We start from the raw sequence: 288,358 nt of genomic DNA on the forward strand, positions 1-288,358 counted from the left end.
TACTTTTTGTGCTGTACTATTCACCTTCTATTTAGTTCCGTTTTTTGGATTTTTAACAAATTTTAAACATGATATTTTCAGATAATTTTAATTTCATTAACATATCTGTATTGCCCATTCCTATCACAACCACATGTGGGTAGCACCTGTACCTTCAAATGGAGTTGTATGTTTTTAAAGTGATTTCCTTATTCTTACTTTACGGGGACACATTTTTTAATAAATCATATACATTTCATATATAAGGTAGGAGAGTGCTTAATAAGGATTATTCCTAGATTTATTTCATCAACTCCTTATCTAAAACTTCATTTATGTACTTTTATTTGGGCACACTTCCCAATGAGAAATCTCCTCTGAACAACACACTTCATTGATGCCATAAGACAGCTTTGATTACAGGAAATAAAAGCTTATTTTGAGGATTCCTAAATATCACAGCAGCAGGGCTTGCTGTTATTAATCTCCATTTCCATCATTGACATGATAAACAATACCTAAATCTATACCATGCTCTTCCAATGAATTGTCTAGAATTATGTCTTGCCAGCTTTCTCAATTATAGGGTAGTCACTGTTAGTCATATTTGGTCAAGTTTCTATTTATTTTAGGAGAGGAGTCATAGAAAACCTCAAGCATTATCAGCCCTATCACAGTTAAGAGATATACTCTCAAATCCACCAACTTTATTGGATTTCTAAATCTATTAATGGTCAGTAATTGTGTGTGTGTGTGCGCTAATACGTGTACAAGTATAGTGAAGTAAAAATACACACTACTCTGATTTATTTCACTTAGCATAATACATTCTAGTTCCATCTATGTTGTTGCAAATGGTAAGATACCATATGATTTCACTTATATGTGGAATTTAAGAAGCAAAACAGATGAGCATAGGGGAATAGAAGGAAAAGTAAGATAGAAACAGAGAGGAGGCAAACCATAACAGACTCTTAAATACAAAGAACAAACTGAGGGTTGCTGGAGGGGAGGTGAGTGGGAGGATGGGCTAAATGGGTGATGGGCATCAAGGTGGGCCCTTGCTGGGATGAGCATTGGGTGTTATATATAAGTGATGAATCACGGGGTTCTAATCCTGAATACAACACTGTATGTTAACTAAGTTGAATTTAAATACATAAATTTTTAAAAATAAATTTTTAATTAAAAAAAAATAACTTTTGTCTATAGTAAGATAAGCCCAAATAAGTTTATTTTAATTTTAAAAATTTATACTCTACCTTGTACTAGAAATGACTTAACATAACTTGCATGGGTGCATTTCAACACAAATAAAATAGCAACCATTAAAAATGGGGTGAAAAATAAAATATATCAGAGGATAAAGTGAAACTAGGTAAATGCAGAAGATGCCATAATATTCACATCTACCGTTTAAGTTTCTAGAATAAGATACAATAGTGTCAAAGAGATAAAAGCAAGGCAACTAACCTATATCTCGCACAGGACTAGTTCAATATAATATTTCATCTTGTTCCGCTGGCATCAGTGCCAAAAACCAACTGTTTGTCCTAAGAAAATGAAACTTCTCAATCAACTAAATTGACATGCTGTTTACACCCACTAAAATGTACCTATTTTAAGTATATATTTTGATTAGTTTTGACAAATTTACAAACCTGTAAATCACAATCAAGATGCAAACATTTCCAAAAGCCCTAAACACTCCCTTGTGCCCCATTCTAGTAGAGCCTCGGCACCTCTAGGTCTGGACAACTACCGATCTGCTTTCTGTTAATATGGATTAGATTTGCCTTTTGTAACATGTCACATAAATGAAATCGTAGAATATATGTTCTTTTGAGTTGGACTTCTTCCCTTCAGCATAATATCGCTCAGATTCAGCCATGCTTTTACATGTATCCAAAGCCCATTTCTTTTTATTACCGAACAGTATTCTATAGTGGGGATATATGTTTTGTTTATCCATTCACTAGTTGATAGACAAAATGCTGTAAGAAAAGGATATATGAAACAAACAAAACTGTACACCTGTCACTTTCGCTTTATGAATAACAGAAGATACAAAGAGAGTAGGATTCTTGCTAAAATATTCTTTAACTCAACAACTAAACTTCTGCCTCATTTTCTCTCTCTAGGCCTGTTGCTTTTCTAATAATCAATACTTTCATTATACAAACGTAAAATACTTTAGATTTATGTAAATTGTCACTGGCAGAAATCAAAGCATGCCATATTGATCAACTTTGGCTCACATATCATCCCTGAGTGGCAGGCAGATGGCAGAATCTATTATCCTCCCTCAATTGAAAAGGAAACTTCTGGAAGTAAACTAATATTTTGGGCTGTAACAGAAATTTGGGACCAAAACCAGGTCCACAATATTGAGTTCCCAAGCCCAAAATTATTCCTCTACTCTCTTCCTGCACCTGAAATGTCAACTGAGAAAAGAGGCAGAACTGAAATCAAACAAAAGCATTTATTTGGGGTCTCATAACTGCAATTCAGGAGCACAGATTTGGGTGGCACCCCAAACTGTGTCCTACTAGGGACACAAAACACAAAAGTCAGTTTTTAAAGACAAAAGAGAATGTTTGTATATGCTGCTTACAAAGAATTCTGATTGGTATTGGTGGCAGAAAACTAGTCTTGCTTAAATATAATTGGTTGCTAAGGCTGTCACTAAGCAAATGTCTGTTACCATAGCAAGTTGCAGGTGTTTGTGCAGGGTCCTTGGAATATCTGCAGTTTGACCCAGTTCGAAAGTTCATGGTTCCACCCAGTGAGGACGAGCATAAGGCCCACATCCTTAATGGCCTCCTGGCTCCATCTTAAAACCCCATGGACAGAAGTGATTCCATTTAATTTCACCTTATACATTATCCTGAAAGGGGTGAGGGATTGGACTGAACAGGTGAGGCATGGCCCCCTTCCCCTCATCCTCACTCCAATCACCTCTTCTCACTTCAACCCAAGCACTGGTCTTTAACTTGTTTTATCTACTGAATTACCATGTAAGATTTCATATGCTAAAATGGTTCTCAGGTGAAAAAAAAGTGAAAACCCATTGAACCAAATCATCCTAGGAAAATAAGGATTCTATTTTTTTAAATTTTTTTTAAAAGATCTTTATTTATTTTTGAGAGAGAGACAGAGTGTAAGCAGGGGAGGAGCAGAGAGAGAGAGGGAGACACAGAATCCGAAGCAGGCTCCAGGCGCTGAGCTGTCGGCACAGAGCCCAACGCGGGGCTCGAACTCACAAACCGTGAGATCATGACCTGAGCCGAAGTCGGAAGCTCAACCGACTGAGCCACCCAGGAGCCCCTAGGATTCTATTTTAAAATACAAACTCTCAGTGATAATCATAATGCCTTCCACTTATGGGATACTTCTACTTCTTTAAAGACCTTGCACAGACATTTCATTTGGGCAGAAGAACAACGTTAATCAATAAAGGCAATCAATTAAGAGTATGCATTCACAAATGTGTTAAGTCCAGTTAACATTTAATTATCTTTGTTAATAAGAAATGAACGCAGTATGTGCATGCAAAATCCACACACAAACTAAAAACTTAATTAGAACAAGTAGTTTCTAACGTCTTTCTCATTAAACTTTGCCTGGAAGTCTTCTAAAGAGTATCCACAGTCCTCCCCCCACCCCACCCCCCACACAAAAGGCAATGTATGTGGGTTTCATTTCCTGTCTGTCCTGCAAGAGTGCAGTGGTGGTGAAGTGAAAGAAGAATCTTGGGAAAGCAGAATTTTTTAAACCCTCAAAAATGACTTTCCAAAAACTGATTGCCAAATCATTTGACATGATAAAGGCATGTTTTTTAAAAAGTGACTTAAAAGTCTTCCAACAGGCAAGTATTAAAACCTCAACAACAGCATGGCTTAACTTTGGGCCTTTACTGAGACCAAGAGGAGAGGCAGGCCATAGCAAGAGCAGAGTAACAACTGATTCCAATTTGCCTGGACAGTTACAATTAACAACCATTGTCCTGGCATACCTGTTAATAGCTCCTTCTTCCACTCTCACAAGTGTCCTGATGTGGATAAATTCTACGGTTACCCTAGCTATAAGGAAATACCTAGTGCTAAGCACGAATGATGCAAGTGGGGACATTCCCTACGTTTTTTTTTTTCTATTTCTCCTTCCCCAAAAGATGCTCACACTGACATCAAGCATGATCTAAATTACAGATACAATGAGACTTCCTCTCCCTCCTATTCATTTCCACCATCGATTCGCAGCCCTGTGTGTTTGCTGGAATTATTAAAAATACTGATGCCGGAGAAACATCTTGGAAACTAAATCAGTGTCACTGGAGGCGGGCCTAGTCACCATTACTGTCTCAATGCTTCCCGGATAATTTTAATGTGCAACCAGGGTTGAGAACCACTGATTCTGACAGATATCAAGCAATTATTTCTATTACAAGGCACCTGATAATCTCAGTGATGTTTGAAACTTATTATCTCCTTCGGGAAGAAGGATGCCCATGCCCACCACTCTTAACCAAGGACCATAGCTCACTCTCCTTTGCTCCATCCTCTGGGTGGCCAAAGGTCCTGTTCATTCTTGTTATTCTCTGTTCACAAAAGAATAAATCATTCTACTTTTTCCTCCGAAATCTTCAATGCCTGCAGTGACAACATAACAAAGCTTGAATTGTAAAAGTCCAAATGAAGAGCCATTTCCCCTGAGATAAAGCTCCTGAAGTAATAAGTGATAAAAGCATTTGAAGGCAACTTCAGGTTGGCCACTCATTATTTGACGGAACCTCTGACATTCTGAAAGCCTAGCAACTGAAGCTAGGTGGCAGTCCTGCTTAGGCAATTAAAGACGACACCATTAAGACAATTAGAAAGAAGATCCACACAGACGAAAACCAAAAAGAAGTTACCACTGATCTAACACCAGCATGGGATCAACAGGGCAAAATGAACTTGCTAACACCGCGCCTTTAAATATAATCTTCCTTATCAAAGTTGGAAAATTTCCCTAAAACTGTGGACAACTCTTGAATTTTGGGGATGCTTCTCAATATTCTCCATAACTTTTTTACATTCCAGTTTTCTGAAGATGCCCTCTCAGGCACCATCGCTCAGGCATGTCTCTACAAATGGACACTGGCTGATACTTTATCTTCTATAAAATGAAATAATGTGAAGAGATTATGGAGAATATTGAGAGGCATCTGAAATGGTAAGGTATGTTATAGATAGCCAAAGCAGTGGCAAAATGTGATTGTTTTAAAAGAACATTACCTGTATGTCTATAAAGATGTTTACCAAAATATGAATAGCACTTATCTCTAGGTGGAAGGACATTTTTATGTTCTTCCTTGTGCTTTTCTGTCTTGTTTAACTTGTTTTATAATAAGCACATTTCCTTTTACTCTAAAAGTTCACTGTTTTTATGAGTCATAATGTCCTTTAACTCACCAATGTCCATTAGTGATTAGATAATTAGCAGATCATGACTGTTTTCTGTCATGTTTATTTTCAGCCCAAGGCCTGCTTTACTTTAATTGATGGCTCCCCTAATTAGAGTTGTTAATGGATGATGCCAGTGTGTGTTCATCCCAGACAATTAATAGATTGTGCTTGTACTCACTCTAATTTGGAAAGCTAACCAGAAGTTGATGTTTTTGTTTACTTGCTGCTGTTTTGAGGACTGCCCAATACGTGGCTAGGGTATATTGAGTTGTGTAAATTTTACACATCCTAAAGTGTTTAACAAGCTGTTTTTCAGAGCACATGTAATTTTAGAAATTAAAAAACAAACTGCTGTATCAAAACTAAGATCTCAAAAATATTTTGTGATTCTCCTAAACACATATGCATTTAGTTATTTGAGTTAAGCACAGTACATTAAGAAGTACAGTTGGGAATACAGCTGATAGGAATGCCTGATCAACCTTTCTCAAAAATAATGCTTTGATGTATAACCAGATGTTGAGTTGTATTTTTCTGTTGCCCCGGCATTACAGCTAAGGCCCAAGGTTGATGACAAAAGGCTAATTAGTATCCTAAATCTAAGTTCATCAAGCCATCTAGAGTTGGGGCTAGCCACACCCATGCAAAGAATATAAACTGGCGATGTAAAAACAGACACTCTCATCACCCACCCTACCCCATCCTTCTCCTAGTCAATATAAAGGGAAAACTCAGGGAAGAGCCCATGGGCCTTTAGTCTGTGAAAAATAAGCTGTTTTGACCCTTCACCATTACCATACACCCTTTCTCTGGGTTAGGGCAGGATACTTCCCTTTTTCAAAGCCAAGGTGGGGGCTTCAAGAGAGTTATTTATAAAGTTATAGATGATTTCTAGAAAAGGAGACTGGAATTTCACTCTCTTAGTGGATGTCTCCTTAGCCAGAAGATTTGTTGAACTGTTGTGTACTATCAGAGGAGGGAAATGAGAATTGGGAGGAGATGGAAAGTTAGGGGACTACCAATAGAGTCTATCAAGCAGGAACAAACTCCATTTAAGTTCATGTTTCCAGAGAGGAATAAAAGATGGATTCCAAACAGACAGAAAGAAGATGAAACTGGGAGTTCTTGTCCTACAGCATGGAAGGAAAGAGGCTTGGCCACTAAAGAAATTGTCTAGAATGTAGCCCAGAGACAGGAGATAAAACCTATAAAGGAAAGATTAAAAGACAAGGAGGAAAATAACTAAAGAGATCACGGGTGAGAATTTTCTAGAATTGTTGAAAAACACTAAATCTCATTATTAAGTCTTAATAAATCCCAACAGGATAAATAAAAGGAAATCCACACCGTCATATGTTCTAATGAAACTATGGATTAACAAAAACAGAGAAAATATCAAAATCAGGCAAAGAGAAAAGACTAATAATCACTTATAAAGGAATGGCTATTAGATCAATAGCCACAAGTGAAGTCAGAAGGCAATAAAATAATATCTTTAATATTCTGAGGGTCAATAACTGTCAAGTTAGAATTTTGTACCCACAGAAACTATATGTCACAAGAGCACACTTTACACACCGTATGTTAGCCAATTTGACAATAAATTATACTAATAAAAGGAAACTATATTTCAAGAATACAGATAAAGTAAAAAAATATTTTTAAGCAAAAATTAAAAGGTTTTTATCAACAGATCCTCATTAAAGTAAATCCTAAAGGACTGTCATTCAAGCAAAAGAAAATAATCTCAGATGTGAAATCTAAAATGAAAGAAGGAAAGATAATGAGTAAGATCCAAATTGAATATACAAAATAATAAAACCAATTCAATATATAAAATAATAAGACAAGTGAATATATATAGATAGTAATATCTAACATTTAAGCACATAGGGAAGCTAAGAGGAGATGCACCTCAGTTCGTTTGATGACTACAGACGTAGTCAATATATACTCATGATCATACCACTCAGCAAACTCAAGATAAAAGGGACATTCTCTAACCTGATAAAGGACAGCTATGAATATTGATAGCAATTATTGCACTTAATGGTGGCAAAATGAAGGGATTACCATTAATATGAGAAAAAAAAAGACAAGGGAGACTTCTTATTACCACTCCTAGTCAACATTCTACTGGACATCATAGCCAGTGCAATAAAACCAAGAAAAATATTTTAATGTACAGGAATTGAAAAGGAAGAAAAAGCTGGCTTGATGGCAGATGATGTGATTATCTGTGTAGAAAAGCTGACATAATTTATAACTTATTAGAGTGAAGAAGAGTTTAGCAGGTTTCCTAAATTAAAAAAAAGTATAAAAGTCAATTGCATTTTTACAAACAATCAACAATCTGTTAGAAGATGTATCTCCTCTACTTCTTGAGTCTTGTTAGGAATTTTATTGCTTTGTTTCCGTATTTTACAGTTGCAGTCTACCATCGTACTTTAGTCTGAAGTTAGTGCCTAGTGCCAGTTCACTTGCCATAAAATCCCCATTCATCTTTTGAGGAAATTTCTTATTTTAGTTTCATCAAGAAGAGTTCAAAGGACTGTATTTCCTGAATTCTTGTATATCTGAAAATATTTATCTGTTGGCTCTATACCTGCACAAAATTTTAGATGGTTATAATCGTCTCAGGATTCTTTTTCCTTTACAAGTTTAGAGACATTACTGTACTTACTATTTTCTAGGATTGAATATTACTGTGTAAAAGTCAGAAGCTGGGCGTGTGGGTGGCTCAGTCAGTTGAGTGTCTGACTTCGGCTCAGTCATGATCTCGTGGTTGGTGAGTTCGAGCCCTGCATCAGGCTCTGTACTGACAGCTCAGAGCCTGAAGCCTACTTTGGATTCTGTGTCTTCCCCTCTCTCTGCCTTTCCCCTGCTTGCACTCTGTCTCTCTATCAAAAATAAATAAACATTAAAATTTTTTTAAAAAAATAAATAAAAGTCAGAAGTCAACCTGATTTGTTTCCCTTGTAGCTGGCTTTATCTTTATGCTTTAAGGCTAAGAGGACACCTCTTCATTTCTGAGGTCTACAAAATTTGCTAGGATACGTTTTGTTCTTGCCCACTCTATCAGTCAGGGTCCAGTCATTAAAAGAGACCTCATACCAGGTACTTCAATAGAGGGGATTTAATACAGGGAAATTTTCACAGGTGTGAGAGAGCTGACAGAACAAAAGGAGAATGCTGGGGGAACCCAGAGATAATACCTGCAGGAAACAGCTATCCCTTCTAAGACTGAGAAAACAAAGGGAAGTCATGATCAGAATCTAGAAGCTTGGAGGAGGGGACTCCAATCCCCAAGAAAAGGGTGCTGCCTAGCTGGTGCTGTCACTTCAGGAATTTGAAGAGACCATGCATAGCTGAACTTCAGACCTCTGAAGAGTGTGCACTCTGCTGCTGTTATCTCAAAGGAACAAGACCAGTCAGTTATGTGGATGCCAAAAGAAGCTGGAAACAGGAACCAATAAAGTACCTTTGCTGGGTCTATGCAATGGAGAGTATCATGCAAACAGAAGGAAAGATGTCCCCTATTCCTGCCCCCTTTTGGCAGAGCCTAACAAGGAACAAGCTGGCAAATGCAAAATGTAATTTGCAGAGCTCTGGCCACAGCATCACCAAGTGGAAAACAGAAGGGTGTATTTGGAGCTGTGAGATTAATAACTGGCATGCTCATTAAATGTCAACTTTTCCTGGGATACAGTATGCCATCCCCATCAATATACTCAAAACTCCTTTATTTCAGCAATGTTTTCTTAATTTCAATTTGTGAATTTTTTTATTCCATTGTTTGGTCCTTAGGTTTTCTTCTTGTGGGCTACCGATCGGTGAAAAGAAACCCCCTCATGCAATTACCATATGGTTAAGTTAATTCCCAGTTTGCTAACCATAACATATATAAATCTAGCAGGAGGAAAGTGGCTACACAGGGCAGCGTGGCTTTGCACATCTTACAGAGGTCACCGCCACCACCCCAAACACTAAGCCCAAACACAGGGAAACATAGGTGCCATTGTCACTGTCTGCACAGGGTAGGGCCTTGCTGCCTCTAAGAAGCTTAATTCCATGTTTGTCATCCAGGACGAAACTCTAAAAAAATACTCATAATTTCACAGAGATAGTTTCACTTCCTTCTTTCCCAGACTCATTTTAGAACCACAAAGCCCTTCTCCTGGGGTCTGAGAAAAGAAATCCAAACAATAGAAACAAAAATATATGGAAGATAAAAATAATATGGGCACTAGTTTTAAGATTCTTTCATTTCTTATTCTATATACAGCTTGTGACCAACAGATTCCTCCTCAAATCCTTACCTTTAGAGGTATCAAGAGTGACTGGCACATAAAATTCAATTGAAAGATATTTTATCTGTGTGCTAATGTAACCTTTAGTTAACACAGAAACCAAAGATTAGACGTGGAAAATGCATTTCGTTTTAGGGTGATTGCTTTCCTCCATAATGATGAGTGTGGTGGGTGGATTTGTGAGCTTTCACTGCTAGTCAGGCATCCGCTATTCCTCACCCCGATACAGTCATCTTTTGCAAATTACTCTCCCAAATGGCAAGCTTCATCTGAAATTAGACACTTTACTAGAGACATTTGAGTAACGATTTGAAAGATTATAAGCTTAAAGGGAATGGCGGAGGGGTGGGGGGAAATAACTACACCAACCATAGGAAGCTGTAATGAACGGCTTTAAACCTGACCTGTGCCTGCAAGGACAGGAAGAATACTTCTTTTCTCTTGACCTCAATCTCTTCTGGTGACACTTTAGATCTAGCTCCATCAATTTATACTTTTAATTACTCCATTTTACTGTTCCTTCCCTTTGCTTACATTTTTAGGTCTACCCAGTATTAAAAATAATTATATCCTACCTCCCACAAGCTGCCAAACTTGCTGCAATCAAACTTCTTGAAAAAAATTTCTCGTAACCTGCTTATTGCTCATCTCCTTGAAGTGTGGATTCCAGTTTTGCCACCCCACGAAAACCACTCACCAGTGTCACAGATGGCTTGCTAGCTGTTAATCTCATTGCTGTATCCTTTTCCCTGTTCCTCTCCATCTCTCTCCATCTTGTCATGTTGCTCTCCCGTAGTCTTCCTCTTCTCCTAACTTTTATGACAGAAGCATTTTGGTTCTACTTCTGGATGCTGTCTTCTGCACTTTCTTCCTCCTCTTGCTCTTAAAGGCTTTCCAGGACTTGTCATCTTTCTCTTGAGCCTTGATGAGCTCATCAATGTCTGTGGTCTCACCTTATGAAACCTACAGCTCAATTCAGTTATTTCCTTAAGCTCTATTCCTATGTTCAGAACTTCGTCATGGACGTCACTCCCTGGATAATTCAACAACATCTCAAACTATGCAGATCCAAAGGTAAATTTCTTACGTTCTCCCACAAATTATCTCCTTTCCCAAAGGCTGGAAGCCTGTTCTTTGTTCCTCACTACATCTAATCGAGTACGAAATCTGTAAGCTCTCTGCAACATTTGCATGTGCCCCTTACACTCCACCTTTTTTTTAATCTTCTTCTTCTCAATTTACCTTTCTAATTTGAGTATAGTGGACACATAATGTTACATTAACTCCAAGTGTGCGACTTAGCGATTTGACAAGTTTATACATTATGCTATGGTCACCACAAGTGACCATCGGTCCCATTATGCCATTGTTACAATATTATTGACTGTATTCCTTATACTCTGCTTTCTATTCCTATGACTTATTCATTCCATAATGAAAGGCCTGTATCTCCCCCTCCCTTTCACCCAGCCCCCCCACCCCTCTCCCTTTTGGCAACCGTCAGTGTGTTCTCTGTATTTATAGGTCTGATTCTGCTTTTTCTTTGTCTACTCATTTTTTTTATATTCCAAATCTGAAGTATTCAAAATAGTATAGTCCTGGCACAAAAATAGACACACAGATCAATAGAACAGAATAGAGAAACTAGAAATAAACTTACACTTATATGGTCAATTAATCTATGACAAAGGAGGCAAGAATATACAACGGGGAAAAGTCAGTCTTCAATAAATGGTGCTGGGAAAACTGGATAGCTAAATCCAAAAGGATGACATTGGACTACTTTCTAACACTCCATACTCCATTCTTAACACCACTGCCCTGCTCCTAACCCTCACAATCACTCATATTGTCTTTTGTAATAATCTTCTAATGTCCTTCCCCTACCCTTCCTTTCACACTCCAATCCATCATAGTCAGCAAGGTCAAATTAATTTCCAAAACTAGAGCAATGGTCATTTACTTGCTTAAAAACCTTCAATAGCTCCCTAGTTCCTTCTCAATTACGTGCAAATTTATCATCCTTACATTCATGCTTCATCTATGCTTGGCTTTCCCTCCTCTACTCCTATTATACATTCCAAGAAAACTGAATTACTTGCTGTTCCCTATACCTCTCCCTAGATTCTCCACGCCTTGGTTCATACCACTTCCCTCATCTCTGCTTATAAAATCCTGACCAATACTCAATATCATTTTGGATGCTTTCTCGTCTATCTTCTCTTGTAAACACTTGGTTGAAAATTCTTCCAAGACCCAATCTGAAACTTCAATTACACCAATTATTACATCTTGCAACTGATTATAGATTTCTGTGAACTTGTTTTATCTCTCTACTCAGACTAGGACCTTCATTTTTTAATTGGGTAATATATTGGACAATATCAGTGATCACTTTTTGCCATTTTACTATTATGTGCCCTCTCTCCACCAACATCAGTGTTCTTTAAATGGCCAGGCCAGCACCTGTGGTGGCTCTTCTTTAGAGAGTTGTCCTCAGGCTACTGGAGCTACTTTACCCACAAGGTCAGAGGGCTAGGGCTGGGAGTTTCCATCCTCCCACTGTACCCTGAGGTGGGTGGTTGTTACCCAGTGGATATAGATCATAGCCGTATGAAAGCACAGCTGCCTGACCTCAAGATGATATAACCAGGAAGGCCAACTCACACTAAGAGTTCCCTGCAGGATCAGGCTGAAGTTCCCCCTTGTAGGATCTTTGCTAAGATTCCACCTTTGCTTGCCTTCTTCTCCTTCTCTGCTCCCTGACCCATCTGCTTGCCTCTTAGGATGCTGCTAGGCAACCCTGGCTAAGACAAGTAACATTTTCGAGTACCTACCACATGCCAGGAACCATACTAAATGTGCATGTAAATAATTTCATTTAAATTTAACCCTCACAATCCCTCTGAAAGCTAAGTACTATTATTCTTCTGAATTCACAGAGGAGGAAACTAAAGTTCAAGAAGTTACTTTTCCAAGGCTATATAGCCAGTGAGTGGCAATATCAGAAATACAAACAAGGAATCAGAGGCAGCTTCGTCACTTTGCTTTGCTCCTTCCAAAACTGTCGAATGGAAGAGAGCTATCTAAGATGGCTCCCCACGATTCCTCCTTCCTGGTATTCACACCCATATCAATCCCCTCCCCCTCAGTGTGAACTGGACCTAGTGATTTGCCTCTAAGAAATATAATATGGCAAAAGTGATAGATGACACTTTCATGATTAGTTATGTAAGTCTGTGACTTCCCTTTTGCTAACAGACGCTCTCGCTGGCTTTAATGAGGCAAGCTCTCACACTGGGGAGGCCCATGTGGCAGGGAATTCAATGTGCCCCCCATCAAGAACCAGCAAGGAACTGAAGCCCTCAGTCCAAACACCTGCAAGAAACTGAATCTTGCTGACAGCCACAGGAGTGAGCTCAGGAGTGAATTCTTCCCCAGTGACACTCCAGCGACAGTCCACATCTTGACTGCAATTCCTGAGAGATCCTAAGCCAGAGGGCTTAGCTAAGCTGGGCCTGGATTCCTGGCTCCCAGAAACTGGGAGACAATACGTGTGGTATTTTAAAAAGTTTAAAAAGACCTGCTGCCTGGAAAGCAGAGAAGGAGTCAGTCTTGCTATTTTGTGTAACACTTGCAACTTCTGCCTCAGCAACCAAAAGAAATGCTAACGGATAATCTATCAACTGGGGTGACTTTACAGTCCAAAAAACTTAGCTAGGTGGCAAAGCTTACGGTGGTGGCAATAAAGTGCTTGAAAGGCATTAGCTTTCCAGTGTGATCGGTACTTGGTATCCTCAGAACCAAGTAAACAACGAATAAATTATGACTGAGGATGTGGTAAAGCATTTTTTTAATGCATCCAAAATAAGAGTTTGGTTTGGGGCTTATTGCAATCAATTAATCAATCAGTAAGGGACAATGCAAATCAGGCACGAGCTGGCTCATTGCATAATAAGTTATGTTCAGCATCTCCCAGTCATCATCATGTTTTCTAACATGTGCCTCTCTCTGCCCCTGCCTCTCCACCCACATATAGCACAGTTGTCATGTAAATGGATAGCAGCCAAGGATGCTTTCTCCTACTCTTTATTCCCCGTGTTGCCAGGGGATGAAAGACTAAAACTCAGAAAAGACAGAAGTAAAATTGAAAAATATGCAGCCCTCCAACTTTCACAGCAAGGAGAGGTAATAAAACGTAATGGATGACACTGAGGCACAGCCAGCCACTACATGATGGCAGGAATAGAAAAAGTCCGGAAGATAAAGGCAATTGCATAATAGCCCGCAGGGAAAAATACACACCTTGTCCACAATTCTCTTCATCTTTCTAAGTGGTTCGACAACAACTGTCCTGATTTGCCTGAGATTTGCCTGATTTGCCTTGTTCTCGTTTAGCACTGAATGTCCTGTGTCCCAGGAAACAGCTCAGTTACTGGCAAACCAGACTGGTTGGTCACCCTAGCAACCACCATTAATTCCCAAAGGGCTCTGCTCCCATTGACATTTGCTTTTTAATTGGGAAGGGAGGTCAATATAAAGCAATTTTCTTCAACTTCCTCTTTGAAAGCTGTAAGTATTCTATTCGCAGGGCTTATTTTTTAAGGTAGTGCCACAAATTCTATTTCTTACACTAAAGAGTGATAACAACATTGGAAAGATATTTTTACCGATCTCACCCAGGTGAAGTACTTGAACTGAATTGTGTGTGTGTGTGTGTGGGGGGGGAGGTGTTAGGGGGGGGGGGTGTTATAAGGGGATGGATTTGGGAGACAGAAACAGAAATAATGGATTAAGAATACATTTAAATTATCAGTATATTATTGATGGAATCACATGGCTGAATACAAAGTTAATTATGTTGGTAGTCACTCTTCATCCCTAGAGATCTGGGCCTTACGATGTAAGTTGTATAGCCAGAAGCTATCTCAGAGGTAATCCAATTCAAACCTCTACTGCTGAGATAGCCTTCAAGAAGCCTAAACTTGTATTTTTCTGCCTGTTACTGACACTAGTTTGGGTAGATCCTAACAGGTGTTATATGATAAAAAGGTTCCTTGGTCACAAAAGTTTGGGAAATATCAAGGTAAGCAGTATCAAATAAGTTCCTTGATTGCAGACGTTTTCTAGGCATTTTATATGCTCACAGTGACTCTCATTAAAAAATATACATTAGAATCACCTGGGGAACTTTTAAAAACTACAGATGCTCGGGCCCCACCCAGATCTAGGGAATAAGAGGGAAAAAACATCTCTCTCTGGATAGTTCTGATGTTCACCTAGTTAAGAATCACTGGCTAATGCATACTGTCAATTTACAAGAGTAACAAAATATCTGCAATATTGGCCGTCACAATATTTTCCTAGCTGTGTCTCCTCAGGCAAGGGAAACAAAAGCAAAAATAAACTACTGGCACTCCACCAAAATAAAAAGCTTTTGCACAGCAGAGGAAACCATCAACAAAACAAAAAGGCAACCTACTGAATTGGAGAAGATTCTCACAAGTTATATACACAATAAGAGGTTAATATCAAAAAATATATGAGGAATTTATACAGCTCAACACCAAAAAAGCAAATAATCTGATTGAAAATGGGCAGAGGACCTGAACAGATATTTTTCCAAAGAAGACATACAGGTGGCCAACAGACACATGAAAAGATGTTCAAAATCATTGATCATCAGGGAAATGCAAATCAAAACTGCAATAAGATATCACCTTACACCTGTCAGAATGGCTAGTACCAAAAAGATAAGAAATAACAAGTGTTGGCGAGGATGTGGAGGAAAGCAAACACTTGTGCACTATTGGTAGGAATGTAAATTGGTGCAGCCACTGTGGAAAATCATTTGAAGGGTTTTCTAAAAATTAAAAATAGAAATACCATGTGATCCAGTAATTCCACTACTGAGTACTTACACAAAGGAAAAAAAACCCACTAATTTCAAAAGATATATGAAATCCTGTTTATCGCAGCATTGTTTACAATAAACAAGATATGGAAGTAATCCAGTTGTCCATTTATAGATGAATGAATAAAGAAAATGTGGTGTGTGTATGTGTGTGTGTGTGTAAAATTAAATATTACTCGGCCATAAAAAAGGATGGGATCTTGCCATTTGCAACAACACATATGAAACTAGAGAGTATTACGCTAAGTGAAATAAGTCAGACAAAGAAAAATACCATTTCACGTATATACGGAACCTAAAAAGCAAATGAACAAACAAAAAGGAACAGACTCTTAAATCTTAGATATGGAGAACTGGTGGTTGCCAGAGGGGTGGAGGGGTGGGGGAATGGACAAAATAGGTAAAGGCAAGTGGGAGGAATAGGCCTCTAGTTATGGAATGAGAAAATCACAGGGATAAAGGGTACAGCATAAGGAACACAGTCAAAGATATTATAATTGTGTTGTATGGTGACAGAAGGTAGGCACACTTATGGCGAGTACACCATAACACGGAATTGTTGAACCATGTTGTATGCCTGAAACAGTATAGTTGTGTGTCAATCATACTTCAATAAAAATAAATAAGAATAACAAAAAATAAAAACAGGAAAAATATCTGTAATATATTCTGATTTTAATTATATATATACTTATATATTTTCCTCCCTCTCTCCCTCCTTCTGTCCCTCCCTTCCTCTTTTCTTCCTCTCTTTCTTTTCATTTTGGTCTTGGGAGACACTGATTTACATTCTGAGGTTTTGTTTGTTTGATCAATTATCCTAAAAGAAGAAAACAGAAAATTATAATGATATCTGTAAAGAGAATTATCACTTATTTAAAAGCAGACTATCTTATACTTTAACTCTTTAATGTAAAATTTTAAAAACATATAGGAAAGTTCTTAAGAAGAGTAGTATAATGAGCTCCCCTTATACCGTCACAAAGTTTCAACAGTTATCAACACGTGGCCATCTTGATTCATATATGCCCTAAACCACTTCTCCCCTCTCCCCACCACTAGATTTTTTTGAAGCAAATCCCAGATAATCATATTATTTTATTCATAAGTATTTCAAAAAATATCTCTAAGAGAGAAGAATTATTTTATTTTATTTTATTTTAACTTTGAGAAAGACAGCTTGAGTCGGGGAGAGGGGCAAAAGGAGAGGGAGAGAGAATCCATGCTCAGCGTGGAGCCCGACATAGCGCTCAATCCCACAACCCTGAAATCATGACCTGAGCTGAAATCAAGTCGGACCCTTAACTGACTGAGCCACTCAGGCACCCCAGAATTCTTTTAATTGCAATATCACTCTCATATAAAAAATGAACAATTCTGTAACACTATTGAATAGTCAGTATGCAAACTTATAAGTTAACTTAAGATGAATTGACACGTTAGTGACAATAAATTTTTCTAACCCAGAACACAGTATGTCTTTTTATTTGTTCATGTGTATTTTTGTGTTTTTCAGAAGTGTGTTATAATTTTTTTTCATATAGACTTTGGACTTTTTTTTATTTTATTTTTTAAAATTTACATCCAAATTAGTTAGCATATAGTGAAACAATGATTTCAGGAGTAGATTCCTTAATGCCCCTTACCCATTTAGCCCATCCCCCCTCCCACAACCCCTCCAGTAACCCTCAGCTTGTTCTCCATATTTATGAGTCTCTTATGTTTTGTCCCCATCCCTGTTCTTTATATTATTTTTGTTTCCCTTCCCTTATGTTCATCTGTTTTGTCTCTTAAAGTCTTCATGAGTGAAGACATATGATTTTTGTCTTTCTCTAATTTCACTTAGCATAATACCCTCCAGTTCCATCCACGTAGATGCAAATGGCAAGATTTCATTTTTTGTGATTATCAAGTAATACTCCATTGTATATATATACCACATCTTCTTTATCCATTCATCCATCGATGGACATTTGGGCTCTTTCCATACTTTGGCTATTGTTGACCATGCTGCTATAAACATGGGGGTGCATGTGTCCCTTCGAAACAGCACACCTGTATCCCGTGGATAAATGCCTAGTAGTGCCATTGCTGGGCCTGGGGTAGTTCTATTTTTAATTTTTTGAGGAACCTCCATACTGTTTTCCAGAGTGGCTGCACCAGCTTGCACTGCCACCAACAACGCAAAAGAGATCCTCTTTCCCCGCAACCTTGCCAACATCTGTTGTTTAGGCTTTGGACTTTTTTTTTTTAATTTTTTTTTTTAACGTTTATTTATTTTTGAGACAGAGAGAGACAGAGCATGAACGGGGGAGGGTCAGAGAGAGGGAGACACAGAATCTGAAACAGGCTCCAGGCTCTGAGCTGTCAGCACAGAGCCCGACACGGGGCTTAAACTCACAAACTGTGAGATCATGACCTGAGCCGAAGTCGGCCGCTTAACCGACTGAGCCACCCAGGCGCCCCTAGGCTTTGGACTTTTTAAAAATAAAGTTTTGCCTAGGTATTCTAGTTTATTTATTTTGGCTTATTCTCTGTTTTTATTTTCTTATTTGAGTTGACACACGTTACATTAGTTTCAGGTGATATAGGCTTCCAGTTATTATTTGCTGTTTTAAATGGGGTCTTCCCTTCTGTTATATTTTCTCACTTGTTACCACTGGTATATTTCAAGTTTATTAATTTTCATCCACTTTATTAAGGTATAATTTACAGGCAACAACATGCACATATTTTAAGTGTATAGTTCAATGAGTTTTAACAAAAGTTTATGCCCATTTACCATTCTCATTATTGATTTTTATATGGTGATTTTATAACCTGGTAATTTACTAAATTTGATTTTTAACATATATTTTAAAAGCTCTTACTAACATTTGGCCAGTCATTTTAAAAGGCTTCATATTCCAATTTCTTATTTTTGTTTTACTTCTCATTCTATCGCATCATGCCACAAAGATGTTCCAGTCAATGCTGTTACAGGAGCAGATTTAACGGCAAATTTTGACTGCTCCTAGAGATTTAAATTGTTTTTACAGGCCTAAAGAAACATGATCCTCTTTGCAACAGGTGTCATGCTAAATACAAGTTTACTGATGTAACCAGCTAATAATAATTGGAATGTGAGCTGACTCAAGAATAGAAATCCGGCTCGTTAATATTTGCTTCAGAGAAATAGGCTCAAATGTTCTTCTCAAGTCTCAGTGTGTCCATGACCTGGATGTTTAGAGGAATAAATTTTTACTTGATTCCAGTACTAATGTTGTCATTAGTCAGAGAATTCCAAGTGACCGCTGTCTGGAAAAATGTGTTTACCCAGCCCCAGCTGTTGTATTTATGAATATTTAGGAAGTGACAGTGACTGGTAATGGTCTCAGTGCCCCTTCCCACATATGACAATTTATCTGAAAGCTGAAAGGCAGACAACTCGCTTGCCAAGCTGAGACCAGAAGAGCAGCATTTCTGCACGGCGGTCAGGGCTTTCCAGGCTGAGTGTTTCCTGGAGCCGTCACACCGCAAGGATAGACTGTAACCTAGGGGCAAGATAATGAGCAATAGAGAGAGCAAGGGAGTCGGGGAAGAAGAGTGAGGCATGCTGGTTGGAGGATAAAAGCAGAAAATAATGCAATTGTCCAGAAGTTCCTAGAGCCAATAGAGACTGTAACACATGAGTTATTCCTTTACTTTTGTCTTAGTCTGTAGTTGTGAAGAAGTAGACCTTGAGCAAAGGTTTGGGTACAAGCAGTTTATTGAGAGAAGAGGTGTGATCTCCAGAAGCACGGTGAAGGAAGGAAGGACAATCAATAAAATGTGTGTAACTGAAAGGGTTACTGCTGTGGGAAACCCAGGGCTCAATTCACTGGGTCCTTCCTGAGATACTTTGTAAAACATGTCTCAGAATTGTGCTACTGAACACTGAGGACACTGAGGTATTTGTGTGCTAATTTCCATCTCTTACCGGTTCTAGGTCGCTATGAGGGAAGGGGTGAGAGTTAACGCTTGGGCCCTTCTGAACACTCCCACATACAGACCAAACAGAGTGCCCTTTGGCAAGGGGTTGTATGGGAATTATTTGCAAGCAATTTCCAGGGTAGACAAAAGGATGTGGGTGCTATAATTCTATATCACTGTGATTGTTTTTTTAATGTGTGAGTTTCATTTCACCAACGGGAATGTAAAATCTTTGAATGCACGGGCTGCAGCTTCTATTTGTATTGCTTTCTCCATAAATTCTGACGAGTTCTGTGCTACAGTGAAATAAAATCCACTAAGCCCACCATGACCTGGGGTTGTCCAGACTTCCTCTCCAGACTTTTCTTTGTGGTCTACTTTCTCATTTCAAGCACTCGAGTCATTCCATTTACCTCAAGCGCCTAGAATAGCTCTTATTCCCTTGTCAACACTGATCATCTTTCAAGATGAGCTAAGTTACTCTTCTTTCATAAAAATATTCCACGTTCCACCCAAGTAGAGTAATCCTGCCCTATTTTGCAAACCACTACCTGGCTCTCACCTCTACTATACAACTTATCATGTTGTACTGAAGTAATATTTTTATATGTTAGTCTTGACTACCAGAGTATGAGTTCATTGAGAAAGTAAACTGTGTCACACATTTCGTTATCTGCAGTACTTAGCTCACTGCCTGGCATAGAGTAAATGCTCAACAAATATTTTTTGAATGAGTAAATGAACATGACCAATAAATACTTCTTGATTATGTGAAACAAGAGGCTGGACATACCTGCTTTGGACACTTCTAATAATATCTCTCAAATATCTGTAGATTTAATACAGAATATTCTCCCAGAATATTGTGTCATTGCCCTTCAGGCAATGATGACCAAGACTACATCTGTAGTACTGGTACAAAAATAGACACATAGGTCAGTGGAACACGATAGAGACACAGAAATAAACCGATGCTTATATGGTCAATTAATCTATGACAAAGGAGGCAAGAGTATATAATGGAGAAAAGACAGCCTTTCCAATACATGGCGCTGGGAAAACTGGGCAGTTACATGCAGAAGAATGAAACTGGACCACTTTCTAACACCATACATAAAAATAAACTCAAAATGGACTGAAGACCTAAATGTAAGACCTGAAACCATAAAACTCCTACTAAAAGAAAATATAGGCAAATAGTCTCTTCGATGTTGGCCTTAGCAAATATATTTATGGATATGTCTCCTGAGGCAAGAGAAAGAAACAAAAGCAAAAATAAACTAGCAAAAATAAACTAGCAGCAATGGAAACTATCAGCAAAATGAAAAGTCAATGTACTGAATAGGGAAAGATAACTGCAAATGATAAATCTGCTAATAGGTTAATATCCAAAATATACAAAGAACTTATACAACTCAACACCAAAACACCAAAAAAAAAAAAATGAATAATCCAGTTTAAAAATGTACAGAAGACCTGAATAGACATTTTTCCAGAGAAGACATCCAGATGGCCAATAGACACATGAAAAGATGCTCAACATCACTGATCATCAGGGAAATGCAAATCAAAACCACAATAAGATATCACCTTATACCCATCAGAATGACTAGAATCAAAAAGACAGGAAATAAGTGTAAGCAAGGATGTGGAGAAAAAGGAACCCCTTTTCTGTTGAGTGTTGCAAAACCCCATGCACGATGCAAACTGGTGTGACCACTGTGGAAAACAGTATAGAGGTTCCTCAAAATTTAAGAACAGAAATACCATGTGATCCAGTAATTCCACTGCTGAGTATTTACCCAAAGAAAGTGAAAACGCTAGTTTGAAAAGCTATACGCACCCTAACGTTCATTCCAGCACCATTTACAATAGCTAAGATATGGAAGCAACCTCAGTGTCCATTGATAGATGGATGGATAGAGAAGATGTGGTGTATACATACACACACTGAAATATTACTCAGTCATAAAAAGAACGAGGTGTTGCCATTTATGACAACATGGATGGACCCAGAGGGTATTATCCTAAGTGAAATAAGTAAGACAGAGAAAGACAAACACCATATGACTTCATTGTGGAACGTAAAAACAGACAAAGAAAAACAGAAACAGACTTATAAATAAAAAGGAACTGGTGCTTGCCAGAGGGGAGAGGGTGGGAGGATAAGCAAAATAGGTAAAGGGGATTAATTAAGAGATACAAATTTCCAGTTATAAAATAAGTAATTCATGGGGATGAAAAGTATAGCATAGGGAATACAGTCAATAATATTTTAATAGTGTTGTTTGGTGACAGATGGTAACTATACCTATTATGGTGAGCACTGCATAATGTATAGAATTATTATCACTAGTGTGCCTGAAACAAATACAACATTGTATATCAACTATAAAACAACATTTTTTTAAGTTAAAAAAGAACACACCTGTAGTTAAGCAAGCTGGAATTTTACTCACTGCAGAGAGAGAACACACATCATGAGGGCCTTTGGGGTATTTAAATAAGGATATATTTGAAAGAAACTACGCTAGGATTTGGGCTTTTGACAGATGATTTTTGGGAGTGACCAAGGAAGCAGAGATTTGCTCTAGATTAGATGCTGTCAGAAAGCAAGGGCAATGTTATGACTATTTTGTGAGAAGTATGGTGACTGATTTGGTCTGTGCTTAGGCAAAATTATGAAATGACCTCATTTTGTTTCATTTTATCATGATCTCAGAGTAACTCTGAGTTTGGTAGTCTGTGAGATTGTTTATGTCCAACACGACAAAACAGCCTGGCTGGGAACATCATTTGACCAGCTTGTAATAATATTGAGGTCTAGTTATAAACATCAGATAAGTTTTGAACATCAGAGAATGCTCTTTTTTTGTGTGATGATGAGTGGAAAGGAAGGCCCAAAATAAAGGTTGTAAGTGCAGGTGCTGAGAGTATTCACGAGTGTGGAATGAGAGTTGAAAAGAAGGGAATAAAAATGAAAGTCAAACTGAATCTTCCATCCTGTTGTGTGACCTTTCAGGTTGACAGGAGTTTTAAATCCTGAAGCTCTGCATAGTATTAAAAGGCATATAATAGCTGAAAGGAAGAATTTTTTCACCAGAAAAGCAAGTCATACAGATTCTCCTTTGAAAAAATAAAACTGTAAGGTCTGAAAAATTAAAATATTTAATCCAGCAGCAGTATCACTTGTGTAGTGATAAAATAGTAGGATTTTCTTTTCGTTGCCTCCCTGTTTCGGCCACTCTCTTAAAAAAATTGTTGACATCCTTTTTGGGGATGAGGAATAGATAAAAAATCCATAAATATGTAATTTATATTCAGGAAGAAGAAAACAACTTGGAACTTTCTGGTAGTTAAATTGTTTCTGAAGCCCTGTGACTAGAAATCTAAGTTCACAGGGTCATTTGAAAGCCATTACAGTATTTATTCAACAAATTATTTTTGAACAGTAGTTATAGGTCTAAATCATCTGTGACTGATATATTTTGTGGGATGAATTTTTATTAGATATAATTTCAAACTTACAGAAACACTGCAACATCAGTTCACCCTTCATACAGACTCGCCAGTTGCTTTTCAAGTTGGAGAAATTGTGCCCACCTACCCCTAAATACTTTAGCGAGTGTCTTCTAAAAGGAAAAATATTCTGCAACCTAACCACCATGCAACTATCCAACTCAGGAAATTTAATGTTGATGTAAAACCATTATCGAATTAAAATGTTACAAATTGCCTTAATGTCCTTCATAGTTTTGTTTTTTTTTTTTTCCCTACACAGATCCAATCCAGGATCATGCATTTAGTTGTTACACTTTGTGGTCTTCTTTAACCTGGGATAATTCCTTGGTCTTTCTCTGTCTTTCTTGACCTTCACACTTTTGAGAATTACAGGCAAGTTGCTTTGTATAATGCCCCTCAGTTTGGATCTGTCTGATGGTCTCTCATTATTAGATTCAGGGTAGGAATTTTTAGCAGGAATATGTGCTTGATTTTAAACCCCAGAATAGTCCCCTCTGCTCACATCTCCCACACTTTGATCGGACACCATACACAGCTGGGGGACCTTTGAGGTCTCCTGGTGAAATATAGACCTTTTCTCGGCTTCCTCTTATGATCCCTAATTTAGCCATCAGAAATGCTAAAATCCTGAGGAGGATGTCTGCTTTTTAAAGAATTTATACTTAGTTGAAACCTTATATTAATTCCAAATTCTTTCTTAATGTGTGGCCCCCTTCCTAATTCCCTATGTATTAGCACCTGCTTCATTATTATTGTGAAGAAAAAACTATTGAGGTGGATAAATGGCTTATGGAGATAAATAACATGACATGAATGTAATAAAAATGTTTCCTTCTTGTAAAATAAATAGCATTTTTTAAAGTTTATCAATTTTGAGAGAGAGAGAGTGTGCGTGTGTGTGTGTGTGTGTGTGTGAGTGTGAGTGAGTGGGGGAGGGGCAAAGAGAAAGGGAGAGAGAGAATCTAAAGCAGCTCCACAGTGTCAGTACAGAGCCCAACACAGGGCTCCACAGGGTTCGACATGGTGCTCTTTGCGGGGTTCAACATGGGGCTTGATCCTATGACCCTGGGACCTGAGCCGAAATCAAGAGTAGGGCACTTAACCAACTGAGCCACCCAGATGCCCCTAAATAAGTAGCATTTTTAACCAAACCCTTTAAGACTGTACATCTTTCTGGAGAGAAACAGTCAACTGCACAGTAGTCTCCCCCCCCCCCCCCCACATACACACAAAACAGAGCTTTAAACAGGCCCTAAATAAAGAAGTTCAAGGCTTCAGTGATGCCTGGAATTTGACTGTGCCTATTCAGTCTCTGCTCCCTCGTGCTGAATATCCAAGGCTGCCATGAAATGGAAGGAGGAGGATGTGTGGGTGAAGAGTGGGCAGAGAAGACTCCCAAGAATTGGAAACTATGCAAAGAGTAGCAGCCAGCAGCTAATTAGTTTCAGCTCTGAAATGACCCCTTTGTGTGGCTTGTCCTTCCTGAGAGAAAGGTTAAAATGCTGTCATGACTGCTTTTAGCAGTGTGGTAATTAAAACAATTAATCCCAGGTTCTAAATAAGGTGGCTTTGCTTATTTGGCTGAAGAGAGAATGGTCCTCCTTCATTTTTTCCCGCTCCTACTCACTGAACATCACGTTCAAGAAATAAACAAATACCTATATTATACTTCTACACATAGGGCCTATTTAGAGGGAGGAATGATCATTAAGGAAGATTCTAGAATCTAAAGTTATCTATTTTCCTAAAACTGAGAAGCAAACTTATTTTGAGATGTTCCTATCATAGCTCTTTACTAAGCTCTGCTGGGATATAAAGTCAGTTGATAAAGATAGCTAATAATTATTGTGCATTTACCATGTGCTGAGTCACAATGTAGAGATTTTACATGGTTTATCCTATTTAATCCTCCCTAAAATCTGTGAGTTGGATGGTATTATCCTTATTGTGATCATGTCCAGTTTATTAGATGAGGAAGCTGGGACCAAGAAAAGTGAAGAGATTAGACCATGATGAGTTAGAGCAGAGGCAGGATTTGAACACAGGCAGGCAGTCTGGCCCAGAGGCCATTGCTCAACCACCATGCTATCTGTATTTCAGACTCCAACTTGCCTACAGTCTAGTGGGTACCATAAGACAATGAACACAAGATGAATCCATGCCAAATGAGTGGATTAGGTTCATCAGGGAAGATTTCACAGAACAAGGTAGATTTAAACAAGGCTGAAAGGTAGAATGAGTTTGATTTGGTTAAGAGGGGTATGAAGGGCCTTCCAGGTAAGGGGAGCCACATGACAACTTCAAGTACTGGGACAACAAACTGAATACTTGGGCCAAGGCAGAGAGCTCCTGCAGTCCTTTGCAGGAGACCTTTATGTCCTAGGCCTCACACTTCTATAAAAGAGAGGTAACATCCACTCTGGTCCCTAACAGGGAACTCTGAGAGACTAATGTCTATGAAGTGCACATTGGCTGTAGTACAGGCTCACTGCAATGGCAAGGCAATAGGGCCTGCCATGTCCTTCCCACTTCCCTTGGGCAATAAGCATTGCCCTGGGTTCCAGTCTCCATGGGGTTATCAGAAAAGGCTGAGCCTGCCTCTGGTTGGTCCATCCTGGTTTCTGCTCTTTGTTTCAGCTTCACTTCCTGGAACTACTAGCTGGTTGAAATTAATTCAGGATGTGGCAATACGAAGCCCTAACACACTCTCCAATTTGGTTTCATCACCAATAAAGCTATCTGGATTTCCATCTGACTTCTTGTGTCTGTTGTAAGTGATCACAACTTGGATGAAAGATGAACAGCTGGTACTCCCCAAACTTCCAACAACAGGGAAGTGGTAGAAAATTCCATTTAAAAGATAGATTAGACATGGTAGACCAAGGAGAGCCTTGAAGGCTGGTATAAGGAATTTTTTTAAGTTTATTTATTTATTTTGAGAGAGAGATGGAGTACAAGTGGGGGAGGGGCAGAGAGAAGGTAAGACAGAATCCCAAGCAGGCTTTACACCATCAGTGCAGAGCCTGACGCAGGGCTCAAACTCACAGAACTGTGAGATCATGACCTAAGCCGAGATCTAGAGTTGGACACGTAACTGACTGAGCCACCCAGGGGCCCCTGGTATAAGGAATTTAGTCATAGCCTATAGGAATTATTTACCATAACTCTCTGTGAAAGCGTGTGTGCACGTGCGCGCGCACACACACACACACAGTGGTTAGCCATAAAGGAAATCACTGTGGGACCGGAGTCCAAAATAATCTCTAGAGCTTTAATGTCATCAACTCCCCACTTCCCCGCAAATTTGCTAAGAACCTTAAGTCATTTTTAAAAGTCAAACTAAGAGTACAAACTTCCAGTTATAAGATGAATAATATCTGAGGGTCTAATATATGGTGACAATAGTTAACAATACTGTGTTGTATACTTAAAATATGTCAAGAGTGTATATCTTAAGTTTTATCACAAAAAGGTAACTGTGATGTGCTGAATGTATTCATTAATTTGACTGTGGTAATAATTTCACAATGTAAATGTATATCAAATTACCATGTTGTACACTTTAAATATATTATAATTTTAGTTGTCAATTTTACCTCAATAAAACAGTAAAAACAAAACAAAACAAAAAAGCCAAACTAATATGTTGTCCATATGTCTTTGAATGATTTGTTTGCCCCACAAGTTGCTGTTTTTCAAGAATTATGTGATGCCCAAGGAACATTTCAGCCTATTTGGGAGACGTTAATAAAGCTTTCTTGTACAGCCCCATTATTGATGTTAAAAGACACTAATAAATAATGACAACTATAATGTCATTATTTGGAAATATATGCTTGCATCTTTCTTCCCAAACAATCTACCTTAAATTATAGTCTTTCAATTGATCTCACAATATTAGGTGATTTTTTTTCTCATTCATTTAAAAAATTTTTAAAAACATTTATTTATTTTGAGAGAGAGAACACGAGCAGGGGAGGGGCAGAGAGAGGGAGAGAGAATCCCAAGTGGGGTCCACACTGTCAGCGCAGAGCCCGATGTAGGGCTTAAACTCACAAACTGTGAGATCATGACCTGAAATCAGTTGAGTCGGACACTCAACCGACTAAGTCACCCAGGCACCCCTTTTTTTCTCATTTTGATTTATGTGTTTGAGTGCCAATTTGAAAATAATTTTGATTGAAAGTATATATTTTAAGTACAGAGATCTGAGTTTTAATCCAAATCTGAAAATTGTTAACTGCTTCCTTCCATCTCTTACTGGCGACTACCAGCAAATGGGTAGAATTCCTTTCTCCAGGAATAACTTTTCCAGTACATTCCTTTTTATTATCAAAAGACTTTGCATGAAAACAGGAAGATATGGTTTTCTCCTTAACTGAGAAAAACACTTGTCCCAATCTCTGTAAAATGTTCTTCCTATGCCTCTGACCCTTGGACGATAAAAGCAATGATAGTATGACTTTGGTCTTCCTGCTCCAGGAAGGAAAGTTGCTGTAGGAAGAGAATTGACTTTTTTTCAATTCTGTGGCTTGAGAACAAGTTACAACTCCAGTTTTTCAAAGTGCATGGAAAATAATACACAATTATTAGATTGCTATCTGTCGGACTATAGATTTAGTAGAATCTAGAAAAATCAGAAACCAGAAAAATCCAATGTATTTTTAAAAGAATGCTACATTTTACTGCTTCTCCTTCCTTTGGCTTCTGGAATTTAACCTCCATCTGACCCATCTCCATTCTAATAGTGTAGAGCCACTTTGGCTCTATTAGTACTTCCTTAAAGTTATCTTCTTTTTTCTGTTACATGAACTGCACAGCCAGTTTTTCAATCAGCATTTTTAAAGTTTATCTATTTACACACAACCTTGTTCTAGAAATGGTTTAAGGTGGCTTAAAAGAAACCATAAAATATACCAAGAAATTAGTGACAGAAGAGTCAGAAATGAAGCTTCTGTAGAAATGCTTATACAATCCTACTCATTGACACCGGGTGGACCACAAATTTGGCTCTAAGCTTTCTCACAGGCAGTCAGAAAAGGAAACTTAATCATTTGTAGTGTCCATAAAACAAAAACAAATCAATTACCCAGGCAAAGAACTGTTATTTGCAATACTGAGACCAGAAAGAAATTTCTCTTGAGAGGCTTCATAGAGATGGTCAGTGTATGATGTCATCATCAGTATTCTCGGTAGCAACCTAATTGAAAACATAAAAGATAAATTTCACAGGGCTTTTCTTATTATCTTCAACATAACAGATGGCATTACAGCAACTTGAAAACCGGGAAAGCCATTTTATCATGAGTTTGAGGGTTGGGGGTGAGCACAAGGTACTCATATCTCCCCTCTGCTAGGCAAAACCAAAGGTAAATTTTAGAACAACGGGATCTAATCCAGTACCAATAATGGCTTCAGAGAAATTCTAAAACCTCTAAATTTGTATGCATTTTATGAATAGGTAAGTTCATTTTTCTTAACAGAGAAACCATCGTGTATCAGATCCTCAATGCACACAAGCAATTCACAAAAGCTAGGTACAATTTCTAGAAAACCTAGAGGATTAAACACGCTACCTTTCTCCCATTCTTCATATTTTTCCCCACAGCCTAGCTTTCCTCCCCACCTCCCACTCCTGCAAAAAGAACCTTTTTTGTTTCCATTTGATCTCACAGCATAGGCAAGCTTGTCAGCATGGTTGAAAAGTTGCGTTCTGGCTGAAGAAAGAAGCTCGAGCGGACATCTTGACACTGGGTAAATGCAGACGGGTTCCTCAAAGGCTGCTGGGCACTGCACGGGAGGCTCCAAGTTGTGCTGCGGGGTGAGCTTTTTGAAGAGATACTCGCCCAGCCCGGCCTGAGGGCCAGCCAGCCTGCGGAGGTCGGTGAGGTGGTCGCCCATCTTCTTGATGACTTTCATCTCCTCCTCTAGGAAGTGGCTTTTGAGGAGGTCACAGAGACCGGGATCTCCGTTGGCGGCCCCCAGGGCATGCAGATCCAAAAGGGCCTGGTTCAGGTTCTTCTCCAAGGCCATGGCGGCTTCCATGGCGTCCACGCTGCCACGCCACCCATCTTGGGACAGCTCTTGCCAGTCCTGAAGGAAGGGGCAGCCGCTCCACTGGTTTCGCATCTTAAAGAGACGGTGGGCGCCCTCACGCTTCTCCTCAGCTAACTCTTGGAAGAAGCGGCCCATGCCCTTCGGAGCTACATCGTTGCCTCCTTCAAAATAGAAGCGAAGAGAGAGGTAGGTGTAGGAGGCCTGCAGATGCAGGTTCACCAGGCGCTGGAGTGCAGCCTCCATCTGGGCGGAATAATTCTGCTGGATCTGAGTGCTCATGGTTGGTGAGCCGTGAGGAGCGAAGCGTAAAATATGGTGCTTGCGGGTCTTGGAAGCACGGGAGAGCAAAGAGGATTCCGCCGGAAGTTGTAACTGAAGGGGAGGGCCTAGAGGTGAGAGGTTGGCAGGGATAGGAGGAGGTAGGGAAGGGCTGGGGCTACCCAGTCTGTTCAATCCAATAGACAGTTCTAGAGGGCTGCAGGGTGAACTCTAAGTCTAGTTTTTGATAAGAGTTTAATTCTTTCTTTCCTAACTATTAGAAAGGAGTTTTTACCTCTCATTTTGCCCCGTTTCTTACTTACAAGATGAGGTAAGAACGTTCAAGGTTAAGAATGTTAAGTATCGATAGTGAAATGCCTCCAGTCTTCACTTGTGACTTAAAACTCCCTTGTTTCTTATTTTATAGAGTCTATAGGAATTTATCGTTTCCTGCTCCTAAAGCCTCGTTTACAGGGTGACTATTAGTTCCAGGTTGCCCAGAGCAGTCTTGTTGTCCTGGTGCAATTATTAATAGTTTCCCCTAATAAATAAATAAAATAGTATCCCCTCTCACACTCAAAAGGGTCCTTGTTTGGAATATACATTACATGGTCACCTTACTTATTATTATTAAGAAGGTCAAAATCTATACTATAGAATGAGAAATGGATGAGCTTCTAAGGCATTGAATTTGGACATAGTTCATACCAGTAAGAATCCCATCATAAATTTTCTACTAGTCAGGCTTCATTTTTTCATGTGTTGATGCATTTATTCCTTCTAATAGAAGATCTACTGGATACCGTTTATGTGCCAGGTGTTTTGTTAGGTACTGGTGGCTTCTTGTGATTACCCAGATATTCCACCATTAACTTAAACATGTCATGTGAAAGGGAAGTAAAGATGAAAGTGTAGACTTATAAATCCTACCACAATAGAAAATAATCCATACAGGATGAGTTAGCTATTCTCAGCTGGAAGATGAGGGTAGAACTAGATGATCTCACAGGGTCTCTTCCAGGTTTGTGATTTCATGTTTAGCATTTTATTTTCCTAAATACCACTTGCCTGGGGCTGTTTCACAATTAGAACACTTTAATGTGTTTTCTGTCAAACAGGAAGGCATATGCTATTCAGGATAAACAATATTTGAACCCAGAGAGGAAAGTTTGCACTCAACCTTGGACCTACTTCTAAATGAAAATAAAAATTCATTCTCTTGCAGCTACTTTCTTTTTTTTAAATATTTTTTAATGTTTATTTTTGAGACACCCCCACACACACAGAGGCAGAGAAAGAGGGAGACACAGAATCTGAAGCAGGCTCCAGGCTCTGAGCTGTCAGCACAGACCCCGACACGGGGCTCAAACTCACAAATGGTGAGATCATGACCTGAGCCGAAGTCGGATGCCCAACTGTCCAACCCACTGAGCCACCCAGTCTTTTGCAGCTACTTTCAACTTTTATTTTCTATGTTGCTGGAAACTGACATGTTAAAATTTCAAAAAGAGATCTGCAGTCTCCGTTCACTGCTGAGGCCAAAATACGGGCATATATCCTGTAAATTGTAAATTTTTTTCATGGAAGGTTGTGCCCAAAAGTATTCTCATATTGCATTTGGAATCTGCAAAAACTGTTAGAATTCAGGAATAGCACATTTTTCAACCCTGGGGGGAACGGGGTAAAATGGAAGTAGTTGTGCAGCCTTTCTAGTCTTGGTTCTAGAGCAAAAAGAGGAGGCTGGAGGTTAGGAGGGAGGGGAAAAACAAAAATTCAAACCCAAGAACAATCCTCACATATACCCAAATAGGAAAGAAATTATACAAGATGGAATACCCTCCAAATGATTGCAAAGAAAATGTTCATTTTTTACCCTGTGCATTAACCCTTAGTTATCATATTGACCTTGTAATAAAAAATGCTGGGCTTAGAGAAAACTTCAGCATATAACATATTATCTGTATTATAACATGTCAGGCTCATTTAATATATTTCAATTTCCTATACATTTATTTGTTCTTCTTGGAAAAGAAAAATGTCTACATAAACCTTCTCAGATGAGATCATTTTCTGCCTTCTGCACAATTTGACAAATATTTCCCTCATCATGTTAGAGAGAAGACAGTCAGTGTTGGAACTGTGCTGTGATAGGTGGTCAAGCACATATTGTCAGAAGCAAGTCAATGTGTGCTCAAATCCCAGCTTTGCCACTTACTATGAGTGTGACCTTAGGCAGGTAGCATAAGCTCTTTGAGCCTTAGCTTGCTTTCTTGCCTATAAAATAGGACTGTTAATATCTCACATGTATACCACAAGGATTAAATTATATAATACATGAGAAAACATTGCCAAACAAGTAGAAAGCACTTAAAATAGTGCTGTATCATTAATGAATTTTTCAGTAAAATTTTGGGGATCCTCTCAAACCCTGGTAAGTATCAGATTCATATCCCAATAGGTTTTTGATCCAAGCGTCCTTGCTGCAGACCTGTTTGGCTGAATCACTCTTCTCAGTGGCAATGTCCTTTTAAGTATGAAAGCACAGAGGCACAGCCTTGGGTGCCAAAGAGCCAATTCATTTAAAACACGAACAAAACCAGCTTTTCTTACTTCCCATGCCTAAGTGAGATTCAGCAACACCTCTTGAGGTCCTTTGTGGCACTCTCAGCTGTGGAGGGAAGGGGAGCAATGCCTAGGCAGCAGAAGTCCCTTCATTTTCTCATTTCTCCAGCCCAAGATCATCATCCACTGTAGCAAGAAACATCTAATGAACACCTACTTTATAGGAGAGGTAAGATTATGGAACATCCCATGTGAATAATAAATTCATCTCCTCTCTCATTCCAATGTAGACTTTGTGGAATGCTTATGTCTTGAGTCAGATTCCTCAGAAACAGACCTTGAAATGAGGATTCCTGTGCAAGTGATTTATTGGGAAAGTGCTCCCAGGGGAGACCAAAAGAGAGTGCAGAAAGCAGCACAGAGAAAGAAAGGAGGCCAAGAAGCAAGGTTGCAATTTCAGGAAAAGTCTGAGCTTCCTAATAATCTCGAGGCTTATTAGCTTTGGAGTGTAAATTACACTTAGTGTTTATTTCAACATGGGGCAAGGCAACTGGATTTTCATAGTCCTGTCCATTGGCTATGGGGATCCCCAGAGAAATATAAATTCCCATGGTCTTTATACAGGTGAAACAACTCCGGTATCTCAAGGGACAGCCAAAGGTCACAGGTGCCAGTCATTAGCAGAAAAGCACACCAGAACTGGGTGCTGAGCACACCAAACTGCCAAAAGGGATCCGATAGTATTTGGGCAGGGCATGTACAGTATCCACCACCAGCCTGCTTCTCTACTTGACCTTGGAAGGTACCGGAGTACAGTGGAAATGAGAAACCCCAATTTGTACATTTTTACCATGAATTCAATGGATAAAATAAAGACTTTATACTGTATGTATACCTCTTTGCTACTTCCATTTACAGGGAATATAGGGGTTTTAGAGTCTACATCTGAAATCTCTTCTGGCATCGCTAGAAATCTGTAACTCTCTTCAGGTGTCTCATTTTCACATATTCAAGGCCCAAACAGACCCAAAGCTCCAGCTAAGAAACTGTTTGCATCTTTTATCAGGCCCTCTACTGTAATTGACAGCACTCCCTATATTGGAACCGCATATTGATTTGTTTAATAGCTGCACAGAAGTACTTAAAAGTGAAAACATCCCTAACAACGCAGAAACTGACAGGCTGTGAAATGGCTGCTTAAGAACTTGTCATCCAAACTGAACTCACATGAAAACTGATGCTAAAAAACAGCAAAATGGTCTCTGTTGCTTGTCATTTTTCTAAAAGGAACTGTAAGGGGTACAATTTAGTTCTAAGCTGTTCATCTACTTTAGACAAGGGACAGCTTGACACCAGGCACAGTTATAAAACGAAGAGTTTCTAATTTTTCTCTCCCACAACACGCGCGTACGCACACAGTCTCCTCCTCATTCCACCTGTAACCCCCACTAAACCCTGAAGCACACTGAGAAGCTTGTCCACAGCCTAGCCCAACAGGTCTACCTTGCAAAACCTACCCTCCCTGTACTTCCTATGGGTACCTCAAACAAGCAGTGGTTCTCAGCCAGGGCTGATTTTGTCCCCCAGAAGACATTTGGCAATGTCTGGAGACATTTTTGGTTGTCATAATTAGGGGGAAGGAACTACTGGCATCTAGTGGGTGCAGGCCTTTGTGATGCTATGAAACTTTCTACAATGCCCCAAACATTCTACAGCAACCTGCAAGAAATTATGCAGCCCAAAATATCAGTAGTGCCGAGGATGAGAAACTCCGTGCTAATGGGTAAATAGTGTTGGTGTCTTAGTTTGGGTTACCCTAAAAGCAGAACCTGAGATAAGAATCTGAGTACAATGAGTTGAGGTGATCCCTGAAAACATCAGCAGGCATTAAGGTAAATGAGACAAGGAAAAGGAAGAAAACCAATAATGGCTGTGTTAAACAACAGGTTACTCCTATAGGCAGCTAGCACTCAATCCTACTGGGGAATTCTGGGGTACTATATGAGGCATGCTTTGGGGTTATCCGGAACAAGAACAAGGAAGCTGCAATATTTATCTTCATATCTTATCTGTTATTAGCTGAGGACTGAGGATATTAACTTTCATGTACTTCCGGACTACTCTTTGAGAACCAAAAGAATGCCCTCTCAGGTAGAGAGTTTGTGAGCTTGTGGCAAGAGCCCATGGACACGTAGCAAGAGCCCATGGACATGTATGGGAATGGTGAGTGCTGAGTGAGTGTGGACAGGGGACCAATGATGTATGCTGGGGTTGGTCGTCCAAGAAAACACTCATGGGAATATATCTTCAGTTGCTTTTTCTGAGGATAATGCTTTAGCCAAAAACATAATTCTAATCATGACCACAGTAGGTGTCCCAGATGACAAGCAAGAGTGATATGTTTTAGAGAGATCTTATTAGAACATGTGGTTGGAAGGACTCTTAGAAGCCATGTGTTCCAGCTCTGTACCAATGCATGCATCTCCTTAGGAACATCTCTGACAAATGAGCATCTAGTCTTTGCTTGAACACACCCAGGTTACCAGGAACACAGTAGCTCATGAGGGACACCCGTTCTATGTTCGAGAGAGTCACTTGGGAGCCAAGCAGACCTGAGTCTTGAACCTGACTATTCCATTTTTTTCATTTTTTTTAATGTTTATTTACTTTTGAGAGAGAGAGAGAGAGAGAGAGAGAGAGACAGAGCATGAGTGGGGGAGGAGCGGAGAGAGAGGGAGACACAGAATCCAAAGCAGGCTCCAAGCTCTGAGCTGTCAGCACAGAGCCCGATGTGGGGCTCAAACCCACGAACTGTGAGATCATGACCTGAGCCGAAGTCAGACGCTTAACCGACTGAGCCACCCAGGTGCCCCAGAACCTGACTTTTCTATTTAATGGCTGTGTAACTTTGGGCAAGTTACTTAACCTCTCTGAGTCTTATTCTCTTTAGCTATAAAACACCAGTAATATTATCTACCTTTTAAGATTATTGTGAAGATTAAACAAGAGAATACAAGGAATTTTTTAAAGGCTTATTTATTTATTTGAGAGAGAGAGAATGGGAGAGAGGAAGAGAGAGAGAGAGAGAGAGAGAGAGAAAGAGAGAGAAATGTCAGGGCAGAGAGCCCGATGTAGGGCTGGAATTCACGAACCCGTGAGATCATGACTGGGCCACCGAGGAGCCCCAAATACAAGGAATTCAATACAACTTCTGACACATAGTACGTGCTAAATAAACATTAGCTGCCTTCACTCCTTTTCCTTCTCCATCCTCTCAAATCTCTTGTGTCAGCTCTCTGTCTCACAATAAGTTTGATCCTTTCATTCTGGTTCTGGCTTCCAAAAAAATATAAAATAAGTTAATGCCACCTTTCCATTAATCTAAGACCCTCCTTCTCCACTGAAACGGGCCTGGCGTCTTCCACCACTCCTCATACCACCTGGCTCTGTGGGCCTCTACTCTCTGGTCACTCTCCAAAAGGAAGTGGAGTCCCCCCAAGGAGACAGCTTCAACCACATGGTTTACCTGGGATGAAATACACTTGAAGATCACATCCTCTTAATTTTGATGCATGTAGATCAAAAAGGGCTCTTTATGAAATAGTGTTCTCTTTTAACATAAAGAACAAAATCTGTCTAGTCAGGAAAGCAAGGCAGGAAATGATTTGCTCTTTCCTTATCATGCTCCATTTTAACTCTTACAAATGTTTCTTCCAACCTGTACTTGCCCTTTAGCCTCCGTGATGAAAAGTACTTTCTGTTACTTTTTAAAAGTAAAATTTTAATGTTTCATAGAAAGAAACAAGATTCATATTCCAAATAAGATGTGGCATCATATTTCAGAAGGGCTGGCAAGTCGGCCCTTCGTGGCTGCCAAGAAGTGGGTTGGACAGACCCAGCTTGAGCTGGAAAGAACATCCAGCCTTGAAATCCGAAGTGGCAACTTTTGCAGTACTACTCTCCCTTTCCCTGCTTGAAGCCCCTCAATGCTCCTTCTGGTCCCGCTGACATCTGGCTGGAGAAGAGAGTCACCCAGCAAGAGATTGTGCTTTTCATTACCTATAACATGATCTCATTTTTGTAAAGATATGTGTGTATATGTATATGTGTGTGTGTGTGTAAAGACAGATAGCAAAATGTTAGCAGTGGTCTGTATCTTTGTGTGACCAATTTTTTACTTTTTCGTTTCTGTATCATCTGATTTGGGGGCGATGAGAATATACTGAAATTTATTTCAGAAAAATCAGGGAAAAAGACCTGTTTCTATCTTCAAAGAAAAGGAAAATTTTGCTCTCCTGTCTCAGTAGGTCATATGATCTCAGTCCACAGAGCAATGAACAGGACTCAGTGTCGTCTCCTGAAGCCAGAGCTAGCCTGATGCATAGCATTCTCCAGCCTGGTAGGTACCCAGGTACTTTGCAACTGAGAAATTAAAATTCAGGAAAATGAAGGGCTTCTCTCTCATGCCTCCTCCCCTATTCCCTTGGGGCTTCAGTGGTACTCCTTCTACCCCCTACTAATCACCAACAACCCGAGGTTCAGTCTGGGGACTGGGAAAAAAGGAAACTCCCTCCTGGGGCTGCCCTGGCTCATAGGGCAGGGATGCTGCCTTATATTTCCTCCTCATTCCCTGCTGGGCCTGGCAGTCTGATTGACACAAAGGATCACAGATTCTCAGGGGTGATGATTCCTCAGAGGTCATTTGATCCCAGTCCTTATCCCCATTGTCAATGCTTGATAATTACCTGATCATTAACAAGTTAAATGTGGCTACTGGTCACTTTGGCTACTCAAGAGGTTCGAGCCCAAGAGTCAAGTGTGCCCAATTCACTCAGACACCATCCCCAGCCAGTCCCCTCTGCCAATGGTCTAGGAATACAAAGACATGACTCGGCACTTATGCCCCCGTGAATGGGACAGGAGAAGGGGCCACTGACCCATGGTGGGAACAGCACCAACAACAGGTCCCATTTACAGCTTCTGGAACTGGCAATGGCTGTATGTTTGGCATCAGTGCAAATCTCCCCTCCCATGATCCCCCTGCCCCCTCCTCAGGGTGTATGCATGGGGCTGCAGGCCAAAACACAGCACTGTTCAGCAGTTCGAGATAACGAAATATCTATCTGGGCCTGACTCTCTATATAAGCACCAGATGGTAATGATTAAAATTAAATTAAATTAATGTTTGACAGTCCGTGAAGGGCATAAATTGCATGGTGTGCTGGTTGTCCAATCTGTCATCTTGTTTCCCTTGGCTCAGGTCAACAAACAACAGCTGAAAGCTGCCTCTCTGGGTCAAACAGTAGCTTATTTCTCTGCTATGGAAATGGCTGCTCAGTTTACTAAGTTGAAGGCTCCTATGCCGCCAAAACCGTGATTAAGACTCCTTAAAAGGCAGAGAATTCTGTCTTCTCCCTACAGTCTCCAGCAACCATCTCCCAAACACGCCATAATGGCAATCATTGGTTAGAATTCAGAAACAGGGAAATCTGAACCTGGCCTAAGAGCAAAACCATTGCCAAAATCACAAAGCAATTTCCAGCTCTAATGACGGCCTTCTACACGCACATGGTTTCTAGAGCATGTGGGCAGTGCTGATGTGTTATCAAATTCCAAAAGAATCCATGGTATTACATTTTAAAATCACCCATCTGCCAAGTACTCCCTTCCAAAGAACTTTCCGATTCAGACTTTTGCTCCTTCCCCCTGTGTTATTCAGGAATCGCTGTTCCAATATTTACACTGTCTTTCTTCCTATGTACAACCAAAGTCCCACTTCAACCTTTGTACTTTTGCACAAGAACTTTAACGGAAGTTTCAAAATGTTTAGCATATATTCTTTGGTGGCAAGGATTTGTTTCTCTATGTGTAAGCCAAATAGAACAAGCAAATGAGGCACGCACAAGGTGGTGGAAGCCGGTTTGTACCACCCAGATGGCCCTTCAGGAATCAAACACTTATCTCCCCAGCTGCCTGGTGCACCGCTGGCGGGCAGCCCTCAGCTGTCAGCCCACTTTGGAGATTGCTTCTGTTGAAGACAACTGCCTCACCAAAGATCTCATCTCCTTCTGAGGGCAGCTCACGTATCCCAACTCGGGACAGCTCTTAGGATCCTTCTTTCCCTGCTATTTTGTCTGCCTGGGCTTGTGATCCAGGTTATTGCCTGGGTCCTCCCACTTCACCCAGGTCTCTGCCCAAATGTCACTTCATCAGAAAGGCTTCTCCTGATCGTTTTTTCCCAAAGTAGCACACACTCCGCCCTTCTCCACAGCCCCACCTCCATAGCGCACTGTGCCTTTACTGTGCTTTTGTTTTCTTCACAACTCTTTCCTCTACCTGATGTTATTTCGATATTTATCTATTATTTGGTTTATCGTCTCCCCACTGGAATATAAGCTCTATGATGTCTGGGACTTTAGCTGTTTTGTTCATTTCTTTATCTCTACTATTTAGAAAAAGTGCCTAGCACATATATAAAGGATAAATACTTGTATTATTTTGCTCAGTAAATATTTGTTAATCAATGAATGAATGATTAGTCTCCTAATATCTTAGTTACTTCCTAGTATTTACACTGCCTAGCTCTCTCCCTCCACATCCTGAGAATCAGACTCCTGCCAGGGAAGCATAATAGTCAAGAACATAGGCTTTGGCATTAGGCTGACTTACTCCCTTAGTTCATACACGATTACATACCTCTTTAACATTTAGTAATTTTTGAGAGAGAAAGTATGTGCGCATGAGCAGGGGAGGGGCAGAAGGGAGAAGGAGACAGAGAATCCCAAGCAGGCTCTGCACTGAGAGTGGAGAACCCGATGTGGGGCTCAAACTCAAGAATCATGAAATCATGACCTGAACGGAAGTCAGATGCTTCACCAACTGAACCACCCAGGCGCCCCGCGATTACATAGCCCTTAAGCTGTGTCAGGCATTGCTCTCGACACTTTAATATTAATGCATTTAAGGCTCACAACAGCCATAAGAGTAGGTATTATTACTATTCCCTTTTTACTGATGAAGATATTGAGCAATAGAGAGGTTAAGCACTTGCCCCAAGTCACACATATAATAAGAGTCAGAATTTGAACCCAGAAAGTCTGTCTCCCGAATCTGCCACTTAACCAACTGTGTAATTTTGAGTAAGTTCGTCTCTGAATCAGTTTCTTTGCCCATAAAAATAGAGATAATAATGCCTACCACACAGAGTTGTAACCAAGAAATGAGGTGTGTAAAGTGCACAGCAGGGTTCCTGATTCACACAAATACTTAATAAAGGGTAAGTGTTATCATTTTCCCCCTGCATCCCAACAGACTGCATGGACTTCCAAGTGTCACCCCCACTGGACTTTTGTTTCATTTTGGATGCCCTATATTGACCCTTGCTGAAGGTCTTGGATAATATATATCCACTCACTATTCTAATGCTCCATGGACAGCCCCAGCCTCTGTCACCTCCTCCCTCGACTCCACCATAGCTTGCCTTACCCCTGTAGACAGACCTAGGGCCAGGTCCAGAACACTTTGCTAATGTACTGCCTTGTCAGATCCCAGAATAAAATGATTGTTTGAGGCAGAGGCAACAAAATTCACGTGGTATAACTTGCCTTTGACAGCTAGCCTTACAGTTCTCTGGGGTTCCCACTACCCAGTATAATCACTCAGATGGGCCACAGCCCAAATTTGATCAGGTGTAGTAGCCACTTTCACGTTTTTCCCAGACCTCTCTTCAAACAATTCCTTATTGTCACAGCTGCTAGGAGTCCTCATGGCAGACAACTCTTAGCTCTCAGTCACTTCAGGGGTTGCCTCAAAGGCAGTTTCCTTGATGACCTTCTGAGGCTGTCGATATCCAGTGACAAATCAATGTAGGAATATAAATTCCTGCCATTTTGGCCCAAATGAGGACAACTCTAAAGGGCCATTGGAACTCCAGAGCTACTTGTGGGTCAGCCGAGGCTACTGTTGGGCCTGCATCACAGCTCAGCTTCTCCCTGTGCCCACTCCTGCTTGCTTTTTCTCCTTTTCCCAGGAGCTGATAACAAGGGCATGCCCTGATAAGCATCCTGCCTCCTGTGCTCTATCTCAGAGTCAGCTTCCCAGGAAGCCCAGCCTATAACACAAGACCTAGTCAATTCACTCATACTCATTGTCATGGTCTCTGGATTCTTCCAGAAACTATTAAACCCAGGAGACAAAATGGCCTCCTAGGATTACATCTCCCTGGCCAAATCCCCAACCCATCCCCATTGTTTTTCACTTTTTCTCAGAGGCACGTCTACTCTAGCCTGCCTGCTTACACAAGCATATAAATGAAGCCAGAAAAATGATCTTCCCTGATGCCTATTAATCAATTTCTTGCCTACTGTTCATTGCTTCAGCTCAGGGCTTCTCTTTCCTCAAGGAAATGAGACAGATGATCATGGGTTGCCACACAACACTGGTTCTTTACTTTGACCTCTTGAGTCCTAGGAGGATTTATCAGCAAACAACAAGCTCATTTAACTATAAGTCAGAAGCAGACAAAGAGTCAGTCATTAAGGGAACATAAACAACTAGGTGTTTTACCCATTCTGTAAAGCTGATATATTTATAAACATGCCCTTGGGCAAGGGTCAGCCTCAATGATAGCCCCTTTGGAAGTAGCAAATCCCAAACCACTTATTTGTTATGTCTATAGATGACATTTTGATCTCAGTAATCATTAAAATATCTGTACTTTTAATGGCCTATAAAATCTTAACATGCTTCCCTATACCAGATTTCCCACAGTGCAACTGGATGAACCTCATAGCTTCCATTTGATCTTCAAGAATAGATAAATAACTGCTCTATTTAAGTGTGCAGCACTGTGTTTGATAAGTTTCATGAAGTATAAAAATGCGGCAGCGTATAAATGGTTTTTTTTTTTTAAGATTTTCTGTGGGAAGATATTTTATGTCAGTAAGTAGGTCTTCCTAAGTAAATCCTTTGCTCTCACAGCGTGCAGCCTAATTCTTACAAGGGAATTAAAAGAATACTTGATAGTCTATTGGTTTCTCATGTTAGTTTTTGTTTTATTATGTCCCTTTGGAAATACTATTTCGTTTTGATCTAAGACTCTGTCTAGATATCCAAAATGTAGCTAGTGTTATTAGGCAGGCATGGATACTGATCAATATTCTGTCCTTTATAGTGAACGGTGATATGATTGATGCTGACCTCAATCTGTATGGACAATTACAGCTGTAAAAACAGATGCTACTCTCCCAGGCCCATCCCAGCCATATGCTTTGATTCATGGTGCTGGGCACTTGGCAGAGATGGGCATTTTGTGTAAGTCAGACTCTGATACCCCTGGACTATCTGAAGATTATTTTTAAAAAGTTATGATTCACTGCTGGTGGGGCTAGCTGCCTGTGTTGCCTCCTAGGATTCTACAATTCCTATGGCTCATGCTCTGACATTTTGCTTTTGTGCCCCAGACACTTATAACAACCTTATTTCAGGCTCCCCATAAAGTAGTTACTTGGATCACTGGAACAGTGAACTCATAGAGACTTTTAAAAAATATCTGGTATTTTAAAAATCCTGGTTGTGAACATCACTATAGGGGAAACTAGTGCAGTTTAACGTCTTCCTATGGGAGCTTCAGATTTATTGGGGGAGACCAATGAAAACAGAATGACGTCTGCCATCATCGAAATAGGTTGGATTGAATGATCACTCACATAACCTGAAAGTGAATCATGGGGGTCCTTGTTAAAATGCAGTTCCCATCACAGATCAATTGAATAAGAACCTCTGGTTTGGTATTGATATCTGAATCTTTAACAAGCTCTCCAAGTGATTCTCATGCACGCTAAATGTGAAGAACCATCACCCCAGAGATGGATTTCAGCCTAGGCATGTTTCCTGCACTGCCACCATTAGTTAGTGGCTCTCTGTGTTTTGGAAGGAAATGGAAGCCTTCAGTGACAATTATCATCAAAATGTGCAATTAATCACTAAAATGATGATGTTGCTGCCCCACCCAGAGCCCCTTTACCAGTATAGTGTACCCATTCTCAGTTGCTGACTCCATCTTACCCAGAACCAAGATTGGCTCTATTTATTTGCTACTTAGCAGCTGTAAGTGTTAGCTGCTAACAGCTCACAGCTGCACTCTTCTCTGGAGAATTGTTCTAAACTGATAGGAGCCACCTCATCCAGAGATGCCTCAGAGGTAACATACCTACCAACACAGCAAATGACTGACTAATATGAAGGAACAAAAGACCAAACCCTTTGCCTCAAGGGAGACCACTCTGTGATATCATCTTTGCTCTGAATCCTCCATAAAATCAGGGTGATGCTAGACTTCTGTTGAATCCACTTCTTTGCTTAGTCTCTTCTGCCATTCCTGCTTCCTTCATGTCCTTCCTTGGTGGTTCCTCCCGAGAACACTCCCTCAAGAGAATCCCTGTCTCATTCTCTGCTTCTAGGTTACTCTACTTAAGTATTGTTATTCAGAAGTTGAGGAGGCTTTTCCAAGAGGAAAAAGTTATAGAAATAACAAAAGAGGTTCTGTGAATAAATACACAGATATATATATGAAACAAATAGGAGATTCTGGTTCTAAGTAAAAGGGGGTAACTTTTTACCTAAGTAAAAGGGGGTAAAAGATATACAGGGTAACACTCTGTATATCCCACTCAATGCAGCTATAAAACCTGGAAAGAATGCATAAGGCAGCTAGTTGAGGACACTGAAAAGTCCACAGTAGCATGCAGATTGGGAAAGAAAACAGACAAGAATCCAAAGTACTACCAAACTGGTGATGAGTTTGTTTATTTTTCCTCTGCTATCCCTGGCTTAGACTCAAGGCAGCCCAAAACCTAGAAATGGGAACTAGGGCATGGACAAAAAGAGCTCCAGGAGAAGCCCACTAGTTTTGTCCAGAAAAGGAGGAAGAAGGTCTCTTGATGTTTAGAGAGAGTGGGGGAAATCTCTCAGGCTTCCCCCCACCTTTTCTCTGTTCTCTTGCACGCGAGGAAATCCTAGAGTAGCAGCAGCAACAGTAGAGACAGCACCAGCAATGGGGGCCTATAGATGCCTAAAACTCTGAGGGAGGTGAACCATTATGACTGATCAGAAGACCTGTGTCCCAAGAGGATGTGGCCAATTCCCATTGCTGTTTTTCTCTCTCTTCCCTCCTGCTGCTTGGTCTTAGACATAGGTACAACTGTGAGAAATGCACAGCACAGCATAGTAGCCCAAAGCCCATCTTCCCTGGGTTAGAGCCTGGAAGGTGAGCCCCAGGGAGGAAAAAGGAATGGGGAAATGTTGAAGAGGGTAGAACTTAGGAAAACCAACCCATAAAATTGTTTATTAGTGCCTAAGCTCAGTCTTTAGTTGTGTGCATATGAATCTGACCCAAAACAATACAACAAAGATTTTGAGAACTGAATTATGGGCTAGAACACTGCCCAGATCACAGACTGGCCACTGGGTGGCCACACATGAGATAGAGTTGAATAGCGCTGCAAAGGCTTTGAAACTGAACTGACGTTGGAAACACAACCCACAGATGGCTGGTTGGAATGTCTGGTTTGAACTCAAGCCATTCGTCTGTTAAAAATATCTACATTCCCCATAAGATTTAAACAATACCCAGAAACTCATAATGCAGAGTCTCCCAAAATATCCAGGAAAAAATCTAAAATTACTTATATTGCAAGGAAGCAGGAAAAATCTCAACTCACACCAATGCCAAGATGACATGTTGGGATTATCAGACAAAAACTTTAAAGCAATATTATTAACATGTTCTAAGAAATAAAGGAGAACACCCTTGAAATAAATGGAAATATAGAAAGTCTCAGCAGGGAAATAGAATATATAAAGAGATATCAAATGGAGGTTTGAACTGAAAACTACGATAACCAAAATAAAAAATTCACAAGACGGGCTCAAAAGGAAAATGAACATAATAGAAGAAACAGTGAATTTATTGGTATATTAATAGAAATAATCCAACCTAAACAACAGGGAGAAAAATATTGAAAAAAATAATAAGCATTGCCTCAGGGGCCTGTAGGATGATACTAAAGGTTTAACATGTCATTGGAATACCAAAGGGAAATGAGAAAGAGTATACAATAGAAAAACTACTTGAGGAAATAGTGGTTAAAACCTTCCCCAAAGTGGCATAAGACATAAACCTACAGACTTAAGAAGTTCAATGAATCTCAAATAGTATAAGCCCAAAGAAATTACAGACACATCATAATCAAACTGCTAAAAAATAAATACAAAGTCTGGAGAGCAGTCAGAGAAAATGATTTTTGTGATAAGTGTCTAACCTTTTTTTTGCATATGGATGTCAGTTTCTCCGGCATCATTTGTTAAATAGACTATTTTTGCTCCATTGTATTGCCTCTGTTCTCTTATCAAAGATTAGTGGACTATATTTATGGAGGTCTAGTTCTGAGTTCTTTATTCTGGTCACTTGATCTATTTGTCTATTTGTCCACCAAAACCACACTGTCTTGATACTGCAGCCTTAAAGTAAGTCTTGAAGTCAAGCAGCACCAGTCCTCCGATTTTGTTCCCCTTCAATATTTTGTTGGTTATTCTGAGTCTTTTGCCTCTCCATATAAATATTTAGAATCAGTTTGTCAATATCCATGAATTAACTTACTGCAATTTTGATTGGTACTGTGTTGAATCTATAGATCAACAGATTAGAAAGAACTTACATCCTGACGTTATTGAGTCTTCTTTATCCATGAACATGGAATATCACCCATTTATTTAGTTCTTCAATTTCATTCATTAGAGTTTTGTAGTTCTCCCCATACAGCTCTTATATATATTTTGTTAGGATTTATACATTTTGGGGGGTGCTAATGTAAATGGTATTGTGGTTTTAATTTCAAATTCCACCTGTTCATTGCTGGTATATAGGAAAGTGAGTAACTTTTATGTATTAACTTTGTGTCCTGAAATCTTCCTATAATTGTGTATTCATTCTAGGAGGTATTTGTTGATTCTTTTGGATTTTCTACATAGACGATCATGTCATTTTTAAACAAACACAATTTTATTTTTCCTTCTTAGCCTGTGTACCATTTATTTAGCTTTCTCATGTTATTGCATTAGCTAGAACTTCAGGCACAATGTTGAAAAGGAGTGGTAAAAGCGGGGGCATCCTAGCCTTGTACCTGATCTTAGTGAGAAATATCCAAGTTTCTCACCATTAAGTATGGTCGCTGTAAATTTTTTGTACATAGTCTTTTTTTTTTTTTAATATATGAAATTTACTGTCAAATTGGTTTCCATACAACACCCAGTGCTCATCCCAAAAGGTGCCCTCCTCAATACCCATCACCCACCCTGCCCTCCCTCCCACCCCCCATCAACCCTCAGTTTGTTCTCAGTTTTTAACAGTCTCTTATGCTTTGGCTCTCTCCCACTCTAACCTCTTTTTTTTTTTTTTTTCCTTCCCCTCCCCCATGGGTTTCTGTTATGTTTCTCAGGATCCACATAAGAGTGAAACCATATGGTATCTGTCTTTCTCTGTATGGCTTATTTCACTTAGCATCACACTCTCCAGTTCCATCCATGTTGCTACAAAAGGCCATATTTCATTTTTTCTCATTGCCACATAGTATTCCATTGTGTATATAAACCACAATTTCTTTATCCATTCATCAGTTGATGGACATTTAGGCTCTTTCCATAATTTGGCTATTGTTGAGAGTGCCGCTATAAACATTGGGGTACAGGTGCCCCTATGCATCAATACTCCTGTATCCCTTGGATAAATTCCTAGCAGTGCTATTGCTGGGTCATAGGGTAGGTCTATTTTTAATTTTCTGAGGAACCTCCACACTGCTTTCCAGAGCGGCTGCACCAATTTGCATTCCCACCAACAGTGCAAGAGGGTTCCCGTTTCTCCACATCCTCTCCAGCATCTATAGTCTCCTGATTTCTTCATTTTGGCCACTCTGACTGGCGTGAGGTGGTATCTGAGTGTGGTTTTGATTTGTATTTCCCTGATAAGGAGCGACGTTGAACATCTTTTCATGTGCCTGTTGGCCATCCGGATGTCTTCTTTAGAGAAGTGTCTATTCATGTTTTCTGCCCATTTCTTCACTGGGTTATTTGTTTTTCGGGTGTGGAGTTTGGTGAGCTCTTTATAGATTTTGGATACTAGCCCTTTGTCCGATATGTCATTTGCAAATATCTTTTCCCATTCCGTTGGTTGCCTTTTAGTTTTGTTGGTTGTTTCCTTTGCTGTGCAGAAGCTTTTTATCTTCATAAGGTCCCAGTAATTCACTTTTGCTTTTAATTCCCTTGCCTTTGGGGATGTGCCGAGTAAGAGATTGCTACGGCTGAGGTCAGAGAGGTCTTTTCCTGCTTTCTCCTCTAAGGTTTTGATGGTTTCCTGTCTCACATTCAGGTCCTTTATCCATTTTGAGTTTATTTTTGTGAATGGTGTGAGAAAGTGGTCTAGTTTCAACCTTCTGCATGTTGCTGTCCAGTTCTCCCAGCACCATTTGTTAAAGAGACTGTCTTTTTTCCATTGGATGTTCTTTCCTGCTTTGTCAAAGATGAGTTGGCCATACGTTTGTGGGTCTAGTTCTGGGGTTTCTATTCTATTCCATTGGTCTATGTGTCTGTTTTTATGCCAATACCATGCTGTCTTGATGATGACAGCTTTGTAGTAGAGGCTAAAGTCTGGGATTGTGATGCCTCCTGCTTTGGTCTTCTTCTTCAAAATTACTTTGGCTATTCGGGGCCTTTTGTGGTTCCATATGAATTTTAGGATTGCTTGTTCTAGTTTCGAGAAGAATGCTGGTGCAATTTTGATTGGGATTGCATTGAATGTGTAGATAGCTTTGGGTAGTATTGAGATTTTGACAATATTTATTCTTCCAATCCATGAGCAGGGAATGTCTTTCCATTTCTTTATATCTTCTTCAATTACCTGCATAAGCTTTCTATAGTTTTCAGCATACAGATCTTTTACATCTTTGGTTAGATTTATTCCTAGATATTTTATGTTTCTTGGTGCAATTGTGAATGGGATCAGTTTCTTCATTTGTCTTTCTGTTGCTTCATTGCTAGTGTATAAGAATGCAACTGATTTCTGCACATTGATTTTGTATCCTGCAACTTTGCTGAATTCATGTATCAGTTCTAGCAGACTTTTGGTGGAGTCTATCGGATTTTCCATGTATAATATCATGTCATCTGCAAAAAGCGAAAGCTTGACTTCATCTTTGCCAATTTTGATGCCTTTGATTTCCTTTTGTTGTCTGATTGCTGATGCTAGAACTTCCAGCACTATGTTAAACAACAGCGGTGACAGTGGGCATCCCTGTCGTGTTCCTGATCTCAGGGAAAAAGCTCTCAGTTTTTCCCCGTTGAGGATGATGTTAGCTGTGAGCTTTTCATAAATGGCCTTTATGATCTTTAAGTATGTTCCTTCTATCCCGACTTTCTCAAGGGTTTTTATTAAGAAAGGGTGCTGGATTTTGTCAAAGGCCTTTTCTGCATCGATTGACAGGATCATATGGTTCTTCTCTTTTTTTTTGTTAATGTGATGTATCACGTTGATCGATTTGCGAATGTTGAACCAGCCCTGCATCCCAGGAATGAATCCCACTTGATCATGGTGAATAATTCTTTTTATATGCTGTTGAATTCGATTTGCTAGTATCTTATTGAGAATTTTTGCATCCATATTCATCAGGGATATTGGCCTGTAGTTCTCTTTTGTTACTGGGTCTCTGTCTGGTTTAGGAATCAAAGTAATACTGGCTTCATAGAATGAGTCTGGAAGTTTTCCTTCCCTTTCTATTTCTTGGAATAGCTTGAGAAGGATAGGTATTATCTCTGCTTTAAATGTCTGGTAGAACTCCCCTGGGAAGCCATCTGGTCCTGGACTCTTATTTGTTGGGAGATTTTTGATAACCGATTCAATTTCTTCGCTGGTTATGGGTCTGTTCAAGCTTTCTATTTCCTCCTGATTGAGTTTTGGAAGAGTGTGGGTGTTTAGAAATTTGTCCATTTCTTCCAGGTTGTCCCATTTGCTGGCATATAATTTTTCATAGTATTCCCTGATAATTGTTTGTATCTCTGAGGGATTGGTTGTAATCATTCCATTTTCATTCATGATTTTATCTATTTGGGTCATCTCCCTTTTCTTTTTGAGAAGCCTGGCTAGAGGTTTGTCAATTTTGTTTATTTTTTCAAAAAACCAACTCTTGGTTTCGTTGATCTGCTCTACCGTTTTTTTAGATTCTATATTGTTTATTTCTGCTCTGATCTTTATTATTTCTCTTCTTCTGCTGGGTTTAGGCTGCCTTTGCTGTTCTGCTTCTATTTCCTTTAGGTGTGCTGTTAGATTTTGTATTTGGGATTTTTCTTGTTTCTTGAGATAGGCCTGGATTGCAATGTATTTTCCTCTCAGGACTGCCTTCGCTGCGTCCCAAAGCGTTTGGATTGTTGTATTTTCATTTTCGTTTGTTTCCATATATATTTTAATTTCTTCTCTAACTGCCTGGTTGACCCACTCATTCGTTAGTAGGGTGTTCTTTAACCTCCATGCTTTTGGAGGTTTTCCAGACTTTTTCCTGTGGTTGATTTCAAGCTTCATAGCATTGTGGTCTGAAAGTATGCATGGTATAATTTCAATTCTTGTAAACTTATGAAGGGCTGTTTTGTGACCCAGTATATGATCTATCTTGGAGAATGTTCCATGTGCACTCGAGAAGAAAGTATATTCTGTTGCTTTGGGATGCAGAGTTCTAAATATATCTGTCAAGTCCATCTGATCCAATGTATCATTCAGGGCCCTTGTTTCTTTATTGACTGTGTGTCTAGATGATCTATCCATTTCTGTAAGTGGGGTGTTAAAGTCCCCTGCAATGACCACATTCTTATCAATAAGGTTGCTTATGTTTATGAGTAATTGTTTTATATATCTGGGGGCTCGGGTATTTGGCGCATAGACATTTATAATAGTTAGCTCTTCCTGGTGGATAGACCCTGTGATTATTATATAATGCCCTTCTTCATCTCTTGTTACAGCCTTTAATTTAAAGTCTAGTTTGTCTGATATAAGTATGGCTACTCCAGCTTTCTTTTGGCTTCCAGGAGCATGATAAATAGTTCTCCATCCCCTCACTCTTAATCTAAAGGTGTCCTCAGATCTAAAATGAGTCTCTTGTAGACAGCAAATAGATGGGTCTTGTTTTTTTATCCATTCTGATACCCTATGTCTTTTAGTTGGCGCATTTAATCCATTTACATTCAGTGTTATTATAGAAAGATATGGGTTTAGAGTCATTGTGATGTCTGTATGTTTTATGCTTGTAGTGATGTCTCTGGTACTTTGTCTCACAGGATCCCCCTTAGGATCTCTTGTAGGGCTGGTTTCGTGGTGACAAATTCCTTCAGTTTTTGTTTGTTTGGGAAGACCTTTATCTCTCCTTCTATTCTAAATGACAGACTTGCTGGATAAAGGATTCTCGGCTGCATATTTTTTCTGTTTAGCACACTGTAGATATCGTGCCAAGCCTTTCTGGCCTGCCAAGTTTCAAAGGAGAGATCAGACCCGAGTCTTATAGGTCTCCCTTTATATGTGAGGGCACGTTTATCCCTTGCTGCTTTCAGAATTTTCTCTTTATCCTTGTATTTTGCCAGTTTCACTATGATATGTCGTGCAGAAGATCGATTCAAGTTACGTCTGAAGGGAGTTCTCTGTGCCTCTTGGATTTCAATGCCTTTTTCCTTCCCCAGTTCAGGGAAGTTCTCAGCTATAATTTGTTCAAGTACCCCTTCAGCACCTTTCCTTCTCTCTTCCTCCTCTGGGATACCAATTATGCGTATATTATTTTTTTTTAGTGTATCACTTAGTTCTCTAATTTTCCCCTCACACTCCTGGATTTTTTTATCTCTTTCTTTCAGCTTCCTCTTTCTCCATAACTTTATCTTCTAGTTCACCTATTCTCTCCTCTGCCTCTTCAAGCCGAGCCATCGTGGTTTCCATTTTGTTTTGCATTTCGTTTAAAGCGTTTTTCAACTCCTCGTGACTGTTCCTTAGTCCCTCGATCTTTGTGGCAAGAGATTCTCTGCTGTCCTGTATACTGTTTTCAAGCCCAGCGATTAATTTTATGACTATTATCCTAAATTCACTTTCTGTTATATTATTTAAATCCTTTTTGATCAGTTCATTAGCTGTTGTTATTTCCTGGAGATTCTTCTGAGGGGAATTCTTCCGTTTGGTCATTTTGGAGAGTCCCTGGCGTGGTGAGGACCTGCTGTGCACTTCCCCTGTGCTGTGGTGTATAACTGGAGTTAGTGGGCGGGGCCGCAGTCCGACCCGATGTCTGCCCCCAGCCCACTGCTGGGGCCACAGTCAGACTGGTGTGTGCCTTCTCTTCCCCTCTCCTAGGGGCGGGATTCACCGTGGGGTGGCGTGTCCCGTCTGGGCTACTTGCACACTGCCAGGCTTGTGTTGCTGGGGATCTGGCGTATTAGCTGGGGTGGGTAGGCAAGGTGCACGGGGGGTGGAGGGGCAGGCTTAGCTCGCTTCTCCTTAGGTGATCCACTTCAGGAGGAGCCCTGTGGCAGCGGGAGGGAGTCAGATCCGCTGCCGGAGGTTTGGCTCCGCAGAAGCACAGAGTTGGGTGTTTGCGCGGAGCGAGCAAGTTCCCTGGCAGGAACCGGTTCCCTTTGGGATTTTGGCTGGGGGATGGGCGGGGGAGATGGCGCTGGCGCCTTTGTTCCCCGCCAAGCTGAGCTCTGCCGTCCGGGGGCTCAGCAGCTCTCCCTCCCTTTGTCCTCCAGCCTTCCCGCTTTCCGAGCAGAGCTGTTAACTTATGACCTCCCAGACACTAAGTCGCTAAGTCGCGCTTGCTGTTGGAACACAGTCTGTCCGGCCCCTCCGCTTTTGCCAGCCAGACTCGGGGGCTCCGCTTGGCCGGCGAGCCGCCCCTCCGCCCCGGCTCCCTCCCGCCAGTCCGTGGAGCGCGCACCGCCTCGCCGCCCTTCCTACCCTCTTCCGTGGGCCTCTAGTCTGCGCTTGACTCCGGAGACTCCCTTCTGCTAATCCTCTGGCGGTTTTCTGGGTTCTTTAGGCAGGTGTAGGTGGAATCTAAGTGATCGGCAGGACGCGCTGTGAGCCCCGCGTCCTCCTACGCCGCCATCTTCCGGAACCCCCTTGTACATAGTCTTTATCAAGTTGAGAAAGCTCTCCTCTGTTCTTAGTTAACTGACAGTTTTTATCATAAATTGGTGTTGGAATCTGTCAAATACTTTTTCTATATCTATTGATATAATCATGTGATTTTTCTTTTATTAGTTAATTGATATAATGGATCACATTAGTTGATTTTTGAATGGTGAACCCGCCTTGCACCACTGAACTAAATCCCACTTAGTCATGGTGTATAATCTTTTTATACTTTGTTGGATTTGATTTGCCAATATTTTGTTGAGGAGTTATGAATCTACGTTCATGAGAGATATTTAGTTTTCTTATAATGTATTTGTCTAGTTTGGATATTAAAATAATACTGGTCTCATAAAATGAGTTAGGAAGTATTCCCTCTGCTTCTATTCTGTGAAAGAGATTATAGAGAATTGGTATAATTTCCTCCTTAAATGTTTGGTATAACTCACCATTAAACCCATCTGGGCCTGGTGCTTTCTGTTTTGAAAGGTTACTCATAATTGATTCAATTTCTTTAATAGATATAGGCCAATTCAGATGATGTGATTCTTCTTGTGTGAATTTTGGCAGATTGTTTTTCAAGGAGTTGGTGCATTTCATCTAAGTTATCAAATTTGTGAACAGAGTTGTTAACCTTTTAATTTCCATGGGATCTGTAGTAATGTCCCTGTTTCATTTCTGATATTAGTAATTTGTGTCTTTTCCCCTTTTTCCTTAGTCAGCCTGGCTAGGGGTTTATTGATTTTATTAATCTTGTCAAAGAACTAACTTTGGCTTTTGTTGATTTTATCTATTGATTTCCTGTTTTCAATTTCCTTGACTTCTGCTTTAATTCTTAACATTTACTTTATTTTTTAAAGTTTATTTATTTTGAGGCGGGGGGGGGGGGGAGAGAGAGAAAGCAGGGAAGGGGCAGAGTGAGGGGGAGATAGAATCCCAAGCAAGTTCCACTCTAGCTTAGAGCCTGACACAGGGTTCAAACCCATGAACCGTGAGATCATGACCTGAGCCAAGATCAAGGGTTGGATGCATAACAAACTGAGCCACACAGGCACTCCTTAACATTTATTTTATTCTGCTTACTTTGGATTTAATTTTTTCTTCTTTTTCTAGTTTCCTAAGATGGAAACTTAGATGATTGATTTTAGATCTCTTTTTTTCTAATATATGTATTCAATGCTATAAATTTCACTTTAAGCACTGCTTTCAATGCATCCCACAAACTTTGATAAATTGTGTTTTCATTCTCGTTTAGTTTAAAATATTTGTTATTTCTCTTCTGATTTCTACTATGGCCCATGTGTTATTTAGAAGTATGTTGTTTAATATCCATGCATTTGGGGATTTTCCAATTTTCTTTCTGTTATTGGTTTCTAGTTCAATTCCACTGTGATCTAAAAAAAGACATTGTGTGATTTGTATTCTTTTAAATTTGTTAAGGTATGCTTTGTGGCCCATAATGTGGTATATCTTGGTGAATGTTCCATGTAAGCTTGAGAGAAATGTGTATTCGGCTGTTGTTGGATGAAATAGGCTATAGACATCAATAATATCCAGTTTATTGCTAGTGCTGCTGGGTTCAACTATGTCCTTATTGATTTTCTGCATATTGGATCTATCCATCCTGATAGGGCGGTGTGGAAGTCTACAACTGTAATAGGGGATTCAACTATTTCTCCTTACAGTTCTATCTGTTTTTGCTTCATGGTAAAAAAACTTCACTTCAAAGAGAACAGTTTGATGCTCTGGTTAAGCACATACATGCTAAGAACTGTTATGTCTTCTTGGAGAATTGACCGCCTTATCATTATATAATGCCTTTCTTTATTCCTGATAATTTTCATTACTTAGTAGTTTGCTCTGTCTTAAATTCATATAGCTACTCCTGTTTACCTTTTTAGAAATATTTGTTTTTGGGAGAGCACAAACAGGGATGGGGCACAGAGGGGAGACAGAGGATCCAAAGTGGGCTCTGCACTGACAGTCTGACAGCAGTAAGTCTAATGTGGGGCTCGAACTCACAAACTGTGAGATTGTGATCTGAGCCAAAGCCAGACGCTCAACCTGAGCCACCCAGGTGCCTTCCTCCTTTCTTTTGATTAGCGTTAGCATGGTATTTTTCCCCACTATTTACATTTTTTATTATTGAAGTATATTTATTATATACAGTGTTAGTTTCAGATGTACAACATAGTGATTTGACAATTCTACACATTATCTTATGTTTCCATCATGAGCATAGTTACCCATCTGTCACCATACAACGCTATTGCATATTACTGACTATATTCCCTATGCTGTACTTTTCACCTCTGTGACTTATTTGTTAGAAGTCTGTAACTCTTAATCCCCTTCACTTATTTCACCCATTCCCCCTAACCCTCACCCCTCTGACAACCATCTTTATTCTCTGTAGTTATGAGTCTTATTTCTGCTTTATTTTTTAGATTCTACATATAAGTGAAATCATATGGTATTTGTCTTTATCTGACTTATTTCATTTAGCACAATAGCTTTTACATCCATCCATGTTGTCACAAATGGTGAGACAGCATTCTTTTAGAGTTAAGTAATGTTCCATTGTATGTGTGTGTGTACACACACACACACACATTTCTTTTTTTTTCTTTTTTTTTTAAATTTTTTTTTAACGTTTATTTATTATTGAGAGACAGAGAGACACAGAGCGTGAGCAGGGGAGGGGTAGAGAGAGGGGGAGACATAGAATCTGAAGTAGGCTCCAGACTCTGAGCTGTCAGCACAGAGCCTGATGCGGGGCTCGAACTCACAAACTGCGAGATCATGACCTGAGCCGAAGTCGGTAGCTCAACCAACTGAGCCACCCAGGTGCCCCAAAACATTTCTTTATCCATTCATCTATTGATGGATACTTAGGTTGCTTCCATAATTGGCTATTGTAAATAATGCTACAATAAGTACAGGAGAGCAAGTATCTTTTCAAATTAGTGTTTTCATTTTCTCTGGGTAAATACCCAGTAGTAGAATTACTGGATCATATCATAATTCTATTTTTAACTTTCTGAGGAACCTCCATACCGTTTTCCACAGTGGTTACCCCAATTTATATTCCCATCAACAGTGTAGGAGGGTTCCCTTTATTCCACATCCTCACCAACACTTGTTATTTCTTGTCTTTTTGATTCTAGCCATTCTGACAAGTGTGAGGTGGTAAATCATTGTGATTTTGATTTGCATTTCCATGATGATTATGGCTATATGTTTTCTTTGGAAATATTTCTTTTCAGTTCCTCTGCTCATTTTTTAATTGGATTATTCTTTTTGTGGATGTGTTGAGTTGTATAAGTTCTTTATATATTTTGGATATTAATTCCTTAGCAGATTTATCATTTTCCAACATCCTCTCCCATTCAGTAGTTTCCCTATTTATTGTGTTGATGGTTTTCTTCACTGTGCAAAGGCTTTTTATTTTGGTGTAGTCCCAATAGTTTTTGATTTTCCTTCCCTTGCTTGAGGAGACAAATCCATAAATATGTTGCTTAGGCTAATGTCACAGTTATTATTGCCTATATTTTCATGACCTTTTTGTTTTCAGGTCCCACACTTAGATCTTTAATCCATTTTAAGGTTTTTTTTGTATATGGTTTAAGAGAGTGGCCCAGTTTCATTCTTTTTCATGTAGCTGTCCAGTTTTCCCAATGCCATTTACTGAAGAGAATGTCTTTTTCCCATTGTATATTCTTGCATCCTTTGTTATAGATTGACCATAAAAATGTGGGTTTATTTCTGGGCTCTCTATTCTGTTCCATTGATTTATGTGTCCATTTTGTGACAGTACTATATTGTTTTATTATAGCTTTGTAGTGTATCTTGAAATTTGAGACTGTGATGCCTCTAGCTTTGTTCTTCTTTCTCATGATAGCTTTGGTTATTTTGGGTCTTTTGTGGTTCCATATAAATGTTAGGATTATATGTCCTATTTCTCTGAAAAATACTATTGGCATAGGGATTGTATTGAATCTGTAGATTGTTTTGGGTAGTATGAACATTTTAACAATGTTAATTCTTCCAGTCCATGAGCATGGTATATTTTTCCATTTGTTTGTGTCATCTTCAACTTCTTTCTTCAATGTTTTATAGTTTTCAGAGTGCAGGTCTTTCACTTCTTTGGTTACATTTATTCCTAGGTATTCTATTCTTTTTTGGTATAATTATAATTGGGATTGTTTTATTAGACCTAATGAATGAATTTGGTAAAGTTGCCAAATATGAAATCCATATACAGAAATATGTTGAATTTCTATACACTAATAATGAAGTCTCAGAAAGAAATTAAGAAAAACACTCCACTGTTTGCTTTTTAATCTGTATATCTTTATATTTAAAGATTTCTCATAGAAAACATAGTTTTCATGTTTTTGATCTACCCTTATAGTCTCTGTTAATGGTACATTTAGACCACTGAATTTAAAATGATTATTGATATAGCTGGATTAATGTTTATCATATTCATTACTATTTTCTATATGTTGCCATTGCTATGATTGTCTTCCACTCTTTTTCTACCTTTTGTGGTTTTAACTGAGATTTTACATGATTTTATTTTCTCCCCTTTCTTAGCATATGTTACACTTATTTAACTTTTATTAGTGGTTGCCCTAGAGTTTGCAATATGTGTTTACATCTAATCCAATTCCTCTTTCACTGGACCACTGTAACCTCTGTAACACTACAATGGTCATGTAAGTACTTTATAATAACAAAATAATCCTAATTCCTTCCTCCCATAACTTGTAGTATTGCTGTCATTAATTTCACTAACATATAAGCATACGTAAGCATATATATACACACACATATACGTATACATGCAGGTAAGTATACATCATTGAATACATTGTTGGTGTTATTATATTGAACAAACTGTTATCTGTTAGATGAATTAAGAATAAGAAAAATAAAAAAATATTTTATCTTCATTTATTCCTTCTTTGATACTCTTCCTATCTTTATGTAGATCTGAGTTTCTGACACATGTTATTTTCCTTCTTTCAAAGAACTTCTTTAACATTTCTTGCAGGAAAGGTCTACTGGCAACAAATTCCCTCAATCTTTGTTTGAGAAAGTTTTTATTTACCCTGTACTTCTGAAAGATAATTTTTCATGGTATAAAACTCTAGATTGGTGTTTTTCTTTTGTCTCAACACTTTAAATATTTCATTTCTCTCTCTTCTTGCTCACATGGCTTCTGAGAAGTTGGATGTTAATTCTTAACTTTGTTCCTCTATTAGGTAAAATGTTTTGCGCTTCTGGCTTCCCCAGAACTTTGTCTTTATCTTTGATATTTTTTTCAATTTGAAAATGATATGCCAAGTTGTATGGTGCTGTGTTTTTTGTTTTGTTTTGTTTGTATTTATCCTGCTTGATGTTCTCTGAGCTTCCTGGATCCATGGTTTGGTGTCTGACACTAATTTGGAAAAATTCTAAGTTAAATTGTTTCAATATCTCTTTTGTTCTCTTCTCTGGGTTTTCTGGCATTACCATTACTAGTATGTTACCTTTTTTGTAGTTGTCCCACATTCCTTGGATATTCTATTCTGTTTTTAGTCTTTATTCTCTTTGATTTTTGGTTTTCAGGCATTCCGTTGATATATCATCTGGCTCACAGATTTTTTTCTCAGTTGTGTCCAGTCTACTAATAGGCCCATCAAAGGCATTCTTCATTTCTGTAATAATGTCTTTTATCTCTTGAATTTCTTTTTGGTTCTTTTTTTAAGATTTCCATTTATCTGCTTACAATGCCCATCTGTTCTTACATGCTGTCTACTTTATCCATTAAGGCCCTTAGCATATTAATCACAGTTGTTTGAAATTCCCAGTCTAATAATTTCAAAACCTCTGTTATGTCTGGTTCTGATGCTTGCTATGTCTCTTCAAACTATTTGTTTTGCCTTTTGGTGTGTCTTATAAGTTTATTTTTTGATAGTCAGATATGATGTACCAGATAAAGGGAACTACTGTAATAGGTCTTTAGTAATGTGGTGGTGAAGTGTGGGGAAAGGGAAAGCATTCTATGACCTATGATTAGGTCAGTCTTTTAGTGAGCCTGTGCCTCTGGACTATAAACTTCACAAATGTTTCTCAGTTTTTTTTCTCCCCTCCTGGGTGAGACAGGATGGCGAGAGTGTTCTGGAGTTGGGTATTTCACTTCTTCTGCTCAGTTAGGGTCTGAATTAATTCGTTTCCCTTGAGGATAGGCCTGGTTAAGAACAGCATGTTCTAGCACATTTCAAAATGGTTCCTTTTCCCCTTCCACTATCGGAAGCCTGAGGGGATTTTTCTCCAGTATTTACTTTAGGAACCTGGTTGAGCTTCTGGAGGTAAGTCTCACAGTACTGTAGGGTTTCCCCCATGAGTGGGTCCCTCTAGGGTTTTTAACTCTCAGAGTTTTCAACACTGAGCCTTTAGCAATTTGTCAATTACAATTCAAATCTCCCTACCCCAGCACTGGTCCGTACAGTGGTTTCTCCAAGTTGGTCTCTGTTCTAGTAAGCTGTAAATCCCTTTATTTGCCTTTCTGTCTCCAATGTTTGGGACAGTAGCTTGTCCTATATCCTTCCTTCTCTTATGGATCCAAGGAGAGGTGATTTTCCAGTCTGTTCAGGTTTTTACTTGTTAGAATTGAGTGGTGACTTCCAAGCCACTTACATGTGAAACTGGAAACCAAAAGTCCCTTGCCAGCAGAAAGTTTCTGAAAGAATTGCTAAAAAGAAGTTCTTCACACAGAAAGAAACTTGGAACTAGAAATGAAAGAGCAACCAAGTGGTAAATATCTGGGTAAACAGAATATCCTCTCCTACTGAGTTCTTTAAAATACATTTGATAACTGAAAGCAAAATTTATCACATTTTTCGATGTGTTTTGATGAGTTTTCTGATTTTTCTGATGAAGTTTTTGATATATGTATATATACTACAAAAAATGCAACTACAATATAAAGGGTAAAGGGACCTATATGGTGCTAATATCTTTCCACTTAAAATACTAAAATATTGATTCTGAATAGACTGAAAAGTTGCATATATTATAATCTATAGAACAAACATTAAATATACTATATAGAGTAAAAAACACAAGAGAAAAAATAAAACAGAATATTAAAACATGTTCAAATAATCCAAAAAGAGGCAGAAAAAGGAAAACAAATAAAAAACAGAGGGAACAATCACAAAACAGTAAAATAGTGAGCCTAAATGCAAACATCAATAATTACATTAAGTGTAAATGTAAAAGTAAGAAATTGTCAGAATGGATGAAAAAAATAAAAAGACCTGAGTGTATGCTATCTACAAGAGACTCATTTCAAATATAATGATGTAGGTATACTAAAAGTAAAAAATATTAACTTTTATGCCAATATGCAAATACTAATAAGTGGAAAGATGGAGTGACTAGTAAGAACTACAATAGACATTTTGGCAAAGTGACACAATGCTAAATCAAAGCTACTTGTCACCAATAATTCCTTAATAAATTATTTCCATTCTTTTCTTGGGAAAATTGTGATTCATCTCACCCAGAGACTTTCCAAGCTTCTAGATGCTAAAAAGCTGCCAACCTTTAGCTGGACAGCTTTTTTGAATCTTCATGGGTTTGAAATTAGAATCTTGCTGACTGCTCTAATCTAATGCTTACTGTAAGAACACAAGACATAACATCTTTCTCCTTCACTTTCCCAGTTAGGTGCAAGGCAATTTTCCCGACAGATCTCTATTTCCTCTAACCAGAATAGATCTTTTTGTTTTTTATTTTCATTTTATCTCCTCTGTAGTACAAAGCTCCACACTTCAAAACTATAAGAAAACTAGGTGGCCATATAACTAACATCACTTGCCTGGAGTCTCATTTGTCAGTTAAGAAACTTACAGCACTTGAGGTGGCTGGGTGGCTCAGTTGGTTAAGTGTTTGACTTCAACTCAGGTCAGGATCTCATAGCTTGTGAGTTCAAGACCTGTGTCAGGCTCGGTGCTGACAGTTCAGAGACTGGAGCCTGCTTTGGTTTCTGTCTCTCTCTCTCTCTCTCTCTCTCTCTCTCTCTCTATCTCTCTCTCTCTCTCTCAAAAATAAATAAGCATTAAAAATATTTTTAAAAACAAGAAACTTATGACACTTGTGATGAGCACTGGGTATTATATGTAAGTGATGAATCACTAAATTCTACACGTGAAACCAATTTTACTATATATGTTAACTAGAAATTAAATAAAAATTGAATTCAAAAATGAAAAGTTGGCCATAAGTAAGTAGATACTACACTGAAACCTTCTTTTGTAAGAATCCTTATTCAGAAGGATAATTTTCTAACATTTCTGTCATATCACACATAAAAAGTGGTAATATTTGTGATGTTGTGGGATAAGTAGGAGGACAGTGCTCATGCCCAGCAATTGGCTGGAGCCATTTAGTTCCTCTAGGATGCACTGAGCTGTCCTGAAGGCTGTAGGGAACCAACACGCTGGCACATCTATAAATCGTTTGTGGAGGCTGCAGTCAGGAGGAGGGCACTATTGTAGCATAAAATGCAGAATCTTGCCATAGCAATCCTTGTGGACTTCCCTTTTGAGTTTCCATAATCCTCGGTGTAATTGTACTTAATCTCTTTTACTTTTTAAATACTTCAAAAAATTGTAAGTAAAAGAGAACATTAAATAATGTTACACAGTGGTTTCTTCACACTTGAAAAAATCAGTACAAAGCTATGTATGCTAACTTCCCATGGGAATGATGGGCAGAGAAATGATAGGGATTTTGGACTGGTTTCCTAAATTCTGGAATATTACAGATCCTTTCTGATTTTAGTTTTCTGTTATATAATGGAGATAATAACACATGTGATATGACTTGTGAATATTAAGATGAGACGCCTTATGAAATGTGCTTAGCATAGTGCCTGGCACATAGTGGGTACTCAATGAACACAGTTAGCTTCCTCCTCATTTTCATTCCCTAGAGTGATTTTTGCTAAAGAAATTGAAAGTAAAGAGATATGTCAGCTTTGAAGTCTCTCAGAAGGCTTTGTGGAGGGTTATGTAATGATCTTGGCCTTGAGGGGAAGCTGAGATTTGATGGGCAGTGAAAAAGAAGAAAGGCCTCCCAGGTCCTGGTAATAAGATGGCATGGAGATAATCTTTGAAGTCTCAGGCAGCCCAAGGTAGGATTAATGAATAAAGAATACTTGGTAAGTAGAAGAGATATTGATTTGGAACCTAGCCTCAAGGAAACACAATGAAAAAGTCTTACTTGTGTGGGTGTGAGAGTTGATTCAGGTTAGCCCATGACTACATGGTGAAGTAGGCAAAATTTTCCTCCAGTGCTTTTCCTAAATGACTTTGCTCTTTTCTTCTCTTTCAGCATCACTTCTTCCAAGGACTCCATTATACTACTTATGCTCAACTATCACCTCTTTGGGAAGAAAGTGGGCTAAAAATATCTAAGTCATACTAAAGAGTTTCTGATCTAATAGGTTAACCCTTCTAGTTCATCAGAATTTTAAAAGAGAGTCTTGGATTGCCTTATGATTAATCAAGAGAAAAGCTCTCCAGTGATTGAATTTCCTGAGTAGGGAAGATATTTTTGATTATAGAGGCTACCCACTCAAATCATACCACAAAGATAACTTCCCACTCCATCTATGGGTGATAAGGACCCTAATTAGTAGACCTGGGTATGCACAGTCTAGACATAATCATGCCTTAATATCAACATGTTAAATGAGGCTCTAGAAGAATTTGTCGGAATTACGCCTGAGTGTCAGGGCTGAACAGTCAGGAGAAACACCACAGGGATTCCTGGATGAGCAGTCCAGGGTACAGAGAAATGGAGGGGCAAGCAAGTGAGAAAAACCAAGACCCAAAGTAACAGTATTAAATCCAAAGGGGGCAGATACATGATTGCCAAGCATCCTCCAAGCTTTTGGAGTTAGGGGAGGTGGGGTTCAAAATAAGAACTGGCCAGGAACAGCTGTTGAGTTCAAGGGGTTATAGTGACCAGTCTATCCATAACATCCATGGCTCATGTTTCTTATTCAGAGACTGCTAGCTGTGACTGCCCACTGGAATAGTTTGAAAGGTTAAAGGCAGAGTGAGTATAAAGGATGCAGCAAAGGACCTGTGATGCTATGGGAAATTTTTAAATAACTATTAGAGAGGAATCGGTAGCTATTAAAATACAGAAGCTATGAAGCTATTAGAATACAGAAGTTATGGAACATGCATCTAGAGGAGGTAGTAAAATCACAATTTAAAGACTCATTAGACACCCATTCATTTTTAAGACAGGATTTAAGAAAAATAATGAGATCTATCTTGTGGTAGTGCTGAGATATGAGCTAAATGACCCACGAGAGGTCTCTTCAAACCCGAGAGATTCTGTTTAAACGTTAGAATCCACCTGCTGTAATGGAAATTAAATCCAATAAGCATTCTCCTCGGAAAAACATTGCTTTATATGAGCAATGCTCTATTTGCTCTTCTATTTCTTTCGTTTCATCCCTTCCAAATTAAAAACTGGCTCAAACCTATCTCCAAAGTAATTTTCTTGATATTAACCCCTAAGAACAGGATTCATAGCCTAATATACCAAGAATGGCAAATAGACTTCATTTTGATAGAGGTTTCCTGAACTTTGTGTTGAGAAATATTTTGAAGCTGCATTCAGAGGGCTCTGTCTGATTAGCAATGCCTGCCCTGCAGGAAGAAGGGATTAGAGTGTGCTTACCAGGTGTTTGCTACTCCTGCAATATAACAACCCAAGGAGTATTTATAATTAAAAGCAATAAAAAGATAATCTAATATTTTAATATTCCGAAGCATATATGATCTCACAGGTATCAATGAGATTTGGTGCAGGGTATAACGGACTCCTTCCAAGTACTGTATATGGAAATAAGGGGCTAGTTATTGTTCGAAAGAAAAGACCCAGCAGAAGAGGAAAAGGCATGCACCAAGAGTAAACTTTTTGCAAAACCACTAGCCTAAGGCTGGAACCCTAATAAAAACATGTAGGTATGATTTAAAGAGAGGAAACAGAACTTGTATTTTTATGGCCATATAGTACACTGCTTGGCCTAATGGAGGACACAGATAAAATTCTCCTAATATTGATCACAAAACTGATTTTATAGGCATAGAGCTGAACTGTTATTGTCATCCATTTCCAGAGCCACCTTGTTAATCACATAGCCATACTGCCTAAACTCGGCTGGAACCCGCCCCTTGCAATACTTAATAACTTGTATTTGACAGTCCAACCTACTCAGCTGCCTAATGGCCTTCAGGGTCCAGAAGGTAAATCTTGCTGGTAAAATCATTTCGGTTTCCTCAGGAGCTCTTTCAGGGGATTCAACCCAGAATTTCTCAGTCCCGGGTTCAACCCTCATATCCTCGCTCCACCATCTAAAATCGTGGAGACCGTATGTGGTTCTGGTGGCTATGGTCATGTGGAAGGCTCCCAGCCCAGCATGGGCCTTGCATTTTTCCATCCTCCAATCTGCTTTACCTGAGATTAGTCACAAGGGGTGTCTGTGGTAGTTGGGGGTGAGGGGCCAGGGGGAAATGAGGGGATATTGCTTGAAATATTATTGGAACTCAAAGATTTATTAAATGAATAGTTGCATGCATGAATGAATGAATGAATGAATGGAATTTGGGGGACCACCTTAAATAATGGGAGGAAAAGTGCCTTCTAGCCTTGGAAAAAAAGGTATAGCAAGTCAGAAAAATAAAACCAGGCCACTGTAGATAAGACTGGTGCTTTCCTATCCTACTATCACCGACCATCCTCCATCTAAGACAGGAAAACTGAGATATCTTTGCACAGGAGAATTGTCTGTCAGTGGGAGAATCCCATGACCAAAAGGTTAACCTTCAAAATAACAGGGGGAAGTTTATGCAGACTTAATTTGGCAGCACTTAATCTTGGAGTTCTCCAACATGTATAGTATGGAATAAGAGGGCAATGCACAACATCATTAAAGTGTACTGCATGTTCTAACTTTGAACCTGGGCTAGGACAAATAGACTTTTTTCTCTTTAACAATATACTGGTATGTTAAGAGAAAACAATTTCTAAATCTCCAGAGCCTTTAACAACTTCATTTGAGGAAACAACTGTCCTTAGTTTTAGTGACTATAGATGAACTTGAAATTGTTTCTGAAGAAGTTGATTCTGTTTTCAATTTAATCTGTTCTGAATTGTTCGTTTTGGATTTTAAGCTATGCTGCTATTGTCACTTTTATTTTTTTAAATTTTTTTTTGATGTTTATTTATTTTTGAGAGAGACAGAGACAAAATGCGAGTGGGTTGGGGCAGAGAGAGAGAGAGAGGCACAGAATCTGAAGCAGGCTCCAGGCTCTGAGCTGTCAGCACAGAGCCCGATGCAAGGCTCGTACTCATGAGCTGTGAGATCATAACCTGAGCCAAAGTCAGACGCTCAACCGACTGAGCCACCCAGGCGCCCCACTATTGTCACTTTTAAAGAGAGGGAGACTTTGGTGGTGTTTGACCATCTAAGTAAATTAGTGCATAAGGCTGTATGAAATTGGCTGTGTATAGGCTTCATTTAAAAAGCAACTGGGGCACCTGGGTGGCTCAGTCGGTTAAGCATCCAACTTCTGCTCGGGTCATGATCTAACAGTTCATGAGTATGAGCCTGAAGTCAGGCTCTGTGCTGACAGCTCAGAGCCTGGAGCCTGCTTCGGATTCTGTGTCTCCCTGTCTCTCTGCCCCTCCCCCACTTGCTCTGTCTCTCTCTCAAAAATAAACATTAAAAAATTTTTAAAAAGCAACTGTGCAGAAGGCATACAGTCTTAAAAATAAGTGGTGTTTATAATCTGGCACCAGAACAAATTTTGCCTTGGCAAATGCCAATTTTGCTTTACAATTACTTGGAAAATGCTTCTGTCTTTTGTCTCCATTTCAGCTATTTATATGCAAAATATTGTTAAAAGTGAAATTAAATATGTAACTTAGCCTCTTCTTAGGTTTTGATTATCATTCTAACTGAAATAACTATCTACTTGGTGAAGTTATATGGAAGAAAAGGGCATTCTCAGCTCCACCTTACTCATTATAATGGACTGCTGTCAACTGAAAAAACATACTTCATACCACCAGCCCTGCTCTACAGAGGGAGCATGTTTTGAATCTATTGCTTTAAGTAGGAGAAATATGAAATCATGTCATCTGGAATTGAGAATGAATTTTCATAGAATTCAGAATACCTGGATATTCTGTAAGGCAGGCTACGTAAGTGCCGGGAAATTAAAGCCCTCGTGTCCTAATGGATGGGAACTGGATAAGGACACCGGCTCTCAAGCCTCTCAGGTGGGATAACTCTGAGGTGCATGTCTGCGTCATGGTTAGCAAACGACTTCTGCAAAGGGTCAGACGGTAAATATTTTAGACTTTGCAGCCACATGGCCTGTGTTGCAGCTATTCAATTCTGCTGTTGCAGAGTGAAAGCAACCATAAACAATTCAGAGATGAATGATCACGGCTGTTACAATAAAATTTTATTTATGGATGCTGAAATTTGAATTTCACATAATTTTTATGTGACACGATTTTTGTGACTATTAAAAAACATAAAAGCCATTCTTAGCTCACAGGCTCGGTAAAACCAGGCTGCATCTGGCCCACAGGTTGTAGTGTGCCAACTCCTCTTCTGCATTACCTTTTGAAGTTTCCCTCGGGATTCCACGGTGGTATCTTACTACAAAATTCACCTTTATTGCTTGCCTTATCTTCCTTGTCTTGCTTCCGCTTTCACCTAACAGTATTCCTGGGAATAACCTCCCAAATAAGCTGCTTGAACTTGGATACTCGTCTTGAGGTCTGTTTCTGGGAGAAACAAAACTGAGACAACCAGCTTGGCTGATTCATCGCTGAATTGAACGTTCATGGCTTTGGCACCATGAAGACCCCCAGGAAGACTCCTGCCTAGGAGTATATTTAAGAAAAGGCTCTTTTCATTATATTCTCAGACCGACAGTGCAGTGCATTAAAAATGTATAACCTTTGCCATTCCAGTCTTGTGACTTGTACCCGAGATAAAACCAGGAGTGTTAACACCTGCAATGAGCCCAAGGCAGCCATTTCATCTTGGATCCATGGCTTTCAAACCCTCATGCTGGGCTTATCAGCAGTGAGGACATCAAGGTGCTTCACAGCAGCATGTGTTGGTGAGTCAGAGTCAGCTGAACCATGTAACAGTCCATAGGAATCCAGGGGTCTTGGGTGTGATAATAACCACTGTAGCAATCTCTGGAGCCATGGGGACTTATGAAATGGGTTTCCTCCCCAAAGCTCCTTGGAAACAACCAAAGGACTGAATTATTTGTAGATCAAGAATAGCAGGTGAGTAGATGGGGCATTCATTTTTTTCTTGGTCCCATATTGCTCATTTTAGGCAGTAATTTCTTTCTTTGCAAATTCAAAAAGCTTTCCTCACCCTGTTCTATGCTATTCCAGATGGCTATACCCTCCCAACCTGGCAGGTGCCTGCCTGTTGGCGTGAGGCTATGAACTTACTAAGTATGACATTTTCAGATCTTCAGACACAAATGAAGCAATGTAGATTCTTTTATTAATGACAGGCTTCTCTAATAAAAGGACAGGACATGGCATGTGCACTATAAAGAAATCATGAAGTTATGTCTGGCTCTAAAGTGCCAGGGACCTGTGCATCGCCTAAAAATTGATTAATAGACACTGATTTCCTCTAGTCCTACTTGGTATGCAACATACAACAAAAATATAATTGTAAACTTAAAAGAAAAAAGCTGACATTCTATAACTAGCTCTGGGGTGTTTGTGAGTTCTAACAAAACCCTTCAAAAATGTGTTTTAATTGGGTTTCCATTAGTAAGTCTAATCCATTGGGATTCCCTAATGACTGAGGTAAGTCTTAATTCCCTTTCATCATTATTTTCTCTCTTTCAGTTCAAAATAGAAAGGAAGAAGTTCTCTTTATTAAGATGTGAATTTTAAACTGTGCTTCAGTCCAGCAAAGTAAGCTATCACTGGTTCTTTCTGAGCCTAACCCTCTGGAGGGCTTCATTTTAAAATTCAAATACAGGGAGATTATTTATCAGTGTGGTTTTGGCAGTAACATAATTGCCCCTTGAAGAAAACAAATTGGCAGGCTTGCAAAAGAGGAAGTGATTTTTATTTATTTATTTATTTTGTATGGGAATTAGGTTCTGCAAACAAATGCCTCTGACTACTGGGGCTTAAAAAATGCTGTATGGTGTTCCAATGAAAAAGCAACATGAAGCCAATGAATGCCCATGGTCTCATGGTGTGGGAAGTGTAGCCATGGTAATAAAAACCAAAGTGCCAGGGAGTAGCAAACCAATGCCCAGATCCATAAGCCAGCTGAAATTTCTACCCTAGGCTCCGCATTCCTGCTTGAAAAACACCTCCTTCTTGATCAGATACACAAAGGCATATGTCTCTGTGGTATAGTAGGATGTAGCTATGGTAGAGTAGAGAGTCAACTGGCTCAGGTATGGAGTATCTGGGTTATCTTCCTGCTTATAACAGTCTCTGGGTCCATATGCTGCAGGCAGAGGAGGAGGAGAGAAGGGAGCTATTTCTTCACATCAGCCAGCGTTGCAGCTCTGGCAGTTTTTCATCAATTTGCATACCCAGGAACAGCAGGTATATTTCAGAAGCATATGGATCACTGCCCCACCTCCCCAACACACACGTACCTCCACCTAGGTCTCCCTCCAGGCCCACTCTATCATATACATTCCCATCTGCTTTTGGATGCCAAAAAATTCACAACTAAGGATTTATTCCTTGGATATAAGGCCTTGTTTCTTAGTAATGTGTATATATAATCCTGGGATGAATAACACCTTAACTCCTTAGCTTTTGAATTTAAACCAACCCACCATGTTCACTGAAATTAACTCCTTCAAAACAGTCAGAAAATTAAATTGAATAAGCTCTATTGATCACTTACACTTTACTGAATACGGGTAGGGAAAGGATTAGGCAAAGAAAGATTTAAAAAGGGGGACACTGTGGGATCTCCATAATGATCAGGTCAATGGAAATGAAAACTGCCATTGTTCCATTCAATCCAACCTCTCATTGCCACAAAGAAAGATGATTCTACACAGGTGTTTATTCTTTATACTTCCTAAGGTATATTTTTTCTGTGAATGAAATATCTAATAAAGTACATTTAAAAAAAAATAAGATCCAGATGAAATACCCTATTTGGGAATGTGGAAATGAAATTCATCAGCAAATTCTTCATAATTTAATCTATTTGGCCAGTAGAGATATTGTTACATGGCATGTCTCCAAGTCCCCAAGCTTATTTATATCACTTTGCTATCCTCATAACATCTGTGCTCTTAGGAGAGTAGGAATATATTTAAGCGAATACTTTTCTGTTCAGATGGGAGGAGATGCATAAAAACATGGAATTGTAAGAACTGTCATATCGTGATAGTGTAGGGAATATAAAACGTTCATCAACAGTTGCTTAGAGCATAACTTGGAGGACAAATTTGGTCATTTTATCAAAATGTCTCACTGACAGAATTTAATGTAGCGGTACTTTTTCCAGAAAATTATTGTATAGGACCACCCTAACAGACAAGGGAACCAAGGTATAAGATATATGGGAGATACAAGGATATTCATCATAACATTGCAAATGTGGCAAATGCTGGAAAATTTTTAAATGTTTGTTAGTGGGCTAAAGAAATCATGGTTTATTTGCATAGTAGAATGATACACAACCACTAAAAAGAATTAAGTAAATTTATATGTACTGATATAGAAAGGCACCCAAGATACTTCATGAAGTAAACTGTAATGCATACTATCATACATATATTTTTCACAAGGCAAAATGGACAGGCACCTATTTATGCGGTTACCTCTGAGGAGAAGGATGTTGTCAGGGAAAATTTTTACTTATCACTTCCTAGTTCTGAACGGTTTGAATTTTCTTTTTGGAAGTGACAATTCATTACATGTATAAAATAATAATAACAAAACAAAGAAAAATTAAAAAGGGAAAATGATGAAAGTGAATTGTCCCCTTGGGAACATTCCTAGATACCATTTGGGCCTACATTCTTTCTTTGATGGTGGCCATACTAGATTAAAAAGAGGTCAGAATTGCCTTCCCTAGAGTGCCCTTAACAGGTTATAGATCTGCCACCATAAAGTAACACCTCTCCTATTAGAATCAGTATAAATTGCTCATAGTGCTTCTTGGGGGTAACAAGTTTCATAAATTCATTGCCCCTACTTTACACCCCTATCAGGGGTGCTGAGGGGAGAGGCCTCTAAATTTAGTTCTTTCCATCTTCAAGAGCTGCTGTAAGGTTTGACAAATAAGTTGGTGTTCATCCCTCCGTGTTTCTCACTCTATCTCTTATGCAACCTTGCAGAAGAATAAGAAATCTTTTAATCTGCCTTCAACAGGAGGACTCCCTATTTTCCCAGTCATCTTAGCTCCCCTTCTCTGGGCACTTTTCAGCTCCACCATAAATTTTTTGGAGAGGTTTCAGAATCAGAATTGCAAATGGTTTTCTCAGCATGGTTGTGTAGGGATCTCATACAGTGTTACCTGTTTTGTTTCCTCTGCCTTCTTTCCTGATCATCCCACTGCCTGGCCAGCCTTTTGGAACAAGCTCTCCCCACTCCATTTAGCCATTCTTTTCCCTCTGCAAGATACCAAACCTCCAAGATGAAAATGGAAAAAGTTCAGATGTTTCTAAATAATGGAATTCCAGAATAGAATTCAACAGGTCATTAGATCTAATCTTGTCCAAACCTCCCATTTTATAAGTGGGGGAAACTGAGGCCCAGAGAGGATAAGCAAGGACTCCAACTCAAATCTCCCAACTTCCATGCCAGCCCTCTCTCCATTTCAGCTGTGTGCAGGAGAGATATTGGAAATATTTAATAGCTATATATACCTCAGGCACCAGGCTGAAGACCCACCCGAGCGCTGAGGTAGGGTCCTGAAGGCACCCTGTTGTGGTGGACAATAGCTCTTTATTTGCCTGATCAAGGAATGGTTTGTGGGTCTCTAGGGGATGGACAGAGGTTACTGGACTGGTGGATAGGGGGGCTTGTGGAGCACACAGCAGCATCTCTTCACCAACCAATAAAGAATTATTTCAGTATAGTGACTGGGACAGTCATCCAAGTGTGTCGCAGTTGTGGGGCATTTGTGTCTATATGGTTCTTTGGCCTAATTTAGATAAAACTCAGTTATATATTTGTCTTCATTGCAGTGCTTTGATGTGTAAAGACTCAGTCGCTGCAAAGTGATATGCTGTAAATCTTTCAAAATATAGGCATCAAGAAAATAACTTCCAGGTACTCTGAACAATACACATAATTAACCAAAATCTAGGGGTCTCACACATCCAGCAGCATTAGAGCACTGCAGCCTTTCAGTGTCACTCAAAGATGAAATATTTAAATTGCAAAACAGACACATCCGCACAGAAATGTGAGCGCTCTAAAAATGTATGAGCTGATGCTTATCTGTCTTCAAGGAAAAATGAGTCACAGCAATGTTTCCCTCTGTGCAACTGATTTTAAATTGTGATTTATGCGATTTAAGAGCAGCTAAGTAGCCCTTGTCAGTAAGACTATCACAAGATTGTTTGATGGAGACCACTTTGTACAAATTACCTAATCAATTCAATTCCCTATCCTCAGAGCAGAAGAATAGGGAATACCCAACCCCAGGAACGGGTGGGGGTGTGTGCATGCAGACGCTCTTTGTTCTCTCACTCAGCATTCCTCTCTGCAGCTCCTCGGGAGGCACTACACAAGACACGGTGTACATGAAAGCTAAACAATAGGATGTGCAGGAATGTTCCCCCTAAGAAGCCCACCGAAGACCCCCCACCCCTAACGTCTCTCCCATAGCTTGAAATGCTGACATTCCATTTGTCTCTGGCAGTGCCCAAATAAACAAAATGATTCCCGGTAAGCCAGAGATACTTACATCTCTTGTAAGTTTCTCCCCTGTGGGAAAATGGGACCTAGGTTCTTCCCCAAATTTATTTTCTCATATATACATTTAACGGGTTTCAAAAATATCAAAAGTTAAATCACACTTAGTCATACTTTTAAAGAAAGAGTCTGTATTAAAAATAAAAAGACTAGATGAATAGAGGTATGGAAGAGGCTTGACATAATATCTGTTGGATGTTGAATGAAAAATTAATCAATATATTTGTCAATTATACCTCAATATACAATTTACAAATTAACTCCCAGGAACTTGCATATTTGAACTAGGGATTTCTGATACCAAATTTTGCATCCTATAGGATACAGAGAAACAAAACCATACTACATGCACACACACATACACACACACGAGCACATGCACAAAAGGGATTTGTTACAGGGATGCGACCTCACACAATTGTGGAAGCTAGTTAATCAGTCTCTGTAAGACGGTTGTGTTTGCTTCTGATGCTGAAGCTTAAAGTGCACAGAGTGGGCAGTGAGTGAAGGGAAGATGGATATGCAGTGACGGAAAGCAAGAATGAGCTGGAACCCACAAGCACGAGCTGAAGACCTCAAGGAGGGGCTGAAAAACCGTCAGTTTGTGTCTCTAACCTTAATGTAATGGCTGTCCTGTAGAAGCTAGGGACCCTTCATCACCGAACTAAGCTCACACAGCTAGCCCAGGGATAGAAGCGGCTGAGGGAAGAATTAGAGGAGGGTGGAGCAGCAGAAAGCCCAGCTGCTGTGTCACTGCAGTAACAGATCAGTGATGATGTGTGTGAGCTACAGAGTAGCTGCTGTTCTCTTCTTCCCTCCAAATCTCATAACAATCTCTCTTTTGGCCCACCATAACCAGGAACGTATAAGAAAGGGGTTTCTGAAATATGTCGTTCAGCCTAGCAAAGTTGACACATTGCAAAGCCCCCATACTAGTCACTGTACTCGGGGAGAGGACAGAAGTGTTAACAGATTTCTGAGTCTCTAATAAATAGAAATGAAGGTATTTTTCCAGCAGGGCAGAGAAGAGGGCAAGGGCACCGCAAGGAGAGGAAAGAAGGTATATATTTGGTTAGTCACCCTCCCTCCTTCCATTCGTTAAAAGTGTGTACTGTGATGTTGGAACTCCTATATCAAGAGATGTGGTCTATGTTCCCTCCCCTTAAATCTGGGAAGGACTGTGACTATGGCAAAAGTGATGCTGCATGGCTTCCGAAGCTAGTTCAGAAAGGGTACTGAATTTCCACTAAGCTCTCCATCTCTCTGGAGGTTCTTATCATCAACTCAATCCCCATGTTATGAGAATGCCCAACCCACACGAAGACATCATGTGTAGATGTTCTAGTTGACATCTCCAGCTCTGATCTCAATACCAACCAACCAGCATCAATCTTTATATATATGAGCCTTCAAATAATTCGTGCCCCCAGTCTTTAAGTATTGCCCCCCAAATTGATGTCATAATGAGGAAGATGAGCCATCCCCACTGAATCTCGCTCAAACTACAGATTTGTGAGCAAAATAAATGTTGTCATTATTTCAAGCCACCATGTTTTGGGGTAATTTGTTACACAGCCACAGTAACTGAAACAGGTTCTTTCCTGATAGGGTATATAATGACTAATACATAGTTATATGGAATCATACATAATTACCTAAATCATTTTTCTATAGTATTAAACCCACTGACTTGAAGCTAAATTTTTAATGAACACTTTTGTATAAATAATGGTATGTTTTCAACCTTTTATGTTGAAGTAATTGTACATTTGCACGAAATTATAAGAAATAATACACACAGATTGGATATACTCTTCATCTAGTCTCCCCTAATGGTGGTAGCATCTTACCTAACTAGGGTACAATATCACAACCAGGAAATTCACATTGATACAATTTACCAATTTTATTCTGGTTTCACCAGTTTTATACACAGTCGTGTGTGTGTGTGTGTGTGTGTGTGTATTTAGTTCTAGGCAATTTTATCACATGTAGTTTCATATGATGACCATCACAGACAAGATCCAGAAAAATTCCATCACAAGGATCTCGTAAGAACCCTTTATAGCTACAGCCACCTCCCTCCCACCATTACCAATACCCCTAATCCCTGGCAACCACTAATCTATTCTCCATATCCATGACTTTTTCATTTCAAGAATGTTATATAAATGAAATCATACAGTATGTAAACTTTTGAGACTACCTTTTTTTTTTTTACTCAGCATAATTCCCTGGAAATCCATCCAAGTTGTTGTGCATATCAGTATCTCATTCCTTTTTATAGCTGAGCAGTATTTCATGATATGGATGATGTCCCAGAGCTGTTTAAGCATGTACTCAATAAGGAACAATTGGGTTGTTTTCTGCTTAGAGATATTATGAATAAAGCTCTGTGAATATTCGTGTACAGCTTTTGTGTGAAAACGAATTTTCATTTCTCTTACACAAGAGTGAAATTGGTGGGTTGTATGGTAAGCACAATGTTTAGTTTTGTAAGAAACTGTCACACTTTTTTCCAAAGTAGCTGTACCATACATTCCCATCAGCAATGTATAAGTGATCCAGTTTCCTCTGTATCCTCACTAGCATTTGGTGATATCACTGTTTTGAACTTCAGCCATTCTGATGGGTGTAGAGTGATACAGTGATATATTTTGTCATATGATTAGACCAGATGTGCATAAACCCTGTGTGTATCTAACTCTTCTTGCTTACACCAGGGGTATTATATTCTTCAGGGTCTCTAGGCCTAGCGCCTGCTAAGAAACTGCTCGCTCTTGTCAAATGTTGGGAGGACCTCTTTTTTTTTTTTACTATCACCTCTTTCCCCTTGACCATCCTCTTTGAAATAGAGAAGTGAATGAGTTACTTGGGGTGTATAACTAATGGCTGGCTTTACTTTCTTAGAAGTACAATCATTCCTAATATACATGCAGAGGCAAAATACATTGCTTTGTTCCAAAAAAATATTTAAATAAATCTTCTACAACAATATCCCTTAATGAGGAGTGAGGAATTCAAGACGAAGAAAGATAAGGACAGAGAAAAGATGAAATCTGGAATAAAATTAAATATATAAAATGCATAAAGTCTTTTTCCATTGAGTCACAAATTTGTGCATTTGTAGAGTTAAGAGGGTGATGTGGTGAGTTATTTAGTTCATAACAGTCATTAAGAGATACTAAACCAGTTGTGAGCGAAGCAGATTAGGAATAAGCCAATACGGAGTGGGGCAATGGAGCTGTGCTAAAGTGAAAAGTGCATGTCCAGTCTAAGAGGGCGGCCACTTCTCAGCTTTAGCTGATATTGCCATGAGGAAAGAGTAGACCCAATGTTTCCAGATTTTCCAATTTTTTAAGAGCCTACAAGGTCAGATGTGTAGGGAGTCGTCTCCTGATTTTTAATGTACTAACAACTCTATCGGTTAAAATACTAGCTGAACAAAATGCTTTTGTGATCCAGAGTCGGCCTACCACTGCCAACTGAAAACCTCTGGCCTGGAAAAGTAGACAGGGACATCTTATGCAAGGCAATCCTTACAAATATGACCTGTCTCAACTTAGCTTTGGGTAAATATTGAACATCACTGGGCTGGTGGTTATGCTGACATGTGTACAAAATACAGGCTGTCTGTGTTGGTCAAGTGTGGTGTCACACGCTTTCATAGTTAGTCAACAATAATAAAAAAGTAACCAAAGACTTGAACAGGCACTTCACAAAAGATATCTGAATTGCCAATAAGCATAGCAAAAGGTGTTCAACATCATTAATCATTAGGGAAATACAAATTAAAATGACAATGAGATAAAACTATATACCCACCAGAATAAAAAAATATCAAAAACACTGGGTGTGGGTAAAGATGTAGAGCAACTGGAACTCTCCAACATTGCTGACAGGAATGCAGAATTTTACATCCTTGTTGTTTCTATTAAAATGTATTATATTGCTTCTTCATGACCAGCAATTCCATTTCTAAGTATATATTAGCCAAGAGAAATGAATGCATAAATTCATAGAAAGACTTCTATAAGAATGTTGAAAGTAGCTTTATTCAGGCTAGCTATTCACTGAAAATATTCCAACAACAGTCCATCAACAGGCAAATGGATAAAAAACTCCATGGCATATTCATACAATTAATGAGCAATAAAAGGAACTCATTAAGATGCATCCAACAACATAGACTAACCTAAAAAAAAACCACAGTAGGTTGAGTGAAAGGAGCCTTACACAAAAGACTGCATATATGAGTCCATTTATATGGCAATGGAGAGCAAGAAAACTTATGGTAATTTAAAAACTGGTTGTCTCCATGGGTGGAGGAATTGACTACAAAGGAAAGTAAAGGATGGTTCTGGGAGATGTAAGTGTTCTGCATCTTGAGCTGGGTGATAGTTACATGATACATACATTTGTTAAAGTTCTCCAAACTGTATATATAAGATGCTTGAATCTTGATGTATGTAAATTATACTTCAGTAGTGTACTAAAATAAGAGCTCAGTCCTGATAGAAAAGCTGTAGAAGTGTACTTCCAGCCTGGTCCAACTAACCCATGCCGCTTCATACAGGAAAAAAATGTCAGCCTCCATATTGGCATGTTATACTTGGGTGCCTATGCTGGGCCAATTCCACACAGAGGTGGTAAAGCACACATACAGAATGACTGAAAGGGAAAATCTTTCTTTCCCAAGACAATACCCATCATACAGAGAGACAGCACATGCTAGCGGTTAAGAAAATGGCTTTGAAGTCAAATAGCATAGATTCAAATTCTGGATCCCCCAAATATTAGCTGGGTGACCTGGAACAAATTAGTTCACTGTTCTGAGCCTCTTATTTCACATCTATAAAATGGGCACAATAATGCCTTCTTCAAAGTGTTGCCATGGGGGTTTTTGTAAAGTGCTTACCTAGCACAATGACACACATAGCCAAGTATTCAAAAAATGGTAGCATTTTACTTGATAGTCTTATGAGAACCAAATATCTGAACATTTAATCTTCAAGGCTTGTCTACTGGCTTCTTCCTAAAGATCTTTCACCATCCTGAGACTCCTAGGAAGAGTAACACACCAAGCTCTTAACAGTGCAAGTTACCTTTGGTAAGAAATGGCTTCCTCAGATTCAAGAAGGGTGGGTAGGTTGTAAAGTAATTTACTTGGAGGTAGATGTAGGAAAAGCCCTGCTAAAGGAGAATGTGCCATTTAGGATTCCCTGTTTACAAGTAACTGAAACAAACTCTGATTAAATTGAAGGCAAAAGATTAGAAAGTCATGCTGGGGAGCCTGCAGAAATCAAGGTCACTCTCTAGGCCTAGGGCACAGAATCAAAAATCACCAACTCAATGCAAGAAACGACTAATCAATGCAGGACCTCTGTTTCTGGGCATCAATTGCTCAAGATTCAAAGTCTTAGGAGAGACATCATATTAGCCAAGTTCAGGTCAAATTCTCCATGCTGGCTCTTAAAGTGGCCAAGGCAAGGGACAACTGAATGCCTTTGACTTCCAAACGGGGAGGCAAGAATCTGGCATTATGTCACACCTCTTGGTGTGACCACCCTAATGAGAGACAAATATTCCCCAAAATAAAACTGGACAACTCTTGGAAAATAGCAGCTGATACCGGGCAGCTGAAAACAATAAATATCTACCAGAAAGAACACAGGGCAGAGCAGTGGAGGGCAGAGAAGGCCCTTTTCCCCCTTCTCAGCTGCTTCTTAATTAGCTGTATTTGGAACTTAATGACCTTTTCAGTGATTCCATTATTAAATTCATCTCAACAACAGCTCTGATCGGCACAGAGGGACCATCCATTTATCTCCTCATTAGTGACCTGTTCTGTATCTCATTGTATTTCTTAAAAGTCTAAGTGCTTTCTGTGAAGGTCAGCAAAAAGCCTAGAACAAATACTGAAGAGTGTCGTTTTGTGGTACATATTTTCATACATATAAAAGTTAAAAGATTAGGGTGACTTTTTGCACAAATCAGAGGAAAGCAACTGTACTAGCAAGATATACACAGTAATCATCAGAAGATGGAAATATGGAGAAACTGACTTTTCAGTTCATGTCAATGTTACCAGAATAAACATTTCACTTTCACAGAAATATTACTTTGGCATTGCCCATTCTGGCCTGCTAGCGAAGGAGGCCAAAATATAAATTTGATAATTGTAGTATAACTAAAGCTTATTTTATTTTTTTTAATTTTTTAATGCTTATTTTTGAGAGAGAGAGAGAGAGAGAGAGAGAGAGACAGAGTGTGAGTGGGGGAAGGGCAGAGAGAGAGAGAAAGGGAGACACAGAATCAGAAGCACGCTCCAGGCTCTGAGCTGTCAGCACAGAGCCTGATGCGGGGCTTGAACTCAAGAACCTTGAGATCATGACCTGAGCTGAAGTCAGATGCTTAACTGACTGAGCCACCCAGGCGCCCCTAAAGCTTATTTTAATTTAAAAAATTTCCCCAGTCTTTCCTATATGCATTTTCCACAGCTTGAAAGAAACCATGTACTGCCATGCTAAAATATTTATTTTATGTTCAATAACTTTATCACCAAAGTTTTTAAAATTTAGTTAACGTGTGTTTTATTAAGTATTTGTAAATGTTGACAATGGCCTTTTTAATTTTGATTGTTATAATGGCATAGCTTGCTGACTCAGCTTGGAATCATTTGACCCTGTCAACCAGTTCCAAATATACTTCAGCTCCTTAGGCATCTTTACTTAGTAAAATCCTTGTTTTTACTATGACACCAAACTGAACAAAATAGTATTTTCATATTGTACCACAAAACAACTCTGTATTCAGTGTTGAACTTTTTAACTAAATTTTCAATTTAATTAGTAATAATTCCATTTTTTCCCTTTGACAGAATGAACTTCTAAAAACTTTACTTTGATTCCCTGAATTGAGTGATATAAAATTGAACCATCATTGATATGAGCAGATTTTCCATTTTAAGCTTCCAATACCACTGATATAAAACTGGCCTCACTTAATTCTTTTAGCATTTCTTCTACTAACGGAGCTAACACAATAACATGTATCATTTCATCTTTTTAAAATTTTTTTTTAACGTTTATTTATTTTTGAGACAGAGAGATACAGAGCATGAACGGGGGAGGGTCACAGAGAGGGGGAGACACAGAATCGGAAACAGGCTCCAGGCTCTGAGCTGTCGGCACAGAGCCCGACGCAGGGCTCGAACTCACGGACCGTGAGATCGTGACCTGAGCCGAAGTCGGACGCTTAACCGACCAAGCCACCCAGGCGCCCCTCATTTCATTTTTAATATGTGTAAATGAAAACTTAGAATGAAATGAATGACATTAACTTAGTAAAATGAATATTTGATCTAAATGAAAAGTGATGTCTTACAGAGTGATATATAAATACATCTTCTGAAGATGCACATGTTAAACAGATGTCCTCAGGCCCAGGCTTCTTAAATAAAGTATTAAGTCTCAAAATAGATATTTATGTATCCCACAGATTCATATCCCTGGATTTTATACAGTCCATTATATTATTTTGGCTCCCAAGGTGAATGGTAAATGTCTTCAAAAATTTTGTGCAAATTATAGACCCATGATCAACTTTCTTGACAAATGGAAATTCAGAGTTCATTGTCATTAATAATCATGAATTTCATTTTTTAAGCCTATTGGAACTAAAAGGGTTCATTGCAAAATAAAAAGATTACTAAACAGTATAAAATATTTGTTTACTAGCATCATACAATAAATGACAAAATTACTATATGAGAGTCAAGCTAATCTCTCTATTGGGTTTGGCAAACTACTACCTATAAGCCAAATCCAGCTCATGACCTATTTGTAGAAATAAAGTTTTATTGGTTGCACAGACTCGTTGATTAATGAGTGTTGTCTATGGTTGAAACAGGCACCACATGACCCACAAAGCCTAGAATATTTACTATCTGGCCCTTTAAAGAAAATATTTGCCAACCTTTGCTCTATATGTAACACAGCAAGGCTGGTCAGCTTCTATTTCCTGTACATATTTTATACGCACCTAACCCGGGGTTTCTCCACCTTGGGACTATTTATATTTGGGGCTGGATACTTGTTTGTTGGGAAAAAGGGGGCCATTCTTTGCACTGTGGGAGGTTTAGCAAAATCCTTGATCTCTACTCTCTAGATGCCTCCCATTTGCAACAACCAAAAATGTCTACAAGACATTGTCAAATATCCTCTGGTGGGCAAAATCACCCACAATTGAGAATCACTGACCTAAACTATAAGTTCCCTCTTATCCCACCAATTAGGACCTGACAGTTTCGTGCATCTTGCAGGCTGTGCCTTAATACATAACAACAGACTGGTACTTCATGTGGCCAGCCAGGGCAAAGCAGTGTCAAATACTTTCCCCACTACTTTCCAAGGCCAGTGGGCGTTAGTTGTTTCTCTTCACTGATGAAGCACACTTCATCCAATCATTAAGTGCCCTGCATTCTGTCTTTGGAAAGAGCACATTAGTTACTTTGTGTCTAGAAAAGGTCAGGAAATGAGCACTGGGTTACTGCTAACCGTTTTCAGTTCCAAGTATGTGTTAAACTGAGCACTTGGTTCACTGCCTATACATCTCACCCACTACTAGAGAAGGTTATGGCACAAGCACTAGGTATAAAGTTTCAAACTGTGAACTGAGTGAAAGAATAGGCAATGCATAACAAATCCACTACAAAATTCCTATTTTCTTATCTTTGTATACCTTCACTTGTATTGCACCAAGAAACTTTTAGCATCTTGACTTCATTTACCCTGGCCCCCTTACTGAGTTCAACTGAACAAACCATTGGAATCACTTCTGGCATCTTAAGCTAGCACAGTGAAATCAGAATCTCCTTGTAAGAGCTTCCTAAATAATGAATTTAGACTGATCTAGTGTTTTGTTCTGCCTTCCTCCCTATGGCATTCACTGAATCTATTGTGATAACACAACATACATTCGTAAATTCACAATTTGCCAACTGGAGCTAGCTTTGGTGTGACAATACTCAGAAGCAGTTATCTAAGAAGTCAAAAGAAATTTTCTATCCTTTTAAAGGCAATTTTCTCGGGGCGCCTGGGTGGCTCAGTCAGTTAAGTGTCCACCTTCGGCTCAGGTCATGATTTCACCGTCTGAGGGTTCGAGCCCTGCGTTGGGCTCTGTGCTGACAGCTCAGAGCCTGGAGCCTGCTTCAGATACTGTGTCTCCCTTTCTCTCTGCCCCTCCCCCGCTCGTGCTTTGTGCCCCCCCCAAATTAAATAAACATTAAAATTTTAAACAAACAAACATTTTTAAAAAATTAAAGGCAATGCTCTCAGCAAGGTTGTTACAGAGTCTTCAAGGAATGAACAGCTTCATCAACCAGGAGAGGAAGGAAGGCTCTGTGGGGTTTGGAGTACTTAGTTATCTGCTGCATTCTACGTGTCTCCATTCCAATTCTGGGGATCCTACTCTCTCCAAACACAAATATAACTTTTATGTAAAATATCTAGTAAACCAATGTTTTTTATACAGCAGCCTAAGAATAAAAATTTGAGTTTTGTTTGAGCTGTCTCAGCCTAGAGGCAGCATGCAATAAGAGATTCTTTGAATAAAATCATTGAAATGCCACAAATTTCTGCTTTTGCCTTGCTCTTTTCTTTCTTTATATTGTCAAGCTCAGCTAGAAGAGACTGACACTATAAAGTTTGAATTCCTTAGGCCTTTCATATCATTCTAGTCCAACTGCCCCTATCGCCCTTAGAACCTTACCCCAAATGAGCATGTTATTCCTAGTGGGCAAAGATAATAATTTAATTGGCTTTTGTTGTTGTTGTTCTTGATCAATGCATGTCTTGGACTAACCCAGTGCCAGTGGTTTTCAGAGATATCAATAACAATTAAAAGAGATAATTAACCTGACATTTCCTTTTTTCTCCTGAGGATCTATTACCTGCAGCCACTTCCTATATGACTTTCTTGATCAAGTTGACTATTAAGCAGAAAAGTCACTCATTAACGCTTCACGAAATTGCTCGGAGGGCTAGAAGCTAAACTTCCAGGAACAGAACTCAAAACCATACCGCAAGACAGGCTTGAAAAACTACTGCCACCAATCACTAGAGGAAGTCCTCATGGCTGCTATCCTGATGCCAGATCTAAGGCAGGCACTCAAGTTGCCAGCCACCAAGAAACTACCATCATTGCCACTACCATTGGTTAGACACCACTCCAGATGAAATGGAAGCATCACAGACTGCTCACTTATAAACCAACGTTCACATCAGATTGACAGGGTCTAGGTCACACTCCTGTACACTAGATGCAAGTGGGGCTGTGAATTTGAGGTTTTACCCCTATGTTGGGGGACCTGGACTCAGGTATGGGGATTTCCTTTTTCTGTTTATTCACTGGTGTGTAATATTCCATCCAAAAATTTAGTGGCTCAAAACAACAACATTTATTTTGCTCACAAATCTGCAATTTGGGCAAGGTTTACAGGGGGCAGTTAGTCTGTTTGGCTCAGTGTAACTGGGGGCTAGAATCGCCAGCAGCTCATTCATTTACATGTCCAGTGACATGTAAAGCCAGTGACATGAAAGCCAGGCTGGCTTTCAGGCTGTGAATTTACCTGAGGCCATTGACCACATACCTAACATAAGGTCCTCTCCACTAAGAACCAAACTACTTACTCCTACACAGCTTACTTTCTAAACTAAACTGACTTCACTATTCCATTATATTTGTTAACATGACTTTAATATTCTAGTAGGCTGTTGTCCAAGAAGATAAATTTGCAAATAAAATTATTGTTCTTTATAGGAACTTTCTGAAAGACCTATCACTCTTCAATAGAAGAGTTTATATACGCCTCCAGCCTCAAAATGTTCACCTCGTTGTGACCACCAATCCTATGATTCTTACCCAAACCTAATCAAGCCCCTATACTGAAAGACCCACTTTAGACCAACTCTCATAATAATCACTAAATATACTGTCTTCCCTGTCTGAGACTCTCAGATTCCATTAGGTAGTGTTTTAAGCAACATGCTCAGCTTTGTCTCATCAATGTGTTGTTCTGGTGGTATTTGGGAAGCCAGAATCTGACACCATGGGGCGTGGGCTTCTTAACAACATAATGATTAGGTTTCAAAGGTGAGCATCGCAAAAGAGAGAGCTATGTAGAAGTGGCATGGCTTTTAATAATCCAAGGTCAGAAGCATCATTTCATTATTTTTTTTTATTTTATAGAGAGAGTGTGTATGCATGCAAGCAGGGAAGAGGGACAGAGGGAGAGAAAGAATCTTAAGCAGACTCCACGCTAAGTGTGGAGCCCAATGTGGGGCTCCATCCCATGACCCTGGGATCATGACCTGAGCCAATATCAAGAGTTAAGATGCTCAACTAACTGAGCCACCCAGATGCCCCCATTTCTGCCACATTCTAGTCAATGAGGTAATCACAAATCCTCACCTATGTTCAAAGAAAAGGGGATTAGTCTTTCCCTTTTGATGGGAGGGATCACAAATTTTCAGATAGGTTTTAAACCATCACATTCCCCAACTATTCAAAGACTATCCAAAAGCTAATGGTCAGCTATGAATATGAGAACTATGATGGATACCATCTACAAAAGGTGTCCACCAAAATATTGACAATGTTTGGGTTAGGGAATAGAATTACAGAAGGATGTTTCCTGCATATATTTTCTGAACATTCATCAAGGAACACACATTCCTTAATTTCAAACTAAGATATACAAACATATCCTCAAATCTAAGTTTGATACTTAAGAAAAAAATGCAGGCTAAAAAATCAGAAAGAATACCTGTCACCTAAAGTTTAAAAACATTTTAATGGCTTTATTGAGATATGACTTTATATCATAAAATTCACTTGTTTTAAGTACACAATTAAGTGCTTTTTAGTAAATTTATAGTTTGTAACCACCACAAATTCCAATTTTAAGATATTCCCACCACCCCAAGAAGACCCCTCCTTTTAGTTAATCCCACTTTTAGTCAATCTCTATCCTCCCTACTCCCAGCCCCAGGCAACCACTACACAATTTCTGTCTCTATGGATTTGCCAATTCTTGTACAATATGTAGTCTTTATGTTTGGCTACTTTCCCTTCACAAAGAGTTTTTGAGGTTCATCAATGTTGTAGCATGTATCAGTCCTTTGTTCTTTTTTATTGCTGAATAAAATTCCATTGTACGGATATGCCACAATTTGTTCATTTGTTGTGCAGAAGGGCATTTGGATTGTTTCGGTTTTTAACTATTATAAATAATGTTGCTACTAACATTCACATATGTCTTTGTGTGAACATCGGTTTCATTTTTCTTGGGTAGATACCCAGGAGGATTGCTGGGTATGTGTGTTTCCCCTTTTAAGATACTGCCAAACTTTTTCCAAAGTTGCTGTACCATTTAATATACCCATCTGTATTAAGTTCTCATTTCTCCATATCTTCCCCAACACTTTTTCATGTCTGTTGCTGATTGTAGCCATTCTTGTGGATGTAGGGTAGTGTCTCATTTTGCTTCTTATTTGCATTTCCCTAATGACTAATGATATTGAGCATCTTTTCATGTGCTTATTATCCAGTTATATGTCTTTTTTGATGAAGTATCTATTCAAGTACTTTCCTCATTTTTAATCATGTGTCTTGTTATTGAGTTGTAAGAGTTCTTTATATATTCTAGATATAAGACTTTAATCAGATATATAATTTGCAAATATTTTCTTCTAGTATGTAACCTTTCTCCCAGTCAGGAACCTAGATTTTATGCTTTCGGTAGTATAATTATCACCAATTATTTGATTTTGTGCATGGAATGCACCACATTTGAAGCAAATTAAGTTAATGAGAAGGTGTGCTCTGGAAGAGCTCTGTTTCTAAGGTTTGAAATTGAAAAGGCAATTGCAGTTGCCTCTTTTATCTAGAGATTGAGAATCAAAGCATAAGAGCATATTTTCCAAAATGATAAACTAACGGGTCTTTTGAAATAAGCATTTGAATAAGCATTATTCAACGATAGTAGTCCTAGATTTTAATGTCACAATTGAAATGTAAATCATTTTAACATTTTATCTGCATCTGGCATCGATGTAAAATAAAGCAGGTGGCTCAATTCAGCAAACATTTAGTGAGCATCTGTTAAATGAGGCCCTGTGCTAGGTGTGGCAGGGAATTTAGGGATGCGAATAATTGCTTAACTGTGGTTTACTAAATGAGGTAACCTCTCACCCAAGTGGTGAGAGTGTGGGACAATTTTATGAGTTGCAACTGATACATTCAATTCTGTATTCTACCAGTGAAGAGTAAAATTGTATAAGAGGATATAAGAATGAAAGTCTTTCTGCCTCAGTTTTGGCTGAATCCCCAAAGGACGAGAAAAGCCAGTAAATTCCAAATACGTTCATGTGCCCAAGGACTTGTGAAGAGAACGGAATAAAAGTAATGTTTTTCAATCCTTAGCACATCATCTATCTTGAAGACACATAATTGGCTTCAAGGGGGCTGCTCAGCTTCACATGTGCCTCTGGGTTTGGGAGACTGATGCTGACACTCTGAGAGACAAGTCCAAATGTTGTGAAACATTCTTTTCAATTATTAGTACATTTCCTTATACAGAGGGGAGAACTGAACATGTGCATTTTACTGTTTTACCTCCAGCTTCGACAAAGTGGGTATTTTGTTTCATTGCTTGTTTATCCTACCAGTGTCTGAACATAAATACTCATATTTCCTCCTCATTTTACACAAAAGTTAGCATATGCACTATACTGCATCTTGCCAATTGTACTTAATATATTTTACAATTTGTAACATATCAGCACATAAAATCAGCCTCAATCTTTTCATATATGCATAGCATTTTTATTGTGTGGATGTATCATAATTTCTTAAACCAATCCTAACTTGATGGACATTGGATGGCTTCCAAGCTTTTAAGTAGTACCAAAATAAAAAAAAAAAGCAACAATGAACAACCTTGCATATACATCTTCTTATATATGTGGTAGATGAATGTTCATTTTGATGCCTGTAAAAGGTTTCCCGGTCTCCCCACCTGCCTAGAGACCGTATATTACCTATATAATCTATTCAGCTATGAAGCAAACACTTGACAGAGTGACATGTACATGCACATATGTACATGTCCAGAAGTATAATTCCTGGGTCCCAAACTGCCTGTGTAATCTTGATGAATATCGCCAAATTGCCTTTCATAAGAGATATGTACTATTTTCCACCAGACATGTATACAGGTGCTTGTTTCTTTGCATAGTTTTCAGTGACCTCAATTGTTTACTAAAACACACACACACATACACACACACACAAAACAAGAACTAGTTTTATAGTCCCTCAGCCAGAATCAGGCTTTATTTTTTTTCCCCTCTGTGTAGGCAAGTTCATTCTTCTTCTAGTTTGCACTCAGGCTAACCCAAGTGCAAATTGGTTCTTTCTAAATACAGGCCTCAAGTTATTACATTTCTAAGTGTCTTTTCTTCTGGTTTCTGATATAATTTGTGTCACGTGATACATTTCCTTTTAACTATTTCTTAAAAATTTGAAATATTTGACCCATCAGGACAGAGTGGTAGTAGTTCTAAATGAAGAGATAAGTTCATGTTAATACATACTATAAAATCATTCCACTTCCTTATTCAAAGAAGAATGGCCCCTCGAGGCTGAATATTATCAAATTCTACCTTATTTTTAGACATATTACCAGTTTGTGAGATACAAAAAACTAAAAACCCTCACACATTTAATCCCAGCCACAATTGATTGTATATATCAGCTATTTTGATAAACTATATGCTAGAAAGTATTAGTCTCTTTTTACCCAAGATGAAGAGAATGAAAATGCACTATTTGCTTAAGGTCAAAAAGCCAATGGATGGTACAGGAAATAGAATGGTGGTTGCCAGGGGCTCCAGAGAGAGGGGCATGGGGAGTTACAGTTTAATGGGAATAGAGTTAGTCTTGCAAGATGAAAGAGTTCTGGAGATGGATGGTGGTGATGGCGGCTCCAGATGCAGTGAACTATATATATACTTAAAAATGGTTATGGTGGTAAATTTTATGTTATGTGTATTTTATTACAATAAAAAAATCGGGGGTGGGGGAAGCCAATGAATAGTGAAGCTGAATTCGATTTCATTTCTATCCGATCTCTTCTTTCTACTCATAGCAATGATTATCCTCATGTTACAGATCAGGGGACTAAGGCCCAGAAGGACTGAATTGACTTAAGTCCCATAACTCTCAAGTGTCAGAGTTGGAATTCAATCCAACAGAAATGATTTTACAACCAGAGGCTAAGCATAGGAAGTCAAAATAAAATCAAGGGCTCATCTAACCACTCGGGGTCGGGTAATCTTGAGTTAATCACTTCACCTGTCTGGGCAGCAGTTCACTCAATTGTAAAATAAAAGGACTGATATAGATCAGAGTCAGGGCTGTTTCTCAATTCAACGTTTTTGACCATGACTTATAGTAAGACATGTTTTATATTGACCCAGCATGTGCACGTGTGTGCGCATGCACACATACCACCTCACCCTAGGTGGGATTTCCCAGAAGCAGACCCTGACATAAGGATTCGAGTGCAAGTAATTTATTGAGGATGTGCTCCCATGAGAAACTGGTAACTGGTGTGGGGGTAGAAGAGGCAGAGCAGGAAAGGAATAGAAATCAACCCACGGTAAGATTTCAGCTGAAGCCTCAGCCTCAGCCTGACCCCAAGGGGAGCTCTGGAGCATAAAATATAGCACAGAGTTTGACTCACCTTGAGGCAAGGGAGCTGGGCTTTCACATTTCATTCCTAGTCAGTCACTGGTTACAGGCCACCAGAAAGATGTAACTTCAAGGTATTTCAGCCCATGGTACCTGTTGTAGCCAGACCCTAAAGGTGGCCCCCAATGATCCCTGTCTTATGGTATTCACACCTTCGTGTAGTTCCCTCCTAATCCTGTTCCATGGCCAGTCTGTGTAGCCAATAAAATACAGCAGAAGCGATGGCATGTCACTTCTGAGATTAAGATATAAAAGACTGTGGCTTCCATCCTGGATTCTCTCTTTCTTGGATCAGTGCTTCTGGAGGAAGCAAGGTCTCCTTTTATGAGCAGTCCTATGAAAAGACGCATGATACAGACTCTCATAACAAGGAACTAAGGCCTCCAGGCAACAGGCAGCCAAGAACTGAGGCTTGAGTTTGAAGGCAGAGCCTCCAGCCCCACTCAAGCATTGAGCAGGCTGACTGCAGCCCCAGCTGAAGGGCTCCACTGTGCTCCTGGGACACGCCCCAAGCCAGAAGCATCCAGCTAAGTCGCTCCTGGTTTCCTGACCCTCGGAAATGATGTAAGGTAATAAATGCTTGTCATTTCATGTCACCTGGTTTTTGAACACTTTGTTAGGTAGCAACAGATAAATAATAACAATACATTAGGCTAATGTGCCTCCAGTAGCTGAAGGGTAGTTTCCGAAGAACTATAGGGAAGATTGTTTAGAAGAGAAGCACAAACACACGGAGGGATGGGCAGAACCAACAAAAGAGACCTGAGGGGATGTGGGCAGGACATCAATCACGTCTGCTATTACTTTAAAACAAATGTTTCATGAAACAATACTTAACCTTACTACATGCGATGCATTTTGATAATATCTATCTTATCATATTCTCACTTGCTTTATTAAATGACAGAAGTGAGCCCTTAAACTGATTTCAAAATCCACTAACAGGTTGTGAACCACAGTTGAAAAACAGTGAACTTAATCATCTTTGAGGTCTCTTTTGGATCTAAACTTTCATACCTCAGAGGCAGCATGGCATTCTTTTAATTTCTTTTTAATGTTTATTTATTTTTGAGAGAGAGACAGAGACAGAGTGTGAGCGGTGGTGGGGCAGAGAGAGAGAGAGAGAGAGACAGACAGACAGATAGACAGAATCTGAAGCAGGCTTCAGGCTCTGAGCTGTCAGCACAGAGCCCAGTATGGGACCCAAACTCACGAACCGTGAGATCATGAGCTGAGCTGAAGTCAGACGCTTAACTGACTGAGCCACCCAGGTGCCCCGCAGCATGGCATTCTTAAATGAAGACTAACATTTATTGAGCCCCCATTATGTCAGAACTGTTTCTTTTTTTAAGTTTATTTATTTATTAAGAGGGGGGAGGAAAGGAGAGGCAGTCTCCACACTGTCAAAGCAGAGCCCAATGCAGGACTCAATCCCATGAACCGTGAGATCATGACCTGAGCCAAAACCAAGAGTCAGATGCTTAACTGTGCCACCCAGGTGACCTGCCAGAACCGTTCTTCACATACACTGCCTCATGGAAAGACAGTAAGGTAGGTACTATTAATATCCCCATTTTACAGATGTGAAGACTGGTAAATGGCAGAGGCCAAAAGGAAACCCAGGCAGCCTGACTCCAAAATCTACCATCAAGAGTGCAGGCTCCTATGCCAGATTGCTTGGGTTCAAATCCTAATCCAGCTGATCCCTATATGTCTCTAATTTTGATGATGATATAAGCCAATTACTACAAGCCAGCAGTCTACTGATGGGGATACTTCTAACAAAAAATGTTTAGAGCCAGGGTTTTGTATGTCAACTGAATTCAGAGGTTAACTTATCGATAATCAGCTCGATGTTCTGCTCTGCTTTAGCCATGCTGGCCCAGTCTTCACCTTAAATACAGCCACTTGTACACTGAAGTAAGATGGGGCTCTGGCCTGGGTTATGTAACATCTGCATGCCTGAATGTCTAAAGTACATATCACTATAACTAGATAGAAGGAATTTCAATGCACTCATTTTTTATGTATTGGTTCATTAAAGTGCAATCAAATATAATTCTCTAATAAATGAATCTAAGCTAAAACAGATGAATCACAATTATGTAGAAAATATTCCTACTGGAGTCAATGAATGCTAATTAATCTTTGGATTGCAGAAATAAATAGGGTCCAATAAACATTATGATATAAATGACTAAAAATGGTAAAAAAAAAAAAAAACGGCACAGAAGCTGCATCCCTCCAACTATCACCTTTTTGGCTGAATTCTTCTAAGCCAAGTCTCCATTAATTACACTTTTATGTCACAGGAATGCAGTATTTATCATAGGTATTGAAGTCAGCATAAACGCATGATATCCTTTCAATTAAGATTATCAGTAACCAAAGATTCATGTATCTGCTGAATTATCTAGAGCTGCACACATGCAGGGGATACGTGTCAAGAGGATGTTCCGGCAGCCGCTGAGTGGTAAGGTGACTTAGAGTATTTAGGGAGAGGACAGAAACAAAAAAAAAATGGTTTATATACGACTTCACATGCTACTGCATGATTGTGGACTACTGGGCAACAAGAGTGACTGCAACCTGGCTTGGAATGCTTTTAGGAGAGGTAAGACCCTGATTTCTTGTCAACTATTTTTTTGAGGAAAAAAAAGTCACTTTGAATATATTGCTAAAGAGGGAGTTACAGAAGGTATCATGACTCCACCAGGTTGAATATCAATCTAGATGTTCTGAAAAATTAGCAATTTGAAATTTTTTCTAATTATAAACTTTTTAAAATGTTTATTTATTTTTACTTATTTTTTGAGAGAGAGAGAGAGCACGTGCACAAGCGCAAGTGGGGGAGGGACAGAGAGAATGGGAGACACAGAAAGTGAAGCAGGCTCCTGGCTCCGCAATGCCAGTGCAGAGCCTGACGTGGAGCTCAAACCCACAAGCCGTGAGATCATGACCTGAGATGAAGTCAGATGCTTAACCGACTGAGCCACCCAGGCACCTCATGAAATTTTTTCTAATTATAAAAAAAAGCATGCTTTCACAGAGAATTTAGCAAATGCAGAAAATGTAAAAAATAAAAGAAAAAAATCACAAAATGAAAAGATATCAGGATTATAAGATGATAATTATCACTGTGTGTGTGCCTCCAAACTGGCATCATACTATATGTAGTTTTTATAATTTCATTGTTTTCACTGAGAAACATGCTATGGGAATTTGCCTCATTAATTTGATGGCTGCACAGAATTCCATTCTATGGACACTGTAACATTTGTGAGTTCAATGGACACTAAAGCATTTGTAATAGAATCCAGTCAAGCAAACACAAATCACTCTATACGTCTACAGCAGAAACAACTTAATGCTACTGACTCGCTACAAAGGTATAAAAATGCTTTAAAAAATAAGGAAAAAGGCGTGTATCTATTACATAGCTATTGCTATGTAACCGCTGCAAACTTACAGATATAAAACCAGAGTTATTTAAGAAAAAATTCTGTGGTTGACAATTTAGGCTGGGCTCAGCTAGTCAGTTTTCTGTTCTCAGTTGAGGTCCCTCATACATCCATGGTTGAGTGTGCATTGGCTTTGCTGACCTTGGCTGGGCTCCCTTAGATATTTGAGACCTCAGCTGGGACAAGAAGGCTGGCTAGACTCTGACACACATAGTTTCTCATTCGCTGGCAGGCTAGCATGGGCTTATTCCATCAGCAGTCAGGAGGCTCCAGAGAGTAAGCAGAAGCCTGTGAGTTCCCATGAGGCCTAGGCTGGGGACTATCATAATGCCATTTTCTCTGCATTCTATTGTTCAAAGTAAGAAACAAGGCCAGCCCAGATTCAAAGAGTAGAGAAACAGATTCCACTTTTTATGGGAGGAGTTTCAAAATCACATGGCAATAAGGTATGGAAACAGGGAGAGAAAGAATTCTGGCCAGACCTGCAAACAACTGATCACAGTGTGTCCTACCTAGAGACCAGAAAGCTGCTTCCACTCTTGGGCTGAAGCCCACAAGCTCACACTTAATGCTGACCTGTGAGAGGTACTATTGCTGCATCTTTAGGAGATGCTGCCATCACTGAGTAGAAACTCAGGAGTCCATAACCTTACTAATGCAATGAAAAGTGCACATAAAACATTCTCCAGGACAGATCACATGTTAGGCCACAAAACAAGTCTCAATAAATTTAAGAGGACTGAAATCACATCACACATTTTTTACAACCACAACAATATGAAACTAGAAATCAATTACAAGAAAAAACTGGAAAAAACAAAAACATGTGGAGGCTAAACAACATGTTACTAGACAACCAATGGGTCAATGAAGAAATCAAAGAGAAAATTAAAAAAATACATGGAGACAAATGAAAATGAAAACACAACAGTCCAAAATCTTCGGTATACAGCAAAAGTAGTTCTAGGAGAGAAATCATAGCAATATAAGCTTACCTCAAGAAACAAGAAAAATCTCAAACAATGTAACCTTACACTGAAAGGAACTAGAAAAAGAACAAAGACCAAAGTTAGTAGAAGGAAGACAGTAATAAAGATCAGAGTGGAAATAAATGAAATAGAGACTAAAAAAGTAAAAATAAAAAAGATCAATGAAACCAAGAGCTGATTCTCTGAAGAGATAAACAAAACTTTAATCAGATTTGTCAAGAAAGAGAAAGGACAAAAATAAATAAAATCAGAAATGAAAGAGGAGAGCTAACAACTGGTAGCACAAAAATTCAAAGGATTATAAGAAACTGCTATGAAAAAGTGTATGCCAACAAATTGGACAATCTAGAAGGAATGGATATATTCCTAGAAACACATAATCTTCTAAAATGTAATCAGCAAGAAGTAGAAAATCTGAACCGATCAATTTCTAGCAATGAAATTGAATCAGTAATCAAAAACCTCCCAACAAACAGAATTCTGGGACCAGATGGATTCACAGGTGAATTCTACCAAACATTTAAAAAAGAGGCACTACCTATTCTCCTCAAATTACTCCAAAAAATAGAAGAGGAAGGAAGCTTCCAAATATATTCTACAAGGCCATCATTACCCTGATGCCAAAACCAAAGACAATACAAAAAAGAGAAAACTATAGGCCAATATCTCTGATGAACATAGATATAAAACTTCTCCACAAAATATTAGTACACTGTATTCAACAATACATTAAAAGAATCACCACAATCAAGTGGGATTTATTCCAGGGGATGCATGGATAGTTCATCTGCAAATCAATCAATGTGAATACCACATTAACTGAAGGAAGGATAAAAATCATGTGATCATCTCAACAGATGCAGAGAATGCATTTGTCAAAATCCAACATCCATTCATGATAAACAAGTGGGTTTACCAGGTACATACCTCAACTTCCTAGAGGCCATATATGAAAATCCACAGCTAGCATCACACACAATGATGAAAAAACCGAGGGCTTTTCCTCTAAAATCAGGAACAAAACAAGGATGTCCGCTCTCACCACTGCTATTTAACATAGTACTCGAATTCCTAGTCACAGCAATTAGACAAGAAAAAGAAATAAAAGCCATCCATATTGGTGAGGAGGAAGTAAAATTGCCACTATTAGCAGATGACCTAGAAAACCCTAAAGACCCCAGTAAAAAACTAGTAGAATAAATTCAGTAAAGTTTTAGTATACAAAATTAATATACATAAATCTGTTGCATTTCTATACCCTAATAATGAAGTAGCAGAAAGGGGAATTAATAAAACAATTCCCTTTACAATTTCACCAAAAAGAATAAATACCCAGGAATAAACTTAACCAAGGAGGTGAAAGACTTGTGCTCTAAAAACTATAAAACACTGGTGAAAGAAAGTGAAGTTGATGCAAACAAATGGAAAGATAAATCATGCTCAGGGACTGGAAAAATATTATTAAAATGTCTGTACTATCCAAAGCAATCTAGAGATTCAAAGCAATCCCTATTAAAATACTAATAGCATTTTTTCACAGAAATAGAATAACCTCAAAATTTGTACAGAACCACAAAAAAAAAAAATAGCCAAAACAATCTTGAGGAAGGAAAACAAAGCTAGAGGTATCACAATCCCAAATTTCAAGATATACTATAAGGCTATAATAAAACAATATGGTACTGGCCCAAAAATAGACACAGATCAACAGAGCAGAATACAAAACCCAGAAGTAAATCCACATCTATATGTTCAACTAATCTATGACAAAGGAGGCAAAAATATACAATGGGAAAAAGACATTCTCTTCAACCAATAGTGTTGGGAAGACTGGACAGCTACATGCTAAAGAATGAAACTGGACCACTTTCTTATACCATACACAAAAATAAACTCAAAATACATTAAAGACTTAAATGTGAGATCTGAAATAATAAAACTCATAAAAGAAAACATAGACAGTAATGTCTTTAACATTGTCCTTAGAAACATTTTTCTAGATATGTCTCCTCAGGCAAGAGAAATAAAAGCAAAAAAGGTCTATTGGGACTACACCAAAATAAAAAAAACTTTCGCACAGTGAAGGAAGCCATCAACAAAATGAAAAGGAAACTTACTGAATGGGAGAAGATATCTGCAAATGATATATCTGATAAGGAATTAATATCCAAAATACACAAAGAGCTTCTACAACTCGACACCAAAAAAACAATCCAGTTACAAAATGGGCAGAGTACCTGAATAGACATTTTTACCAAGACATCCAGATGGCCAACAGACACATGAAAAAATACTCAACATCACTAATCACAAGGGAAATGCAAATCAAAACCACAATGAACTATCACCTCATACCAGTCAAAATGGCTAGTATCAAAAAGACAAGATATAACAGGTTTGAGTGACGATGTGGAGAAAAAGGAACCCTTGAGCACTGCTCGTGGGAATGCAAGTTGGTGCAGCCATGGTGGAAAACGGAACTTCCCCCCAAAAATTAAAAACAGAATTACCATATAATTCAGTAGTTCCACTACTGAATATTTACCTGAAGAAAAAGAAAACAGTAATTCAAAAAGATATATGCACCCCTACGTTTATTGCAGCATTATTTACAACAGCCCAAATATGGAAGCGACACAAATGTCCATCTATAGATGAATGAAAGAAATAGTATGTATTCCCATTTGGTTGAGATATGAAGGGATTATTCTTAAGTCATAATTATACATTTTTGTATTGTATCCCCAAATACACAAAAGTTTTATCTGCCTTTCCCTATGTCCAATAGCCACAGGATAAAAAGGAGATCCCAACAACAATTTTTCAAAAAGCATTTCTAGGGTTTAGCTGCTATACAGTGTTTGGTTTTAATAATTTATTTTTTACTATAAATGTAATACTGCTCGTAAAAAAATCAAGTGAGCATTTTCAGTGGTGAAATTCCATTGTAATACAACTCACTGCTCAAAGATTGTCATGTATTCTCATCCTGATTTTTTTGTGTGAACATTCTACTACATTTTATTTTTATACTTAGGAGTTTATAATTCTCTCCTACAAGTTGTTTTTATAACTAAAAATTATATATTATGTATTATATTTTGATGTATTATATATATACATGTATATACAATATATATGTATATATTATGTATTATATTTTGATTAAATATATTTAATATTAGAAACCTAGCTCATAAAATTCTATAGTATAGATATGCTAAAATTTATTTTATGGTTCACCTTCCCCAGTAGAGTATACTCCCTGAGGACAAGGACCTGGTTTGGCTTGGTCACAGCTATATCCCCAGTGCTTAGAAAAGTGTCTGGCAAATGGTAGGCGCTCAAAAATTTTGTAGAAAGAATGACTGAATGTCAAAACACTATTGATGAAGAGTTGTATTCGTTTTTACTATTCCAGTAATGCATTTTGCAACTCCTAATCTTCTAGTGGTATTTTATACATCTATTTATTTTTGTAGGGTAAAATCATAAAAGAAAACAAAACAAAACCGAAGAACTTCAACCTCTCTCAATTTCCTCCCAACACGTTCAGGAAGTCCCCAGTGTGAAGGGAGGTGGCACTTGAATTTATAAATCTGGTCTTCCCAGCTACCACCTTGTGCTGCCACTCTAGTCTCACCAATGTAGTCCTGTTACTAAATGGCATTGGCTTTTTCCTTCATTTTGGCTTGTGCTATTTGAGGAGGTTGTCTGAATGTCTTGTGTTTCCACCCCATGTTCTGAGATATTCAACTGCTAGTCTGTCAAAATGAGAACAGTACCCTTTGTCCCTGCTAAGTTTTCATGCAGCAGGCTATATCAGCTATAAAACTTCATGCTCCCAGTATTTTCATGAACTTTTTTTTTCTCATTTAGATTTTTTTTTTTTTTTAAACATGTGCTTCTTCCCCAGGCTTGGGGGTAAATCCATTCAAGGAAAAAGCATGATTCATTCTACATCCTCCTCCACGTCCTAACGAGCTGTCCTCAGAACAAACCTAACCCTCTGATGCTTATGAAGGTTTCTTAAACCAAATTGGCATACTTCATATCTCTCCTCTCTTTGGGTGCATGCTTTCCTGAGTGGCTTTTGCAAACATACCTTTCGCAGGTGCCGTCTCAGTCATGCAGAAATTTCTGATACCCAGGGAGAAAGTCATCTTGGTGTTCAGGTAAGGACCCTGGAAGCACAGAGATATATTAATAAATATAGAAATTTAGATGAATGGGGGTGCCTGGGTCGCTCAGTCAGGTAAGCATCCGACTCTTGATTTCAGTTCAGGTCCCAATTTCACAACCAAGAGATCAAGCTCCATGTCGGGGTCCACGCTGACTGTGGACCAGGTTAGGATTCTCTCTCTCTTTCACTCTGCCTCTCCCCTGTTCGTGCACACACCACGCATGCTTGCTCGCTTGCTCTCTCTCAAAATAAACATCTTAAAAAAGAAATTCAGATGAATGCACATACACTCAAATTTCATCTAAGCAAGTTTTCAAACAGTTCAAGGTTTTCTGCCTACTAAGTCCTACAACCTTAGTGTTTTAAACTTTTGGGAGGGCCTCCTATTATATATGATTATTTCAAAATTCTGAGAAAGAGAATAAATACAAAAAAGAGGAAATAAAATCCTTTATAACCTCACCGGCCAGATCTACCGGTGTGAAAATTTTATACACATTTTTAAATGTTATCTCTATGCCCAAGGTGGGGTGAACTCACAACCCCAAGGTTAAGAGTTACACGTTCTACCAACTGAGCCAGCCAGGTACACCAATTTGTACACATTTTCTTCTAATTTCTTTTCTATATGTTCTTACATAGTTGAGGTCATATTGCATGTATATTTTTTGATGACTTTTTCTTATTAGAACAAAAATTTCCCTTTGTGACTAAACAAGTTCTTCATATACATACTTTGTAATAACTGTAAGCCAGTCCCTTGCCTGGATGTACCATATTTGGGGACTACACATTTTAAAAGCTGCCCTCCAAGTTTACTGAAACTAAAAGTCATATTCTGTTCCTCCTTTTCCTTCATTACTCCAATCCACTGGGTCCTAGAGGCTGTGTATTCTTTTTTTAAATTTTTTTTTAACGTTTTTATTTATTTTTGAGACAGGGAGAGACAGAGCATGAACAGGGGAGGGTCAGAGAGAGGGAGACACGGAATCTGAAACAGGCTCCAGGCTCTGAGCTGTCAGCACAGAGCCCGACGCGGGGCTCGAACTCACGGACCGCGAGATCATAACCTGAGCCGAAGTCAGACGCTTCACCGACTGAGCCACCCAGGCGCCCCGAGACTGTGTATTCTTAAGCAGGTTCTTTTATCCACCCCAGGGGTTTCCATCCCAGCTAGAGCATCTGTGGAGCTTTTAAAAAATACTGATCGCCGTGGCCCCACCACAGACCGGGTCAATCAGAATGTCTGGGGGCCGGCGCCCAGGCATCTGTGAGTCTGTGAGCTCTCCGGCAGATTTTCCTGCTGCCGGAGTTGAGACACACTGCTCTGGCACCTCCTCCAGCCTCACTGCCATTTGCCGAGGTCTAGCCCACATCAAGTCCCAGGCAGGTGACTGCAGTTGCTTCCTAACTCCAGTTCCTTTCCTGAATGCTGGTCAGGTCACATCACTTCTACCGAGAGCCCCTCCGATGCTCTCTACTGCCTACACAAGAGTGTAACTTGCCTGGGCAAGGCTCTCCTCCCCTGCAGCCCTACATTTCTGCATCCTTTCCTACTCTATGTCCTCTGGCGCACCTCACCACTCTTCTACGTGTTCTGCTTTGTTTTATTCCTGCTGTGCCATAGCCTGTAAGGATCTCCTTCTCCTTTCCTCAATCACCGCCATTATTTTAGTCACACTTCAAGGTCCATTTCAAACATCCCACCCTTCTTCGATCAGTCAACAATCATCTACTGAGTGACTACTGTGTGCCATCTATTTGGTCAGCACGTTCTGAGTTGCTACTTCATCTAGGTGGTGGGGATGCAACAGCGAATACAACAGACAAAAAATACCTGCCATGTGGAGCTTAGTGGGGGAGGCAGACAACAGAACAAAAATGCGAATAAGAACGTGGTAGGGAAGTGCCACATAGGGGATTAGAACATATAGGACTGGGTGGCTATTTTCATCTGAAATGGCCTTTCTGACGAGGTGACGACTATGCTTAGGTCTGAATGGCAGGAAGGAAGGGAGCAAGCATTCAGAGTTCGGGGGCAAAGCATTCTAATGATGGGACCAGCCAGCATGAAGGCTTTCAGGTGGAACCAAGTGTGATTGAAGAACACAGAGAAGGCCAGAGAGGCTGAAGCACAGGGGTAGAGGGAGAAATTAACAGGAGAGGACGTCGCGGCCAGCTCATGTGTGCTTACTAAGTCAGGGCAAAGGGCTGAAATTTGATTCTTTGTACAATGATGGAAAGCCACTGGAGGGTTTTAAGCAAGAGAGTGACATGATATGGCTTGTGTTTGAATAAGCTCACTCTGGTTGCTGTGTGAACAAAAGATTAACGGTAGCAGGGACCAGGGAGGAGCCTTGGTGGACAGTCCGGTTCTCCTTGAAGTACTGCTGAAGTTAAGGCAAATGAAACTCAAAAGCCCCCCTTACTTCAGGCAAAATATTAAAATTCTTATTATCTACTGGGGCCTGGATGGGCTGACCTCTCTCCAGCCTCCCGTATGCCGTCTTTGCCCCTGCTATTGAGCCTTGCTGACTCTGTCAGCTCTCCAAATGCAGCATTCCTTCAGGCCTCAGAGCCTTCAGGCTTGCTGTGGTTATTTGTGTGATAAAATATACATAACATAAAGTTCTCTATTTTAACCATTTCAAAGTGTACAATTCAGTGGCCTTGAGTACATTCACGATGGGGTGTCTAGCTCCAGAACTTTTTCATCACCTCAAGAGGAAACCCTGGAACTGCTAAGCAGTCATTTCCCATGGCCCCTGCCCCCAGCCCAGGCAACCACTAATCTGCTTTCTATCTCTATGCACTGGCGTGTTCTGGATCGTGCATACAAATGTAGTAACACAGCAAGCGGGCTGTGTGTGCCGCTTCTTTCACTCGGTAGCTTTTCAAGGTTTATCTACATTATAGCGTGTGTCGTTACCTCATTCTCTTTAATGGCTGAATAATATTCCCTGGTATGGATCGACCACATTTTGTTGATCTGTTCGTCAGCTGGTAGACGTTTCGGCTGTTTCCACCTTTCAGCTGTTGTGACTAGTGCTGCCGTGAACAGTCATGTATGAGCTTCTGTTTGAACACCCGTTTTCATTTCTTTTGGGTCCATACCTGGCAGTGAAATTGCTGGGTGATAGGGTGGGCGTGGTTGTTTTGAGCAACTGGAGATCAGTGAGTCTTAAGATGTTACTAGTTTCCTGTGATTGCGCTAACAAAGTACCACAAAATGGGCAGCTTACACGACACAAATTTATTGTCTCACAGTTTTGGGGGCCAGAAGTCTCAAATCAGAGTGTCAGCAGGGCCATGGTCCCTCTGAGGCTGGGTAAAACTGTTTCTTGCCTCTTCTACTCCTTGGCGTTCCCTGGCTTGCAGCTGTATCATGCCAACTGGTCGTATGCCCTTCCCACGTGTGTCTCTGTGTCTTCACACGGACTCCTCCTCGTGTCTCTTCTTCTTTTAAGGACACCAGTCATACTGGAATAAAGGCTGACCCTCCTCCAGTATGACCTCATCCTAGCTTAAATAATTGCACCTGCAACAACCCTAGTTCCAAGTAGGGTCCCATTCTGAGGTAGTTAAGGTAGAACTTCAACATACCTTTTGGGGGACACAGTTCAATCCATGACAAACTGACAGAAATTACTGTGCATCTGACTCTCCTAGGGATCTTGTTAACATGGGCTTCGCGTGGGGCCTAAGGTTCGGCATTTTCAACAAGCTCTCCCAGCAGATGCCAGTGCCACTAGTTCAAGGGCAGGGTGACCAACTTTTTCTGGTTTGACAAAGACTTTCCTGGCTTTAACAATGAAAACCCAGAGTGCAAGGAAACCCCTCAGTCCTGGGAAAACTGGGATAGTTTGTCCCCCTATTGTATCACCCAGACCATAATTTGAGTAGCAAGGATTTAGCTATCAGCTATGTTAATTTACCCAAGAATTACATTATTGAATATCATTATTGAATATTTACTTTTAATTCAATGTATTATTGAATATTTACTTTTAATTTGTTTTTGCTGGAACAGTCCACATTTTCAAGAATCTGGACCTAAAAGGTATCCCTAGAACGCTCAAAACGGAAATCGTTGACCTGATGGACGCCGTCTGGGAATATCACGCGTTAACTCATGAAATTATCTATGATGCTCAGCAGTGTCCCTGTTAGGTTGAAAACTGAGATTTCTGACTCCGTTACAGAGTAATTAGGCATGGGCAAGACCTTTTGAGGCTAAGGGTGGCCACGGGGTTTGAAGTGTTCACTATCCTTTTCCTGCTGCTGCCTGGGGACTGTAAACACGTAGGAGAAAGATTTCTGAAGTTGGCTAAAGGTCATTGCAATAAGGACAGTATCCCTCAACTCTTGATTCCTATCAGGACCACCTGAGACCTCACCCCACAGCAAATGATTCAGGCCACCTGGGATTGGGCACAGGCAGTCAGTGTTTTGCTTTGCTTTTTTAAAAATAAGCTCTCCAGTTGATGCAAATGAGTAATCAGTGTTGAGAATAATTGTGCGGGAACTGCCTTTATAACACAAACCTTGCCAATCTGCTCCTAATCTTTTTTTTCACCTGAACCCATATTCCTCTCCACTCCCCTCTATGCCAACATATCCTTTTGTTATGGTTGATCATTTCCTTAAGCAGGTTCTCCTCTTCCTCCTGTTTGAGTCCTGTTTATACAATGACCTCACTGACCTCAGACCATGTTCAAATTACTGGAGGTAATAATTATTCCTGCAACAACTGACCTTGGCCGGCTTTCCTCAAGCCTACTGACTGCTTTTTTACTCTTTCACAAAAGGTGTCCTTAACATTATCCACGGTAGAGTTAGCCTGAGCTAGTGTTGCTATTTTGACCGCAGAATCTCTCAGGAATCAGGCTAAATCTCCCACAGAATCTGTACTGTGTGTTCCTCTACAAACCAGCCACAGGAAATCAGGGTGGAGTGTACATTATTTTTTTATTGGGGTATAATTCACATGTCATAAAAGCCGCCCTTCTGAGGGTACAATTCAGTGGGTTTTAGTATGTTCACAAAATTGTGCAACCATCACCACTAATTCCATAATATTTCCGTCCCTCCAAAAAGAAACCCCCAACTCATTAACAGTCACTCTTTATTCCTGCAGCCCCTCCCCCTGCAACCTCTATTTCTCTCTGGATCTATTGTGGACCTTGCCTCTAAATGGATTATTCAACACTGGTCTTTTGTGTCTAGCTTATTTCACTTAGCAGATTTTCAAGGTTCATACATGCAGCATAGATAAGCAGTACTTCATTCCTTTTTGTGGCTAAATAATTTTCCATTGTATGGATTTACTACAGTATGCTTATCCATGCATAACTGATGAACATTCAAGTTGTTTCTGCTTTGGGGTTACAATAAATAGTGCTATGATCATATGTTTTCATACCTTTTGGGTACATATCTAGGGGTAGAATTGCTTGATCACACAGTATCTCTTATGCTTAGCTTTTTGAGGAAGTTCCAAATTGTTTTTGAACATTATTTTTTTGACCTTGATACAGCTCTCTTTCCTGGGTGTGAGGTGGTTTGTTGGACTTGTTAGGGTGGGAAAAATGGTTCTCAGGCATTTTAAACATTTTTTTCTGTTATCTGCTAAACATTTTATGTGCAGGAAGAATGGTACCTTCGTACAGAAACATGCCATTCAGCATCATTTCAAAATGTGACCTCTAAAAAACGGCGCTCCTGCGGTGGCCAGTCTTTGGGGTGTCTGAGCTCCCAGGTTCCTGACCATCCCTCCAGCTGTATCTCCGGCCACCTGTCACAGTCTGTTCCTGGCACAGACAAGGCTTGCTTGTTCCAAGAACACGACTACTGGGCCACTTCCATCTGAGAAGGCCTGGTGGGGTGTCTAAATGCAGAAACGTGCCCGCTTTTCGGGGATACCCATAAAGCTCGCGTCGCCAGGTGCACACAGCCCTGCAAATGTAAAAGCCTTACGGTGCATAAAGCAGAAACTTACGTGCCTCGGTGGCCTGGAAGAGATTGTGTTGACCTCCGACCCCGCCCCCAGGCTCTTCCATTCCCTCCCCGCGGCCCTGCCCGGCTCTTCGCCTCGGGGGTGGGGGGGGGGGGGTCTGAGCCTGCGCGGGCTTGCCCGCGCGGGCGGCCTTCTCAGCATGCGCAGTCACTGCCAGCCCAACTCCTTAAACTGGAGCCCCGCGGAATGCGCGCTCACGCACGCGCACGGCCTCATCTGCGCGTGCACGGAGCCTCTCGCGGCACGCGCCCCCGCCCCGCCCCGCCCCGCCTCCTCCCCCCTCCCGCGCGCCCGCCCGCCGCCCGCCGCCGCCGCCGCCGCCGCCGGAGCTCTGTAGTATGGCATCGAGGAGAATGGAGACCAAACCTGTGATAACCTGTCTCAAAACCCTCCTCATCATCTACTCCTTCGTCTTCTGGGTGAGTGGCCACGCCAGGCGGGTGGCCGGGCCTCCGGCCGTCCATCCTTATAGTGATGCTCGGAGAAGGGAAGAGGGGTGAAAAAACCCAAACCAAAAATCTAATCTCGGTCCCCTGCTTAAGGAAATAGGTTCAGGGGGCTGGGTTGGGGCTGCAGGATGTCGGGGTGCAAGCTTGGGGCTGCTGGGACCCTGGACCCCGCCCGGCGCGGGCTGCAAGGGGCTGCGTGGTGGCGGTGACTGCAGGTTGTCGATCTTTCCAAATTTGTTTTAATGCGCGGATTTATTTTTTAAGCTCGCGGGATAGAGTCAGCCTCTAGGGAAAGTTGCGGCTTTATTCCTCTATTTTCCTCTCTGGACACCCCTCCCCGGCCTCCCTTACGATCCTGTTCGCGGTGTCTCTGGGAGCTAACCTGGCTGGGAGAGGGCGCGGGAGTACTGGGTTTGATCCCAGATTCCCGGTTGTTCCCAGCCCCGCGGGGCTGCGGGAGGGAGGCGCCAGGAGTCCTGTGCCTGCCTGGCTGGGCAAGGGCGACCAGGGCCCCCCAAACGCACTGATGGGGAGAGGGCGCTGCAGTCGCACGGAGACGCACTGACCTGAGAGGGTCTTACATAAACTAGGGGCATCTTTAAGCTTTCTCAGAGACCCAGGAGGTGGGTCTTATGACCCTTTTCCCACTCCCCTCCACCCCTCCACTCTTCATCTGGTCTTTCGGTCATTGCGCGTACCCAAGCCGCAGAGTCCTGGGGGAGGACCCCTGCCACTTGGTGACAGCAGTAGCGCCCCAACTCTACTCCCCACCTAACCGGTGCTGCTCCCAGTCCTTGAAGCTCAATGCAGAAGGGTGACGTCAGCCCCTCAGCTGAGGCCTCGGGGGGCTGCGTGGTGCACCTCGCGGAGGGATGCGCCCTTCTGCGCGCGGGGGTAGGTGGAGGAGGAGGGGGGGCTCAAGGCTTGTGCCTTACCTCATCCTGTTTGGCAATTCGTGGGATCAGTGCAGGGCTGACACTGCAGTGATTCACTTGGAGGGGTGGGTGGTACCTAAAGACCGTTCCCTGTTGTTTCTCTTTCCATGTAGAAACCCCCTCCCTCCCCAAGTTCTGCATTTCCACACCAAGCCACAGCCACTCTGCAGGAGAATGAAATGTCTGTTACCTCCTTCCGCCCACCCCAATAATAATTTGGGTCATTTCACCTTCCCAGGCAGTCATTTTGAAACCTGAGGCTCTGTAGAAAAAGCTAATCCCGCCTTTGGTCGTTTTTTCTCCGTGTCACCCCCCACCCCAATTAGCCCTAATTCTGGTTTGAAACTGGGCACAGTACCGTATGAGACTCGGGTTGACGGTGAGGCAAGCTGTTTGTAATGACCAAGGCAGAAGCTGAGATTTATTAAGGATGAAAAAAAAATCTCTCATGTGCCCCCCCCCCCCCCCCCCCGCTGGCATTTCCTTGTCACTGGCATTGGTGATGCTTCAGATCCAAGAAACTGTGGACTCTAGGGACCGGACATTCCAAGAGATCTGCAGTAAGATAGGATAGATTAACTGGTATATCACACAAGGCAGACACAGAAACGGACTTTATTTGGACTGAAAACGACACAGGTTGAAAATTTAGCCGAAACTTTCCAGTAGCCATTCCTGGGAACTGGTTTAGCCTTTTATTTATTTCCTTAAATCTCTGTGTTTGGCACTTTAGTATTTACTTGACTTCCTATTTGTTACTGGAGTAAATCATATGGGTGATTATTTTGAGCTTCCTGAAAAATAAGATTTACAGTATATAGGGAGTGTTCTTCGGCATCACTGCAGGCTGGTACAGAAGGGAGTCTTCTAGACTGAGGCTTTTCATATCTCTTTAACTCTTCTTGCTTACCTCCCGCTCCCACCCCATGCATATAATTACTTAATGCTCCCTAATAAATCGTAAACAAGCACTGTATTTTATGTCCTCTGACGTTCGTGATACCTGCGTTTTAAGTTTTTTATAATCTCAAATAAAATGTTTACCTGGAGCATTTTCAGTAGTTTAAATAGCATTCAGTAATCATTTCACAACCAAAAGAATGAGATGTCTCCAGATTCAAGAGTATTTTAAATAAGACATTGTCGTTAATAAAGTGTTGTTCAAATGTCATGTTTCCATTGTACTTTAAATGCTGGTTGTTGTTTTTTTATAAAACACCTTATTGAAATGTAATTCATATACTATATAATTTACTTTTTTAAGAATGTACAATCCAGTGGTTTTTAGTATATTCACAGATAAGTGCAACCATCAGCCCGGTCAGTTTTAGAACATTTTCATCATTTTTAAAGAAACTCCATACGTTTAGCTATTCTCCTCCTCCCCCTCCCCTCCCCTCCCCTCCCCAAGTAATCACTAATCTAATTTCTGTCTCTAGATTTCCCCATTCTGGACATTTTATATAAATGAAATCATATAGTATGTGGTCTTTGGTGATTGGTTTCTTTCATTTAACGTAACGTTTTCAAGATTCATCCATGTTCCTTCTTTTTATTGCCAAATAATACTGCATCGTATGACTATATCACATTTTGTTCATCTGTTTGTCCATTAATGGGCATTGGGGTTGTTTCTACCTTTTGGATATTGTGAATAATGATGCTATAAATGTTCACATACAAATGTTTGTGTGAACATATATTTTCAATTCTCTTTCCTGGGAATTGCTGGGTCATGTAGTAACTGTAGGTTTAATTGTTTGAAGAACTGCCAGACTGTTTTCCAAAGTGACTGCACCATTTTATATCCCACCCCCCCACCCCCAGCAGTGTTGGGGGGTTCTGGTTTCTCCACGCCCTTGCCAACATTTGTTATTATCTGACTTTGTGATTCTAGCCATTTTAGTAGGTATCTCATTGTGGTTTTGAGTTGAATTTAACTGATGAGTAATGATGTTGAGCATCTTTTTATGTGCTTCTTGGTCATTTGTATATCTTCCTTGAAATGTCTATTCATATCCTTTGCCCATTTTTTATTTGGGTTATTCATTTATTATTGAGTTGCAAGTGTCCTTTACTTTTTGATTCAAGTCTCTTATCAGATATACCGTATGCACATATTTTCTCCTATTCTGTGGACTTCCTTTTCACTTCCTTGATGGTGTCCTTTGAAGTACAAAAGTTTTTATTTTGACAAAGTCTAGCTTACCTATTTTTCTTTTGTTGCTTGTGTTTTGGGTGTGCTATCTAGGAATGCTTTGCCAAATTCAAGATCATGAAGAAAATGCTGTTGATTAGAGTGATTTATCAATTCAGTAAATACAGTTGACAAATTTATATCTAGAACTATGTCTGGCACATTGTAGGTACTCAAATATCTGTCAAAACTTCTGGGGTTAGGTTAGGTAATTAACTAAAAAGATGACCTTAGTTCTTTTAAGTGGAAGATGGAGGGAAGATTAGTCAGAATTGTTTCCTTTGTGTTCTTTGTGAATTGCTTTCGTGGGACAACCTCTCTTCTCTTCCGTTTAGATTTAGGACCAGAAGACATTCGAACTTAAAATGATGGTAGACCAGTAACATCAAGGGGTGGATGCACCTGAGTGTATACTAAAGCAGAAATGTAATGTTATGGAAGAGAGATCTTTGTTTTATCTTGTCTCCTCTTCTGTCTACAATCATTCTCCCTTTCTGAGGTATTCCTCTAGAGCAATGGTTCTCAACAGGTGACATTTTTGTTCACCCATCTCCTGACATTTGGCAGTGTCTGGAGACCTTTTGGGTTGCAGCTGGGGTTGGAGTGCTATTGGCATCTAGTGGATAGAGGCCACAAGGGCTGCCGAACATCCTATAAAACACAAGACAGACCTCACAACAAAGAATTACCTGGTTCAACGTTAACAGTGCCTGCAACCTCTATACTATTGGACTTTATACAGTAGTAAGTCCTACGAAGAAAAATAGTCTTATGCAAAATTATATTTAGTAGTGTTTGGAACCGCCAAACCAGAGCATGCTCAACACAATCCCAGGTTAGAGGAAAAACAGTCTCTATAGTGCACTGTAATTCTTTTTTGAAGATAAAAGGTAGGTAGTTCTTTATATAATAGTGTCTAAAAGCATAAGACGATTTGTCTTCCAGTAAATGACATCACTTGAATGCTAGGTAAATGGATCATTTATTTTTCCTGGTTTATATGTCTCATTTTCAGATTTATAGAAGAGGAGGAAAAAACACACCTAGGAGTAAGTTATCCTGTGCTTCAAAGACTAGTAAACAGTGCCTGGCACATAATAGGTTTACTCAGGAAGTACTGAATGAATGAATGAATGAATGAAATTTTATTGACTACTCTTAGGCTCATTGATTTATTTCAATTTACCTTAATTTGTATATTAAAGTAATTGGGAGGCTTTTCAAAACAGTCTCCTTTCCAGTCTACCTGTGGTGATTTAAATGTGTTCCTGACATTAATACATACAAACATGGGACAGAGGACTTTCTAAAGAATAGCTTATCCTAATGATAGTTCAGTTATTATATTTTTATGGTCAGCTAGTTTCCCAGACATTTTAGTTATCTAAAATTTTCATTGGAATTTAATGTCTTAAGCTTGAATACAAAAGGTATCTATTTTGTCCTAGTACAAAGCAAAATGTCTCTTCTTCATGACAAATATAATTATTTTCAACAACAAGTGGGGCAGTTTTTTAAACATGCCACTTATTAGGTAAATTCTGTTTTGACTTATAATTTTTAATGTATTTTAGACACTCATGTGAGTTCTAAATCCACGGCATCTAAATCCACTAAATAATGTGTGAAGAAAAATATCCTTCACTTCATTCCAGTGTATATTAGATTTGATTTGTTCGTTAAATATCCAAGGACCTAATTAGCTTATCAGTAATGCTATCAAACTGTCTTATGGCAAAATATGAGTGCTTCTTTTTTTTTTTCACTTGATAAGCATCACCAATCTTTTTTGGGGGGAGGATTTAAACTTTTTTTATTTTATTTTCGAGAGAGAGAGAGTGTAAACGGGGGGGGGGGGGGGGGGGGGAGAGAGAGAGAGAGAGAGAGAGAGAGAGAGAGAGAGAATGAATGAATCTCAAGCAGGCTCCATGCCCAGTGCAGAGCCAGGCATGAGGCTTGATCCCACGACCCTGGGATCATGACCTGAGCCAAAATTAAGAGTTGGATGCTCAACAGACTGAGCCACCCAGGTGGCCCCTTTTTTTTGAGAGGAATTAAAAGAAACGGTCAAAATATTTTTCTTTTTTATTTTATCATCTAGAAAGTTTAGGTCCTTGGGTTAAATAGAGGAGAAAAATATCTTAATGAGAATTCCCTAACATTTTACTAAGTGTTTGAGTTTTGGCACATACTGAAGTTCATACTTACTATTTTGCATGTGTGTGTAATTCAATAAACAGTCATTAAAGGGCTTTTATATGCCAGGTATTTCAATAGAATGTTTACCAACTTTTGCCAGCTGCTGCTTTTAGCGTTTTACCTTCATTTTTAGGTAATGCACTTATTTTACTACTTCTCAACTAGTATGTGTTATATATTGTCTTCCCACTATGGAAGATGAAGATTAGCTCTCCTACCCCTTTCTCCCACACTCACATCCTTTCTCTATTGGGATAGACCCCAGTGTATTATTTATCATTATCATATATCATTCTGGTTAGAGCAGTAGCCAGTGGTTACATTAATGTGACTAGGTAAGCCTATTCATAGATGAGCCATTTAGTGTGTATATTATGATCATGTGCACAGCTTTTTGTTTCCTCTGTTAAAAATTGCCTTGTTTTATATCCTTTGCTTGTCCCTCTTCCATGTTTGCTCCTAATTTAGCCCCAGACTCTCCCCCAAGAGCTGTGTATCTTCGCTCAGTATGTTCAAATACTTCATGACTCCTATCAGCTCCTATCAGAGACCTTTCTCCTAGAGCATTCTGACCTTCAATCTGGACTAGTGTTCTCTGGCCCTTTGAAACAGCCAACATCATTATAATCTCCCTTTACCATCATCCTGGAAAATCCAGTCTCGTTTTATGTTGGATCCTCAGTTTCCTATATGTCCTGTTTTTCTTGGTTGGTTCTTTCATTTTGTTGGAGCAAATCATCTAGTAACTTTCTGGAGAAGGATGCATGGGAGGTTAATATTTGAAGTCTTGCAGGTGTGAAAATCTTATTTTTCTCTTGCACTTAATTTGATAGTTTGGCTGAGTATAGAATTCTAGTTTATAAATCATTTACACTCAGAATGTTACTGTCTCCTCTCCTCCTCCCAGTCTTCTTACTCTTTTTACTGTTGAAAAATCAAATGTTAGTCAAATTCTTCTTAAATTCTGCTTTTTCTTCTCTGAAAGCTTGTGTAAATTCTTATTCTTGGTGCTCTGAAATTTCATCAGAATATTTCTTGTTATATATTTATTTTCATTTCTTTCCTGTGCATTCTTTCAATCTGGCAACCGAGGTCCTTCAGTTTGGGGAAATTTTCTTGAATTATCTTTTTGGTTACTTTCATTTTCTCTATTCTGTCTCTCTCTTTGAATGTACCTTTTAGACAGATTCTCTAATTTCTTTCCTCTTTTCTACCTCTTCATCATTTTTTAAGATTTTATTTTTAAATTATCTCTACACGCAACATGGAGTTCCAAGTCATGACCCCAAGATCAAGAGTCACGTGCTCCACTGACTGAGCCAGCCAGGCACCCCTACCTCTTCACCTTTTTGCTCTACCTTCTGGGACGTGTCACCTACTTGATCTTGCCTGCTATTGAATTTTTCATTTGATTTATATATTGATTTCTAGGAGCTCCTTTTTGATATCTGAATATTACTTTTCCTATCATCTTACTCTTATTTCGAAAATGTAGTATCTTTTTAAAATCCTTTTGGCAATACTGATGATTTTTTTTTAAGTTTGCTTCTGCATGGTTTCCTTCAAACTTCTCTGCTTTCTGGCATATTACAGACTTACCTCAAATTTCTGGCAACCTTTTGCTCTTTGTTCTGTGCGTGTTTAAGAGTAGAACACTAAAAAGCTGATTGGAAGCCCCTACTATATTAAGTGGGAGTTTGTTGATTTTTAAGTTGGGTCATTTGGCTGGACAATTGAGTTTGGAACCAAGGTCAGTATCTTTAGGTCTTTTCCCTTGGCCCGATCAGATTTCCTACAGAAGCATCTTCCAATCATCTCTTTGCATGGAGAAGATTAGGAGGATGGGAATCCAACATGGCGGAGAATTAGGGGGAGCCAAAGTTCCCTTGTCCCTCAAACACAGGAATGTTGAGGCCAGAGGACTTGGAATTCCAAGAGACCAGGCTGCAGAGCGACAGAGACGTCTCCAGGGGCCCACGGGGACAACCTGGCAGGCCATAGGGTTACTTCAATGAACAAATCAAAGCACACCTGGTGGAGGGTCCAAACCATCACTGCGAGTAGGGTAATAAAGTAACCAGAGTTATAACAACAGAAAGCATGTAACACACTCCAAAAAACACCTGCTAAAGGGCTGGGCCCTGGACAGTGTATGACCTCTCTTTAACATAGTAGTGCTCACAGGTGCAGGACACATAACAAGCCTTTAAAGCACATAAGAGACAGAAAACTAGCCCAAATGACAAAATGGAAGAATTCCCCTCAGAAGAAATTCCAGGAAGGAATGACAGCTGAAGAATTGCTCAAAACAGATATAAACAATGTATCTGATCAAGAATTTAGAGTAATAGTCATAAGATTAATCACTGGGCTTGAAAAAAGCATAGAAGACAGCAGAGAATCTATTGCTGCAGAGATCAAGGAACTAAAAAATAGTCATGATGAATTGAATGCTATAAATGAGGTAGATGAAGAAGGTTAGAAATTTGGGTGTCTTCGCATGCAGTATATAAAACTTTGTTAAGCCCCTATTTTAAGTATACAATATATGTCCCCTGTGCTTTTGTTCCACAGTTCAGAGACCCTCTGTTTCACCCTCCCTGGAAAATGAATCTGAGCCTATGCTGGAATGGGAAAAGGCCAGAGACAGAAGTTGGCAAGGATCTAATTACTCCACAGAACGCCTTTTTTTTTTTTTTTTAACCAGATCCTCCTCATTTTAGCCCCGTTTCATCCCCAGTTCCAGGTGCGCTTGCGTGCAAATATTTTGTTCTTGGCTTTTCTCATAGCTGCCATGAGATTTGGCTTTTTCTCAGCTTTCAAAATGTCATTGTGGTTGTCTCCTCTTCCATTCTCTTCGTTATTGTGGGTTTTAAAAATCCTTTCAGTGTCATTTCGGTGGAGTTTTGGGAGATCGCCAAGGTAAATGGATGTGTTCAATCCATCATCTTTAACTGGAAGTCCTTTATATTTGTATCTCTTCATTGCATGGTACTAATTAAATACGTAGTTGATTGTGAGTGATCGACCGGAGCATCTAAAATGGCGATAGTTGGGCTGTGCTAGTAGATACTGGTATCTACTTTTCAATTTTTACAAAGCTTTTGGATGTCAAGGGGAGTGTTCTGGGGACTCGAGTTGGATTAAATGGAAATGAAGCTCTGAAGGTTGCTGCTGCTTTTTCTGCTCCTTTCTTCCTGCCAGGTGAAGGCCTTTGTGTCTCCTGACCTAATTCAGACCTTGCTGAATTAATTGAACGTGAAAGCACCAGAGTTCGAAATATGATGTTAAACGGGTTATTGCTCTGCTGTCTTTCTGTTATGACATGATAACCCTTCATGTTTATTATAGGATTTGTACGTTGTAATCTGAAGAGTCTCTTCTTAATCAACTTCACTCCCCATATGCAGCATGCAGTTAGGATATGTGCACTACCTTTTATAGCATTTGGGGAACATTAGTCTTTTCCACTTAGTAGTTGCTTAGAAACTAGCTGAAATTTTGTCCAATTAGAATGAAATACTTTCCTCAATTTTAATTATAGCTAGAGTTCTTGATGTGACCTTACCATGAGCTATATTACTTATGATTCATGGACTTGTTCAGCGTTATATACTGTTTTAAGTAAGCACCTCAGAGGGTGCTGAAAGTTGAAAGTCATCTCTGACTGCGTTTCTTTGTTTAAATGTATTAAGCCCTTGACATGGGTGACTAATGCACTGCTAAACCAATTTGAAACACACTTTAAAAATATATTCTTATATCTTTTTCTCCTCTGTTCCCATAACAGCAGCTTCTGATTTGGGTTATCTCCTCATGGCAAGCAGATCGTTGGATTGCTCTTCTTAAATTTATTTTTTTTTGGCTGTTATCCCCCTTGCCATGACAGAAGGCTTTTCATTTTTGGCTCAACATTTTGGCCTCTTTTATACAGATCCCTAATATCCGTCAAGTAAAGGACATAGGGGGGAAAAGATAGGAGAGGGTTTTTCTTCGGTTTCCCTTTTTATTATTTGATCAGTTGTGCAGGAAAGCATGCCAAATAGTTTGGTGGTAGAATTAAGGATCACAGTTCTATTGTGGAAGATTTTCTTTAGTGCTTTCTGGAAGGCACAGTGGGCTTTTTCATCATCTGTTTTAGGAGAAATTACAGATGCCTTTTACTAGAAGATGCAGTGGGTCAGACACAGATACTAGTTGAACAGTCTAGATCAGTGGTTCTCAACCCTGTATGCCCATCAGGATTGCCTGAGGAGACCTGAAATACATGCTTAGGTTCCCACCCTGAGATTCTGATTCAGTTGGTCTGGAGTTGGGTAGCATCATTTGGATCTTTCCCATAATCTCCTAGGTGATTCAGCTGTTCAAGTAGGATTGAGAACCATTGATTCCAAGAGAACTCAATATATAATAGCAAGCCTGGTTCATCTTGACTCTCCTGGATCTGGAGGTAGCTAGGGGATATCTAGCTGTTGAGTATCTAGCATTGGCTTATTGATTTGTTCTGCTTTGCTTCAAAGTCTGAAGCTAGGTTTCCAGTGTCTCTTGGGAAATCAAAGCGACCTTGTCCCTCTTGGGAGACCCTGCTAGCCATTCCTAACTATAGGAGCGCTTATCAGAATCACTAAGGGACTTTTATTATTTATTTATTTATTTATTTAAATTTTTTTTTAACGTTTATTTATTTTTGAGACAGAGAGAGACAGAGCATGAACAGGGGAGGGGCAGAGAGAGAGGGAGACACAGAATCAGAAACAGGCTCCAGGCTCTGAGCTGTCAGCGCAGAGCCCGACGCGGGGCTCGAACTCACGGACCGTGAGATCATGACCTGAGCCGAAGTCGGACGCTTAACCGACCGAGCCACCCAGGCGCCCCTCTAAGGGACTTTTAAAAATACAGATATGTGGTCCTGTCTCCTGAAGTTTTTATTTTAATGGGTCTAGAGATTGGCCTGGTTATGTATTTTTTAAAACCACTCCCAAGGTGATTCTGATTTCTGGGATGTGACTCTAGTCCACGATGCAGTTTGTTATAAATTCTTACCATATGAATGCTTTCCTGTCGTGTGATCTGTGGTACCATAAAGCTAGCTTGAGAAGATTCCACAAGCAAGACATAGCCCAAAGGTCTCCAATTGAACTCTTGGAGTTTGGAGTAGTTTCATTTCCTCGAGGGAATCTATTTCTGTTCACATTTGCACTGAAAAGTTAAGAAGCCCTCTGCCAAGAGATCAGACTATTATCCAATATCTACAACAAAAAGTGAAGTAGGAGAGAGAAGTTTATGAATAAAGTAGATTTCTGATCTTTTATGGGAAGTGTGGTGGTGTTTGGGGGTTGCTCTGGTTACGGAGGCATGAGTGGTTGACCTTGGCCTTGGAACCATTTGGGTGAGACTGTTGTTGATTGACTCCAGAAAATGTGTTCACTGCAGTGTCTGCTGCTGCTTGGTTGGACTCAGAGTGTGTGAGGCTGTCACTGTAACTGGCTTTCAGAAGAATGATCCCTGAAGCAAGTTGAGTTGTCACTGATAATTAGACTGAGGTGAATTGTCATTGATCAAATAGGTTTGAAAGTGGGTACTGGTGGTTGCTAGTTACGATGCCTATTGAATAATCAATTTGCTTCTCCCCAGAAGTATAGAGACTTTTGTTCTCGCCTCAGACTACCACTTCTTGCTTGGCAATGAAAGGAAGTTGCTTCTGCACTTTAGTTCCCACTCTCCAAACATTGTCATGGTGTTGTACAGAATTCCTGGGTCAGTTAATTGTTCTAATCATTCCACAAAGATTATTTTAAAGTTTATCATTTCCAGGGATTGTTCCAGGACTTCCCTAAGGTAGATTCTGTTGCACTGAAAAGGAACCTAAAACTTGATAATGAGTCTGAGTGGTAAATGGTCCTTTCACATCCTCATCATTACTTACGTTCCATTTCTATTTCTGATGAAACTTTTGAGGATTTATTGCTTTGCTCCACTTCTGTTTCATATTCAAAACTGTGCCAGTCACTTGGTATTCTTTTAACTATTGCCCTCTGTTGTAGGGGGCTTGAAATCAGTCCTGTGGGAAGTCTTGATTTGGAGAGTTGATGTGTGGCCTTAGGCAAGTCACACAAGTGTTTCTGAGCCTCAGTTTCCTCTTCAGAATTGAGATTTGTGCTTACCCACCTTAGTCAGGTGTTGAAGGCCAAATGACATTCAAGTGCTTTGTAAAGTGTGACACATACACATTTTGCCAACATTATTCCTTATGGTGTAGAGTGTTGCTTTTTTCCTAATATCTTGCACATGGGAGGTATTATGTCAATCTTTGTTAAATGAGTAAATTGATCAGAACTCTCCCAATCCTGAAAATCAAGGATGATTAACTCTTTGGATTTTATAGTTTGTGACCAAGGAGAGCTGGGATTGCAAAAGAGTTTGAATAGGAACCGAAAATATAGTGAGTTTAGGTTGCTGAGTGTAGCTGTCATTGAGATAAGGATATTCTTACATAGGATAAATAAATATCAATCTGTCACTTAAAATTAAACCAAGTATTGATGACTTACCTTATTATTTTTTTAAATAAGCTTTTAATTTTAGAACAGTTTTAAATTTACAGAAAATTGTGGAGATAGTACATAGTTTCCATTTATCGTACAACCAGTTTTTCCTATTATTAACATCTTGTATTAGTATGGTACCTTTGTTACAGTTAGTGAACCAAAATCAATACATTATTAACTAAAGTCCATACCTCATTCAGATTTCCTGAGTTTTAACCTAATATCGAATTTAGGCTACTATATTACATTTAGTAGTAATGTGTCCTTAGACTTCTTTTGGTTGTGACGGTTTCTCAGACTTTCCTTGTTTTTGGTGACTTGACAATTTTTGAAGAGTAGGGGTCATATACCTTGTACAGTGGCCCTCAGTTGGGATTTGTCTGATGTTTTTCTCATGGTCACTGGGGTTACGTGTTTTGGGAAAGAAAACCACAGTGGTTAAGTGCTATTTTCATCACATCATATGAAGGGTGCCCACTAATAAGATGACTTATTGCTGTTGATATTGACCATGATTATCTGACTGAGATGGTTTATCAGGTTTCTCACTGTAAAGGTACTCTTTTTCCCCATTTCCATACTGTGTTCTTTGGAAGAAAGTCACTATGCCTAACTCACACTTAAGGATTGTGGAGTTATGCACCACTTCCTTGAGGGCAGGGTATCTATCATTATTTTATTAACAGAGACGATTTCCGTTCAACAAATGTTAAAACCAACAGTAAATATTTGTTCAAAAAACAGTAAAATATTAAAGACATTTGAGTTAGTTGGGAACTAGACAAAGATTCTTGCTTGCCATTATTATTTATGATTTTGGTTTATCTAGCCACTGCAGTAAAATAAAAACAACTTAATGTTGGATCTTTTCATGGATACAATTGTTGTATACTAAGAAACCCAATAGTTTTTTAGTTTAAAATAAGACTAACAGAATTTGGTAAAGTGGTTGGATACAAGATAAAAATACAAAAATTAGGGGCACCTGGGTGGCTCCATCAGTTACGCGTCTGACTTCAGCTCAGGTCATGATCTCACGGTTCATGAGTTCAAGCCCTACATTGGGCTCACTGCTGTCGGTGCAGAGCTTACTGAAGATCCTGTCCCCTTCTCTTTCTGCCCCTCCCCCACTTGTGCTCTCTGTCTCTCTCAAAATAAATAAACTTTTTAAAAAATACAAAAATTACTTGCTTTTCATTATTTTAACATAAGCCTTAGAAAAGGAGAGGGAGGAAAAACTTCTGGTCTTAGTAGCAACAGATCATAACTACTTTAGAATAAAGCTAACAAGAAAGGCAAGGCTCTTTTTTTAAATTTTATTTATGTATTTATTTTTTAAATTTACATCCAAGTTAGTTAGCATACAGTGATAATGATTTCAGGAGTAGATTCCAGTGATTCATCCCCTAGGTATAGCACCCAGTGCTCATCCCAACAAGTGTCTTTCTTAGTGCCCCTTACCCATTTAGCCTGTTCCCCCACCCACAACCCCTCCAGCAACCCTCAGTTTGTTCTCTGTATTTAAGAGTCTCTTATGTTTTATCCCCCTCCTTGTTTTTGTATGATTTTTGCTTCCCTTCCCTGATGTTCATCTGTTTTGTGTCTTAAATTCCACATGAGTGAAGTCATGTGATATTTGTCTTTCTCTGACTAGTTTCACTTAGCATCATACCATCTAGTTCCATCCACGTAGTTGCAAATGGCAAAGTTTCATTCTTTTTGAAGGGCATGGCTATTATATGAAGAAAACTAAGGTTTTATTGAAGGACATACAATGAGATCTGAACAGATTAAAGGACACTGTGTTCTTGAATGGAGGGATTGAATATCATAAAAATATCAGTTTTCTAAAAATGTGTTTAGCGCCATTCCAAGGAGAATCCCAACAGGACTCTTTTGAGGGGTAGGGGTGATACTGATAAAATAATAATGTTTATGTAGAAGAATAAATGCCTGAAAAATCAAGAGAAATTTTGGGTGAAGAAAGAAGTATGTGCCTTATCAGTTATCAGAATATACTCTTGTGGCAGACATACTATAATATGGCTGCCATGATTCCCACTTCCTGGTATTCATGTCCTTGTGTAATCTCCTCTATTTGGGTATTAGCAGGACACATCACTTGCTTCTAATAGAATACAACAAAGATGTTCAGGTGTATGTGAATACGTGGTCGTGATTATATTAGATAAGACTGTAATGTCTGTCTTCCTGAGACACTCTGTCCCTGGCTGGCCTTGAAGAAGTAAGCTACCCTGTTGTGATCTGCCCTATGCAGAGGGCCACATGGCAAGGAACTGAGGGCAGCTTTGGCTAATAGCCAGCAAGAAACTGAGATCCCCAGTTTGGTAGCCTGCAAGCAATGAAATGATGCCAACAATAAAGTGATCTTGGAAGCAGATCCTTCCGCATTTAGGCCTCAGATGAAACTGCAGCCACCTGAAACCTTGACTGAAGCTTTGTGAGACTCTGAAACGGAAGACCCAGCTAAGCTGTGCCCAGACTCCTGACCCTACAGAAACTGTGAGGTAATAATTGTATGCTGTTTTATGCCTCTACGTTTGTGGCAATACATAACCAATGAAGCTTTAAAGTCACTAATTGATTCAATATCATATTGACTTCGAAATAGACAAATAGGTCAGTGGAACAATAGAGAATCCAGAATTAAATTCTGGTGTATGTGGTTTACTATATGAAAAATACATTCATTTTAGTGAGAGATGCTACTAAATGATGCTACTGGATATGTGGAAGAAAATAAAACTGGAGCCCCTACTTAAATAATATTAAAACTTCCAGTTGGTTTAAACGCATAAATGTAAAACTAAAATCCTGTAAGAAAATGTAGAGATCATATGTACAATATGATCATATGTACAGTCAGACTGCCTTAACCTAGCTGGAGACTCAGAAGAAGCAATCAAAAAACAATGTATTTCCTTATAAAATTTTTTAAAATTCTATGGCAAAAGGTACAATAAAGTCAATTAAACAGTTATGGTGAGATAAGAAGCTAGTGTCGGACTATTAGCTAATGTGCTGCTTTCTTTGTCAGGAAAGTCCTGTTACAAAAAATGTATTTACGTTCTTTTTTTTTTTTTTAATTTTTTTTTTAACGTTTATTTATTTTTGAGACAGAGAGAGACAGAGCATGAACAGGGGAGGGTCGGAGAGAGGGAGACACAGAATCTGAAACAGGCTCCAGGCTCTGAGCTGTCAGCACAGAGCCCGACGCGGGGCTCGAACTCACTGACCGTGAGATCATGACCTGAGCCGAAGTCGGACGCTTAACCGACCGAGCCACCCAGGCGCCCCAAAATGTATTTACATTCTGATGCAAGCTTCTTCTCATTTTGGACTGATAACAGTTTGCTGATCAGTGCTGGCCCACTGACCATACTTTGGGAGTCACTGTTCTAGGGAAGGGATCAGCAAACCATTTCTATAAAGGAACAGATAATAAATATCTTAGGCTTTGTGGGCAATATGGTCCCAGTTGCAACTACTCAGCTTTGCCATTATCATGTGATATCAGCATAGACCAGTGTAACTAAAGAAGCAAGGCTATATTCAAATAAAACTTTATTTACAAAAAGAGATGGGCAGCCAGAGTTGACCCATGGGCTGTGATTTCCTGATTCATGCTCTAGAGAGTACCAATATAAGAAAGGGATAATCCTTAACCTCGAGAGTCAAAGTTTTATATGGGCCTGTAGGAGTTGGAGTGAAGCAAGCCTCAACAATTTTTGGTTTGAAAGACCTAGGAATGCCCTATCCAGTAAAGCAGCCATTTGAGCACATCAAATGTGGATAGTCCAAATTGAGATGTGCTCCAAGTACAAAATACATAAATGTTGAAGATTTAATATGAAAAAATCTCTCAATTTTTATATTATGTGTTGGAATGATAATATTTTGGACATACTAAGTTAAATAAAACATTATTAAAATTGATTTCACCTGTTTCTTTTTCTTTATTTTTAGAGAGAGCACAAGTGAGGGAGAGGGGGAGAGGGAGGGAGAGAGAGAGAATCTCAAGCAGGCTCCATACTCAGTGCAGAGCCTGACATGGGGCTCAATCCCATGACCCTGGCATCATGACCTGAGCAAAAATCAAGAGTCGAACACTCAACCAACTGAACCACCTAGGTGCCCTGGGAGAGAGAGAATCTTAAGCAAGCTCCATACTCAGTGCAGAGCCCAATGCAGGGCTCGATCCCACAACTCTGGGATCGTGACCTGAGTTGAAATCAAGAGTTGGACGTTCAACCAACTGAGCCACCCAGGCACCCCATCACCACATCCACTGTGGCTACTAGAAAATTTTAAGTTAGATCTGCAGCTTGCCAGTAGATCTCTATTGGACAGCACTGGCCTAGAAGTACTATAATTTTTTTAAAGTACTAGAAGTTGAAATTAAGTGCTATGGGACCAAGGGAGAGAGTTCATCTAGCTGAGGAATTTGGAAAAGTCATGTGGATGGAATCTACCTTGGAGAATGATGGGATTTTGACAGGTGGTGCTCTGAGAGGATCCTGAAGGCTAATCAGATGGAGGAAGTGGCATAAATAGAAGTTTGTAGACAGCAGAAGGCTTTCTGTGTTTGGGGCAGGAGTGAGTTTAGCTATCATAAGGGACAAAACGTGCTACATTTAGGTAAGTAGGCATAGGCCTTATTGTGGGTTGACTGCACAAGTTAGGGCTTTGGACCTGTTTTTACTGGTGGGGGTGGAGGGACTAGGCCATAATTTTGAGCAGGGAGTGGTAGTTTTGGAAGCTGTTTACAGGTAGGTCTACTCTAGAAACAGTAAGTTGGTTGGGTTGGAATAAGAAAGGCAAAAGTGGTGAAACCTGTTTAGGAAAGCATAAAGGTCTTATATAGTGTATAATGAGAATGAAGGATAGAGGACAGTGGACAGCCACTTTATGATGTGGCAAGGATATTTGTGAATGAGTGAGAACCCCAGTGTTACGTGCTTGAAGAACCTGAATGATGATGATGGCCTCATGGAATGCAGACATTGGAAATCTCTTGGTTTGAGATTAATATGATGTGTTCCATTTTGCATGTGTTTAGTTGGAGATACCAGTGGATTTAGGAGATAGGCCAGCTCTCAGAAGCTTGCTCACTTGTGTTCTTTGCTGACAGAAGTGGCCTTGCACACTTCTTTACTTTTGGCCATCTCTGTACTTCCTGACCCTTCCCACTGCCCACCATGATCACAGCCCACTGGCCAGGAGAAAGGATCTGACCCTTGGCTATTTGCTTGTTGGCTGGTCAGTGGAACTTAAGATGATAAGGCTTGTGGGATCTAGATGGAGCTGTTCTTTTGGAGGCACTTGAACTCAAGATACAAGAGACATGGCTGGTGTAGGGACGGAAGGAGAAAGAAACATAGGGATAAGTAGCAGAGAAAGGAAAAACTTCACTGAGTGGGCTCAGTAAACCCCTGGCCACAAGACTGTGCAGGCTCCTGAACAGCTGTGTGGGAGCCCACACGTTTCCTTCTCGCCTGGAAGAATGGCCTTTCATGGTTCTGGTGAGGTACGACCAAGGAGGTGTGATTCCTATCCTCCTTATTCTCTCCTTTTTCCTAACAGTTAAGGCTTCTTGGCTAATCAGGAAGAGTGATTAGGTGGATGTTTTGAGTTGTCAAAAAGGTAGGTTTGGAATTAAAAGAGGAGGTTGGTGTGGAAATCAAAATTGAAGAAAGTCTGTTTGTTCACATAAGAAGCATGAGATCATAAACAGGATTCTTTTCAACTGCATGGTAAGCCCAGAGTTCTACATGTAGCTGATGCTAAATTGCTTGCTGGTAAGTGGATGTAATAGGTGTAAAAGTGTTCAGCACTAACGGAAGCCCAAGTTTCCAGTAAATCTTGTTTAAGGGTTGAAGGTTCTACTACAGGGTAGAAGCAAGTTATTGGCGCAAGTTACTTATTAATCTTCTTAACATGCAGCTGCTCTATTTGTGACATGAAGCTGGCAGTTGTTTATATCCTTTAGAGATGTTTTGAGAACAAACAAGTAACTGCTTTGTATGTTGTATTTTTCGTAAGACAGTCCTGGTCTACAGAGGTAGCTAGCCTGACAGTTTTTATAAATGGCTTAGAACAGGTAGCTCTGAATGGTGGCTCAACGAGTGGTTTGGAGGGCTTTGATTTGGTCTAGATGACAAATAGAGGTGAAATGCACTTCTCCACGTCGTTGGAAACTCAGAACAAAGTCTTTTAAACCAAGATGTCAGGTATGAACTCTGTATATAGCATGTGAATTCTTTTGAGATAAAAATACAGGAAAAGAGAGGTTCAAAACTGAATATTCTAATAAAAAAGCTATACAAATAACCTGTCTACAAAACAATCTGTATATATGGTTTACCATATTTGTAAGGAAGAAAATGCATGTAGCAAATCCTGGTGAGGGACCCATAGCAGAATGTTACTAGTTATGGTTGTGTGGTGAGATAATTCATGGGTTACTTTTTTTGTGTGCTTTTCTTTATTTTCGGGGGCTCCTTTTCTTCCCTTGCATATAGCATGAATTAAGAAGACAGTAAATGCTGTTTTAAAAACAAAAATTTTCTGGGGTGCCTGGCTAGCTCAGTCAGTAGAGTACGTGACTCTTGATCTCGGGGTCATGAGTTCAAGCCCCACGTGTGGTGTAGGGTTTAATTAAAAAATATATATGTATATTCTGGGTATTTTATAGTATGTAGTTTTCCTTTGTTTCTCAAAGATCGAGTGCCTATTTTTACATCATCATGTCATTTATAATGTAGCAGTTCTTTGCCCTAGTCCATTTTAGCCATTGGATGAAATTGATGCAGAGCAAAAACACATTTAACTTGATTTTTAAGCCTTGTCCCTTCATAATAAAGGAAAATGCCTGCTTCTAGTAAACAAAAAATTTTTTTTCACCATGTATTTCAAATATAATACTAAGGGCATAATATGATAATTATCTTTGTATCTATCACCCAACTTAATCAGATCTTGGCATTAAGCCTTATTTGCTTTGGGTATTTGGTTTTTAAAGAAACATGAAAAAATTACAGTTGATTCCTCAACATGTCTGTCATAAATCCAGAATTTATGAGTGGAGTAAGTGTATAAATGTTGTATCTATCATGCATATCTACAATGATTATAAAGTATTGCTTTCAGATTTTTAAACTTTATATACATGAATCACACCATGGATATTGTTTTGAAGCTTACATTTTTTGCTCAACATTGTTTGACATGTTTCCATGTTAATAAATGTGGCTCAAGGTTAGGGGCTGACAACCCCTATTTGGCCCAGGGGCCAAATCTAGCCAGCCACCTCTTTTGGTATGTAAACTAGGTATTATCTATGGCTGCTTTCACACCAAAACAGCAGAGTTGAGTAGTTGCAACAGAGACTGGATGGCCCAGAAAGCCTAAATTATTTACTATCTACAGAAAATATTTGGGGCGCCTGGGTGGCTCAGTCGGTTAAGCATCCAACTTCGGCTCAGGTCATGATCTCACAGCTTGTGAGTTCGAGGCCCGTGTCGGGCTCTGTGCTGCCAGCTCAGAGCTTGGAGCCTGCTTCAATTCTGTGTCTCCCTCTCTCTCTGCCCCTATCCTGCTTGTGTTCTCTGTCTCTCATAAATGAATAAATGTTAAAAAAAAAAATTTTAAAAGAAAATATTTTACCTCCGAAATTAGTAAATATTTACTATTTTTGGAGAGTTTGCTGACCTTTGCTCTAGTTCATTCTTTGTATGGATATATCATTATTTATCTGTTTTCCTGCCTATGGAGACACTTATTTCCTGTTTCTTTCCAAGAAGCAGTGCTTTGGTGAACAGTGATGTGTGTGTGTGTGTGTGTGTGTGTGTGTATGTGAGTGAGAGGGTTTCCAGTGTAGCACACTGATCATGAGACAATTAGGCTTTTCATATATTTTGGTCTTGCTTTCCATACTTAGCAAAAAAAAAAAAAAAAAAATTCAAGGCATACAGTGGCCCTGTTAGCTGATAGGTTTGTTATTTAGTGGTTTGAGATAGAGAAGATATTTTTATTCTTGATGTAAATGGCTTTTCTCAAAGTCGATTTTTATTGCTGAAGAGGGAATAGTGCTGAGTGGTCCATACAGAGCAAAGGGAGAGTTATGAATGGTCCTGTCAGCAACAAGGGAGTACCCCCTGTGTAGGCAGGTAACTGTATTAGGTCATGGTGATGTTGTTGTTACTATTTATAGTTGCTACTTGATCATTGAGCATTTACAAAAGGACAAGGATAGCATTCAATGCTTCACGTGCATTATTTTATTTAATTCTCATAACAACATGTGGAGGTAGTAATTACCGTTCCTCAGTTTGAAAAGAGGCAGCTAAGGTCCAGAGTTTGGCCCAAGGTCTTGTTTAAGTGAGGCTTCAGTTGGGACCTGTCCGCCTGCCCTGGCCTGGCGCTTGTTGTCAAGTTCTCAGTGGTAGACCTTTGAAGGTGGGCTAGAGGGTAGAATCCACACTGCTCTGAGGCACAAATCCTCATCAGTTCCAGCGTTGGCTCCTAGAAGCTGGCCAAGGGTTCAAGGCACAAAGAAGCAGCCTTGGCTTTCCAGAAAGGTCCAAGTTTACAACTTCAGGAATAATTATCTTATATGGTTCTTTTGTAGAACACTGAGGCCAGGGCCATCTTTTCTCATGTTTTCCTATCTATCCTCTCCGCTCACAACTCCAGTTTCTCAAGTGGGAGATTTACTGCTGCTCAGATAAGTGGATGCTGAGGACTGTCTAAGGGATCCTAATGTCAGGCTTGGAGCTCTTCCTGAAACTGGGCAGCTGCCCATTCGCTTCCAAATGTTTGAATTTCTAAATGTCTTTGTCTCGCTCCATTTTATGGCCGGGGTGGGCAAGACGTTAAGAAATCCTGAAAACTTTCATGGGGATGGTCATTCTACTCTCATTAAAAAACAAAAAACAAAACACATATCCCAACAAGACTAAATTACTGTCCCAAACCGCATGGGTATTATTTTTCCTGCTGCTGTGAAACATGGTAAGGATGTGAACTTGTCTCTCATGCCTATAAGCTCCCAACCACTTTGAACAAGACAGAAGCCAAGTCATTAAAAGCTGCTGGAGATGCAGTTTTTTCTTTCCTCCAAAGGAACAAAGCTGAAAGCAGTGGGAATCGTCAGGCATTTTCCTAAGAGAGCTGACACTAGCTTAAATACAGTTATCTAATCCACAGGTAGACACACAGATTAAGCGCATTGGCCCAATTGCCAAGTAAGTTTGTCAACTGGAGTGAACTTGCTTCCTCCCGTGAACTTACTTTCAAGCAATAATCTGACCGGTCGTTTATACCCCCTATGAACGGCAAGAAAACGGCAGTACCCTGCTTTATAATGACAATAAAAACTTTTTGCCTTGAAATATAATTATCAACCCAAAATTTTCCATGGCTGATGAATATCTGTTGTATAGTCAGGTAACATGTAGGCTTGTGTACACAGTCGCAAATCTCTCAAATCTCCCTTGTACAATGTTTGCCTTCTGAAGATGTCTGTTAGACATCATTTCAAGGACTTGTAGTTATTCTAAACTCATTGTCAATCGGACCTCTTTTTGCATATTGATTTTTCGACACCACCAGCTCTAAATTTAATCTCTTGTGTGATAGCAATCAAATAGTTTTGAAATTATGAACCTAAGAATTCTAGGAAAAGCCTCTGATGAGCATGACTTTATCACATTACTTCCAATTAGCCTGCGAGCTTTGTCATTGTTATCTTCCTATCTGGGCAATTGTAATCATCCTAGACACACATTTCTGCTTTTTCCAGTTATTGTGTGATTCACGTGTGGACTGCATATGGATGTGTGGAAATGGTTGTGTGTGTTACTTTGTGTTTGAAAAATTAAGTCTTTATGGAAGAACCAAGTATAAAGGAGTGTGAAAATACTTAGGTACAGCTTAAAGAATAATTAAAAAAGCAAATACTCATCTAGTTAGCCTCCAAGTTTAAGAACTAGGACAGAAGCCTCCTGCATAACCCTATCACATCTCCCTCTCTCCCCTCTGTAGGGAAACTAGACTGATCATTCCCTTGCTTTTAATAGCTGTACCACATATGAATGTACCCTTAGATGGCCTAGTACTTCTCTCTCTCTTTTGTTTTTGCCTATCTTTGAACGTTACATACATTGAGTAATACTCCATGCGTTCTGTGACTTCTTTCACTTCACTTATGAGATCCATCCACGTTGCTACTTGGGGCTATGTTTATTCTTTTTCATTGCTTTATAATATTTCAGTATAGGACTGTACCACAAATTATTCATTCTGTTGCTGGACATTTGGGTGGTCTTCAGGCTGCCTTTATGAATACTGCTATGAACATTCTTTTGTTTCCTGTTGAACATCTGTGAAGACGTAAGTGCATCTTTAAATTAAAAGATGCTGCTAAACTATTTTTTCTAGTCGTCATGGATGGGTGAGAATTCTAATTGTTTCACATCTTCTCTAGCACTTAATCTTGTGAAACTTCTCAATATTTTTCCACTTTGGTGGATGTTTAATAGTATTATGGTGCTTTTATTTTGTGTTCCTCTCCTCTGGTTAATAACAAGGAAGTATATATTTTCATATATTTGTTGCCCATTCTTATATCAATTTTGGGGCCATGTTGCATTGCCCCATGAAAAGACATCTGGTTTTTTTCCCCTAACTCCTATGATTTGAAAGATTTTTTTAATTTTTTTAAAAAATGTTTTGAATATAGTTGACACACAACGTTACATTAGTCTCAGGTGTACAACATAGTCATTCACCTTCTCTATATGTCACACTGTGCTCACCGGCCGCTAGCTACCATCTGTCACCATCCAGTGCTCTTGCAATACCACTATGTACCTTATGCTGGGCCTTTTGTTCCCATGACTTAGTCCATAACTGGAAGCCTGGATCTCCCCCTCCGCTTCCCCCATTTTGCTCACCCCCAGCACCCTCCCCTCTGGTGTGGATGTGGAGATAAAGGAACCTTCCTGCAGTGTTGATGGGAATGTCAATTGGTGCCACCACTGTGGAAGACGGTATGGAGTTTCCTCCAAAAATTAAAAATATAAACACCATATGATCCATTAATTCCACTACTGGGTATTTACCCAAAGAATGAAAACACTAATTTGTAAGATTTTTGATTAATAAATTGCATTTTTGATAAATGGGTTGCCTGGGTGGCTCAATCAGTTGGGTGTCTGACTCTTCAGTTCAGGTCGTGATCTTGTGGAATTGTGGGATCAAGCTCCGCATTGGGCTCTGTGCTGAGAGAGTGGAGCCTGCTTGGGATTCTCTCTCTCCCACTCTCTCTGCCCCTCCCCTGCTTGCACTCTTTCTCTTTCTCTCTCTCTCTCTCTCTCAAAATAAGTAAATAAACATTAAAAAATGTTTTTATAAATGCAATTGCTTATATTTGTATACAATATATTTGTATATAATTTTGGAATACATGCAATCATTTATATACAATACAAAAATATGTAATTATTAATTCTGTCATTTATTCATCTGACTGTTCTTGTTCCTTTGTTTTTCTAAACCTTACAGCTGAACACTGACCTAGGGCATTAGGCACTTTTTTTTATGTGTGAGAGAGAGAGCACAAGCGGGGGAGAGGGGCAGAGGGAGAGAGCGAGAATCCCAAGTAGGCTCCATGCTGAGCATGGAGCCCAACGCGGGGCTCGATTCCATGACCCTAGGACCATGAACTGAACCAAAAGCAGGAGTCAGATGCTCAACCAACTGAGCCACCCAGGTGCCCCAACCTAGGCACTTTTTACAAAAAGTTTTGAAAATACCCAGTGGGCCCTTTTTGCTATGTTCAGTTCCCCTCAGTGGTTTGGAGACAAGACATCGGACTAGAAACTCAGGTTTCTTTCAACCATCTATGTGTCTGATAAAGCATAAATGTCTGTTGCTTTGCCTCAGTTTGCAAATTTGGGAGCTGTGCAGTATTTAACACCAGGAATGCTTTGAATATTTTTAATCTAATTTCTTTTGGGGGCTATTTCCTTGAAATATATTTCTAAATGTGGAATTATTAAACATCTTATTTCTTTTAACCTGGTATCTCATATGTTAGGAGATGAACTGATCAAACTAGCTATTGACCCACAGTCGGTCTCAGCCTTAGTTAATATGCATTTTGTTAGCTTAATTCGTAGGCAGAAGTGGCATAGATTTTTCTTTTAACTTGACCGAAGGTTGAAGTTTGGGACCTGAGTTTTCAAAAGCTGATTCCTTGCGAAACCATTTGTTAAAAGTCTAGTGTATATTTGCATCCTGTCCTCAGAGTAAATGATCAGTTCTTTAATTCCTCTCTGTTCTGCTGGAATAAATGACCAATTTGTGGTGTTGTAGAGTTGGTCAGTGGTGATGACTTATGGCTATGAAACCTAACATATAAGTTAAGGAGAACTCTTAGAAAACTGTGCTTGAGATGTTTCCAGGTTTATCTATGCTCATTAGCCATGGAGGAAGGCATTGATAGTATTGATTGCCTGTATTTGAAAGTATCCTAAATAAAATGTTGAGTGACTATTATATCATATGCCTGAAGCTAATAGAACATTGTATGTTAGCTCAAAGTAAAGTAAAAATTTTAGATATAGAGGCACCTGGGTGGCTCAGCGGGCTCCAACTTCGGCTCAGGTCAGATCTCCTGGTTAGTGAGGTTCGATCCCTACATTGGGCTCACTACTGTCAGCCTGTCAGCACAGAGCCCATTTTAGATCCTCTGTCCCCCTCTCTCTGGCCCTCCCTGCCTTGTACTCTCCCAAAAATAAATTTAAAAAATTTTTTAATTTTAAATATAAATGAATGAATGAATGAATGAATGTTTGGTAGAGCTCACCTGTTAAAAAAAAGTGTTCTAAATAACCCTTAAGTCATCAACATTCTCCATTTTTTTCTTTCTCTGGGATTGTTACCTTTTACCACTAGCTTCTGCTAAATTTACGTAATAAATCCTTACATAATAGATCCTTGTTAGAAGGATGTGATGCAGAAATCCTCAAGGGCTGGGGGAAGCTTGCCCCCAGGGGACATTTGGCAGTGTCTGTAAACATTTTTGGTTGTCAAGACTGAAGAGGGAAGGTGAGGCAGAGAAACCCTACTCTGGGGTAAACAAGTTTCTTTCCTTCCATGTCCTCCCCAGTCACTGTTATTTCCATCTTTTATGAGTGAATGATCAGTTCCCACTTATGTTGCATATATATGCAATGCAATTTGCCAATTTAAAGTGTACGATTTGATGAATTTTGACAAATGCCTACTGTTGTGCAGCCACCCTTGTACTCGTGTTTAGTATGTTTAAATTTTAATTCTTCAAATATGCATTCATTAAATAATACTATATTACAGGGCAGAAGGAAAGTTAAAGTAATTCAGGTACTGATTGTGACTGATAGGTAGAACATAGGTGGTAATTCATAAAGGATGATGCCCTCGAACTGAGTTCCGAATTTTGCTCCATTATAGTATGAATCTGATGGGTGCTTTATTTTACTTAGTGGGTCATGTTTAGTCCTCTGAATAATTGGCTTAGGGGACAGTTGCTGCAGCATAAGTAGGAAACCTGTATTAGCCTGTTATAAAGTACCGAGTTTTGTGTTCACAAATTTCTGTATTCCTTTGCATTTTCTAGTTTTTTTTTTCATTGTCGTGCATGCAAGTGAAAATAAAACTGGATGTTTGAAAGCAAACCCAGAATGTATGCTTCTATCCTAAAGGATAATTTCCAGAATGTTGGCTACTTTGGTGGTTAAATTTAACCTCCGTAAGTAGTAGCAGTTGTCTGCGGTAAAGTGAATGGAAACCCTTGCTTGCGTTGCTGAACCACATTCTGAGAGGGGGAGCTTTGCCTTGACCACTAACTGCTGTAATTGGAGCTTGGGAGATGATTTGAGATGAGAATTGGAGTTATAAGTGAGTCTGAGTGCTTGGCAGGTGTTCTCTCTTTTCCCCCTTAGCTCTCTTTTCAGTCAAGGTGGTATTCGTACTCTGGGTTTCATAGGGAGTTTGTTAGTGTGTCTCAAGGAGAAACAGTAACATGAGGTGGGAAGGTGGTCAGCAGTTACTATCGATTTGTGTTCATACTAACGGTGGCATGATGAGAACATAGCAATTCTTATATAATAGCAAAAAATGAGGTAGGGTTGGGAGCATTGCAACATTTAGAGGTATTTAACTACATTTTAATACGATAGGTTATGGCTCAGAACAGCCATAGGAGTCTTGCTGGTTTTATTTGTGGGTTTAGTTTAGGCAAACTATCTACAGTACTGAAATGATACTCTGTGAAAAGGAAAAAAAAAAAACCTACCCACAAATTTAAAGTGCTGTGTTTGCCGGTTTTCCTCTCTTGGCCTTATGCACCAATCAAGAAATTGTTGGAGAAAGAAGTCATGTTGAACAATTCTGCCAATTCCACCATGTAATCTTGGGATCGTTTGTGTCACCCGTCATGGTAACCTGAGTATTTGAGAATACTCAGGATGAAAAGAGTCTTCCAACTTAAGAAAACCAGGACTCTTTTGGACCAACATCTCAAATGCTAAGAAAAGATTTTTCTCTGCGGATGTTTGTCCTCAGTCCCTTCTTCTGTGGCCTCGTAACTCAAGGCGCCATCTTAGCCACTGGTAGTAGAGTTCCAGGAGTGAGTGCCTTGTCCAGAAGAAGTGATATTTTAGAGTGGCCTTATCTTTGTTTTGAAAGATATCTTTGTTTTGCACATCGATAGAATGATCCCAGTTTGTTTTTGCTAACAGACTATACCAGACAAAAATCTCAGGCGTTTAAATTCCCCATTTGTCCCTACTGCACTGCTTCCTTACTCTTCCCTACTTTCACTGGCCCTCTTGACAGGAAGGGTGTTTTGCTAATGGATATGTGGTTATTTAGCCCCCAGGCCGAGGCTAGGTTAGCAATGGAAGGAGGGATTGGACTTTCTGAGTTTAGAATTTCTGTTTGATGGCACTCAAACCTTTTAGTTGGTTAGCCACATGATTGGCAATGAGCCACTAACAGATAACAACTTGGCAAAAGTGCTTCAAGAGCAGCGGAAAGCTTTAAAACCTGGAGGAGCACGACAGATTTGGAATACTTCAGTACTAAACAGATTTGTGTCCTGGTGTTTTTCATTCAGCTAGAATTTTCCCATGTCTTTAAAAATTCATTTAAAATAGCATTAAATGGCCACATATTTTTCTATCCTGAGATTCACTTATTTAAGCAATTTTTATGCTGTAGTATATGTAGGTTGTTTCTACGTTTTCATTAATATGATTAATAGCCTTGAACTTAAATCTTTGCCTTTGCATTTCATTATTTGCTTAAACTAACTTCTTATGGTAGGATTAAATATGAATGTTTTTAGATATTGAAAATTTTTGCTAGAAGAGCTTTCAGCAGGGATGTTTGCCAATATCCTCCTGCTAATTGCATAAGAAAATGTTAATTACAGCACACTCTTACCATTGACAAAGATTTAAAACATTTCAGAATTCTTAGTTTTAAAAACTGAGTACATTTTATATATATATATATACATATATATATATATATGTACTTAATTATAAGGGGGAAACTTTAAAAATCTATTTGTATTTTATGAATTGTCTGTTATTTTACTCTGGCCATTTTCCTATTAGTGATGCTTTAGTGTTTTATAAGAGTGTTTACACATTAAAGCTATCTATCCATTTTTGTGTGTGTGTTGCACATTACCTAATATGGCATTCCTCTTGTAATTTATGCGGTAGGAGCTATATAAATTATGAATTTGAAAAAATAAAAAGTAAACTCATATACAGCTATCATGCTATAGAAAAGCTTGGTATTAATGCATATTTCCTTCTGTAGAAGGACCTAACTAAATACATAATCCTAAAGGCACTGTGGCTGAGAATTTGTGATCTGGTCCGGATTCTGCTTTTCTTCAGCACTGTTATGACTCATTTGCCCTTTTTTTTTTTTTTTTTTTTTTTCTTAATTGCTTCACACCTCATGAGCTGGGTTGAAATTTTACTTTATTGTACTAAGGTCATCGCTCTTAATTGCAGGAAGTTGTTAGTCTTTGCTACTTAGGTCCTGGATCAAAGTTTCCTTAATAATGTCTTTCAACTTCTAAGAAGTTTTCTTAGTTTTGCAATGTCATGGGCATGTTTATTGGGAATGGTTCCTGTCTGTTAGCCTGGCCACGAATGCTTAGGATAGTTGTTGCTCTCAGGGAGTTTATATTCTAGCGGTGGGGAACATGCAGTGAATGTGGAAAGAGAAGGTAGGATTTTGCCATGCATATTTGTTTGCTTGCTTGATGATTTTTAACAACTTTTTTGAGGTATAATTGACATACCACAAACTGAACATGTTTAAAGAGTACGATTTAAATTTGGGGAAATGTGTATATCTGGGAAATTATCACAACAGTTAAGAAAGTGACCATATCCATCCTGCCAAAAGCTTCCTGTTCCCATTTCCCATTCCCAGGCAACTACTGATCTTTTTTTCATCACCACAGTTTGCATTTTCCAGAATTACATAGACATGGAATCATACAGTATATACTTTTTTGTCTGGCTTTTTTCACTCAGCACCATTATTTTGAGATTCATCCATGTTGTAATGTATATTTATTTCATTTCATTTTTCATTTCAAATGTATTCATTTTTATTCCTGAGTTGTTTTTCATTAAATGGATGTATCTGTTTGTTTACACATTCATTTGTTGATGGACAGACATTTGTGTTTTTTCCAATTTTTGGCAATGAGCAATAAAGCTGTTACGTATATGTATATACAAGTGTTTCTATGGACATATGCTTTCATTTCTCTTGGGATAAATACCTAGGAATGGAATGGCTGAGTCATATGGTAGGTATCTGTTTAACTTTTCTAGAAACTGCCAAACTGGTCTCCAAAATGGTTGTACTGTTTTACATTCACATCTACAGTTCCAGTTTCTCCATATCCTCACCAACACTTGGCATGGTAAGTTTTGAAATTTTATTTATTTTAATAGATGTGTAGTGGTATCTTGTTGCAGTTTTAATTTGTATTTCTCTGATGATTAATGATGTCGAGCATTTTTTGTTCTTACCCATATTATTTTATTGTGGTAAAGTACATATAAAATTTACCATCTTAACTGTTTTTAAGTGTTCATTTTAGTGGCATTAAGTACTTTCACATCCTTATGGAATCATCACGACCATCTCTCTGCAGAGCTCTTTTCATTTTGCAAAATGGAAAATCTCTACCCATTAAACAAAAACTCCCTGTTCCTCCCTTCCCCAACCCTTGGCAACCACCATTTTGCTTTCTTTTTCCATGAATTGGACTACTCTAGGAACCTCATATAAGTAGAAATACATGGTATTTGTTCTTTTGTGACTGGTTTATTTCACTTAGCACAGTGTTCTCAAGGTTCAGCCATGTTGTAGCATATGTCAGAATTTCCTTCTTTTAAAGGCTGAGTAACACCCCATTATATGTATATACCACATTTTTCATGTGCTTATTTGCACCTGCATATGTTCTTTGGTGACATATCTGTTCAAATCTTTTGCCCGTTATTTTTTGGAGGATTGTCTCTTATAAGTTTGTGTTGACAAATCTTCATATTTTTTGGATACAAGTCCTTTATCAGGTATATGAATTACAAATATTTTCTCCCAGTCTGGGTCTTGCTTTCCAGTGTCTTCAAAAGAGCTAAAGTTTTTTTTAACCGTGATAAAGTCCAATTTATCAGTTTCTTCCTCTAAGGATCATGCTTGTGGTTTCATATCTAAGAAATCTTTGCCTAATTGAAGATCACAAACATTTTCTCCTGTTTTCTTCTGAAAGTTTTATACTTTTATGTTCTACATTCAGGTCTACAATCATTTTCATTTTGTTTTTGTGTATAATACAAAATGTGGCTCAAAGTTCATTTGGGGGGGGCATATGGACACTCAGTTGTTTCAGCACCATTTGTTGAAAAGACTTTTTTCTACTAAATTGCCTTTGCACCCTTTTCAGAAATCGTTTGCCTATATTTGTGTGGGTCTATGTCTACGATCTCTGTTTTGGTCCATCTAATTGTCTGTACTTTAGTACCACACTGCCTTGATTGTAAAAGCTTTATAATAATTCTTTAAATCAAGCAGTGTTAATCCTCCAACTTTGTTCTTCTTTTTTATTCCATTTTCTGGAAGTGATTGTACAGAATTGCCATTAATTTTTCCTTAAACATCTGGTAGATTTTACCAGTAAAGCCATCTGGGTCTGGAGTTTTCTTTGTGGAAAGGTTTTTAACTATGAAAACCTTTATATGTTTTAAATGTTTGTTTGTTTATTTAGAGAGAGAAAGCGTGAGTGGGGGGATAGACAGAGAGAGAGGACAGAGAGACAATCCCAAGGAGTCTCCATGCCGATAGCACTGATCTCATGAAAATGAGATCCTGACCTGAGCCGAAATCAAGAGTTGGTCACTTAACCAACTGAGCTACTCAGGTGCCCCTAAATTCAGTTTCTTTAATAAGTATGTATCTATTTCAGATTTTCTATTTTTTCTTGAGTCATCTGTGGTAGTACGTATCTTTCAAGGAATTAGTCCATTTCCTCTAGGTTATCAAATTTGTTGGCATAAAGTTTTCAATAATATTCCCTGATGATGCTTTCAATATTTGTAGAATGTATAGTGATATTTCCCCCAATCTTGTTGTAATTTGGGTTTTCTCTCTTTCCAGATAAGTCCAGCTAGAGATTCATCAATTTTTTTGATCTTCTCAAAGAACAAGGTTTTGGTTTCATTGGTTTTCTGTGTGTGTGTGTGTGTGTGTGTGTGTGTGTGTGTGTGCGTGCGCACGCATGCGTGTGTGCGTGCGTGTGTTTATCTTAATGATTTTGGCTCTGATATTCTTTCCTTTCTTCTACTGACTTTGGGTTCAATTTTCTCTTGCTTTTCCAGTTGCTTAAACTAGAAGCTGAAGTCATGGATTTGAGACCTTTCTTCTTTTCTACTATAAGCATTCAATGCTATATATTTTCCCCTGAATACTGTTTTAGCTGCCTTTACAAATTTTTAATATGTTGTCTTTTCACTTTCATTCATTTAAAAGTTTTAACTTCTCTTCTGAGTTTTCTCTTTAACTCTTGGGTGATTTAGAAGTGTGTTATTTTATTTCCAAATAGTTGGGGATTTTCCAGAGGTCTTTATCTTACTGATTTCTAAATTAGTTTCTTTGTGAGAAGAACATACGCTATATGACTTGCATCCATTTCTTTGAGATTTTTGTAGCCTAGAATGTAGTCTTGGCAAATGTTCCATGTGTGCTAGAAAAGAATGTATGTTTTGCTCTTATTGGTGTAATGTTGTATGTATGTCAATACTGATAATATTTAAATTTTCTATATCCTTAACTAATTTTATCAATATTTGTTCTATCAATTGAAAGAGGCTTTTTGAAATTTCAAGCTATAGTTCTAGACTTGTCACATTCTCCTTGAAGTTCTATTAGTTTTGCTTCATGTATTTTGAAGCTCTGTTCTTAAGTGCCCTTGTGATAAATTGAACCCTTTTTCATTATGAAATGACCTTTATCACTGATAATATTCTGTGCTCTGAAATGTACTTTAATATTAATATAGCTATTCCAGTTCTCTTTTGACTAGTGTCAGTATGATATATCTTTTGCTGTCCTTTTACTTTTAACCTACTTGTGTCTTTATATGTGCTTCTTATATTTAGCATATAGTTGGGTCTTGCTTTATTTTTTCCTGTGTGACAATCTCTGCCTTTTAACTGGGGTATTTAGACCACTTACATTTAATATGACTTCATATGGTTAGGTTTAAATCTGTTGTTTTGCAGAGTTTTCTATATGTCCCACCTCTTCTTTATTCCTTTTTCTGCCTTATTTTTGATTATTTTATGTTGGCATGTTGGCTATAATTCTTTGTTTTGTGAATTTTATTGGTTGCTTTAGGGTTCATTGTATACATTTTTAACTCATCAAGGCCTGCCATGATAGTGTATCACCTCACTATTACAAGAATCTTACAGTAGTATACAGTACTTCCGTTTTTCCATTCCTAGCATTTCTTCCTTTGTTTTATACATTTTATTTTTTTATGTACTTTAAACACCACACTTTGTTGTTATTATTTTTGTTTAAACAATCCTATTTTAAAAACATCTAAATAGTAAGGGGAAATCTTACATTTACCCAAGTTTTTATTTCTAGCACTCTTCGTTCCTTTATGCAGATCCATATTCTCATCTGGTATCATTTTATTTCTTTCTAAAGTATTTATTTCTACATTTTTCTTGATATAATTTTGCTGGTGATGAATTCTTTCAGCCTTTCTATGTCTGGAAAATTATTTCACCTTTGTGTTTGAAAGTTATCTTTGCTGCTATAAAATTCTCAGTTGATAGTTTTTAAATTTCTGTACTTCAAAGATGTTGCTCCTTTGTCTTCTTGCTTGTATTGTTTCTAATGAGAAATATGTCATCCATATCTTTATTCTGCTGTATGTAACATTTCTGTTTTCTCTGGCAGCTTTTAAGATTTTTTTCTTTATCAGTTTTGAGCAATTTGATAATGATATGCCTAGGTGTACATTTCTTCATGTTTTGCTTTGGGTTTGTTGAGCTTCTTGAATATGTAGGCTTATTGATTGCACAAAATTTGGGAAATTCTGGCTAATATTTCTGTAAATCTTTTTTTCTGACCCATCCTTTATTGGTTCCTTTTATTGCAGAATGGCATATAAAAATTAGGGCCTGTGCCCTAGGTGCACTCATTTGGTACTGGAATGTCCTTGCTTCTAGGCCTTCCCAGTGGTTAGGACATACATGTAAACGTGTACTAACTATGCAAACACATGCGTTGATATCTTGTCTTTTTTCATTCTTTCATCTTTCTGTCTTCCTTCCTTCCTTCCTGTCTACCATCCATCAATATATCTATAATATATGTAAATATATTTACTTACTTCTTTAATCCTAGTGTATACTAAAGTAGTTTCAGAATTACTAAGCCAAACCCTTGTGAGAAACACATTAACTAGCAAGAGTAAGTTCTCAGTACAGTTCTTTTTTCAGTCTTAAGTCAAGATATTGTTTTCCACCATCACTAAGACTAGTTCTTTTCTTCCCTATTCCATTCAGTGTGGTTACATATTCACTTGTGACACAATTGGGCTGTTTTGTTATTGTTTCTATTCCATTTTGCTCTCTTCCCTTAAAACACACACATCTTGGTTGGTTTTAATTATTTATTTATAGTTTTGGTATAGGAAGCATTACTCTGATTCTCAGAGTCAGGACTCTACAAAAAGGTAGACTTGCAAGTGTTGCTCCCTCCTCATCCCTACTGTCCCTTTCCATTGTGTCCTTTTCCATTCCTGCCCATCCACCCCCTTAAATAACCAATTTCTTTCCTTTCTGGTTCAATTTTTTTTTTTTTTTTGGTTTCTGGTTTATCTTCACTGTATTTATTTTGCACAAATGAGGAGACACATGAATGTTTTCTTATATTCCCATTTTTAAGTGAAAGTTAGCATACCATAGATATAGTTTTTGCGCTCTGCCTTTTTCCCTTAACAGTTTATCCTGCAAATCGTTCAATATCCATATCAGTGCATAGAGATCTTCCCTGTTCTTTTTAAAAAGTAGTTTAGCACTCCATTGTGGCCGGACCAAGTTTATTTAGCCACCCTCCTGTATATTGGCATTTAAATCATTTCCCATTATTTTGTAATTGCTAACAATTTTGTAATGAATAATTTTGTGTGTAAGTATTTTTGTATTGGAGATATTATCTTAGTGTAGATTCCTAGAAGTGGGATTCCTGGGACAAATAGCCCTTTTTTGTCCCTCTGTTCACTTGAAGAATTTCTGATTTGTATCAGAAAGTAGAAACTTTTCTTTGCATTTCCTTCCTCTCATGATTTTGAGTGAAGTAAAAATAAAGTTGTAAAAGAATGCAAGTGAGGACTTTTCCAACGTGTCTGGTATTTCAAGTACAAGTTTTCTAATATCTAACCTTCATCCCATGAGCATTAGATTCCTACAGTCATCCCCCACTCTTTCTTTAAATCTCTCTCTTCATAGAATTCTCATCCATATGTTCTAAAACGTCCTTAATTTGTAGGTTGAGCTGAGGTTTGCTCACTGAAGTGTAATTATCTGCATTTTATCTTTATCTTGCCATGTTTAAAAATACAACAAAACTGCTGGCACATTAATGATACATAGTCAGTTGAGGACAGTTATTTTTTCTTAACTGCATTTGGTACCATGTGTGCTGAAGAAACTTGGTTTAAAGAAAGAAGACAACTGTGGGTAGTTTTCAAGTGGAATGGAAAATCAAACTTGCTTAAGTGGTGGAGAACCCTATGTTTGGTCTCAGATGGAACTTTGACTTTTTAAATTGTTAAACACAAACTGTGGCCTGGAAGGATCAGTCTTGAGTATCCCCGAGGCCTTTCTTACTCCCTGCCTTCCACAAAATATCTGCCCCTCCGAAGCACCAGTGAACATGTCCTTCTTTTTGTCTGCTTTGTTGTTACTTTTATAGTTCTGCAAATCTTTGTGGGAGACCAGCGTTCCTCTGGATTATATCCTGGAAGTCAAATTTCCACTGGGGCTTTTACATCAAATTGCTTTTCTCACAGGCTCTTTGGTGCCAGATTTCCTTCCAAAATGACAGGTCGCTGTATATGCACTTCTACTGCCCTTTACTTCCCAAAGTCATCTTTGATTTATAGTGTGTGTTCTGGGGGTATGAGCACACGGCAGTGAGGAGCAAATGCCTTTATCTGCAGATAACAGCTTCCAAATGGTCCCAGCCCCTTATCTGCATGTTAAAATGGACAAGTGGTGCTTTGGCCACTTCTGTCATCTGCCTGCAAATGAAGTAGCCTGTACCTCTCAGATGATTGTCCCTTTGCTTCCTTAATGCTGCGAATGGTCCGTTGGGAGAGGGGAAAACTCATCTTAAGTCTGAGGTGTTATTTGGAAAATAATATTGAGATTCTAACATATTCGTGTTATGTTATAGATCCTCTCTAACACTGAGAGCCTTCAGTAGAAAAATGAATGGCATTGGTTACTCTAGATTATTTTACATTGGAACTGTTGATATTCCCAAAGCTTCGTTTGTAGTATCTAATACATAATCTTAAACTGAAGTGCTTGTTTTTTTTTTTTAATCTACGTAACTATTGTCTATCGGATGCAGGCCCATCTTGGGGCTGACCAATTCCTGGAGTAGCCTTGCTCCTCAAAGTATGTGTGCAGCATTGGCATCATCTGGGACTAGTTGGAAATGAAGAATCCTCAGGTCTGACCCCAGACCTCCTGAATCGAAATCTGTGTTGTTCACAAGATGCCTGGGGATTTAGAGCACAGTAAAGCGTGAGAAACACTAACAGAGAAAATGGGCAATTTTTTAGGAATCGGGGCATCTAGAATTTACTCCTGTTCCTTTTCATTTGTTTTTTTTGAAAAAGGTACCTCTTTCTTAATTGCCCAAAGTTTTGATTTTCTCACATTTAAAAACTTACTTATAACTGGGTTTTTCCATGAAGTGCCTAGGTGGCTCAGTCCGACTTCCGCCTAGGTCATGATCTCCCTGTTCCCAAGTTCGAGGCCTGCATCGGGCTCTGTGGTGACAGCTCATAGCCTGGAGCCCATTTCACATTCTGTCTGTCTGTCTGTCTGTCTCTCTCTGCCCCTCCCCCACTCATGCGCGCGCGCGCTCTCTCTCTCTCTCAAAAATAAACAAACATTAAAAAATGTTTTTAAGTTTTAAAAACTGCTTTATAAGTGGGTTTTTCCAGGCCCACGGGAGATGAGCAAAGGGGTTATTTAGATATGATGTCTGAAGAGACACTTTTGAACTCCTCAGGGAAAAGCATATGACAAAAGATTGGGCATTGTTAGGGACTCACTCTGCCTACCTCCTAAAGTACCTTTGGATAACTTCAGGAAAGGAAGGATCTCTGAGTGATATAGCCAATCCTCCTTATTCATGGATTCTGTATTTGCAAACTTGCCTCCTCACTATAATCTGTCCGTAACCTCCAAATCGATATGTCTTTTGCAGTCATTCGGAGACATGCATAAAGCTGCAAACAATCTGAGTCCCCCGACACACACATTCCCAGTTGAGGTTGAACATGGCAGTGCTCTTGCCTTCTTTTTTAAACTCTCATACTGTAAACAAGCATCCTTTTCATGGCCTATTAAGTGTCACATGGCTCCTGTTTTTATCCCCATTTTGTTGGTGATTGTGCTGTTTAAAATGCCCCCCAAATGTAGTGCTGAAGGGCTGGCTAGTGCTGCCAAGGGTTAAGAAGGCTGTGATGCACCTTGTGGAGAAAATACATGTGTCAGATCAGCATGATTTAAGCATGAGTTGTAGTGATTTGAGCAATGAGTTTGTGTTAAGGAACCAACAGTATATACTAAATAGGTGTCTTTCAACAGAAATACACATAAAGCGAGGTTGTGTGTTGACTGGTTAACAAAATTGCATGAATCTAACTCTGTTTCCGCTAGGAGCAATAGGCCACTATTTGTCAGTTCAGTGTTTGTGGTGACTATATAGCACCTAAGTGCTGTGAATAATGAGAATCAACTGTACGTTTAAAAGAACAATTAGACTAACATTCCAGTGGAGCATCATTTTCTCCTTTACGGATGATGGTGAGACCAACTTGTTATAAGGAATTTAGCTGTACTCTGTGGGCACAAATTCAAATGAAGATACCTGGTTATTTACCAAAAAAAACCCCAAAAAACCAGACTTCACCAATATTTGGAGGCTTTCTTGGAACTGAAACAATATGATAGGGAAGCTTTCCTCTTCCTCTGGGTGAGGTTGCTTTTTTTTTTTTTTTTTTAGGCACAGCATGTGAAACAGCTGTACTCCATTTGCTTTTAGGCCACCAATTTACATGTCAAGCTCATTCTCCTTTGGGTCTGTGTCTTCTTTTACAGTCAACCTTGCTGCAATCTGTGTCCCCCCCCCCCCCGCCCGGATCCAAGATCTTTGTGGCTGCGTCAGTGCAGGCCCACATCGTGTATTTCCTGGATCCTAGACTAATGTTCTGACTGCTCTGACCTCCATCCCACTCTCCAGCATAGCCCACTTGCTACCGCAGTAAATCTGATCCTGTCCCTCCCTGTGTGAAATCGCTCCGTGGCTCCTAGTTACCTTGGGATAAACTTTCAGATCCTCTGAGATTGAACCTCTGACTTCCTTGCCACTGTGCTTGAAGATCCCGGACCACGTGAAACTCCCACCTCTGTGCCTTTGCGTGAGCTGTCCCTCCGCTTCCCTTTCTTCTTCACCTACCAAGGAGTTGCCTCTAGGTCTAGGATGCTGAAAATTACCTTTTGTATTGGGATTGTAGATTTAAAAAAAAATGTTCCCCCCTCCATTAGGCAGTGAGAACTTTTTATTCCCCTTGATGGAAAGGAATGATTTTGTTCAGTTCGGTGTCACTAGTGCCTTTTATAGGAGCGTGTGGCCACGAGGTCACTGGAAGTATTGTATAAATGAGAATTTAGAGGTGAGTCTGATCTGATTAGCGTCATAATAGACTGGTTTTGTATCAGTCCTGATCTGCACCAGTTCTGATATCACTAATCTTCAAGGAAATCCCGTGTAGAATGCATAATGAGCATTTAATCTTGGAAAATATAAAAAAAAATTGAGGGTGGGGAGATTAGCTATGAAGTACAATAGCAACTTGTTTTATGTGGTCAGCTGGTTTAAAAGAAATGAGTGATGCTTAGTGTGGCATATGTTTGTTAAGAAATAAAGAACATAGGCATGCCTGGGGGGCTTAGTCGGTTGAGCATCCGATTCCTGGTTTCAGGTCAGGTCATGATCTCACAGTTTGTGAGTTTGAGCCCCACATCGGGCTCCGAACTGACAGTGTGGAGCCTGCTTGGGATTCTTTCTGCCCCTCCCCTGCTCTCTCTCTTCCTCTCTCTCTCAAAAAATAAATAATCTAAAAAAAAATTTTTTTAAGTAATAAAGAACATAGAATGAATTAATTCAGTACTCTAAATTTTACTAGATTTTACTAGATTTTAATTCCTCCTTTCCCTGACTCATACAATGAGTAATATATAGCAGTCAAAAATAAATAAATTCTATTGCAATGTAGAACACTATAGGTGAATCTTATTAATATGACAAATGAAGTCCCTCAAGATTACATGATAGGAATATATCAATGTTCAACACAAGATTCCAGACAGTGGTTACTTTGGGAGGAGGGAGGCGGGGGAAGCAGAAGGGGATGGGGATAACCACATGAACCACATAGACTGTTCATATCTCTAGTCTCCGTGTTAGGTTGTGTGTGTGTGTGTGCGTGCGTGTGTGTGTGTGTGTGTGTGTGTTAATATAATAAACACAAATAAACAAGGCTGTGGGGCACTTTGGTGGCTCAGTTAAGCATCCAGCTCTTGATTTCAGCTCAGGTCATGATCTCACGGTTCGTGAGTTTGAGCCCCGGGTGGGGCTCTGTGCTTGCTGTGTGGAACCTGTTTCAGATTCTGTCTCTCCCCCCTCTGACCCTCCCACCATTCTTGCATACTCTCTCTCTCTCAAAATAAACTTAAAAAAAATAAACAAGGCCATGAAGAGTGGTCATGAACCAAAGATTTTGATTAATATGATTTATCCAATTCTCTTTGCCTGAGTTTCACACTTTTAAAAAGTCCCTATTTGGAAATGTTAGGGGAGCCTCCATCCCTTTATCCTCTCTTGAAGTGAACCAAGCACGTATGTAAGAATTTTAAGTATTTCACACGTGGAAGAAAGAGAATAAAATGACCAAATATAAAATGTAATATCAATGGTAAATTCAAAGACAATAGGCATTATGAAAATGAGAAAATAATGGGAAGAATACACAAGTAGCCCATCTTGTTTGAGTCAGTCGAGTACTGGAGATGTGGGGATGAATGGCAATCAGCTTTAATGGATTCCCCCATTTTGTGGTGCTCTTATGAGCTTGTCCTACATTTTCTTGGCAGCAGGAGGAAAGCACAGGGCACTATTGAAAGAAAAGCAACTCTGTGAGGCCCGTGAGAAAAATATGCATCCTATCTCTTTCCTGTTGCCTACCACAGAAAAAGAGCCTTGTTTCCCAATTTTATGAGAAATACCCTTCATGAGAAAACGATTTTGTTTTCCATTTCTCCCAAGAGCACTTGCTCTCATGCTCAATTTCTCGTCAATCGTGCCTTCCCTTTTCTGCTAGAATCCTTGAAACCACTTTCTAGTAGCAGTTGGTGCAAGACAATGTGCATTTATTTTGGTGGCAGCCTTTTCTAGTTTTCATGCCAGAATGTCTGCCTGCACAATGAGCTAGTTTTAAGGCACTTTAGATTTCAGCTGATTCCCAGTATCAGATGTGAACAGACAAAATTCTATGTGAATTCTCTCTTTTGGCAGGAGCCTTGGTTACCCTCTTGGCAGAGTCCGGAGAAAGGAGTCCAGCGTTGCCTGGATTCCTAAGTCATTTAAAAAAACTATATCTTGAGGGTCTTCTTGTCTCCTTGGTGATACGTGACCATTTTCCTCCTAGAAGAGCTATTCCATGTATTTTTAGTAACAGCAGGAGAGGATGGATATTTGGGTGAGCTGTGTACCCAGCTGGAAAGCCTATGCAGACAAAGGCTCTTAAGTTTCCCTTGATCTTGTTTTTCTCCCCAGCCCCCTACTTTCTTGTTTTGTAAAGCACAGAAATGGAAGGCCCACTTGTGAAAAGCATCTCACTTAAGGCTCACTGGCCACCATTCTCTTCTGTGGCCCTTTGTTATGTTTCTTCCATCTGCAAGGGAAGCTCTTAAGCTGTGCCAGCTGTTGGTCACTTCCAGAGATACCATGCTGTTTCTGTCACGTCCGTCCAGCCCCGCCAAGAGTGGAATCTTACTGTTCGATGACCTATAAACAGGAGGCCTGAATGGAATTTAACCATGTTTGTATGTTTTCCCAGCCTCATTCCTTTTGTTTACGCAGCTAACAGTGTCGGAGACTTAATTGCCTGAATGAATCCGGGTAATTTCAAACTAAAAGTGATATCCTTTTTGCCCAATTAGCAGGAAAGCTGCTTTGTGTTCTTTCTCGTAGCAATAGGTATTATGTCCACATTGTCTCCCATCTTCCAAGCCTGGCCTTCTCACACCTTAGCAGTAGAGGTGCCAGAAGTGATGCACACGCACACCTCACGCCTCTGCCTACACGATGTGGGCTGGAGTCCATCGCCAAGCCCAGAGTCACTGTGACTCGGGATGCGACAGGAGGGCTTGGGGAGGAGGCGTGACTTACTGGAGCCGTTACTGTAATGGTCTCCCACGGTGGACTTCTGAGTTGCCAGATGCTTTCAGTAAAATGGAAGCAGAGCTGCTGGTTGCTGGGATTTAGGAGGAGAGCTGAGGGTGGAGGAAAACCCAGTTGCTACAGTGGTGTGATGGGGGTGCTTTCTGAATGAGAAATCATGAGACGGTCGGGTGAAGGGAGTTTTACAAAAAGTGGCTTTACTATGAAAGGCAGTGGATAAACATACAGACTACTAGACCAGCCTCCACGAGAAATGAAGAACTCATATATGGCAAACACTGGGAACGAAGAAGGAAAACACAGCTGGGGACATTATTGATAATACACAAAGGGGAAATACTCCTAAAAATTAACAAAGACAAATATGCCAATGGGAAAATCAGCAAAGGTCACAGAGAGGATATTTACAGAAGAAGAAATATCAGCATCCACACGGCTGCCAATAAACATGTGAGAAAGCATTTGTTTTAACCAGTAACCAAAGAAAGGCAAACGAACGATACATTTCTGACAGATGTCGATTGCCGATATATTTTCATAGAACTTATGTAAGACGAGGGTACAGGAATGGAGAGACGGGTGGAGGGAGTTGCAGTTTAGAGGAGGCCTCTCTGAGGTGGTGCCTTTGGGACAGAGGCCCGAAGGAAGTGAGGGCACCAGGCCGTGTGCTCTAGAAGCATTCCAGGCTGAGGTAAGCGCCAAGGTGAGGTCCTGACATGGACGCAGGCAGTGGGAAAGCCAGCTAGTGTGTGGCTGCAACCAGCTGGGCTGGGGAGTGGTGGAAAATCTGTTGATATATATACCTAATGATGCAGTCAGACACATTCAGTGTGATAAGTGAAAAAAAGAAAAAAAAAAGCGACTGTCAGAGCCTACAAAATCGACAAATCTTTGCAAATCGTATATCCGAAAAGGGACTTGTATCAAGAATATATGAATAGCTCTTACAAGTCAATAGTAAAAAGGCAAATAGTACAATTAACAAATGGGCAAAGGGTCTCTGAATCGCCATTTCTCCAAAGCAGATAGCCAGAAGGCTAATTAGTGCATGAAAAAGGCTTGGTATCATTAACCGTTAGGAAAACGCAAAGCAAAATAACACTGAGACACCACTTCACACCCCCTAGAATGACTATAATAAAAAAGACAGAAATGCCGAGTGTTGGCAAGGAGGTGGAGAAATTGGAATCCTCATATATTGCTGGTAAAAATGTAACATGGTGCAGCCGCTGTGGAAAACAGTCTGGCACTTCCTCCAACACTTAAACGTGGAGTTACCATGTAATCAGGCAATTCCACTCATATACATACACCCAAGAGAAATGAAAACCTACCTCCACACAAAAACTTACGCACGAACGTTCGTAACAGCATTATTCATTAACAGCCGAATAGTGGAAACAACCCCAATGTTTATCAACTGATGAATGGATAACTCAAATAGGACATATGCATACAATGAATATTATTTGGCAATTAAAAGGAATGGTACAACACGGATGAACCTTGAAAGCATTATCCTAAGAAATGTCCCAAATAGGCAAATCTGTAGAGACCGAATGTAGATTAGTGTTTGCCTAGAGCTGGGGAGAAGGGGGTACTGGGGAGCAATAGCCAAAGGGTGTGGGGTTTCTTTAGGGTTGCTTTAAAAATATCGACATCTAGGGGCGCCTGGGTGGCTCAGTCGGTTGAGCGGCCGACTTCGGCTCAGGTCATGATCTCACGGTCCGTGGGTTCGAGCCCCGTGTCGGGCCCTGTGCTGACAGCTCGGAGCCTGGAGCCTGTTTCGGATTCTGTGTCTCCCTCTCTCTCTGACCCTCTCCCGTTCATGCTCTGTCTCTCTCTGTCTCAAAAATAAATAAACATTAAAAAAATTTTTTAAAAAAAATATCGACATCTTTTTATGCATGTAATTGATCTTTTCAAAAAGGACACATAAATAGGAATGTTTTAGAAAAAGCAATGGTAAATGGAGAAGAGAATTTTGAAGAGGCAGCACCTAGCTCAGCCAAGGAGGGAGAAATGTGCAAGATAAAGATAAAGCATTAGTTGACTTTGGTCTTGGTACCTATAAGAGCCATAGCTATAGCCTTCCGCAAGGTATTAGTTCGGAGTTTTTAAGTACAGGCTACTATGTGGTAAGCAAGATCTTTTGGTCCGGGAAGCTTGAATCCGAAGTCTGCCATATGGGTAGTCTACAGCCTACAGGTGATGAATACAGCAAAAGACATCTGCCCCTGACATGTCTCTCTCACCGCAAGCTGCTGCTGTGACTCCCCCCCCGCCCCCCGCCCCCAACTAAGGGCAGCCACCGTCACAAGAGAAGGCCTCTTTGTGAAGATGCATCTGAATTGGAACTTAGAATCTGTTTTTTGCCTAGTGGAAGCATTTTTAAATTATTACATTTTTCAGACTCTCAGCTTTATTGTAAATCTATTGTGATTAGACCTCTAAGACCATTTATAACATTGTATGAGGAAATGGGTCCGGGTTTCAAATAGATGATTTAGGTGATCTTTCGGGAAGCCAGCTTTTTTGTGAGATAGAACTGCCTATATAGTTCAGAGCCCTTCTCCGCGTCTTAGTGTGGATATAGGTAAGGGCAGCCTGAGAAAATAAGATAAGGAGCTCCAGGTCTTGTAGATTCATGCAGAGTCAAATTCCTATTCTAGTGTTTGCTGCTCCAGTGTTCTGGGAGCTGAGGTCGAAGTCTGTAGTTTAGCTTGTTAAATGTGATTTGCATGCTGTCGACATCTCGGAACCCCCGTGTATGATGAATTTCATTAATCCAGTGATTTGTAAAAACAGTCTGAATTAAACCCTTTTCCATGCTCCAGAGACTGTATTGGGCCGTTCTGTATTGGTTGCCACAGTTGCGCCAAGGGTAGTGATGTAAAAAAGGAAAAGACAGCTAGGAATGAAAGATAATCCAGAGACCTGCAGGTACAATGTTGCTGATCTTGAAACAGGGAGAAAATAATGTAGCTTTATTTAGATGTCTCATCTAGAATAACTGCTTTTTTCCTCTAGTTTTGTGAAGATAGAAAATTCTACTCTCACGTGCTTCAGTTTTTTACTCTGTAATAGTAATTTTCACTTAGAGTGCTGGTCTAACATGCCTGGAGAGCTCATTAACATGCAGATACCTGGACCTCATCCCTAGAGCTTCTGGTTCAATATACCTACGTGGGGCCAGGAAATTTGCATTTCTAGCAAGCACCCATGCAATGCTGCTGAGCAACCACACTGTTAGTAGCATTCATCTATAAAACCTAGAAAGCCACATTCAGCTCTAATATTCTGCAGTTCTGTGATTTCATGTTCTGACATTTGAGGCATATGCTTGGGACCAGAAGCGAGCGCTGACCGTTAAATTGCAATGGTCTTTAGGGACTCGCTTTCTTCCTGACCCTCCCCACAGAAACCAGATCATATCCATGCTAGTGTCTACAAAAGGACTGGTTTCTGCTCTGATTTTAACCTTGAGGGAAAAGGCGAGGAAGAGGAGAAGCCAATTCTGAATTGGAATTAAGATTACCAAGTGGGTCCTAAATGGCTTCAAAGCTCAATCTTCTTCTTCCCGAGTATCCCCAACCTGTGGCATCCCCTGAATCATCACTGATTTAGCCTGCCCATCCCTGGTGGGGAAGGATCCCAGCCTTTAGGAAATTCAGGAGAACTGGAGGAATAAATCAAAGGGAGGAAGATGAAGAGGGCAGAGAGTTGTAAGAAATAAGTCAAAGTAACTTGGGGACACTAAGATTTTAGTTCCTTTGAACATTTATTCCTTATAGGCAATTCACACTTCCAGGAAAGTTCTCAAGATGCCATTTAAAGAGAACAAAGTAGGGTCTCGAGAATTTACCATTCCAAAATAACTTGACTGCCTGCCACCCGGACAGGAGGATCCAGTGTGGGCAGCCTGAGAATACAGTATTGGGTTTAAATTGTTGAATTCTATTGCCTTTGTTTTCTGGCCATTTCTTAGTGGATAAAGAGCCATGTAATATTTTCCTTTCCTAGATGTTATTCCTAAAGCTTATTATATATAGTTCTTGAGGAAGGGGGGAGAAATTAAAAAGTGGTCTGCTCTTTTTTTGTTATATATCCTTTATTATTTAGTATGTCTATTGCATTTTAGTTTTGAACCTTTTTATATTTTATTCATTCCTTTAGTTGTACCAGCCATACATAACTAAATACTTAGAAATTACTCCCCCAAAGAAAAATTCCCACGATCCCATTAATCAGAGGTTACTAAGGTAACTTAGTATAGCCTTCCATGCATTTTTCTAATATTGTATGCTTATTTTCTGCACAGATGGAGTCCTGCTACCCAAATAGTTTAACTGCCTATTTTTCACTAACTTTATTGCAGATACTTTTCCATTTCTCTCAATTCATTTCTATGTCCTAGGACTCTCTCTAGGTAATCGGTGCTCCCTGGTACTTTTGTTCCCCCACCCCTTTTTTTGCCATTAAGCAACGTAATGACCTTTCTTGCATGCACATTTTCCCACGTGTGTCCAGTTAACTTCCAAGAACCAATCCTTAGACCCTGAATCCCAGGTCAGAAGATATACACTCTGAACACTTCTGATACCAACGGAGAAGTGTTGGGTCTGTTGACACACTCTCAGCAGTGTCTGATTAGTGATCTGCATGTTTCAAAATGAGTTTTTATTCTTTTTAAGAGGCTGCTTCATGGCGTTAGAGAATTTAAGTGTCGGTTTTGGAATGAGAGCATCAGCAAGCTGAACATATTTGAAGTGTCGCTGGTGAATATTACTCAGAGCTCTCTCTTGACGCAACTGTATTTAGGAGGTGCACGTATGAAAATATCTTTCCTCAAACACCATGTTATGTTTATTCTTGCAGTTGAAAATTTCAGCTCATGCAGCCAAATGTCTGTTCACACATACATCCCAAGACTATATTCAGTTTTGATCTCCTGTTTTAAATATCTTTTAGAATTAATGGATTTCTGTGCATGGTGCTTGGCATACAGCTTTTCTTTTTTTAATTAAAGTTAGAAAAATTCAGGGACCTCTGTTTCCTACAACAGTACAGAGAACCCTTTGAAAAAATACTCCTTTATCTTCTGAGTGGAGGCAGGGACGTATTCCTTTGAAAGGAAAAACTTGGAATTCTAAAGCCATTCTTGCCAATTCCTGCAAATACGGCACTCAGATTTCACACCAGGTTATTAACAAAGACACGGATGTCTGAACCGATGGAGAGAAGGGTGGACACAGCAAGAAAGAATGTTGCTGTGTTATGTTAAATTTCTCTCTTGGACCTCAAAACTGCCCCTTTTACCAGAGCTGGATAAAGTTCCATTATAAAAATAAGAGGTAGAGCAGAAAATTTGAGGGATGTTTGTCCCAAAAAATGTGCAATTGGCATCCTGAAGAAACTTTTATCTGATTCTGAATTATTTTAGTTAATACAATTGCCAATTTCTTTTTTTAGTTTCTCTTTGGAGCTTGTAGAAACTGGTTCAACGTTTGACTTCACAGACATTTCTGAGGCATGTTCTGTGTCATAGCCATTGTTGGAAGCATTCTATAAATATCAACTGATTTAATACCCACCATCCCGTAAGGTCTGCGTACGAATATGAGCCCAGTTTGCAAATGAGGAAACTGAAGCACGGATCAATTATATAAGTTGTCCAGTACTCAGCCAGTGAGTGACAAAGCCGGTGGTCAAACTCAGGCAGCCTGACTCAAGATTCTGTGCTCTTAATCACTTAGCTGTGCTGCCTGGTGTATGTAAGCATACCCACTGTGTTATAGCAGGGATGGGTTTTAGGACACGTCGACTTCTGTTTTTGACAGGACAAAACTGGTCACGATTATCTCCTGCTAGACCACAGTGCTCATCCTTGACTGCATGTCGGAATCACTTGAGAAGCTCTTCAAACTCACAAAGCCGTGGCCACACCCCTGGCCCGGTAAATCAATGGGACCCAGACATCAGTAGTTTTTAAAGCTCCCCAGGTGATTCAGCAGGAAGCCAAGGTTGAGAAGCTCTGATCTAGGAGCAGGGGATTACTGATGGCCATTACTTTATCAGAAACATTGATGAAAAAGAACACTGTGGCAGTGTCTTGATTCACTGCACTGAGGCTTCTAAGAGGTGAACTGCTTCGCAAACAAGCACTCTTGTCTTAAGGGGAGGCAGTTCAAGCGTGGGAAAAATGATTCCTTCTGGAGATTCTGGTTCTGAAGATGGTTGAGAAAAGTCAGGGGTGTGCATCCATCTGTGCTGATAGAATTTCGCCAACTATTTCACTTTATTGCTTGGATGAGTGGAATGGATGCCCTCGTACTCAAGTCAGAGGACAGTTGGTTTGACCCTGTATGTCTGCACCTCCATGTGAACCCTACAAGAGGTGAAGTCATTGGCAGTAGGGAAGGGAGGCCGTGTCTCGGCTAGATGGCTGAGTGGCAGCCAGAGGCTTGGGCTATGATGTCCTGAGTCTTCTGCGAGAGCTGTAGACCTCTTTCTTTCTTTCTTTGACCGGACAGAGAAAGGGAGCATGGAACACATGAGAATTTGGAAAGAGTTTTTCTGTCGGAGCAACTTTGTGAAATCGAAGAGCAAAATGCCTTTCATAAAAAGTGATTTGTGGTCATGGTGGCGTGAGCATAGCATACGTAGCATGTAAGGAAATCTACCAGGTGTGGGTCAGTAGTGAATAGTAAGTATCTCTCCTGTTTGTTCTGCATCATGCTGGGAAAGTGAATTGGGAATTGCCGGTGTGTCCAAACAAGACTAAACCATGTCAGGGAAATGGTGAACACAATCTCTCTGACTCGACCCTTCGGTTTGTCTCAGAAGCCTGTCAATAGTGGTAATCCCACTGGTAGAAGAGCGCCGAGGCATTTCTCATTATGGCTATACACGAAAGGTAATTACAGAGGGTCCCGTGTCTGTTTGTTCCTGTTGTAAAGTGTCTTGTAGAGTTCCATTTCTGTGACTGCTGTCTTGGGGCACATAAAAGGAATGTGATGACTGGAATAGACTCTGTCTACTGCTGTTTTGGGGGACAACAGAGACAAATGGCACAGATTCTATGGAATTTGTAATGTAATCTGTGACCCAAATATTTTTTGTAATTACAAAATGCATCCCAAATACGGAAGAGTGTTTTGCAGCTATAATACTGCATGAAGAATACTAAGGCAAATACCTATGTGTCCACCCCCCAGTTTAAGAAATAGGACAATAGCTCCTGAATCTTCCCCTGCACCTTCCTCCATTTGCATGAAACTTCCTTCCTTCCAGAGATAACCAGTGTTCTACCTTATGTGGCCCATTTTCTTTTTAGTGTTCCCATGTATGTGTGTATCCCTAAACAATACATTGCTTTCTAAAAAAACAAAAACAAAAAACAAACAAGAAAACCCAAACAGCAGCAAGTGCCAACCTAGCTGTGTAAGGAAGGGAAGCCATTGCTTCTATTTGAGGATGGTCCCAAGAGAAGGTAGTCTAAGCCGAGTCTCTGGGAGAAGTGTGGCTTCAGGTTCTGTGAGGTTATTCTGGGGGAACTTGGTGGGCAAGGGCACAAGTGAGTCCCCAGGAAAATGGGGCTCTCTGCCATCAGGGCATGTGATGGTGCTGTAACGTAGTGCCAGGTACTAGAGGCCCAGCAGGAAGGTGGTCAGGGGACAGGGGCGGCTCTGCCTTTCCTGCTTCTCAGCTCTCCGGGGCCTGCCTCCATCTCTCAGAAATAGGTCAAAGCACAATGCTGCCGTGGAGTGAGATGAGAGTCCTCTGCCGATGCAGGCAGCACAGCATGGTTGGGACAACCACCAGTGGCCCAGGGTCAAGAAGAGCAACACGGAGAGGATTTGGGCCCTGCTCGCCTGGTTCTGTCCACCAAATCGTCAGCAGCAGGCATCTTGTGAGAACAGTCCTCAGTGTGCCCATCTCTGCCATCACGTTGCTCCAGCCTGGATTGGTTGCCCTCTTCTTTTGGGGCCCAGCTCCCATCCTGGGGTTGTCCTTCACTCTCACCCGGGACACCCCCTGGCCTCTCTCCTGCGTTCCAGCTCTTTTCCTTCAATCTTGTCTTCCCCTTTGCTCATTTTGGTGACGCACATCCTCCAGCAACCTGCTGGGAAGGGGTGCATGGGAAGTACATTTTCTGAGGCCTTGTGTGCCTGACGATGTCTCTTCTACTGTCATGCTTGATTGGCAGTTTGGAGATAGAATTCCAAGTTAGAAATCAAAGTTCTGAATTACCACGTTGCTCCGTTGTCCTCAATTTCGACTCTTGCTGTCGCAAAGTGTGAAGCCATTCTGATTCCTGAAAGGTTGTTTGTGACCTGATTTTTTTCCTCCCTGGAAGCTTCTAAAGTCCTCTTGTCCCTGAGGATCTGCGATGTCCCACTAATGGGCCAGGGCATGGATTCGTTTTCATCCACTGTGCCAGGTGGTGTGTGCCTTGCTATGTGCCATTTCACCCTGACACCTCAACTCCTTCAGTTTGGGAAATAGTTCTTGAATATTCTTTTCACTCTCCATTTTCCTCTTCTCATTCCACAGCTCCCATTTAGGAGCTGGACTCTTTCAGTTCCCACATTTGCCCATTTTTAGTCTCTTGGTATTTTCTCTAATTGTGGAAGATACCATCTAACCCTTCTATTGTTCTTAATTTCTCATACTACTTTTTAGATTCCGGAAATGTTTGTTTTGGATTTTTAATTGGGGAGAGTTGTTTGTTTGTTTGTTTGTTTACCTTTTCTTATTTCATGGAGACAGCATGTTACCTCTCCAAGGATATCACTGATAACATATTTGCCTGAGTTTCCTCTGAGCTCAGTAGCGTCCGTTCCCTCCAAGTTAACACTTTTCTGTTTGCTTGTTTTCATCTCTGTCACCTTTGAGAGAGGCTTTTCACAGGCATCCTGTGATCTTCGGTTGTTTGGGGGACTAGAAAGCTGTTGTGAAGTTCTGATTGGCGGGTGGAGATCTGGGTTGGGCATTTTGGGGAAAACCCCAGTGTCGATATATTGAAGTCTTTCCCCTTGAGTTGCTTAGATGCCCCCAGAGAAGCCTTCCCGTCTCCTGCTGGGAGGAAGCGCCTCTGGTGTTCAGCCTGGCAGCTCGTGCAGAAAGAGCACTGGACTGCAGGTTGTCTCTGCATTCAGGGCTCAGTGTGCTTTTAAATCCGGTCACTTAATGCCCCTGCTTGCCCCAGAGTACCCATAGCCCAAGTATGCCTCCCGAACCAGAGGCCCCGTTTTCCCCTCTTTAGGAACTGATCCACTGGACGTTTGCCTGAGCAGGGGAGGGACAGTGGAATGGAGCAAGGAGCTAATAGGACCAGCTTCTAAGACTGCTTTCTATCCAGCCCGTTGCTCTTCCACCATCCTCTTTATCCACCCCCCACCCCCCAATTCCACTTTCCTCCCTGCTGGTTTTAGATCGGTTCCCCACCACCACCACCACCACCACCACCACCACCACCTCGACTGCCACCTGCTGAGTTGGTTGCCACCCCCATCTGTTTTTGCAGCTTCTGAAACTTTCTTGCTGTTGCCCTGTCCTTTTCTCCTGGGGTTATCTTTGAAAAAATCAATTCTTTTATATGGTCTTAGTGGGGTTGCAAGAGAGCGGAATGAGGTGCATGTGTTTAGTACACCAGCTTAACCTAGAAGCTGGAACTTCTTTCCTTTTTTTTTTTTTTTTAACATTATCGGATCCAGTACATTTTTGACTATTTGAAGCCAAGGGCCAAGTCTGTTAACAAGGTCTGTGACCGTTTACCGAACACCTTTGTGCCAGGTGCTGCTGAGCCTTTGCATGTGCAGACACGCAAGTAGGAATGGATGTTATCCTTAGTTTACAAAAGACAAAACCGACACTCGGATTAAGCAGTGCACCCAAGGTCACTGCTCAAAAGTGGCGGTGCTGGCATCTGAATCCAGTCCAAGATCTGGGTTTTGAAACCCTGTGAAAGTTTTTAACACACCCAGTGTTTTCCTTAGACCAGGAGCTGATTTGAACTAACGCCTCTGAATTCTATGAGGATCTCTGAGTTAATTGGACTTTGAAGGAGGAAAAATATTCTGGCATGTATTGGGTTGAGTAACCTTGCCTGGGCTTTTGAAGAGTGAATGGGGCACCCACGAAGCGTGAGAAGCATCTGCTTTTCCCAGCTGCATCGTCTCCCGTCTCCCGCCTCCCTGCTAGCTTGGTGTGTGGCTGAAGGTCATTCACAGACGCTGTTGTGCCAGCTGTCTGTAGAACAAAGCGTGCATGGTTTTCTAGCCCACCCAGTAGAATATGTGTCCTACTGGTGAGACTGTGCTATAATGAGGGACTTATTTCCTGCGTGGCCACAAAGCTAGGTAACTCATTGCCCATTCAAGGTCATGAGCACCAGCATTTCATTTCCCTATTGACAGTTTTGCTTTTTTCTGCAACAGTGTGAAGCCATGGATTTGCAAAAGAAATACAGCCGTAAATGGGGGCTTTAGAGTCTTTACAGATTTAATTATTATGATGGTATTTTGCAAACCTTTTTCAGACTGAATTTTTCAGACCATATTATGTACCCCCCCCCCAAAAAATTACGCTTCAAACCTAAAAAGTTGCCTATAACTTTAAGTATGCACTGGGTGGATTTGCATATTTGACTCTATTGGAAGTATCGGTAAACAATGAGACCTTTTTTCCCCCCTGAATGTTGAGAGTGTTATTCTTATAATAGGTTTCAGCTTGAGTGAGCTTTCTAACCATGGCTGCTTGCTTGTTAAGAATAGGATTCTATTTATATTCTTTCCCATAACTATAGCTGGTCCTTTGCCTAGAAGAATGTAATATAAAACACAAATAACTGAAAATAAGGTTTCTGAAAGTGCAGGGTAGTATCAACCTGCCTCTGCCTATGAACCCTTGAAATTAGCTGGGGTGCCATTTGAATACAGTGTTTTGAGCCAAATTGTTTTTAGTCTCTGCAGAGAGAACCCTTTACATTTCAAGGGATTTAACGAGTGCTGGAGCTATTCCAGCTGCTTTAAAATGCACATTTGGGGCCTTTTTCTGTTCCCTCAAGTTCTAAAGAAAAGAATATGCTCAGGACACTGTCGAAGGCCTTACAGTGTTGGCTTTCACATTCAACTAGATCTTTACCTAGGAGAGGATAAACATATGCCTTGAGTATTTTATCTTGAGAGCAATAAAGGGCTTTACCTTGTATTTTGTTTTCAACGTTTTTCATTAATGAAGGGAAAATATTTAGGTGTCTCACTTCAGAAAAATCTGCTATACCAACACCAGATTTTGAGTCAGAAGAGAAGTTCAGAAAACCTTGTCAACACAGACCTGCGGTCCCAAGGTCATCACCCCTTTAGACCTCGTGTCAGGGGGCTAACCCTGGAAAAAGCCTGGACTTTGGAGTTGGATGTTTGTTTTAATTCTGCCCACACTTTGCATTCTTGGACTTCTCTGGGCTTGTTTCTGCTTCAGTAAAATGGGGATAAATCCCAACTTGCATGGTTCTTGTAAGGTATAGACAGAGTGCATGTAGAGGGGGGGCTGCGCTTCTGCAACTGGTGTATCACTGGGGGCCCCAGTTATAATATAGCACAAATTGACAGCATTTACTACCTGCTGGCCTCTGTTTTGAGGATTTTATGTGTACTAACTCACTGAAGCATCACAACAACCTTCTACGATAGATACCATATTAATATCCCCATTCCACAAATGAGAAAACTGAGGCACTGAGAGTTTTAATGTGCTCAGAGTTATATAGCTAGTAAGTAGTGGAGTCAGTCTTTCAACCCAGACAGTCTGATTCCAGAGCCTGTGTCTTAACTGCTACCCAGTTAGTGTCATTTCAGTGGTGGCTGAAAATATGTTGGATTGTGGTCATCGGTCAGGTAGAGTTGCTGTCTCATTCATCTTTATGGCACCCATTGCGTGATGTATGTATTAGTAGGTGCTCCATAAGCGTTTGCTGAATGAGTGTATGAAGACATTTCCAAAACTGGCTGAGGTGGGCCAGTCTTGCTGCACAAAACATGTTCTTTTTCAGAACCACCTTATTCATTTTCCCTGAGTCCCTGTCCACCTCCTGTGAACTTGGAGTACCAGGGCCAAACCCTATGTCAGTACTTCTAAATGTTTATTTTTGAGAGAGAGAGAAACAGAGCAAGCACAAGCAGGGGAGGGGACAGAGAGAGAGAGGGAGACAGGATCCAAGCAAGCTCTGTGCCGTCAGCACAAAGTCTGACGTGGGGCTTGAACTCATGAACCGCGAGATCATGAGCTGAGCCGAAGTCCGATTCTCAACCGACTGAGCCACCCAGGCGCCCCTATGTCAGTACCTCTACTGAGCTTTCCATAGCGTGGATGATCTCCGGAGCCAGCCTGGCCCTAACTGCCTCCAAATGATGCTGAAAAATTTGCTTGGTAAATGCAGATCTTTTAAAGCGATTCCCCTAGAGCAGGTGTTGACACGGTGATTCAGTGAAAGGCCAGATAGTAAATATTTTAGACTTTACAGACCATAGGGCTTCTGTCACGACTTCTTCATTGTAGCTCAAAAGCAGCCACAGACAATAAATAAGTGGATGGGTGTGGCTGCGTTCCAAGAAAACTTTATTTACAAAAAGAAGCTGGCCGGATGCATTTGGTCTGAGAGCTGTCTTGTGTCAACCCTGCCACAGAGTGCTGGTTTTCCCACTTTGTAGTGCTGAAGAATCCCCTAGGGTATACCTCTTTAAATAGAGATCCTGGGCACTGCTCCTGTTAAAAGATAATATTCAGGAAAAAGTGAAATCATTTCTTTCATGCAGACATAAAAATGAACACGTGTTAACAATTTTATTTTGCTCAGATGAGGGAACCCAGCAGAGGCTCTAAGCAGTTCAAAGGCAAAAAGCAGAAATGTATCTTGAGTGAAGGAATTGATTTGCAAATGGAGGCAAACCTGATTTTTTTTAGGCTGGGAAGAGGGAAGCCCATCAAAACTGGACAGTGACAGAGTTTTTCTGTCACTCAGTCACCTACAGCGCAGAGAGTTGCAAAATAGCTCAAAGGCAATGAAAGTGGGGAGGCAGATCATCTGGAGGGGTGTGCCATAGTAGACAATGCAGAGTCTTCCTCTGAAACACGTATTTCTACACCCCCGGGAGACTGGTTCTGTAGGCCTGGTGTTATACTCAGAAATCTGCATTTGGAACAGATCTCCAAAGCTTTGATCAAGCAGGAAGGCTTCATGCAACACTTCGAGGAACTCCGTACACAAGTCTGTTTGTGTGTGTGCCTCTTTTCCCCAAAATACCCATTTCTGCTCAGTACTCCCCTCCCCTGATTTAGGGAAATCAATCCTCACCTTGTGAGATTCACCCATCCATTTGACCAGAGGGGTGACAAGTAGCTTCTCTGTTGTAGGGACAGGGAGAGATTGGATATTGGGGCAAACTCATCCTCATCTCCTATGTTTACTGTTTGTCTGCTCGTGTCGGAAGACCAAAGGGATGGTGTGTGGAGACTTAACCCCAACTGATCATAAAAGTAGTTTACAAGGAGGCGCCTGGCTGCTCAGGTGGTTGACTGGCCAACTCTTGATTTTGGCTCGGGCCATGATCTCATGGTTCATTGGTTCAAGTCCCGCATCAGGCTCCACACTGACAGCACAAAGCCTGCTTGGGATTCTCTCTTTCCCTCTCTCTTAAAAAAATAGTTTACACAGACTAAGGAAAGGGTGTCTGCAACAGAGGATGAATGAACTTTGAAAGGTCTCAGTGCAGTCTTAGGAAGGGGGAGGAAGGCAGACCAGGAGAATGCAGCCCAGCCCTGGGAGGGACAGTCAGGTGGGCACAGACAGGGAAAGCATGAAACATGAAAGTTAAACAATCAATAAGCACGTTAGGGAAGTCAGAACACATTAAGTTGGCAATCCATTATATAGTTACTTTCTTGCAGATCTTTAACTGCCAACAGCTGTTCTGTTCTATCAACTGCTGTTCCTCCCTGGACCCATGGGCAGTCCTGGCTTGTGCATTTCCGGAGGATGGGGAAGTTCAGAAAAACCCCGGACCGTCAGCTGGTTGACTTCCTTCTTACTAGGTTTTCTGCCTGTGTGAAAAAATAAAGGGACGGATGGGTGGGTGTCACTGATACAAGGTTTGTGGAAATTACCGTCAAGTCACGGTGGTTGGAACGTAATTTCCCTCTGATATGCCGTCCAGTGGGAGCCGTCCTTTGTGTCTGAGAGTGAGGGTGGGAATGTGAGGAGGGGTGCAGTCCCCCCAATGTTTCCCTCCAATACCTCCAGCTTCTCAGACTGTGTTCCTAGTCACAGGGCTGCATAGAAAATGGTACCATTTCTGGGGCGCCTGGGTGGCTCAGTTGGTTAAGCGGCCGACTTCGGCTCAGGTCATGATCTCGTGCTCCGTGAGTTCGAGCCCTGCATCAGGCTCTGTGCTGACAGCTCAGAGCCTGGAGCCTGTTTCAGATTCTGTGTCTCCCTCTCTCTGATCCTCCCCCATTCATGCTCTGTCTCTGTCTCAAAAATAAATAAACGTTAAAAAAAAAATTAAAAAAAAAAATGGTACCATTTCATGCTAGCAGGAGAATTCCCAGTGAACTCCCTTGCTCAGTGAGTTCAGTAGTTTAAAGGGAAGACCGTTTTCCATCAGGTAATCCTCTGAAAGATGCTGCACCAGGACCAGGGGCTTCAAGGGACAGCAACCACAGATCCTGGCTGTGTGGGGTTGGGAGTGGGTGGGCAGTCACCCCTCTGTGGATGGGGGTAGGTGGGAAGGCCTGCCTGGTGGCACATACTTGACACGTGGTTGTGTTACACTGATAGCTGGGTGGCTTTGCTTCCTGACCTTGAAATGCCGGCTTTGAGCACCCCAGGCTCCTTTGACATCTGTGTCTTCTCGAAGATTCCGTCTGCATCTTGTCTTTGCTTTGACATCGTATCTCAGAGCTTGCCTGTTTGGCTGGCCCTGTCGAGTTACCGCCTATTCTGAAATCTCAGCCACCCCAGAATGCAGTTTTCTGCTCGTGTCAGGAGCCTAAGTGATAAGAATGTCCAGGTGGTGTCCCCTGCTGCCCCGGAGATATCCCAGGCCCCCTGTGTGACCAAGAGGGGCAGGGGTGGCAGCGGCCATGGCCGCTGCTGGGGACCAGCTTGCAGCAGGAACGTAACACCAGAGTCTGCCCTGCTGGAATGTGCGATGCTGGAGCGTGAACCTCATGCGGCTGCCCCGCCCCTGCTGTGTTGGCTCTGCCTGGAGTGCTTGATGCCTCGGAAAAGAACCCAGCACCAGCCTGCTGCCCTCTGCTCCAGGAGATGTTCTTCCTGCCCTCGGCTTGTTTACCCTTAAAGGGCACCTGAGACGGGAAAGGTTACTGGTGTTGATTAGCTAAGGCAGAGCCTCGGGCTTGAGTCCCTCTCTGAAAGCTACCTAAAAGGGTTTTCACGTTGTTTCCGAAACACTCCTTTGCCACTTATTTTTCAGAGTTACCCACAGCAGCCTTCAAGGGGCTGATAGCTGTTTGAAAGGCAGGAGCCTGTTTTCAGGCAGAACATATTGTCATTTTAGATTCACAACCCAGAGTTCCTAATTTAGACTGGGAATCTGAGCAGCGCTGGGACTTCCACAGTATTGACATGCTCTATTTTGTATTCGTGGGTTGTCAACCCAGAACATTCTGGAACTAAACTGTAAAATTCTGTATGGTTTAAGAATGAAATTTTAGGATTGACTGGGGCCTTTCCTGCACTGTATACATAATTTTGTGTGTGTGTGGGGGGGGTGTAGATAGTAATAAATACAGAAGTTTTAAAAACCTACATTGGAAGGTGACACAAAAAAGTAAAATTTCTAAAGCAGTGAGCTATCGGAACCAAACATGTAGCTATTCAGACTTTACTGATTTAAAGATAATATATTTTCTTGGGACAACTCGGTGGCTCAGTTGGTTGACTGTCTGACTCTTGATTTTGGCTCAGGTCATGATCTCACAGTTGTGAGATCGAGCCCTGCATCAGGTTCTGTGCTGAGCGTGGAGCCTGCTTGGGGTTCTCTCTCTCCCTCCCTTTCTCTGCCCCTCCCCTGCTCGCTCTCACTCCTGCTCTGTCTTTATCTCTCAAAATAAACAAACATTTTTAAGAAATTAAAAAATAAAATAAAGAGAATATATTTTCCCATTCTTTTTGCTGAGACAGTTGTGTCTTCTGTACCACAGAAATGAGTGTCATGTATTTACTGTGGTGCAGACCCACTTGGAAGTCTCTGAGGGACATGGCAGGGGTGGATACACCCGTCTGTCTGGGTAGCAAGGTGGAAGCCGTGTTTTAGGGGGGAAAACAGCGGGACGGGGAGGAAAGGCAGGGGAGCCGTGAGTGGGGTAGATTAACTTCTTCAAGTCCCGGCTTTTGTCTTTGACTCCCTTCCTGGGAGACGGGCCCTGAATCTTCAACACAGGATAATATGTGGCATTTCAGAGTCCCCTTCTTAGAGTCGTCGCTTTAGAAACTGCTTACCTTTTTTGTTTGATGTTGACAACCAGATTTTTCTTAATCCTGTGTCGCAAATGAAGTTGTCCCTATGGACCTATGATGTCTGTCTACCTAAAAGTTATTTAAAAAAGGATCAGAAGCCTCATTCCCCAGCTCCAGCAGTGGTCTGGTCTGGTCTGGTCCATAGAGAGTTGGCTGTGAAGTGTGGGCAGTTCCTCTGTTGTCCACTGTGAGCGTTCCAAGGAGCCACCCCAGGTCCGGAATCCACAACCTCTCCAGGCACAAGAGACCCACCGTTAGGCACAGCATAGACAGAGGGCAGGTGTATGCATGCAAGTATGACTTGACGGGACATTTGGTAAGGAATGAAGAGTGTGGGAAAGCTTGTGACCCATCTCTGCCCCTTGGTGTCCTGAACCCGCTGACTCATGGAGGACAGGGATATGCTTTTCATCACTCTCTTCCCGACATCGAACATGATGCCTGGCACATAGAAGCCCAATAGATAGGAACTTAGAGGTTGCCAGAATCAGGGATGTTTTCTTTCTGGATAGATCGGGAGAACCTATAGATCCAAGGGTGTTGGATTCTGTGGCAGTCCACGACCAAAAACTTGTTGTCTATGTTCTAAGAAACAGACCAGTCTGTTGCAGGAAGACTGAGGATATACAGATTGGGTATCAGCAAAGACTGAGAGGTTTAAAATGACATTTAGACATTTTAACTTACCCGTAGAACATACTACTTCACTGGTCTTAAAGCAAGATCAATCCATCATAAAGAACTTTACGTTTCATTTTTAAAGGTAATACTTTTCTTTAAACCTTCATTTGACAGTAGTTTTAAAAATCCTGGGTGGATATACCTGGTCATTCTGTCTTTGGTAGTCTTTTTAACTTTTAGGAAGTAATCCCAGTGAACCACGCCTGAGCCTCTGAATAAGATATTGTCTGCCATTACAGCTATCTGGGAAGAATTGGGGGGGCGCCTGGGTAGCTCAGTCAGTTAAGCATCTGACTCTTGATTTCAGCTCAGGTTATTATCTCACAGTGGGGAGATTGAGGCCCGCATGGACCTCCACACTGGGCTTGGAGCCTGCTTGGGATTCTCTCTCTTCTCCTCCCCGACTCACTGGTCTCTGCAAGCTCACTCACTCACTCTCAAGGAAGGAAGGAAGGAGAGAGGGAGGGAGGGAGAAATTTCTAGACCCTAGCTATTCATGCTACTTTTTGAACAACCCATCTTAATGACAGCACAACAGAAACCCAGCTAGACAAAGGACAAAGATTAAAGTAATAAGATCTAAGATGATAAGGAAAAGAGTAGAAGGTCAGAGGAATTCTCATCAAAATATTTCAGACAGTCCCCTGAGCCCAAACTGGTAATGGTGGTTGGCTCCAGGAAAGGGAACCAGGAGATTAGGAGTTCTGGGTAGAAGGCAGATTCCCTTCATCGTATGATCCTTTTGGGTCCTTTAAACTTTGTATTACATTCATTTATGCTCTTCCAGAAATGAATTAGCTAAAAACAAATGACAGCAGCTTCCCGATGAGAAAAAGGGAATAATTGCTGTGTCATTTGTCTTTGGGAAACGTAGCAGCCAAGCTCTGATGGTAGCTGCACTGTCCCATCCCACCCGGTTTTGCTGAGGTAATTACTTTCCAACAAGGCTTATTGCACAAACAGATGCAGAATTTTAACCCGGGGGATGCTGTATAGATAAGTGATTTCTGCGTTTACACTCTACTCTTTGGCTTTGTATAGCTGATAGTCCATACATTTCTAATTTATAAAGGCAAAAAGAATCAATTTAATATAGTACTCTGCTTCTGGATCTCTGAAACGAGTCTGAAAAATTTCCAGATCACCAGGCCTTGGCAAAACTACAGTATATTGATTATTGGTCTTAAAATTAGTTCTTTACAAGATTTGAAAGTTCTCATGCTTGGTTCTAGGATCTAAGCTTCCTTTGGTTTTCCTGGGGCTGAAAGGCTCCAAGTAACTGAATTTCCTTGGTGCTAAGAGAAAAGCTATAACTTTGCTTAAGACTCCGACTGGTCTGAGGGTGCCTCGGTGGCTCAGTCGGTTAAGCATCTGAATTCAGCTCAGGTCATGATCTCGGGGTCCATGAGTTCGAGCCCCGCGTCAGACTCTGCGCTGACAGCTCAGAGCCCGGAGCCTGCTTCAGATTCTGCATCTCCCTCTCTCTGCCCCTCCCCTGCTCATGCCTCTGTCTCCCTCTCTCTTTCTCTCAAAAGTAAATAAACATTAAAAAAAATAAAAAAAAAAAGACTCCAACTGGTGTGTGATACCTTGCATTAGATCAGGTTTGAGTGCTACTTAGAAAGGTGGAGGAATTGAGAACCATGTTGGCAAGTTCACCTTCAGTAAAGTGTAATGTAAGATGGGGGTGAGGCAAAGGTAAATAGGCCTATTTCATATGCCTGTGATTTGGGTTTCCAGAACTTGTGCCGTTCGCACTTGGTTCATTTCTTTCTTTCCCTGATGAAGAGTGTGTAAGGTGTGACCCACAAAGCAGTATGCGGACCTTAGTTGTGCACCCATTTCTCTGTGTTTGGGATAGCCTTGTCTACTGAGGTTAAGAAGCTGGCTTTCTCTCATTTACATAACAAGTGAAAAGATGTGGAAGACAGAACCAAAGATTTGAGGTCTTCAGAGCCCAGTTCTCTTCTACAACGTCAGATGGCTGGCTCTGAGCAAGTCTCATTTGTAGGGTTTTCCATCTGTACCTTCAAGAACACCCCCTCCTCATGTCCCAGGGAGGCCGTAGAGTTGTGTCTAAGGAGACCCCGTGTGAGGCAGCACTTGAGAAACAGCAAAGTGCGATCATCTTCAGTTTTATTTAGTCCCATTCGTAAGCGTTACCGGCAGACCCTCTGATTTCTGAGAAACTTGGCTTTCACTGGGATGAAGAGACAGGCTGCTGAAGCTAATGCCATGTGGTAAGTAAGATCAAAGACCTTCCCGGAACTCGGCTTCCGTTCCTCCAATTAAGCAAGAAGAGGATTGAATTTTAATCACTGACGATTTTTAAAGCTCACCATACATTCTAGGAATTTTTCTTGCCTTGGCTTCCAGAGCGCCCCATTCTCTTGGTTTTCCTTACAACTCACTGTTTTCTCAGCTCCCTTTACTGGTTCCTCCACTTTCTCCATACTCTCTTGTTGACCTTACCCCATCTCATGACTTTTTACATACTACCTAAATCTCGAAAACTCCCAGACTTTCTCCTGAAATCCAGACTCGTATCCCACAGACTTCTCTACTTTATCTCCAATTATTATGTCCCCAATCTGAACGGATCTTCTCCTCTCAAAGATAACAAAGAACCAGTTCCACCTATAGCTGTATAAGCTGCTGCTCCTTTCTTTCCCAAATTATTTTCTAGATACATCTCCAAGCCCTGCCCCCTCCCCACCAAGTGCCTGTGGTAGAGTCACATAGAGGAAAAGTAAATATCTGTTAGAATTTAAATATGCTATCATCCACTTTACTTATTTTAAAGCTGAGGACACAGATCCAAGGCATCACAGCCAGGTTTCATAAATTCTTGTTCTCTTGGCAAACAGCTGTATGAGCTTTGGAGTGGTGTGTGTGTGTGTGTGTGTGTGTGTGTGTGTGTGTGTGTGTGTTGTTGTTGTTGTTGTTGTTGTTGTTGTTATATGAGCTTTGGGGTGCTGTGCGTGCGTGTGTGTGTGTGTGTGTGTGTGTGTGTGTGTGGTGGTTGTTTGTTTGTTTTAGAGCAATGCAGTATAGTTCTTTATAAAGATGGGATAGCCCAGGCTGGCTCTAGGCTAGAGGTATGACCAAATAATATATTAGCCGTATTTTATACATTCAACATTTCCATTTTCTACGCTGGAAGCCACAATACCCAGCCCTCGAGAGTGCTGTTATTAAAAACGTTGAGTCATAAAGCTGTATCAAACCTACCAGCTAGAGGAAATGGTGCTGCCAGACTGGTTCTCACGATGCTCATCTCTTGAGACCCTTAAAACCAGATTCATGATGAAAGGTGCTATGAAAGGGCAAATTGCAAATTATTGTGTTTATTTTCAGGTTATTAAACTTTTTATGCTGGCAATAGAGTCACTTCTCAGCTTTTTGACTAATAAATGTTGACTTACTAGGGTCTTAATAGGGCTTAGTAAGCTCACAGGTCTTTAGAAATAGGTTTCGGTTTTAGTGTTCTCTGTACTAAGAAACATTGTTTAGAAATAGTTTCTGGAGCCCAAAAGATTGAGACAAGAAGAAACAAATGATCGAGGCAGAATTGTCTTGCCTGATTATAAATAGTGTATCTAATATTTCTGTATCTTACTGAAATTAAAAAGAAAAACTATAATATTGAGTGTCCATTCTTCTAAGGTGGTGCTTCTCAACCTTAGCTGCACATTGGTATCACCTGGGGTGCTTAAAGAACACTGATGCCTGGCTCCACCCCCCAGAGATTCTAATTCAATTGGTTTGGGGTGTGGCCCAGGCATCAGGATGTTGCAAAGCTCCCCAGATGATTCTAATGTGCAGCTGAGGGTTGAGAATTCTTGTAACAGGGACTTGAAAATATTTTGTGGACACCTGTCCTAATTTTTTGTTTTCTGAAACAATTTTTGCTTTCAAGAACCTCCTTGGAATTTTCCATATCTTTTACTCACTTGTGGAAGATAGGAAAATGAACAGTAGTTCCTCTTTGACTTTAAACATTATACTTTTCCAGGATCTAGAGCACTTCCTACATGTACATAGCTAGTTAACAGGGCATGGAACAGATACATTTCAAACCCTACTCAGTGTAGGAGACTCATTAGTGTTTCTCTCAATATGTCTAAACTCTGAGACCAGCTCACCATCACCTAGCCAGTAAGTTACAGGCCTGAGATTTGAACCCTGATCTTTCTGACCCCAAGATTCGTTTGTTTAAGGACAAAGGGCAAAGTCTATTAAGATCCACCAAAACCCGTTTCATCTTCTTGCTAGGCACACAGCTAGACCACCTTTCCTGGTGTCCCTCAAAGTTAGGTGTGGCCATGTGACTGGATTCTAGTCCATGCAATGAAAGCAGAAGTAACATATGTCAGCTCGATGTCTGGCCTCCCCAGATCATCCTCCATTCTTTCCCCATCATCTGGCTACGAGTGAGGACCACCTTTGGATGGCCACCTGCCAAATAGCCACAGAATAATTCTACATGAATGAGAAAAATGGCCTTAAGGGAGAGATCTGGGCTTTATGCGTCTGAGCAGCTAGTCTTCCCTACCCAAAAATAAGTACTGTGTATTAATGACTCTGTGGAAAGGGAAAGGCTGAAGATTAAGTGGAGAGGGGAGAAAATAATGGAGTAGAGATCCCAGGATGTGGGGTCCAGAGCACAAGTGGAAGCGTTAGTCTTAACCAGGTGAAAGGACCTATCTTTGATTTTGACAACTGGGAAAGAGAAGCAAGTGTGGAGGCAAGTGTATTTGGAGGTGTGGAGGCAGTTATGGCAATTTTTTTTTCTGATGGCTTCAGTTTTCCTTGTGATGTCTAAGAGATAACTCATCTATGGGAACTTCATGAGGCAGGGTAGGTGGTTCGAGGAGATAATGTTTGAATAAGCCCTTGTGGAGAGTAGGAAATAGACACAAAGAAGTTAGTAGCAGTTGGCATCAAGAATTCATTAAGGATGGACATCATGTGAATTTGTCATTGCAAACACTATGTTTCTTCTTCACTGCTATTTCCTCAGTGCTCAGCATTATGCCTGGGACATGGCAGGTTTTAAATAAATGGTTGAAGAATAAATATGGTGACACTAAAGAAGTGAAAGCTGGAAAAGTGGAATGGAGGTGAAGATCATTGACATTGGGGGTACCTCAGGACTAAGAGGCTAAAGGCACAAAGTCACTCTGGATGAGAGGGCATGGAGTAGAGGAAAACTGTCAACCAGCTGTCAGTCTTCAAGGCTACAAAGGGATCGGTGCTTTAATGGGAAAAGGCAGAGCCTGGTATGTGGTATAGCCACATAGTCTGAGCATCAGGGAAGAAGGGATGGCATTTGTGAGTGGAAGGGCAGTGGTCTGGAAGTGACTTTGGGTCATGAGAAAAGTAACAAGCTTCATGGCCATGAATGGTGGGTACTTACTGTGCGTGTTTCTAGAGTCAGATGGTGATCACCGAGGTGACTCTAATGATCTTAGCTGGGCTTACTTGTATGTCTGGGGGTTAGCTAGTGATCAGCTCATCTAGGCTGGGGTAACCTGGCTGTGTTCTGTGTGTCTCTTATCTTCTTCCTGGGACCAGGAGACTACCCTGGGCATGGCTTTAACATAGTGGTGATGGCGGATAGGAACACGAACAAGCACCCTTGTTCAAGTGCTTTTCAAGTCTCTGCATGGGTCATATATGCTAACATCCTGTTGGCCCAAGCAAGTCACAGAGCTAAGCTTAGAGTCAGTCATAAAGTTATATGGCAAAGGGTATGGAGAAGAGAAAGAGAGAGAGAGAGAGAACCCAGGGTCATTTTTGCAGTCTGTCACACTTTGGGAAAGTGGGTGAAGAGAGGAATTGAAAAGACTGACTAGAAGGGATTACATCTAGGGGTAAGCAAGGACGACTTGTGGGTAAAGCAGGTGTGGTGAATGGCTATAGAAGCATCGGTTCCAATAGATCTCTGATCGAGGTGGAAAATATAAGCCCTCTCGGGAAGAGCATGATCCACTTATCCTCTTAGCCTTGGCCTCCCCATGTATAAATGGGGATGTTAACATTTTTCAGATTAAGATTACAATGAGGTAATACATTTGCAAACATTTGGTAAATGATGGACTTAAAATATGGTGGTAGGTGTGCATAGATCAGCTGACAGCTGGCCACCCCCAGCATGTGAATAAGCCCAGTCAAGATCATCCAAGCCACAGAAGAATGTTGGGGCCAGATTATCAGGTAAAGTCTGTATAGATGTCTCAAACCCCTACCAACATTTCAGTGACCCAACCACAGGTCTGCTAAGAGAGAAAAAAAAACCATTTCCTTTATCATTAGGAGACTATCAAACCGAGTAACTTTTGCCTCTGGAGTGGAGGGCATGGATGACTGATACCAAGTAGCACAGAAGAATACAGACCGTAAATCAGAAATAATGCATGGCTCCTCTAGAGGGCAGTGCCCTCCACCCAGCCCCTACTACGTCCTCTAGTGGCCGCAGTAGGACGTTAAAGCTCTTTCAGAGAACCTGCTCAGAGCCCCCTGGACTGGAATCTGGGAAAACAAGTCTGCCTAACTTCCAGAGTGGCTTGCTCTAGGCTGGCCTCCCTTGGCTAAAGGTGAGCTTCCCTACTGATTAGGGAAGTCTTTTCAAATGTAGGAGTGCAGACCCTATCGTGTCCTCTTGGGCAGTGTCCAGAAACGGGTCTGTTGGCATTAATCCCAAGTTCTCTTCTTCCCATGCCCCTCCCCAGTGCCCACCATGGGGCAAGGGGGACTGTGTTAGTAAGCGTCCTGCAGGTCCCAAGCCAGGTATGCAAATGACTCTGGTGTGATCCTGGTCATATCTATGAGGACCCGTCTGTGACTCCAGAGAGACTGTGCCAAACATGACCTTTTTCACTCTGGGAGCACTTGGAGTGACAATTCTGGTAAAAATAAATAAATAAATAAAATCTGCAATCTTCTTTTAGTGAACAGGGAAGTAGCCCTTACCTGTGCATGGTGTGGCCAGGTACATTGTGCCCATCTGCAGAAGCTTCCAGATGAATGTCCTGCATCTTGACTTCAGTAGCACAATAAAAATCCTTGCATGCGAGGTTTTATTATCTGCCATATTGCTCTATGTTTCATCTCAGGTCAGCATTAGAGCTGAATGTCAAACTTCTTGTTTTATATTCAACTGTCAGCTAGCTGTCCTCATTGTTTTTAAACACCCCTGCCCTCTTGACCATTTCTTGGTGGATTTGGAACGCTGGGTCATTTCAAGCATTTATATTTGTCAGTGTATTGACTTGGTTCTCACATTTATTGAGTATTTGGTTTGCATTTGGCTTTTGTTTTTTGGTATTTGATGGCACCATCATTAAGATAGCTCTGTTCACTGGGGTATGTTTATTTAAGTTGGTTCTGTAAAACTGACATATGGGAAATGTCAAAAAACCGGGATCTATAATGAGAAGTTACTGCCCGTTTATTTTAGAAATCTTAATGTAGCTTAGTGCTGGCCCACCAGCGTTGACCATGAAGATCCCTCCTGCGAGGTTTTAAATTTTGACCGGAGGCCCACTTGTTTACAGATTTGCTTCAACACAGATATATCACAGAGACTTGGCAGTTTCAGAAGCTCAAAAAGTATAACCAGTCTGTTCTTTGCCTATTTGTTTAAGGAAATGCCTCTGCCACTGGGCTTTGGTGCCTGGAGCAGGATTTATCAGGACCAGGGTGGGGACTGTCATTCCAGTGTCCCGAGGGGCTGGGAACAATGATCACAGCTCTAGTGAGACACTGAAGCGTTGTCCCTGGCTCCTCTGGTTGGGGCCCTTTCATAGCTCAAAATGGGGAGTCCGTCCCTCTCCTTTCCTCAGCCACCATCCCCTGCTGGGAATGATCGCTCTGACTTGGGCCCAGGGTTTCTTTTCTCCTTCCTAGATATGTACTTTACTCCTTCCTCTGCCAGCATTTCTGGACCACCTGCCCACTGGCTTTCCTGGGATGTGGGGCTGGCAGTAGGAGAGGGACTTCTGTTGAGAGAGGTATCAAGAGTACCTCCTGCCTCTTGCAGAGTAAAACCAGGAACCTCTGACCTAAGGAAATGAGTGCAGTGCAGGATATCTTGCGTTCTTAGAGGTTTTTTTTTTTTTTAATTTTTTTTTTTTCAACGTTTATTTTATTTTTGGGACAGAGAGAGACAGAGCATGAACGGGGGAGGGACAGAGAGAGAGGGAGACACAGAATCGGAAACAGGCTCCAGGCTCCGAGCCATCAGCCCAGAGCCCGATGCGGGGCTCGAACTCACGGACCGTGAGATCGTGACCTGGCTGAAGTCGGACGCTTAACCGACTGCGCCACCCAGGCGCCCCTCTTAGAGTTATTTTTAATGGCCAGTAAGTTTCAGGTCTCAGATGGTCTTTGTGTTTGGGCTAAGTAGCACAGATAAAGTGAAGCACTACTCCATATATTTCAAATGCTTTTCCCTTTGATATTTTTTTCTCCTTAAAGTCTGCAACGGTTTTGCTCAAAAGAAATATAATGCGAGCCTGATAGGTCATTTGAATTTTCTAGTGGCCCACATTAAAAAGTAGAAAGAAAGAGGTAAAATGAATAAAATCTTCTGCATTTCTTTATGTTTAACACAAAGTCTTTGGAATCCAGTGTGTATTTTACACTTACAGCACATCTAAATTTGCACTGGCCAAGTTCAAGTGCTCCGTGGCCACCGTGGCTACTGGTTACAGTAGTGGATGGCACAGGCCTACAACATCAAGGAGGTGATGTGGTACAGTGTGGAGAATCTTCCACCACAGTTCCCGTTTTGTTGTGCCTGTGGTTGTTGTTGTTGTTGTTGTTGTTGTTGTTGTTAACAGCAGCATTTTGATTCAGTTTGGGGCAATACACTTGAAGGGCTTAAACTGCATCCACAGTTGTCACATCCTTCAGTTGATGACCCTTCAGCCCGTTTTTTGAATAGCATTGGAAGAGAACTTGTGGAGAACCACTGCTGTTTCTGAAAGAGCCTGGTAATAGCAAACAGCAGAGTCACAATAGCAGAAACATTCAGCTTGACTGCAACGTGGGACAGTGCTCATGTGGCTGCATGTACACGATGCAAGCCTCGCCTCTTCTGTCTCTTCCTCTCATGGAAAAGGACTGGACGTGTGATACTCAGGGCAAAGATATCGAAGAGCATTAGAGATTTGGTGCTGCTTAATGCTGTCTTACCTGAGGGCCTCCAATGCTCTGAGGTATGGCCAGTATGACACATGTATGTAGGACTTCCAGAAGTGTGGCCTTCTCACTGTCTTGTTTCCCCCAGACTTATTTCATCTTCAGGTCCTTGCTCAATTTAGTATTTGTTACTCTATAGTGATAGAGTGCATTACCAACCTTGTTTATAAACTCTGGAAACGAGGACATTCTCATCCGAATGGCATTGGCTTTTCTTTTTTTTTTTTTTTTGCACAGGGAAGGGGAGGGGTGACTCTGGAATTGGCCTGATTGTATAGCTGCGGCCAGAATGAGTTTGCTTTCCAGCTCGCAGTATTGTACTATGGAAGGTTTAGGATTCTTGTGGTTGTGCTGGAGAAGAAAAATGAGGCATTTTCAAAATCTAGAAAGAACAACAAATGATGGTTTTCATTTACCCATTCCAGTTATTTGATGCCTATTTACAATCCAAAATGTCCAAGTCAGTTTAGAAAATGGTTGCGTCTTTCATGTAGCCTAAAAAGTGTTGCCACGCACGGTTGCGTTGAGGATTTGGATATATTGCCAAACGTGTGCTCATTTCAAGGAGAAAATATGTCGTGGTCTGTAGCCGTCTTTATATTAATGAGTTTTGAAAACAAGCCATGAGTTTAAAGAATGGTGAATGAACAGGCCTCTCCTAAGAAATCTTATTCTAAATGGGTTTGGTGGGTTTTGTTTTTGTTTTTGTTTTTAGTTTCTGTTTCTATTTTCCCATGTGAAGACTGGATTTACCTCCATCTAGACTCAAAGTTGGGCCTAACGGTGAGGATTATGCCACCTTGGTATGCCCAGGTAGGGACTGTTTATGGATATAGCAATATCCTCCATATAATGTGGTACGAAATCCAAACACATTTACGAATGGGGACCAAATAGTTTTTGTGTATATCTCTACTGTTCTGATGTAATGATATGTTATGGGTACAGTATACTTTTAGACCATTGTGGGGCCAGCATATCTTTCTTTTTTAATCCCCATTATTTCGTCTTTCAACTTTTACAGCTGTCTTTTTGGTGTGGTCTAAGATAGATTCAGATGATCTGTTTTTACTCCAGAGTCACCTTGAGAAGGCTCCTGCGACACAGCACCACAGTTGTGCAGAAATGCCCCACCTGTGATGCCAAGTGAGCAGTGCTCGTGTTCATATCTGCACAGTGCAAGAGTGGAAATCGAGTACCAAGAACTAGATAAATCTCGAATACTAGTCTTGTAGCCTGTGTTGTCCATTTACACATTTCTCCGGGGACAAAGCGGGACAGATGGTTTTTTTTCTCTCCCTTTAAGTTGGATGTAATAAATGACTGGTTTGCTAGAATTCTTCATTATTCCTAGGTGTAATACGTTTTGGAACATGAACTACTTTTCTTAATGTTTTTAATCCACCAACCTTAAAAGTAAATATTTTCCATCCAATTCTCTTTGAACACCCGTTATGTGTTTTCTTTTCATTCTGGCGTCCTAATACTGGTGGTCTCGGGGCATTTTATGGCAGGGAGTTTGGAACTTAAAGGAAAACTGGCTCTGATTGGCACGAATCTGTGGTTTTTTTATTGCAGCGTAGTTGACATCCAATGTTCTAGTAGTTTCAGGTACACAGCATAGTGGTTCAACAATTTTATACATTATGCAGTGTTCACCACAATAGTTACTGTCACCATACACAGTTGTCACAATATTATTGATTGTATTCCTTATGCTGTACTTTACATCCCTTATTTATTTTATAGCTGGAACTTTGTACCTATAATTCCCTAATTCCCTTCACCTATTTTGCCCATCCCAGAACCCTGTCGTGTATGTATATGTGCATGTGCACGTGCCCGCGCATACACACACACACACACACACACACACACACACCGTGGAATGTTACTCAGCCATAAAAAAGAATACCATCTTGTCATTTGCAACAACACGGATGGACCTGGGGGGTATAGTGCTAAGTGAAGTAAGTCAGAGAAAGACAAATACCATATGATTTCACTTACATGTGGAATCTAAAAAAACAAATGAACAAACAAAAACAGACTCGTAAGTACACAGAACAAACGGGTGGCACGGATGTGTCTTTGAATCGCCATAGTCCTTTCGGGAATTTCAGGTCCCCACCTATTTTGCATAGAGACCATTTGAATAAGCATTGCCTCACTCTTTGTTTTGATGTGTTTCCAGAATCCCAGGTTTAAAATGGAACAATTGCTACGCTTCAAGACATCTGTTGCTCCCCTAATTTGGGAGACGTGGATTGAGGAAAGAGCAGTTTCTTCTTGGCTCTGTGATCTGTTATACCTTAGTGTCAAATTGGACATACTTACTTACATTCTCAGCTTTCATGTTGTGACATTACTTCTCCAAGGCAGTGCTTTCAACAGGTATCAAGCTTCCAAAGGCTTTTCTGAGTCTGGTACCTCTTTGACATGTCTTATGCAGTTGTATCTGTAGGTCTCGTGACTGTGTTAAACTCCAGAAAAGACACATCATTTAGAGAACATTCTCTAGTGGATTGGTTCTAAAATTACACCTGCCTTAATTGGTATAAGCTGCTTGCCTTCTAATTGTGCTAATGCCATTTAAGTTTCACCAGAACGGCATTCTGAAGTTGCCCCAGACAATTGCTCTTCATTTTGTATCTGTAGCGATGATGATGCTAATTGGTAACATTCCACTGGACAGAGTTGAAGAATCCCATTAGTATTTAGTTGTTCGGTTTGTGTAAAACTCTCTTACACTCACCTCCAAAATCCGTGGCTGTTAACCTTTTTTAGAACAGTTTATTTCTGAGCAACTCTGTTAGAAGATATTCTAAAAAGCAGAATCATTTAAATATTAAGTTTGAGCTGGGGGCAAAGAGACTTGTGTTACTAAGCGGAACCAGAGTTAATTTAAACTACTAATTCTGCTGAGCTACTATAACACCAAGAGTTCCTTTCTGGCTGCCAGCAGGCAAATGGAAGTGAGGGTTTGAAATGGTTGGCCTTCTGGCCTTTAGTTAACCTTGGAAAAAGTTGAAGTCCAGTCTGATTTCATGACTTAATGCTGTGATATTCATTGACTGCCATTCGTCAACATTGTACTGTCAGGAAGGTATCTCTTCCAAGTGTCACACATGTGACTATCTACAAAATGGCTTCTATCATAGAGCAACACTGTAAGGCTTGACTATTGAGTGATGATTTCATTGTTGTCATCACTGTTACTGAGAATTTTTTTTTTCTTTCTTCTAGTACTCAGGAACACAAACCAGAGCATTAACGGGTAAAGAGGAAGAAAGATAATCTGTAGGAGGGTAAACCTTGGGGGAAGATATGTAACCATATAGGGAAAGAAGACTAAAGGTCATTTGGTCCAGATTTTTGTTTTGTTTTTTTGTTTTCCTCATTCTTTTTTTTTTTTTTTTTGACTGCAGAAGTCTCTTCTGCTCTTCCGTGGGTCTCTAGAGATGGGGAGCAGACAACCCCACCAAGCGGTCTAAGGCAATGTGGTATAGGACAATGTGTTTTGTTTTAAAAATGCTTATCGCTTTAACAATCATTTATGTTGGGTTCTTCGATGATATCCACCAATTTGCTAATTTAATTTTCTTTAACATGTTGTTAACTAAGCCCTGCCCTCAAATTTTATTATATTTGAGATGATTGCTAGATGCCAATGTCAGATGTAGCTCTTTCATATTAGTGAAAGATTGAGATAAGAGACACTATTACCCTAGTTCCTGGTGGTTAATACTTGAAAATATACAAATGAGGATTTTTAGAATCAGTCATTCTCCCTTTGAATTAAAATTGATTTGCCTACTAAGTGTGTATACAGATGTTCTTAATGGAAAGAAGCAACTGACAGAAAACTCCTTGAAACCAGGTAGCTGATAGCAAAGGCTCCTGGGGTATGTGAAGACCCGAGGGCGAGGAAAAGGGCACATGCCCTTAGAATCTAACAGCTCCAGCAGACCTGGATAAGACTTCAGAAAATAACCACCATCAAGCACTCCTCTATCATTCCCCAACTCATGTGCATATGTGAATAATGGTAGGAATTTGAAGACAATTTTCCGATAACATTTTGAAGATCGGTCTTGATGATTTAAAATAGAACCAGTGTTTTTGGGACTTGGCACTTGCCCTGCGGCCCTGTTAAGGCTGTGACTCCCCTGCTTCTGCATTGCACCCAGCAGATCCCCATCCAGTTCGTCTGACCCAGCCCCAGGCTCTATTCCATCTCTGTCTGAGATCGGCTAAATTCTAGAAGGGGGCAGGAAAGCGCCCTGCCATGGTAGCAGCATTACCAACTCCTCCATCTTCTTAGGGACTTTATTCTCAGCATCCAGACGTTTTCCCCCTGCTTGTCCCCTTTCCTTCATGAGGGACCTCACATTGATTGACACAGCTCTTTGCTTTACAGCTTTACAGCAGCCAGACGGTCCTCATAAAACTTCTTTCTAGAAGGCCAGGGACATGAGAAAATTCCGAGTCAGAGGAGTGAGAGCTAGCACTTTGAACCTCAGCTGTCTGATGTTGCTAAACCTCTCTGCTGCCTGAGTGCATAAGCTGATAAGAAGCCAGGTCAGGAGGGATCCAGGAAGTGAGCCCTTCCCCCATGAACAAATGTGAGCACACGTATCTAGGACACAGGCCACGAGAGAGGCAGCATGTGGCCCACCGGGCAGGATGGTCAGCCCGGATTCTGACTCCGTGGTGAACTTCCAGGTGGTGAACCCTGCCTCCTCCTGGAACTTCAGGATCTGCTGAGTGGGCTCTATGCAGACTCTTAATACTACCATTCCAGACTCCCCTTCCTCTCCTTGTTTGTTAGCAGCCTTACACAGACATGCATCTGGGGGTACTTCTATGACTGGGGACTTTCCTCCGTGAAAATCCGTGACATCTTCACCTGGAACTCTGAAGGTTGGAAGAGAAAAGAGCTACTGAATGCAGTCAGTGAAATCAATTTTAAATTAATTTTAAAGGAAACATACCCTACTTTGAATTTTCTGCATAGACCTAGTTTGAATTTTCTACTTTAACTTGGGTGGAGGGGTTTTCGAGCAGAGGCTGAGATGCCTTTAAAGAAAGAAAAATATTGTGGAATGACTCTTATGTTACATTTTGCCAAGACTTTTAGGGGCAGAAGCAATGTCCTAAAAGGGTCTTCTATACTATTTCCATTTCCCAAGAAAGATGATATAGGTCTTTGGTTAAATTTCCTATGAAATAGGCCCCATTTCTCATTCTCTGTTGACAAAGACTAATGATACTTACTTTCTGGAAACATCCTTGCCAGAAAAAGAAGAAAAAGAAAGCAAGCTTTGGAATAATCTAAAATACTGATACTGATACTTAATGTTTATTGAACACTTACTATGTGCCCCATACTGTGTTACTTCATTTAGTCCTTAGTACAGTCTTGTGAAAAAGGAGGTAACATTATCTTCATTTAACAGATAAGGAAACTGAGGCAGAGGATAAGTAAGTTGCCCAAAGTCCCACATCCTAAATGGCAGACAGAGTGGAACCCCAACCCATTTTCTAGAACACTGTTCTACTAGCTATGTGGGCCCTTCCAGGTGAGGTGGGCTATGGGTCGGCATGGCCACCCCATTGCAAACTCCAGGGGGTGCCATGCAGGCCTTGGTTTATGAATAGTACCCTACCGTGAAGTTATTTGCAGACTTCCTATTTCTAGCAGAGGATTCAATTATTCATTTTCAGGCAAAATTTTTGAAATTCTTTACTGGCAGTCCCACTAATTCATATGCACTTGCTAATTAGGGGAAAATATTTTTGCCAACTGAAATGTGTTGTACCCCAGCTTTAAGACAGGCCGCATTTGGGCCAAATCGTGCAAAAACCCCTTGTTGTTTATGATTAGAATAGCTAAAGTATACTTACCCTCTCCACTCTTTAGTAAGACAAACCACTTAGCAGGAGAACAGAAGCTGTTTCTTTTATTATTTTCTTTTCCCTTGGCTCAAATTGCTTCATAACCATTACTCCAACTTTGAGTAAATCACCCTTATTCATTCTTTTCTCATAGAAAAACATTTGAAACTGCACATTACCCTCTGTTCCAAACAGTTGTCCCTGTTTACAGTCAAACTTTTTGCACTCAGGAGCAGCGAGGCGCTAAGCAAATCCCCGAGGTATTTTTTGGCTGAAAATCAGCACAAAGAGTAGATCATGGAAAAAGTTGGATTCCAGCCCCAATGCCATCATGTTGAACAGAAGTGGAAGATGACACCAAGCATAGAAGACAGCTCTGAGGCACCTGGTGGGATGGGCCAAGCCAGGGAACCATGGGCCTATGCCCCTCGTGACTAGCAGTCAGTATGAGGACCAGGCAGGGATTTTTTTTTTCCAGTACTTTCTGCAATAAAACCATTGTCCTGTTGAAGAGACACCACAGGGCAAGTTGCCAAGATGTCACAAAGCATGTGGCTGTAAGAAATTATCCCTTCATAATTCCTGCATCCTGACTTTCTGGGAGGTTTTGCCTTAGCTGGCCACACTGGAAGTTCTGTGTCCTGGTAGGAGTTCAGCTTACTGCTGCTTTTGGTATCCTGCAAATTGGCCTATGGGCATTCTCACAAGCAGATTTCCTTCCTGTAAAATTCCAAAAGTGCTGTTTTTAATTCATATGACCTGTGAATTCCTATGAATACAGCTATTCCGATGTTGCTTTAACCTTGTGTACCGTGGCACATATTTGCCTCCTGTGAGAATGCTCCCCCAGTTGACTTCCATTTTACATATTCAAGGTCATGACCATATCTAAGAGATAGATAATCTTGTGTCTTTGATCCTAGGCTTAGAAATGTCATGACAGTCACTGCTTTAGTTCCATACCGGGTCCCTTGAGTGGCCTGGTTCAGCAGTGATTGTTTTCCTTCCTGTGCTGCTTAGTTATTGTTGGGGATGCTGAACTCACTTTTTCCTTCCCAGTACCTCTTGAAACACGGCCATCTTTCCCCACAGGAGAGCAAGCCCCTGCTGATAGGAAATCTTTCCACGTGCACATGCACACAGCAATTTGCCGGCGTGGATGGCTGCCAATGGTTTTCTCTAGTTGCGAGGAGTTTATTTTCCCTGGATGACACTGCTGTGCCACACAGGTGGCCTGCGACATAGTAGGCTCCTCATTGATAGAAGCTTCTTTCTGGAGAAGCGCCTCTGGTGTGCTTTGGGGCCCCATAGACATTTGTGACGGTTGACTTATGCAAAAAAAAAAAAAAATGATTTCATGTTGCATTGATTTTTGGCTTATTGTGAAGCACGGGATGTGTCAAGATTAGGGTATACCGTAGGCCCCTCAAGAGGTAATGGATTACCTCAGCCCCAGGAGGGCTGGCTAGCAGTTACATCAGACCTGGAGCCCACGGACAGTCCCTTAGAGCCACTCACCCTTGATTGGCTTGTTGAAGGATAGTGTTATGGATTCCCCACTGTGTACCCCCACTCTATAGGGCATGGCCTGCATCCCTGGCTAACTCTGTAAGCGGAGAAGAAAAGGCAACTCCCTAGAGCTGCACCTTAGGGAGCTATACCTCCCTCCCCACCAACTCCCCAATTCTGGCAAAATACTGTAGCCTTTAACCTTCTGTCTGTTGTTTTAAAATTGAAATTATATTGACTTATCTCCTTCTCTCTACGTGTGGTGCTCTCCAAAACCACAAAGCAGGCTCTCCAGGGGGCAATCTAAGTGCTACCTATGAAAAGATTTTTCACTAGAGGAGAAAATATCAGCATGTGTGTTCGTAGTGAGAGGGAGCATTGCTTTGAGAAACTGTCATTTAAATTGTGTATACTGGGTTAGGGCTCCTGGGTGGCTCAGTCAGTTGAGCAGCCGACTCTTGATCTTGGCTCAGGTCATGATCTCACGGTTCGTGGGATCAAGCCCCGCATCAGGCTCTGTGCTGTCAGTGCAGAGCCTGCTTAGGATTCTCTCTCTCTCTCTCTCTCTCTCTCTCTCTCTCTCTCTCTCATTCTCTCTCTCTCTCTCTGCCCCTCCCCTGCTTGCACATATACATACTATCTCTCTCTTTCTCCAAATAGCTAAATAAGCCGAAAAAAAAATAAAATACATATACAGGGTTTCGGTATAAACCTTTTTTCTTGTGTAGATCGATTGTGTTTAGGTGTGAAGCTCTGACTTAGGGGTCCCATCTTCTTGGTCTCACATCGCCTCCTGCTCCCGTCAGCTTGCTTTTGCAGTTGGCCCAGCTCCTGCTCTGCCGAGCTTCAGTTGTGGGGGATCCTCCTTAATGACAACCTGGGGCACTGCTAGGTGTTCAGTCATCATGACCACAGTGCACTTTCTGCAGCAAAGGATGTGCTCACAGAATTAAGATTTCCTTATGAGTTAAATCGGTTTTGTATTAACGGTCAGTTGATAAGAAAACTCACTGAACCCCAGCATGACACTCGCTAAGCATTTTGGTTCATTGATCCTTCTCTCTAGATCCAGGAGCTTATTTTTCTTTCTTTCTTTTTTGAGAGAGAGAGCGCATGTGGGTGTGGGTGGGGGAAGGGGATGGGGGGGTGGAGAGAGAGAGAGAGAGAGAGAGAGAATATGAGAATGAGTAAATCTTAAGCAGGCTCCATGCTGAGCGTAGAGCCCAACATGGGGCTTGATCCCACGACCTGAGCCAAAATCAAGAGTCAGACACTCGACTGAGTCCCCCAGGTGCCCCCAGATCCAGGAGTTTAAAGTGGACAGAAATCAGAGGCTACCTGCAGGGAGAGGGCAGGCTTTGGTACATAGCATTTTCATGCTTTAATAGGTGGGGGGGTCCCCGATATGTGCGGAGAATGCGTTTAGCCATCGACACAACACCCTCTGCCTCTGACCTATGGCATGGGGAAAGGAATTGTTCAGCAAGCTCTTCTGAGCCACATCTACAAAGTCCTCTTAAAGGCATATTTATTTAGTCTTTAGAAGGAGAATGAGGGTAGAATGGTAGCCGCCCCAGTTTATTGGGCACCGATTGTTAGGCATGGACCTAAGGGATTATGGATTACTCTGTCTCTTCCGAGAGCTGCTTACCCCTTTCAGGTGGCTGTCATCATCCTCCTTTTACAGAGAAGAAAACTGGGTGTTAAGGAAGTCAAGTCACTTAGCCAGGGTCACATACCTGAGCAGTGGAGAAGTGATACATACCGATGAGGCCAGACCATGAGCCCGGCCCTCACCTTGCCATGTTGTCTTGTTGGGTGATTGTGTATTCCCTCCTGCCTGGAGTGTTCCCTCCTTCCCATTCCAAGCCATCAGAATCTGTTCCATCTGGTAGGCCCTAGTCTGAACGTTAACTTTCTGGAAGCCCCTTTTGCTTCTCCTGGTGAGAAGTGATTTCCTGTTTTCTGTACCCATGTGACACGTGGTTGTGCTTCTGTGGTATGTCCCATTCTGCTGCATATTGGTTTATTGTTGTCAGATATGAATATTAAATGTTCTTGGATTGGAATTCTCAATGGATGGTTCTCTTGCTACTTCTTTGGTTTTGGGGGGGCGGGGGGGGACCTGCTGTCTTCATCAGTGAGGCCTACTTTGGCAATTTCCGGTTCAGGCTCAACCTTTCCTTCATCTCTGAGCAATGATTGTTGACCTTGAGGGATGAGAAGATTTTTCTTCACTCTCAGGGTAATCATCATGAAGAGATCTTAAATGAAGGTCATGAATTTTCTGGTTGTGACTGTATTTGCCAGTGTGATTCTTTTAGAATCTTTAGTCATGACCAGGATAGGCTTTTTGAAATTATGGACACAAGCAACAATGCATGTTTCTACTCCTGCTTCCTCCCCAACCCTGTTGAAAACTCACAAAGAGCATGACAGCAAAATATGGGAAAAAAGGGGCAATTCCCAAGATTGCATCTTACCACCATTTTTCCAGGTATGGAAACAGGCTCAGGGAGGTGGTGCTCAAAGTTACAACACTCCCTGTCTGATAAAGCTTGAACTGGAATCCAGGCCCACCATGCCCACCGTGTGCCCCAAAGTTCTTTGTCCACAGCATTTGTTGTTCAAAGAGCAGCCCTGGAATTTTCTAGGTGGGATGAGAGAGATACACTTCGAATTAGTGTCTCCTGAACAAGCTCTCCCCTTCTTTGCCAAGGCTGACTTGATCAAATCGCTCACACTTTGAGATGAATTGCTCTTTTATTGCCTGTTAAGGTATTTTTCTCTCTCAAAATGTTAAAATTCAGCTATAAAATCTGCCTTTTAAAGTGAAATTTCAGGGACTCTGACATTTACAGGGGAAGGAGCAATTACCTCAAGATCACACCTCATGCTTCTCAAATTACTTAAGTAGGAGACCTGTGCCTGTGAGCAGCACTGGTGAGCAATACATTCATCGAGCACTTTCCAAGTTTTAGGCGCTAAAACTAGGCGCTTTGGTTCTATTTCAGCTAATCCTGACCACACCTCCACGAGATAAGTATGTTATCCCCATTTGACACATGAGATAAGGGAGGCTTTGCCCAAGGTCACACCCAAGTTTAGGTTGTCAGGGGAGCTGGGGTCTGTGGATTAGTCTATCAGTCTCTCGCTAGAGGATTTGTGTGTGAATTCTTGGCCTTGCAGAAGGAGCCCAGCCTCCTGGTGAGAAGTCTGAAATATGTTTGCAGCCTGATTGATGCTCAGAGTGCAGGTTGCCTCTCTCAAGTACTTCTCCTGTCTGCAATTCTGAGGAGAGGCTTGGAACTTTCTCAAGTGAAGGCTTGTCCCTTCCAGATGTTTGTTTGGGGTTGAAGAACAAGGAAAATTGTGTGAAACTAGAGACGCAACCGTCCCTGTGAAAGCATGCACTTCCTTCTCGACTTGCCGAACCCACGTTCTGGCTTCTTTTTATCTCCAGGACGACGTTGACAGAGTCAGCTCGGAGGGATGGAGGCCGAAAACCCTCTCTGACGGAGGTGACAGTCCCCTGGCCGGCTCCACCCAACAGCAGAGCTCTCTCTGTGGTGCCATTTCCTTGGCGTACCTTTCAGAGCACTTTCCCACTTGGTTCCGGAGTGTTTCCCATTTCGTCCCTACCCCATGGTGCAGATACTGTCTTCCTTGTACAGAACAGAGGCTGAGGCTCAGATCAAAAGTGGCAGAGGTCGGATGCAAAAGGCAGAAGTGGGTTCAAAAGAGAACAGAAAAGAAATGCGTTTTCAAATCCGGATCGCCTCCTTCTAGTCTTTTGGAAAGCCCCCTTACGCCCTCACCCTGGGATTTGGAAGGTCTGCCCCCACAGGCCGCCACCTATTGCTGCTACTGAGTGTAAAGTCCTGATTTCCATTAGGTCTGAAGAGTCCTCCACCTATTAGACTAGATGTTTGTCACATTTTGTTTTCCCCGAAAGCCATTAGCAGTTTTGGTTTTTTGTGTTTTTTTGTTGTTGTTGTTGTTTTGTTCTGTCTCTGGCATGCTCTAGTGTGTGTATTTGTTTTGCAAGAGTGAATTTGTAACTGTCTTCAACCCTGTCCACCGAGATTCCTAGGGATTAAAGGGAATACATCTTAAGGTGAAAGGGACCATAACTTTGGCAGCTGTGGCTGGGACATCTCAGAACTAAACTTAGGACTTAGGGTGACCGTGACAAATTGAAGAAGTCCACAGAATGATGTTGAACAAGGGCAAGTGGACAATATCCTCATGCGGGAAAAGCCACCCAATCTTGTGGTGGGTATTTATATGACAATTACACGGTGCTCATTGCTGTGCTGAGTACTCACAGCTGTGTCAGCTGTGCTGACAGCTTGGAGCCTGGAGCCTGCTTCAGATTCTGTGTCTCCCTCTCTCTCTCTGCCGCTCCTCCTCTCTAACTCTGTGTCTCTTTCTCTCTCAAAAATGAATAAACACTACAAAAAATTTTAAGGAGGCCTGTCTCTACTGAGAAGGTACACGTGTAAATGATTAAAATATAGTGTCATCATGTAATGGAAATGGACCCCAGAGTAGGCAGCTGGAGGGCAGCAGTTAAAACCATAGACTAGAAAGACACTGCTGGGGTTCAAAGCTCGGTTCTGTCACTTATTGATTATGTGATCTTGGGCAGCTCATTTCACCACCCTTTACCTCCATTTCCTTATATGTAAAGTGGGGAGTGATAACAGTATCTACTTCATGGGAGGTAAGATTGTGATAAGGATTACTTAAGTTCACACACTCATGCACACGAGTTCCAGTACACGGCAATGCTCTGGCATTGGTGGGGAAGGAACCTTAGCTGGAAGACGGCAGGGCAGAGGTCAGCAAAAGTTGCACAATGCGTCCTCACCACAGGGTCTTGCAAATGTCCACGAGCCGTCCAGGCCGACGATGAGTAACGACGCAAAATGACAAGACGGGTTGTAGGGAGCTACGGCTGGGTGGGTGTTCTTGTAACAGCAGATTGAAGTGGAGGGGAAGCGGGAGAAAATATGGCCCAAGTTGGGCTGTAAAAGAGGAATAGACCCTGGGTAGGATCGAAAGGGGTGCTTTTCGGTTTGGAGACCATGTCTGAGCAGAGGTATAGAGTTAAAGCTGCTTGTTCAAGCAAATATAAGAGTCTGCAAATAAGGTCACGAAGGGGACATTTTCAGCAACGTGGCTGGTTGCTGAGACTTGTAGGGAAGTACCTAATGCTAAAACATGGAATTGAGATTTAGCCTTTAATAAACTGCGGTTTCCCCCATGTTACTAAGGAAAGCGACAATGTCGGGATGGAGCTGAGCGTGAGAGGAAAGAAATCAGTGACAAGGAGACAAAGCAAATCATAGGTCAAGGAGGGAGACTGGGGAATGTCAACCGGCTTTGCTTTGGCGGTAATGAGTGGACAATGATGAGAAGGAAGGGTGGAAAGGCTGGTATCTTTGCTCTTAAAAAAGCCCGGCTAACTCCCTGGTGTTCATAGCACCCCATGAGTGCTCTCTGCTTCTCTGACTCCGGCGGTATCAACGGATGTCTCCAGCGAGTGTTCAACTGTGTTGACCTCAGTGAACTATGCACAGGAGAGAGATTTTGACTCAATAGGGTGATGTCTAGGCTAAAACTCTTCCGAGTCACCTATTTTGGGGACCCTTTTGCTGAGAAGTGCTGATGCCTCTGACCTTGAGTTGAAGAAACAGCAGCGTTGTTATTCTGGTGGCCTTCTGTGGCATTAACTCTTTCTTCCAACCTTGTGTGACCCGACGACAGGGCCTGGGGATGGAGAGAAGGCACACTGATATCCAAATAAATCTTCTTCTTCTGAAGATTTTATTTTTAAGTGATCTCTACACCTGATGTGGGGCTCAAACTTACAACCCCGAGATCAAGAGTTGCACGCTTTAACCTGAGCCAGCCAGGCACCCCGACCCACCGATGCATCTTTATACAATATATACCATGGCATAGTTTTTCAGTAATTTAACAAGTGCCCCTTTTGATTTGTATCTTTTGCATTTCGTTAATAACTTTCAAATTTCAGAATAAATCACTGATTGTCACTATAAACGGTCCTGATACATCTATCCATGTCCCCCAGAAACTCTTTTATACCCTCCTCTAACAGAAATTTCTTTTTTAAAAAAAAATTTTTAATGTTTATTCATTTTTGAGAGACAGAGACAGAGTGCAAGTGGGGGAGAGGCAGAGAAGAGAGGGAGACACAGAATCCGAAGCAGGCTCCAGGCTCTGAGCTGTCCGCACAGAGCCCGACGCGGGGCTCGGACTCACGGACCACGAGATCATGACCTGAGCTGAAGTCGGACGCTTTACCGACTGAGCCACCCGGGCGCCCCTCTAACAGAAATTTCTTAGAGGCCTTTAAAGGGGACACTTTGAAGGAGTCCGTGTGGACGAATGAACGAACGACTTGGATTCTAACGTTGGCTCTGCCCCTAAGTAGCTGTGTGCTCTTGAGCAAATATTCCTGCTTCCCTGGGCCCCAGTCTTCCCATGTGTAAAACTGTGGGGGTTGGAGTAGGTAGTGACTGATGAAGATAGTAGCTAATACCGACTGAGTGCTTCTGATGCATGAGGTAGTGTTCCAAGTACTTCATCCAGTAACCCCATTGACCGCTGTCATCACTGACCCCATTTTGCAGATGAGGGAAGGTGGTTTAGGACATGCCATGACCCCAGGATTTGCAGTGATGTCATCCCACTCATGTACATTCCTACTCTGACCATACCAGGTTGAGCCCCTTCAGGGCTCCTGCGATGTGCGGAATCTGCTGAGGTGGCTGGCGGTGGGGAAGGCACATGCTGGGAGCCCTCGTTGGCTCCCAGGACCTTCTAGTCCTGCTGCTCTGAGAGCCCGTGGCTGCCTGGCTGGCTCTCACATCCTAAGGCAGAGCCACAGACGAAGGAGCCGAGAAACTCCATGCCTCTTCCAAGAGCTCAATTTAAAACGATTTGTTACTATGGACTCAGAAATGAATGGAAACAAGCTTTTTCTGGAGAAGGCAGCAATGGCTATGCAGAAAGTGAGGTGATGGGTATCCTCTAGCTGCGAAACAGTTATGGTTTATTTTTCTAAAAGCCAGCGCAGACCTCTGGATTCATAACAATCTAGATGTTTCACAGACTCAACGACTCTCCCAAGAGGCAATTCAGAACATAAAAGGATTCTGGGCAGTGCAGATTCTTGGTAGCATTCATGGCCGTGGAAATATTTGGAAGAGCTTAATAATAACAACAGTACTAATCATAAAATAACAATGGGATAACCACAGTTTTTGTTTAACATTTCCTGCTTACCAGGCCTGAATGACTGCTGAGCACATTAGACATATTATCTATTTAAACCACTCATCAACCCTCCGGAAAGTAAATCGGAGCCATGGAGCACAGAAAGAACTTGGAAGCAGAGTGGTTTTCTTGGTGTCTGCCCAACTTATGTGACACTTCGAGTATTTCTTGTCAATCACCTGGCAGTGATCTGGCAAGTTCCAGATTTCTATTGGTCAAACAGACGTACACGTCTGGTTTTGAATCCAGTAATAGTCGGTGCACTTTCTAATGAAGCCTGTCAAGACATTAGAACTCTGGGGAAGGGGTGCCTGGGTGGTTCAGTCGGTTGAGCGTCGGACTTCGGCTCAGATCATAATCTCATGGTTCGTGGGTTCGAGCCCCGCATCCGGCTCTGTGCTGACAGCTCAGAGCCAGGAGCCCGCTTCGGATTCTGTGTCTCCGTCTCTCTCTCTACCCCTCCCCTGCTTGCGCACTCGTGCGCGTGCTCTCTCTCTCTCTCAAAAATAAATAAATGTTTAAAAAAATTAAAAAAAAAACCACTTTGGGGAAGAGTCTTCTCGTAAAGAGTACAGACACAGGACTGCAGAGGTTTTGCTCTAAGATCATTTGTATTCCATGTTCACTAGAGACAGGAAAAGCTGCAGGGTTTGGGGGCCAAGTGGGATGGGGCCGTGGCTTTGAGTAGTAAAAGGTGTTTGGCAATTTGGCTCCTACAAATTAACATATATAGCTCTGGGAATTTGTGGACATGGCATTTGTTTTTGCTGTTTCCCTGAGGGTGGCAGTGCAACAGACTAGCATACTGGGAGGGCTGGGTGCACGTGACACAGGGTTTCTCAACAGGAGGTGTCAGACGCAAGATGAGAGAGGCGGGTGCAGTCGGAGAAAGCAAGTTCACAGTGATCACTGCTTGAAAGAATATTTGAAATTCCACATAATCTTTTTAGTAATGTTTATTTATTTTTGAGAGAGAGAGAGAGAGAGAGGAAGGGAGGGACAGGGAGGGGCAGAGAAAAAGAGAGAGAGAATCTCAAGCAGGCGCCTCGCTGTCAGCGCAGAACCCCATGCGAGGCTCAGTTTCATGAACTGTGAGATCATGACCCGAGCCGAGATCAAGGGTCGGACGCTTAACTGACTGTGCCACCCAGGCGCCCCAAAATCCCACATGATCTTAAAAGAGGGCATGAGCTTTTCTGTGCTGTCCAAAAGGGGTGTAAGTTTAAAAGTAAGAAGCTCGAGCGATGTATATGCCATAATTATATACATTCATGTGAATTGAAAAGCCCCTAAATTAAAAAAAGAAAAAAGTTGTGTTAAAATGCATTTCGGTGTCATTCAGTTGTTCAGGTTCTGCCTCTGAGAAGCATGCAACTTCATCGCTTCCACCTTGACTTCTGGGATACTTGTACCTTCAGATTGCCAGAGAAAGCCGTGGGAGAGCACATTGTGTCCGTGCGTGGTCCTTCACGGAGGTCAGGGCTTGCGCTCCCCTGTGCTCCACTTACAAAGAGCAGCACTGATGTGTATCTCGAAGATAACTCAACCTGAAAACTGTTCTGACCTGGGGGGAGAATTAAGGGTGCTCCGGGGTCAAAGGTAGACGTCAGAGTTTGGAAAGGGCTGGCTATAGATTATCTTCTAATTACGCCTACTCAGAAATGTAAACGTTAGAAAAGAAAAGAAGTATCCTCACTGCTCTACTCTAACACAGAAATCGCCAGCAGGTCAGTTTTGCTAGTCCGAGCCCTTTAGTTAAATTCTGTAAATTATTCCCCTGCTTGGATTAAGGGTTGAGAACACATACAGTTAATACATAAACCATCACAGTAAATCTGTCCTGAATTTTACTGAAATACGTTTTTGCAATACAGAATTTTGTGTCACCAGATTCGGTGTTGAACACTAAACCCATATTAATTTCTACAAGGTACCAACTGGATTGACAAAATAAGCATTTCTTGAGTTGATGCTGCAAGTGGGGCGCCATGGTGGGTGCTCCTGGAAATATAAAACACGATGGCTCAGTTCCTACCCTCACCTGGTTGTGTGCTATCAAGATGACAAGACAGGGGCGTCTGGGTGGCTCAGTCGGTTAAGTGTCTGACTCTTGATCTCGGCTCAGGTCATGATCTCATGGTTCTTGAGTTTGAGCCCTGCATCGGGGGGGCCGTGCTGATAGCATGGAGCCTGCTTGGGATACTCTGTCTCCCTTTCTCTCTTTGCCCCTGCCCTGCTTGCGCTTGCGCGCTCTCTCTCTCTCTCTCTCTCTCTCTCTAAATAAATAAACAAATAAATAAATGAACATTAAAAAAAAAAAAAAAGATGACAAGACCAACATCTGCAAAGTGTGAGACAGATGGAAAAACCACAGTCTGCAAAGTCACATAATTGTAGCAGTATTGATTGCGTGGTTTTATTTTAACTCTTTGATTTTCGCTCTTTACCCTCAGCGTTTGATTACCAAAGAGCCCTAGACACTGGATGTTAGGCAGGCATGGGGCCCTGTGCCCTGTGGCAGGTTGTCCACTCTGAGTCCTGTACACTTGGATGATGTTGTTAATAAACTCATTTTTCAGGGGAACTTCACAGTTTAGAGTACCAGGCCAGGCACAAGTCGGATACACAAAATAAAATGAATTAAACCAAGGAACGCTAACTGACAAAAATTCATGGCGTGGTATAGTCAAAAGGACTTGGCCTGTGAGTCAAGGCTGTGGGTTTAATCCTGTCTCGGTCACTTACAGACTGTGGGACTTCGGTTAACACTTAATTTTCTCTGAACCTGCTGCTTCATCTTGCAAGGCGGCATGCTGATCACGTGACCCTAATGGGGTTCTTACAAGTATTCAGTGGAGTTCTATGAATGAAAATACTTTATAAACTGTAGAGCACATTATAGATGTGATGATATTTTAATCTTACTTGTTACCTAAAATTCAGGCACCATTTTCTTCCTCCTGCCGTCTCTCATGGTTATATAATAACTTTCCTTCATTCCTTCTTCTCTGCTTGTGTTTTGAGATCGTCCCTGAAAACACACCTCCATGAAGATGAGCATCATCTCTGTTACCCCTCCCGATCTTCCTGTCTGTCTCGTCCCCTCCAGGGATAGCTACTCTTATGATTTCTATCACACTAGGTTAGTTTCAGTTTTTGCAATTTAAATGAGTCAAGAATCAACACATGCCAATATTATGTTATTCCCGTCGTTTAAGGAGGGACCCTGATGCGATCCCAAACTCGCTTGCTTTTTTTATTTACTATGTGATCTACTTAAAAAAATTTCTTATTACTATCCTCTAGCATTGTGGAAGGTGTTAGTTTCATATGTGTTTGAGCCTCAGGCTCTTTCTTTTCCCCAAATGAATATGTTAATAGATTGACACAGCGTGACAGCCCTTCCGACATGGTGCTCTCCATATTTTCCCATTTCTCTCCCAACAACCAAGCCCTCATTCTCGAGTTGGTGGAGTCCCTGCTGCGGTACTGGAAGCCACCATCGGCTGAGCTGGCAAGTCAGAAGAGGGATGGTATTCAACCAGATTTGGCCGACGCTCAGTGTAGGCGTGAGGGTGTTCAAAGGATCCAGCCAACCCCATTAGATTTTAAGAGAGAACTACTTCGAATGGTCCTTCGAAGAGTAGAGCGAGTACTGCAGCGGCCAGATTCCCTGACGATCGTGTCTTCACTTGAGGTTACTTGGCATTGAGCCTCGCATATGGTCAGGGGCCTGAGCCGTGTTTGGGGGAGGAGATGAGGGAATTATCTGGCCCCCCAGTAATTGCCAGTGCTGCACGCACTCCCAGGGCACCCCAACTGGGTGCCCAGGGCTTCCTCATGTAAGATGGTTCTGGCTCCTCAAGTGGGGTCTCCCCAGGACCTCTCCTGGGCAAAGGGTTGTGCTGGTCACAGGACTCTCTCAAGAGGCAGTGATTTGGTCTTCCATTGGTATCTCCTGGTGCTGCATAGATTAGAGTGTTTAAATGAGGCTGATGGGGCACCTGGGTGGCTCAGTCAGTTGAGCGTCTGACTCTGGATTTTGGCTCAGGTCAAATGATCCCACGGTTTGTGGGTTCGAGCCCCATCTTAGCCTCTGCTCTGATAGCACAGAGCCTGCTTGGCATTCTCTGTCTCCCTCTCTCTCTGCTCCTCCCCCTCTCACACGCTTTCTACACCCCAGAATAAATAAATAAACATGAAAAAAAATTTAAAAAAATAAATGAGGGTACAAATGTAGACTGCCTCACAGTCTCTCCCTTGTTCCCGGAGGGGAGGGATGGCCAAGTGTCTGAGTGGCAGGCATGGGAATCAGTGGGTTGCCCTGCTCCCAGCTTTTTCTGAGCGTCTGTTCTCCTAGCTCCTGCTGATAAGATGGGGCACGGGGACATGGTCCTGTCCCCGTCACAGCTGATTGCATCAGTGAGGTCACCTGACCTGAGGTCGGCCCCTCAGATTCTGTCCTCCACCAGTTGGAAATCAGTATCCAGGGCTGCTTCTCAGTCTCGGTTGGATGTTTGAATCAGGAGGTGCTCTAATGGGAGGCTCTTGTCACTGGGTAGAGAGAGCTAGTTCCCCAAGAAGGAGAGGAATGTGGTAGGCGTGCAAGAGAGGCACTTCCCAGAGCCCTTGCTGTGGGGGGTGGGGGGGGGTGGGAAAAGGTAGCTCTCCTGGCTCCCGTCCTTGGAGTTACCGGCTGCTTGTGCTGCCCCTTATGATGCTTGCAGCCTTCCAGAAACCCCCCTTTTGCTCAAGGTGGCTTGTATGGCTTTTCCCTGTAGCCACACCAGCCTGTGGTTCACAATACATTCTGATTGAACAACACAAGGCAAATGAGTTGGAAGAACAATTCAGCAAAAATAACAATACCTACTGATTTCAGGGGGCAGAATATACCCATGGTGCCCGCTGGTCCACCCTGCCGGCGAGTCCGGGAAGTCCCATGGTCACAGTCACTCGCAGTGCGTACCAGGACTTCGGATGGCTGTTGGCTTTGGGGGCAAACATATGCTAAGATCCAGTGGCTTCCCCCATGCCAGGAAAGTGTGTCCTTGGTCATTAGCTTGTGTGCAGTACAGGGAGGTCTCAGCAGTTCTGGCCCCTCAAACGTTCCTTAAGGAGCGGTCAGCAGGCGGGTCACTTTCAGCACACGCTGCCTGTCAGTGGGGAAGGATTGCTGCTGCTTGCTGAAAAGCCTAGTTTTCTAAAATAAGTTGCTGATGGTGACTTTCCGGGGAGGAGGGGCTTTCGTCTGTGGCTTCTGAGTTGGGGGGTCCCAATTACCAAGTTGTCCTTTTCTGAAGTGCTAATTTGCTTCAGACCACAGCAGTCCTGTTTGTTTCTAAGCACAATGGAAGCAGTCCAGCAGCCTGGAATGCCACTGCCACGCTCGACTGTTGGTGTCTCTCCAGTCCTTTTCTGCCTGTCGGGTCCCCGTCCCACCTCTCCATCCCATGCCCTCTCTGCAACCTGAGGGTGCAAAGTGGAGGTGCCCGTTGACGTGTCCTAGATGAGACCCGTTTGCTACAAAAGGACTCTTTGTGATCACACATAGTTGGCAAAACCAAGCGCAAGGTGTCACAGGATGTACATAGTTAATAACACAGCGCCAGGAGGGACTCCTCTGTTTGCGGGGAGTGGGTTACGGGGATGCGGTAAGGTGTTCACAAAGGCCAAGAACACCGGGTAAAATGCCAGTCACAAGAGATCTGTGGAAAATCCTAAGCACGTTCACAGGAGGACGAAGAGATTACTGTCTTGGAGTGTCGGGAAAGGCGTCTCGGTGCAAAGGGCATCGAAGTTAGGCTTGGAAAGGCAGGCACGACCTGGCTGGGCGGCCGTGGGGCAGGAGGGCCGGGCACGTGGAACCAGCAGGCGCCACGCAGGAGCGAGCTTGCCAGGGGCAGCTGCGTCATGTCAGGGGTAAAAAGTGGAGCTGTGTTTGCCCCCATCACCAGGACCAAGAGCTAATTACATAGCTTTTCCAAGGAGCTACGCACCCGTTTTATAGGGAATAGATTTCTGGTGCAATGCACCATTTACTAATAGCACCTTCTTAGATACTTTCTTTTTTTGCTTCCAACGTCTGTCAGGTTTTTGACAGAATCTTTGTCTATATGTGAAAAGTGGGAAGGTTGCCTGTACAGGTTTTATGAATTTATCTTTAACCAGCTTCACTGATTCTTAAAGTGAGCCAGGATGTTTGACTCTAGGCGAGAAAAGGTTGAGAGTGTGTTTGCCTAGGGAAAATAAGGGCATTGTGATAATAAAGCAAGAGCTCCTTCAAGTGCCGTATACCCCTTTAAAGAACCCAGCTCGTTTTCGTTGCAACCTCATTACACCGAACAGGTATTTCTGTTGGTCTTCATGTGACAAAATTATGTGACCTATCACTTCTTCTTTGGAGATCAAAAGAAAATACAACTTGGAGTCTGGGAAAATGGTTTCCCTGGTGCCTGTGTTGCTAACGCTCCTATTCATTCATGTATGAAAATCCAGGGAGATAATTGTCTGGGAAACACACAAAGCTTCCGGGACAATAGTCCGGATCAGAATGACTTTTCAGGCAATTCTGCCTTTCCTGCTGGCTTCCCATCCATAGGACTTCTGTCCCATGGTTGCCTCTGGAGATTCTGTGGGAGTACCCAGAAAGCTGTTTACCTTCTGTTGTCACACTTCCTAGAGCGACCCACTCCATTTTGGGCAATGCCTATTATTAGAAAGTTCTTCCCTGTATTGAGACAAAAATCTGCTCCTCTGTAACTTTCCCCAATACTGGCTTAAATATAGACTTCTGAGGACTGACCTAGAAACACAGGCACCACACCTAACACTGCTTGCAAAACAAATGCATTCAGAGCTCCAAACAAGTAACGTATAAATAATCTTCTGGGGCACGACCCCATTCATAAGCTGGCGCATGCCCAGTAGTGGACACGGCAGGCGTGCGCCAGGAAAGGAGAAGGGAGAAGACCGATGCTCGCAGGGTCGGTGTGTAGAGCCCATCTGTTCACACCCCTGCCTTTCCCCACGTTTCCTGCATGTTGACAACTAGAAACTGCTTTAAAAACGCGTGGAGATTGGTCCAGAATGCTGCTTTCCTCACCATTCACCTTAAGAAGCTCCTGGGCGGTGTACAGAAAACTGGGCTTCTCTCTCTGGACCCCCTTTCTGGACCTCAGCCCTGGGAGCTCGCTGGTTCTGCTCACGCTGCCGCGGGATGCGGGGAGTCGTGAGGGTGGGGGGAGCTGCCTTCCAGTCGCACAGACAACAGTCTAACTCTGGGCTGTACCCCTTCTTAGCTCTGCGACTCCGAGCAAGTAGCCAAACCTCTCAGAGCCTCGGTTTTTAGAGCCTGTTTTTCATCTGCAAAACAGAGATCAAGAGTAAATGTGATGAAGCATGAAAGGAGCATGCCGTTTATCACAGGCATGTACACAGGTGACTGATTCCGGTCCGTGCTCTTGGTTTGTGAAGGACGGATCACCTCCCCCTCCCAGGCTGTGGGGCAGGCAGATACGTCACCAACCGCCTCAGCTGGCAACTCAGCCCACCGCTTTGGGTCCGCACTACTTTGAAAGTCAGTGTCTCGGACTTCCACAGCCTCAGAGTGGGTTCCCCTCATATATATATTTCAGCCACAGCTTCTTGGTGTTTGGGTTTCCCCCCTCCCCCGCCCCAGGGTAAAACCCAGAACACTTTAGTTTCCTAAACTTGTCCCAGAACGTGCTACAGTTTTCTGTTTGCATCTTTGATTCTTCAGATTGGCGGTCCTCGCGTAGATTTGTGTGTGAAGTGTGTGATATTTAACACTTCCGGCTCATCCCAGCATACACATCAGGATATTTAGTCCCCATCCTGGTTCGTTTAAGGTATCAAGCTGTAGCTTGGAGCAGAACGTGTTTCCGTTTCTATAGATTTGCGTGCTTGAGAGAGGAGAAATAATGGGATAGCCTTTAAAAATAAATCAGTTAGTGACTAGGCCTGCGGGTTTTTTTTGTTTTTTGTTTTTTGTTTTTTTAATTCTGGCCGCCAGATTCTCAGGGTTGAGAACCAACCTGGCATTGTTGCCAGCATGGATGACACTGGCTTCTGGGCTTTTCTTACAGAGGAGTTAGGGGCACAGGTCAGCTACTTAAGAGGATGTTAAGAGAAGGCAGTGGTTGCGGGCCAGGGCTTTGAGTGCCTATTCTGCCACTTAGTGGGGATGACCTCAGGCAAGGTTTATAGGATTATTACGAGATTGAGCTGGACAGAGCATTAAAGCACTTAGCAGCGTGCCTGGCACACAGTAAGCTCCTCCACCAACCGCCACCCCCCCCCCCCGCCGCCCCTCACTGTTGTACATTTTTTGAGAGACAAAGCGTGCTGGTATAAGCACTGCTCATTCTCTTGACTCCTAACCATCAATTATTGACCTCATGGAGTTATAGGATGTTAGAGCGTCGAATTACATTTCCATTAGTGGATCAGACCTAGCCATGCCCGCGCTCTCTCATTTAGTCCCCCTTGTGGTCACAAGCAGACGTTTGCGAAGCGGTGTGCTGGATCAGAAACGAATTGGCCAAGGAACGGGGTTTTATCTGAGTAAAGCTGCCTGGACCCTGAGAGTCAAGTCCACTATTTGGTTTCTTTAGTGCAGTGTCAGTGACCATAGGTCTTCTGTCCTTCTGTCCTCCAAAGCTCACACTGGCCTACCAGCCTGTCATCTTGTAGTCAATCACTTAACACATATTTACCGAGCACCTACTATGGGGAGGCGTTTGTCTTGGCTTTGGGGATACATCAATGAAACAGGCAAAACTCCCCACCCTCATGGAGCTTAAATTCATTTGGGGAGACAGACGAAGAGAGTAAATCAAATAGCATTTGGAGATGGTAAGGGTGCTGGAGAAAAATAAAGGATGAAAGGGCACAAGGAATGCCAGAGAGGCAGGGTTCTAGTTTTAAATCGTGTCGTGAGGGGAAGGGCTCGTTCTCACTCAGAAATGAGAGATCTCTGAAGTCCAGGCAGAGGAAAGAGCAAGTGCAAAGTCCCTGAGGCAGGAAGCAGGCCAAGAGTACTCTGGAGGAGCAAAAAGGCCCAGGAGGGCTGGAGCCAAGTAAGCACGGAGGGAGCCACTGGAGGTCCCATCAGAGGAACCAGGGAGGGGTGCGCCGGCTCCCGCTCTGCAAAGTGGGATGTGTGGAAGGTTTTGAGCAAAGGAGTAATCTTCTTGGACTTTGGTTTGAATAGGATAGCTCTGGCTTCTGTGTCGAGAACAGAGCATGGGGGCAAGGGTAGAGACAGGGAGAGATGCCAGGGATGGTGGCTGGGCCCAAGTGGCAGTGGTAGACATGGCAAAGTATCCTCTTTGTGCGTTTCTGGAATGACTGAATTATTTTCCTTTTTTTGCCAAGAACACGTGTTACCTAAAGTTAATTCCTGCGATACCCTGTCAATATCAGACATCTGAATAGTGCCCATGTCTCTTATTTGGTGGCAGTGTCACATATGTGTGCGACGTGGATATTTGAATATTGAGAGGAAGGTTAAATAAGTCACTAATAGAGATGAGTTTTTGTCTTCCCTTGAATCATCTCGGGGGAAAGTTCGGACCACCGAAAGACCACCACCACCTTACCATTTGTGTAAGAATCTTGTTATCGAACAGGTGGTTCTACTCATTTAAAAATGGGCCCTCTTCTGGCATTACATCTCATCCGTGCCAAGTTCATCTGAAAAGAGGCAGGAGCTCGCCTAGCCCCTCAGCCCCCATTAACACAAAGCCAGATCGAGCACAGGCCTTCAGGGATTGCCTTGCTGTCTACATTCTCGCTTCTTGTTTGCTTTAGATGTGTATATATACATGTAGGATTGCTGGGGGTTTTTTGGTATTTTGAAGATGATATGTAAAAATTTTGCAAAGAAAATTTTCCCTTTTGCGCATAATGAAACTCCAGGAAAGCAAAACCTGTTCAACAACATAATCATGAGGGAGACCTGTGCTGTTCAGCCACAGATTGGCATTTAGAGTCATACGTATGGAGTTGCTGATAGGAGTAGTTTATCCACATTCGTTCCCACCCAGCAACTCCCAAGGACATGGCCACCGGAAGGGAGCTCAATTTGAAGACGAGATCACCACAAGATTCAGTCCGCGTTTATTGATCTCCCGCTGGGTGTTCACTGTGGGCACAGTGACTGGCTTTCAAATTAAAAAAACAATGGGAATCATCCTCAGACGAGCAGCGATTCTATTAAATGGGCATTAGGACAGAATGTCTGAACGACCTGTTGTCTTGTAAGATCAGACCCAGGTTGTGTGTGGGTGAGGCTCCGGTGGGTACAGAGGAGGTAACTGACCTTATTTCCTCCCACAAGACTCTGCAAATCATAATATATACACAATTAACAACACAAGATGGGATAAATGTGCAGTCAGCAGAAACTTTCTGTCAACGGGTATTAATAATATAGTTGCAGCTCTTGTTTGTAAGCTTACACTGGCATGATCTTTTTTTTTTTTTTTTAATACCTCTTCTTATTAGTGTGGAATTTGATCCATCTTTTCACAGCACTGGTCCGCTCATAGGTCCCAAGGAAAGGAAGCACAGCACTTCTGCGGTTGCTCAGCCACCTGCTCATGACACTAAGGCTGTTTGTTGGTGTCCCTGGTGCTCACCTGCCTGTGTCTGTGTGTGTGTGTGTGTGTGTGTGTGTGTGTGTGTGTGTCAACCGGGCCAACAGATTTTAAATCTGAGCGAGATCAACTTGGGGGTTCTGTGGAGGGGGTGTGGCACAGAGGGAATCCCCCAGACATTAAGCTTCTGTCACTTTAGCCACTGCAGCTGCTCCTGATTCCTAAGTACACAAATCTCCTCCTAAGTGGCTTCGCTGCCCCAATTCTTAATAGGCACTCACCTATATGCCATCTATTTATATATCTGGGTCATCCGTGCAACCAGAGGTGTGAGCTACGCCCAGACAGACTTAACCTCTGCTTTGTTCACTCACTTCTCTTACATGCTCCTAGAGGCTTGAAGTTGGAGGAGGACACTCCCTGTTGGCGTAAATCAAACACCCAAGTCCAGTGGTCAACACTTTCAGGGAGAACTCGACAATACTTACCAACGGGGGGAAAAAATGCCAAGAAGCTCAGAATAAGCTGCCCTTAAAATTTCTCCCTGATACAACGGAACGTTTCTCAACGTGTTAATAAGCATGAAGCGAAATTCTTTTTGGCTTCTGGGGCCTTCCTTTGTGGATTTGTTTTTTGTTTTGTTCTGGTTTGGTTGTTTATTTGTTTGTTGTTTAAGAGGGAGCAGACCTAAAGTCCAGAACCTTTTAGGCTGCCCATTCTTTCTCATTTCCTAGTAGGATATACAGGGTCCCTAATAACATGTTGGGACATTTCCTACGACCCTTTGTTGAATAGTGGAATTAATATAAGGTGGAACCGGTTGGGCTAATTCGAAAGGGGTCTAGTAATTGAAGTAGCAAAAGGCTGTGTGAGTGAAGTGGTCTTTACTATGATTTTAGCAGCTGTGTCACCTTGACTTCCTGTGATCGGCCTACCTCCACCATGTCTCCACCATGTCCGGACCCAGTTTTTAATTCGGGAAGGACTGCCAACAGTGATCCATTTCCACCGCTTCCTGGGCCCCTAGGACATTAGAGATTGTCCAGTCTCCAGCCAGCCACCTGCTTGGGGACCCCTCCCCAGCTAGACTCCCGCAAGCTGAGTACAAAGCTCGGCCAGCACAGGCCCCGGGTGAACGCTGTTGACGAGCGTGGTCTGCACCCTAGCTAGTGGCGGGGCCTGCTGTTGGCCCCTCTGAGGGACGCTGGGCACCTCAAAGAAGCACGTAAAACTTTCGCACTGGAAGGGCTCCTGTAGGTGTTCCTGAGGCCAGTCCCGTCATTTCACAGAGAAAGAACAAAGGCACAGATCTGCAAAAAGAACAAAGGCACAGATCTGCGACAGGCGTGAGCTGGTGGTTGCATATTTAAGGCCTGCGGGAGGACAGGAAGCATTGTTTGATGGAATGAAAGCATTCCTGGAGCTGTTTCCTATGACACGATCAGCCGCTTCACTACGTAAGCGTAAGTGAAGAAAGGCCTGTGGTGAGCCCACCGCCAGAGCTGGAATTCCTGACTTTTCATAGGGCTGTTCAAAGCCCTTTTCATATTTTCAGAAGCATCTATGTAGGATCCGTTAGACAGTGTGCGCATCAGACCCTGGCTGCTCAGTGATAAGATCCAAGCAGAAGCCAGAGTTTGTTACAAGTCGCTGTGCGCTCGTGACCTAACTCCTGGAATTTGAATTCTAGGAATCGGCTACAGGATGACACAATGTTGAAATATAAAATGCAATTGTAGCGGCCTTTACCGGGTATACAAAAGACTACCGTGCCTGCCTGTTGGCGTACTTGGGGCCCGTGAACTGTGCTGGCCTTTTGTTTCCCAGAAGTGTTTAGAGAAGGAAGAAGTCCCTTTCTTCGAGTCTCCCACTTCTCCTGTTCGAAGCCCCCTTCACAGACTTGTGCATTCGGTTCTGCATCTCCTCCCTCTTCCCCAAATTCCGGCACCAGTTCCCCACATTCTAGTGATGGCGTCCTTCCCACCGTCCTCTGCTTCTGTTTCCTGAGACACAACGGTCCCTCAGCTGTCACTTCCGGCCTCAGCCCTGACTTGCCTCTGCGACTCTCTCCCAGACTGCAGTCGCACATCCACGGGTGCCTTCTGAATATTCCCTGCGGGGCCTTTGGTCACCTCAAATCCAATAGAAAACAGGGCCAGGACCGGATGGTCTCTGAGTTTCCTATTGGTTCGCAAACCCAGGTTTAACAAACCCGTGTTTAAGATCATCTCAGTTCTCTCCCTTTCCTCAAACTTCCCCATCCGCTTTTAATGATCACCCTAATCTCCCCATTATGTAAGTCGTGTAACGTGTGCTCTCTTCCACACATACTGTAGCCGCAAAAGCCAGGGAGCAAAAGGGTTGAATTGGCTGACATACTCGCTGAGACGAGCAGCTCAGAGCATATGTCTTCACTGCTCTCAGGATGACACAGGCATCTTCATATAAAAAGTAAGGCTTGTTGTCATGCTAGGGACCCTTATACATTTTTGAGCGTCTCTTTAAAACTGCGATGCATGACCCCCCGGGCAGCTTTTTCTTTCCTTGTCTTCCCCGGCAACCAGTTGTCACCTCGGAGAGCTGGCGGAACAGTAGGCGTGGAGTCCACAGATGAGCCGACTTTCCTACTCCCACTGCTGACGGTTTGTCAGTCACGGGGAGGACCTAATAAACTCTCTTGTGTTCCTTTGCCCAATGGGCACGTCCCTAAATAGATTTCAGAGTGAATAAGCACGACGACATGGAGATTCTGATTTGGTGCATCACAACGTTAGAGCTGCAGGGAAGCACGGGACGTCAGGCTTCTCCACCTCCTGATCTTACTGAAGAGGGGACGGAGGCCCGGGAAGGTTAGGTGAACTGCCCAAAGTCACACAGCTGATTTGTGACACACGGCGGCCCCAGCCCTGGTATTCTGACTCCCAGCCCACAGCTCTTCCCTTCGCCTGCCTTTTAAACATACCGGCTCCTCTGCGGCCCCTCATCTGGAGTGGGCTCTCCAGCCCCCTGGAAAACCCCAATAAATTCCGCCTCCTGGTCCAAAACAGTGTTTTCAAAAATACTCTGTTATACGATCTTAAGTTGTAAATGTGATGGATCCGCACCCTTACTACTTCAAGTTTAAAGAGGAAACCACGACGTGGTGGAAACTGCTGGTTTGTCTGCCTTCCTGTGTGTTTTATCCACATGCACAAAATCAGGTCAGAACACCTTCCAAGCCGTGCAGAGATGCCCTCCCCCGCAGCCTCCTCAGCATCACGCTTCAAGGAAGAATGGGCAGAAAGCACAGTTTGCTGGTTCCTTCTGAAAACCTAACTCCTGAGGACCCTATATTTTCAGGATTTAATCACTGTTTTAATTATTACTTGGAGTTTCTGTGCCATGTGGTTTTTCTGAGGTATAGAATCGTCTGGAGTGGGGGAAGAACATTTGACAATGCCTCTGCTCTGCACGGAGTCGCCAGGGGTGAATTAACCTATAACCCCCTAGGATGAGTGAACCTTGGCTTTCACCTAAAATGCTACCTAGCTGAGATTTCGGCCCACAACTTCTCCTGTGTGTTTCTTTAGGCTGGCTTTAGTTCCTGTGCTTTGTATCCCATCTGGCTTCTTAGGATGGGGTGTCTTCAGGGCGCCTGCGTGGCTCAGTCGGTTAACAGAGTCGGTCCAACTTTGGCTCAGGTCATGATCTCACAGTTCATGGAATGGAGCCCTGCCATCGGGCTGTGTGCTGCCAGCTCAGAGCCTGGAGCCTGCTTCGGTTTCTGTGTCTCCCTCTCTCTGCCCCTCCCTCCATCTCTCTCTCTCTCTCTCTCTCTCTCTCTCTCTCTCTCTCTCTCAAAAATAAGTAAACATTAAAAAAATTTGTTGAAGGATAGGGTGTCTTCGAGAGAGCTTGTGCTTCTGTAAGTCAATTTTTCGTTGTCTTTTCTTTAATTCCATAACACGTGGGTTCATGAGCCCCACCTACAAGAACAGATACACATTATTCCAACGGTGACACAAGCGTGTATTTAGCATCTCATACAGTTAAAGAAATAAAAAATACAGGGACTTTGCACCGTCAGACCCATACCAGGCACAGCCTTTCACGGTAAGACAGGAGCTGCTGCTGCTGCCGCTTAGTCAGAGGGCTGTGGTCTGTGTGCAGAAGAGGCAGCGGGCCCAAGTTCAATGCCTGTGGGCGCGTGAGAAACATAGAAGCGCTGTATCTCTGGCTCCTCTCTGAGGATCAGGACGCTGCAGGGACAATTGAGAGACTTCCCTGCATCAGCTGTGTTGACCTGGAGGGAGCAAAGGACAGTGCTGATCTCTGCCACTGCTACCCCAGTATCCACTTTAGGATGAAACCAAACCTCAGTAAGTCTCTTCCAGAGCCTTTTGGACACCCCGTGATATACTGGCAAACCTGCCCGCGGTATCCTTTCAATGTAATTTTAAGCTAACGTGAGCCTAGTTCTGATTTCCTACTTCTGATTTACCTTTTCTACTGCTACCATTATAGGTTTTTTGGCCTCATCGCCAAGCCTAAATTAGAAGTAGCGGGGGTACATCGCTATCTGTATATCTTGAGCTGCACAGGAAGCACACAGAATATGTCGAGCTGCCCCGGGATGCTAGGAGTGATATGAGACTGAGCCTCAGTCTGGCTACTGCCGGCAGGCGCTGGGCCTGCCCTCCTGGCTTGTGGTTGACGTGAGGGTGTATGGGAGGCGGCGGTACCTTCCCCAGGCCACTTGTGTGGGCTCTGATCTCCAGGCTCTGATCTGTCCCCTCTTAAGCCACACCGTTGGCTCCTTGCTAATGGAGTCTTCCGAGAAAGAAACACGACTTCCTTGAGAAAGCTAAAGCAGTGACACAATGATTGGCTTAGAAAGTTCAGGTCTCTGAGGTGCCCGGACACAGAATTGCTTTGGTGAGCCCTGAGCCTCGCGTGTGCTTGTAAAGGTACACGCAGGGGTGAGTGTGCGTGTGTGGGTGCTGACAAGAACCAAGGAGAAAATCACCCAGACAACGAAGACTTTTGCATTTGGCTTGTCTTTGTATGTTTCTTTTCCTTGGTAAGAAGCATTATTATCGTAGGCAAAAAGAGAAAGCACTAGATTGTGTGTTACGGAGCTTCAGCCCTTTGCCGGTAGTTTTTTCCTTCAACAGCCTGGCACTTTCGTCCACCAGCACTGCCACCAGCAAGTAGGGTTTTACTCACTGCAGGGCGCACCGCAGCCCAACCTTCTCTCCCTTGTCCATCTCATCGTTTCTTCTTTGCCCTTAGCATTATGATTTCCCCGGATCACAGCACCTGCCTGGATTGGCATTCTTACCATTTCTGAGAGTTCCTAGCAGAGATTCAGACAGTATGGCAGGGAGATGGCTAACATGAAACTTCTTTCCCCTCCTCACATCCGCAATCGGCTGTGTATCCATCCGTGCAGCAGACACACAGCTCCTGCCCTCGAGGGAGGTCACAGTCCTGGATGTGCACAGTAGGAGGAAAGGGCGCAGCACGACGATGGCATAAGTTCTGTGTAAGGAGGCTGGGAGGCGTGGGCACAGTATGCCGAACGAGCTTAGGATGTAGATAGGTAGTGATAGGAAGGGGAAGAATTCTAGGTAAGGGGATCATCACGAGCAAACTTTGAGAAGCAGTAAAGCACAGGAAGTACACGGAGAACAGCTCCATTTTACTGGAACTACACAGAGTGCAGAAAGACTAAGGAGGGAGATGCGGCTGCAGAGGCGGGTCCTGTTTGTGCAAAACACCTTGCATATGTGGGGCTCGGGCTTCCAGACGCAGAGCCGGTCGCTCAGGGATCTTTGAGTGTGAGAAGAGCAACATTGGAGAAGGTCTTTTCTCTCTGGGCTGTTCTTAGATTCCTACCAGAGAGGTGCTGGGTGGAGAAAGGGCTCCTTAGAGGGTGACTGACCTGGTCAAGTTCAAGATACTGGATGGCTTTTCTCCCATACAATGTGGCGCCCACGGTGTTGTGTTTCTTTGCGTCCATTGGCAGTCTTTAAGAGGTACCTCTGAGGTCTGCAAAAATAGCCTTTTAATTTTAATGTAATTTACATTTTATGAAGATTTTAATAAGTTGTTACCATAGGTTTTGCACCTTACGTGAGAGAGGTGTCCTATACAAAAGCAGTGGTCGCATTCTGACAAAGTACTTTTTGAAAGGAGGAAAGGGATAGAAATGTTGATACCGTTAGCCCTAAAAGCCAGATTTCTGTTAACTTTGATATACTGCATTCACTATTTGTTATGATGGTAAGTGAACTTGATGAAATGACTGGTCCCAGAAATCTAAGCTATCAGACTCTCATGTTTGGTCACTAAAGCCATCGCACCCCAATAGCGACTGGCGGTAGGTGTGTAGAAACGAGCTGCTCAGTGCATGTCTGAAGCGTTACTGAATCTTTGGAGGCAGTCACGTGAAATAGCAAGTCTGTGGATGAGACTTATATTCAGCCTGAACAGTGACTGGCTTAACTGAGTTTTTAGTTTTGTTCAGAACATTTATGCTGTGACATCTACAACATTAGGCAGATAACGGTAGAGTGGGAAGCAGAGGCAGAGGTTTTTCTCTGGTTCCATTTTAAGGCCCCTCACAGTATTCAGCCGATGGAGCAGCTTTGTAAGTATATGACATTCAAAGGACTCTTATGAAGAAGAGGTTCTAAGACCCAGAGAAATGAAATCTATGTGTTTGGCAATGAATATTTAGCGTTTCCTCTGTGCCTGGCGCTGTGCTAAGCATTGAGTGATAAAAGCTCAGGCACTATCCTTCGTCCCTAGTGTTCACTGCACTCTTACCCCTAATGAGCGGAGAGTTCAATTTTGATTCTGGTGGATAAAAAGCATTTTATGTTTCCATTTTATGCTTCCATGTGCCAGAAGAGGCTGTTCACGGGAGGTAGTTTCTTTAGCAGCCACCAGGTGTCAGCAAAGGACTTGAAACTCTTGACCGCGTCTGCATTCTTGGCTTTCTTAACTCCCCGAGGCCCCCATTGGAACTTTTCAAAGGCAGTAGACCTGCACTGGGCCGCCTTCTCCTAAATATTAGTGTCAAATACTTTCTCCTCAAGATTGCATCACATTTATTCACCTTTCCCTTATAAAACTAGCACTAGTCCCTCGGTTTTTTTCTGATTTAAAGCTTCTAATTCGGTCTTTTCACAGTGATGGTTCTACAGAGTAGAAGGCAATCGGGGTGGGGGTGGGGGAATATCACCAGGCTCTTGCTTTTTCCACTCATCCCTTCCACCAAATAGAAGAGAAACAGTCTGATGGTGGAGCTTGGTGGATCCAGACTGCAGAAGGAGTTTTCAGAGTGTACAGGAGAGAGGCCCAGGCATCTTCACTGGCCCTGCCATCTGGTTCCTCGTGTAGCATGTATTTGGGACAGTGTGTTGATTGACAGGGGAAACCTTGGCATGGTGGGTATTGGTTTGTATCATACGGCTTTGCTCCCGTTTCTCATCTCATCACGCCTCCTCGCTGGGATGGCCAGGCGGGACAGGAAGCAGAGGCATTTGGTATAGGACATTGGGCGATAGGGTGGGACAAAACTGGGGAAGGCTCTCCCTGGACACCCGGGCTTCTCTCAAGCTTCATGCGGCGTCAGAAGAGGTGGCCGTTAGAGGGATGTCAGTTTGAATGAGCTGCTAAGCTACTGGGAAACTGAAGGAGAGACCAGCTGGGGAGATAGAGACAGAAAGTCAAGTGCTGGCTTTAGCCACTGATGCTGCTGGGTTGTGTGGCCTGCAGGGGAGGGAGAGTAAGGCATAGCATGTAGCCCCAAGTCTACCCCCTGAAGTAAGGGCCCTATTGATGCAAGGTTCTCAGTTTAGACATGCTGTGGGGATTTCCTTTGGACTGATCAGCAGGATTTGCCAAATCGCATTACAGCTAATTCCAGGAACTACTCAGACGCTTCTGTTGTTTTGTATTGACTAAAGCACTGTAAATAAGGAAGTGTATCCATAGGGATTCAAAAGTATTTTGAATGTTTTGCTTTTGTAGAGATCTTTGCTATAATAGTGAAAGAAAATCATCTTGCTCCTTACAACATCATGCGAAATGTCCTCAAAACATACCATATCCAGAGGAACCTGGCTAGCTCAGTCTGTAGAGTGTGTAACTCTTGATCTCAGGGTCATGAGTTCAAGTCCCACGTTGGACATGAAGCCTACTTTAAATTAATTAGTTAATTTTTAAAAATCGTACGAAAGCCACACATGCTATTGAAGAGGGTGGCTCGGCACTGGGCAGCGGCTCTCCCAGGGAGGGCTCTCACACCTGCATTGGCATGCATTTTTAATTCTCTTTAATTTTTTTACAAGTTTATTTACTTATTTTGAGAGAGGACAGGGGAGGGGCAGAGACAGAGGGGGACAGATGATCCAAAGCGGGCTCCACGTGGACAGGAGAGAGCCAGATGTGGGGCTCGAACTCATAAACTGTGAGATCGTGACCTGAGCCGAGGTTGGACGCTTAACCAGCTGAGCCACCCAGGCGCCCCGCGTGCATTTTTTTTCAAAACAGTTTTAAAGACAAAGTTTCTTATTATCAGCTTGACTTCCAGTTCATGTGATAACTGCCTGTGGGTCTGTGTAAGGGACAGGTCGATCGTACAAAACAAAAGGGTGTTTACACTGTGATGCCTTTGAGCCACCCGTCTCCCACATTTCCCACTGCTCCGGGGACTCCTGCAGCAAGCGCCACTTGCCCACGGGAACGTGAGTCTTCGCATCCAGGCCACATCGCCGCGTCGATTCCCAGCTTCACAGTTTCACGCTCCCTTCTCCTCCCTGCTCTTTTCAGATCACTGGCGTGATCCTGCTGGCTGTTGGAGTCTGGGGCAAACTCACTCTGGGCACCTACATCTCCCTGATCGCCGAGAACTCCACAAATGCCCCCTATGTGCTCATCGGGACCGGCACCACTATTGTGGTGTTTGGCCTGTTCGGATGCTTTGCGACATGCCGTGGTAGCCCGTGGATGCTGAAGCTGGTGAGTGTGTCACGACATAATACTGCTTTTTCGATTACTTTTTGAAACCACAGAAATCACACGAAAGTGACATGGCCCTTCTTGAAGCCACAGACAAGACCTTCATAGGTGTTGCCTCTGATCTTAGTCCAGACCCTTGTCTAATCCACCGTCTAATGCCCTAGAGGGCAAAACAACCCCAAACACAGCTTGGCACACACACGCAAAAAGCCAGTTCTCGTCCGTCGAAGTGGATGGTGACAGAGCAGTGGCCAGTGGTTCCATGAAGCCATTTATATCCTCATGGCAGGACGCCTTGGGTTAGTTTTGAAGTGTTCCTCCCAAGTCTCTTCAGGTATGTGACGTGCAGCGTGGGCAGGCAGCACCCCTAACATGAGCAGCCTTTCCTCTCCCAAGTTCCCACTGGAGCAATACTTCCTGCTTCCTTGAACTTGGCCGTGCTTGGCTGAGTGGGCACACTCTTCTCCGAACCTGCACACCCGAGCTCAATGCTATGGGAGTCAAGCTAAGCCAGAGCTTCCCCGCTCGACAGAGGGTTGGCGCAGGAGCAGATTTTGACTGCCAGCCCAGCGCTGGGCGCCTTTACTATAATAGGACACTCGGCGTGATGTTCCCCAAAGGGCAAGGGGCAGGCTGCCGAAAGGCTGTTACCATGATTCTCAACGTTCTGGTGGACTCATTGCCCAACTGTCTACCCCCTGCCCGTGCTCACTGCCTATGCTAATAAGAGTTCATGTTCAGGGATTTTGTAGATAAAAGGTAGCAAGGGCCTCTCCTCAAAAGAACAATTTGTTTGAAGAGATTGATTTCGGATGTCTCATTTTGTGAAAGGGGAGAGTGGAGAGTCTGTCCGCGCCGTGCTGCCCATACTTCCTTGTTTAGCCCTAGATTAGAGGACATTTCATACCCTCTAGTGACAGAGATGGGTGTGAGGATGACTCTCTCCAAAGGAACCACCTTCCAAACTGGCACTGATCAGTCCCTCTCTCGACAGCCTCATGGAAGTAGTGTTTGATTCAGCCACTTCTGTCCTGCAGACCACGCAGGAGGTTGATGGCCTGGCCACCACTGATTCTTCCGGGTTGGTGGAAAAGCCAGAGCGAGGCCACATTGAGGCATTTCTGCTGCTGTCACCTGCTACTCTATGCTGGCCTCCCGAGTCTACCTTCTAGTACTTCTGAGAAGCACTAGGATTTCTTTCTGTCTGGTGTGATAGTCCTCAATTCTGGATGCCTGCTTAAATCACCTGGGCCGCTTTTGAAAGACACCTTCACCAGGGTCCCATCTTCAGCCAACCGAACCAGACTCCACAGCAGCGAGGCCAACCGCCACAGTCTCTAAAAGCCATTTAGGAGATTCCATCCTACAGCGAAGGTTGAGAGCCTCCCGTTCAGTACAATGAGTAGCAAGGGAAGGATTAACTTGAAAGGACCAGAAAAGAAAGATGGCTAGGAATTCATCCGTCTGAACAAGAAGGGAGGAGACCTGGCCTACGTCTCTAGTGGCCGAGATGTAACCTCTTTGGGCCTGTCCCCATTTGGGAAAGAACAGCATTGGACTAACTCACCAAGGTTTCTTCCTGAGCGAAGGGGGATAGGAGAGGGGACACAACAATGGAACAGTTCTCTCTGGACTCTGCTGAAGGTGGTTCAAACCACTCTGCCGTGTTCTCCTAACACGTGCGAGCTCACTAGCAGGTGAGCCTTTGGAGAGAACTTCTTGAGGTTTTGTTTAGTTTTTAGCTTTGGCCTTTAAAAGCCATCAGCTGGTGTGGGGAGAGCTGGGATGGGAACCCAGGGATGTCTCCTTCCAAAGCCAGGACGATTTCTACTACGGTACTTTCATCTCGAGAAAACTCGCCCCCTACCACCTGTATTTAGTGTGCGCTTTCCACAGTAGGCTTTTGGCCAGGGCCTTCTGAAGGAGAAGCAGCTGTTCTCTGGAAGCTCCTAGAAACCGGGAACTTCCCAGCGACAGGAAACCGCTGATCTGGCTGATAAGAGCGGAAGTCACTTGATTAACTGTCTGTCAGTCTAGAATTTTATGGTCCTCATTTAACCTCATTAACTGCAAAACAACTGAAGATAACTATTTCCACTTTATGGAGGCCCAGATTGGCTGCCTCTTTCCTAAGAGTTAGCCCACAACAAAGCTAGGACGTAAACCTACGAGGACTTCTGACTACAGAGTTGAATGTCCTTTCTCCCACCTGCCTCTGACAGTTACTTTCCCACAGGACTTTCTGGTGGATTCTAGGCCTGGTGTGAGACTCTCTCTAGAGTCAAATGTGTTTCTTATTGTATTTTATAGTAAGTTGAGAGACAGATGTCATGTCCATGGGGCGTTCTACTCATAACTGTGTTTGCTATTTTGTTTTATGTTTTTTAAAGTCTATTTATTTTGAGAGAGAGAGACAGACAGACAGAGAACCAGCGGGGGAGGGGCGGAGAGAGAAGGGACCGAGGATCAGAAGGGGGTCCTGTGCTGACAGCAGATAGCCCGATGTAGGGCTTGAACTCATGAACCATGAGATCATGACCTGAGCCGAAGTCGGAAGCTCAACTGACTGAGCCACCCAGGCGCCCCTGTGTTTGCTAGTTTAGTGGCCATGCTTTAAGTGTACGTAGAGACTTGTGTTAATATTTTCTACAAAACTGGCATTTTAAGCCAATATTCCCTCCTTTTAACATGTGCCACTAGCTGAGAAAAATAGTTTATGATCTTATGCACATACGTACTTTACAAGCAAGTAACATGACCATGTACAGTCGATCCAAATTCTAAAGCATCACCTAGGAGCATTCCAAACATTCCATTTTATTTTGAGATGAGAAGAAACAGATTGTAAGACATATGCCTTGTAGGAAAAGAGTCGCTTCTCTTTCCTTTTATCTGCTTTTCAAAGTCACAAAAATGGAAACCCTTAATGTCTCATAAGTACCATGTAATTCATCCCTGAACTTAGGCACACGTGTGTGCACACGCACACACACTTAACTTGGGAAGTACGGGAAGCGTGAAATGAGTAAGAAGCACTAAGGGTTTCGGATGCTTATGGAGAGTGTTAGTAGTACAGCTTCTTTGCTTTTTAAAGACTAGCGACTCCACACACTGTGCAGAACAAGACCGGTACGGAGCCCACCGGCCCCTGCTGTAAGTGCTACATTCAGGCACGATCACCGTATCGAGGAAGAACGTTGACCTGTGCGTGTTCTGGTCTTTCTGTCAGGATGGGATCGGTACAGTCACAGAGGAAGGGGTTTGGAAGCCATTTTATTAGCTTTGCTCAAGAAAACTGGAGGGATTTGCCCACCTGAAGAGAAGCAGCAGGTTGGCACCATGGCTGTGTTCCCACATACGAAGGGCGATTGTGGAGGAGCAAGGTTGGGCTGGTGCTTCTAGCTCTTGAAAGCAGTTCTGACACCAGGGAGTAGAAGTTGCAAGGAGGCAGACTGTGGCCAGGAGAAAGAAAGCCTTTCCAGCAATTGGAACGGTGTGAAAACTGAATGGGCCGCAAGGGGCGCGTGGGTGGAGGGACTAGGCTGGGCTCACAGATGCTAGAGGAAGGGTGCATGCAGGTGCCGGCTGACCATCGTGACCGAGGTGGTCTGAAGGACTCCCGGACGGGGCAGAACGGTGTCCTGCGACCTCCAGAGTACTTTCCCACTCGACGATTCCGGCATCACAAGTAGTGCATACCTGAGTTATAAAAAGCCCTTCCAGATTTCTCCCGGTTGAGCCCAGTCTCCGGATGTGCTCTCCTTAGCATGTGTGGCCCAAAATGCTCGCGCATATTTAAACAGACACGTTTCTATATTGAGGCTCATGTGGGGAAATCTGGACAAGGGTATTTTTAAGCTTTTCCTAAACTTTGGGGAATATGAGGATTTGTGTGATTCCCTGTGATAAGAAGTTAGCTACCCCGAAGGAACACTCATTTCCATCCTGACGTGTCTGACTCTGTCCCTGTGTGCTTGGTTTTCAGTATGCCATGTTCCTGTCCCTGGTGTTCCTGGCTGAGCTGGTAGCTGGCATTTCAGGGTTTGTGTTTCGTCATGAGGTGAGTATACACGAAGTACAGAACTCACTGAAAGGGGCTTTGGGAGGAGGATTTCTGAAACCTCTCACAATGTGTAAAGGGCACATATGGGCTAGCTGGCATCTCCGGTGGTATCGCTGTTTTCCAAATGTCACTTAATATGGGCTGAAATGCCAATAAAAATCTAAATGCCGCAGGAATTTCGCCAAACTCAAAACCTTAGTTGTTGATCCTCTATTTCTTGATATAGCTACTGCCTGAAATGATTCTCCACCCGGTTTTAAAGCAAGTGACCTTCAAAGTAGATTAAATACTCCTTTTAAAATAGCAGCTTCAGCAAGGCCCAAGATTTCTGTGATTGCTTGGTATCCCCCAAACAGCCTGGGCTCCCCTGTCTCCTCCCCAGAGCCCTGGGGGCCACCCCCTGCCAACTGGGGGGGTAGAAACGGAGGCCAGATGCGAGGAGCCTTGCGGAAGGAGAGAAGGCAGTCGTGATCTGAAACCCCTACAGCGCTTTGTTTCTAATTCACATGTCCTATTTTAGACTTCTAAAGCTGGAGAAAAAGGATTTCGAATACTGTTTTGTGATCGTGATGTAGTTTCAAGGACACTGCTGGCTGTCTGGTATCGTGTGTGGCCATTCTCACCCATACTCTCACTGTGGCTGCTCTGTTCAGACCATGGGGAGCCTCTCAGGCAGAGCTAAGACGTCCTCATGCTGTCTGTAGCCACCGTGGTGTCGCCTTTCAGACACGTATAGTGGTGATAGGTCAGGCAGGGCTGGTTCTGACAACCCTCTCCCCCCGCCCCATAGGCTGTTAGCACACCCTGTAAATAACAGTAAAGCCACAAGTAGATACGCACGTGTTAGAAAGGAAAAGAAGCGCAAGACAGAGGTGGAAAAGACAATGAGGCCGTTGAGAGTCTGGCATGATCTGTCCCAGACCCTGGTTCTGTGCTTGACCAAGTTCAGTTCCCAGTCAGCTGGCTTATGCACTTTCTGCCCCTTTCCCCTACTTGCTGTGGTTTTCCCCTTACCAGAGGTGCAGTCTCAGGTGTCAAGGCTGACTTCTAGAACCCATCTTGTGCAGGTGCCGTATCTGGAATTAGATTCCCCATTCTTATTCTCAGGTGAGGTGAAACCTGATGAAGTCATGGCCTCGGCAGCCCTAGCGGTACCCCCAGTGGGTGTGCGAACCCCAGATGCAGCCAAGCCCTTGCCCCCTTCCCCCCCAATATACTGCCGTGACTGGGCTCCACTAGGGGTGGGGGGTTCTCTCAGTGGACCCTGATACCCAGTGCCTGGGCCCCCTTATCTACCTCCCCTCTGTGCATCTGAAACACTTAAGGGAGCTGGGGGGAGGGGGAGGGGTTGCAATGCCACTCTGACCACCAGCGAGTGGGTCTTCAAAGCGGCCCGGTTCTATTCCGTGTGCACCTGCCCACAACAGACAACGCAGGTGCAGTGACATGAAAGGACACAGCCAGGTGTGGCATCCACCATGGCTTAGAAGCTCCATGAGACTAGTGCCCACTGATCTCTTCTTTATCCCATGGGCATACCGTCCAGTATTTCAGCAAGGAACATGCCTAGTCAAGAGAGCCGCCGTACTTAGCCCTAAGCTTCCCAGCAGGCAGTTATTGTCATCTGCTGTCCCCCCGACTCCAGAGTCATGTGGGCAATTGGGGGCAGTCTTACCCTAAGTGTGGAGTTGCCTGGTAACGCGCCTGAGACTCTACCTTCAGCAGGTTTCCAGGGGAACAGAGCTCGAAAGTTACCCCACAGTCAAATGCGCTCGCAGAGGAGGGGAGGGGTTTTGTTAACTACTTAGTAGTAAGAAAAGTTCGTATCTTTTAGCCTCTCTTTTTGGCCCCTATAAGGACAGGTAAGTGAAAGTTGGTGTGCCCTCCCCCTGTATGTTAGAACAGGGATCTGTTTCCCGTCACAGCCACAGCAGGCTTCCTGCCCTCCAGTGGCCTGTCCTTTGTTACTCTTCTGAGTAAGGGCAGGAAAAGTTATGGACAGAAGGGTGGGCATCAGTCAATTCGAAGACCGTAAGTAGAAAAAGCCAGGCCTGAGGTTGGCCGCTCACCCTCACAGCCCTCTCAGAAACTGGCCACTTCACTGGGTTCCTCTGGATTGGGGATGAGGGGAACGTTCTTTCAAATCCCTCAGCGAATTTTCTGAGGTCTTTTGTCTCAGGAAACAGGGCATTCCCTCCCTGGCCTACATTTATTCAGAGATTTTTTCAGAAGAGGTCATCTTGGGGTAGAAGTGGGCATGAACATGAGTCCATTTGGGCGGCAGTGGACCAGAACCGCACTCCCCCTTGTCTTCCATAGATCAAGGACACCTTCCTGAGGACTTACACGGACGCCATGCAGAATTACAATGGCAACGATGAGAGGAGCCGGGCGGTGGATCACGTGCAGCGCAGCGTAAGTCCCAGGGAAGGAGACTGGGCTGGCCACCGCCCGTGACGTCAGGCCTTCGGCCTGGGAGGCTGCTGGGGGTGGGGGGCCGTCAGCCTTTGCTCTTGACTCCCGCTCTCCGGTCCTGTGTCCAAGAGTTCATACCCAGCACTGGTCCAGGGGCCAGTTATCCGGGCCATTGGTATCAAGAGGGCCCCCTGCCTGTGGCTTGCCTTTCGTCAGTATGAATTAGGAACACCCCAAGGAAAGCTAGCTTGCCCTGAAAATCTGAAGCCTCGAAAAGGAGGCAGTGGGTGTAGGCAGCCTTGCTGAGCATTCTGGAAGTGGTGTGTATAGGCTGGGTGGAGAGCTCAGATGAGCCGTGTTTACCGGCACGGGCGGTGTCGTGGGGTGGGCAGGGGGCCTAGGAGAAGCCGAGGGTCTGGCGGGAGTGGGAAGGCCCTAGGCTGCCTGATGCTTTGCAGAGGAGATGAGGAAAATGGCGGTCTCGTGCCTGGAGGTGCTCAAGCTGTTGGCCCATCTGGAGCACCCGGGGAAGTTTTGGGTTTGGGGTGTTTTTTGTGTGTTTTGTTTTGTTACTTCAGAAGCAGTATTTTTTTTTTTCTTTTTGGTATTTTGATAAAAATTCAAACTTAACAGAAAAGTTGCTAGAAGAATGTAAGGAACTAGCTACCTTTTACCCAGTCACTAATCCATTTCCACTTTTGCCCCATTTCCTTGAATACTCTTTATGTCTGGGGTTGGCACATCTTTTATGGAAAGGGTCATATGGTAATTAGGCTCTGAGTGTGGTACAGTCTCTGTCAAAGCCACGCGGCTCTGCTCTTATGGCACAGAAGCGGCCATATTGTGTAAATGGGCAGGCGTGGCTGTGTCTCAGTGAAACTTGATTTACAAAATCAGGCAGCTGGTGAGCTGTAGTTTACCAACAACAGCTCTCTCTTCCTCTGTGTACATCATTCTCCACCCTAAACCATTACTTACCAGTAGAGATCTTATAGATCTATAAGGTCTAAAAAGAGCTTTTTAGTTTTGTTAATGTTTATTTATTTTTGCGAGAGCGTGACCACGAGAAGGGGAGGGGCAGAGAGAGAGGGAGACAGAGGATCTGAAGGGGGCTTTGCACTGACAGCGGAGTCCGAACTCATGAGCCGTGAGATCGTGACCTGAGCCGAAGTCGGCCGCTTAACCGACTGAGCCACCCAGGCACCCCTAAAAAGAGATTTTTAAAACCATTTTTGTCTCGGCTTCCCCATCAGTATCCTGATTTAGTTGATCTGTACCTTCAATAGCACCCAACTATTGATTTTGATGCTGATCCAGGCCAGAGAACCTACTGCTTTGCTTTGTGGACTTGGTAAGGAAGCCAACACAAAAACGCAATCTAGGATTGACTTCCTTTTTCTCAGTCCAGTTGAGCCTCCCGGTGAATATAATAGTTAATGGAGTCTCAGCTCATCTGTACTCACCACAGCTGTGCCTGTTCACTCAGGGCCTCGGCCCCTGTTTCTCTTCTAAACGGTGCAGGGTCGTGAGGGAGGAGACTGCTCTGTCTTTGACCCGCACCCTTTGGCTCTTCCCCTCCCCCGTTAACAGCTGAGCTGCTGTGGCGTGCAGAACTACACCAACTGGAGCACCAGCCCCTACTTCCTGGAGCGCGGCATCCCCCTGAGTTGCTGCATGAACGAAACCGACTGCAATTCCCAGGATCTACACAATCTGACTGTGGCGGCCACCAAAGTTAACCAGAAGGTACACTTCCTGTCAGCCCTGACGGGATCCGTGGTGAATGTTTGGGGGAGGGCTTTTCGTTGTCGTTTCTATGGAACTGTGACAAACGGGTTAGAAATGTAGTCCAGGAGAGAGTGCGGGATCTTTCTGTGCAGCCCTTTGGAGCCTGGGAGAGGCACTCGAGGCTGTCCGCTCCTGAAGGAGTGAGCTGTGAGTCAGCAAGAAGCTACCAGGCGTAGTTAGGGAGGTTTAGCTACGGTTCCTGTTCACCCTGGTGCGGATGTCAGACAGGGAATGTTGCCTTTCTTCTTTCTGGCTGTCTTTCTTCTGCTTAATCTACCTTCTAAACATGGAATTATTCACAGCTGGGTGCCAGTCCTTAGCAGGAAGGGGGACTAGAGTTGACAGACAACATCTGCTCCTGCCAGGAGGGTGGCCTTTATTTTAGGGCGTTCTCGGCTCTAGGAAAAGAAATCAGCAACTCCGCTTCAACTCACTGTCAGAATCCTGACTCCCAAAGAAATCAGAGAGAGGGAGAGGGAGAGAGAGAGAGAGGAAAAGACAGGCTAAAAGAAATCTGCAAGGTAGCATGTACTAAAAATGAAAGAAATAAAATTTCAGTAGTCAGAGAAAAAAGGAAGACCGATTCTGTATCCCACTTCACAGAGAATATGATGAAGGCATGATAAAACTGTGTGAAGGGGGTCTGTGTTCTTAAATGTTTAGAGAAATTCCAGATAAAAAATATGTTTTGGTAAAACAGAAGGGAGGGGAAAAAAACACCCTATTGTTGACTTTACCTGCTGTTCCGCAGCCATCGGGTAAATTATCTTTTCTTACTAAGATAAAATTCTGTTCTTGCAAGGTCTTCAAAACTTGATGTGATCTGGGCCAACTACTGAATAATTCATAGAAGATAGCCATGTTCTCAAGACTAGAATGTTAAGAAATGGTTTCTATATTTTACCCATTTAATGTTGGTATTTGTAGCATAAATGCTACAGAGCATTGTTGCCATTCTAGAAGCTCATTCTGTCATTCTGGGCTTATTGCTTGCTACTGGTGTCGTGAGGTTAAGATGTTCAGTACTGACTGCTTCCACTTCCTGTCTTAGCTCAGAGGACATCTGCTCCTACTGGAATTTTCTTATAAATCCAAAGCGTGAGGCTTCCTTTGCCTCTCATCAGTAAGGTGACTTCTGGTTTCCTTGTGGACATCCCCACTGAGCCCCCATAGATGTTGTTATGCTGCCATTTTACGAAGCGCCGAGCATACCCAGCTGCAGTGGACGCTCCAATTTATAAAAGATAAGAAATGCTTTTGGCTGTGAGACGTTGGCATAGCAAAGTCTCAGGAGGTCGTTTGTTGAAGCAGGCAGCCATCAACCTGGATAAAGTCTTCCATTACAGCGAAATTTCCTTTGTGAAAGGTGGAGATCTACAAGTCAGGAAGGAGCATGGGCTCTGGAGTCAGACTCCAGTTTAAATTCTGGCTCAGCCACTTGCTGGTTGTGCAGCCCTGATCGAGTGACTTACCCTTTCTCCGTCTTCTTTTTCGCATCAGTAAAAGGGAGATGATGATCCCCCCCACCTAGGATTGATACGAGGATTGAGTGACATAAAGTATCTAAAGCACAGTGCCTGGCCCAGAGTATAGACAAGAGAAACGTGAACTGCGATGTTAAATGCTAACTGTGACGTAAACATCACCCTGATGATGGTGAGGTCTGTCTTCCACTACACCACACCGTGTCCTTTATTAGGAAAGATACCCCAGGGCCCCGGCTGGAGGGTCTTTTGTTACTATTCAAAAGCAAGTTGAGAGCCGTAGCCTGTAGTGCATCTCTGTGATCCTTAGAAAGAAAGATAGGGTAACATTTTTTCCATTTCATTGATAACCTACAAATTGACCTCACTCCCTGCCTCCCCACCCCACCTCCTGCCCCCGTCCTGCTTTACGTTTTCTTGGCCACCTCAAATACCTGGAAAAGGTGCTTAATTCCTCCGACCTGGCTTTCTCCGTGGAGAAAAAGCAAGTGAAAACTGAAATTTGTCTACTAAGTCTTATCAGATATTCCCATTCAATGCCCACACGAACCACTGAGATAAGTTCTTGGGTCTGAGGCTCAGATACCCCACCTGTAAGAGGCAGGAGATGGGGACGACGTGAAGATACTAATAGTATAGATACTTGTAAGTGTTAGCCACCCCCCAGCTCCCTCCCCCGGGAGGCTTAACTACTGCCACATTGTAGTTCTATGGAATCCTGTTGTCTAGAATAAATATATTCTAAATCCCTGTAGATCTTTTGGTGTCTTGAACCCTATGCTTTAATAGCACAGAAGGATGACTCTTGGCTCTTTCCTGGCAGCCTGAGAAACCTACCTTGTACAAATAATGGGCGGGGGGGGGGGGGTGAGAATAGTTAAGCAGGATGTTTATTGTTTTGTGTGAGGGATGGAATTTATTTTGGTTTTGTTAGCAGGATGTTGAGATAGCTGCAGGTTCACATGGCTAAACAGCATTGACTGAGCCCCTACTCCATAGGAATTCTTGACCTTTTTTAAGAACAAGAGGAAGTGAGATGGTTATTCTGGTTGGCCGCTACTGATAAACCTCTTCCCAGAACCTGCCTGGGACGAGCTGTCTACTCCTCATATCAAACATCTGCCACTGACAGCTGTTTCCCACTGGCGACTGTGTTGATTTCGACATGCTGAGAGGGCAAGCAAATGACCTATTCTGTCTCTGGATGTTTCCTAGGACACTTAGCAGGTCTCTGTAGATTTATCTCACACCTGGACCACCAGGCTTTCATTTTAGGAAATTGAAAGGGATTGTTGTGGGCAGGTAAGATCACGGTGTAGTGGGGACCATGGCGTGGGATACAAACACGGCCTGTGTTCTAGTACCACGGCAGTCCTTGTGGTCTGCCGGTCTGTGCTGAGATCTGGAGGATGGGCCTGTGGGTCCACGTGGTGAGTAACGGAGATGAGTCTAGAGATGGAAAGCCTTTATTTCCGCCTTGCCCTTACACTGTGGAGACAACAACAAAAAAAGCGAAATCAGTTCCATCCTTCTCATTTTAAGTAACCCCCTCCTCTGATAGGCTTCATTAATTTGCTTTCTTCTGTGGAGTGAAAAACCATGTGAGAACTTTTCTTCTAGAAGAGTACTCCTCAAGCTTTAAAGGGCATATGAAACATCTGGAGATATTGGTCACATTCATTAAAATTCATTAAAAATGAATAACCTGGGGATTTGACAGATTCTGGAGTCTGGAGCGAGACCTCAGATTCTGCATTTCTAGCAAACTCTCAGGTGATGGTTGCTGTTGCTGCCCCTGGAAGAGCCCTACTTTGAGAAGCAAGGTTTGGGGAGAACGATTTTGTCACAATTGCCCTAATGGCGGGAACCTCATTTTTCTGGTTTCACTTGCTGATGTGGCGTGGGCTTATCAAAAATGTGATTGATTGTGGAATCTCCTACAACAGAATAGAAATCATGCATTAGCAAAATGCAGAATCCAAGTTCATAGGAAAAATGTCTATGCCAAAATAGATTGCAGAGTAAGAAACTCACCCACCTTGCTTCTCTCTGGTTTGTGTGGTTGGGTTTGTGTTTTCATATTTTGAGCTGACCTAACACTGGTGTTGGGCTGAACTTCATTCCTCCCCCCGACTGTCACTGGCCTGGAGAAAATACGGTCATGACGGCCACCTCAGCAAAGCTCTGTCTTAATTGCTACCATTTGGCAAAGTGTTCAAATATCCATCTCTCTTCTTTTCTCTCCTTGAATTCTTCCTAACCCAACCTGTTCTCCCTTCCACCACCTTTTGAAAAGTAGTTTGGTTTTATACTTTCACTAGTAAAAATGAAATCAGCAAGCAATCTTCTACAATAAAGAGAGAATCAATTTGCAGAACTCCTCATAAGCAGTCCTATATCTCCTTTCCCACCCGCCCCCAGCCTTCAAATTTGCGTCAGCTAACCAAGAAGTGTAGTTTTCCCATTGCATCGAAAACGTGTCAAGGGTACCGGGGTGGCTCAGTCAGTTAAGAGTCCGACTTCAGCTCAGGTCATGATCTTACGGTTCGTAGGTTCGAGCCCCGCGTCGGGCTCTGTGCTGTCAACACAGCTCTTGTCCCCCTCTCTCTTCCCCTCGCTGGCTGGCTCTCTCTCTCTCTAAAAAATAAATACACATGAAAAAAGGAAACATGTTAAAGCACTGCTGCTACGTTAATGTACTTCTCTGCAGACAGACTGAGGCTACATAAAATATCACTCATTAGAAGGTACAGCATTGGTGGGGCGCCTGGGTGGCGCAGTCAGTTAAGCGTCCGACTTCAGCCAGGTCACGATCTCGCGGTCCGTGAGTTCGAGCCCCGCGTCAGGCTCTGGGCTGATGGCTCGGAGCCTGGAGCCTGTTTCCGATTCTGTGTCTCCCTCTCTCTCTGCCCTTCCCCCGTTCATGCTCTGTCTCTCTCTGTCCCAAAAAAAAAAAAAAAAAAAAAAAAAACCGTAAAAAAAAAAAAAAAAGAAGGTACAGCATTGGTAGAATTTTCGTAAGTTACGAGAAATATTACAGTGTTAAATTTTGAGTTTAAATGTGGAAGATGTGTTTTTTTGTGTGTTCTTCAGATATTATTACAATTTAGTGTGTCTTTCTTGATAAACAAGAATCCTTTTTGCCCCCTTTTGAAATCAATGTCTTGATTTTTGCAGACTTTAGACATTTAAGTAGAAGCCCTCTCTCAGAAAACTGGAAAAAGACCATGTCTTCTGAGTCTGTTATGTCAGTTCAGAAATCTAGGTTGATGTGGTCCAGTTTCAAATAAATATACACACACACATGCATGCACACGGGCACACGCACACACAGAGTTCAACCTGTTGGGTACTTAACAGGAAGAGTCCACTTTCGCCTTTGCATTATGGGCGATACACAAACTGTGGTGCTTACTACCTAGACTAGGTTGGTAAAATGTAATCCTGAAAAACAACAGTGAAAAAACTTGTTCAGCAACATTGTTGAACTCCAACCAGATCGTTTATTTTAAAGAAAGGTGATTCACATTATCAGTATCAAACTACCATTGAAATTGGTAAAACTTGTGTTGGTTTGAATCACGTTTGAAGATTTCATAGCACGTTATGGGGAAATTCACTTCATTTTATGGATAAAGTCAACTGACTCCAGAAATGGGAAGTGACTTGTCCAAGGTCACATAGTAAATTTGTGGAAAAGAGGACTTTCAGACATAGGTTTTTCCCTGTTTTAAAAAAATAAAATAATGATCTCCTTAGGAAGAACCCCCAAACACCATAAAGGTGGCAGGCATTCAAGCACTTTCTCTAACCAGATGATTTCATTTTTTTTTCTGAGATGTTGTCATTTGTTGTCAAAATGCTGGTAACTATGTTTGTGATGCTGAGTCTTTCCGTGCAAGGATGTGGAATGCCTTTGTATCCTTCGAGTCTGCTTCCCTACCTCTACAGCATTTGCCTCATAGATCTTACAGATTTCCTGCTATATTTAATCCTACTACAGAAACATTTCTGGCTGAAAGTATATATCTGGGACTGGCTTTAAAATAATCCAGCCAGGGGAGGAGAGGTGAGGAGCTCTAAATGAAACAAGATTGGCCACATGTTAATTGCGAGGTTAGAGAAGGAGTTACTTCAGGGTTCACTGTACTACGCTCTGTGCCTTTCTGTATGTTTGGAATTTTTCTGATTTTTTTTAAGTTTGAAAAGAATGCTAATGAGAGTTCCTAGGGTGAGTTGCAGTTGTACTTGCTGACTGCGGGGTCACAATGTTTGCTGGGAGTGTCGCAAGTTAACACAGCCCAGTCTGGCCTGGGTAAAACACATCTCTGAGGCCACCTCTCTCTCTCTCTCTCTCTCTCTCTCTCTCTCTGTCTCTGTCTCTGTCTCTGTCTCTCTGTCTCTCTCTCTGCAGGGTTGTTACGATCTGGTGACCAGTTTCATGGAGACAAACATGGGGATCATCGCTGGAGTGGCTTTTGGAATCGCATTCTCCCAGGTAGCCTGCGTCATTGTGCGGTCAGGCCTGTCCTTCCCCAGCCTCCTGCCCTGGCCTCCCTCCCTGGTCTCCGGATTCCCCTCCTGCCTCCCTGTTCCTTGGGGAAGGCTGATAGATGGGGTCAGAGCTCCTTGCTCATTAGTCCTCAGGTCATCTGTTTATTGATTTTCCTTTTTCAACTTAAATGAAGTTTTGCCATCAAGGGAATATCGGTTACAGTTCAACTAATGACTAGCTCCAGAAAACAACTTGCTTCTTCTGTAGGTCAAATGGAGGTTAACTGAACAAAGTGCTGGCTTAATTGGAGCATAAACAACTCCAAGCATCAAATGGCTGATCTGGATTTGGGGGAGGCTTTTTTTTCCTGGTTGACCTGTCCCGGTTTTGTTCTTAGTTCCTGTCGATTATGCACGAGACGTCTCCTTTTCCAGAAAGTCTACATTTAGCAAACTTCATCTTTGTGATCATTGTTTTACTCCTAAGGACTATTGGTTCTTAGAGGAAACTGAATTTTTGTATATTAAACTTTATATCCCTATATCCCCACCCAGTGTCTATAAAATAGTAGGGGAACTAATTCTGCACATGAAGTGAACAACACATACTCAAGGATGGAACAAGATTAAACTAAATCTAAAAATCTAAATCTAAAAAATTTGGCCCTCCTCCACAGGCCTCTGATCTGGCAGCCAATGATACATTGTTGCTATGATATTGCTATGGGTAGAAGGATTGGCATGTATACTCAACAACCAAATGAAAACTTCATGTATGTTTAACTCGGAATTTTTTCAGACCAACAGATCGTTTTTCTAACAAAGCCTAATTAATGTTCTCTCTCTCAGTCCTGTCTCCACCACTCTAATTTCCCCTGCCCGAATTCAATATTGGCTCTCTCAGACTATGCTTCCCTCTTCCCGACGCCCCCATACCTCCTTCCTTCCTGCCTCGTAATGCAAATGTACTTTTTTTTAGCCAAGTTTGTCCTTAAAACTCTTTTTTAAATTTATTTATTTTGAGAGAGATGGTAAGAGGGGAAGGGGCAGAGAGAGAGACAGAGAATCCCAAGCAGGCTCCGTGCTCTCAGCACAGAGCCCCACACCGGGCTCGATCTTACAAACTGTGAGATCATGACCTGAGCCAAAATCAAGAGACGCTCAACCAACTGAAGCATCCAGGCACCCCCATCCTTAAAACTTTTTAATTGAAATATGGCACATATAGAAAAATGCATTAATTATAGATGTGCAACTTAATAAATTAGCACAAAATGAACACACCTTTATGTTACACCTGTGTAACCTTCACTTAGATCAAAGACCAGAACATTGCCCTAGTAGTTTTTGCAAAGAGAGGGTTTAGGCTCAGGTGTGTCGAAAAGCTTTTCTTCCTCAGTGGTTACAAAATCCTGTGTGACATTTTATGTCACAAGAGCGTGTGGAATCATCCAACAGGAGTGTGTGCTCCTTCCAGCAGTTTTAAAATTCTTTTACCACACTTCGTTTTTTGTAGCTCAGGAAATGAATTAAACCCTCAACACACCAACACACAGACACAGAATGACACCACAAACAGTGCCAATGCGTCTCCAAAGACGTTTCGCAGAAAGTTGCTGCCCCGCCCTTTCTTCCGATTGCTATCATACTTGAGTAGTAACACTTCAGTGACGTATCTGTAATGGCCAAGGGACATTGTAGAGGCTCCAGGACGTCATGTCCGATATAGATGTGCAAGGTACACTTGAGAGCTTGTACGTCCAGTTTACCACATGTATATGTGGTGTCAGGTTAACGCCTCCGACAGGCCAGGCTTGTGCTTGGTGACTGAGGACAGCTGTCGCATTGGAAGAAGGGATATAGGTCTCCCCTAATGGCTATCCTAGAACCGTAAAGGAACATGATGTCAATACTCTCCATGGGGAGAAGAGAGCATCACAGAGCCTGGAATCTCATGGACAAAACCTATCATCCAAGAATATTACTGCGTAGCCATGAGGGGGCACAGGGGATTCTCCTATTTTCATTAGTGAGGTGAACCAAGTCATGAAGGATCTGATTAAGACCTCACTTCTACTTCTCTCTCATGCTTCCCTGTGGAGGGGTGTGTGGGGATTTATGCTTTAGACCAATTGCCTGATGAGCATTAAGCTGTCTGCACTAACCTTGGAGAAATCCCCAACGTGGGGATGGTCGAGTTTGTTCTGTGGCCCTCTAGGGCAGTGAGAGAGGGGCCAAAGCCCCTCAAGGAACCCCCAAACAAACTCTCTGCAGGGATTCTAGGTGTCCTCAAGGTCCCACATAGTGGTTGGGATGAGAAAACAAAACACAAAGCCCGGTGGCCTTGCATAGCTAATACCATCCACCTACGTGACCAGACAGGTACAGTGGTACAAGACTTGGGACCTGCCACGCTCAACTTGGGGCAGGGAGAAGAAGAGCCATCGCTGGCTTTTACTAGCCTGATGTGCTAGCAGCTGCAGTTTTTAATGGTGCCAGCAGCCTCGGGGCTCCTGGAAGCTGGAGTTGGCTTCCAGGTACCAGTAGATCCATCCATGGCCTCTCTGGAACAGTGGTGGCCACTTACTAGATGCCTATTCAGGTAGAACCAGCAATACTGACTCTAGTCAACCACCCAGAACGGAAGCTTTAGCCACCAGTGTTCAAAATTTTGAAGATCGACGCCAGAGTAAAACTCAGCAAATGTTGGCTTGTTTAGATGAATCAGTCATGTCAGCCTATGTCTTGGCCCTCCTATACTAATGGAAGTTCTACTGAGTGGAGGCCAAAGTAGGTAGGAAAGAACAGAGCACGCTCTCATGTGCTTGCCGGCTCTCTCTTTCTCTCTCTCTGTCTTCCCCTTTCCTCACCTGCCCTCTGCCTGCTCCTTGCCCTTTTCCTCACCTGCTCTTGCAACATCCATCATTCTCATCTGTCGGGACACACTGGCCTTGCCCATCTGTTGTGTCAGAAATTAAAGGTGGTATAAAGTACAAGGAAAACTAAGCCAAGTCTAGCCTTTTAATACACTGTGCAAACTTTGTCCCGTTAGCCACGTTAGCTAACTTAAAGCCCTTGAGTTCTGTTTGTGGACAGCAGGAATTGGGCAGGCATTTGAGGCTTCTCTCCACAAACTTCCATTGCCTGAGCCCTGTCAAGGGAAAGCCCGCTTGTCTGGACTGGACGGGCAGGTCCCACTGCCCTAGAAATTTGTAGCAGGAGGTTGGAGTGTTTTGAGAGGGTATCTCCTCCCTGCATCTTTGAAAGCTTCTCTTTTACTCAAGAGAGCTTGGAGAGACACACACTCAAGCAGAATGTACGTGCATATTTGTGCATGAGAGAGGAGAGAGACAAGGAGGGAGAGATAGAGCGAGAGAGAAACGGAGGGAACAAAACTGGCAATATCACCTCCCCTGCTCCTAACATGGCCTGGAAGCCAAAGGTGAGGGTGTCTGGGTCTGGACACTTACTCCATTTGTGACGCCCCTTCCCACCTTGGTTGGCTTTCTGCTGTGTGTTGCAGGGGAGAAGTGGTAACGCTTCTGCATCCAATGTAAACAGACACAGGGCTTCACTAGGCTGGATTAATTCTCTACATCACAAGATGTTACAGTCCTGAGTGGGGTCGGTAGAGGTGTTTTCCAGAAGGGGGGAGACTTGAATGGCTTGCTTGAGATTAGGCTGCTCTTCTAGATCCAGGATTATAATTCTGACTTCTCTAGCTGGCCTGCTATGTCAAATCTTCGGGCCAAAGATCCCTCTTGTTCTTGCCTCAGGTGTGGCACCTAAGGGAAACTCATTGTGTGCTTTCATAATGCAAGGGTTTGAGTCTGTGGGGTTGAAAGCAAGAAGGTACTCATCACAAAATACAGATCCTCCTCCTACCCATCCATGCTCTGACCCTCACCCCTGCAGAGCCTCTCCCAGGGCCCATAGGCTGCTGTGATGATTCATTACGAACCAGGATTTCTTTTCTGGGACCTGTTGACCTCTTCCATGTAGAGGGCAGGACAAAGCTGTTGATAGCCTGGATGACACATGGCCAAAGAAAGTTAATGGAGCTATTTACTTACACCTCTTTCAGGGCCTGAGATGGTCCCAGATAGCATTTGTACAGTTTTATGTCAAACCAGATTCCTCGGCACTTTCCCAAAGACTTGGAAGCTCTATTTAGTTTCCCACTGAAGTCATAAGCGTAAAATCTCCACAGGCATTATAAAGATCTAAGTTTTTGATCTATTGCTTGTCACTTTCTTATTAAGAAACTTTCTTATTAAGAAAGTTGCCTTGGGCACCTGGGTGGCTCAATTGCTTCAGCGTCCGACTTCGGCTCAGGCCACGATCTCACAGTTCGTGGGTTTGGGCCCAGCATCGAGCTCTGTGCTGACAGCTCGGACCCTGGAGCCTGCTTCAGATTCTGTGTCTCCCTCTCTCTCTGCCCCTCCCCTGCTCACACTCTGTCTCTCCCTCTCTCTCAAAAATAAACATTAAAGGAAAAGTTGCCTTTACAACTTTGCCATCCTCCCTCCACCCCTCAGCCATCAGGTCTTGGGCCACATTTGGTTCCCATGGTGATGGCAGGGAGGACGCCCTTGGCCTATCTCCTCTTACATCGCTTGCCTTTGCTGACATGGGCAACCCACCCCCCAGCCCCTCTCTCCCACCTCTAGGAATGTGCCCTGTTGCTGTGATTTGCAGAGCCCCAGTGATGCAATCCACGTCCCTAGAGCTTTGCGGCACCCAGGCCGCTCAGCCATCTATGTGAGAGCGCCTTGAGAAAGCCTGGAGTCACCCTTTTGTTAAGTAGAGGGCCTTTCTTCTCTCTCCCCCCTCCCTAGTTTCTCAGTTCTTGAAGCAGCAGAACCTCCCAGAGGTTTTCATGACCCAAAAGAAAGTAGAATATAGTACCGGCAAGGCAGAGAGTGGGAAAAATAAAAGTTTACCTCCAAAAATTAGACAGAGACTAAAACTCCATAGGCTGAATGATATTAGGCATTTCACCAGCCACAAGAATGGCAAGTGGTGGTTCTGGGGTCTCCGTCCTGAGGGGTTTCCAGCATAAGAGACCAGGTCTTCTTTTCTGCCTCCGTCTGGGGTTTAAAGCAGGAGTCTGTCCAAATGCCTACGTACTGCATCCTTCATGCATATGAGCAGTGTGGTCCTCAAAGGCAGCCCGGAACCCCACAGAACATACCTCTGCTCTTTGAGGTGCTTTTTACATGTATCTAACCTGAGAAAAAGTATCATCTAAATAAGGATGGACTTCTCCGTCTAGTGGCAAGCAAGCATTTGTCCTCCCCCTGAGTCTTCCATGACTTTGGCTGAACAGGCCTTCTGTTATGTACCCCCCAAATCATTTGGTAATAGCTGCTATTAAGTATAGGATGCTTCCCCCCAAACCCCGACTTTCCCTTAATTGGTACTTATGGAGGTGAGAGATCAAAGTTTCTTGCAAATATGATTAAAAATGCAGTAGCAAATTTAAAATCAGTAACTCCAGGGGTGCCTGGGTGGCTCAGTCAGTTAAGCGTCTGACTTTGGCTCAGGTCATGATCTCACAGTTCTTGAGTTCAAGCCCCATACTGGGCTCTGTGCTGACAGCTCAGGGCCTGGAGCCTGATTCGGATTCTGTGTCTCCCTCTCTCTCTGCCTCTTCTCTACTTGTGTGCTCATTCGCGCGCTCTCTCTCTCTCTCTCTCTCTCTCTCTCTCTCAATCTCTCTCTGTCTCTGTCTCTCATAAATAATAAATGAATTAACTTAAAAATAATAATTTTTAGAATCTGTCTTTTTCCATGGGCAAATAGGAAGGTGTGTTTGTGCCCCAGAAATATACACTAAAGTAAGTTTAAAAGCAAGTAGCTTTTATTTGTGCCAATATTTTTAAAAGTTACTGTTTCTGTGAGAAGGTATGTCCAGTGCTTAAGAATGATGCCGTTCCCGTTCTGGAAAAAAAAAAACAAGTGGAGGCACATGCTCTATTTCCTTGAAATCAGAGATTTTGGATACAAGCAATACTTAAACACTCTAAAGAGATTTCGGGCTGTATGGCTCATGAATTGCCACAGAGGCCAGGAGCGTCGGAAAGTACTGAATTCTAGCAGCGTTGCAAACCATGAAGCATAATGGTAACTATCGTGTTTCAAGCACACATGAGCTCAACGAGAAAACACGAAACTGATAAGCTTCACAAAGAAAGAAGAGTTTAGGAACTCGAAATCAAATGAGGAGATGCCCACTGAAAGCCCTCTCTCTCTGAAGTTTGCAAAATGAAGCAGAAAAGAACCCCCAGTAATGTGAGACGGAGGAGGTATTCTGGAAAGGACAAGGTCTAGGCCGAGCTGTAGGGGTGGGGGACAAGGAAAGGGGCTGTCCTCCTCCAGGGGAACAGGTGGAGCTCAATGTGAGTTACCAGTGTGGTTTGGGGGAAGATTCTTTCTCCTCCCCTGAGCCCGTTGTTTTATCTGGAATGTTGGGATGGTAACATTGTACAGGGAGGTGGGAAGGGTTAGAGAGCTGGATATACTCGAATATGCTGTTGCTCTAATGCTCACATGTTTTTTTGGCGGAAATCTGGGTTTTAAACCTTCCCACTATGTTCTGGTATGGCAGTGGTCCTGGAAAATGGCAGTTCTAATGAAAAGGGACGAGCTACGAGGTTCAAAGTCCTTACAATCATTGGGGGGGTGGTGTTTAATGTGTCACTTGCCATAGAATTCTCGAGGTTACAGCCATGGTTCCTTTGGTGGTTTGGTGCCAGGTGCACAGGACTGTGTATCTTGTGGCACAAAATGAGGTTGGCCAGAGCCTTGGTAGGAGGGAGGGCGAGCCCAATAAGGTGGTGGTTTTTCCTTACCTGACAGAGGCTATAGTTTTTATATTTCACAGCATGGTTTTACTTTTGAAGAGGAAGATAAGAATCTAAGATTTCAGCAAGAGAGGTAGCCAGATGGACGGGAACCTGAATGGGTGGGTGGAAAGCCAACAGAACAGAGGTCAACACTGGGACCTGGTGTGGGCTGCACCTGTTCCGCCTGTAAGATAAGGGCAACTACCTGGACTGCCGCTGAGTGCTTCTCTCACCCAGAAGCCTTGTTTAAACACAAACTCTTTATCTTTTAAGTTTATTGATTCTGAGAGGGAGGGGTAGAGAGCAAATCCCAAGCAGGCTCCTCACTGACAGCACGGAATTCGATGTGGGGCTCAAACCCACGAACCGGGAGATCATGACCTGAGCTGAAACCAAGAGTCGGAGACACTTAACCAACTGAGCCAGCCAGGGGCCCCTTAAACACCACTTCTGGGCCCCACGCCTCAGAGTGTGGTCCCACAAGTCTGAGGTGAGGCCCTGAGAATTTGCATTTCTAACAAGGTTCCGCGGCATGCTGATGCTGCTGTCCTGGGGCCACACTTGGAGTGACACTGCGCCAGATTATCTGTAAAGGTCATTCCCACCTTTGATCCAGTAAAAAAAAAAAAAAAAAAAAAAAAAAAGCCAATTGCTTAAGGAGAAGGGACTCCATGTGGCCAAGAGAAGCTGCAGGCCTCTTATCTCAAGTGCACAGTCAGGTTCCTGTCCAAAGAATGCTGATCCTCCAGAGTCAGGAATGAGAATTTTGATTTCCAATAAGCAGAACAGTTGTGCTTGAGGATGTTTGGATGGTGTCACAGCAGCTTTTATCAGATCCACCTGTGCTACTGAAGTCAAAGTCTTGTGAGGAGGTGGGGATATCCTGCTCTCTGTTGTTCCAGAGCCCCTAAAACCTAGGAGTTGGGCCTTCAGTGTGGATGGGCTCGTTTAGGCCTAAAATATCTACATGGTTAGAGACAAAGAGAAAACCCTGATTTCCCCTTCCCCTCCCTAACACCTCCCTCTCACGAGCCATGACTTTCTTACTGGCAAACTCACCTGGTCAAGAATAGTGTCTCCTTGTCTCAAGGAAAGAACTGTGCTCGCGTCAGCCAGGTATGGCTGAGGTGGCATACCACGTTGAGATCTCTTCCCAGTGCATGTGTTTACAGCTTTGAATTAAATGTTGGCCTTTTTGTTAAGACCTCACGGATTCCGTGGTCCTTCAGTGTTTTCACTACTCTCCTAACACGGGAACAAATTTAAATAGTGCTTATGTGTCAAAAGTTGCTTTCAAGCGGCCAGAGCAAGCTGCAGTGGGACGTTATGGCCAGTTCTAGAGCCTCCAGCTGTCCTGCCTGAGCAGCGAGACTCCCGAAGTCTTTGACCCCACTGTTGAGATCACCTCTGATCTTTTTCTCTAGTGCCCTTTTCCTCACTCACATGGAAAAACCCTCAGTTGTCAAAAATTACATCCAGGGGTGGAGCCCGTGGGTGGCTCAGTTAGGCGTCTGACTCTTGCTTTCGGCTCAGGTCATGATCTCACGGGTTCGTGAGTTCGAGCCCCAAGTGGGACTGTGCGCCGACAGTGTGGAGCCTGCTTGGGATATTCTCATTCTCTCTCTCTCTCTCTCTCTCTCTCTCTCTCCCTCTCTCTCTCTCCTTCCCTCCCTCCCTCCCTCTCTGCCCCGCCCCCACTCGTGCGCACACACGCCTGTTCGCGCATGCTTGCGCTCTCTCTCTCTCTCTCTCTCTCTCTCTCTCTCTCGCAAAATAAACGTTTAAAAAAAATTACATCTAGAGGGTCATAGGCGTGTGTCGTTCCGTGACTTGAGACTCTGGTCTTCGTTTCTCGTTCTGGCACCAGCTGATTGGCATGCTGCTGGCCTGCTGTCTGTCCCGGTTCATCACGGCCAACCAGTATGAGATGGTGTAAGGAGAAGGTGAGTGGATGTGGGGAGCGTTCAGTTTCGGGGTTCTCCCTTTGGGGCACATACTACCCTTCAAAGGGGCAAGGGTACCGCCTGGCCACTTAACTACTTGCTCGCTGGGGCACCTGTGCATGTGCTGAAACCTCGTTTCCGTGGTGCTGGGGAGGAGATGTGATCACTGCTCTTGTGCAAAATGTAGTGCCCTTTCCAGCCTGTCACCTTCTTTTCAGTCCTTAGTAATGGTGAGTCACTCACATATTTTCATTTCTCTCATAGTCTTTCAAGAACGATGGCCTAAGAGACCCGTTTTAAAAAGGAACCACGGCAATCTTTGAAAGACTTGCAAAGGATGTCAGAGCACAGTGCATAACACACCTGTCCCGCGCTCCCTAACCCCCCACCCAGCGTGCAACTGACCCGCCCACACAGTCTCTGCTCCGCCTTCCAGCCCGCATCATGTGTAGCGTTCCATTTTGTGAAGCCCCGTGTGCCAGAGTGTAGCCAGGTTCCCTGCATCCGGTCCTAGCGGACCCCACCTGAGGCCCCGTGCGCACCAGATCCTCCATCTGTACTTGGTCCGACTGCAGCTCATTGTAGGTGACTGGTCATCCCACCATCACTGGCCCGGCCGGGCCCTGCATGTAGTGTGGAAGGCTCCTGCTAGCCCTTCATCCTGATCGATAAACGCCATACCCCTTGATGTAGATAAGCAGCTAGCTAGCTGTTCTTCTGGCTTAACCTCCTTTGGTTTGGTTTTCCCTTTACTAAGGCTCTTACTACCTTCTTCAGGCTGCCTAGGATACGTAAAGAGATACATCAGTAATTGTCCATGCGGGGAAAAAAAGCATGCGTCACGCATGAAGGGAACTGCTGAGCGTTAGGTGGCCTCCTCCTTGCTCATTATTGTTACATGCCTGGGTATGTGTAGACAGTTTAGTGCACCTATGCCTCTGGTTGAAACCTGTATAATCCTGTTACCAAGCCGTATTGTTACTTCCTGTGAAGGAAATATTACTTCTGTTTCTCCCCAATTAATTGCTATTGTGTTATTTTACTTCTGTATTTTTTCTTTGCATTGACATTACAGACATCGAGGACCTCATCGAATCAATTTAAAAATGAGTGTGAAGGGAGAACAAAGTCAAAATATTTTTAGAAGACCTTCAGAAACAATGCCTCTGTCTAGCATGCCAACAAGAATGCATTGATATTGTGAAACATTTGTGATACATGTATTAATAAATAGAATCACTACAACTTGCCTTGTTTTGTTCTTTGGTTGTTGTGTAAGTTTCTAAACACGTATTTCTATTTCATCTCGTTCCACGGGGGATTGGAGGAGGACCACCTTCCACGCTGACACACGGCTCCACGCATGCTCTCACCCTACCGAAACAGCCTCGGGCAGTGTCAAAGCTGAAGGGTTAGGTTTTTTTTATGGACACTTCAGGAACTTAAAACATTTATCATGAACAGGATGTATTACTGTTGGCCGCAAAAAATAGATGCTTCGCATTATTTCAGGCTAGAGGCAGAAAGATTTCAGCGGTTTTCAAAAGTCTGAATGTCATTAAGACAAACCAACAAAAAAAGGAAATGAGCATCGATTCTCTCCTTTGTTGTTTCTAATGAGCGTGTATTTTTCCCTTACTTTTTTCTCCTCTGGATTGAAGGAAGATAGTCTAGAGAAGAAATGACATCATACCATGCCGTCATCCCCATGCCCTGCTTTATACTAAAGTATGGAATCCTTATACTTGGTTAAAAGAACGTTTTAGCAATAGGTACAGCATATGTTATCTGCGATCTGTATTTTCCTCCTGATGAGTCCCCTTAGAGGAAAAAAGAAACTAGTAAAAGTATATATTGATCCCAAAAAAGTAGATCTAAAAAGCCCCCTCTTCTCTGTAGAACAACCTGTAATGAGGACAGAGATGGCATTCTAACCATATGCATTTATTAGCCTGAACATACATCGGTGCTTACAAAGGGCACTGCCCCACACCTTCAGATAGTTCATCTTCAAAAGATCAACATTTTTAGGGTCGCCTGGGTGGCTCAGTCGGTTAAGCGTCAGACTCCAGCTCAGGTCATCATCTCATGGTCTGTGGGTTCAAGCCCTGCATTGGGCTCTGTGCTGACAGCTCAGAGCCTGGAGCCTGCTTTGGATTCTATGTCTCCCTCTCTCTCTGCCCCTCCCCCACTCACACTGTCTCTCTCTCTCGCTCTCTCTTTCAAAAATAAATAAAAGTTGGGGCGCCTGGGTGGCGCAGTCGGTTAAGCGTCCGACTTCAGCCAGGTCACGATCTCGCGGTCCGTGAGTTCGAGCCCCGCGTCAGGCTCTGGGCTGATGGCTCGGAGCCTGGAGCCTGTTTCCGATTCTGTGTCTCCCTCTCTCTCTGCCCCTCCCCCGTTCATGCTCTGTCTCTCTCTGTCCCAAAAATAAATTTAAAAAAAAATGTTGAAAAAAAAAATAAATAAAAGTTAAAAAAAACTTTTTGAAGGTCAACATTTTGAGAGAATTAAGATCTTTCTGAGAGTTTCTTTGGGTTTTTCTCTAACTTTTTGTGTTGTATCTTAGCTCATTAATATGTGCTAAAAAAAAAAAGTGCTGCTTTAGTTGCTTCAGTTTTGGTTTGCAATTTTGGTTGTATTTTATTCTAGACATTTTGCAGTTTTCTTTAGGATTTATGCACTGAATCATACAGGAATTGTTTTGTTTTGTTTTCTAAGTTTCCAAATGTGTAGAGTTTGAGGCTGCATTTTTGTTCAAAACAACTTGGTTTGTGAGATAAAGATTCTCTGTTATTTGCTGAGGCTTGCTTTGTGCCCTGGTATGTGGTTCCAGTTTGTTCTGTGTGTGCTTGAAAGGGATGTATATTTTCTGATTATAGGGTGCAGAGTTTGAGTAAGGTTGTAAATATATTCAAGTAGTAAATTTTAGGACTGTTCAAATTATCTGCGTTCTTAGGAATATTTTGTCCATTTGACCTATTGGGTTCCGAGGACGATGCCCTAATATCCCCCACCGTGACTGTGGATTTTGTCGATTTTTGCTTCATGTATTTTTAAGCTATATTGTTAGGGACATGCAAGTTCATGATTATGTCTCATTGATGAATTATTTCCTTCATCATTATCAACTGACCCTCTTTATCCCTAATTATGATTTTTTTCTTTTAAAGTTCATTTTGGCTGACGATTACAGATGTTAAGATTACTTTTCTTTTGATGAATATTTGCAAGGCTATTGCTCCAGACCCCTCTGCTTCCAGCCCTTTCTGTGTCATATTTCAGATGCATCTCTTAAACAGCATGTAGCTGCATATTTTCTTCTTTGGCTCAATATGAGAAAGTCTCAACCGAAAAGCTTAATCCAGTTATGGATTGTGATTATGGATATACAGGATTTGGTTTTATCTCTAGCACATTTGTTTCCTGTCTACATTTCTTTCTTGTTTCTCTTCCCTGCCTCTTTTTTTTTTTTTTTTGGAAACTATACATTATATTTATTCTTTTAGTGGTTAATCTTAATTTCTTAATGTGTATACTTGAAATATAAAGCTTTTTTAAATTTTTTTTAATGTTTATTGATATTTGAGAGAGAAGGAGACAGAGCACAAGTGGGGGAGGGGCAGAGAGATGGAGACAGAATCCAAAGCAGGCTCTGAGCATCTAGCTGTGAGCTGTCAGTGCAGAGCCCAACACAGGGCTCAAACTCACGAGCAGTGAGATCATGACCAGAGCCGAAGTCCAATGCTTAACTGACTGATCCACCCAGGTGCCCCGAAATATAAAATTAATCAGAATCTCTATCTTCTTCCAAAATAACACAAAGACCTCGGAGTGTGTTAATTCTAGGCACTTCTCACTTAAATTCCATGCTTCTGTTGCCTGACATTGTGTTTCTACTGTCTCCCAAAATGAATCATGACCATCACTGTTTTTAGGGCTTATTTAGATTTACCTACCTGCATACCAGTTTTTTGTTCTGTTTTGTTTCTTTAACCACTGTTCCTTGCATCTCATCCTTTGGGGTTCAATTTTGGGTTTGTTTGTTTGGTTTTTTTTTTTTTTTTTTTGAAGTACATGTTTGTTAGCTTATCAAGGAGTTTATTTATATGTGCTAAATTATCTCAATCTTTGAAAAATCTGCATGTCATTTGTACTCTTAAATGATAGTTTAACTGGGGCTAAAATTCTAATTTGGTAGTTGAAAGTATTCCTGGCTTTCACTGTTGTTAATAATAAGTCTAATTGTTCGTTTTGAGGTCATTTATCATTTCTCATTTCTCCCTAGTGATATCATTTATCATTTCTCCCTAGTGATATCATTTCTCACTAGTTGCCATTGAGACTTTTTTGGGGTGCCTGGGTAACTCAGCTGAGTGTCTGACTTCAGTTCAGGTTATGATCCCGTGGTTCATGAGTTTGAGCCCCGCATCGGGCTCACTGCTTTCAGCACAGAGCACGCTTCAGATCCTCTGTCCCCCTCTCTCTCTCTCTCAAAAAAGAAGACTCTTTTTTTCCCCAGCTTTATTGAGATATAATTGACATATAACATTGTGTAAGCTCAAGATGTACAATGTGATACATGTATACATTGTGAAATGTTCACCACAATAAGGTTGGTTAACACATCCTTCACATAATTCCCAATTTTGTTATTGTCTTGGTGAGAACATTTAAGATCTACTTGCATAGAAACTTTTTTTAAATTTTTTTTTAACATTTATTCATTCTTGAGAGACAGAGAGAGCACAAGTGGGGAAGGGGCAGAGAGAGAGGGAAACACAGAATCCGAAGCAGGCTCCAGGCTCTGAGCTGTCAGCACAGAGCCCGACGCGGGGCTCGAACTCACAAACCATGAGATCATGACCTGAGCGGAAGTCAAACGCTTAACCGACTGAGCCACCCAGGTGCCCCGAAACTTTGAAGTATACAGTACAGTATTGTTACCTCTATTCACCACGCTGTACATTACATCCTCAGAACTTACAAAAATGAAAATTTGTGCTCTTTGACCAACATGTCCCCATTTCCTCCACCCCCCAGGACTAGGTCTTGTTCTTTTAATAGGTGTGGGAAAAGATAATTGCATGCTGACCTCCCTTGGATAGCTGAATCATGGTTAATACTGGATAGCCCGGGACATCATTGCATGTAACACCCTGGGAGAAAATAAGCATCTCAAACCTAATACAACAGTGATGCTAGCCTCGTGCTCTTGGGTTGAGTGTTTTAATACTTTTAATTAATTGCCAACTTTTCTCTTTCTAAATCTTAATGAAAAAACGACTCACTAAATCATTGTACGACTCTCTCTTTGCCTTTGATGATCCTTTTCCATATATAATGGACTTTCTATCTTCTATGCCTCTTAGAGCCTTTCATTTTTTTTCCCCATGTCTTTATTTCTTGGAGAGCATCCTGGATAACTTCCTCAGTTATGTCTTCCAGTTCTCTTCTCAATTTTGTCTCATTATTTGTCATTTTCATTTTCTTTTTTAAAACTTTCTGTTCTTTTTCTTTGATGGCCTCTTCTGCCGACTTCTCATCTTGTGTCTAATACTCATCTATCATTATCCTTTCTTTCAGATATTCTAGTATCTAAAGTTTGTGGGTGCTAATCCTCTTGTATGTTATGTTTGCTGACTATTACTCATAGTAGATTGTTTTCTTGTGTTTTGAGTTTGTGTAAGTAAGCTTCTCTTCAGTGAGGATTTTTGAAAATACCTTCTTATTTTGGACTAATTTTCGATTTAGGCAGGAGTTGCAATGACAATACAGAGATTTCCTGCCAGTCCTCCTAATGTCAACACCTTACATTATTCTCGTATATTTAAAAACCAACACGGGTACTGGTACATTGCTATTAACTGAACTCCAGACTTCATGCAGATTTCACCAATTTTGCTTCTAGTGCCCTTTTTTGTGTGTGTTCAGGGACCCAATCCAGGATACCACATTACATTTAGAGAGTGGATTGGTTTTTCTGTGGTAATACCATGCCATCTGGGTTATAGAATTGTCCCTGCAGAGAGATTTTGCATTTGTTTAGCCAGGCACCCAGAAGTTTTGTTGATCCAGAACCAGATTTTATAGTTGCTTCTCAGCTTGCGGAATCCTATACAACATAGATAGTATAAATTTAGACTGCACACCTGTATATGCTTGTTATTTCTGCAGGTTTTTTTTCTACTTTCCCCTTCACTGTATTTATGCAAGGTCATGAGATACAGATCATTGCTCAGTGTGGGCCCAAGGATATGTCTCTTGATCCCCTGTAGAGGTTCAACTCTCAAGGTATTGAGCATGTTAGGTCCACTATCCCACCACACCCTCTACCCTGGTCATTGATAGAACACAATTCATGAGCCTGTTGCTCTAGCTTTAAGTTTCTTTGTTTCTGTATCTTGGTGATTCATCTTTGTCTTTAGATGTATAGTTAATTCTTTTTTTTTAACTTTTTAAAATGTTTATTCATTTTTGAGAGATACAGAGCACAAGTGGGGGAAGGGCAGAGAGAGAGGGAGACACAGAATCCAAAGCAGGCTCCAGCCTCTGAGCTGTCAGCACAGAGCCCGACGCAGGGCTCGAACTCACGAACCTTGAATCATGACCTGAGCCAAAGTCGGATGCTTGACCGACTGAGCCACCCAGGTGCCCCATGTATAGTTAATTCTTAAACATATTTTTTATCCAGTATTTGAGGTTCTGCCTAGTGTATATGGCTTCCTTTTCCCCCCAGTGTTTCATGTTGCCAGGACCTATACTCTGTTATCTGCAGTGTATTACATGTCCCCTTGTTCTCTGTTTCATTTGTAAGTAATTTCACTCACAGTTGCTTAGGATCTTTTAATAGCGTTCTTGAGGGTGAGGACAATGTCAATACTGCCTTTATATCCCCACAGTGACTAGCAAAGAAGAAAGACCATTTTAGGTTCTCAAATTACTTTATAAATAACGAATGAATGAACTCCAAGTCCTTAAACTATGTGCCAGAAGCTGAACTGGTCCTCTGGACATATATTGTCTTAGTTTATTTTAGTTGTTCCTTGAGCCCTATTTGTTGTTTTATCTCTAGAATTCTGTGGCATTCTATTTTTGCCTTGTGTCTTGTTTTCCATTTAATGTATTACTGTTTTTATCCCATGGATTTGTCATAGTTTCTCCCACTGTCCTCAATATAAATAACTTTTCATGTCTTGAGTAGTACTGGTGTGATCCAACCTGGATTCTTATTTAGATTTATAGTTATAATCCTCAGATTTTTGTTTCTTGGAGGAGGAAAAGTGGTGGCCTCTGTCTCCTAGTAGAACCTTCAAGATAACCTGCATAAATAGGCTAAGAAAGACTCAATGTATGCACAGAAAGTGTGACCTGTTACCCAGTACTGATTGTCGCAGAGAGCTACCGGGCTAGGAGGAATTCATTGATCTGTTCTTGGATCCTTTTGACCCAGGATGTGTGATGTGTCCATGGAGTAATGGAATTTAATTCAAAGAAGAGTAATAGGAGACCTACCGGATTTAGACGATGGGGTATGTGGAAAAGATGTTGATTAATTTCTATGTATATAGCAGATCATGCAAGCTACTAATCTTTTTAGTAGAATAATTTAGGTTTGTACCCTTGATAGTGAAAAGGTCAACGTAACACCTTCTATGAATACAGTTGTGCTAGTTTCCTATTTATTTATTAAACATTACCCCATCACGTAGCCATTCAAATAACGAACATTTATTATCACAGTTTCTGTGGGATCAGGAATCCAGGTGCGGCTTGGATGGGTGCCTCTGGTTCTCAAGGTGTCTTATGAAGTTGCAGTTAAGCTATTGGTTGGGGCCGTGATCTCCTTTAAAGGCTCAGCTTGGGGCAAGGTAATCAACTTCTAGCCTCATTCAGGTGATTGTTGACAGGCCTTGGTCCCTCGTCACAGGGGCCTTCCCAAGGGTTGCTCCGGCCCTCCGTAGGGGAGTTTGGCAGCTGACCTGCCCCAGGATGAGAGATCCAAGAGAGAGGGAGTAAGAGAGAACGTTTAAGACAGAAGCCACTTTCTTATAACCTAACCTCAGAGGTGACATGCCATCACTTCTCTAAAAGGAAGTCAGGGACTAAGTCTAGTCCATGCAGAAGGGAAAGGAATCACACAAAGGTGTGAATGCCAGCCGGCTAGGATCATTGGGGGGCATCTGACAGGCTGCCTGGCACAACTAGATTTGCTTCCCTTTGGGACTTACTGAATGACACACACAGTTGACCGAGAACAGTAACTAAACTAAGGAAGAAGGGTTCTGTACAGGTAAGTTCACACTCCACTGTCATTAACCTTGGTGTTTTCCACTATCTTCATTTTTTCATGACTGGCCAAGGCTTGCTTTTTTTTTTTTCTTTTTTTTCTTTTTTGCACCGCTTCCTCAAATATTTTTCTTTAGGAGTTAGAATTCCTTATGGTCAGCAAAATCAAGTTTTGCTGCAAGTTTCCAAATATATCGAAACTATTTTTCCTTATCTTGGAAGATTTTCTCATTTGTGCGTGTCTACTCTCTTTTGGGAAAAAAAAATCCTAGTAATTGTCTCATTTCTGTACTGCTACACACCTCTTGGTAAAATAACCCTGAGGAGAAATCATTAAAAGTAGATGACTTGGTATTGGATTTTTAACCCTTTCTTCCATTACCTTTACTTCATGAGGATCCTTTTATTTTTTTTTTTTTAATTTTTTTTCAACGTTTTTTATTTATTTTTGGGACAGAGAGAGACAGAGCATGAACGGGGGAGGGGCAGAGAGAGAGGGAGACACAGAATCGGAGACAGGCTCCAGGCTCTGAGCCATCAGCCCAGAGCCCGACGCGGGGCTCGAACTCACGGACCGCGAGATCGTGACCTGGCTGAAGTCGGACGCTCAACCGACTGCGCCACCCAGGCGCCCCCATGAGGATCCTTTTAAATGATGCTTGGTGCAGTGAAAGGAATGGAGCAGTGGGGTTGGTATTGGTTCTATTTGTAATTTCTTTGGTAGCAGAAAGGTTACATTTTTAAAGGGACATTGATGAACCGATAAATGAGTATGTCCAGAGTCCTCTCCAGAATAGCAAGCATCTAGAAATCATTCCAGGCTCGAAGGCACTTGTGATAGTCTGGCTGTGCAAGTTTGTGTGCAGGGGGGTGGGGCATGTTGGGGCGCTATGGCAAAGCATGGGAAATAATCTTTTTTAAGGATTGAGTCCACGAGACCTCAAGCCTGGGTCATCTGCACGCTCTCCTCCAGGGCGATTTTATCCATCCCTGTGACCTCAGTTGCCAGGTATATGCTGGTGACTTCCATCTTCATGTAGCCAGCTTACATATGTCTCTGGAGCTCCAGATCTGTTCAGTTCAGCTGTCAACGACCACTGGGCTGAAAGAATAGAAGCCCAGAGTGGTGACGGCGGGGAGGCCGACTCGGACAGCAAATCAAGGGAAGGTCCAGACCAATCTTGTTTGGACTAAAAGAAACAAAAACTTTTGATGGACTGTAGCAATGCAATCATTTCATAGATATTTATTGAACACATACTATGTGCCAGGCACACTTCTTTTTTTTTAATTTTTTTTAATGTTTGTTTATTTTTATGAAAGAGAGAGAGACTGAGTGCTAGCGGGGGAGGGGCAGAGAGAGAGGGAGACACAGAAACCAAAGCAGGCTCCAGACTGTCAGCCCAGAGCCTAATGTGGGGCTCGAACTCACAAACTGTGAGATCACGACCTGAGCCGAAGTTGGACGCCCAGCCGACTGAGCCACCCGGGTGCCCCAGCACACTCCTGAATATGGGGCTACAACGGTGACAAGACAGAGCAGGCCTTTGGCCTCGTGCGACTTAAATTTTTATGGAAGCAGGCAGATGATAGATGTGTGAATGAACGAAATTAGTGATATATTTTAGAAAGAAAATGAAAATGGGTGAAGTCGATGACATCAAACGGTCCAACTTGCGCTATATGTTTGAATTTGTTTTTGAGCTTGGGCAGTCAGTCTCTGACACCATCTCATTGGAATTAATTTAGATGTGAGCTGAGGTCCACCTGAAGCTTTGGGTTGGGCAGTGTGCTGAAAACCTCCCCCCCCCCCCCGATAAGAACCCTGAAGACACTTCCACAAATTCAGTTAATCACTAATCAAGGTTATTCCCTTGCAAAGCAGAGCTAACTTCATACGGAAGAGCATAACAACTGTGCCCGTGTGTGCACATTTCACAAGGAGTGTGCGTGCTATAATCATGGTTGACTAGCTTCGTGGATGAGCTCTGGCCCTTCCCCTGCAGAACCACAACGTTTCTATGTGTTGTGTATATGGGGCTTGCCGGCGAGATTGGAGTTGAAGAAAGGGTTTCATAGCTTTCAGAAGAAAGTTTGAAAATCACGGAGTTAGATCATGATGCTACACAAAATGTGGCCTGGGGCGGGGCTTCACCGGGAGCTTGTTACGCACGTAGAATCTTATGCCCTGCCCCAAATCTGAATAGGAATCTGCATTTTAACAGGATCTCCAGGGGATGCATATTCACAAAAATTTGAGAAGTACTCATTTAGGCCACTGGTTTCCAAACTTGGCTGTGCGTTGGAATCACCTGAGAGTGAAACCTTTCCGGAGGATTCTGATGTACAGCCAAGTCTGAGAACACTGATTTAAGCCACAGACTGAACCCTAAGAATGATCAGTGTCCTGAAAATGTGGGCTGTTTGGCCGCCTGGAGAACCAGGTTTATAGTATAAGTCAATTCACTAGAACCCTCTACCAGTGGGGTGAGGTGACAGCCTCCCACCGCACCCCAGTCCAACATCCCCCTTGTGTATGGAAGCTAGTGCATAATGAATGGAGAATGGCTATTCTTGTAAGTGGGCGGGGGGAGTGGTGAGGGCATTCAGGATTCCTTTCCAGCAGATGGTATCATTTATCAGCTGGTGTAGACAGCAGCAAGATCTCATTTATATGCAGCGATTTTCCCTCTTCACCAGGGATTAACTCAGTAGAAACACTCAGACCAGCCTGCCTGCTACTCACCCTATCCAGTTTAAATTTATTTTATGTAATTGTATGCAATAATTTATCCGTGAGATTCCTCCAGGGGAGGAAGCCACATGGATCGCTCAAACCGCGGAAGGCAGTAAACAGAATGGCCTTATGCATTTGTTAAGTCATAAAGCAAATAGCAGGGGATTGTTGAGGGAGGGGAGAAGGTGGCTGAACATTCAGAAGAGGATACCTTTGGGGGGGGCGCTTCTTCCTTTCACCTCCTCTGTCTCCCAGAAAGATGGTTCAACAAATTCATTCTGCATCAGGCGTTGCCGATTTTTTTAAACGAATACTGAATCACGGAAACAGGCAAGCACAGACTCTATGTTTTAAATTCCAGTGTGTTCCGTTCTCTGTGGTCCCAGAGTTGCTTTAACAGAACAAGTGGAGGGGAGCTAAGAGAAGGTGTGTGTGAAGTTCTGTTTTCTTGCTCAAGAAGCAGGCCACACTGAGCTGATGGCTGTGGGACATGCATGCCGGCCCATAATAACAGGCAAGAAGTCTGAGCCAGTACCTTCAGCAGGAAGGTATTCTTTCATTTAATAGATGAAGGTGCTAAGGCTTCCAAGAGTTGTGATCTTCCAAACCCAGCGTCCACGACAGCCGGAAACACCAGAATGTGCTTATGTTGCAAACCTGGAATTCCTACCCCAGACAGGAGTACCGTTTCACACAAATTAATCGTGGAGATACCCACTGCCCGTCGACAGGTGCACATAGGATCAATGGGGAAATACAGAGTAGCCACACCACTTGGAGATAAATTATTACAAGCGATTCTCTATCCACCCAGTTCTTTTGACCTAATAGCATTTCGTTTCAAAAGAGACCGCGACCCTTCTTTGTTAGAGATCTGTGCTGGGCCTTCTTCCGAGGAAGAGACAGGAAGTCCAAAACCTGGCTGTCTGCCTCAGAGCAACCCTTAGTCCATCAAGCTGTTCTGAATGAAGAATTGTAATCTTCTCCGTAATCTTCATTCTGTTTTTATTGTGGTAAGAACACATAACATCTGCCCTCTTAACAAGTTTTAAGTGAGCAATACAGTATTGTTGTCTATAAGCATGATGTACAGATCTCTAGAACTTACGCATCTTGCTTAACTGAAACTTTCTATCCATCGAACAGCAACTCCCCACTTCCCCCTCTCCCTAGCGCTTGGAAAGCACCATTCTACTTTCGGCCTCTATGAGTTTCAACAAACCTGTATGCCATAAGATCCTTGTTATACAGGAAATCGTGACTTGGTTGGAGGGTTCTCTAATTTCTTTTTATCTTCCTGATTCTGGCGTCTCCACACCGTCACTATTATTAGGAAGACATGCTCCCATAGGTACAAAAATGGTGGGGGGAGGGGGAAGACAGTAACATCATTGCTGTTGTATCAGCTAGAACAAGGATTGGAATGATCAATAGACTTTATTTCAGGCCCTCCCCCCAAATAATTTTATATTAGCCATATAGATCTTTGGGAGTAAACAGTGCTTATTAATCTTCCAAATGTTCACTTCTTGATTCTGATTGCAAGAATTGGGAAGATATTTGGGGGGCACAGGTGCTTTGGGATAAGGATAAGTCTAGGCAATCTCTAGCCTTGTTGAAATTTTAAATTTAAAAGTAAATTGCAAGGGGTGCCTGGGTGGCTCAGTCGGTCAAGCATCCAACTCTTGATTTCAGCTCAGGTCATGATCTCATGGCCTTCAGACGGAGCCCTGCATTGGACTCCATGCCAGGCATGGAGCCTGCTTAAGATTCTCTCTTTCCCTCTCCCTCTGCCCCTGCCCTGCTCGCTCTCTCTCTCTCTCTCTCTCTCTCTCTCTCTCAAAAAAGAAAATAAATTGCAAAAATTTTAGTGACTACACTTACACTCAGTGGTGAGCACTGAGTAATGTAGAATTGTTGAAACATTAGGTTGCACACCTAAAACTAACATAACGCTGTATTTTAATTATACGTCAATTTAAAAATGCTGAGAGAAAAAAACGAATAAATTGCAAGAAATTTTTGAAACTTTTAAAACAGGGATTCCTTAATGTGACAGTTTTCCTGGGATGGGTGGTCGTGACAAAGAGTAGAGGGAGACATAAAGCCAAAGTATTGGGCATCACTGCCAATGAAGAATTTCCAAAAATGAAGTCACAATGGCTCGGAAATCATAATATAAGCCAATGAGAAATCCAGATTTTTAAAAATTCCCTTCACAGAGTCCTCTCTAAGATCACATGTTCCAGGCCACCAGTAGCTTTTCCTCATGAGTCTTCGGTAAGTAGAGTCCCGCTGGCATCTTCGAGGACGTGTGTTTGTGCCTTTAGGCCATGTTGGGAGGAGAATCCTTGGGGCCAAGACATTTCTCTGGACTGCTATTCACCCACAGCCTGGTTTCTAGATCACAGTTGAAACACAGTGATGAAGTCTGAGCTGTCAGCCCAAAGGCTGGTAGTGAGTTGACTTCCACGCAAACATCAACACAACCTTATGCTTCTCTCTCTAGTCTCCTAAAAATGAGATTCTAAAAAAAAAAGTACAATCCCCCCAGGAAAGCCCAAGGGTGACTGCCGCATGTCTTTCAAACCTCCTCACGACCTGCCCCCTGCCTCTCAAGCCAGCAACCTGGCGCAGACCAACTCCAAAAGTTTCATGGGAAAAAGAGAAAGGGTCATTAATAACTTCACAGGCAGGGGCCAGCAATGAGGATAAATGTGCCCTTTCCCACGGAGTCCCATGAGATTTGTGGGAGATAGTATTTAAAGTTCAAAACAACTATATGTTAAAATTAATCTGGACAGGCAAGACGGTGAGCATCAGTCAATCAGTCATATCTGTTGCCCTTTAGGCAAACAGTCTGCAGCGTTTTTCATTAAAAGGTAAGATTATTATGAAAGTTTCTTGGCCATACCAGGGACATCTATCCAAATTCAGTGGTATCTTCTGCCTCATGCCTGACGTAGAAGGTGTGACACAGAGGGAAGTGAAGCCAGCAGCTGGAGAGGCGGCCTGGGGGTTTTGTATCTTCATGGAGAAATACAATCACAGCCATGAGGCCAGAGCTCCTGAAATCTGTCTACCCACCTTGACAAGGTGCTCTCACTGGAAAGAAAGAAGGCAGTCACTTTGATAGTTTCTTGCCTTTTGCCCAATTTGGGGTTTCTCCATCACCAGTTCAGCTGAAGAAAAATCAAATAATCCCTTTTTCCTGCTTTCTCCTGATTTCTCTGTAGGAAAGCAAGTCAAAAAATAATAATAACAAATTTAAAAAAATTTTTAAATAGGTATATTTTGTGCCACCGAGTTCTGAGTTGATTTAAAAAGCGAGTGAAATTTGGGGCACCTCGGTGGCTCAGTCGGTCGAGCATCCGACTTCAGCTCAGGTCAGGATCTCACAGTTTGTGAGTTCCAGCCCCGCGTCAGGCTCTGTGCTGACAGCTCGGAGCCTGGAGCCTGTTTCAGATTCTGTGTCTCCCTCTCTCTACCCCTTCCCCGCTCATGCTCTGTCTCTCTCTATCTCTCAAAAATGAATAAACATTAAAAAACAATTTGTTTAAAAAAGTGAGTGAAATTCTTGTGCAGGTTAGCAAGAATTGTGTCACCTTTTCCTATGTAGTTTATTCAGGTTGTAACAATGTATGAAGGGTGTTTAAATTCCTTGAATTCTTTTTTTTTTTTAATTTTTTAACGTTTATTTATTTTTGAGACAGAGAGAGACAGAGCATGAACGGGGGAGGGTCAGAGAGAGAGGGAGACACAGAATCTGAAACAGGCTCCAGGCTCCAAGGTGTCAGCACAGAGCCCGACGCGGGGCTTGAGCTCACGAACCGCGAGATCATGACCTGAGCCAAAGTCGGACGCTTCACCGACTGAGCCACCCAGGCGCCCCAAATTCCTTGAATTCTTAATACACCTGCTTGCTAACGAGTCATTTCTATTTGAACTAGTAGTCATTTCCGTATATGCTAGTATATTTTTTAAAATGTTTACTTATTTATTTTGAGAGGGAGAGAGCATGAGCAGGGGAGGGGCAGAGAGGGAGAAAGAGAATCCCAAGCAAGGTCCTCACTGTTAGCGTAGAGCCTGATTCGGGGCTCAAAGTCATGAACTGTGAGATCATGACCTGAACCAAAATCAAGAGCCAGATGCTCAACTGACTGAGCCACCCAGGTGCCCCATATATGCTAATATTTTAAAATTTTGCTTCCACAAGCAGTTGTGTGCTTTTCCCAGCTGTGAGATCGCAAGCTCAAGCCACTGAAAGAAGGGAGTAGCTCTGTTTTGAAACTTCTCATGAAAGTGTAGGAGACACACAGAAAGTGCTCATGTCATAAACATGTTTTGATGAATTTTCTCAAATGAAACCTACTCCTATCACTAGCACTCAGATCAAGATATAGAATGTTCCCAACGCCCCGGAAACTCCCTCATGTTCAGAAGAGAATGTCTTTTTTTTTTCTTCTAACTATGGTAAGGAAAATAACATAAAATGTATTATTTTAACTGCTGCAAAGTACACGGTTCGGTAGTGTTAAGAATAGTCACATTATTGTGTGTTCCATCTTACGAACTTTTTCCTCTGGCAGATCTGAAACTCGGTACCCATTAAACAACTGTTTCCCCCTCCCCCATCCCCTGATAACCATTCTACTTTCTGTTTCTTTCTGTTTCATTTTCTTTCTGAATGTGACTACTTTAGATACCTCATACAAGTGGAATCATACAGGATTTGTCTTTTTGTGAGTGGCTTATGTCACTCAGCGTGATGTCCTCAAGGTTCATCCATGTTGTAGCAGGTGTCAGGGTTTCACTCCTTTTGAAGGCTGAATAATGTTCCATTGTATGGATAGACCACATCCTATTTATCCACTCATCTGAGGATGGACATTTGGGTCGCATCCACCTCTTAGCTATTGTGAATAAGGCTGCAATGAATACAGGGCTACAAATATGAGAATTTCTTTCAATACTAAAAATAGCTAGCACTGATGACACTAATGTCAGGAATTTTTCTAAAGGCTGTATATACATGATTTCTTTTAATCTTCACTGTAATAATATGAATTAGGAAGCGCTTTTGTTATCCTTGTTTTATAGATTAATGAACTGAGAAACAGGAAGGTTAAGCAACTTTCCCAAGGTCACTACCACCATGCTATATTGCCTCTTTTTCTGGGGGGGAGGGAGAGTCTCAAATATATATATATATATATATATATATATATATATATATATATATATATATATATATATATATATATATACATATATACACATATATATATACATATATATACATATATTAAAATATATATATATATATATAAAATCTGTGTTACCTGAATAACTTTATAATGATCATTACATTCTCTTTTTTTGAAGGAAACATGCAATAACATTCTAATGGCTGTTCCTTATGTATCAGTGAGCTAAACACCGAAGACAAAACTATTCACAGAAATTTAATTCCTGCCTTCTCAGAGCCCTAGGGCTATATCAACATGGCTGTTGTAAAATTCTACAAAAACTAATAAAAACTATATGTGACCAATTGTGCAGCTCGGATTCATTTCAGCCAACATCCTCATTCAAGGTAAAGTTGCTGTCTTACGGAACTTTCCAGATTATTAGAGAGCTATGCCCAAGAGATGGGAAAGGTAACCTGTTACAAAGAACACCCGAGGTATATAAAATTACAGATGTACATCAAAGTGAGAGAATGTATCTGCAACTGGAAGATGATGACTTTTTATGAAGATTCCACTTCAACAGGTTCTTAGAAAATAGATGGAATTCTGTGCGAGAACAGAGGAGCGTGGGCTGCAAAGCAGGAAGAAGTCTTTCAACATTGAATTGACCATGACATTCTATATATTTTTAAAATGAGCCTTACCTTACACTGGTTTGACCAATATAATGGGGTCCAAATGCCCCTGTCCCTGTTTTAGGCCTAAACCTTGCAGAAATTCTGTTAGCTTCTGTTTTTGCATTCTTGCATCCCAGTTATCAGGCCAAAACAATGCCCGGGACAGATAACCAAATGACTAGAGACCACAAAAGAGAAGCTTTATAGGGTGAGAGGTTATCTTGGACTCTCTAGCCCCAACATAATGTTGCTACAAAGTATCTCCCATGAAGTATGGCCCATGTGTGGGCTCATAAAATGTTCAGGTCTCCCAATTACAGTCCCCTTTAATTGAAAACATGAGCATTCCCTCTTGGAGCCCCCAATTTCTTTCCATTTTGACTCATTTACAAACTGCAATATCATAAAGCATATTTATTAAGCACCTGACCTTCCAAAGCTACTTTTCTTGTTTTGGCCAAGTATTTCAGATATGCTATATGTTGGAAAGAAGAAATCAAAATTAGCTTCATGTACTCAATTCTATAAAAAGTTATTAGCAATTAATACGGACTTAAGGGGGAGGGGAGTAATTAGCCCTCTTGCCCTGAAAATTAATGGGTCCTTTTCATTATACTCCTAAGGGGTATTTTGCCCAATAACATTCCATTTCAGATTAATGTAAAACGAAAACTACATTCTTTGAGAATGCCAGCTACAAAACGGTTACAAACCACAAATCTCACCAAGATTAACAGGGAAGGAAGATCAAGCGGAACAACGAACTATTAATAATTCCAGACAGGATGAAGGTAATAAAATCTATGTGCCAATCACTCCACCAGAATAAAGAAGCCACAGTTTTTTTCGCGGGCATGGCCAGACTTAAGCAAAGTCAGAGTTGATACAGGTCTTTACAGGTTAACCTATAGGTAGTTACTGGGTAGTTGCAAAATAAATGAAATACACTCCATAAACTCCGATTTTACAATGCACGGGCCGCTATACAAAGATACTCTGTTTTCTTCATTTCTAGGGAAAACTGTCTCCCCTTTGCTGTACGGAAGGCCAAGGTTAAGTGTAGCAGCAACTCCGAGTGAACCACTAGGGGGCAGAAGCGGACAAGCTGACCACCAGGTTACCCTGAGAACCCACTCACCCTGGCAGTGACTTGAGATAGACTGCTGATAATTGCCCCCTTTATGTTAGCTGGAGTTTGAATTTATCATCTTTCCTTACTAAGAACCAGAAACCAAGATAAAATCTCCTACGTGTTCTCTTTTGTGTCTGTTCTGATGCTGAAGTCACCATCTGGTGAGAAACACTGACCCAGGGGCCACGAGCGCAGCCTGCCCAAGGACAAGACGATGTTGCTTCATTTTCTGTTTCTCTCCAACTGCAGTCGCACCGTCTTCTTCATCCCCCAGCTACTCGATTTATTCTGGCTTCTGCCTGCGGTTACCCTCATCGTGTGGCAACTTGTGGTCTCTGGGATCCCAGAAGCAATATCCAAACAAATCTGGCTTATAAGGCAACCTGTTGCCACACACGTTTGATCTATTCCACAGTCATTTCATAACAGGTGTAGAGTTCGCTTCTCCTGTTCTGTAACACCATGTTGAAGTCTAGCCAGGAAAAGTTGCAAAGGAATGAGTAAACAAGTATCCAATATATGTCATAAATCACGGCATTCGTGCCAATATCTGAAACCTCCACCCCGTGTCAAGGCACAAAGACGTACCTTCTATAAGGCAATAGAAGCTGGATTATGAAATACCGTAAACGATTTTGTTCGTGCATCGCTGCCATGGTCTATGCACTGAGGAGTAAAATAAACACTGATGTTGTTTCAGTCAACAAACTGGACGCTTAATATGTGTCAGACCGAAGATGCATAAAATCTGAACCCTGGCCTCATGGAGCTCTCGGTCAAGTTGGAAGCCCGATACAAGAAAGGAAAAATATCATAAATAAATAGAATATTGCATTCTATGCGAAACCACAGTGATTTGGATGGGGCATTGCTTCGCTGGGAGTGGGGAACCAAAGTGGGGGGGTCAGATATCAGAAAAGGCTCTGCTTCCTGGAGAAGGGCACCCTGAGTCTACTGTTAAAGGATGAATAGAGGTGGCCAGGCAGAGAGAAGGTGGAAAAGCGTTGGATCCAAGGCAGACACTCGAGGCAAAGGCAGGGCAAGAATAGGATGCTGCGGTGGTGGGTGGTGGGCGGGTACCATAAGCAGTTGTGCGTTGCTGCTGTGTTCTGTGGCAGTTGTGAGAGACACAACGCGAGGAATAGACAGAGACTGAGTTCCACGGGCCTCATCCACCAGGCTGAGAACTGGGGACTTCACCCTGCAGCCAACAAAGGGCTGGTGAACTGTTTGAGCAGGGGAAATTGATCATTCCGGAAGATTTGAGGGAAGATGAGATTAAGGTCAGAGAGACAAAGTAAAAAATGGCTACAATTATCCAGAGATGATGCAAACCTTAGCTAAGGCACAGAGAGTTGGAAAGGGGTCGCATTTGTCAGAGCCTGGTAATTGATTGGATGTAGGAAGGGGGGCAAATGGGGTATCAGGGATGACTCCTGGATCTCTAGCTGGGATGACGGGGAGGGTGCTGGGGACACCAGTGGAGACAGAGGACTCGGGAACAAGATCAGGGCTGGGTTACAACAATCAGTCAGGTTTCAGACAGGTTACATTTGGGTGCCTCAGAGACTTGTAGCTAGGTGCGGGTGTCTGGAGGGCATAGGCGTATCAGCCAGGGGAGCCTGAGTCTGGCTTCAGAGGTTGTTCAGGCTATCCTCTCGAGTCCCTGGTGGCAGACAATATGGGATGGATGAGATTCTCCCAGAGCAGAAGGGCCGGGACTTACGGTTGGAGTACCCCAGCATTCAAGGGATACATGGGACCACAAAGGATGTGGGTCACCAGGCTGGGCCAGAGAAGGAATGGCCAGAAGCAAGCATCTCGTGGCAGAAAGTTTTGAGAAGGACCTCACACCACATGCTAGAAGCATCCCAGTGTCCTGCTCATGCCATTCAGTTAGTAAATATTGCAGTGCTTAGCATTGTGACGGTCCCTGTGGGGGGAAGAGGCCGCTAAGGACTCTACCGCGGGGAAACAAAACTCACTCATCGAAGAGGTTAAATAAAGGCCTAAGGAAGAGGCAAACGGCTGGGGAAGGTGAGGTCTAGAGGACTCTGTGGGAGTGAAGGGACCAAGATTTCAAAGAGAACAGGACCTGGCTGATGTTGGGGGCTAGATGGGCCATGGGGGGAACTCCTCCAAGGAAAGGGGGCGTGACAACTAAGCCCAAGAGGAGGACAAGATAATGTCTACTGTGGCTGGGGCAGCTACTTCTCATTTAGGAGCACAGACAGAGCTTCCTGGGAAGGTAGCTCAAAGCCAGGTCGGAAAGGGCACGAATGCCCCCTGGGGGAGTTCAGAGTGTGTATGAGGGAAAATGGAAAGTTCAGTGCAGGAAAAGAATTGCCTTCATTAACCAAGTGTGTATTCTCCAAAGAGGAGTAAGCGGAAATGTTTCTGACCTGCAGAGAGAAATGAAAGCAGTGTTTTAGAGAAATTCATACAATGCCAGTGTATCTTTTATTTTCTCATTTCGAAATAATCTGACAAATCAAATTTTCATTTGAGATGCAGAAGGTATAATTTATCTGCTCTTTCTTGTTGTCCAATTTCCCGGTGACTGTTATTTCCTGCCTCACCCACAGACTTCAAAAAGAAAATAGAGAATAAAATTCTACCTCAGCAAGACGTAGCGTACGAGACTCTATAAACTTTGTACCTTCATAGTAGCTCCGCTCCTTCTGAGGGCCTCGGAGAACCCTATGTCCAGATTCGTCAGAAATCACTAAAATATGGGCACATTAGTCAAGTGAGTGATAAACTGTAATATCAATGTAGCGCTATATAGCAAAAGGACTTCCTAAAATGTGATGGTATCTCACCCTTATTTAAAACCCTTAAATCTTACAACTCGATAAAAGAAAGGGTAACAAGTTAATGGAAAAGTGGGCAAAGAGCATGAAGAGGCAGTTCAAAGAAAAAGAATTGCAAATAGCCATAAGTACATGAAAAATGCTCGCCTTCACTCCTACACTTCACTAACATTTAAGGAAATCCGTATAAAAACAGACAAATGACTGCTTTTCACATCTGATAATGTTCGCCATGGTCCTCTGTTGATGAGGGTGTAGGGACTCTTGTCCACTGTTAATGGCAATGTAAATTGGTAGGTCTTCCGGGAAGGACAATTTGGCATTTGCTTTCACATTGTAAATGCATACACTCCTTGACCCAGCAATTTCACTCTTAGAAATTTCTCCTACAGATATGCCTGCACGACTGTTTCAAGATGCGCATAAAAGGATCTCCAGTGCAGCATTTTTGTTGTTGATTTTTCTATTTCCCTTTGGGTTTGCTTTTTGTTTCATTTTGTTTTGTTCAAAAAACCAACTCTAGATCATCCGGTAAGAGACGGCAGCGGTAAGAGACTGGACACTGGAAAGTCGTAAACTGAATGGTGGAGATTGGGGTGGGCTGTTGTGGCCTTGGCCATGATCTACGCCCTGAGAGACCCTCTACCTCTTCCCTGAACACTCTGGTTTGTTCCTGAAAGCCTGGCCACGAAGTGAAGAGCTGTTTCATGAAAAGCCACCTATATTCATCTCACTGGGAAAATCGTGTTGTGCTCTAATCCAACCTCAAATACTCCAAAATGTTTTGCAGACAGAAAAATAAATCCGTTGAACTATGAAAACAAGTGGATGTAAGCAGTAAACAGCCTGCAAGTGTGCAGGTAATGAAGGCCCCGTGTTCTTGCCCAAAGGGGAAGAGACTTAATAGTGGATGGTGGGAGGTGGCGTGGGGGGCAAAAGAGTCGTTCCTTGGGAGGTGAATGCTGCTTTCTGTGCCATTTTCTTCACTTTTATGTGGGCTCATGGTTATCGTGCCCTGAAGCTACTCTTAAAAGCAAAGTTAAAGCATAGAAAACCATGGTAGGGGTGAAGCAAAGGCTCGATCACGTGGAAATGGCACACGTGAACTAAACCCTGAAGATGTGCGGGAGGGGCTGATGCTTCACTTCTCTTGCTTGGGCTTCATTCAAACATGGTGCACAGCTCAGAGGAGTTCTATAGGATAATCTCTGACTAGAAACCGCTACTCGAGCAAATTGGTGAGTATGTCTTGGCCTGAAAACGTAGTGTCAAAATTCGCATTATAGCGCATCTATTTAGTATGTTTTGTGAGGGAAAAATCATTATACCAACCCAGAAAAATGTGATGTCTCCCCCCCCAACACACACACACACACACACACACACACACACACAACATGGTGTGGCTTTTCAGGAGCAGTTCTAAAAAAGACTGGTAATTCAATGGAAAACAAAAGTTGCGGTACAACGTAGTACAATATCCTTTTAGACAGGACACATACCCATGGTAATTATGAGTTTCTGGAGAGAAAATTACAAGAAACTGTAGTAGCGGCCTTTTTGGAGGAGAGAAGTGGGGGCAAGAAAGACTTATGTGTGCTACTTAAATTTTTATTATGGGATAGTAAGATTTTTATAATAAAAAAAAAGGCTAAATAAAGAATCCTTCAGTGATTTCCCACAGACTAGAGAAAGCAGTTCAGGTATTGACCTAGAGAACGCTACAGGATCTGCCCACACAGGCACCACCCATGCCCCTGTGTGCCTCATTATAGCCCCAGCAAACCACTTCCTCTTCCCAGAATGCACTGTGCATCCCAGAACTTCTGGGGTTTTGTGCCGTTTCCTCTCTCTGAAGTGCCCTTTCCAAACCCATCTATCAGAAAACTCCCTGTCTTCCTTCAGGATCTAGTTCAAGTGCACCTTCCTATTGGATGTCTTTCCTGACCCTCCCAAACTCCAGTCCTTCCCAGGCAGGTATGCCCAGGTGTGTTTTCTCTGGGATGAATGCCTGTGGTTCCACTGATGTGCTATGAATGGCTCCTCCTAGCCATGCCCAGCTGCTTGGGCCACCATTTTCCAATCTAAGGAAGGAGCAGCTTAAGGTAGGCTACGGGATGCATGTAATCCCTGACCTAGTCTGGGTGCAGGGTTCACTCGCAAATGTCATGGCATCTCTCCCAGCTTTTATCCATCAGAGTCAAAGAGCTGCTTCCTGGATCCTTTCCCTTAAAGCTGTTAGACCTGAAGCCAGAGCCTTATGCCTTACTGGCTTAGTTCATCCTAGAATCTGGGGGGATGGGGCTCTGACTGCTGTGGGCTCACCTGCTTTATTTTACTTGGTAAGATAAGGTAATTCTTCAGAGCAAAATTCTGCCGGGTTAATGTTGACCACTGCAAAGTTCATCTTAGATTCACAAGCAAACCCTCCCATCTAAACTTGGCACTTGCATTCAGTTTCAGTTTTAATTGTTTTTAACAAGGAGAGAAAAATCCATCTATAGAAAGAAGTTTCTATAACATATGTAGAGGTCATGTCCTCAGACCCAAGGTCAAATGATTCCCAGCAAAAATATAAGAAATATCCACTATAGAATAAGCAAGAGTAGTCAGTGAAATTCTGAAAAAGGAAAATGATACAAAGACACTAATCCTACCAGACACTAACCATATACAGGGATGTCTCAGAAAATTGAAAAGGTGCTTGAATAATGAATGAGATCAATGGAAGAGAATAGGAAGTCCAGAAATTAAGCCAGGTAGGTACATGATATCAGAAATAAAGTTGGCTCTCTGATTGGTAGGCTCATAAACATTTTGGACTACTGGGTTGTGATCTGAAAAACCACAAAGTTGGGTCTATACCCCAGATTGTATGACTGCACCCTAGAACAAGCCCCAAAGGAATCAGAGACTTACATGTAAGAAAGAAACCATAAAAGCATTTCAAGAAACATGGGTGAATAGGTATATAATATACAGAACCAGTGCGCGCGCGCGCGCACACACACACACACACACACACACACACACACGCATACCAAACAATATAAATGGCACCTCAAACATGTAAAAGGATACCCAGCCTCAGTCATAATTGTAGCAATGTACGTTAAAATCACTCTGAGGCATTATTTCTCACCTCAGATTGGCAAAAATATGAATACACCGCAACACATTCTATTGGGGATGTGTGGGGCAGCAGGTATTTTCTTGTACATTACATGTGGAAATGCAAATGTTATGGCCCATATGGAGGGCAAATCAACACTGTCAGAATTACAAATGTGTTTATCTTTTGAACCTATTGCTCAGACTCACCTGCGACACGAAAGAAATGACATATGTTCATGATCATTCATTGCAGTACTGTTTGTCATTGCAAGAGATTGGGCACAACTCAGTTGTCCGTTAATAGGAGACTGAATAAACTTTGCCATATCCACACAATGGAATACTATGCAGTTGCTAAAACAGAATGGATGTATTCTTCTCTAGGTACCAATATGGAAAAAAGCTCTAGGGTATATCCAGTGAAAAGGGGGGCAGAACATCATCTGTGGTATGCCTCCCTTTGCATAAGAAATGGAGAATATAAGAATAATTATTCATATTTTCTTGTATTTGTGTAAGGAAGCACTGGAACCCGATAAACTACTATGACTGATTATCAGACGGAGACAGGAGAGACAGAAGTGGATGGAGACAGAGGTAAGAGGGATAGAGCTTAATATGTCTTTCCATATTACTTTAACTTTGGGCTATTGTGAATATACTTCCTTCTCCAAAAAAAATAGAAATAATATTTGAAAATATACTCTGTAGAAGACTTTTGCCAAAGGCAGAGATCAAAGCACAAGAGTGGAGTAGAGCTTATGCCTTCGAAGAGATCTAAGTTAAATGTGTCTCACTGTATTGTTAACTTTGCCTCCTCATTAGCATCTACTGCGATCGTTCGCTTGGTGTGATGGCTCTGTCATCTGTCAAACTAGGATGTCAACATTGAAAGAACTCTGGAGAATACTAACAATACATTATTAGGTCCACAGATTAGAAAAATATATCCATAGAAGGTACAATCTATATTTCCATCAATTATTCATTGAGAATCCATATGGTGGAGGATGGTTGACTACTTTGTGGGTAAATAAAAATGTGGTTCTTGGCTTCAAGAAAATGACATCTGATGATCAAACAGTGATTAGACGAATCGTCTCCAAGTGCAAACTTACAACCAAGATTTCCTCACTAGGATGAAGCTGTTAAACATCATGATAGTTAGGGAAACGTACCTTGGAATCTTCTTCCAGCTCAATGGCCCCGAGGCTGATTTTTTCCTCCACTGTACGAACTCCAGATTTTTCAGTGGTGTTCTGGATCAGAAGACTGTCATAATTCAAGCTTTCCTTTTCACATCTCTATTAACATCATTTTCTTCATCTTCATCATTGAAGGTTGCTCTGTCCTCTCTCTGTCTTTTTTGCCAGCCCGTCTCTCTCTCTCCCCATCTCTTTGATGGTGTTCAGTCACCTAGAAAGATGTGCAGTGGCATTCACAGGCAATGATTGGCATCAGCTTTCCCTCATTATTCTGCCATAGAGTCAGCATTGAAATCGATGGGAAACCAAGTGCAATCACATGAAATTGATTGTCATTTGGGTCCTATTGATTATCCTGCCAAATCTACGACAAGAAGAATAGCTGTGCTGGATGGCAAAAAGGCAGTGACTACCCATGCTTCAGCTGCCATTTGAGGTTGGCTAAAATGGCATCTGCCCACGGATCTAGATCAGAAAATAAGAAAGAGACGCCCTTACAAAAGAGCATGCCGGTGAAGGGAAGACATTTATTCTTGCCCACTAATAATGCCCTCTTCAAGTCACCTTCCAAGATAATCATTCAATAATTCTCCCTTTTTCAACTCTCAAAACTGAGGACTGGGGACTTCTGGGACCATCTTTGACTGAGTTACTGCAGATGATCCTTCCACTACAAACACACAGAGACGCTGGATAGACTATATCAACGATAACTTTCAAATATATAGCTTAGTTGGAAATAAAGGAAAGCAATCCCTAGGACTGAAAAATTAAGAAGAATCAAAAGCAAGGCCCCATGTGTTTGGGGTGGGTTTAGGGTACAGCATTAGACCCAGATATAGGTCCTTATGGCCAAGCATTGGGATTTAATGGCCATATAGGGACAAAAGATGTGACCTTCTTTCCATGCAAGACAAGTTAAATTTATTTCATTTCATAAAGCCAGAGTTCCAAAAGAGCTGTCCCCTCAGTGAAGGTAGATCAGAAAAACTTTCCTGATTGGTCCAAGGATTTACCAGGAAGGACATGTCTGCCTGAGCCTCTAGATGGATTTAGAAAAAAAAAAAAAAAGTTTGTTGTAAGAAAATGAAGGCACTTGTGCCACAAGTGGATGCAGAGTGTGGATTTTTCACTATCCATATGGTATGAGAAGCCCTAAAGTGAGAAATCAATGTAAAAACCGGTTCCAGACCAACAAAACCTCCGAGCCACCTGGCCGAGGGAAAAAGGAAACATCCTGTAGGGATTCTTCCACAATCCAGGACACATGGGACTTCAGAAATCGTGATGGTTGAAAAAATATTCTTGGTATTCCCCTGAGGGGTGGGGTCTATGCTTCTTCACTTAATCCCGGAAGGCTCGTGAGTCCTTTGATTAACAGAATACAGCCGACGTGATGCTACGTGATTTCTGAGGTTAGGCTTAAAAAGGCCTTGAAGCTACCACCTCGTTTACTGAAATATTCATGCTGGAGCCCTAAACCACCCCATAAAGAAGTATCTTCATCCTGAGGTTGCCATGATGGAGAGTTCACATGTAGGTGCTCCCACCTATAGGTCAGCTGAGCTGTGGGCTGGCAGCCAGAACCAACTGCCATCTTGGATGCCTAGCCAGCCATCTTGGATGCCTAGCCAGCCATCTTGGGTGCCTAGCCAGCCATCTTGGGTGCCTAGCCAGCCATCTTGGATGCCTAGCCAGCCATCTTGGATGCCTAGCCCAGTACAACCTTCAGATGACTCCAGGCCCAGGTGGCATCTTATTGCAACAACATGAAAGAACTCAAGCAAGAACTGCCCAGTCAAGCCCTTCCTGAATTCCTGACCAGCAGAATTGTGAGCAACATAAAATAGTCATTTGACCCCACTGTGCTTTGGAGTGATTTGTAGCCATAGATAACCAAAAAATGGGGGAAGAAAATCTCTGGTGAAGAGATGCTCACTAACACAAATTCTGAATGTGAGAAGAAATGATCCTCAATGAGGGGAAGTCCACAGACAACCTGCAGGGGGATACTGAGAGCTGGGAAGAATGTCCCTGAAAAAGACTCTCTGAAAAAGAGTCTCTGAAAAAGACTACATGTGAGGTGTGTGAAAAATATTAAAGAAGTCTGACATACACTTTGTTCATGAGATTGTAGAGGATCAGGCAGGTTCGTGCATTGTTGATGGAGCACCAAATGTTGGAACCTGTATGCATAACAATTGGGGTTCGTCTATCAAAATTAGAGTGGCACCTGGGTGGCTCGGGATCTCGCCGTCCTTGAGTTCGAGCCCCATGTCGGGCTCTGTGCTGACAGCTCACAGCCCGGAGCCTGCTTCACATTCTGTGTCTCCCTCTCTCTCTGCCCCTCCCCACTCCTCTCTCTCTCTCTAAAATAAATAAACATTTAAAAAAAATGAGAAATGTAGTTACCCTTTGACCCAGTGATCCCAGTCTGTGACTCGATCCCATAGATAGGCGTGAGTGCACGCAAAATGACAAGTTGTCCACTCCAGTACTATCTGCAAGAGTAAAAGGCTAGACAACCCCAGGGCAGGGTACTGGATAAACTAAGCATGGTGTACTCACACAATGGAATGCTATGCCATCACAAAAAAGAATGGGGTCGTGTTTTTCAGCGCACAAAGTAAAACAGGACACCGTGTACATAGTATATGATGCTACCCTATGGTAAGAAAGGGAGAAAATCACAATATATACTCAAAACTTCTTACATTTGGAGCACCTGGGTGTCTCAGTTGCTCGAGCGTCCGACTTCGGCTCAGGTCACGATCTCACGGTCCATGAGTTCGAGCCCCGCGTCGGGCTCTGTGCTGACAGCTCAGAGCCTGGAGCCTGCTTCCGATTCTGTGTCTCCCTCTCTCTCTGCCCCTCCCCCATTCGCACTCTGTGTCTCTCTCTCTCTCAAAAATAAATAAACATTAAAAAAATTTTTTTTTAATTCTTATAGTTGTATGAAGAAACCCTGTGAGGATACACAGGAAACTAATAAATGAAGCTACTCACTGAGGGAGGAATATGTTGTTCTGATTTGTAAATTTTATGGATAAAATGAGACTTCAAATGAGACACTTTAAAAAAAAATGTTTACTTATTTTGAGAGAGAGAGAGACAGAGAGAGAGAGGAGGGGGGAGGGGCAGACAGAGAGAACCCCAAGCAGGCTCCATGCTGTCAGCACAGAGCCTGATGCAGGGCTGGATCTCACAAACTGTGAGATCATGGCCTGAGCCAAAATCAAGAGTCAGATGCTTAGTGTACTGAGCCACCCTGGCACCCTTAAATGAGACCTTTAAAATGATAAAAGGAGGAGTCAAAACCATAATGAAAGAAAAAGAAAAAGGAGAAGCATTTTTAAAAAGAAAATGAAAAATAGAATCATTAAAATTAAAAACTCAGTGGCTTATGTTAGACCCAGCTGGAAACAAACCTGTGAAAATGATTCATAATTCATCAAAGAGAGACAAAGAGGTGGAAAACAGGGCAGAGAGATTAAGGAACACAGAGGCAAGAATGAGAAGGTCCAACATATACCATATACCTAATAAGAGTTCCAGAAGGCGAGATTAGAGAGAATGGGGTAGAGACCATCACTGTGAAACTTCAAAACACCTAAAAACAAGGAGGAAGTTGTAATCAGGGGAAAAAGAGCAAGGAACAAAAATTAAACTGAAAACAGACTGCTCATCAACAAGAATAATGTCAAAAGACAATTGAATACTATTTTCAACTGTTAACCTCAATTCTATTCTCAGCTAGATTTGCATTCCAGATTGAGTCAAAAGAAAAACATTTTTAGAAGAACAAGAAGGAGAACATTGACCACTTATGGACCTTTGTTGAAAAACCTCTAGAGAAAATACTTTAGTAAGGAGAGAACCCAGAAGGAAGAAGTGGGATGTAAGAGGCAATGTGAGTGGTTATTGCTCAACATGGCATTCAAATCTAAACAAGTGTTAACTGTAGAACCCATAATAATGATAAGTGATAGAAAATAAAGACAACGGGCCACTAAATACTAGACAACAAAAACGTGGAAGGTGGGAGGGTTATGCTTGGACTTTGTGTTCCGAGGTCTTCTCTTGTTCAGGAGGAGGGTACAGATGCTAACTTTTTAGGTCAAATGTGCATGTTAAGCACTTAAGGGTGCCCAATAAAAGAATAGAAATGGAATAACAGGGGTGCCTGAGCCACTGGCTCAGCTGGTTAAGCGTCCAACTTCAGCTCAGGTCATCATCTCATGGTTCGTGGGTTCGAGCCCTGCTTTAGGCTCTGTCCTGACAGCTCAGAGCCTGGACCCTGCTTCAGATTCTGTCTCTGTCTCTGTCTCTCTCTTGCTCGCTCTCTGCCCCTCCCCCACTCAGGCTCTGTCTCTCTCTGTCTCTCAAAAATAAATGAATGTTAAAAAAAATTTTAGAAATGGGATAACAACTTCCAAACCAGAAGACAAAACAAGAGGAAGCAATTTTTATTTTTTATTTTTTTAAGGAAGCAATTTTTAAAAGATCAAGTAAAAGAAATAACAAAACAGGAAACCAAGGGAAGGCATGGTGCAAGGGAAGTAACCACAAGAATATGTGTGAATTCAAAAGTTATAAAATAGTTTCCTGCCTTGGATTTTTTTAATCCAGAAAAACTCCTTGAATATGATGACAGAATGGGGCTGAAAGCAAAGGGATAAAGAAGAAAGACGTACCAACCAAAGAATAACAAAAAGAAATCAGACATAGCAATATTTACATCAAATGAAATAATCTTCAAGTCAAAAAGGCATTATTTGAGATTAAGTAGCTCATTACATAGTAAAATAATAGAACAGGAATATATAATAGTCATCAGCTAGTATGCATCCAAAAATAGGTCTTTAAAATATATGAGATAAAAAGTCGATAATGCTGCATAGACAAATTTAAAACTCCACAATTAGTGGGAATTTTAACAAATCTTTTTCGGAAAGCTATAGATCACGAAGAGAACTTAGCGCACAGCGGGAGTCAAACAACATGATTCACAAGCTGCATCTCATGGAATGTGTAGAACTGAGGCCAACGACCTGTGAATACATATTTTCCTCAACAACACCTGACAATACCTACAAAAACTGACTACATACTTAATTATAAAAATGTGTCCAAAAGGTCAAATAATACCTCACTACCAGGCAAATGCTATGATATAGAAGTCATTATACTACCTTCTGGCACCTATCATTTGACTTATTGAGTGTTTGCTCACGTGTGTGTGAACTCACGAAATGTGCACATCTTTGGAGGAGAAACGGAGGGTGAACGTTTTCTAAAACAAGAAATAAAGGTCATTTTCCCGTTTGCTGGACATTCCGTCTCCTGTGATTCCATCATCCTTGTGTTGATATTTTTCATTGTGTTATTGAGCTGTCCGTCAGAAGGGGGCCGCTTAGTTTGTTTTCCACATCTATGAGTGAAATTTGTGAGCTCTCAGTTTGACATGAACTTGAGGTTTTGGAAGCAAGGATGAAATGTAAGGTAGTCGACAGAATAAGAGTTCTTAGAAATACCTTTTTTTTCTCTTCCTTGTCAACATATTTAAACATTCTCATGAGCTTTGCAGGCTTACCAGCAAACGATTGAAATATAAAGAGACTCATTGCTTTATTAAATATCCCCTGCCCTTAGTCCTGTGAACTTGACAACAGAAGAGAACCTGTATTGGCAGAATGGTGGCAAACAGATAATGAATTGAGTCTGACCTCTTTCTCTAATCATAGGCTGAGATGCTCCACTGGCATAGTAGAAAGATGTCTTTGTTTTTGTTCCTTTTTACATGGAGCTCAGTACAAAAATCTGCAGTTCTCAAGCCTATTATTACCGCCGTGCATGTATGACAAGTTTAAGAATTAGGCCTGGTTGTTGTTTGTTGTTGTTGTTGTTGTTGTTGTTGTTGTTGTTGTTGTTTTTAAGTTTCAGATGTTATAATTTCCAAACAAGATTCTAATTGTACATGACTGGGGCTTGGGATGAAAAAGATCTTATCTATGCAACGGGAAGCTAAAGACTTGTTCTCCAAATCGGTCCCATGACTGTAGAAACTTTGGGGCACTGGCCCAATTTTAGAACATCGATACAAAGCTTATAGTATCAATTGATACACAATGTTGAGGCTCGTGAACCTGTTCTCTTGGGCCAAGTTGGGCGCATATCAAGAATGTAGACGTGTACTTGTAGGCAAAATACATGTGGAGACACGCAGATTGGGTGATGTCCATTAATCTGTCTAGGGCCACCCAGCTGGTGAATGACATTTGACTCTAGCTGTCCCTTATTCCAAAGCTTATGTTCTTCCCACCACATGATTCCACTGTATGTTCTACAAGCTGTGTATTTGGAACTAAGAGCTTTAAGTCACTCGAAGATACATTTTTGTATTAGCAACAGAATCCTTATCTGCCTTGCAAAAGAAAGCCAGTGTAGTGGTATCATTGGAGTTTCCAAAGCAGCTCCATTCATCCATATTTGGAAGAATGTATAACCAGTCTTATCGAGTTTCGTGTAGCAAACCAAACAAAACCAAACATAAACACATCTTATGTTTCAGTTTGCAGCAAATGGGATCTATAACTTCATTTACTCACTCATTGGTCCCTTTCTTTAACAAGTATTTATGAAATGTCTATTGTGTGCCCAGTATCACATTAGATATTACAGAAGATAAAAGGCAAGTAAAGATATGGCTGCTATCGTGGAAAAAGCTTAGAATTCAGCTGGAGAAAAGCAATATACACACAGGCACTTGAAGACAAAGCAAGTGTAGGATAATTCTCCAATAATGTATAGACAAATATGAGACAGTGTGGTATGGACTTCAGAATTCAAAAAAAAGAAAAATGTCATTATCAGCTATTTTTCAGGAGGCAAGGCTTAACTGATAAGTAGAATCATAAAGACTTGACAACCGTGATGTCATTCAGTTAGAAGGACAGCTTGCCTTTGGAAAACAACGGGAGCCAAAGTCACAGTGCAAGAACAAGCCTTCTCTGACCTCCTAAATTGACCCGGGTTTCCCCCTTCTGGTCCTTATTTGAGCACTCATCACATTTTCCGAGAACTTAGGAGGCTGCCTGCCTAGTTTCCAATAAACAAGGGCTCTGTCGTCTCTTCAAAAGATGTCTGACACGTGGTAGATTTCACATATATCTGACAAATGAATGAATGACAGGTGAACTTGGGCTGTACGAGAAGGACTTTTGGGGGGCATTGTGTATTATGATTCTAGATGCTCTTGATATGTGCCCTGCTACTGTGTCCTATTCTGCCAAAATAAATAATGCCACATATACTGAGTGAAGATTATATAATACCCCCTCGTTTTATTTACAACATAAATGGTTTTTTTTAAAAAACAAGCATGTGTCTTTTTCCAGGTGTTGAGTGGGTAGCTCTCATCGGCTCTAATTATCCCAGAGTTTACCACTTGGTGAGATTTGAAGAATGTAATGGCCATATTCATGTGCCCCACTCACAAGACTCATGCATGGAACTTTATTCATTTTGTGAAGGTTTTTACTTTTTGAGCCAAATTTTAAAATTCGTTAAATATTCGTTGCTTAAATGAGACCCCATGTGCCCTGCTGAGGACAATGACACCACTTCCTCTCCTATTTTGTACTTCAGCCTCTGAGATGATACGTGCCTGGATAAGACCAGTGACAGAAAGTGGTCTTTGGAAATTTCACGTGGCACTCAGCTAATGGTTAATGATTCTGAATTAAGTGCATCAGATCTAAAAATTGTTATACGGCTTCCAGCTAGGGCAAGATCATGACGGCAATGTACGTTTTCGATCTCTCCACATCCTCTCATAACAGCTAGGATAGCAGAAGACACACACCATGGACAACATCTTCAACAAAAGTAAGTGACAGCTCGCCCAGGAACTCCAGAATATGCGTGGGTAGCTCCAACCCCTGACAGCAGCAGGACCCCTGTGGGTTTAGTAGCTGCGCAGTGAAATGGAGTCAGGACAGTGGGGCGTTCTGATCGCCCTGAGAGACTTAGGACACAGAAATTGCCAGCAAACGCTTCCACAGAAGTATTCTACTTTGAGTGGAATGTTCAGTAAGTAGGTCTAGAACAACCCTGGATGACGTCTTCAGAGTTTTCCATTTGCGGGGAAGCCTGGAAAGGACCACTAAGAGGCTACAGGAAGGTCGCAGGGTACTGAGGTGAAGTAAGCCCGCAAGAATCTCGGAAATACCCGAGAATATCCCCCACCCGGAAGAATGGAGACGCTTCTTGAGGAAAAAGAAAAATTCTCGTTGGGAGTGGAATCCAAATTGAGCAAGCCGGAAACTCTGGTGGGAGAGACAGAAGTTTCTCACAGCGGCCAGGAGAGGTCCAGAGGGGCCGCCCTCGGAGCCATGCGGGGGGGGGGGGGGGGGGCTACACACAAAGGCCATGTTGTTAATACGCCTCAGCAGGACCAGTGACATTGTGTACACAGCAGAGCGCAAAATGAACACCCAGGGCCCCTTGTTCACAAATTATTAAAAATTTTCAGCGTGAGGGCACCTGGGTGGCTCAGTAGATTGAGCATCTGACTCCTGATTTCGACTCAGGTCATGATCCCAGGGTTACGGGATCAAGCCCCACATCGGCCTCCACTCTGAGTGTGGAGTCTGCTTAGGATTCTCTCTCCCTCTCCCTCTGCCCCTTTCCCCAGCTCGTGTGCTCTTTCTCTCTCTCTCTTTCTCTCTCTCTCAAGTAAAAAAAAAAAAATTAATTTCAAGGTGAGAGCACAGCATGAAAGCCTTGCTTCCAAGTCAAAGCAGAGAAGGAGCTGTGGAGCATGCAAGCTAGAGGAGAGCAGCTCTGCTTTGCCTACCCCCTCGTCAGGACCTTTCTTGTAAAAGCACGGGACAGTCTGGCTCGTTTAAATATGCGCAGTAGAGTCACATTGTGAGCAAACCCTTTACAACAGGTATTATAAGGAAAAAGAGGGATGAATCAAATAACATATCACCAGATAATGAAGGCACAGCAGAAAAACAATGGGACCTAGTGTGTAATAATACAAAATGAGGTTAAAAGAAAATAAGAAAATGATCAGGCTATCAAAGAACCACATAAATCAGAAAATGGCAAGGCTCTGAAATGCTACAGCTAACCAACAGGAGGGTGTTCAAAGAGCTTTTGGATCTTAGGGGAGAATTAGCAAATAAAGAAAAAAACATTCCAGGAGCACCTAGGTGGCTCAGTCAGTTAAGTGTCCGACTTTGGTTCAGGTCATGATCTCACAGTTTGTGGGTTCGAGCCCCGCGTCGGGCTCTGTGCTGACAGCTCGGAGCCTGGAGCCTGTTTCAGATTCTGTGTTTCCCTCTCTCTCTGTATCTCTCTCTCTCTGTGTCTCTGTCTCTCTCTCTCTCTCTCCCTCTCTCTCCTTCAAAAATAAATAAATATTTTTTTTTAAAAAAAGAAAAAAACATTCCAGAATCAGACTCAGAGCAGTGCAAGAGCAAAGAGACCCCACGTGAAGTACAGTAAGGGAAATTGAGGCTAGAAAAAGAAAACAGAACAGAAATAAAATCCTTCTCTGAAGAGCAAATTTCATAATCTCGAACCACTTGAATCTTGCCCCCAAAACGCCGGGTTTAGTTTTGTACTTTATTTGTTGAAGTTCAATTAATCTTACCCAAAGAGGTGACAGATAATTAATTTTTTAAAAACCCCGTTTCAAGTAGGTATTCCTGAGACCAATTTTGCATTCACAGTCTTTGCAATTCATTTGATAACTCACAAACATTAACAAAAACATTTTTAATCTGCTTTTCAAAGGGAACATCTGTGCATTATTGTTTGTGACAGTAGCTTTGTTATAGCAAGTGAAACATCTGGAGAGACTTGATTACTTGTTGACAGAAACTCCGATGCAAAACACAGGTGAACGGCAATGTATTCTCAGTGGGGCTAAAATGAATAAGCTGAGCCAATGGGGTTTGACCTAAGCTAATAAACCGGAACGCAGCAACGTTGGGGCCCTTTATTTCTGAGCCATTCCTTATGGTGGGTCTGTACCTGTGGCCACTGTTGGTTCCTACCTAACTTGAAAGAACAAGAATTAAGACCTTTCAGCGTGTGGCTTTTACTCCGGATGTTCGGAGCGGCCCGTTCAGTGTCCCTGTGAGCCCCCTGCCAGAAACAAAGAAACTCCAAGTCTCAACGATCCAGATTGTTTGAACCCATGTTGATAATGATTTTTCAGTCTTTCTTTTTAATACCACTTTTCAGTGCACTTGGTTTCTAGGGTCAGTTGGGTGATAGTCTTATTTGCCAATGAACAGCTCTAGGGCTGCAGAGATAAATAGATGAACAAGTGGCTTCTAAGACCCCAGAAGGTGATTTATTGAGCAATCTAACTTTATGATAGCTTAATGAGGTAAATAATGTAGTGCACGTGAAGGTGCCTAACAAAGTGCTTAATGCATGCCTAAGAACTCAGTAAAAGTTGGATCTAAATGTGGAAGACACTGCTGATTATAAGCACAAAGGCCATTTCCATCTCCTTTCTTGATGGCAGAGAACATCCCATCCCAGAGACGGAAAATGCCAGCTTCTTGCTTTCCAGCCTCCCTTGCAGTTAAGGCATGGACACGTGACCCAATTCTGGCCAATAAGAACTGAGGAAGGGGCTGCTGGGGAAGCCTCCCTCCCTTACAAGAAATCTCTCCTGCATAGAAACATCTCCCTTCCTTAGCTGGACACTGTTGTGTTTCCATTCAATGCTTGGGACCCAGACAGCCACTTTGCAACCATGGGAGGTAGAGACAGGCTTAAGTACCTAGCTAATACCCAGAAGAGGACAGAACAGAAAGACGGAGGGGATCTGGGTCCTCAGTGCACTATGGAACCACTGAACCAACATCTAGATTTTTTTGTATATGAAATAAGAAGTATCCTGATATTGAAGCAATTTTAATTGGTTATTTCGTCGTATGCAGCCCCAAGCATTATAACCACTATATTGAGGAGCTCTCTCCTTTTCAAATATTTCAATAGAAACGAAACCCAGTTTTCCTTTAAGGTGCCTGACAAAATGTGCAACAGTAGGTTGCCACTGTGGGGGGGGGGAGCAGGTCTTCCCCCCACCCCAAGTCCCTTTCTACACTCACCACTACTTGTCCTCAAATCTTCTTCATCCACAAAATGGAGGTGGTTCCTGTTGCTCAACTCACTGAGTGTTTATGGTGACTGGTAACCTAATTGATTTGTGGTCCCCAAATTAAAGGCACTAGAAAAGATTTTCTAAAATGGTAGTTTTCCGTATGAGTTCTGCCCAGGCTGTGCTGTAAATTTATGGATGTGCTAACAGGCTAAAGGACAAAGTGATCTGTAATTCACCAGCGGAGCCCTGAGAGGCTGCATAATGTACGTTCCTCCCCATCATCACACGAGTAATAACCATCAAACACACTGTGGGCAATGAGTGACTCCCTTGCTTCGGAGCTTGTACCCTGCTTTGGATCCGAGCCCGGTGCCCAACAGCCTTTGGTGATGACATCCCAAAGAGACCAGGAGTCCAAGCCTGAGGAGAGCAAATCAGCACAGTGCCTCACACAATCCAGCCCGGATTGAAAAGTAATGAACAATTACAGGGTATCAAATTAATATTTAATGAAGATGTAAATGATGAGAGTCAATACTGAATTGCTCGGTGAAATCTATTCCAGCAAGAGAAAGCCGCAGTGGTCTGTAGAGGAGAACTGTCTTTCTTATGAGCCATTGTTCTTTAACTTCTCTCCAGCTCTAGCTGAGGCCTTGGCCCAGATTCCCCAAACAGCTGACAGTTGCAGCTCGAGTGAAATCAATCTTAGAATCCTCCTAGCCATTTTATTCCTAATTTCCCTCCTTTGTCCACCCTTTCTCTCTGTTCAGACTGTGCACTCAGAAACAAACTCCACGTAGGGTTTCTGATATCAGACTTGCCTATTGCCAACATCCTCTCTGTCCCTCTGTCAGCTGGGGGTCTGCGCCGCCGAGAGGGGCATGATGACAATTCATCACCTCTCGGAGCGCGGATTGCCGCTGAGCCCACTTGTGTCAGAGGAACCTGCCAATTCCTCAGTCAGAGTGGGGGGCGGGGAGGGGTTGGTTTGAAGGTGCTGGTCCATGAAATAACAAGGGAGAAAGGGAGAAGGTGCCAGAAGCAGGGGAGAGAGGCTCATGGGCTACCGGGGTAATGAAGAATGATGGCTGGTTGCACAGGACAGTAAGCCCCTTAAGGGGCCAAAAGGTTCCAGGGGCTATCTCTGTTGCTCGTTTACTCTTTGGCCCCACCCACAAGAGGCAGTAACAGTGCTGGGGGCTGGAAGCCAAAAGTTTCTGAGAAAAAGCGTTCCCCAGCCAACAGCCCCTGCTCCCGACCAAGGAACAGATCGAAAGATGAGGAGCCAAGCCCAGAGGCTTCTTTTCTATTTTCCCAGGTTGGGCTAGGAAAGAGCAGCTCCTTCGTCCAGCAGGGAAAAGAAAGCATCGCGCTTGCTGGTGCACCACAGCCCTCGAGCAGTCTGTAGAAACTTCTTCACCATGTTAGGGGCTGAACTGCATTCCCAGAGCAGCCAGGCTCTGACCTAAGCAGTGTGGAGCCCTCAGGGAGACTGCCCAAGCCCTAGAGGAGGTGGGCTTGGCTCTCTGCTCATGATCACGTCTGCCCCTCTTGCAGCTGTGGACCAGCCCCCCCACCCCCACCCCCTGCCCCGCTGTGGCCCCAGGGAGTCTGCAAAGAGGAATCCCAAGTACCCAAGTACGGCCGCTGCCACTGGAGAATACACACTCTTGCTCACACACCCGTTCTCCCTGCTCGCGAATGCTCACCACCGACTGGAATGGTGAGAAGGGCCGCTCAGTCACCCTGTCATCACCTTTCAGAGCTGTTGCTGTGCTATCTGGTAGCTCAGCGGGTGGCTTTCTGTCTTAACCTATTTTATTTGTGAAGACTGATTCTAGGACCTACAAGACTCTTGGTCCCACGCTAATTTTTTTCTTTCTCTAAACAGACTTGTGAAGGCTCAAGTGAGGCTACATGTCATAGAAGATGAACTGCTTTACCCTGCAATGCTAGAAACAGAAACCACTCTAGGTATTTAAAACACAGGGGGATTAATACCAGCAGCTGGTTACATGGGTCAGAGAAGAGTAAGAAGTCAAGGAAGGGCCCATAGGCAACACGGAGATTAGCCACAGCAGGAAGGTGCTATGCCCCTAGGACTAGGGGGACATGGGAGAAGGTGGTGTTACCAGAAACCAGAAGCTATGTTCATATGGCAGGAGCTAGACCCATACTGGAAGCTGCCAGCAAGGGTGCTTATATTTGTAAGTAACAAGTTATCTAACCCCACGCTTAGCAGCTGTAAACAAGTTGATCGCCTTACAGTCTCTGCAGCTCAAGAACTTGGGAGCAGCTTAGTTGGGTGGTTCTGGTTCAGGGTATCTCATGAGGCTGAGATCAAGGCGTCAGCTGGGGCTGCAGTCCTCTCAAGGCTCAACTGGAAAGGATCTGTTCCCAAGCTCATTCATATGGACATTAACAGATCCCAAGTCTTCACTGGCTACTGGTTGAAGACATCAGTTCCTTGCCACATGGGCCTCCCCTAGGGCTATTCACAGTATGGCGCACTCGCTCCCTGTCGAGCAAGGGCTCTGAGAAAAAGAGCATCTGAGAAAGGGAGAGCTGGATGGAAGAAGTCACAGCCTTTTTGTGACCCAATCTTTTTGTGAGAGCGCCCCAACACTTTAGCCACATCCTAGTCATTAGAAGGGGGCCACTTGGTACAGCCGACACTCAAGAAGAAGGCACTACAAAGGCTGTGAATACCAGGAGGCAGGATCACGGGGGCCCTCTTAGAGGCCTCCTGCCACAGGACGGTAGCCACAGAGGCACGGGCAGCTCTAGGTTTTGGGGGGCCCAAAGCTCAGGCAATCTGGAAGACCCTTTTTAAGATAAAGAATGCAAAGTTACAAATCCAGAATTACACTCAAGACCAGCAACTGGTGAAGGTACAAAGGAAATGAGGCCTATCCATACAATGAAATACTATCTGGCCATAAAAAGGAATGAAGTACAGACACATGCTATGGCATGGATGAGCCTCAAAGACATAGTGCTCAGTGAAGGAACCCAGTCACCCACTTACTACACGATGCCATTGATATGGAATGTCCAGAACTGGCAAATTCATAGAGACAGAAAGCAGATTCCTGGTTACCAGGCCCTGGGGTAGGAAGCCAGGACTGACTAAAAAGACATGAGGGAACCTTTGGGGGTGATAAGAAATGTTCTAAAATTGGACTGTGGCGATGGTCGTACAACCCGATACGTTTACTAAAAGCCATCGAAGCATACGCTCGCAACGGGTGATTTTTATGGTTTGTAAATTATCTTTCAAAAAAGCTGTTACAAAATTATACACACAGGGCCCTGGAAGGGGCTTGCGTAAGTGAGAGGCCCTGGGCCTTAAGCTTCATTAACTTTTCAGGAAACTTGTCTCAGCAGAGGAGACAGAGCCAGGGCGGGCGCTGCCTGAGGCAGGGAGAGAATGGAAATGGCCAGGCGTCTCCCCTCCGGTCTCTGTCTCTGCCTCCTGCTGGCCCAAACCTGCCCAGAAACTGGGGGAATGGAGTGCATCATCATACAGAGTGGAGGAGGCGTAGGGCTGGGAGTAGATCTGAGAGCCAAGAAGCAAATGACAGGCTCATGGACCAAACCCCGCGGTGGTACCTCCGCACCCTACTGCCAAGACGACTCAGAACAACTCTGCTCTTTTGGTGTTGAGCGATGTCTTGAGGGGAAATCCAGAGAAAACCCACGATTCCAAATGAAGGCCTAAGCTGTTGATCGTTTATCATCAGACAACACAGAACACTGGATTTGTTGGTTCCCTTGTCATTCACTACTCACCCGAAGGCTGGAAATCATTTACTTGTGCATATTGGAGGGTGGAGAGCAGGCTTTGGGTTGGTAGGAGGAGGGGAAGGGGGAGATAACTCGAGCAAGAATACTGGATATGTTAAATATTCACTATTGAATGGATTTCCCTGGCAGCCCTTCTCGTTTAACTCTTGCAGGCAATGGGGGCCAAGGGCAGGGTGGGGGGCACGGTGGGCCCCAGGTGCAGGCAAAGAAGGATGCCTTGTTGGTGGAGAAATCAAAAACAATAATAAAACCTACTACAAGTTGGTAGCTTTCATTATCAACATGTACACGTAATTCTTTTTTTTTTAATGTTTGGATTTTTTTATTTATTTATTTTGAGAGAGTGATAGAGAGCGAGCAGGGGAGGGGCAGAGAGAGAGGGAGACAGAATCTCAAGGGCTCCGCACCGTCAGCACAGAGCCCGACGCGGGGCTTGAACCCACAAACTATGAGATCATGACCTGAGCCGAAATCAAGTGGAGATTAACCGACTGAGCCACCCAGGGGTCCCCAGGAGCCCCTCAACATGTGCAAGTAATTCTAAACAACGTCAGTGATAATACTCTTCCCTTCACCCCCCAACTCTCTTATCAGGTCCAGTTCTAACATTGCGGAGGTCACTGTTGAATTTGAAATAACGTGTATGTGAGCTTTGAGTGAGCATGTTTTCATTACTTACCCATTAACAAAGATTGTTTGCGGCATGGAAGATGATGCAGAGAAGCCCCAAGGATACGTAGACAGCCGACCCTTGTGGACTCGGTCACGCGCCTTCAATCCTATGGTAAGTTCGAGCGGGTTGGATACCATTTGCGCTCACTTTGGGTGCAGTCTGTGTCTCTAGTCGCGGCAGCACTGCACGTTCCTGCCTTCAGATGGTGGACCAGAAACACACAGGTAGCACGGTGACTGCGAACACAAAGAAATAGCACTTGAGATGCTTCCATCTGCCGTTCTAGGTACAAACCATTCTTTGAACCATGTGGTGTTCACTGCATTAGGGGTGTGTCTTCGTGTGGCATCCCCATCTTTAAAATACATATTAATACAGACAAAAAAATATGAGTCCAGTTTTTTTCCTTTTTGGCATGATGGTATTGATCTCTATTTTATTTTATGGTTACTAGAATGGAAGTCAGATAAAAGAAAATGTTTTCACTGTGTTTCTTTGCTGGCCGTTCTAATCATTCGTTTCATTTCATGATTATTACTGAAAAAGATTTTGTCATATACAGGAAGACAGTGTTAAAAATGATCTGCTCTAGGGCGCCTGGGTGGCTCAGTCAGTTGAGCGTCGGACTTCGGCTCGGGTCATGATCTTGAGGTTCATGGGTCTGAGCCCCGCGTCGGGCTCTGCACTGACGCTCTGTCTCTCTCCCTCTCTCAAAAATAAACATTAAAAAAATTATTTTCAAAAAATGATCTGCTCTGGGTGGCAAATACACTAGGTATGCTACAGCTTGTAACCAAAACGTGTGACCTCCCCACAAATAACGAAACTGAGGCTCAGAGAAGTTAAGAAATTTGCCTAAATTCACAGAAGTACTAAATCATAGACCAAGGATTCGAACAAATATTGTGCAGTCAATAGCATGCATGCTTTATATTTGTGCCGACAGCCATACGAGTGGGTAGTATCATCATCCCCATTTCGCAGATGAGAGAATTGAGGTGCAAAGAGGCCAGATGACTCAGCCAAGGTCCCACGGCTGCAATGACAGCACAAGGATGTGAACCCTGTGGTACTGCTCCGGATGCTGTCTGTGTAAGCTTTAACCTACGCTCTTTCCTCACGAGCTGAGGTTTACTTCTACAACCCTGCTCAATTCTACGGCCGCTGCAGCTGAGCACCTTGGACCCACTTCGGTGGGTGCTGTCGTCTACCGTGCACTCCCACCAAGAAGGAAATCGCCCCGCAGATGCCTATGGGTGCTTTCTAAGGACACAATTGCAGTATGTTCTGAATTTAGCTCAATTCGGTGATTTACCACAAGCCTGGAGAAGGGAAGGATGAAAAGGAAACCCGACTTTTAAGAAATTAGGATCCTTGGGATTCGAAGATCCGTTTAACTGCCCCAGATGTCTTTACAAGCTTTCCTAAAGGTGAAGAAAATTGCATGGTGCTTCCCTCACAGGTAATACTGCCCCGCAACACTAGATGGCAAAATGGTGCTATGTTACTGTCCTGTGAGCCGGAAGAGCCTGGTATAAAAGTCTTCCCCAAAAATCCAAATCCACTGAGCTGTCCTTTAAGAAAAAAAAAGTTTATTTTTGGAAAACAAAGTTCTATATGAAGTTAGTATCTGAATCATTGTTTAGAAATGGACCGTTTTGAATTGCCCAAGTCTCCCAGGCTCTATCAAATAGGTAAATAGATGTCTCTTTGCCTAATGGCCAGCTGGTCAAAAGCTACCTCCTAATTGATCAGATAAAGACGGGAAGATAACAGAAGATAATGGAGATAGTATGAAATGTACTTTCAAAAGCTGCATGTTAACATAAATGTGACATAAATGTGACAAATGTATATGGCACAGATGTCATCTGTCATGGCCTCTTCTGTTTAAATAAACTTAGAAGCAAATAACAAATTGGACGTGCTGCTGTTTCTCATTGCATTCATTCAAGAATAAGCACCTCTCTTATGTACGAGGCAGTCACAGCACAGAATCCAGAGTTCTACTCTGGCATTTTAAGAACCCTGTGTTCTAGAGGGGGACAAAAGACATATGCATGGGTACTGGCAGCCATCGGCCCCCCTGAATCACTCTTTCTCCAGAGCCTCACAGTTAGAGCCGCTGGGCCCCCTCCCCTCCCCCACCCCGCAAGCCTTGGGACCACCCAGGGTCCCGACGGGGGCAGGCAGCACGTGAACATACGACGACTGGCCCCATCCAGCAGGGGCTCAGGGCCAGCCCAGTCCGCAGTATTGCTCTCAGAATTGCCTTGGCAGATCAAGTCCAGCGGAGTCCCTGCCTTATCAGAGATGCAGAATACCTAGTAGCAGAAGGGAGAAGAGAATCACGGTGTATAGCCACCAAGGAGGAGAATTGGTCCAGAAAGTTTTCTAGAACCTTGCCTTGGGCAACGGGGAGAAGGTGGTTTTCCGGGCACGCAGTATCATCCACAAAGACGCAGAGGAAGAGAACTCTGTCCTGGACAGGGGAGTCTGCGAGGCTTAAAGCAGCGGTGCTTGAATATGGTCTGGCCAGCAGCAGTTGGAGGTAGGGAACTGTTAGAGATGCAAACTCTCAGGCATCACCCCAAACCCACGGAGTGAGAAACTTTGGAGGTGGGGCCTGGCCATCTGTGTGTGAAACAAGTCCCCCCAGGTGATTCTGATGCAGGCTCAAGGTCCAGAAGCACTGGGTTACAGCACAGGCCCTGCCAGAGGGGTTCATAGACAAGGTAAGCTACCCAGGGGTTAGAACTTGAAGGGCCTTGCGCTAAGGAGATTGTTTTTTCTGTTTGTTTAATCTTGTGCGGTATGGGAACCACTGAGGGTTTCCAAGCACAGGAGCGATCACAGATCTGTGCTTCGAACCCGCCAGTCTCATGCCGGTGTGGAGGAGGGGTAGAGGGAGGGGACAAGCCCGCCTTCAGGGAATCTCTAGCTTCTCCTCTGCCTTCACTGCAAAGCTCTGGCCCTGGCTCTCTCCCTTTTCGCTAGCCTTGTCTCCCGGTGAGCCTACCACCCTCCCAGTGTCAGCCGCCCCCCATCAGCAGGTGACTTCCAAACCTACCTCTTTAGTCTGTGACTTACACCTAGCGGACCGGCTCCACTTCCTGGATAACCTAGCTGCTTTCTCACACTCAGCACAGCCACATCCGGACTCACCGTCCCCAGATTCATTTCCTCTCCTGCCTTCCAGACTTCTGCCAGTGGCAAGACTGTCTACACTGCCTTTGGGATCATCCCCAAAGCTTCGTCCACCCCAGACTCATTTAATCACTGCCTATTCAGCATTCCAGAGTCTTGGGCACGTGCTTTTATCCCAACACACAGACATGAGTGTTGGTGTCCGGAGGGGAGCAAAAGTAGGCCTCATTCGTATATGTGTGGAGCAGGCGCCTGGCAGAGAAGCTGGGTCGGGTAGAACACGGGTGTTCGGTGAATGAAGGAGTGAATTCTGCCCCTCAAAGGTGAGGGAGGAAGCAGAGAGATGCATGCAATGCCAATTGGTCTGCGGGCCGCAAAACCCACAGAGGGTCCCTGGTAAAGCTTGAGGCGCGTGCGGCCGGGTGGCACGAGGGGGATTGCTTATGAGGAAGTGGAATTAGGTTATAAGAAATTACAGAGGCAGTGGCACAGGCAGCAGGTACAGGTAGAGCTTTCTAGAAGACCGGAGATGAAAGGAAGGGAGATGGGTTAGCATCTCATAGGAGTGGGGAGGTAAAGGGAAGGGTATGGAGGGTGATTGTTAAAGGTAGGGGAAACTTGAGTGTGCAATTCAAGAAAAAGCAAAAACAAAAACAAAAACAAAAGACACAAAGAATCAGTGGAGTAGGAAAGACTTAAGATGACAGAGAAGGAGGGGCGCCTGGGTGGCTCAGTCAGTTGAGAATCTGACTTCAGCTCAGGTCGCAGTTTGTGAGTTCAAGGCCGACATTGGTCTCTGTGCTGACAACTCAGAGCCTGGAGCCTGGACCCTGCTTTGGATTTTGTGTCTCCCTTTCTGTCTGCCTCTCTCTCTCTCTCTCTCTCTCTCTCTCTCAAAAATGAATAAACATTAAAAAAAAAAAAAGATGACAGAGAAGGATTGAGGCAGCGCTCAAACATCACAAAGACAAGGGGTGGCTGAGGCCATGGACAGAGGAAAGGGCTAGTCTAGGAGATTTGGCTCAGAGGTGTCAGCAGGTGGGCCGAATTTATGGTGTCTGAACCATTTTGGTGCTGAGGAAAAGATGGAAAAAGATCCAGAGGCGCAGAGGTGACGAGAAAGAGAAGTCAGCAAGTTCACAGAGGTGTCTGTGATGCCGAGGAGAGGTAAATGGAGGCAGGACAGGGGCGGTGGCCTTGGGGAAAATGGAAAATATTTGGCACATGCAGAATCTGACTGTCCGTCGGCTAACGGCCCCACACACGAGCTTCCAGGCTCTGTCCCCGCTGGGCTCACTGCCTATATTGCTTTTGCTCCTCACCTTGTCTGTTGAAAGCCTTCTGGTCTTCAAGGCCTGGGACAGAAGTCACTTTCTCTGTGAAATCTTCCTTGACCCCCTTCCTCACCCTTCCCCAGGTACAGCTGTTCTCAACACTAATAGCATCTGGGTAGTGCTTCACAGGTTAAAGGCGATAATACATACCTTCTCTTACATACGTTATCCTAATTAACCACTCTCTCCTCTGTAGCTATATAGCGCTCTGTTCACTACAGGGATGCAGTGCTTTATCAGTTCACGTTCCCCCAAAACTCCATGATAGTTAACGAGAAGCCAGGGTCGTACCTGACTCACCTTTGTAACCCCTGTGCCCAGCATAGCACCTGACCCATATTAGAAATGAAAAGTCACGGGCTGAGTTAAATAAATAAATCTCTATTTCAAATATACACTTCATGGGGCGCCTGAGTGGCTTCAGTTGGTTGACCGTCCCACTTCAGCTCAGATCATGATCTCACAGTTAGTGAATTGGAGCCCCACGGTGGGCCCTCTGCTGTCAGTGCAGAGCCGCTTCAGATCCTCTGTCTGCCTCTCTCTCTCTCTCTCTCTCTCTCTCTCTCTCTCACTCACTCTCTCACACACACACACACACACACACACACACACAAATACGCATTTTTGTTTAAGTTTTAAAATATATCCTTAAAACAAACCTACTGATTCTTCAAGACCCAGCCCGATGGCAATTTATTCTCACCCCCGTTAGTAGTATCTTCTCCAGGTTAAAGAAACACACTTCCTTCTACCTGATTCCTGAGAAAATGTATCTTCATTCTTTAGGTTTTGACGTAATTTTGTTCTCACTTCTCAAAATTCTTCTGAAACCTTCCAAGTTGTGGGGCCGGAAACGGCCTCAGTGAGTTCTCAACCACCAGTGCTTCATCGCTTCAGGTTTGGCACCGGTTTGGCATTGGCTTTGGAGAGCTTTTCCTTCTAGTTACTCCAAGGTATTAACAGGCACAACGAGGTTTTTGCCCTTAAGTTCCATTAGCATCCCTCTTCGTTGTCAAGCACCAAGGGCTTTTGTCTTAAAAGACATAGTAAAGAACCATTCTTTTGCCTGAGATCAACCAGTGGAAATTCTAAATACGCATTCTGTTTTAGGTACAGCCCAGCGACTTCAGTCTGTCGGCTTAACCTGTGGCATCCACGTGGGGAATGAAACAAACAGAATGACCTCCTGAAAGTCTAAAAGTACGAGGACAGGCTGCCCTAATCTAAACTTCACCTACGATTTCCTAGAGTTTGTGCGATTCCCAACAAAAAGGTGATGGAAGCCATGGGGGATTTTTGGTTAATATTTTTTAAGTTTATTTTTATTTATTTTGAGAAAGAGAGAGAGAGAGAGAGAGCAAGCAGGGGAGGGGCAGAGAGATAGAGACAGAATCCCAAGCAGGGTCTGCACTGTCAGCACAGAGCCCAATATGGGACTCGATCCCACAAACTGAGATCGTGACCTGAGCCGAGATCGAGAGTGGGACGCTTAACCAACTGAGCCATCCAGGTGCCCCTGGAGGCCATGTTTTAACACTGTGAGTACCACTTCACTGATGGCCACCATGTTCTAGAAGCCATTCTTGCCTCCCCTTCTTACTGTTGAAATCTGCTGGGAGAGAGGGTTTGTGGTGAAAGGGTTCTCAGTGTTTCCCAACCAGCCACACATGAGGCTCACTTGCATATGTTAAAAATCTGCATCTCCTGACCCTCACTCCCCTGAGATGCTGAAGCAATTGATCTGAGGTTGAGCCAGAGAACATGTATTGTTTTTTTAAATCATTTAAAGTTGGATTCTCTCAGAATCGGGCCTTGGGACAAAAGTGTGAGAGCAAGTTTGTTTGGGAGAGAATTCCAGAAAATACTGATAGGAGAGTGAGGAAGGGGAGAAGTCCAATAAGGCATATGTTATTGAGCAGGCCACCACAGTGGGAAACCACAGTTCAATTCCACTAGAAACTTGTGGGGACAGTGAAGATCACATCTTAGAAATATTTCACTCACAGTGCAGATAAGCTGGGACGTATGTCAACTTCCATTGTTGCCTCCCTGGCACTCCCAGCCTGACTTACAGGTAAACCAAGGGGGGCTCTCTCTGGCAACCAGAGAAAGCCCAAAGGCAAAGAGATGGGGATGTGGTCGGTTGGATGCCATCTGGTTGGCTTGCACAGAGACGGGGAATGTCTAGGGATACAGGTGGGCACTAACAGAAGAGACCAGATTCAGGATATCTCATGAAGATTTTATGCAAAAGCTCAATAGGTTTTTTTTTTTTTTTTACCCTTTTTTCCATGATCTTGCTGACCACACTGCCTCCTTTGACGACCATCAACAAAGGTGACAACTCCAACATTTTACACTGAAATGGATTTCAATCCACTCTAAAATTTCAGCTGCAACACTTATTACCAAGCAACTCATGTGAACAATGCTCAGTTGACAAGAAATGGTTAGATTAGAGGGAAAGATAAAAGCACAGTGTCTCATCTACTGCTAGAGGAGAAGGAGAGAAGGGTCATAGTCCACATCGAGGTGTCTCAATTGTCTCAGCGGCTTATGAAGCCAAGGACACTGACATTTTCTATGCATCAGGACTGCCTGGGATGCCTTCCAGCTGCAGCATTGGGACCTTAATAAACGAGCCATATTATGTTTATACTTTACTGTTTAAGTAATGCTATTTCACTCTGTGTAAAGCCACTTAAAACACCAGTGGAAACACATGCATGGACCATGAAACAACTTTAAATGGATAATCAATTTTTATCACATATTGAGGGTTAGACTGGTATATCTGAGTGAATTATGAAAGTCTGTATGTGCTCTGGCTAGGAGTGTTTGCATACCAAATCTTTTTCTTTGTCACAGAACAAATGTATTGTAAAGGATTTGGGAGTTTCCAAAATCTAAGACTGAGAAGCTTTCATTCTGAAAGAATTTTCAAAGTTTTAAAAACATGGCTGTATTTTATTTGGGCTAACAGGTAAAGGACTGTACTGAAATGTCTTAATTCCTTTGTACAACGATCTTCCCCTAAAGTAGATGGGATGGGATCAACAAGTAAGACACCAAGAAGGGACGGCCAGCATGCACATGAGCTTATTGATAAAAAGTCTAGAGTGCACAGTGTGCCCTAAAACTTATGGGCATTGTGTTAGAACAAACATGAAGAATTTGCTTGTACAGTGCTGGGCAGGATGAGAAGATGAATGTGCTCAAGGAGAATTTGGATCGATTCGTGGCTAGCAGAACCTTAGCAGTTCACTAAGGGCAAATTAGGCAGGTTCAAGTTACATCCCTAACTTCTGAAGATGATGTCATGGATGCAAATTGCCAAATTCTTACAAAAGAGTGGTACCGCCTTCCAATCCGAACCCAAGGTTGGGGAACTACTGACAGGTTGTGACATTTCATAGGTTAACTAGTGAATGTCGAAAACGTCCTAAAACCTGAGTGCCCTGAACCACCAAGAAGCTATCAGCTCTTTGATTTCCCAGGTTCCCCGAAGCACTTGTCACCGCTTTTCAGGTCCCAAAAGTAAATGGAATGGAGAAGGTACCCTGTGACTACTGCCCTCCCCACACATCCCACAAAACACACACCAACTGTGACCTAAGACTTTCTGAAGCACTTCCAAAACCAATTTTATCCTCTCTTCGTAAATGAGGACCCAGAATTGTGAAAGGCAACAGGCTAATCTCAATTCTTCAATTAATGATCCATGCCTCATCCAAACATTCATTCATTCACTCATTCACTCAGTATGTTTGACCATTCCAAGTGCTAAGCAAGGTTCAGGATCAGTACTCCTGCCAAAATATCCTAATCACGGTTTGGTTTCACTTTTTTTTTTTTTTTTTTTTTTTTGAGAGAGAGAGAGAGAGAGTGCATGTGGGCGAGGAGGACAGGGACAGAGAGAATCCTAAGCAGGCTCCACACACAGCGCAGAGTCCAATGCGGGGCTCCAACCCACAAACCGTGAGATCATGACCTGAGCAGAAATCAAGAGTCGGACACTTAACCGACTGAACCAGTCAGGCGCCCCTATAAACCCAATATTACATAAAGTTTGACTACATGGCATATCAAGGGAGACTATTTCAATCCAGTCCCCATTTGATATTTACCATGTGACACGTTCACACACTCAGGCAAACCACAGGAGCTACGTGTGTTCCTTAAATCTGAACTTTAACATCATGACACGTTCCTATTAAGAGCTCTGATGCTTTAAGATAGGATTTTGTGACAATTTTAACTTGCATTAATGGATTGCATTAAATTGTGGGATACTTTTTTAATCATAGTCTGACCTGTGTGCTGAGGTGAATAAACATATGTCTTAATGTAAAGCACGCTTACCTGAGAAAGAACATTCTGGTTTTATTTTAGGTCATCATTCACACAGATCTTTTCTAACTCATACTATTTTTCAAAATGTTCATAATCCTCTGATAATTTATTTCTATTACCTCTGCCCCCTTTATGATTTGCAGGTCAAAAAGAGGAGGAGGAGGAGAGGGAAGAGAAAGAAATTTAAAGGGACTGAATTTGTTATCAAAGAAGAAATAATTTGTGCATTAACAAATGTGCATTTAGCCAACAAATGACTTAGGTCAAACGTTTATTTTAAATGACAAGTGTACCGGGTTCATTAAAAAAGTAAATGCCTGTACTATTCATTTAATCTATATAAAATTCATTACCAATAATTTATAGATTGGGCTTTTGAGAACTAAAAACTTCAATTAAAAAAAAGTTGCTCTCAAATGATGAACATTGTGATACTCTATAATGATTTTTGTTAAATCAAGGAGTATTTTGAGTACAAAAGTAATGCATCAGAAGTACTTTTTTAAGGTTTCATTTTCAAGCAGTCTCTACACCCAACATGGGGCTCGAACTTACAACCCCGAGATCAAGCGTTGCACCCTCCACCCACTGAGCCAGCCAGGCACCCCTGCATCAAAATATTTTTAAAATGAACATTGGAATAGCTCATTCCTGCTTAGTAAATGTCATAGAAAAAGAGCAGTTATATTTTCATTTACTTTCAGCCTGAAACTTCGTTTCAGTGCAAAATTGGCATAAAAAATATAAGAAACACAGAAGGATTTTTTTCTTTAATTTGAGAGAGAGAGAGAGAGAGAGAGAGAGAGAGAGAGAGAGAGAGAATTTCAAGCAGGCTCCATGCTCAGCACATAGTCTGACACGGGGCTCAATCCCAAAACCCTGGATCATGACCTGAGCCAAGATCAAGAGTCAGATGCTCAATTGACTGAGCCACAGGTGCCCCAGAAACACACAAGGATTTAAAGAAAATACTAAAATACGAAAATGATTACTGTTACTAAAGCCAATAAAGTATAACATTCTAAAGTTGTTTTTAAAAATTTTAAGGTTGTTTATTTATTTGTTTGTTTGTTTTTAATGTTTTATTTATTTTTCAGAGAGAGAGAGAGAGAGAGCATGAGCATGAGCATGAGTGGGAGAGGAGCATAGAGAGAGGGAGACACAGAATCCGAAGGAGGCTCCAGACTCTGAGCTGTCAGCACAGAGCCCAACTTGGGGCTCGAACTCATGAACATTGAGATCATGACCTGAGCCAAAGTCTGATGCTTAATCAACTGAGCCACCCAGGGACCCCTGAGTTTATATATTATTTATTTTGAGAGAGACAGAGACAGTATGAGTGGGGGAGGGGCAGAGGGAGAGGGAGACAAAGAATCCCAAGCAGGCTCCGCACTGCTAGCACGGAGCCCAGTGTGGGGCTCGAACTCACGAAATCACAAGATCATGACCTGAGCCAAAACCAAGAGTGGGATGCTTAACCAACTGAGCCACCCAGGCGCCCCGAAAGTTGTTTTATATCCCACGTCAATTCCTCAAACTCTGAGTCTAATCTCTTAAAATAACTCACTGGTAGATAATGGCAAATAAATAAATTCATTCATTCGTTTAAAAGCAATTTTAAGTACTTCCGTGTCTTGTGTATTAAGCACTTTGTGGGCACAGTTGAAGGGGGGTTACAAAAGAAGTTACAAACCATTTCTAAGTTGCAATTAAAGTGGGAAGCAGTACACAGAAAACAATCAGAAAATTATAAAGTAACACATGGATAAGGACAAATAAAATAACGCGGCATACCCTGCATACATAAATGCAGAAAGGACATAGATGGAAGTGTCTGATTTGGGGTTAGAAGGAGAATTTACAAGCTCTAGTGATTGGCCAAATGACAAAAAGACGAATACACACATACTCTATCCACACATACACACACACACATATCATCAGACATTCCTGTTGCTTCCACATTACACTGTAACCAGGTATTTTTCTAGCAAACACTCTATCCGCTGTTGTTTCTATTTCCGAACTCTCCAGTTGGAGTTGAATAGCAGCTCAGCAGTGCTCAACAAATGGTGAACTAAGAGAAAATATCGGAGAGTCTTCCTAATGGGGAGATCCCCATGTACCCCAGAAATCAACTTCAGCCCTTCCAAATTCATGCAAAAGCCCTCAGTATTTGTTTCCAATTATTCCACACTAGGCAAAAATGCACAGTATTGATATGTTCTACCTTAATAGTCTTCTTCCTCGTGTCTCTAAACCCTAACACATCTATAACATTCATTTGATGAATAATAACATTTCAGTGCACTAGGTAATACATATGTTTTTTATTTGCCACAAAGAACTGTATTTCCTCAACTGATTTATGTGCCACCTGGACAAAATTATTTTTATTATGGTTTATTTCATTTTCTCCAGCATCCACAACTGAAAAACACTTGTAAACTTCCAATGACAACGCTAAAGAAAAAAAAAGTCTTGACATTCAAAATCAAAACCCCACATTTCTTCAGAGAACCCCAATGAAAAACGCAGCTGCAGCACTTTTAAACTAGCAAATTCAAGGTAAAACCGAACAGCCGCCTATTTTTTGCTGTGTCTCCTTATGGACAACTGGATAAAATTCACAGACAGTTCCAAATTTTTCCCAAACATAGATAACTGGGTTTACAGCTTACATAAGGGACTTGTAAAGAAACTATCCAAACCATAAAAAATTATCATGACATAATAACAAAGAAAGTTAATGATATTTTCTAATCACATGACTTCATTTCCTGAGTTCTACTTCATCTAGGACCTGAGGAAAAACACAGCGAGTGTTCTCTGATTTCGAAGTTAAAAGTATTTCTTCACAGATCATTGCGTGGGACATCATTTCAATGCCTTCTACTGAATTTTCTTGATAATTTTTTAACCGACAACATTGCAACATGTTAAAGCTAACAATTCACAGAATGTTTGTAAAATATCAAATGTTGGAGGCCATTAGCCTAATGAATATAACATGGACTCATTTTATTCCTCCTTTCCTGGAATAGCTTTGGATTTCCAACATTTGTTAGCCATTAACTACACTTCGCATCTAATACTTCATATGTGTATAATGCATTTTAGAGTCCACATGCAAAACTAACTTATTTGTGATCCTGTAACTCTACTAATGGCCCTGCCCAATAACCACTAAGGTCAAACCCCTGCTCCCCCCACCACCATTCTGAACAATTACTTCTGACTTGAGCTAAGCAGATTAACAGGACTCCTCACCCAAGGATACTTTCTGTGCCTTTCAAAGTCACCCAAGCAAAGTTCTCCAGAATCTTCTCTCAATGGTTCATTGTTTTGTTTTTTCTGTTTAGCTCCTACCTAAGTCAACATTTGTATTACTATAATCCATCCTTCAAAACCTGGTGACACTTCAGTTATTTTTGCATGATTCTGTGAGGTCAACCAAAATAGAGATGCTCATTTGCTAATGAACAGGCTCCCAAATATAGGCCACAACACAGACACACAAACATGCATACTCACAATGTCGGTGTTTTGTGACTCAGGAATGCCTAACTTATGAATGTCCTTATGCATACAAACAGCTAACCGGTAATGGCATCAATTTGCTTTGTAAGTAGCCCGAAGAGTCTTCTCTATTGCCCAGTCTCGTTCTGTACTCAGACTGACCCACAGACTGTGGGAAGGGGAGAAAGAGTGAGGTATTCTGAATTCCACCAGGTCACACGCCCGTTTGTAAGTTGTGGATTTACAAAGTAACTTACAACGTAATTACACATGCCATTGCCCACTCCCACTGGCACACACACTCATACCCATGCTCACAAAATGGTGGCTATCTGTAGGATCTCCATAAAAGCTCACTCACATGCAGGGTGTCTTCCTATGTACATTATGAATTACCCAGTAGCTTCTAGAGCCTTCCAGATACATTCCACAAACTGATTTGGGTTAAAAACTAGAAACAAACAAAATTTGGGTCACAACTCCAGGACAAGCAGCATCCAGTCACCTGGTGGGGGGCTGCAGGCCAGTTCCCAGTTCCCAGAACGGCACAACCCAACTCTCATAACAGCCAGTAAACTCTACTGCATGGGTTGAGTCATTCCTCAGTGTGCCTCTAACAAACAATGACCCTTTCTTTGCAATCAAGCCTCTGTGAAGGTATTTTAAGTCCCAAACCGCCAAATGGATAATCATTCTCATTCATCTATTGAAGAATGAATTTATTCTACATCTATTAAGCACCTACTGTGCTCAAAACTGTGTTTTGTCTATGGACAAAGAGGACACACACTCACACACACACACACACACACACACATACAGACACATGACCAGACCACAGAAAATATAATAGTTGCTGTAAGAGAGGCTCAAATGGAAATGAGAATTCAGAGACATAAGATATTGCTTTGATAAGCCGAGGGATGACTTCACGGAAGAAGTCTTGGTTTGGCTATGCCTTGAAAGCTGGGTGTGAATTCAAATGTGTAGAAATGGGGCTGGGAGAAGGGGGGTGGGTGTTTAGGCACCGAAGTGGAGAAAATACAAAGTCACTCGAAGAGAATAACATGATCAGAACACGGTGTACATGATGGGGCAAAGAGTGAACCAGACAAGACCAGGAGCTGAAAGCAGATGTGGGGAGCACTCATTAACAATATGAGGAAGTTGGGAGGGGCAGTGCAGTCACAAAGCAGGGTTTTCATCATTTCTCTTTAAACTGTTATTGTAACTGTGAAATATACCAGCATTTCTGAGAAGTGTGTAAATCATAAGTGTATATAGCTAAGGGAATTATCATAAAGCAGGCACCTATGGACCCAACCCAACCCCAGTTCAGGAAACAGAACACTGCCAGTGCATCAGAGGCCCACTCTTTATGTGTCCTCCTAAGTCACTATATCACCCCCTCAAGGGCAACCACTAGCCTGACTTTTACGATAATGACATCATTGCTTTTCTTTCTGGTTTTATCACCCAGGCATGCACCCCTTAAACATAGTTCAGTTTTTGCTTGTTTTGTGAGCTTTACATAAACAGGCTAATGTAGTATACGTTCTTTTGTGTATCTGGCTTCTTACATTCAGCGTTGTATTTGTGGGTTTCATCCACATGCTGTGGTATCTGTATTTTCATTCATTTCCATTGCTCTAGAGTATGCCTTTGTGTGAACATACTATTTACTGTTTATTTATTTACTGTGGATAGATATTTGGATTGTTTCTGGCTTGGGGCTGTCATGAACAGTGCTTCTGGGAAGCTTCTTGAACCTGTCTCTTGATGCATAGGCTATCTCCCAATGTCTACAGGGTCGCAGCAACACATGAAAATGGAATCGCTTACAGAGAGGCTAGTGACAAGGAAACTCTTCTGAAGATCAGGAGACTAGTTGAGCAACTCCTAAGTAGTGTTGAGGAACTGACGGGGGATGTTCCCTCGCTGGTCAAAACATCACTAGGCAGAAAATCTTTGGTTTCCAATACTCAAACCGAAGTAGGAATATTTTCTCACTCTTTTTTTTCTTTTAACATTGGATTGTAGGAGCAAGGAATTGGAGTCATCATAATCCTAGGTCCGTGATAGACTCTATCTTTGGTCCATTCATGGCTTACTTCAATTAATTTTCCACTTTGTTTATTTGGTTAGTTTGAATAATGTAATAATCACCTGCAAGCCCATAGCCACAAACAAAACCTAGGACCTTGGTAATAACTCCAGCTAACTCTATGTTTCCCTTATCATTCCATCCTCTGGATTCACCCTACCTGGAGTAGAGGTGGGTTTGAGCATTACATAAAGCCCTCAAGAAAGACTATTGACCCCAAGTAAGTAACCATTTGTGCTAGGCAAGTAGAAAAGAATATTGATTTCATTCTCTTTATGTCCTGTTATTTCCAGAGAGGCAGATAAATGATAAAACAATAAGTTGTGTGAATCATGTGAACACACATTCTTCCAGGACAAAGCAAGCAATTGCAAAGGCTTCACAGTTTTGTCATATGTAACTACTCATTCCTTTTAGAAAGGTTTCTAGCAGAAATATAGCTTACGCCACCACAACAGACTCCGGGGTAAGCCAGAAAATCTGAGAACCCTGCTCCTGGATGATAAAATTGAACAACGCCATGGAGTTCAGATTCCCTTTTACGTGTTGTGCCGCCGAAATCGCTTGGTTTTCACCATGAGTACATAGCTTTGGTGGAATGAGTAAAGCCGGGACAGAGTAAAGGAATCTGAACATTGTGGTTTCAAGAAAAGGACGATAAACCCAATATTACAAAGTTACAGTAGATGGTGCTAGACGGGTGCAAAAGATTCCAACAGTCATTTGGGCCACCTTCAAGATTTCTCCTGAGCTTAGCAGTTTAGAAAATGTGCAATTTAGACTTATCAATTCAGGAGAGGCACTCAGATAAAACAGTTGAATTAGTGAGATCAATGAATGCAGAACCCTATAATTAGACAAATGTTAAGGTTTTTATGGAAATTAACAATGGAGACAACTTTAAAGCCGAGGTCAAATCGTCTATCTTTCTGGGGTATTGGTGCCAATGTTAAATTACTAAAAGAATGATTTCCCATTCATTTAAAATAATGTCATCTGTAAAGTTAATTTTTAAGCTAATTTGTTCTTGGGCTTAGTTATTTAGTATTTATAAAATATTTGTACACTTTGTAGGTTGGCTTTGAGATTTAAATGTCCTGTGTAATGTATGCAAAGTGATCTATGAAGACTTACCTAGTTATAAATTATTCTATACGTGTAAATTATTGTTTTTATTATTACTGGCTAAAAGTGCTTTCTGAATATTTGTGTTCTTTACTTTTTCACAGCTACTTTTTGTGCTGGGTCTTCTTATTCTTGTAGCTTTGCAGGTGAAATGGTGGAGACGTAGGATAATGAAGCGAAGAGCTTCGAACATGTCTATTTTCCCCTTGCAGCCACCGTACAAGATGACTCAGATCCGTGAGCCAGAGATCAGGCAAACGCCTGCCCTCGATGAGAGGATTATCCAGGGTTAAGAAAAGAGGTTCCAAACCATCTCACTGGGCACATCTCTGTAACAGATGCTTCCCTCCCCTGATGTACTGAGCACTCACTGGACAACTTGGTCCCCGTCTCCCCCTTGAGAAAGGACCAGCACGACTGTGCTCACCACCCTCAGGATGTGACTTATCTCAGCATCTGTCGGTGACGGCAGGAAAATGTAGGCTCTAGCGTAAGTCACCCCTTGTCTCTCGCCGGAGCCAGGTTCCGACAAAATTCCTCTTCTGCAAGGTAACCCACATTCTCCAGCTTTCAGTGATATGTCCAGCCTAAAATACTCCCTTCAATGCATATGAGCAAATCCTTGGAACTATAAACACTCTGTCAGAAGCTGGGAAGGTCATACTTTTAAGTGAACTCTTTCTCTATTGATGAATCATTATGGCCTATTGATTGAATGTGTGAGATACAGTTCTAATACATCCGTCTGCCTTATCTAAACAGAATATAAAATGTCCTATGAGCAGGGATATCTATCGTGATAGGGTTTTGCTTCTCATAGAACCTGGCACCCACATGCTTGAATAAATATAATATTAGGATTCGTATTAAGTAATTCGAGTAATACGAATATTTCTTTTACTCATTTTCCAATATGTGTTTAGTGATTATTGTCCCTGAAAGAACTCATCCTCGCTGTGATCAATAGTCACAGTGGTCATGGTGGAGAGATGGCTTCTTCAATCGCCCTGACAGTATATCCAGAAACTAATATGCAATAGGCCTGTCCAGTAACAAGGGGGAGAAAAATCCATACTTTTAAATGTCATAGAAGCTATTCCTGCAGTTGCCCCGGAGCCGACTTTCAAATGTTAATAATTAGGCTGTGGGCCAGGCCTATTGCTCAGCAGCTAATGCGCGCCATGCGGGCTACACGCGGGAGACGTCGACCCATCCCCGTCGCTCGCTCGCTCGCGCTCGCTGGAAGCTCCCCTATCTTCCAGCCGGAGCGGCGAGCACCAGAGAGGTGACACTGGGAACCTTTAGAGGAGAGAGCCGCGTGGCGTATGACCAATCACCAGCCCTCGCCGGAGACCTGTGTAGAGTGAGATTACAGTCACAGCAGAGCCTCTCTCCTGGTCACGGGGTTACCAAGCACTTTACAACTTGTGCTACGGGAAGGCAGGGAGGGATTTCACTGCGCGGCTGGGAGGGCCCCTACGTAAACCCCAGGCGAGCAGCCCTGATTCACAAGAGGTTCCTGCTTCCTCCGCCCCAGCTGCAGCCAGTTCAACATCTATAGAAAAATGGAAACTTGAGGGGCGCCTGGGTGGCTCAGTCGGTTAAGAGTCTGACTTCACCTCAGGTCGTGATCTCACGGTTTGTGAGTTCGAGCCCCAGGTCGGGCTCTGTGCTGACAGCTCAGAGCCTGGAGCCTGCTTCAAATTCTGTGTCTCCCTCTCTCTCTGCCCCTCCCCTGCTTGCACTCTGTCTCTCAACAATAAAAAAATATTAAACAATTTTGTTTTAATTTTAGAAAAATGTAAACTTGAAACATGGAATGGAATGGGAGTTGACCATATTCCATCTGATCACAGATTTCACAGACAATTTGAGAAGCTCTGAAATTCTGGCAAGGAAATGGCTCCTTCTCAGAGTCAAGGTATCTTTACTACTGATCTCTATGGAGCACCTACTAACACTGATGGGGGAACAATCCTAATAAGGTCAATGAAAATGTTCTTGTAATAGTGTTCATTAACAGCGCTGCTCGGTGGCTGTTTAAAATTGTTCCTGCTACAGTCTCTCCCATGGATGAAATCATTTGTTTCATGTTTAACCATTGCTTGGAATTCTGTGATTTCCAAATCTTCACCTTAACTCATTACCTTTAAGCCATGATTTGGCATTATTGTTCGTATTATTTTAAATGGACAATTTCTGGGAATGGTTTCAGTGGTTTTGGAAAGTCAATCTGTCAGAAAATGAACTGGTATTCATTTCTTGAAACTGCTATCAGTACAACCGTCAAGGGGTCCATCAGCTTCCCAACTTCATAACATCATCATTTCCCTTCCCTCCTCTTCTTTGCCTCCTGCGTACAATTTACCACAAAGCCCAGCTTTTAATTTTTTTCCTCCACAATATCTCTAATATCTATTTGTTAATTCATGAAATATGTATTAATTGACAGGAGCAATGCTACAAATGAGGATTCTGTACAAGAGCTAGTCCTGGGATCTGCTTATTTACGTAGTCATTATCCTGGACCAAGTCTCTGGTGGATCAAAGATGGCCACCAATTCCTTGACAGTTCTCCCATTGAGAGGTTTTATATATCTCATGAGATTCTAAGTCTATGAATATATAGACTGTGGGCTCTATACAGGGACTAAATAGGTCACCCAACACAACGAACATTTGTTGACCCACCAAAAATACTCATATCAATTAGAACTTGACAGCATCCCATCAGTGTTGATGTGACCTTTTGGGTCTTCCAAAATATCTAGAAAGACTTTAGTCTCTACAATCAGAGATTTTGTACTATATTGTCTTAATTTTGATAAAATTCCCTTGAGGGAGCTCATGAGGACTCTTTCTGATGATGCTTAATAAAATTTGTAGGGGGGGGGTTGCGCTTGGGTGGTTCAGTCGGTTGAACATCCAACTTTGGCTCAGGTCATGATATAGCGGTTCCTGGGTTCAACCCAGCATCGGGCTGTGTGCTGACAGCTCAGATCCTGGAGCCTGCTTTGGATTCTGTGTCTCCCTCGCTCTCTGCCCCTCCCCCACTTGCTCTCTCAAAAAAATGAGTAAACCTCAAAAAATTTTTTTAAAACTTTGGGGGTTTTGTTTCTCTTACAACAGAAAGAAGCAAATCGAATATTTCCAAGGATTTTCTAGTGGATTCCAGGAGGTCAGATCTGTACACCTATTAAAGAGGCCCCATGAATGGTTTGAATTTGCCATATCAATGTCATAGGGCAATGATAATTCGTGTCCTTAAATTTAAACATTGATTTTAAGGTATCAATAAACCCTTTGAACTCTGCAAGTGCTTGGCAGTCATTCTGAGTAGGACCTAACTAACTTAATTTGAAATTTAGTGTAGTTGGCAAAAAGCTATTAAGAGGAAGGTTGATGTGTCAAGGCATGGTAATTTTAAAACTCCATAAATATGCTGTACAAACACAACAACAACCTTCGGTTGTTCAGAGAATTCTTATTTCTTCAGGACACTCATTTGGCTTTCAAAGCCATAAGCAATGGTGGCCCTAGCTATTATGTGTGCTTTATTTTTACAGACATTTAATAAAAACAAACAATTCAGCGAGTATGTATTGAGCACTTAACCATGTAAAAGCTCTGTGCAGGAATCATTTTTCCATAATCTACTTGGGAGGGGGGAAATGTACATAAATAACCAGAGAACACTGCATGATGTAAATTACAAACATGAAATATAAAAATACAAGCACAATGCTTTGGGAATCCCATGGTGAAGTGATTAATTTCACTTGGGGGAAGGTGTCAATGAGGACAGGACTCAGTGAAGGAGTCCTGGAAAGATCGCTTTTCTTCTAGGAACTGAGCAATAGTTTCAACCAACATGGACACAAGAAGTGGAAAGGGAGAGACAAGAGGAAAGAGTAACTTCAACTGAGGGAACTGCACAAGCATTGCACAGGGTAAATTTGGGGAAATAAAATTGGGGAACAGAGAGGACAGGTTCCACTGCGGCTGCTACACAGGGTACAGGTGGATAGGGGAAAAACAAGTTGCGGAAGGTAGATTGGTACGGACTTTAGAAGACTTCTAAGGGCATCTGGTTTTGCAGGCCACAGAAAACCATAGAGGTTTTTGAGCAGGGGAGCGATGTTGTCGCTAAGCTTATTTTTTATTAAATTTGTCACCAGTAAAAGGATTTGAAATAACCCAGGCATTCTATACAGAGACTGGTTGGAAAAAGAATAGTACACCCCCACGATGGAGTATTAAGCCACCATAAAAAGGAATGAGGACAATTTCTATACATAAATACATCTCCCGAGTTTGTCGTTCAGAAAAAAGATACAAAACATTATATTTAGCGTGCTAGCTTATATTTAAGAAAGGGAGAAAACACTAATAAACACATGTATGGACACACATTTTTGCTGTGTTTGCCAAAAAAAGAAATCACTGGAGGGGCAAAGGAAAAACTAATAAACATACTAAACTAGAGAGGAAAGGGATGGGGGTGGGGAGGAGACAGTGATTGGAGTGAAACTTTTCTGAACAGAACTTGTTATACTGACTTTGGAAATACAGATGCATTTTAGTCAATTAAAAGCAATCATAGGGGCACCTGGTGGCTCAGTTGGTTAAGCATCCGACTCTTGATTTTGGCTCAGGTCATGATCTCCCGGTTTGTGAGGTCAAGCCCCGAGTTGGGCTCCAGGCCGACAGCACGGAGCCTGCTTGGGATTCTCTCTCCTTCTTTCTCTGCCCCTCTCCGTGCGTGTGTGCTCTCTCTCTCTCTCTCTCTCTCAAAATAAATAAATAAATAAATAAATAAAGTTTTTAAAAAGATAAAATTTAATGTGTTAAAACTGTCCATGTCTGTTAAAAAAATAAAAGCAAAAGCAATTGGAAAATGAAACAAATTGGCAGCAAATCTGGCAGACAGACAGGGAGCAAGAATGCTGCTTAGACACAAGATATGATAAGGGTCCTGAACCACATCGCCAGGGGCGGTGGGAGGCGGAGAAGAGGCCCAGACAGTGGCGTGGCCAAGTCCACCTCAGCATGCTGCTTTCCTGTGTCTGTTAGAAGCGTCTGTCTGAGGACTATTTGTGCAACTTTTGAGTTTCCCCCTCGGTACAACAGAAAATGGCGGGAGGGCCACCGAAGTTGAACGAAGCAAGTGGTCTGGGCAGTGAAACTTGCATTTTATTAAATATTGATTAATCCTTACTTGCTCAGCCCACACGAACCAGGAGGGTGGACAGATGAGGGGATGGGTAAGGATGGCTGTAGTCACAAAAAATCCTTTGGCGCTGAGCCCCCCGAATCTCACAGGGTTCCTAAAACCTCAATGTCCTTGGACTTTTCCCAGAATGACTCAGAGTCACCCAATTAGGTAGCGATTCAGGCTGTGTCCTCACCTTAGCTGCTCAAGGTACCTGCTTCCTCCACAGGTGCTGTCGCTGTTACACTGGCTCCTTGCTTTGTCCACCTAGAGTGTTCATTGCGAGCTGATCTTGCAACCAGCACAGACCCCACTCATCCCCTAGTCACAGCCCACTTTTTTTTAAGTTTATTTATTTATTTTAAAAGAGAGAGAGAGAGAGAGAGAGACAGAGTGCAAGAGGGGAAGGGGCAGGGAGAGGGTGAGACAGAATCTCAACCAGGCTCCTCGCCATCGGCACAGAGCCCAACACGGGGCTCGAACTCACGAACTGGGATATCATGACCTGAGCTGAGATCAAGAGTCAGATGCTTAACCGACTGGGCACCCCAGTCACTACCCACTTTGATGCCATTGCTCCTAAGGCTGCTCAGTCAATCTCACCCAGGGTGGCCTTGTTCTAAGGGCTCCAGCCCCCCTCAGTGCAGAGGCTAAGGCTAGGGAAGGGAAACCTAAGAAGCATCCACCAGAACTGGACTCACAACAACCAACAGATCTTGATTCTCTCTAGACCGCAAGGGCCTGCTCTATCCCAAGGGATCCCCGTATCCCAAGGGCAGGCATCGTCTCCTTTACGTGGAGGAATTTTCATCCTAGGACCTGTATGTGTGCCAATTCTAATCTTGATCGTTTCATTGAAGGCCACATTGAAGAACTGTCAAAAGCAAGCATATTTGCCTTAAACTGGGTGGTTGGCAACTTTTGTTCCATTGTATCACAGTTCTTTATACTTTACATATAGGCTGTAATTATTCATCAGTATCTATTCAATATTTAATTAATGTTTTTTCTTTTAATTCTGTTAACACCTCAGGAGAGTTTTGAGGTTTTCTTCACCTGCATTGAGGTCCCAGCTCCAACACTGAGTAGCTATGTGACTTTGAGCAAGTTACTTAACCTCACTAAGACTTGATTTCCTGGGATACCTGGGTGGCTCAGTCGGTTAAGCGTCATGATCTCACAGGCTCAGGTTCATGGGTTCTCACAGTTCATGGGTTCGAACCCCACCTTGGGCTCTGCACTGACAGCTCAGAGCCTGGAGCCTGCTTCAGATTCTGTGCTTCCCTCTCACTCTCTGTCCCTCCCCCGATTGTGCTCTCTCTTTTTCTCTCTCGAAAAAATAAATAAACATTAAAAGAAATAAAGACAGAAAAGACTCGGTTTCCTAATCTGTAAAATGGGACTATCACAGTACCTATCTCATAGATGGTTACAAGGGATTAAATGAGAAAATGCATGTCAGGTGCTTAGCCACGTAGTACTGGGGCATAGTAAGTATTTATTAATATTCACTATATCTTAAAATATGATGGTGAGGTAAGAG

General features: G+C 42.2%; 2 protein-coding genes across 5 annotated transcripts; one reads left to right on the plus strand and one right to left on the minus strand.

The window, feature by feature from the left end:
- Nucleotides 1–28,574: 28,574 nt before the first annotated feature.
- On the minus strand, nt 28,575–29,495 carry LOC125931264 (ferritin light chain-like). The gene has a single exon (XM_049643226.1). It carries the CDS (start codon nt 29,457–29,459, stop codon nt 28,575–28,577), a length of 885 nt encoding a protein of 294 aa, XP_049499183.1. The 5' UTR covers nt 29,460–29,495.
- A 71,492-nt stretch (nt 29,496–100,987) lies between these two features.
- Nucleotides 100,988–241,734, plus strand: TSPAN7 (tetraspanin 7). Of its 4 annotated transcripts, none has more exons than XM_049643694.1 (8): nt 100,991–101,132; nt 202,025–202,213; nt 206,199–206,273; nt 208,596–208,691; nt 210,282–210,437; nt 216,378–216,461; nt 225,173–225,248; nt 225,513–226,386. In XM_049643694.1, exons 1-7 carry the CDS (start codon nt 101,052–101,054, stop codon nt 225,239–225,241), a joined length of 750 nt encoding a protein of 249 aa, XP_049499651.1. In that variant the 5' UTR covers nt 100,991–101,051; the 3' UTR covers nt 225,242–225,248; nt 225,513–226,386. The 4 variants fall into 4 exon arrangements, with proteins under 4 accessions (XP_049499653.1, XP_049499654.1, XP_049499651.1 ...); XM_049643695.1 differs by having other exon boundaries at nt 226,324–226,386; XM_049643696.1 differs by lacking the exons at nt 225,173–225,248; nt 225,513–226,386 and adding an exon at nt 241,660–241,734 and having other exon boundaries at nt 100,988–101,132.
- The last annotated feature ends 46,624 nt before the right edge of the window (nt 241,735–288,358 follow it).

The sequence above is a fragment of the Panthera uncia genome, chromosome X, assembly GCF_023721935.1.
Source record: "Panthera uncia isolate 11264 chromosome X, Puncia_PCG_1.0, whole genome shotgun sequence".
In the NCBI taxonomy this organism is placed as follows: domain Eukaryota; kingdom Metazoa; phylum Chordata; class Mammalia; order Carnivora; family Felidae; genus Panthera; species Panthera uncia.

What these genes read in the sequence shown, in the direction of transcription:
- LOC125931264 (XM_049643226.1), bottom strand. Translation starts at nt 29,459, where the DNA reads ATGAGCACTCAGATCCAGCAGAATTATTCCGCCCAGATGGAGGCTGCA.
- TSPAN7 (XM_049643694.1), top strand. Translation starts at nt 101,052, where the DNA reads ATGGCATCGAGGAGAATGGAGACCAAACCTGTGATAACCTGTCTCAAA. An exon ending in TGGATCACGTGCAGCGCAGC is followed by an intron (nt 208,692 to 210,281) that starts GTAAGTCCCAGG and finishes CCCCGTTAACAG; the next exon opens with CTGAGCTGCTGTGGCGTGCA. An exon ending in CCACCAAAGTTAACCAGAAG is followed by an intron (nt 210,438 to 216,377) that starts GTACACTTCCTG and finishes CTCTCTCTGCAG; the next exon opens with GGTTGTTACGATCTGGTGAC.